The sequence below is a fragment of the Manacus candei genome, unplaced genomic scaffold (assembly GCF_025592945.1).
Source record: "Manacus candei isolate 608988 ecotype Guabito, Panama unplaced genomic scaffold, ASM2559294v1 h1tg000049l, whole genome shotgun sequence".
Taxonomy (NCBI): Eukaryota; Metazoa; Chordata; class Aves; order Passeriformes; family Pipridae; genus Manacus; species Manacus candei.
In genome coordinates this window covers 14,276,107-14,531,248 of record NW_026138097.1, presented here as the reverse complement: position 1 = coordinate 14,531,248, position 255,142 = coordinate 14,276,107, and the positions used below count along the sequence as shown (strand labels likewise).

The 255,142-nt window shown below is 38.5% G+C and overlaps 1 protein-coding gene across 4 annotated transcripts; it reads right to left on the bottom strand.

Moving 5' to 3' along the window:
* Positions 1-31,907: 31,907 nt before the first annotated feature.
* On the bottom strand, positions 31,908-214,250 carry LOC127476334 (uncharacterized). 4 transcript variants are annotated; one of them, XM_051799163.1, is made up of 22 exons: positions 214,213-214,250; positions 194,929-194,984; positions 188,580-188,646; positions 188,106-188,282; positions 175,724-175,810; positions 172,415-172,498; positions 167,322-167,491; positions 154,092-154,159; positions 150,901-151,024; positions 148,515-148,754; positions 136,406-136,669; positions 135,002-135,140; positions 130,762-130,923; positions 122,410-122,492; positions 118,472-118,611; positions 87,924-88,142; positions 85,816-86,068; positions 82,229-82,392; positions 76,948-77,107; positions 43,760-43,969; positions 33,917-34,061; positions 31,908-33,464 (listed from the first exon to the last, which is right to left on the bottom strand). In XM_051799163.1, the coding sequence occupies exons 2-22, from the start codon at positions 194,938-194,940 to the stop codon at positions 33,436-33,438; spliced, it is 2,997 nt and encodes a 998-aa protein (XP_051655123.1). In that variant the 5' UTR covers positions 194,941-194,984; positions 214,213-214,250; the 3' UTR covers positions 31,908-33,435. The 4 variants fall into 4 exon arrangements, with proteins under 4 accessions (XP_051655123.1, XP_051655124.1, XP_051655125.1 ...); XM_051799164.1 differs by having other exon boundaries at positions 33,925-34,061; positions 214,213-214,227; XM_051799165.1 differs by lacking the exon at positions 43,760-43,969 and having other exon boundaries at positions 214,213-214,227.
* Between the last annotated feature and the right edge of the window lie 40,892 nt (positions 214,251-255,142).

Below are 255,142 nucleotides of genomic sequence, written 5' to 3'. Positions count from 1 at the left end.
TTGGGCTTTTTTTGTTGGTGGTAGAGTGGGGTTTTTTTCTTTCTTCTAATGCACTGTCATACAATCTGCCTAGAAATTCAGCCTTAGCATAATGTTCACATCAAATGAAATTTACCCGTTAAGAAAGAACATACACAGGGTCCTCCCTGAAGTGGAAAAAATGCAGTCTTTGTGTAGAGCAGATCCACTGTGAGTCTTCTTACTCTGTGCACATGCCTAGAACAACACAGCAGACTCCAGTGGCATAGTAGAGCTGATGTTTTTAAGGCTGAGCTATAACTCTTATCAAGCCTTTGCCCCCTATCTGTGATGTTGAAGTTTTTCTAATAAAGACCAAGACCCCTACAGAAATATTGCATATGTAGATGGTTATAGAAGAAACAGGTTACCTGCTCTTATCACTTTTATATTACATTTCCAGCCTACCCTGAATCATCACACAGTCCCCACAGTGAGTAAGTGTGATTCCCATTCAAGAGACAAGGGCAGAAGGCAAGGACTGTGGCACTTGGCCAAAAGTCATGATCTCATATAGAGCCTTCACCCTGTGCTCCCAGATTTGGGCCTGACCTGGCACCAGAGCCTTACTACGCAGTTTTGCAAGAGCATAGGGCCCTCTGAGGTATTTAGGCACTGAAACCAATAAAAAGGGGTACCTATATACTTTCAGAAATTTGTCTTTAATTTCACCATCCCATAAATCTCTTTAATGGAGACATCTTTCATCTTTTCTGCTTCACAAGCCAGTTGTGAAGCTTAATTGCACAATGATTATGAAGTCCAGTAAACACAACATATATTAAGAGTAGTTAATGAGATTTCTGTCACTAGCAGACTCTATCTCTTGTGAAATATTACTTAGATGTTGCAAAAAAAATGGTTTTGAAAGAAAAACATGCATATTCAATATAAATCAAAGCCGGATTGATTACTTCCATAAATAATATGTTATACAACTTGATGATATCTATTAACACAAAATGGAAAATAGCATAGACTTTTCTGACCAACATGAAACACTCTCTACTCATACATGTGTCAGTGGGTACCTGACGTGCCTGAGTGGGACTGCCTGTATGTTTCCAGAGAGGGACACACAAGATATCTAATTCCCAAGGGATCTAGTGGCCTAAATACCTCCAAAGACCTGATGTGAGGTCACAGTCCACTGACTACCACATAAATTCACTGCAAAAAAATGGACTCGGTTTCAAATTATGTACACTCAGTAACAGTCTTACCTTACCACTGGGCCCCATGTGCACATGGCATCATCACAATTGCAACGTGCTCAGCCAGTTCAGATTCATCACACTGCTTTAACCATTTTTCCGCTGTCTTTATATGAGCAAAGTACCTTGTGTTGTCAGAAAAGAGTGAAGAAAGGAAGAAAAATAAAAAAGGAGGTCTAAATGGTTATGCAGTATTAACTATGTAATGGCCGAAGAAGGTCCACTGCAAAGACAAATATTTTCCCAATAGATACTCATATCCTGACCACTTAATTAATTTCGTGGCAGGGTGGGTCCTGGCTAGATGACTACATGCACACATGACTGTAGAGAAAGTGCTGCTTGCATATTCAGTACTTCCTCAACCAGTAGTAAAACATATAATCTAACACGGGTAGAAGGGCTCAAAGGGGGAAGGAGTGATTCCTTGGTAAAACAGAGCTCACTGGCACACATCCTTCCCTGACAGAACAAACATACATCCTACCTACTCTGTATCTGGGCAAATACATTTTCTGTTAAGAATTATGGTATGGAATTCATAGATTAATAACACTTTCACGGAGCTCAGGCAGGAGCGATTTTCAGCACACGAAGCCTGTTACAGCAAGTTCTATTAATATTCACCAAAAGAAAACCTGTTTGTTGACCTAAAGTGCAACTGCTTCCTATTCTCTTCTTGCAAAATTATTTAGGTCCTGTGGGACAACTGTACTGAGGTTTTGACGCAAATATTAAAATTCTATTTAGATGTACAATGCTTTAATGCAAATTTTTACCATAAAACCAAATGCTCCATTCAGTTAAATTAATAGAATTACAAAAAGATGTAATGATAGCAATTAAGTCTTGAAAATGCAAATTTTATAGTCAAGGACAATTACTTCATTTATAGTATACTGGAATGATGCCAGATGAAGGTAATTTAGATCCCCCTAGCTCACAGTTATATCATGAAGGATATCTTAATTTCATTAGTACAACAAAGATGGGTGAGAAGTAAGAGAATACAAAGAAAAAAAAAGATGAGAGAGAAAATTTGACCTTTCTCATTTCATTGCAGCTAGAATACATAGATCTTACTAAAGTAATAGTAATATTTCTTTCTGCTCCCATCTCTGAAAAAAATGTTCTTTTTTTATTAACAGCAATGGAACATTAGTATGGAAAAGGTCAGTTTCATTTAGATACTCAGAAACAATGTGTCCATACCACAACAGTTATAGACCTCCTATTATTTCAGTTTTAAGGATGCATACAGTATTAACTCATGGCTTAAAAGGTCTCAAGCCACGGCCTCAGGGACACATGGTTTTGACTGCAAGAGGGGTTAAAACATTCTTGAAAAATTCTGGTCACTCTTATAAAAGTACTCTTGCCTCCCTCAAAAAAGAAAGTCAAATATCATTAGTTTTTCATCACCATAGCAAAGAGTGATCAAGTAGATGCAGAATACAAAGTGATATACTACAGATTTCCTAGACTGCTTGTGTGTATGTATAAAAATAAATAAACAAGAAAAATACGGTTTCATACAGATGCTTCAGCACATTACCAAATTCAAATTGGAGTTTGAGAGACTCCAGGGGTTCTTTCTTTCTTCCAAACAAGTATCCAGGGAAAGACACATTAAATATGGTTCAGTATGAAGTTTAAATAAAAAGTCTTTGCATCCAGCACTTTTTTCTTCGTGGTCTGCTATAACCACTGCAGAGAAACTGAAGTCCAAGAGGGATGGACTCACTGAAGAGCTGTATCATCCTAAATTATTCTAGTTATGCCGAATTCCCTTCCCAAAACCTGGCCTCTGGAGAGAGTTGAAATCTCCACAGACAGAGCAGCAGATTTTTCCATCTCTTTCCTCACCCTGAGCATAGGTAACAAGGGAAACACGAAACACGCTTGCCAAGAGAAGATGTAGTTTACCCATGACAGCAGTGGCTTTGTTGTAGCTGCCACAGGCTGGAACCTCCTTCTGGCCAAGCCCCTCTGGCACCATGAAGCAACAGGAATGCCTCAGTGAAGGACTCCCACCCACATCCCCATCACACTGCAAAACAACATCTTCACTTGAGGGGTACAATGCTTTTATCCTTCTTTCCATTGTTGACACGATGGCCAGTGTAATATTTTTAGGTGGTAATATGCATAAACACAAGCCTTACTGGGAGACAAATGCAAACAAGTCAAACTGCTATGTTATTCTGACCTACAAGTTCACTAAATTTATTCTTCAGAAATGTTCATTTTAAAAGGACAGCTATGACCTGACTTTACCTCATTTATGATTTTAATATACAGGGCTGTGGCTAACCCTATTATGAAGAGAAAATGTACCTTGAGTAGGGTTTGTGCTTTTTCCTCCTTATTTCTAATTTAAAAAATAACTTAGGGAACATGGAGACAGACTGGCTTTGCTTCCTCCAACAATGTCCTGTAAAAATAGCAACAGACCTAGTCCTTTTTGCTTGTCAGCATGTATGCTCATGTCCATATTTTGCACTAATCTCATCAGTGGAAGTCTGACCATGCTGAAAAGAGCTGGAGACATGCCATTGACTTCAACGGCAGGATTTTACCACACATTTCTGCAAGTCAAGGATGCTATCAGTCATCCCTGTGCTTGAAACTAACAGATGACATCCTGGATCCCGAAAAGTCATTGGCTCCCTGTAGGGTTCAAATTTCCTTTAGTCAATTCTGTCTTCTGTCGTCCAAGAGAAAAATTAGACCTTGTACCAATATTAACTTTATCCCATGCGTCTGATTGCTAAACCCTTACTATACCTGACAAGTTAATCTGAGCTTGTTATTTTTGTATACTTATTTATGTATATGGACTGACGTAGCATTCTAAACTCTTGGAAAGTCTTTGTGGATGTTATTTGGAGATTTGGCTTAATGAGGAACTCTTGAATGAGTTAAGCTTGGGTATGTTTGCACCATATTGTACAATAGAGCCTAAATATCCATGCCATTTTATTGAAAAGCATAGATTTAACAATCTAATAGTTTGTGAATCTGCCAAATCTCAGCTGTTGCAGGGAGAAATGTTTTGTCCAAGCAATTCCCATTGTGTCTCAGTTGTAAGAAAAAAAAACCAGGCTGTGATCGTAATAGGATATTGATTAGTCTGGATGCCATACAGAGCAGAACTTGATTCTTTGGTGGACCACTAAAAGGTCATGTTGCTTGATTGCTCCACAGCTTCTAAAATACAAGAAATATTGAACCAAAACTGCTTTCAATTATACTCGTGTTATCCGAGGCCTGGGAATGTAACCAAGAGCAGTACTTGGCTCATTCTGCTAAAAAATGGAGTGATTCTCAGTATTTCATTTCATCATTAACATAGCTGAACATCAGCTCTGTCTACTGTAATTGATGTCCTGAGCTAAAATTTATTCCAAGGTAAGCAGGTGCAAATCTATTTAAACCATGGACTCACTTTTGGATGGACGTGACATACAGTGATACATGTTTAGTGTTATTTGAAAATTGAATTTTGGTTTACATATTCATATGTATCTCTGAAAAACAGTATTTACAATAGTTTATGTACCTCAGATCTCCAAAATCCTCATTTGACCTGACTGTCACAGTGATCTTACATCAGTAACAAGAAAATGACTTGCTGTTAAATGGAATATAATCAAAACATGAATGCTGTGATCAGTGAAATGAATTAACTTTTTTTTTGCTAACAAAGATCCAGGCCAAAAATTATATAATGATGTCAAAATATATTGTGGAAAATACTATATATCTAACTCTTCCTTTTATTACACTGACATCACTGAGATTGTAAACGCAGAAACAGGTTTCTAGGAAATGTTAGAATATAAGTGAAGGAAAAAAATGTCATTTTCTATCTTCTTCCAAAAATTTCAGTTTTATAGTCAGAACTCCAAGAGAGTAAATTCCATTTTTGGTCACCCATACAATTCAAGGCAACTGTAGAGAAAAATTCTAGCAACAAGTCAATTATTTCATTGATCCTATCAGAAATGTGTGTTAGATTCAGCTTGATGCTGAAATCTACTAAATTCTAAAATGCAGTAAAGAAATAGAAGATTCATACATTAATTTTAGTCAGTACTGTCCCTAGTTGTTTTGTCACTTGTAAGTTAGAAAACAACTTCAGTAGTGCATATTTATTCCAAATTAATAGATCAATTCTGAAAAAAAAAATATTTTTTATATATTTTTGGTATTATTTATTTACTCTTATTTCCAATCCATACTGGAATGCTTCATACAATGCAATCCCCTATTTACTCCCGACCTGTTTGAAAGCTGTATGAATGGGATAATTTATTTTCTGTTTTCTAAAGTTTTTCTTCTCACTTTACAAATGTTCAAAAGAAAGACAATTTTTTCTGATAGTTTTCTATTTTTCCAACTTTCTGAATACTAGGGTGAGTTTCTTTTGAGATGCGATTTGAAAAGGTTTTAAGGACCTGCATTTAAAAGTCCATATTCTCAAAAGTTGCCTATGATTTTTGGAGACTTGGTATTTTATGAGTTCAGTGTAGATTTCAAAATACTGCTTGATTTTTAAATATCCAGATTATTCACTAAGTGTTTTGAAGCATGAACAAGGTTTTTGATGTTCTTTAGGTCCTTTAGGCTTATTCTCTTCATTAACTCCAAACTTATGTATTTTGGAAAACTCTTATTTTTTTAAAGCTCTTGCTTTCCATGAATTCCGCAGAATTCCTGTGAAGAAAGTCAATGGGAATACGAGATTAAGCTCAGACTTCAAGTTTTTCTGGTTCATGCAGAACTTCTTGTCTATTGGAGAGTTCTCAGAAACGATGGCTATCTGTAAAATTCAACCAACGGTGGAAATCATTAGCAATATTGACATCCAGATAACAGAAAGCCATTTAAAATATTTGGTTTGTTTGCTTTTTCTTAAAGAAGAATAGTGCCTTGCTTAGATAATACATATATTTATTTGCCCTTTTTTTTACTCTGTGAAAAGGATGTGTTATAAAAAGAAAATTTACAAGACAGAAAAAGTAGGTATAAAATTCCAGAAAAGAAGGAAAAGAGTGTAGAGAAATATTTGCAGAAGCAGATTGCAGATACTGTCTTGGCCACAGAAACACATCAAGTAATTTCATAGAAGAAAGCTTTCAGCTTGTTAGTTTAAAATGTTCTAATACAACATTTAGCTTGCAACATTACTGTACCCTGTAAGGGCTTTTATATAATTTCCAGTATAGTTTCTGACTGGCAGTATTAGCTGATGCAGCAGGATAAATAAAGAAATGTCTAGATCGCTGTGGTTCCCAAAGGTCATATTTATGAAAAGATCAGGAAATATGTTTCATTGAAATTAAAAAGAAAACCATATCAAGTTTAATAATGTTGTTATTGTAATGACATAAAATTCAGTGAAATGGAGTACTGTTTAACATTTGACTGTCAACTTTATGCAGTGAGGCTGAGTGTGGAAGCACTTAAACTTTTTAAACTGAAATTGTTTTCAATTTTATTAGTGTTTCATTACCTGATTCTCCTTTTTCCCCCTTGTTATATTACAACTTGTTTTTTGGTTGAACCTGATGTTTTCTGTAAAGTACAATAATAATTCACAGGGGGTTGCACCTCTATTCCCAGGGAGACTTAGTATGAAAAGGCATCCCCAGATAAATAGCCAAAAGCTTTCTACTCCATATCCTCAATCAAGATAGAACTCCAGCAGTGGTTCAGGGCATGGCAGGGGGTCACTGCCAGGACACAACTGCTTTTTGGGATTTCTCAGTGATGTCATCATCTGAGATAGTTTAATACCAGAACCTGTATCAACCCTCAGCCATTCTAGGAAAGGTAGAGTGTCCGGATGGCATAATGTCATTGCCCCCAGGCCTGCAGTCACCCAAACCACTGTAAAGACAATCAAAGCCAACACCTGCAAAGTCAAAGCAGTCTCTGACTACACACAGTGTTTTGTTGGACATACTGCTGAGTGCTAGAATTAGAGAAATGAAAAGTTGATAGCTTGGCACAACTCTGCCAAATATGGATTTTCAGGTAACTAAACAAACAAACACCTGTCTCCAGCTCGGGACAGAATGAGTTAATGCATATAAATAACATGTAATATTTTGAGATCAAATGCTTTTTTTTCTTTTTTTTTTAAATGCAAGCTTGGTTTAGCACATTTCCGTAGGATGGATTTTAAAAGATTAGTTTACGAGTTGTTTGGATTCGAGTGTAGAAAACAGATAGCTGTAAATGTACCTGAAGCATTTATTAACGTCTCTGATAAAGCAAAATCTGTGTGTCCTAACTGCAAGTTACTCTAAATGTTTCAGGAACTGTAAAATCCTGCATAACTAAGTAATTGGTGCATTTATGACAGTATTTGGAGGCCTGTTCATAAATGGCTATATGAATTATACTTATATACTGACTTCTGTTCTCCCTTTTATATGAGTTTAATTTGTATAGTTTTTTCTCACTCTCACCCTTAACCATCTTTTGGTAGTAATTACAAGAGCAACTACATGTGTGAAGGGCAAAAAGGGAACACAGTAATTACCAATATCCATTTATATGACCTTGCTTTTTTACTTATCATGCAGTTGTCAGCAGAGGTTCTATGCTGCATCTACCAAAGGCCATCTGTCATGTGGGTTTCAACACAACACAGGTCTCGGAGGCATCTTTCCTTTCTCCTCACCCCTCTGCAATGCTTCCTCGGGACTCACTTCACATGGGCCAGGCAGCCTTCCATACCTTAAAGGAATACAGAGATGCTGTTTTTAATTACTATAGTGTTGAGCTTTCGGGAACAGGTAAAGGACTCAAGGAATCTCTGCAAAGGAGGTTTCAGAGATGAAAAAATGGAGGCAGAAAAGTTACCATCTCAGGATAACTTTGCAGAGCCTTGGTCACAGATAGCATAGAGCTACCTGTGTTAGAGGCAACTATCTATCACCCTGTCAAATTCTGCTCTTTCTTTTCCATAAATGTATCTTATCCTGTTAGTCAGGTAGGTGTCCATAACTGGTGTGAGGACAAAATTAACTGATGTGAGAAAAGACAGTTGTCTAGGGGCAAAGGGAAGGCATGATTGTTTGGTGTGGTCAGATGGAAGGGACTACAGCAAAGGAGTATGACTTGATGAAAGTTTGGGGAATGGTGTAGATTCAGACGTTCAAGTCCAAGCCTAACGCAGAGATTAGAGGGTCACAAAATTAAGTACTTGGTTTTCAGAGAGAAAAATGGAGCTACTAAGCAGTTATACAAATGAACTATTTGTTTGTCACAAACAAATTATGAGGTCTTATTACACAACAAAGAGGGGCTCCACAGCAATGTAATGGTTCCCTTGGTGTTGGTGTCTTTTTTGAATGTAATATTCTCCGTTATAATATGCTGAATGCTACTGTGTCATTGGACATGGGTGGCTCAGGGGCATAGAAATACACAGAGTGGGCAAAGGATTAATTAATAGGATGTCCTGATTAGCCCTTCTCGCTCTCTCCTGTAGATCATCAGACTGTGTTGTGCTAAGCCAGAAGGTGAAATAAAGACCAAAACTCACATTAGCAATGAGTTCTCTAGCTGTTAAACGTACAAGTCATCCTGGGTGAGGTCAGATTTTTGTGGTGACTCGAAAGGATGATGTTGCTTGTGTCAGCAGAAGCTTACCTATGGTCACAGCCACAGGTGTAGACACTGCTTCTCTTAGCAAACCACACGGAGACTAGACAGGTTGCTGCACGTAGGGAAAGAGTTCAAGGAATATGGGAAGGTGGATGGAGTTTGGAGCATCAGCACGAACACTGTGACTGTTTCCAGCCCAAGGTTACAAGTGAAGGGGAAGCTGCAGTCCTCATTTGGCAAGGCCAGGCATGTTGTGGAATAAACTGGGCAGCATCAGGTCTTTTTTTTCCTACTTCAAAGGCCTAACCAAGGCATTCTGGGCACCACCACTGTGAACAGGGAGAGCCCAACAAGTCGCTACCGGCACTTTGCTGCTCTGAGCTGTGGCTGCTTTTTGCTTACAGGTACTGTTGTTTCAAGTTTTTATGACACCAGAGTACTCAGTCCTTGAGGTGTGCTCCTGGGAACCCTTTTAAAGCAAATAAAAATGTTAGATCTTTCAATACTTCCATGAAAACTCTTGGGGAAATCATACAGAAGTTTTGGGATTCAGTGGGCTCTCGTGCAAGGTCTGAAAATTCAAAATGCTGAGAGAAAGTTAGGTTCTGAGTCCCTGAAAGCAAGTTACTTTGGATTGGTCCTAGTGATTAAATTACTGACAGCTATTATATCTCACAGCAATGGAAGTGCCAGGCACCATGCCAAAAGCTCATTTATGGAACTGCTCCACCATGAGCAGCTCAGTGTTGCTACTGTGGTCCTTAAAGATGAAAAACTTCCCTCCAAAAAAGAAGATGATTCAGAGTTATATCACAGAAAATGTGTTTGGGTCTATTCTAGAGAAGAAACAAATCTATAAGAAAAAGTAACGGATGACACTGCTGAATGGTGGTTCCCATGGATGAGACATGAGGTAATGCAGACCCCTGATACTGAATGAACTTCAGAGCTCTATAGTGACACTTGCTTGCTGTGATTGTTTTTCATAATGAAATGAAGCTGTTTATCCCAAGAGTACAGTGAGGTGGGAGCCTAGCTGCCCTTCTGTGTACATTGCTCGTCAAACACTACTGTCAAATCATTTGCCACATCTGAGTTGCCAGGTGAAATTGTTCAGTTTGCCTGCTTCTGAGTGCTACAGAGTAAAAAGATTGCAATAGCATCTTAAATGACTTGGCAATATGAATACTATTTATGCATGCAATGCTGGAATTTTAAAAAAAATCATAAATTGTGCTGGATTTATTGCATAGGCAGAATCTAAAGACAAGTAAAACTGTCAACATGCTGCACATTGGCTGGATACCTGATTGTCCTGTACCACTATTCATCCAAGACCTGAAGATAAGTTATCAGGGAAAACTGAGGACTTAGACAGGATGTTAGCAATACATGAACTCTTTTGTTACTTGCCACACCACATCTTCAAGTAGTGGTGTGTGTGGAACGGCTTTTGCTGCGTGCTAGAGGAGATTAGCTTCAGCATCCAGGACAGCAAGAGGAGTCCCACTCTTTGGTCACTTGAGTTATTTAATATTACAAGTGTTGACAAGTGTTGATGACATTTGTTAGTAAGATTTTCTTTTGCTTGTTAGAGAGACTGGTTTTATAGTACATAGGTGGGTGATGCCAGTGCAAATTCTAGAACTAAAATCAAAGTTGTCCTCACCTACCTGTCAGATGGGACTTCTGTTGCTTTTGCTGTAGGAGCAGAAAAATAATAGAATCTGTGTCTATCAGAGGGACATTACAAGTGTGTCAGAAGTGGTACTGCAAAACCAGAGTACTCCCCTTCTCATCTTACTTTAGTCCTTCTTTCTTTAATGAGGAGTGACTTACAGTCAATTAAAGGTGTCTGATAGGAACTACGGGAAATACATTCATAATCAAATATGAAAAATTACCATATACCTTGTGATCGGAGTATACACATTACATCATGAACAGAAAGTAGCTATGGTTGATTGGAGCAATTAAATGTTTTCTTTAAGAAAAGAAAAAAAACCTCCAGTGAGAATATTTGAGAAAATGACTTTTTAATCATCTGTAGAACTGCTAGAATTACTCTCTCCTAATAGTTTTAAAGTGCTCCTTAGTTAGAATTAACTGCCATCCCTTTGCAGAGCAGCCGAATACTTCCCCAGGAACCTGTTTACAGGAAATTTTATTTTTAATCACAAGATCATATCCATATGTTTTTACATAGTTCAAATGAGAGTACAGCAGCTTTGAACATGTTTCCCTGCTGTGTAAACATCCACAAACTTGGGAACCATCCTATGGGAAAGAACATGTTCTAAAACCAGTCAGGAGGACATGGCACATAGCAAGATTCACCACTTCAGCAAGGAAAAACATTATTACACATTGAAAAATCAGGTGTTTCCAGTGCTATCTGAAGCATACTAACTAGCATCCTGCCACATTAGTAAAACAGTTAATGCCTTCAGTCTTGTTTGTTTCTTCATCTACCATTATCCCTACAGATACCACTAGGTATCTACCATGAACCTTGCAGATACCTCTACGCATGGGTAAGGACAGATTTTGGAAGGGAAGGACTGTGCCCACCTTGCAGTTGAAGAGTAGTCTCTGCTCAGCAGCATGGTGAGAAGGACACGTGCCCTGTGGGCAAAAGATAGGGAACTGCTTGGAGCCAAAAAAAAAAGAGCTCCTGGACATGGCATATGCCAGTGTTCTTACCCTTGCTTAGGAATGCTGCCTGTTCACACAGTCTGGGCACTGGCATAGGCGTAGGCAGCCAGGAATTGGCCCCTGCTAGCAGTGCCAGCCCGCCCCTGATGCGGTATGAAAGAGCACACCAAATGAGAGCAAGGGGACGAGAATTAGACTGCTAGAAATGGCAGACCTAACAATGATCCCATCTGAACAGAAGGAACACAAACTTGGTAGATATGCTCTGCCAATTGTCCAATTTAACATTAAGAATGTTGCTGAGGCTGCTGTGAGAGTTCAAACCTTGTCTCGAGGAGATGCGGGAGGCTGAGAAAGTAAAGAAAAGGGTAAAAAATGCTGAACACAGCCTGGTTGGTCAAAGAAACCCAGAGCAGTTTTCATATAAATGGGGTCTTTTTTAATCTTGGTGGAAAATTCACATTATTATTCCTTTTTCTGCCAGTTTCAACCATACCTCCCCTTTGTGCCTGCAAAACAAAGATAATTATTTTTTACTCACCTGCATAAAATGCTTGAAGAACTCCAGATGATTGAAGATATAAAAATGGAAAGGAAATGTGTGTATATGAATGTTTATATATAATTGTTATTATTGTTACAGTCTGGCAAGGAAACAAAGATTATTTCTAGCAAAGCTTTGGGGTTTTTTATAGCTTTAGAAGCTGTTTAATAACAAGTGATCAGATGAAACCCAACTGCTTTTGAAATCAATGAGAACTCGATTATGTTTTGGAGAGGAGGAAGCTTTAGCAAAAAATGTTTATATTACACAGTATTTTTTATCTTAGATAATCACCATTTCTGCCTACATCTTCCAAGTAACTCATTCTGTTGCTTTGAAAAATATGTAATGATTTGAGGATAATTTAAAGACCAACTCTCCTGAAAACCTAAACCCACAAGCAAAATACTTATAAACAGTGTTGCAGATCAGTAAAACCAGACTGAAGAGGACAGGAGGAAAAGTCTTTTAATCATCTGACCTCAAAAATGGCAATAAATTTTTTGTGTTTTCTTCTCCCACTTTTAGTCTTCTCTACATTTAGTATTTCTAATTACTTCCTTTTTTTTCATATATATGATATAAATCAGTCAATGCTAATAGAATGTCTCCTAAATGTAACTTAATTCGCTGCCTGTCACTTTAGTCCACTACAAAAGAGAGCAGCGACTACAGCAATTCCCTCCATGGACTAAATCCTGACTACTGCACATTTCCAGGAAAGCTGAAACAGTGTGCGCATTTCATATAGATACCATAAACTGGACATATCATTAAAGTGAACATTGGTATATTTATATAGTTGTGCAGTTTGACTCCGACTCATTCATGATGGGCACCATATCCCTACAGTGAAATTATTTTGTGATGCAGTTCTTCTGTGATAGCTCTATTATGCCCATCAATGCTGCATTGGAGATGTTAAGACCTGAGCTGGTCCTTACCACTCCACAGTTTCATCAACTGCCTCTACTTCATTACAGGTGCATCTACAATGGGAGAACGGCAGAGGTTACCTTACACCACCATCTCTGTTTTTAACTAACCTATCTACCTTCTGAATCAAATGGAATCACTCAACATTTCTCAGCAGCATTTCTCAAGGAATAGCTCAAGTGTGAGACTTTCAATCCACATGGCACAAACACATTTGCACTGTGCGGGAACTAGGCTTGTGGTTCAGACCCTCAGCTGCTGTTCTTCATGCCTCTTAGGTCTTGGTGATGTGAATGAAATTTTGATATAAAGCACATTAGCTCACCAGTTTGAGGGCAAGGCCTTTCCAGATTGTATGGACATAGTCACTAACACTGTGGGAAAGATTTGATTTCAGAAGACTGCCATAATACCCTCAGAAGGAAAGCATTGGGCTAATACCAAGGAATAACAGTCTGGAAGAGTGCCTGGGTTCATAAGAAAAAATATAGTTTCCACTACAGGCTGTCAATGAATATTGAAAAAAAAATGAGTGATGATTAAGAGTTTAAAATAATCTCCTTTCCACCCTTTCACCTGCCTCCAGTCAAACCATAAAGCCAGCCATGCCCCTGGCTTACATTATAATGGAATTATTGTTCATGGAGGTTTGGCCAGTCAGCAGTCAATAGTGAAGAAATGACAAACGTGTGTACAAGGGAGAGCCTTTGGAAAGAAAAGAGAAAGGAAAGAAGAAAATTTATTATTGCCTGTCTACTGATGAATGCAGGCATTAGAATAGCAGATGCAGAGTGTATAAGGGGGCTGGAGAGTGAAAAGCTGAGTGTTGCCTTAGAGCACCAGGAAATGGAGCCAGGGTTGCGAAAGCCATCAAGCTGACTAGGCTCTGCATTTCTTAATGTACAATGAAATGCTTTGATAACTGAAACCCAAAACCCTAAAATGGCAAGTGTTTCCTACAAGAACCCTCGAAATAAGGTTTGCTGCTAATGTGGAGTAGCTGTCAGTGTAAGGAAGAAAGATGGGAGAACTGGAACTCTGTGTGCTGGAATGAGGACGTTTGCTTTGGCACCTGGGACTGTTGCTTGGGATACACTGAACAGCAAGAAAAGTACTAGGAAGGATGCAGTCTTAGCTCCAAGGTAATGGATAATCCAGAAATAGCTGTTTCTCTTCCTCAACCTTTTTTAAACTGCCACAGGAGACCTCTTTCCACTCAGAGCTCAGTTATTCTTCAGCATCGACTTCTCAACACACCACTTTGGCTTTCACAAGTAATCTGTTGGACAGGCTAGAAAACCTGTGCTGAATTCTCTTGCCTCCAATGTTTGGCTTCATTTAGGAGAAAATTTGCCCCAAGACTAAACATGTGTGATATTAAGCGTAACCTTTTCTTAGCTTTATTGTACTTGCTCTTAAATCTAAATTATGTATACCTCGTGTGTGTGTTTATGTGTGTTTGAGTGAGGGAGAAAAACTCAAACGAGCATGGAAAATGTGGACTCCATTCACTGTGCATACACTGTAATATGAACAGATTCACAGAGGTGTGTGGGCATATATAGACTTAACCACATCTACTGTGAAGATGAAAAAAATGCTAAGAAGAATTTTGTCATGTTTTCCATTTGAGATGTGTGAGCTGTGGAGATTCAAAGTGATCACAATAATGTTTCTTCTGTTTCTTCTTCTTCCAATGCTATTTATTTTTCCTATGGTATTTATTGTTATCATGTTTTGTTGAGAACTCGACGAGTTTGTGAGGTCGGTTTTTTCCCCCTTTCCCCATATCTTGAATATATGCACATATTTGAATTATGACTTTCCTACAGGAACTAACAGCTGTATGTGCAAATCATGCATATAAATCAATTACTGAGGCCTATGTACTATAAATGCACCCATTAATTAAGCAATGTCAGATGCTATGAACCATGAAGTTCATTACATCTTTAGCATTCAAACCAAGGATTATTTGAAGAAGCAATACTACATTTACCTAATAGTTAATGAAATTAAGCCAGGTTGTTGCCAACATTCTTATTTTATGCCCAATTCAGTGTTTAAATGTTTATGAATAAAACACTAACTGCTGAAAGCAGAAATGTTGAAATGTAATTACTGGTAAGTTATAACGCACTTGAGGACTCATTATACCAGACTTGGGACTTTTAAGATCGCGAGTGTAACACAGTCTCCAAAAACACAGATTTTTTACGGGCTAAAAGCTGGAAAGACATAAATGCTGTTGAATTTGTCCTGGCTGAGTGGAAATTTTGATGATCGTGGTAGTATGATTTATGGGTATAACATTTTCCAGTCATTACATGGTTGCATTTCAGCGTTGTGACATGATTTGCATATGTGAATATCCCTGCAAATTAACTTCTGATGAGAGCTACATCTGCCTGGATTAAGAAGCTCCTATCTGAAAACCAATCCAGCTGCTACCCTGAAGGACCTATTTGAAAAAAAGGCAATCTGCAATGTCATCATATATAGTTTTTCCTTATGTGTGTTCTGATTTAGATTTAAATGTAAATATTGCATGACAGTATGGGCTATTTTGTTAGGGTTTATTCTGCAAACTAAGAGGCACCTACTGATGTCAGTATTAGGGTTATCTCTGCTTTGTAGCACCCTTACTTTCCTCCATTTCAATAACCTATATACATATAGCTAAGAATCAAGAGTTAGAATAGTATTCATCACTGTTGTTCAAAGCCATTCTTAGCCACACAAATAAATGACATCAAATTTAAAAGAAAATAATGGAAAGGAAAGAAACAAACCCCTAAAACTCTCCAGAAATGACAGAAAAAAAGAACAGCAAATATCTTTAGCCAAACACCATCTTCTGCTGTTGGCTCAGAATTTCCCAGGCCCAGGTTTTTCTGCTGGAGGACATGTATTCACAGGAAAATGGTACAGACTCTGACACAGAAAACTTGTAGGCGAGTTCTGAATGACCAACACCTGGAAAATGAAGAGACTGTGAGCCTTAATGGTTTTCAGAGCAGATCTGAGACACTTCAAAGATGGAAGAGAGGGAGGGGAGTTGACATTTTAGGGTAGGAGGAAGCAAGTCTAAAGAGGCAAGGAAGAAATGGGACTCAGCAGCAGAGCAAAAGGAGGTGAATTTGTATGTATACTGCTGGTACTCAGAAATAAACACAGAGAGAATCAAGGACCATAATGGTAGCCTGCATAATGGTAGACAGATACTGAGAGACTGAAAAGAAAATTAAGAGAAGAACCAGAGAAAGGAAGCAACACTGACCTGAGAGAAAAAATATTTAACATGGGATTTGTGTGCTTTTTTTACAAGCAAAAGAAATGAGATCTTTTTATTTTATTGGAAGTGTTTTGACTTTTACCAATACTCAATTTTTAAGACCTATAGCAGCAACTGCACTGAATGTATGAACTTAGCCTTTCTTCTGTCCCAGAAATTCACATTGCTGCTGCTTGAACACATTGTTTTTGCTAAAAGCAATTCCAATGAAATTTTAAAATTTGGACAATATAGATAAATTCGTAATGAATTTCACTTTTCACATGTGTTGAAAGCTTGACATACAGAAGCCAACAGCCAAACTCCAAGGAGTAATTGGAAACTCTTTCAGCAGCTGATATGTATAGTCTTAACTGAGGCTCAGCTATGTAGAAACCAAAGCCACACAGTAATATCCACATCACAATTTTAAGTGCTTTTGATCTCAGTGACGTAAACTAAAATGTTGATAGAAATACAGTTCAAAAATGGTTAAAAACAGTGAAAGAGTTCTCCTGCCAATTCAATAAGAGGCAGTAAATATTACCATGCTAAGCAACACAGTCTAAAAGTTAGAATAAATTCACACATACAAGAAAAAAAAGTTAACAAAATATCTGTAGGCAAAGGCATAAATAAGCCATGCCCCTGGAGCTAAACATGTGCAAATATATGATCCCACCCATTCTTAGACTGAGCAGTGACTTACTTTAAGATAAGTCTTCATGTGACTGTAGCTCTGAACAAGGGGAGGATGGCAGAGTTAATGTCACAATTTATTTATATATGCCAAACAGGAAACCTCAGCATGGCAATAGCACTGTACTCTGCTGCTTCCAGAGTGGAGGGTTAGCATGGAGGCAGAACAAGGGCTCTGCCTGCAACCCCCTGCATAAATCTAAGTCTGTTGCTTGAAGCCTCGGAATCTGCAGCTGGTCACTGCCCAACATAACGAGTTAGTGACTTGATGGGTTACGTCCAAAGATGTTCAGCACTGCTCAATGGAAACACATGTGAAAAGGTTAACAAGTGAAAGACGTATATTTAATCTTATCAGCATTCGTTAACAGCAGCAAGATTCATTGCAGTGCTAGTAATTCTTAAATCAAGACCTCTGTTAGTAGATATGAATGCAGACTTAGGGAAGGCAGGAAGGATTCTCTCTCTAAAGCACAGCTAATTTCACAAGTTAAGGAGGGGTAGAGAGCAGCTTGGGGAAGACCTTGCAATCTTTATCCAGTGCAGGCTTTGCTTCTTCACAGAGCAGCTGCTTTCAGCTCCTGTGAGTTAGAAACGCAGAGTCAGCAGCATTAAGTGAACACAATGCCTAACTGTAAGTTCCTCCTTATCTTAAAGTGTTGGGTTTATTGTATTTTGAGATCATTAGACGTAAAATTCTGATGCTGTGTGTGCATGTGTGTGTGTGTTCCCAAGGAAGTTTCATTTACTGACTGTGTGCAATAAGAAATATAAGAAATTTGTTCCAGTAAAAGTAGAGTTCACAGTGGACATATTCACATATCCATCCCAATGTAATTCCCAAATGGCTTTGTGAAGGTCTGAAGAAGCAAAGGAGTAAATAAACTCATTCTCTGTCAGATTTGCAGTTGTTCCTTCAAGAAGGACTGCCTTGATTGCTGTCTGTCTCTGTCATTCCCAAATGGGTTTACAAACAAGTCGTTAAATGATGTCAAGAGTGGAGGGAGCTAGAGCAGTGACATATATTGTCTCTCAAATTATTGGGAGATATCTTGATTTTATTTTTTCTGGCACCAGTAGTCATTCTATTCAGCATGGAGAAACACAACACAATGTGCCCTCGCAAGGGAAAGGTGAAAAGAAATCGTATTATCCTAGGGCATCAGGTGCTTATTACAGCCAGCAATTAGCAAATCTCAGGTGTTAGGATGCTTATTCAAGCCTTCTGATACTGCACTATTACATGAGAAATACAGTGAAAATCAACTGTGAGACTGCCAAGATTTTTTTTCTCAACCGAATTAAAAAAACAAAAAAAGGCAACTCTTCCCCTATACTTTGTCACATCCAAGTTTGGAAAGAACAAAGTACTGATTCAAGTATACATATTTACTGTTATAGAAGTTAATTCAGTGGATCTAATGGCACATATTCTTAAGGTGTTTCTTGAAATTCTTATCTAACAAGTTGGCAAGAAATTTTTCACCATTTTAAGTACACTTTGAGCCTCAGAAGACACTTGCCATGTTTGCAAATATGGACTAATGTTCTGCATATAGTATATTCTAGATTGGCTTTGAAAACAATAAATCCCTTGAACACAGTTCAGTTACAGTTTTACCACTCAAATGTCTGTGGAACAGTTAATTTTAGGTAGTTACTTCAGAGAGGATACAAATATTGAAACGCAAATATATCTTTTGTGGTTTTCAGTTGATAAAATCTAACCCAAGAGCACAAAGGACCGAGCTGAAGCTAATGAAAATATTCCCTTTGTCTTCTGTGGACATTGTGTCAAGCTCTAGGTGCTTTTACTGTTGGATGACTACCTACTGGTCAATGTTTCTGGTCAAAAATTCTGTATTTTAGTCTCATTCCTCAGAATTAGGACACACAGTCCTTCACCAATTCAGTACCATGGTCCAGAGTGCTCTTGGAAAAAAGAATAAATTATGATCCCACCTTTAGGGATGCCTAGTTAGTAGGACAAGACAGAAAAGTCTGCATTGGCAACACTTCAGCTGTACTTGCATGGTGGATAAAGAGAGTCCTTTCATTTCTGGGTAGGTTCATGAGAGGCCAGAAAAAACAATGAAATCATTGGCATTATAATATAAATCCTTCAGCAAGTGTTCTAGATATGCCCTAGATAGATGTGTATGTGGGTTTACTATAAAACTAGGTACACCGATCTTTTCATGATTCTGTTTAAGGTCAGAATAAATTAATTTTTCATTGTTCTTAAGCAACTGAAGAACCATTTCATTTATTTCTTCACTGTGCTGACTTCCTCTGAGATCATGACTGAATAAATGAAAAAATTTAAGTCTTATTCGTCCTGTTCCTGCTCAGTAAGCTCAAGAAGTTTAGACAACACAGACAAAATCCCATTTTTCATCTAGGAATTCACACAGCCAGAGAACTGTTATCTCTGTCTCTTTCCCTTTTTTTTTCTTTTCCATGGGAGCTATTAGCACAAGCGGCTTTTCTCAGAATGTTACACTAGTAACCTTGTTTGTCTTAATGGCCTAAGAAGTTTAGCTCTGCCTCAGTTGCTTGAATAATTACTGATTATTTTCCTGAGTGAGGTGAAGGGGATCACATCCTACAATATGGTCATACCCCTTTTCTTTGGTCCCTGTGTAGCATTTGTGCCAGCTCCCTGGAGTAGGTGGGCAAAGTTCCAGCTGATTTCACAAGGAACAGGGTTTCATCCAAGGGACTACAGTGAAACTCGCATCCAGCTGTCAGGCATTGTGGGCATTCATTACTCTGTAGTTTGAAATAACTCTTTCTATCCTTTGCACTCCTTAAACTTCAACCTAGTCAAAGGCAACGTTGACCTTACGGCCCTATATTCTCTTACTCGTCTCTTTAGGTCTCACCTCTCTTGGCCTTATTCCTCTTCTACTTATATCCTTGGTGCTGTAGTCTGAATTGCATAGCATCTTTTCTGTCAGGACGAGTGTCTGGGCAGGAAGCTGATGCTGTACTGGTGAAGGAAGGATTTGATTCATCTTTCTGTAAAGCACTAGGCTATTAGGAGGCTTTTTAGGTGGAAAATGGAATTCTGCTCAATGGCATTCTGGGGTAGCAGATAAAACATAATTTTTTCCTGGCATACCTACAGTATGGAAGAAAAAAGGATAATATTTTGACAGAAATTGGTTTTGCATTGTGTCATAAACAGCCTCATCAGTTTTTCTTTGATAATGAGCTGGAACTGTTTAAAAATTATTGACTGTATTGAAAAAAAGAGACTTTTGAAAGAGAACCAACATGAATACTTATTGTTAGTGAACTAATTTGGAAAAGCCTTGATTAAGCAATATACACCTAAATTCACATTACAAAGCTGATTTTTTTCCCCGAAGCATACCTGTGAATTCCATTAATATGAAGAAAGTTCTGTCTGAATATCAATTAGATCTTTGAGAAAGTATACTCATATGCTGTGTTAGAGAAAGTCTGAGTCACATATGCAGAGGACCCAAAAAGCGTGGAGTTAATGGCTTCAGCTTGTCTTTGTTTGTCTAGGTGTGACCTATGTAAAGGCTCAGGAGTGTCTGTGATCCCCGCTTAGGTCTGGATGATCCTCTGGTCTTGGCAGGTCACTGCATGCTTGATTGCTGAAGCACAGAAGGAGCAGCTACTGAAAATTTCCTGCTGAAAGCAGCTGCACCAATAGCTTGATTTTTCTCAGGTCTTGCCCATTTTATGGTTACTTGTACCCCAGATGCTACAGAATTACTATACTCCCTTTGTGTGACCAGTACACGTTCCTTCAAAGCCTTGGGGAGTCAGTGAGCATGGCAGCGTGGGAGAATCAGGTTTGGTTGGCTCCAAAACCAGGAAGGCACATGCCTAACTGCATGCCGAGCTTCCCCTGGACAGGAGAGGCATTACAGCATTGGAGCTTCCATCACTGCCATTAACAGCTCAACCTCTGCCATCCCCCCCCATGACAGCAGATGGGCAGTCTGTGGTGCAACACCGTTCCCCAGGCTCCCTGGACGCATCCCATATGGCACGACCTTTGATGATTGTCCCCTGCTCTCCTAGCACCCTGGCATCAATTTGGCTGTGTCTCTGAATGCCCTTTGTGAGGCTTTCTCACAACCAACACGTGCACGAGAAGTGCAACTAAACGAGGATGCTCATGGGTTAATTGCTCAGCTGTCTGTGTTACACAGCGAGGGCTGGTGTTATTGTCTCTGGGTTTTTTACCTAGGTTAAATAACACACAAACATTGCTTCCAAAGCAATCCTTGGCTGCCTAATGAATGAGGATATTCAAAAGACATATATAGGTTCATTTTTATTATAAAAAATAACATAACATTGTGGAAAGGATCTGATACAAAAGTGTGTAGGACAGATTTGCAATTAATTCTCCTTTTTCTTCCCTGGACTTCAAACATACCTCTTAAAACAAATGGGCTGAGGCTTGGAACAGTGATAAGTCTTTGATTTTAATATAATTTTGAAAGAATCACACATCTCTAAAAGATTAGGGAAATATAACTTTTATTGTAATGCAAGTAGTATTTTACTGGACCCTGGCAGGATATTAGAGAAATTATCATTTCTCATTAGTCTAACTGCCAACTAGCTCCTCTTACTTTCCTTTTCTTCACAATGGAGGGTGTCTCAGACAAAACGCTACTTAATCAAATTAATTAAGAGGGAGTAGATTTCTGAAGAATGAGTTCCAGAAGGAATCAGGCCAGAAACTTAGCATGCTCAACACTTCAATTGCTTTCTCAAGTTCCAGCTTCAGTGGTATTTAATTATTTTCTTGAGTCAGGTCCTAATAGTGTGGCTTTGGGATTAAAGCAGGGAAAAATTTTGCTGGACAAAAAGGTGCCATCAAATGGACTTATGACAATATGGACATGTTGCTGAACTTTTTGTCAAAATAATTTCCTTCAAGAAATTCAGCTCTGTCAGTGTATTCATTTTGTTATTAAATGTTTTGACAATTCAGGTTGAAACAAGCATTTGTTTCAAAATTCCTTTTTGCTACACAGTTGTGAAGTCTGAAATCAAAACCACATCTGACTTGATCTTTTTCTGATCAGTTGTTCAAAATAACTGAGTTTTCTGCCAAAATGAAATAATTATTTTTCAGTGGTCAGAACTGCTAATGAATGTAAAAATGAAGGAACTAGAGTAAAAGTGGTTTGTGTACAGAACTCAAAATTTGTGAGCTACAAAAAGAAAATCCTTCAAGAATATTCTTATTTAGTTTATTCAGTTGCCATATGCAGTTATGCCAACTACTGTGAATGCAGAGTAGCTATACAGTTTATTTTAGCATGTATATCAAAAACAATACTTTTTTTTCCAACTAAGACATATTCATCTGCATCCTGTTCTAGAAAGAAATATCTAGTTGTTCGTCACCTGTGAGTAATCCTTCATTATTGTATATTGCTCACTGTAAAACCTCATACAGGACCACCTGTTGCATCAGGCTCTGTACCAATCAGGATTGTGAAATATCACAGCCTGGTCCAGACCTGCTGGCTACTGGATCTCAGTTTGTTGAGATGGGATCTCACTGTAGAACCCAGCATGACACAAAAGACTGGAGTAGAAAATAGGTCCAGGCCATTCAGGAACTCTCTTCAGAAACAGTTCCTTCTTTCCCTCCTTTTCATCAACAAAAACCCCTCTTAGCAGTAAACTCCTGGTAGTTATATACCCCAAAGCTTTCAGCCCAAAGTTGTAGAAAGCACAACAGCATTTAGGCCTCAGGACAGAGAGTAACTGAACACAAGTTAAACTGCAGTGTGGAGTAGATGCCCTCTTGCAGGGCACCTCAAATGTGAGACTCTCAGCATCAATCTCCAAAGGTTGGTAATAATCCTGGTTTGATGACAGCACACTATGGGAGAGCACATTAAGTGGAATTAGCTGAGATAAAGAGAAAAACAACTGGACAGAAGTGTTTCTGAAACTAGCTATACAGAAATGAAGAAAATCATGTAACCAAGAACAACATACTAGAGATTTTTGTTCTAATTGTTAAAAAATGTTCTCTCCCATTCTTGGAACTTCTAGTCCAAGTTTGAGCCTGAAGCAAATTTTTACAGTAAAGTTATAAACCCACGAAAACAGAGGTTTATAATGGAAACACTGGTATAATTCTAACTAATGTGTTGTGCCATGGGGTGTCTGTAATAAAAAAGTCTCTGAGCTTGTATACCAGCCAGAATAGTTAGCAACACCCAAAAAAAGAGGATAGAAGTAGATGAAACATCATTGGCACCAGCTCTCTGAGATAAAACAAGCACACAAAGTCCTACACTGTAAAGGATTACAAACAAACAACTTGTCACAGTTTTGAACAGGTACAGAATAGGAACCGTGCTTTGAGAAAATGATGGGTTATTAAGGTATGGAATTTAATACCATTGTCAATCTATAAAACTTTTACAACCTAGTCTTATTTGCACAGAGATTACATCCCCAAAGCTCAGTGCCAAAGACACATGTTAATAAGCTCACAACTTTTAATTAAGCAATATGTATAAGTAGATTCCCATTAAGCTGTGATTTGTGGGCTAGTTCATTACAGTGGGTTCCAGCCACCAGACACATATTCAATACAAATCAAGCAGCCTGCATATTATCCAGCTTAATGTGAGCCTACTTGGGATATTTTATCACCAGTTCAGATTGGTGGTTCAGAGAACTATATTTTTTTTCTAAGACTGGGGCAGCGACCAGAACCTTATAATGACCCCATGTTGTTTTCTTAATGAAAATATCCATCTGAATTGTTTAGTTGCAACTGATAATTATTCATATAGTTAATCATAGTTCTGTTATATACAACATATATATGACATTCAGCCAGAACACATTTGCTCTCATTTAAATTAAATGTGTAAAATAAGGCATAAAAGAAGGAAATATGGATATTAAAAAATGGAACAATAAAAATAATTCACACATTTTACTCCGAAGAGATTGATGACAACATTTTCCAGATCTTGGAATAACTCTCTTTTGAGTTCCTGAATTATTCTAAAATTTCTGCCCCCCATTTGTGACACAGTGTGTCAAGTGGAATTTTTTCAATCAGTTTTACTCGTGACAGTGTGGCATACCATTTCACATCTTTCTTGCTTAGACAGATTTCCCATTGATTACATTAGTATTGAGGATTGTACAGCAACATGATGCAACAGTCTTAAGATAGATATTCCACAATATTTAATACTCTTTTTTTTGCAGGAGTTAGAAGTTCATGTATCATTGGATCATAACCTGGGAGAAATTACTACAGTCAGATTTCTGAAAACAATATTTCATCATAGCATTTTCTTCTGGTAATCCTTCCATAACAATATGTTCATGAATTAACTTTGCTACACATTTACAGTTATCAAGAGTGACAATTGTTTTTAACAGCCCTTTCAGTAAGGATTCTATTGTATTTAACTATAGGGAAATATGCATTTTATTTACCGACTTTTTTTATTTATATTTTCTATTTTGCTACTGAAATATTCTCTAAACAATCAATCTTAGATAATGTAATGATACTATCAAGAGCCTCCCAGTATTTATTTGGAAAGTAGAATTTGCCACTGAGCCCCAGGTCCATCTTATTCAGTATCTAGCTAACAGCAGTGGCTTAGACATGAGGTTTTATGAAAACAAGGCAGGAACGAGATCCAGTAGAGGAAACTCTAGGCTGAAAATAAAGGAGTGAGCTCCTGAGAAGGAGATGTGAACTACAAATCAAGAAGACAAGGAGAGCAGAAAGATCATAATTAGCTATAGCTCTAAGTGTAAGAAGAATTTTTCAATCAATATGGTAAAATGCTTGTAGCCAATTAAAAGACTGTAAAGTAGGGACAATGCCATATGTAGATTAGGCTAGTCTCATAAAAAAAGCCTTAAAGCAGTGTTGCATAGTTCATGAATTGATTTTGCTTGAAGGCCAAAGAAAAAGGAGTTGCAATAAGCCAGTCCTACATTAACAAAAGTGGTACCTTGGAAAACTCCATTCAGTGGCAAATGATACAGTCAGAGGAGTTTTATACATCCATTTCTACCAAAGTTTCACCTCACCTAACCAACTTTCAGGATCGTACTGGTGCAAAATTGTAATGAAGATTCTTTTTTATGATTATGCTATTTCTGAATTAACTAGAGCAGTGCAGACCTGGGAAAACCTGTACCTCTGCTTTTAGCTTTAATTCACTGCTGAGTGCTAGTACTTTGCCTTTGACAGCTCCATGGGATAAGCAGCATTTGGAGGAGTGAGAAAACTACTACATATGCCAGAAGCTAAAGTGTTAAAAATAGTCTCCTACAGCCTGTAGAGGAAGTCAAGGAAAACACCCAGACGTATAGCTGTTGAGACAGGAGCAACATTACAGCCATTAAAATCAAATGTCAGAGAAGGAACAATGCCTATTAGCTTTTAGAAACCAAAAATGAACAGTTCAGCTTTATCATACAAATGGGTTGCACTATCCAATTACTAACTTCTGATGAGCACCACGTCAATTTTGAAATTGTACTGCTGAGTCCGTGAAGAAAAAATAAATCTGAGTTATCCACATAACAAGGATAAAAGGAAGCCAAACTACTACAATCCTGACCTAATTACCCAGACAAATCACTCCCCTTTCTGGAACCTTGTAGAGCCAGTAAAAACACTGTAGCCTTTACTGACAAAGCTCTGACCTTGTATGAGGCCCCTTTCCTCTCCTTTTCAGGTCCCATCTGATCAGAAGCCTGGAGAAGTCCTCTGATTGGGTCCTTCACTTGAAGGACTTTCTTTCTCAGCACCTTTTTGTTTCATCTTACCCAGGAATATAACAGCTGGGACTGTGTATGGCCCAGCTGAGTCGTCTTCAGAGGTCTGCAGCCTGCACAGTGCACGGGACTCCTCGTCCATGACACATAATTAGACATAGCACACAGAGCAGTTGACAAGTGTACTAGAGAAAGCCAAGGGCATAACCAATATCCTATTTACTTCTTCAGAGTAATGTCCGTTGTGTTTAGGGAAGATACAAAGTCTTCCATTACTTCTTCAGTGTTCCTAAGTCTGAATCTGGTTGACAACTCCCATTTTAGTGTTATTCTTTACCCCAAGGTACGAGTGGTAGATAAAGTATGGATTGAGTTTCTCCCTCAGAACAGACAAAGGGAATTATGAAAGCAGCAGCAGCAGAGTATATAATTAAAGTAATAATAATAATAAATCTCATAAATTACATTTTTTTCTTTTTGAAAACATGTTTATGTGGTTAAAAGTGAACCATATTTTTCATGTTAGTAGGAATATTTATGTATTTTAAAACACACAGCTATTTAATTACTTGGCTGACAACCTTACTCTGTGGGGAGTATAAGCCACCAGAGAGCTGAGTAGGTTCCCCTAGAGGACAGCCATCAAGTTTGATCCATTAGATGGGCATTTTATGTCTTTCCTGATCCCAAACATGGTGCCATGGGTAACTTCAGAGGTAAATATCTTAGATGAACTTTCAGGCCAAATCTTCCCAATGTCCCCGCTTAGTGTGCTTTCTGCTTCACACTATAATTTTAGGGCACATCCAGTAGTTTCCTTAGTTGAAACTAGACTGGAAGATTATTTCAATCTATTCCAGAAGGTTTATTCCAGGAATAAACCTATCTTAGTGCCTAATGGATCTTAAATCTGCAGGACCAGATTACAAGTGTAAAGTAAACCCCTACAACCTGTGGGGCATGGACGCCAAACCTTCAGCATCAGACAAAGGCCTACAGATCTGTTTGTACCGTCCTGTGCTATTGCTAATGTAGTCTAGTCTCTCTGTGTTGCTTCTTTGCACATTCTCACGGAACTGCACTTCTTGCATTTTTTTTAATCTTAATCTCAAAGACCTGTTTTATCAGTCACAACATTCATAGTCAAATTAAGAAACACACGACTTCCAAACAAACCATTAAACCGGACAGACACACACACACATAGAGTAGAAATCCACTTCAGCTGCAGTTGTGCTGGATGAAGGAATAACAACCTCGCTCCCACCTGTCCTCACCACCCTTCTCTCAGAGGTGACTGCACTCGGAGCTGCTAGTAGAGTTGCTCATGCGAATGCTCTTGCACCTGTTTTGGATAAAGATGGCTCTGTAAGGTTTGAACAGCTGGAACAGAAGTTATTTGCTACTCATCCTGAACTGGGTGAGGGAGAGCTCCCAAGGGAACTTCTCCTGCATGAAAAAGCAGCTGTAGAGGATCTCTTCAGGTGGCACAGCTGTGCTCAAAGGAGAGTGTGTGTCCGCAACAATAGCAAGGGTAGAAAAAGAAAGCTAAAAATTAGCAACCTGAATGAAACAGCTCATAGTCTGTACTCACTATTTTCTTTTTGGTCCAATTTGTGCCTGTATCGGCTCTTTTGACGTTCCTTCTATAATCCCTCAGGTTGTCAGAGGGGCAGAGAGAAGCCCTCAGCTCATACATACACCCTCAGACACAAGTTAAATGTTGAGTTCCTGATAAGCTAGATACATGTGCATAAGGCCACTGATTCATAAGGAAAAGACAGCATTTAAGAGTTGTTAGTAGACCAATGTAAAGTGGTAAACTTGCCGATGCTTAAAAATGAGGGGGAATGTGGCAGGGGGGAGCCAGGAATAGGAGGCTATAACCAATTCCTGTCCACCAATTGTTAAACAAAAAAATCATGTGATGAGACCATCAACAAATTTAGACTTTTCCATCTTTAATTTGAAAGATATTATGAAAAAGTAATGCATGTTCTCTGATAGTTCAGAGCCTCTCTAATACATTTATATCTAATACACATATCTGTGGAAAAAGACAAAAGCCTTCAAATAGTGATTTTGAATTCCAAGACAGGAAATAAGGACTTAAACAGCATCAACAGAAGATAAAACTCTGGAAAGGTTTGAAATACAGAGGCTTTCCACTGAAATCTGTCCTGCTATCATTCTATACACATGAACATGCACATACACATTCCTGCACTGGTTCAGGATGCAATGATAGTTGTCTGTTGCTCCAAATTCACTGCACATGGTGAAGTTCTAAAATTTATCCAAGACAATGTTGTTCAGAGTCATTTTTTTTATTATTTTTATTATTTTATTATGTGAGGACTCTACGCCTTTGGAATAGGAAGTTATTATAAATATATGCTGTAGTGCAGATGAAGAACTTTCCCAATTTCATTAGCAAGTAGCAAGATCTGTGCATATACCTCCCACACAGAATGTTTTAGAAATATGCCCTATTATGTCTAGTTAAGTCAACCTTGTGTCATTATTTCATATTAGTGTATATGACAGAATTGACATACACAGAAAAGATGCATCAGAACCATTACGTGTCATCCAGGAAACGAAAAAAGGAATTCTATGTTTTGAAAACTAGGTTAAGTATCACATCCTCAAGTATTTTGAGAAGAAAAGGTTATATTGGTACCAAAAATAATATCTGTTGTTTTAAGGTTTAAGAAAGTACTTTGAATAAAGATATAGTAAAGCAAGAAGAAAAAAAAAAGCCAACTTTGGAGTGCATATTTAAGTAGAAGAAGACAGGGAAATGAGAATGAAAATCTGCTACACAAAGAGAGGGAAGCATTGCTTAAATGTCTCGGTTCTGAATATATATTGTAAAAAAGGCAATTTTTTTTTCCCAAGGAAACTTTTTGAAATAAGTCAAGATTTTGCAAAATATTTCTTTCAGGTCCAACATCATTATCCTAGACTATTAGTAGAAAGACTTCTGCTGGGTTAGGACTACACTGATTTCACTAAAGTGTTAAGCACAAGTGGAAACAGTAGTTGTTTCGGACAATAATTTTCACAGAATCCCAGAAATGTAGGGCCAGAATAAAACTGAAAACACCTCCAGCCAACATTTGGACTAAAAATAGATCAACTATATCTAGCTTATCCCTTAGGTATGGTAGGTTACAAAAATGAGAAAAAAACTTTGCAAGATATTTAGGCTGATTGCCCCTTATTCTTCCTCCCCTCACAACAGAAAAATATTGATTGTCATTTTTACAAAGACATGGTATTTTATTCCGTGTATGAGTTCCTGCAATTATGTGCCTACAGGAGATTCTCGGTTTTCATCTTTTCAGTTTGTCCCTCACTTCTTACACGTTTCTCTTTATGTGGTGAGTTGACCTTGCTTGGACATCAGTTGCCCACCAATCCTGTCTATCACTCCCCTCCTCAGCAGGATGGCAGAGGAGAAAATAAGGTGGAAAGAAATCCCTCATGAGTGAAGATAAAGACAGTTTAGTGGAAGCAAAGGAAAACAAAAGATTTTATTCTCTACTTCCCATCAGCAGGTGATGTCTGGCCACTTATTGGGAAGCAGAGTTTCGGTAGATGTAGTGGTTGCTCCAGAAGACAAATGTCATAAATAATGAATGCCATCCTCTTCTCATCCTTTCTCTTAGCTTTTATTGCTGAGTAGACATCATACAGTCTGGAATATCCCTTTGATCTGTTTGGCTCAGCGGTTTTGGCTGTGTCCCCTCCCAACTTCTTGCCTGTCCCCGGCCTACTAGTGAACAGGAGAATGTTGGAGAGACTGTCTTGATAGTGTGTGAGCATGGCTTAGCAACATCCATAATAACCATGGTGGGTAATAGCAATAGCCATGGTGTGTTATCAACACCCTTCTAGCTACCAATACAAAGGACAGCACTGTGAGGGCCGCTATGGGAAAATTATCTCAGACAAACACAATAGACTTTACAAACAAAATAGCTTTCAAACCTCGTCATAAAAGAAAACTCAAAATAGGATTCCACACAGAATGGCACTGAGGTTAAATGAAGAACTCAACTTCATGCATAGGCTCCCCAGTCTTGTAAGTTTTATACCTGAACTTTAATTTTCTCTTCCTCTAATATTTGATCATGCTGGTGAAGATGCAGCTGTGGCTCAGACTTTGGACCGTCTTCCACATGTGTCATTCCCAGGACTTTTGTTGTGTAGCTCCTAATAGATGACTCTTGTTTAGGAGGAGTCGGTGGCTTAAGAATGGTCTGAAATTCAGGAAGGTTTACAACTACTCACATCTTCCATGTGTTCAGACAGCAGATGTGACTGTCTGCCAATGACCATTGCTGTGGAGGAAATAATGTTGCTATGGGATATAAAGGGATATAAAGCCCATATATATGGGATATATATGGGCTGCAATGTCGAACCCTCTTGTGCTGTAAATTCTCACATCTCCGTTGTCTTTAACTGAGCAGTCAAAAAGTACCTGTGCCAAGGATTAGGCTCCCTATCTTTAGATTACTGGATAATAATATCCTATCAAGGAGATATAGGAGGGAATCAGAAAAGCTCATCAAAATGTTCAGTGACATGTCAGCGGATTTATGAGAAAAAAAGATGTCATTATAAAGAAGAAAAAAAAAGAAAGGTCATATTCATTAGGAAGAAAGGAAGACCTAAAAAAAGTACAGGAAATTACAGATTTGCCAGCACCTTGGAGTTTTGTTGTTAAGAGAGAGGGAGGTTTTCTTAGCACATTTAATTAAAATGAGGTACTGTGTCTCTTTATTTTTACATTTTCAATCTTTATATTACCATAACAATATGTCTTCTACCGCTTCCTTAAGCATTAACAGCTGATTTATTTAATAAAACCGAGGACTGAGCATCACTGGAAATACTGTTTCCAATGGAATGCTCTCATGCTGTGATTGGTGAAGTGCTAAGTAATTTGCTTTTAATGCTAGCACATACCACTTAGCACTATATTTAACTGAATGATGAAAATCACTCATTTTTCATCCTCTTGCTTAACTGGTGCTTAGTGTAATCTATCTACTGTACTGTGAGCCTAGCACCAGATATATTCTATTAGACCTTGCTCTCCAATCTGCAACAAGCATTTTAATTTTTAATTCATAGTTATGTCTTTATCCTTTAATAGAACAAAACTACAGATGGGGAGTATGTTTTAGATAATAAGAGCACAGTAGGTACCCAGGGAAACTACACCACTAAAAGGATTCTTTATTTACACTTTTCAGTAATGACTACATATATATAGCTACACAGGAGAAAACTGTTGTAAAGGAACACTGCATAGACAGGCAATTACTATCCAACTATAACTGAGCATTATGGATGGTGTTGCTGATAAGAGCACTTCAGCAAACAATTTCAAAGCCAATGCCACCCACTGTATATTGACCAACAATCATGGGAACTCGTGGGATGCAAGTAATCAAAATTAATAGGAAGGATGTTACATTTTCTGGGAAAAAAAGTAAGGTAGATCTACTTAATATTTAAGCATACTTTAAATTCATCTTTCACAAATACATAATTACAGAATTTTACATCCCAGATCAGATGAAAGTCAGTGTAGGTATTCCAATATAACTGAGGGAATAAAAGCGGTCAATCAAGTCCCTCATGCGGATCTCAGGACCAGATCCACATTTGCTAAAAAGTCAGCACAATCCTATTAGAACTGAAGGTGTGGTGGTTCCACACACAAAGTCAGTCCTGCCATCAGACTAACTACAAACACTGTATTACCAACACTGAAGACAAAATCTCACAGAACCAGATTGGGATATCATAACTCAGTAGTGGGAAACCTGGGGTATTAATATTGCCCGAAGGGATTTTTACCATTATAGTCAGTCATGTTGAAAGACAAAACTGAGGTCAAGAAGATGTATATAGTATGATGCTGCCCACAGCACACTGTCTTCTTGGTACAGTCGCCCAGAAACTGGAATAGGTTACAGATCACCATCTTGACTCACAGCACAGGACAGTCATGAACACAGGCAATCCCAGCAGCCTCCACCATATTGTGTGTGTCATTAATTATTGTGGGGTAATTGGTATTACCCCAAAATCTGGCATGAAAAGAGCAACGCTGCTCAGGTAGAAAAAATCCACAGAAAAATTCTGAGACTGAATGATTTCTTTTCAGTTAGTTTCTTTTTCAAAGTTATGTACAACAGTTTAAAGGGTCAACAGGCAAAGCAAACATTAAAAAGGCAATTTTATTCCTGTTATGACAGAGAGAAGTCATCCAAGTAATATCTGATGCAATAGAAGTCACACAAATAGCATCAGTTCTTGTAAATATTCAGAAGATTTAAACACCATTTCTGTCTGGGTGTAACTCATAAAATCACCACACACATATGCACATGCACACAAATAAATAGGGAGAAAAAAAAATAAACCAGAAAAAAAAATGGAAACCAGACTGTTATCTTGCAAACCCAAAGAAAAACTGTTCTCAGGAGTGACATTTAAACATTCAGGTTACTACCTAACGTAATTCCCTGATTGTTCAGGTTACTACCTAATGTAATTTCCTGATTATTCAGGTGGATGAGAATCATAGATTTAAGTAACAAAATTAATCAACAATGCTCAATATACTGGGTAAGATCTTGCAAATGTAAGTGGATCTGAAAAATTTTTCCCATACCAGAGTGAAAAACGGGACACCAGAAAATCATACATGCTAGAAAAATGTCACTGATTACTAAGTTAATAGATTACAGCATTCTACAGAAATGATTCAAAATAGCAGTAAGGTGAGACTCTTCTCTTTTCCAACTGCATTTTCAGGACAAAAAGGATCCTACCACAGGGAAGACCAAGAGTCAGGGCACTGGCAGTCAGCCCTATATTTCTACACATGCCTCTGATTTAGGTGGCCTTGCACAAACAATTTCACCTTTCTTGCCTGTGTTCCCCTTCCCATCTTCTCCTTCTGCGGTCTCTCATAGTTCTTGCCTTTGTGGCATGGACTTAATTTCTGATGCATTTGTATGGAGCTAAATAGAATAGGCACTAACTGCTTCAAACCAATGAGCAAAACTTTAATACTACTAAGAAAGCATGAGGATAACCTCCAGGTTGCTTTAAGCTTCTGTAGCTCCCGGGGAAGCAGGTATGACCATCATGAAGACCTCAGAAAAATGGTCTCTGGGATCTTGTAAATTTTGCAGCCTGTTGGGACTTGGTTACAGAACTGGAAGATGAAACCATCATTGTTCCTCTTCTGGGCATTTTTGCAGTCTTGTAATTACAATCGTGTTGTGCTTTGAATAATTACTGAAAATGCTGTCAATGTTTTAGTCATGAAACTTGAAAGACAAATAAGCAACATTTTCCCCACCACAGGTAGCAGGAACAAGCAAACCTGAGAAATTTAGGAGTGCCCCACAGTTTGGAAGGAAAAAAAAATCATATGAAATAATAATGTTTGCATGATCTGTGATCTGATCCCATGAGCTCACCACACTGCAAAGCTTGTTGAAGCCACAGAAGAGCTACAAATGGAGCATTTGCAGAACAACACTTTACACACAGAGATGTGGTTGTCAGAAACATAAATCCTATCAGACAGTAACCATACCATGTATGTGGATCAGGATGGAAACAACTTCATGGAATATGCATGACTGCAGGAACTAGCTCTTGTCAGAGACAACTGGATTTCCTGAAGATTAGAAAAAAGGATGCAGAGATAGACATTATGTAAATATACCAATGACAGAGTATGACCTCCCTCCCCCAACAAGAGAGATATTGGAGCAAGAACCCATAAAATAAATTGATCAGTTTTCCCTAAAAAGAATTTGTCTTGTGTGCTCAAGTGAACTTTCCAAGGTTTCTCTGTTAGCAGACAACATTACTGTGGATTTAAAAGTAACACAAGGTGCTTTTAACTCAACTTCACTCCTTAGGGGGTATTGGAAAACTAACAGGACACAGTCAATGAAACTACCCAAGGATGAAGACACACTGGAAAACACAGCTGTGAAATTTCAGCTCTAACTGATTGCACCCTAGTCTTCCCAAGAGAAACCGTATTTTCAAATGATTTGTTTTCTTCTGTCTCTTAGGTATCAGTAGTGTTCTTCAGCTAGGTACAGAAACTGATCATAATACCTTCCCACCTTGCTGTACTCTTTTTCTTCTCCCTCAGCTTGATGCATGTAGATGTACACAGCACATTATCCATTTTACTTATGGGTTCCTGGGCTGTGTTCATTTCATTACGCAAAAGACTTTCTTCACCAATATCACCAAACGCCTGAAAAACAGAACAGACAAAACCAACATATTATTATGTCAGTATTCAGTGGAATATCAGAGGGAACACAGATGACTTTGATTACCCTTCCCCACCCCTGTCTTCTTGCTTTCAAAATATCACAGCTTAGAAGCTTCTGTGTGTGTGAAATTTTATTCTGTCATACTAATAACCCAGCTTAGCAGCAGCTCACAGTTTAGCTTTCATGGTTCAGTTCCACTCCTAGGCTTATAACAATTTTTCTAACAGTTCTGCCAAAATATTATAAAGTAAAAGTTACTGTAAATGTATTCACTAATACAGATAGAGCAGTGAGATTAACAATTTAAACACATGTGAAATATGAATTTGCCTAATTTTTCTCACTCTAAATGCTTAAGTAAAACAGTGGAATGGGGATTTTTACGCCCGTTGCTTTAATAGTTTCTTCCTATGATGTTCTTGACACATGGAGATTTGAGTGAATAAAGAATAGGCTCTCAAAGAAGAAAATCATGGCCATGAGGACATGATGTTATAGGACTGGAAACTGGTTATAAAGCCATGACTCCACTTCAGATTCAGCTCAGTTCATCAGTAGTTACCTCATCACATGTCAGATCCTCAGCTTGTGTAATGTGGGTGGCATTTTGCACAAGAGTGCCCTGGCTCTGATTGTTTTCATGTTTTAGAATGCCCATATAAGAAAAATTTTGCTCAGATGAATGCAAGGAGAAATCAAATTTCAGATACTGAAAAGTAACTGAGCCTCAGCTCTCTCTAGCTGCCGTTACCCAAATATTAGCACAAAAAAGCAGGTTACTCCAATAATGTTTTAAAGAATTTTGCTATTCTCAAACTGGTTTAGCACAGTTGTAATAAATTAAACAAACACAGGTATATGTACCAGAATAACCTCTAATTTCTATTGTATTTTTTTGTGTATTCCTAAAATCTAACTGTTGACATAGCTTACTTCTTATTGTACTTCTGGGTTTGATACACTGTGAAGCAAGGAAGTGGTGTTACCTCTGGAATAGAGGAATACAGACAATGCAGGGGATATTCCCCACCTCACATGAAAATGTGACTAAACGCTGGAGTGGTTTTGTACATCCTACATCCTAGGCAAGTTTCTTTGTACCATGCTATTCTTTGTTCTCAGCTAGATACCAGTTACACAGAACAGTTACTACTTTATTTTTTGTTTTAGTCTTTCAAACTAAGAGATAGTCCAGTTTTAGGTTGTCCAAAGTTGTTTCTCTCATGGCATAAAGATACAACAGAGTCATGGCAGAGCTTCATAGCAATGCTTTTGTATTACATGAAGTTCAAGAAGATAGAAGACAAAATGGGGGCCTGTAGCATCAGTGAGCTAACAGAAAGAGAAATATTTTTCCAGTTGCAATAATCTGAAAGAAAAATGTGGAAGAATCACCAGGGTATACTTAATTAGGAGATCTAATCCTAATTCCCCAGAAGTTGGAACACTAAATTCATTTAACTTCATAGAATTGTTTAGCTTGGAAAAGATCTTTAAGATCATTGAGTACAGCCATAAACCTAACTCCATCAAGTCCACTACTAAACCATGTCCCTGAATGCCACATCTACATGTCTTTTAAATACCTCCAGGAATGGTGACTCAACCACTCCCCTGGGCAGCCTGTTCCAGTGCCTGATAACCCTTTCAGGTTGTCAAGAAATTTGTCCTAATATCTAAACTAAACCACCCTTGGTGCAACTTGAGGCCATTTCCTCATCCTGTCGCTTGTTGCCTGGGAGAAGAGACTGACCCTCATCCATCTACAATCCCCTTTCAGGTAGCTGTAGAGAGTGATAAGGTCTCCCCTGAGTGTCCTTTTCTCCAGGCTAAACAATCCCAGCTCCTTCAGCTGCGCCTCATAAGACTTGTTTCTATGCAAAAAAGAGGACTGGGATATTTAGAGTTCACTGGAAAAGCTTTTCCTTTGGTGTTGGTTAAGACATACCAAGAGCTCTTTAAAATCTGATCATTCACATAACCAGCATGCCTGACTGAAGCAATAGGAATCCTTTGCTACAATTAAGGTGCTATCATTTGCTTGTGTACTTTAAACTGAAGCTTGTACAGATATGTCAGATTTTTAGACTTGATCAGAAGTTGTACAGAGTTATGTTCTTAAATTAAAGTCCAAGTTGTTGTTTCTGAGAGTGACTTAATAGCAGTAACCTTATGGTTAATCAACCATGTTCACTGTGCACTTACTGTACTGTAATTATAAAGTGAGCAAAAATATAATTGATGCATTTTGTCAATCTGTGTAGCTGCAAGGTACTTTTTAAAAGGTTATTTTTTTATTCGGATAAAATAAATTAATGCTGTTTTGGCAATTATCCTTTGACTTCAGAGATTTTACTGCTGATTCAGGTAAAACTATGTGATAGATGAATAAAGATTATAACAATTTAAAACTACAAAAAACCTTCCACAACAAACAGTGGCTCTGTCCTTGCAGCATAAAATCATTCTGAAAATCACTGAAAATGCAGTAAATCCTAGTGTTTAAAGCAGTTTGAAACTGAAAGGGATTTTTTTAATACAAAATAGCACTTTTAAAGTGCCTCTTAATTACTAGCACTGTTGTTTGTTATACAGCACACCTACAGTGCTATGACAGGATTTTTCCTGTGAGCATTGGCTCAGACAGTGGATGAGCTTGAACTTGCTTCCATCCCATCTGTGAACAACTGAAGGAGACAGCTCTAACTCTTCAGCCCCCATGGAAAAAGAAATTAAAATATCCATGAAAATAATATATTTGTTGGTTAGGTATGTCATCTTTGCTCCTTATCCCATGTTCTCTGCAAGTAATAAAGAATCAGTATGATTTAAAATTGTGTATTCATATACAGAACAAGGCTATAAGGCTGTAGTTCTGGTATTTCAGTAATTTTTTGGCTACCTGAGAGCCTGTGAATGCAGCCAAAAGCCAGTGGTGGACCTGTCTCATCCCTTTTATAGTCTTTCTATCACAGCACAGTCCCCACAGCAGATAAGTGGGACATGGCAACTTGAAGGAAATAAATCTTTTTGCACATGACCCTGTGAGTTTCCAGGGTGTAGAATATATAGAACCTGGGATTTGTAGAAAACGAGGGAGATGACAAATGACCACATGCTGCAAGGCTGCCTCCTACATTTCCACCCTGTTGCATGTAGTAACACAATCTTGACTGCAGTTGATAATAGATTCATAGACACTGTTCCCATTTAAAACTATACCACTATGTACTGGGAAAAAAGTAAGGACCTAATCTTATACTTGACAGGGAAAACAACCTGAAACAGAAGGTATGAAGACATAACTACTTCCTGGTTGAGACACATTGTGCACATCCACTTCATCTGCAGCAGATGGATTGGCTTAGCCCCTACAAGCGCACAGAGCAACAGACTGGGTCCATTTCAGGACAGGGTTCACATGTCACGTGTGAGATGAGCTGAATCAATTTAAGAAAAAAGCATACAAGCACAAGATTTCTCCATGAAAACTGCTTTTCTTGTTCTCATCTTTTCAGCAGGATGGAAAGCACTGCCTGGACAACTAATTTCTTTCTTAAACTTATTATCTTTAATTGAATTATAGCATTAAAGGAGAAATATATACTAGTAAAAATATCTTGAAACAGTCTGATTTACTTATTTGCAGTGGAACTAGCTATACTGCCATGATCCTCAACAAAAGGGCTGTAAGTTTTCAGCCTGTACTTCTTCAAATGGCTATGTCCATGGGAGTATCTCTCAGCTTTTACCATGTATAATTCCCAACTGAACCTCAGTGCATGTGGAGAGGGATCATTCTCCCACTGAATGAAGTTGCAACGTATTATTCATTTTCTATGGGACAAGATTAAATCTCAGAATTAGGCAGACAGCATGTGGTGAAGCCTACTCAGCCTGGGAGTATGTACACACCTGCATGCATTAATGTGGGTGGAATCACTTTTGTGAAGGATAAATCATTTGCTGTTAATCCCTACTTTTACAGGGATCTCCAGGAAACAAACTCATAAACTGGCTATGTTTGTGGATAGCCTGACATGACGCTGCTGAAGCCAGCTAAAGTGGGTCAGTTTACACCAAATAATTGCCTTTGCCCAGCCTCTCCTCAGCCAAGGAGTCCTCACCCACTCACCACGGCTGACCCAGCTTATGGAAAGGCCAGAGCTGTGCTGTTCCCTCTGTGGTGTCTGGTGAGATGATGAAGCTGTGTGATGGTGAGAAGTCATTAGGTAGCGTACCAACCTCAGTTACTGGGCTGAAGTGATCCTCCCTCTTTCTCTTCTCCATAAACCTTTAGTGACTACTAAGTCATGAAGAGTTATAAAGAGTGAGACTCTTTATGAAAACAGCATGTGGGGCTTTTGCAGTAAACTTGGCCAATTTATTCCCTTAATGAAATTAGAGCCAGAAAAAGCTGCACTCACATGCATAAACTGCATTGAAGTCAACTTCATGGCTTAGGCACATACAGGAAAAAAATAGGGACCAATATTCATATCAACACTGTGTACAAAAAAAAAAGAATTTGTGGAATTAAGAATAAAACATGAGGCAATTTGTTGACTTGCCCAGGGAATATATGGGAGTGACAAATGTGTAGATTATTCTAAGGTTGTTTTTTACTGTCATTATCAGATCCAAGAACTGTATATAAAAGCATGCAGTTCTTCACATGCTAAAAGTATAGTTTGCTCAAACAATTCTAAAATATTCAGTATTCTTAAGATTAAATATCTGAATATTGCTTCTGAAGGAACAGCTGTCAGCTTAAATCTAAAGTCTAGTTTGTTTACTGGCTGTATTTTATATCTGTTAGAAAATGACACCAAATGGCAATAAAATTGTTGTAAGTATTCTACTGGGGAATATAAATGCCCTTTGGTTACGGTGTACATATCTTTATACATAATTCCAGTATATTTTCCCTAGAATTATGTTAAATATGTAAAAAGCCTTTTCTCATAAAGGTAAAAATGCTAGATGTTTCCAAGCTGTAATTTAGCATTAGTGTCAAGATTGCTTCTGAAAATAAGCTACAGTTACTGTTTCATTCTTTTTAAGTGTCACTCAGCATATCATATCTGATCTTGTATTCAAAATAAACTTATATGATTTTATTCACTTTTCCAGAAGTGCAAGAGGGTTTAGACATAATTTATAGCATATGGATTGATGTAAATAGCTTAAACTAAGTAATTGGCTAGTCACCTACGCTGTCTTATCCTATTACTACGAGGTGCTTTTCAAGTAATTAGGGAAAACAGATCTCTTTTATACAGTAAGTTTAAATTGGATGAATCCTTGACATTTGTGAAGGCTTATTTGATAGATAAAATCATACTATACAAAAACTTTCTCTACAATGCTGAGGTTTACTAGGCCTATAATAAGAAACTGATTTTTTATTGAGTTAAAGAGACTTATCTTTGTCCTTTTAATAAGAAATCAACTCCAGTCAGCAAAAGTTGAGATAAAAATCACCAAGTTGGTGTTATCACCATGTAGACAGCAAATACATACCACTATCATTAACTTTTCTGTGCATGGATTTAAAATACATTTAAAATGCTAAAATTCAATAATTTCCTGTATATTAAAATAACATCAGATTAATGAATATAGAAAAGCATGAAAAAATGATTTATTTTGAGAAGGTCATTCGTTGGTTAGCCAAGACTTAAATTGAATTACTATAAAGGAGAAATATATCATAGGTAAAAAGGAAAATGGTTTTTACTGCATGTGAATTCTTTAAGTTTTACAATGCTTATGATAAAAGGACTGCACCTACAAGTTTAACCTCCATAATTTTTATGCTGCACATTTAAAAAAAAAAATCTTTTTATTTAACATTTTTAGGGCAATTTATACATGCCACCTGGTACTTAATGCTCCTTTTAAAACAGTTAGTTTTGCCTCATATTTATGAAACCTATAAAACTACTTTTCATACCAAGCATGAAATTTCTAGTTATACCAGGAAAGCTGGAGCTCTAATGACTATATCACACTTAAAGTTTTAAACATTTTAAAGAGGTTATTGCATATAGAGACATTTTTTCCAGCTAGTACTTCTACACAAAGCACTAAAAAACTGGCCTTACTTATTGGGAAAAAAAAAAAAAAGGAAATTATTAGTAAATTTAGTGGTTTGGCTCCTTGGATAAAATTAAGTTCACATTGAATTGCTTTGCTGAATTAGGGCTATAAGAAAATCTTGCTTTGACTGAAATATAGAATAGTAGGATCAGGTTGTAAATATAAAGTGAATTCCTTATGAGCATCCAAGGACTTTACAGCAAGATTATGCAAAATTTCTCTTATGCCTACCAAACAACATCTGCAGATACAGAAACATATCTGAGGTTGAAGTCACCAAGAGCTGAACACACAAATTTGAGAAAGAATTGGTGATTTCAATACTGTTCTCATGCTAGTGAGTTTGGCAAGCAATGTACTGCTTCAGTTCTCGCAAGCCTACACACGCACCTCAGTCAGCTGAATGCTAAGAAGCTACTGCTTATGCTGGTGGTGCCCTCTGAACAATGTCTACATTTGCAGAGGCTTTTTCAAAATTATCATAATATCTGTGCTGTTTTCTGCCAAATTGCTCATGTCTTCCTATTATACATATTTCTGAAGAACACCTACCAACATCAGCAACTGTCATGCTGTAATGGCACAAAGCATTACACACCTGATGAGGAGATCTTAGTCCCCAGATGCTTGAATTATGAGATTCCACTGCAATAATTAGGAATAAGTGTTATGGCTCTTTCAGGTATGATTCCTGAAAGTCACATAAACTAAAACTCAGTCTTTTCATTTTGTTATCTTCAGAGTTTGCCTTCAGAGTTTCTTAATAAAAGTGAACAAACAAATAAAAGGTTACACTGAAATAATTAAATTTTCACCCTTGGTATGTTACTGTAACAAAAAGCATGATTGTTTTGCAGGAAGAAGGTGCATGTAACCCCCAGTTCCTAGATGCTGTTGAATTACTCCTTGTGTTCTACAGGCACTAGTCCACCTAGAAGAGAGGAAGAATACTATTGCTGTAGACCTCTCCTGTTCTTACAGACCATGTTCCTACGGCCCCAAGACAGCACTTTGTACAAATATCTTGTTTCTGGTGAGGAGAAAGAGGCTTGCTGATCTTGAAGAAAGAGGAAAGGCAACTGTCTATGACAGAGACAGAGAATCCACAAATGTGGAAGAAGAGCCCTTCCTCCTTCACCACTGCTGGAATGGTGAGGAGAGGAACAAAAAAACCCTCGTTTCTTCTGGTGAGGTGTTGTAATCATTCTGGCAGAAAACAGACAAGATTATGAAATTATATTATGTAGGCAAACTTCTAGAAAAGAGAAGTCTTATTTACACCAAAGAGTGATCCAAATAATTACATGGAAGCTGACAATGATTAAATTTAGAATAAGAGGAAAGTTCTGACCAAATAGACTGTAAGTATCCAGAAAAATCTTTCCATTGAATCACTGGGAACAAAATACCTAAACTAGACTAGAGTTAGGTAAACTAAACTACTTGAGTCTTTAGAACTAGCTCTAAATATTCAAACTCAATATTTATACACAACAAGTTGTGAACAGAGGCAGGAGACTGAAAAGATTATCCCAAGAAGCCCAAGTAGCCTTTCATCTCCTACACCTTAAAAGCTATACATAAGGGTGCAATGCAACCCTTCAGCTCTAAAAAATTTTCTAACTCCACTCAAATACCACTGCTTGTCTGGCTTCAGCAGAGGCAAAAAAACTTGTTCCTGAGGGGTGACAACAGCAGGAAGTGGTAAAGCTCAGGTATATTTTACCCCATGGCAGCAAACTTCTCACTAGTCAGTGGATAGTTTTAAAGTTTTTTAAATAGTCTTAATTTGGAACTGAAGTAGAAAGCTCTGACCTATAAAATACACAAATGTATAATTACATCTGTTATTAGCTAAATGTAAGATCTGTATATAGGTTTTACTGCAATTATTAGTTAAGTACATTTCTTACATGTAATTGTATTCAGTTCTACAAGTAAAAATGCTGTAAAGCATGCATTGATCCTCTAAGTTAGACATGCAGCTTTCAGGACGATGACATAAGACTCAGTCATGTGGATTTTAGGGATAGATTATGTTGTGATCTGGTGCGGGAAACTGTAAAGAAGTGGCTTGAGCATCCTTATTGTGCAGTGCTCACTTTGTCGATGCTGGAAGCTTGTCGAAAACTCACCTGGGAAAACAAAACTACATTTTATGGGAGTGCATTTCTCCTCTCTCAGAAATATAGAAGGGATTAATGAACTGAACCAGTGCACTGGAATAAGATTGCCTTGGGTGTTCAAAGAGCCTCCTTCCACAGCCTTGTGAAGTTGAATGAAACCTCTCAGCTAAAAAGCTGAGAAGAACTTAATTGGGAAAAAACATTCTGCAAAGAGCTACATTTGTAACAGGCACAAAGTAGGAATTGGGCTGCATTGTTGACTTCAACCAGGGAAAAGTGTTTAAACAAAAGTCTAGGCAATTATTTATATGCGGAGCTTCTTCAACAGACTTAGGCATGGACTTGGATTTGCTGGTTTCTTTGTTCCAGTAATTAAGTTCTGCTTCAGGTAGGCCACGTGCCTTCTCTTGTTTTCTTTGGCCAGTTCGAAGACTCTGGTATCTTCACTCTGGTGAATCACAAGTTCCCTGGGCAGAAAATGATGTTTGGATTCCTTGAGGACAGTTTCCTTTAAATTAAATTGTCTTTAAAAAGCCAAGTAGGGCAAAGACATTAAGAATAAAATCTTTAATAAAGAAAAGAGCCTTGAAAAATTGAAACAAAGGAGCAGAAGCAATGTTTGTCTTATGCTGGAAAAAGGTACTTGAACCTCAATCTTAGAAGTGAACCTTTGAACACATTGTACTTTATAATTTCTGCCAGTGTTGGTAAAGAGATCTCCATTATGATGCTCCCAGTTCTTATCTGGGTAGGTAAAGTGTTATTCTTTGGCTTTACTTTCTCTTAAATGCCAATCTTTTTTTAATAGTCTCTCAACAGAAGACCAAAGGCAAAAAGGAAATGCAAATCTTCAAAGCACTTAGAATAAAAATGAAAAAACAAGGAACAAAATGCAACCTATGAAACAAGTAATGGGTGATACTTCTCTTTAGTACCATCCTATATTGTCTTTTAGTGCACAAGCTGCTAAAAATCTGACAATATCCAGGATTGAATCTAAAACATGCAAGATGCCAGTAAGTAATCTCTCTGTGCCTTAGCTCTGTGTATCTGAGGACGAACTAAGTGAATGACCATACTAGCTGTATAATAAATGTGCACAATACTTACTTTGTATATTTATATATATAATAATTCCTGTACAGAATGACTTTATGTGGTTCTAAGAGAAACATATTTATAAATAATCTCTATGTGTGTAGTTTCAATGTATATCTTACATAATTGCCTTTAAATGGCTCTGTAAACAATCCTAAATTGCTACTTTGCACCACAAAAGCATTAACTCATTGACTTTACTGTTTCAGAGCAAGGTCTTCCTATGGAAGATTTCAGTGTGTATTTTGGGCAGGGTCAGGCAGGCCTGTTTTCCTGTTTTGATGCTGACCTAATTCTGAAGTGCTCCTCTTTGCCTTCAAAATCTCAGTGAGGAGCCTGCTTGGACCTACCTCAATGATAGCCCCATCAGGTAGCCGGAGGAAGTGCCTGTAGAGCTCCCGGAGGCCGCTGAGGTGAACGGTATACACAGAGACGTGAACAGTGGTGCTACCTTTCAAGCTGGCTGCAGAGTCAGGGATTTCATCCTGGTGCTGGAGGTCACAGCTGGAGACACCAGGCTGGCTGGCGTGGTCCTTCCAGATGTAATCAGACACTGCCACCTAGTGAGACAGAGGGTCCCCCCCGCCCCCAGACACACACACACACACACACACAGAGACAGAGAGAGAGCCCCCCACCCCCCACCAAAGGAACATATTTAATTAACTTCTGGCAAGAGCTTAACCGATTTAAAATGATTTTACAATAAATCTGCAAAGCCTGTACCATATGCAGTGCTTGCACACAGTTCTCTACTACATATTTTTTTATGACATAGATCTAAATAGAGGAGATAGACAAATCCCTAGTGTATATTCTATAAAGTTAATTCTGCACAGATGAAGCTGTAATTGACTCCCGTATTAACCAAAAGTAGGGAGATCAAGCAGGGTAGGTTAAACAATAAAATGGCAATGCTGATTAAAAAAAAGAAAGCTTCCCAAGAATTTCATGAACGAGTATTTGTATTTCTCTCTCTTTGAGAAGCCTTTGTGCCTGTACCCACAAGCACTTTTTAGTCTCTGATCTCTGTATAGTATTAAAATAACCTTGTGCTGCTAACAGAATTGTAGATGAGGCAGAGTAAATAAGGTGTATTTTAATGCGTTGTGTAAAGCTAGTTTATTGACACAGTTACCTAGTTTCCTAGTTTGCTCTAAACATATTTGCTTTGGTAGGTTTTGTACCTCCCTGCATCAGTCAGAATTTCCATTTAGCCTTTTTTGTGTTAATTCTTTACACAAGCTGAACAGAATTCAATACTACAGACGGAACACAGCATACAGCTTAAGCACCCTTTATCCTTAAATGAAACTGAGGATGAGAAGCATTATTTTTATACTCCCCCTGAAGTGCAAGCTTTTTAACCCTCCACTTTCGCAAGACCTTTTTGTCACTCACTTTCTCCCATGAGATGCTGATCCTGTTAATAGAAGGAAGGGATTGGTGATATTAGTACTTACTTACAATCCACTGGCATGCCCTTCCCAAGCACTAGTTAATGTAGAGGAAATACCTCTTTTGCTGGCTTAGTATATGCCTTTTCTTTCAAGAAAAGGTATTACACTGCCTGAAATCATTGGAATTCCACTCTGAAGTTGGCTAAAGAAAAACTCTAATTTAAGATAGGTATATCAAAACCTTCTTTTGCATAGTTTTGCTTTTACTTTTGGCTGAAATGAAGAGCTCAGATTCTTATAAGGGATCTCAAAAATCACCAGACACAAATTTTTCCCCTCACATGGGAAAAGTTAGATTTAGCTCAGTTTGCTTGTGTTCCAGTTCATGTTTCCTTAGCTGTTCTTACGCATTACAAGGAATCCTGTAACTAGCAGAGTGTGTCAGTGCCACAATCCTGACGTGCATGCTGCTATTCTGAGCAACTGCCTTAGGAGAGGATTTGTTTTAGGTGAATTAAGAAACCAAGATCACGTACAGGAAATTATCTCCAATTCTTTTCCAGGAATGACAGAACAATAGGATACTTCATTTTAGCACCAGCTTCCATTTGCACCAGTCCTAATCAAATTTTTAGGTTTTAAAATGAGGCAAGGCCATCTGAAATTTAAGGTAAAATAAGCACAGTCTGAATTTCCCACACCAACATCTCTGAGGATAAAAGGCTTCCATTCAGGACAACTCGATAGGAACACACAGCAGCTGTATGGACAGGACAAGCCTTGCATTTTCTTCTGTCTAGCAGATAAGCATGTTTCACATGCCTGCCATACTCAGTGCTCCATAAGTACTAAGGCGGCCAATGCTCTCATGAAAGTAGGAAAGCAACTTCCATTGGGACAGCGTTGGCTACAGCACAGAGAAGCAGCTGCAGGAACTGTCACACCAGAGCTTGTGAAATGGGAACAAAGACCCTGCCGTGGTTACCCCCCTTTCTCATCCCCATGTCTCACAACCAAGAGCTCTGACCTGTCCAAGTCAAGACCACCAAGCCTTGTGTCTCTTCCCTGATCTTATGACTTCGGGAAGGAGAAGTGGCTGGGACACTCAGCTCAGAAACTCAGTCTTCCGCAGACACAGCAAACAGAATGATCTCTGTCGTGATCCTCCTTTTATGTCAGGTGCATTTTCACCTGTACTGCTAGCTTCCTTTCTGCAAAGTATTTTCTTACCTTCTGTCCCACACCTTCCCCTGCTTCTTCTCTGACCTTTATCTTATCCCACTTTCATTGAATCCGTTTGATCTTCTCTTGTGTTTGTCCCTACCAACCAGTAAGGGGCTTTTTTGCGATGTTTTTTGCAAGTTGGGGATCCTTCCCTGTGAACACTGCATCTTAGCATCTTTTTGCCCATTTGAGCTGTGAGCTCTGGGGGCAAAGATATGCATGCTATGTTTGTCCAGCACAGAGGAGAGCATGGACCTTAGACCACCTTCCCACAAATAAATTGCTACCTATATTTTCAATCAGTGTCAGAGTTGAGTGTAATTTACGGCATAAAATTACTGTGCAGGGAGCCAAAGCCATGTCTCTCAAATCTCTGTGCTTGAGTAAACCTTCACCTTACCAGGGCTCAGACCTCCTTTGGAAGTTCCTGGCTCCAGGTGCCATTCCTGGGGCACTATATCCATATGAGACCAGGTATGGCATGAGAAGTCTCTGACTTGCTACCTCCCTGAGAGCAGACAATTCTGCCGGGTAGTGGGAGTACACAGACCCCCCTGATCTGTTGTCACTTTTCAAGATCTAGTGAACTCCCTCTGAGGACTTTTATGTGACAAGCCAAGAGAATATGATGATATTGTTCAGCATGTCCTCCCCTCCCCAAAAGCACAGATTGATCATCAGACAACTGAGAGGGAAAAAACACGACCAAAACTGACCATGCGGTGCCGAGTTGCATAGCTTTGGTCCAGGGTAGGCACAACTAGAAAGGAAGGAAACAGGATGCTTAGCTGGAACATTACCCATTGACCCTTCCTCAAAATCACCTAGTAGTGTGAGTTTGCCTGAAGGCAGCCTCTGAAATATGTGGTTGGATATAACAGTTGAAAACCAATCTCAGGAAAGGAAAAAGCAGCACTGGGTGTGGCTGTGGATTTAGAGACCCCAGCTCAGAAGGACCCTTCAATTCTCTCCTTGCTAAAACCATCTGAAAGTATTTGGCAGACAGATGTCCACTGCCTTGAAACTTTCAAAACAAATTTCTGTGAAGTGATAGGTCACTAGAGAGCTGCTGTGGCCTACATAACCTGAAGTAAGCTCTAGAAGTAAACTCTACTGTCATCTGAAATTTCTATCATTAAGTTAATCAAAAATGTCCATTCATTTCTACAGGAATACAATATGAGTTAATAAATCCACAGAGACAGGCTAGTCAAGAGACTGTGCATATAGGACATGTCAGAGAAACTGAAGTTAGCAATGATCTAGATTCACAAGGGCTGACAAGAAACCACAAAACGCCACAGCAGTGTACAGTAATCCTTAAATGAAATTCATCTTTCAGCAGAAAAACACATTAAGGATGGTAATTCAATGATAAAAGAGGCAGGCCAGAACAGGTTCAAATGCTGAATATTTCACAACATAACTTAATTAAAGCGGGAGTGTGAGGCTGTTAATCACTTTATAATAGTTCAGCTTGAAATGAGGTCTGATGTGAATGCCCTTATAGTTTATTTGTTTATATTATTATAATCACGAAATGTTACATTGACCTAATGCAAATGTCCAGTTTTCACTGGCCTTTATTATGTTGTGTTTTTTTTCTCCTTTTGATCGTCCTATCTTTGTGCAAGTATGTGAAGGGAAGAACTGCAAGGAAGGGTCATAAATTTAGGTCAGATCAGATGATTCAGTAAGTCTCATGTGGTTTTAAGTCTTATTAATAATTTTAATACATTCTTCCTTGACAACAATTATTTCAATCACTGCTCCTTTAACGTATACTGTGATGTAAAAATACACAGGTTTTTAAAAGAATGGAACACGCTTCTCATACAAAGAAGGTAAATTATGTCAACCCTTTGAAAATTACAGTACATAACCTAGAACAAAAGACAAAAATACATATATAAGTAAAAATACAAATGTACTTTGTTGTATAACTATATCATGCCATACCAAGTGTATAGAAATATGGTATTGAAGTAGAACACGATAACATTTTAAACCCAAATATATTAATAAATGCATATTTATAAATATATTACACACTTGAGGCACAGCCAATTAATATTAATATTTCCAACATCAGGTTACAGAAAATGCCATGCTAGTGCATAAAACGTACTATGACGTTTTCTATTGTTTGACAGTTTTTGTGCAAGAAAAAAGGAAAAAATATTTCCTCAGACTTTCTGAGCTAGAGTGGGAATAAGAAGTCTGACTTTTAGTGTCTTATAAAGAGGCATCAACATAAAAAAGTTCTTTTTAAAAAGTTGAGAAATATACATGTCTGTCCAAACACTTGATTATGATTAGTACTGATTCTTTACTGCTTGCAGCGTTATTATTAGCAATGTCATGTGAATCAATTCTAGCTTCACGCATTTCAAAATGTATAAAAAAATTGTTTGAAAAGATCATTCAAAGAAAATTCATAAAATGAGCAGTATGGACCAAACTGACCAGTTGAGAATGGGTGGAACTGAAAGCTGGTCATGACAAATAATAAGCAAAAGTTACAAACTGTTACCTTTAGGCAAAAGGGCAGAAGTGTTGAAATTATAGGGGAAAAAAAAAAGACATCAAATATCGAGGGTGCTGTATTTACTTCAGATAACTTTTATAAACATGGTAAGTGCATTTTCTGTGGTAAGAGTTGTAAATATGGGAATTAATGTCCAGGAGGCAATCTTTGGTAAACCAGTGTAGCTCTACAATTAAAAAAAACCCAAAAGCTGGCTAGTGCTAACCTCTGGAGAAGCACAGCATCCCTTAAGCATTTCAAACCCCATCTCTGACATGCTGTTGCTAAAAACCTTGCCAGCAACTCTGGGAAAAGAAGAATTTACATGGAAATGTCTAAAAACACGCTTCCTGCCTGTGTCAAAGGCACCTTGGTGGCATCTAGGTCTGAGTGAGGCTTTCACTGAACTTCGTGCAGAATTAGCTGTGACAGTGGGGAAGGTTTCCAAGCCACTGTAGGAAAGATGGGGTACTTTATAAGATGTGAAAACAAACTCGGCTTGAATAAATCATGAAATCAGAGAAACGGCAAGCAAAGGCATGAAGAAGCAAAGCTATTAGGACTACCAAAAGCCACACCATCATGAGAAAGTCATGACTAGTTACACCAATGCTCCCCATATTTAATCCTTACGTATATGAAGTATTTACACATACTTATACAGTGTACTTTGGTGGAGTGATAGTATGTGCGTTCATGCCTGGGGCAGTAACAAAGCATGTAAATGTCTCAGTTTAGTGAAGGCCTTTGGTGAGCTGTTGGCAGAGGACCCATTACAGGCATGCATGATGTAACAGCCACACTCTGACCTCCAGAGCCAGATCGGCAGCAAATGCCTTTGAACCAGTGTGATATCCCCACCTATGACTGCCTTTAGTAATTCTGCAGATAGATAACTTGTTTCTAAATTGTCCTATTTATGAACATAATGGAACAGCATAATGGACCAGTAGTAGCTGGGAATTGTTTATTTCAGTCAAATTATGAATGCCTGAAGCATTGTTGTTACAGTCTTACCTGATTTAGTTAAATAAACTGACATGAACAGACTAAATGATGAAAATAACCATATACAGAGGATAACTTCTTTGTAAATGACTAAAGAGAAATCTCAGAATAGATTTATGGAAAGCTGCTTAGCATCAGAACACTAGGAAACAGCAGAGGATCTTCTTGTTTCTGATTTGTGATAGCATCATATTTATGAATATGTCCAATGAACAGCAATGCAGATCTTTTCTAGAAGAGGATTTTCATCTCCTGCTTTTAGATGTTACAAAGTGTAGCCACATATTTCTTAGCCACAGTGTACTAGTTTCTAGTGTATTCTGCTGCTTACCGTCCCATCTTTTTAGATCTAAATCTTCTGTGGTTATAAGTCTCCACATTTAAGTTGTTCTTAAAAAATATACAAATGTAGAAATAGACTCTTCCAAACAATAATAAATTTGGGGAAAAAATGTCATCTGAAGAATTAAGTCAAGGAAAACTGACTCAATGCAGCAAAAACCTTAGTGAGTGAAAATTAAAGACCGCAGCTTTCTCGCATTTCCTTGTGCATAGCAGTGCCTTTGTCCATTGATTTGCCCTAAGGAAAGGAGATAAAATACATTCCCTTCCTATTCCAAAGAATCCTGCTGTATTCCAAGCCCAGAATGGGTTTGGTTCAGATGGGCAGAAGAAATCTCTCTCCATGCCTCATTTCCCAAATGTTATAAGGGATGCTGGAATCAGTTACTTAAGAAAGCATCTTCAGTAACTTCAGATAGACAGGATTTTATATACAAAAGTGTTTAGGAAAAGGTTTTTTTCCTGTGGAAGTCAGGATTTTAATGCATACAAGGGCATATCTGTGTAAATAAGAGCGTCTGCTATTCATTATCTGCTCATCAACATTTGTTATTCATTACTCATCTGTTTACAAATGTAATGCAGTCAGAAAGCAGAAATAATACTATATGACTTTGGTGACCAAACATACACCAGAAACAACAAATAGTAAATAGAGCCATGGAGCAGTTCAACTTACGGGATAAAATTTGCCCACAGACCACATTCTGTAAAAGTTTGTGAAAATAACCCTGACAGATCTGTAAACAACAGTATCTTTCAAAAATAATATGTAAATGGAAAACAAAGGAGCTAAGTTTGTCAATTAGTTTATTTGCAATGAGCATTTTATTTTATTTTTACTGTTTGGACTGATTAAATGCAGAGAAAAGACGGTTAGAAGAGATAAATCTCTGTTCACAGATTTTCATTCGACATGTCCAAGATCCTGTGCATTCAAGATGTATGTCTGGGTATGAGATATGCATTTATTCACCTGTGACTTGCATCAGATAGACAGATCTGTTCCTGGCAGCTAAATAACATTTTTAAACCTGGATTACTATACAGACAGCAAATCAGCTGAGAACTTAAATACGTTGGACTAGTGGCTTCTACTTGCATTGTCTTCAGCTTCAGAAAATTTCCTCCTGTGAAGGCAGCAGAATAGTGCCAGTGGGGTAGAGCATAGTGTGAACAGGGTATCTTTTGTCGAGTCTATGATCAAGTCTGAATTTTAATTTCTTTTTTTTTTTCCTTCAAACAATTGCAAAATTACTCTAGGTTTTAATAAGAATCAAAGTTTTCCTATTTTGCCTGCTTAGACCCAGCTTTCTTTTCAAGCAGATGGAAGGGGGCTAGGAAAAAGAAGGTGAAAGTGAAAAGCAAACTTCAACACTTTGGTAAAATATAAGTGAACATCTGTGAAGCATTGTTGCCCCCTTTTAGAAATACTGTAATTTTTCTCTGATCTTTCAATAGTCCTAATGAGTATACTGACTACTCCAGGACAGATATTAATTATTAGTAAACACAGAAGCATGTAGAATCTCTCACTCACACTGCAGCCCCACTGTTCCAACATCTGTAGAGACAGGTAGAAATGGACTGCCTGGAGAACAAAGAGTTAGCAATCTATGTTGAGATCAGAGTAAGAGCTGTATTAGCACATACATGTGGCTGTTTGCTTTAGCTGTTTCTAAATTATCTTATCTAATTTTCCAAATAATCACCAGAAATCAGATGCTTTCTTGCAGACATCACAGCAGAGGTAGGCCACGGAGGAAGAACTGAAGGAAGTTTCACAGAGATCTTCCTGGAAGGGTACAGGGTGGTGGAAGGGCCTGACATATTTGTGTAAGCTTTCAAGTTCCATGGCATTAAAACAAATGCGGTTTCATTATAGAAAAGAAGGGAAGAAAATGAAGATGGCAGGGATTTGGGTCTTCTGTTGTGATCAAGACTGGCATTCTCCATTCTCATCTCATCCCCTCTGCCATCTTCACCCCAAGGATGTTTTTTCTGCCTCCCAGTTGCAAGCTCATCAGAACCTATTCCAAAAGTGCCTCAATTGCTAAGGCATTCCCTTGCTGTTAGCTTACTCCTTTTTCCTCTTGCACCAGACTTTTACTTTTGACTCTTGCAAATCTTTTAACTATGCCTAACACCGATGTTTCTCTAGAAATCTAGAAGTGGAAATCCACTGCTGCAAGCAGATAAAAAGTCAAAGGTTAAGGGCAGTTTGCATAAGCCTTCAACAGGGTATGCAAACCAGTTGGGTCTGCAAAACTTGTGAAAGTAACTTGCAAGATCAGGCTGTCTCCTGGGGCTCTCTGAGTGTACCAAGAGCCTCTCAGCAATGCCTTCTTCCCTGTTTCAGTTAAAAAACCAGATAGCAGGAATTCTTCTCACAATAATATTTTCCACTTGCAGCATACTATTGCAAAAACAGCCTCCATTGTGGTATTTCAGCAGTTCTGTCTTCAGTTCAAGCAGAAACCATTAAATGCACAAAAAAAAAATATTTACAAACAAAGTAAAAATGACTGCCAGGAAACCTAGTAAATTGTTTATGGTACAGCTTCAAGTTTTGGGCAAAGTTGTGGCGTGATTTTATGCATGCAAGAAAGATTCTGTTTGCATTTGATTTCACCTTAACTAGTTTGCTTTTCCTGAATGAAAAGTTACCGTCTGAGATATCCAGAAACAATTGTATTGTATTACTGAATTTGATGTGCTTGGTTTGTTAAAAAATGGTTTAGTGTACTGTGACCAATTGTCTATTATAATGAAACTTATTATTAATGGAGTATATTTTTATATCCTAATTTTTTCAGTCTCAGAAGATAGCAGAGTTCAGCATCCGATAAACATGTAATTGCATTTTTCTTTTCACACAGGACAGATTTCAACTTCTGAACCAGCAGTCAACAAAGATTCCCCCAGCTGCTGGAAAAAAAAAAAAAGTAAGTATTTGTGAAGAAAGGCATAATAAGATCAGAGGGAAGCCTGTCATAAAAATGCACATTGCATAATACATGATGGATCAGTTCTATTATTTAACTTTTGCATAGATATAACAATACAGAGATATGCTAACCACCATAGTCAGCATTAATTTACAGTGGGAAAAATAATTAGAATCTCACTTTTTCTGAAGAATGGAGTGAAAATGTAAACAATGCTTCCCTCCAGGCAAGTGCTTTATCAAGTTGACAGGTGCATTTGAATTTCCATGGGTGGGGGACATAATAGGTTATTTATGTGTCATTTTAATAGAAAGGCCCAACCATCAAGATGGACAGGAGACTTTATCAGTACTGCTGTTTGCAACTAATCCACCAATTTAATACCCCATGAAAATACCTGCAACAAAACCTGGACATTTTTCTTTTCCACTCCATTATAGGCAAATCAATATGGGTGCTATTCATCTCAAATCTTTGGCTCAGCAGGTACCCACTACACAGAGCTCTTCACAACACCGGTGCATTGGTACAGCCATATAAACATAGAGACTGTGACTTGTGTTTCAGTCAATGACTCCACAATAGGATCACAAAAGTATGCTTGGATCATTGGTTCACCTCCAAATAGAGGTTAGCAAGAAGAAAACCTTGTTGCTTTTTCCTTTTTCTTTATTTCGAGAGGAAGAAGATGACAACCCACAAAGCTGTGGCATGGGCCCTTGCAGGACAGTATCTCTACTAGTCTCTACCAGACTTCTCTGATGTCTTCTTTACTTTCCTCTTGGAGCAGGAGGCTCCCTATAGTAATGGTAGCTGTTGTATGGGCCAAAGAAGCAAACCACCTGCACTGCATACTGCAGGTAGTGTTTCCCTGTCATGTCTGTGGGCTGAGACCTGTACTGAATGAGCAGCTGTAAGAACTCACACACAGAACAGAAAGACAGCTCTCCCCCACAATTTGGGTACAAACAAAACCCAATCTTGTCAGACACTTCATTATCCCATGAATGTAGTGACAGATTTGTCTTGGAAACCTTGACTTTTGACCGAGGTTGCCAATTTCACTGGTCTCTTGAGAACTGACTTTTTTCTGTGTGGTGGTAGTATTCACATCTACAAAAACATGCATATAACTTATTGTTCATATAAAAAACCTCCTAAACCTTGCTTAATCACTACACTAATAATTAAATATCCTAGTACAGACAGCAGTATGTTTTATTTTTAACATTGAAATATCCAGCACAAATTTTAAGACTTTTTGATTCCTATAACTGCATTTAAAACAGCCACTCCCTAATTTTCACAGACAAGGGGTATATCCCTGGTTGGAGAATAGCCACAAGCCAGAAAAACATCATCTATCTCCTAGATGTAACATGTTTCTTTACACAGATTTGCCACAAAAAAAAAAAAGATGCTAAAATGTGTTCTCCAATCACATCTCCATGTACTTTAGCTCTGCTAAATGTTGCCCTTTTTTGTCCTGTATAGAGCTGTGACATTGATTGAAATATAGCCCTGATGTGACCCAGAGTAAATCTGGTAGCCACGCTCCAATTTCTTCTTCCCTCCTTGATACTGTCATCTGTACCAGCACACAGGTGGTACAGATGTCTACGAGCTATTGTTGCCACACTTGTAACACAGAGCATATGCTGACAGCCCCTCAGTCCTTCGCTGTGTGTGTGCACACTGTGTGTCTGCACAGTCAAAATCTGGCCCAATCCACACCAGAAAAAAAAAAAAAAAAAGTATTTTCCATTAGAGAATATTAAAAAAAAATAAAAAAAAAATTCAAGAGCTTAAGGTTTCCATTATTGCAAGTCCATCCTCATCTGTGTGTTAGAGTTTAGTTTCCAGATTCATGACCCACCAGGGTCTACACGGACTGGAAAGACAGTCCCTGATGAGTTTGAAAAGCCTTAGAATAGATCTAAGAAGGACAGAGGTAATGAGATCATCCACCATTCCCATGTCCACTAAGAAGCATGCTCTAATTCTGTAGAAATAATTCTTTTCTAACTAACTCAGGTATGGCTCCAGAGACATTACAAGTATGTAACTGGAAGTATCTTCATACCCCCTGGGTAATTCCTAAGACTAGCTACTCCTGAAACTTTTTCCAAAAGCAAGCAATTCATAACGACATAAATTTGATTAAAAACAGACCTGGGACATTTCGTATGCTCAGTCTTTCAGTCTGCAAAGCTCATGAATCCCTGTGGTTAATTAGGAAATATTACTCATAGTAAGATCCAGTTATAGTCAAATGTATGTTGCCTGAACACAGCATCTTAATAAGTTTCAGGAACAGTCACTGCCGCGTTTTCCTCCCTCTACTTCTAACTTGGTAACCATTTTTCTGGTAGGAGAATGTGGTACCACTTCTCCCACTTGCAGAAAAGGACTACATACTGTCTTTCCTCCCACGGTGTGCAGTTGGACGTCTGACCCAGCATGGAAGAGAAAGTCCAACTCCAGGCAAGAGAGGGTTTGCTGCCACATCTGCTCTGCCATCCTGAGAACAAGCAACACAAGATCTGCAATGTGATGTATGGCATAGACACTCCCTGTAGCACCAGCCTGTGGGAACAACTTTGAGCAGCCCAGAGCCGTCATTGAAAAGAGGGAAGTTGAGAGAATGTTGGTGCTGCCTAGAAAATTTATCAGTCACTGCCCTCTCTCCTCAGAGTCATTCAGGAGCTCACATGAGTGAGGCTGTAGGCCACATGAAATCCCCTGTGAGCTTGGCAGCACTTCCACACGGGACAACAGAACAGAGCCCTCAGGAAGGTAGAGACTAGGAGAGCACAACTCGAGCCCTCAGTCCACAACAGCAGGAGGTAGCATCTCTTCCTTATGTGAAAGCACCTTATATTTCACTCATGTATTACCATAAGAGTAAATGACAAGCTATGAATGGTAAAGTGTGGAAAAGAAACCCGAAGGAATTAATTTTACTTAGTCTCAATTGATATATTAAAAGGCAGCTCTGTCTTGGTAGAAAACTACAACAGTAAAAAGATAAAACTGCAGGATACTGGGTTGGCAAAACAAACAAAACTAGAAGTCTAAATTTTGACAAAGTGGATATTGAAAACAAAGATGACTGTTTACTCCCTAATGATTTTGCTTCAATTTGGATAGCTTAATATATGACAGGTTTCTTATTCATTCACAGAACTAATGAGAGATGTTCCTATTTCATACTAGATTTTTGTTGCATAGTGAAGATATAAAAAAAGATGAACATTGAAAATTACTTTGCTCTGAGTGAAGGCAAGTGATTCAGCTTATGCTACATGGGAGAATACAAAAATTAGCACCTGTAACTGAAACATTTACTTTCAAAAGGGTAAATTTTGAGAAAATTATTAGAAAAAATAACAGCAAAGCTTTAAAAATATAGATCTATTGTCTTTTCACCCTTTTTTCTAACTAAATTTTGTGCCTCTTACAGGTGGATCTTTATCACATTATATAAATCTTTAATTTCAGTAGAAAACATAAACTGTATCATAGTTTGATAATACACTGAAGTAATTTCGTATCTCAATAAAAACTTTTTTTTTCTGCTTTTCATGTGTGCTTGTTTCACTGCATCTTTGCCTCTTTTATTCTAGTGTATCTACTTTGATCAAGTGAAATTGGAGTAAGTGACAGCAGCACAGGAATGTATCATGTCCATACATTTTATGTTATTTAACTGTAACCAGAACATTTCCCCATTGTCATAGAAAAACATACCAATCAACAGAATGCTAAGCATAGGAAAACGTCAATCAAATTAGTGTATTATTCAAAAAGAAAAGGGGCAAGTGTACCCAAGAGTGGTGTAATGCCTTCTGAGTTCAACAGAGTTAATAAACACTTATCTGATTCTTCTCAAGGATCAAAATCACCAAGAAAAGAGCTAGTTTCTGTATATTGAATTGCCTAAGATTGATATAACTGACTGGTCCAGTTTTTTGGTACCTCTAGAAGTCTTAGTTTCCAGTCATTACTCTCTGTACTATTTCTCAGCTCTTTGCTGGTTCCTGTTCTCATTATGTGTCTTATGGGGATGGGTGAACCCCATTCAAAGAAAATCAGAAAACACTCAGCACACCTCCTACTTCAAGCACATTTTGATTGCTTGGTTTTAGGGAAATCCTGCCTAAAGACTGTAGGTTTCTCAAAGTCTTAGCATTCAGCAAATGGGGTTGCTCCATTTTTTTCTCAAGTTAAAATATATTTTGAGAAAAAATACTAAGAAAAATATTTTGGGATCTTTTCTGGGTGTTATTCTGGGGAGGATTACTTATGAATTACTTTTCTTTAATATTAAGGAATTATTTCTCATCATTGTAAGAGAATCAGCAATCTTGCTCGGCTGTCCTCTTATTTAAGCAGTTCCCAGCCAACTGTATCTTGCATTTCTAGTTAACATTACAAATTAAAGATCAGGCTACGTTAGAATGCAATCAATGATGAAAAGCACTACTCTGTCTGCCCAGACACTTTACTTTCTTGAAGCAGGACCAGCTCCAGGCATAACCAAAGCAGCCAGATGCCTTGGGATGTGAGTTTTGTCTCTTCACCTACTTTACCTGCAGCAGTGCCCCAACAAGCCAGGCTGGTGGCTGCTACTGCATACAGGGAAGGTCCCTGCACTGGGACTGCTCCTCTAGAGACAGCAAGAGCTGAGGTAGCTTGGGAGTATCCAACATAATTGCGATGCAGCAGCAGAAACCACCCTGTCCCTGTGGTAGCAGCATCCCATTTTACCTGTGCTGCAAAGAAATCTTGAATTTGACATGCTGTGGACATGGACTGATGACAACAAGGTTTGTTCTTCTGGATGTAGTTTAAAGCAGCCAAGTGCTGAAGTATTTTGTCTGGCAAAGAATGCTAATTTGACTCCCAGAATTAGATCATGGTTTTGGTCCCTTGGAACCTGAGCTATCTTAAACCCTAAAGTGCGATGTTTAATAATCAATTTCACAATCCCATTTCTATCTTCTAGGAAAACACTAGCATTTGTGAAAAAATGGCCTTTCCAACTTCTAGTGCAAATGGATTTATATATAAATAATTCATCGAAATAGAATGGCTGGAAGAACAATTTTATTCTTCTGTGCCTTGAGATGTTGCAGTTCTGTTTTCTAGACTTTTCCTCGCAGCTTGTTTGTGCCTCATATATATTCTGCATCTGATATACATTTCTTTATTGATCCATTTATCTGTCTATCTGTCTATCCTAAACTCTCAGAAATAATTGCATCTATTTGCATTCAAAGCTTTCATTTGCGCATCAGTATCTTCTGCTTCTAGTACTCAGGAGACAGAAGAAAAATCATAGATTCACAGAATGGTTTGGGTTGGAAGTGGCATTAAAGATTACCTAGTTCCAATCACCCTGCTGTGGACAGGACACCTTTCACTTGACCAGGTTGCTCAGAGCTCCATCCGAATCGGTCTTGAACACTTACAGAGATGGGGCATCCACAGCTTCTCTAGCCGACCTGTTCCAGTGCCTCACCACCCTCACAGTAAACAATTTCTTCCTAAAATGTTCTCAAAAGTTCCTGGACAGATAACATCCAAGGGAGAAGCAACCCAATTAGGTTCTGGTGCACCATAGTACCTCACATCCTCACATTCCTATTTGTTATTTGTGAATTCCAAGACTGACTGCTTATAGAGTTGGTCACTATGTGGGAATTAAAAAGGAACTGAAATAGGCACTGTTGCACTGCAGTGCAACACAGTCAGTCTCAAGCAGACTTGCAGTAGGTTGAAAGCTCAAAGATGTTGTACAAGGGACTACAATCAAACTAAGAGCTATATTCTACAGCAGGAAGGTATCAGCTGAACTACAAAACCACAACTGTACACCAGAAGAAAGATGCCTAAATTCAAAGATCATTATTATCTTAAATGTTTTAAGTTTATTATTGCCAATACCTGCTGGAAAAAAAGACCATGCTTCTTTTACAGCTAATTTCTAAGTTGTATTAAGTTCCATGTCTACAATGGTTATATATGAAAAAAAAAGAAAAGGTACATACCATAAACTTACTACAGATTTTATGGAGAATTTAGACAGCATTAGATGCTCAACTACCTAACAATTACTTGATCCTTGTATCTTGTTCAGATAAAGGATTTAGAAGTGGCAAAAAATAAGGAAAAAACAACTGAAGTGGTATGAACAAACTATGTTGATTTAGAAATCAAACCAAATATAAAACATTACAATAGCATTTCAAAAAGTTTGCAATTTATGTTTGCAATTTAAAATACCCATAGGGCAGACCTGACTTACATGACCAACACTTAATGTATAGTAAGTGATAAGATGACACATGCAGTTTTGAAACTTGGCAGTAATTCAGAAAAAGAAGACTTTACTGGCCATTAACAAATTCTGAGCAATGTATGCATTTATTATATAGGTCTGTAGTTGAGTTCCTGAGTGATTATAGTTATAACAGTGTCTTCTCATGTAATCTTAGGACACCAAAAGCTGCACTGCAAAATGAAACTAAGGATTAATAAATGAGCTCTCTCTTTGCTCGTACTAACAGTACACCAAATTCACATCTTGAGCTTGCTTTCAGCTAGCAAATGCAAATGAAGAGAAGCTGCCACAGATCTACAGGGGTGCAAATGATACAAGAACTGCCCTTGTACTTTTGTAAAGGCCCTTGAGGAATGGAGCTAGGGGTGGAAGTGGTGAGGAGAAGCAGCATGAGCATTATACTAAAATATTTTAGCTTGCTTTAACATACCTGAGTAGTCTGATACAGGGAACTCAAACTAAAATAGTAGGCCACAACGAGCAATCATGGTTTCAGTTTTATGCTGGAGAAGTTTAAAGATTCAGGGCTGTTGGGTTTTCCGTTTTTGTTTGGGGAGGGTTTTTTTAGAAATGCGTGCGTATTTTTCAGTGGAGCTGGTACTAACTTGCAGCTGTTTGATATTAGATGCAAGACCTACCAGACTTCAAACCTCACATTGGAAACAGACCTTTGGTCAAGTTGTGTCTTCATTTAGACCTTGGCAGTCCTGCTTACATCAGTGGGGGTAATTTGACCTCTCATTTGAATAATGCAGTGCAGTGATATGGTTCTGGTTTGTATTTTCTGTGATTGTTTCAGTCTAAATGCAACAACTCCCTGGATTGTGTGCAAAATGAAAATGCCTTCCAGAGGTAAGAGCAGTGCAGATACAGGAATCATGTCTGGTCTGACAAGCCATGTGGCAAAGACAGGTTACAGCACTGTGCCAGTCTGACAACAAACATATCTACTAGGGCCTCTTCTGATAATTTTGCTCTGAAGGGATCAGACAAGATGCTGTGGGTGATGGCAAGACAGCAAGAACTCTTGGAGCAGAGGGATCAGCTTCCTGGCACAAGCAAATTATGTGCATGTACATGAGCTTTAAAAAGAAGAAATGTCTCTTCTCTCTCCTCCCCAGACACAGTGTAGGGAGTTGACCCTGGCCAGATACCAGGTGCCCACTAAAGCCGCTTTCTCACTCTCCCTTTGCAACTGGACAGAGGAGAGAGAAAAAAAACAGCTAAGGATTCATGAGTAGAGGTAAGAGCTGGGAGAGGTCAGTTACTCATCACCTTCATGGGCAAAACAAGACTCAAAGTGGGAATAGTACTTATATTTACTACTAACAGGATAAGACCCAAAGAGTGAGAAATAAAACAGTCTTAAAAACACCTTTCCCCCACCCCTCCTTTTTTCCATGTTCTCCCTCCTCCCCCCCAGCGGTGCAGGGGGTCGGGGAATGAGGGTTGCAGTCAGTTGTTGTTTCTGCTGCTGCTCAGGGAGAGGAGTCCTTCCCCTGCTCCCGTGGGGTCCCTCCCACAGGAGACAGTCCTTGATGGACCTCTCCAATGTGAGTCCATCCCTCAGGCAGCAGTTCTTCCCAAACTGCTGTCCCGTGGGTCACTCCTCCATGGGGTGCAGTCCTTCATGAATGAGCTGTACCAATGTGGGTCCCCCACAGGGGCCACAAATCCTACCCAGGAAAAAACTGCTCCAGTGTGGGCTTCCCTCTCCATGGGCTGCAGGTCTCCAGCAGGACCCCTCTCCATCCTGGGCCTCCCACGAGGTCACAGCCTCCTTCATGCATCCACCTGCTCCAGTGTGGAATTCTCCATGGGTTGCAGGTGGGTGTCTGCACCCCGATGGTCCTCCATGGGCTGCAGGGGCACAGCTGCTCCACCATGGTCTGCACCACAGACCGCAAGGGCCTCAGCTCTGGCACCTGGAGCACCTCCTGCCCCTCCTTCTGCACTGACCTTGGTGTCTACATTGTTATTCCCATGTTCTCACTCCACTCTTCCCTGGCTGGAATTTCTTCTGCTCGACAATCTTCTTTTCTTAAATATTTTATCACAGAGGCATTACTATTACTCCTAATTGTCTTGGCCTTGGCTGGCAGCAGTAAGTCCATCCTGGAGCCAGCTGGCATTGGCCCCATGGGACAGGGGAAGCTTCTAGCAGCTTCTAACAGAAGCCGCCCCTGTAGCCCACCCTGCTACCAAAACACCGCCAGAGAAACCCACTACACATGGTGAAGTTTTAGAGGAAGTAAAATTAAGTCCAGACTAGAGAAGAAAATTTTAGTTGAAAGAATTGCATTAGAACAGAATTAACGTGATGGTAAACATGCTTTAGTAATCCATTGAAGACATACCCTCACTGACTGTATCATTATTTCTCTGATTTTAGGGAAGTTATGAAAGTGGTTGTTTGTGCTCTGTCTGATACAGCTTTTACTCCCTCAAGAAAAAAAAAAGGAAATGCAGTATTAGAGTCCTTCAGGAAATAAACAAAAGTCTATGACCTATGATATCTTTCAACCTCACATGCTTAATATAGATATGAAAAATAAAATGTCATGGGGTTGAAAACATGAAAAAATACTGTGAGCTCTCTGTTTATTTTTGTTGGTTTGTTTGTTCCATAAAGCGTCTCCTTGCTCGATTGTAGTGATAATGATTCTCAAAAAAGCCTGGGCTGAGAGTCTAAATCCTAAGCTTTTAAGTCAGAATCTTTGCCTGGGTACACATCAGCCATAAAAAGAAACAACAAACTCTAGTCATGATGGTGCCACATCACCAAGAAAACAGAATGAATGCATTTGAACTGCAGCATCTTTGCTGGAAACTCAAGAATTTCCATTAGCTTTTGTTTAAACTGTAGAACCTTTCTTGTGCAGGCAGAAAAGAAGCTTGTTCCATGAAACTAAAAAAAGCAAAGCAAAACAAACTTTTAAAGCCAAAACATTTAGCTTAATCCATCTCTAAATCCTATTACACATTTAACAAATACAATAATAACCCTTACTGGCCAGAGATGGCAGAACAAGAAGAGTTCCTCCATGGTTAGCTTAAAGTGCACTGCCAGGTTCACATAATCACAGAATATGTTGAATTGGAAGGGACCCATAAGGATCATCAAGTCTTAAGTGAACGGCCCAGAGAGGGGTCAAACTCACAACCCCGGCGTTATTAGCACCATGCTCTAACCAACAGAGGTAATCTCAGGGTAGTGAGCTAATCTCAGGGTTCAAAAATCATAAATCGCTTCCTCTTTGTGTACTACTCAGGCCTTTTCACACAGTTCTGGCAAATCATTATATCCATGCTACAGCTTTGTCAAGGTGCCAGAACAGCATAAATGAGAGTCAGACCCCAGACAATTAAAACAGCCACAATTACTTGCACCATCAACCAGTGCAAAAGCAAAGGGATTTTTTTTTTCCTGGTAAATTTGACTTACTTATTTCCATGGTGTTTTGCATTCAGCTTGGACAATAAGTAAAAATTTAATAGGTATTTATAGTAAATAATAATGACAGAAGCTTTACCTCACCCTTGATTGCTTACCCTCTCCAGTACCCCAGCGTTTGGAGTGCAAACACTGCAGGAGAATGTTATATTTACACAAAGATGCCAGTATTGTGATTTGGCTTTGAGGCTTTTTGTTTGTTATTTGCCATTGTTGTTTTTTCTCCTCCCTCTCTCTTCCCCCAAAAGCCCATTCCATTTGCCTTAAGCTTTAGTCACAAAATACTCATTTGGAAGCTACCCAAAGGGTTGGTTTCAAGTATTTAACATCACATACAAATAAATTAAGAGCAATGAGACACTGGAATCAATGTAGAAACTGCTCCTGTAATGTTTGAAGACTGTTAGAGCTTCTCAGGCTGGATGTACATGAGTGATAAGAATCCTGGTCCACACGCATGTTTTTCGGAGTGTAAATGTGGCAAGAGGAAATTGAGGGTAAAGAGTCCAAAACAATCATAGTCCACTGTCATATTGTTCTCTCTCAAGCACGTGTTTATACTTTTACTTGCAAAAACAAGAAAATATTGTGAATACGTTGCTATTACTGGGCCACCTTTTCTTTTAGTCACTCTCTACAACATCCAGCTGTGTGGCTCAAGCTTCTTTGCAAGAGTCTCCATGGTCCAGGGCTCCATGGCCATGAAGCATGCCATACAGGGAGCCATGGCACCTTGGTCCTTGACCCAGCACAGCTAAGGACCTCTGCAATGAAAAGTGGCCATTTCGACCTGCTAGGAAACTTTCCAATAGGGTTCTGCTGTCCCCATGCAAGCTAAAGCACCCTCTCAGCTACTGGCTGAGACCAGGTCATCTGGTCAGTTTAAAGACATCACGAAAACTCACAGTACCTTTCTGATGAGCAATATGCCTGTGCCTCAGAGGGTGCTCATCATCCTTCAGCTACTTGACTGTAGATCTATTTTCTTTGAACAATGCTTCTCAAATCTTAAAATCACCCTCCTCTGTACACCCATGTTGAGCTGGCACCACCACAGGGATAAGGACTCACTTGTTCAGGCACAGGACAAAAAGACTATTCTGGTTCCTAACTACTTGTAACATAGATGGGGAGCAAGAGACAGTAGAAGTGGTTGGGCAAGCACATGGAAGCCAAGGTACCAAGAAAGGAGACCCAAACCCAGAGGATGAACAGGTTCTGCAGAAATCTGCATCAAGTTTGGAGTGGAAGAAAACAAGAATGGAAGGGGATATAGCAGAAAGGGCAGAGCTTTTGAGAAGACACTTTTAAAGTCAGGTACCCTAGATCTTTTCCCATTCCAAAGATCTTTTTCTCTGTCACTGGAACAAGCAATTGGGTGTTGTGGACACCATCTCAGACTCAGGTATTCTGAAATGGGGGATGTTGACAATACCAAACAACAGAAGATCACCCCATAGAGGAAGACATTGAGGCTGAACCAGGTTGTATGTGAATACATTGTTCCAATCTTGGCACTGCTCTTTGAAGGGAAGAGTCATCCACAGAGGTCTCCCGCATGCTCTGGGCTGCAGCTGATGGAGGTTCTGGCTCTCTCATCCTGTGGAAAGACCTGATGAATTTTTCAGAGCTTATATCTATGTCACGCCTACCTACAGAGCCAAAGGCACCCAGTGCACATCTGTAGCCCTCAAGGTCTGAATATATGCAATGGACACTGACCAAACTTAAGCATGAGGTGAGATAACTTTTGCTGACAAAAGATTTCCCATCTGTCTCAAATCCTAACAATTATTTGAACCCCACAAAAACCACATGAAAAGACACTAGTTCTCAAACAGCAAATTAACATCTCCCAAGTTGTTATTAAAGCTGCAGTACACACTGCCTCAAACAATGCCATTTATTAAGTAATAATGAAAGGAACTAGCCTATATACCCTTCCCTACCAGCAGGAGGGCTTAGGCTCCCTGTTTCACTAGCCTTCGGTTTATTTGAAGACCATCAGACTTCAGTAAAGAGGAAATAATCACCGAAAAGAGTAGAGTAATACTAAAAATCTTAAGAAGACACTATCATGTACGTATTTTGCTCCACCTGTATTGACTTTGAAAGAGACAGAAACCAGCTTTCTAACTTTCCTATGTTATTTCCCATTTGTTAAATGACAACATAAAGACCAAGTGTGTTCAGTAAGGCTAAAATAAGCATCTTTTTTTGTGAACTAGTGAAGTAAGGATCCAGTTGGCAGGCTTGCTCTCTCAGGCAAGACCTGTTAATACAAAAGGGGGGTTATCTGAGAAAAGTCTAAATTACAAATTCTAAATGGGTAATCTCAGCTGCAAAAGAAAACAAGGATGGAGAGGTTTTTATGCCGTGACTGAGCTTAAGCTTCAAGCCTGCAGGCTAGCGCTACTCAGAGTGTTTCTGATGGGATAATTTTCTATGCAAAAAGACTGATTCATTGAAGAATTACTCATGTCATGGTCAACGTGCCAGTTTCAATGGCCATTCAGCTGACAGGCGCAACAACCCCTTCTGAAATGTTTTAAATGACCAGGTGCAGTTTTCCTATTTTTAAACAACCCTTCGTGGTTATTCTTGCCAGACAAATGCCCTGCAAAACCAGATGGGTTACTCCCACAGCTGCAGCCTAGGAAGGGCTTGGGAAGAGCCCAACTCCCTAAGGTGTTGCCTAGCTTTACCCTTTACCTTTTCCTTTCTCATTTTGAGTACATAGGAATTTGGTCCTAGTGCCTGATGGTAGCACTAAAATTTTACATCAACATGATGAAGCTAATGTCACTGGGTAAATTATACATCTTAGGGTCATAATCAGGAAGCCTGTGTAAATAAGTCCTTGCACTCAGTCAGAGGAGGAGATAAACACCTCAGAAGAATCACTGAGGTGGTCCCAAAGCTTTAGGTTAGGTACAGTGAGAGGCGCTCAAAGACTACAAGAGAGGTGTCCCTAGGGTTCGTGTGGAAATTAGATCAGTGCCCATTAGGATTGAGGTGTTGTGAGGCTCAAAGTTTGGCTTCGTCTTCATCAGAGCATGACAAAGGTAGAAGCTGCCAACCCTTTCTCTTGATCATTTCTCAACACCCTCTCGAAAACTGTAGGATTTTATTCCAAAAATATTGATTTTTAAAAGTGCATTCTGTTTTGGACAAAACTAAGTAAGTTTCAAAACAATAAATGCAAAAAACCTGCTGTACTTACACGTCACCTGAATGGCGTGATTATTCCTCTTTGGCCACCCGACCTGTCAGATTTTCCATTAATATTAATACACAAATCCTTGCAAATGCAACTCCTATTTAACTGTTTAGGCTAATATTTCTCAGGATGAAAAGAACGGCTTTCAAAATACAGGAAAAATCCAGAGCACGCGACCACATTTCACAGGTCAGTGGCTGGGATAGCAGGAGCTCCTGAAGGAGAGCTGAAGGAACATACTTGCTCAGGGGCATTTTAGCACTCTTGTGATATAATACCCATATTCATCAGCATGCAACAATCCCCTCTCCAGATGAAAAACACTACAGATCATGTTCCTAATAAAACAGTCAATTTGCCTCCTTCTCTTTTTTGTTGTTGGAAGGAATTCCTTACAACCTTGCATCCCTGGGGCATGTCTTCCTCTCCCCCTTTGTCGATCAGGAGAAAACAAGGCTCTGTGCAACAACAAAGTCTTGCTGACCAGCCTCAGAGACACTCGTGCCAGGTTTCAGACAGACCCAGGAAATTACTCTTGGTTTAGATGCCCAGACTATCACTTAGATAGGAGAAAATGATGTAGGTAAGAAGCATGGTTAGAGTACATTTCTGCCCTGACAAGCACATCGGGGTGAAAATCGTGACCCTTTCAGAAAACTCCACCATATAAGCTCTGGACAGTGCTGTCAGGCTTCAGCAGAGGAAGTTTAATTCAGCCCCTATTTCTAAACATCTTCAAAGGGTAGCTATTTCAAATTCTATGCCAGGGATGGGCTTTCTAGCCCGCTGAGACCACAGGTTTTAGCATATCTACACCAGAAAGGACAAGTATCCTCACTGAGTCCCATGACCTATATTCAGTCTGCTTGCACTTGTTTTTAGTTTAGTCAAAGCTTACCTGTAGGCTCAGGCACAGTTTGCTTTGCCTTCTGAGCGCAGGTTAAGATAGAAAAGAGGATGGACCTGTTTGGGCTTGAGAGCAAGTGTGTGTCTTTGCTAAACTCACTGCATAGGCAAACACAGATGGGCAAAACCTCAGCCTTCCACTGTCTCCTAGAGTTGTTCTTATTCACAGATAGACCACTTTTTATATCCCATCAGCCCCAGTGGTGGGCAAAGGGATTTTGCTCTGCTCTGTGCAGATATCTTCAATAGTCTATGCCGTCAGCACGTGGATTTTTGTATGCCAATATCGTTAGTTCCCACAATATTTAAAGGTCATTATTAGAAAGCAAGCTAGCTACTCAAGGCTTCAGTTTTGTAACATTGCTTAAGTGTTCTCTAGCATCTAAAGTAATTCACTCTTTGTCAGCGGTCTTCTGTGTGACAATCACACAATGGTAGTAATTTCCTTTAAAGGAAGAAATAAAGAACCTGATCTGCAAAGCCATGCTTGCAGTTACATACATAATTAACACATGAATTTCATGTATTTGCATATACAAGACCACAACTACATAGTAATTTAGATGTTAAGTATTGGTTAAGTATTTCACTTCCCCTTTACCTAATTAGATCAATGGGCATCAACAGTACCCCGGCCGAGCTCAGAGTATGTCTGCCAGAGCTGTAAGATGAAATAAACCTAGTAATTAGAGAATACTGAGATTTTTTAAATCATATCCTTAGAAAACAAGAAATTTGTTCAGCACCAAGGAGGATAAATCACAAGTTATTAAATAAATACTAGTTTTTAAACAGTTACACCCACCCGTAACGGACAACACCACAATAACTTTTCTATAATGTGAGTTTTTTCTTAAGCCCCATCTGTTAGCAATTACATTATGTCTTTAAATCATCGGGGTTGATATTTCATATAACATTTTTACTCACTATTGTAACTTTGAATGTTCTCCTTGTTCAGATATATTGCTAATTGTTTTCAGAATCTGGTTAAGTTAATGGTCTTAGAGATGTTGTATGTGCCAAATGAGTTACCTGTATTATACACTCCAAGAGAACAAGCGAGTGCAGGGAGTCAAAGGTGTTAATGTAACCTTGTTTACAGCACTACCCAACAACCATATGAGAGACCTATTGGCTAATTCTACTTTGTGCAAAAAATGAAGAGTCAGCTGATTTTTGTCACAAAGAGTAGGAATCACCGTTTTTAAATAAGTGACTGTCCTGGGGGTTTTCAGAACTGCTCACATCATACTTCAACCTACCAAGGGGAGGAGGGAGCCATTGTATGAATTACCTCTGCAATATTTCATGAGCTAGTAAATTTTCTATGGAAATTATCCAGCTTGATGAAAATGTCTGTATTTCAAACCTCACAAGAGTCTGATTTAGAAGAGAAATAGTGTTCGTTTACTGCAGCTTCATTGAAGACAAAGATGGAGAGAACCTGAAGTGTTGAAATGTTAACGTTCCAAGAAAACTAATTATCATATTTTCACTTGCAAACTTCAAGCCTGCTGCTAATTAATCTCTGTGGAAAGGCTGTGTATGAATCAAATTATAATGTAAGTCAGATTATACAGGATGAGATGTATAACATACCCTGCCACTGAGGAGAAACGAAATGGATTGCTTGCACAGAAATGACAAAAAACCCAAAGAGCTTGCTCTTCATTAGTGCACCGATCTGTACCAGCCAGTTGATGACAGATTCGCCCCAACGGAGTGTTGCAAACCACCTTGGATTTTCAAAAGTTTGCCTGTGGTCACAAATTATCTAGATGCAAGGAGAAAAAACTATTTGACTGAACAAACCTTGATGTGGCACTCGCAGAGTTCTGTTGTGAAAACATCTTGAGGGCAATCAAGTGCCATTAGCACATGTCAGTGGAGCTTCCCATGAATTACTACAAAAATTACAGTTAAGTGTGCTCCTCCTCCATCACTGTCCAACCTTTCTGACAAAACAGTTTCAATGTCTGTTGAAGTATTACAGAAATTATCACCTTTCTGACAGTATAGTAATCAGAAGTATGTCAGCAGACTATTAATTCTGTTCATCTGCAATAACACCTTTATATATTTCATTTATTGATTATAGGATTAAAATTATTTGTTACCACTCACTCTGGAAATACTATATTGTGCATATAATGGGGAGAGCAAAACAGACTTGAATAAATCAGTTCTCATTGACAAGAGAAACCAAATATATATTGAAAAGAGAAACAAGATACGTGTTTTCTAAACACAAGCTCATGTTTACAAACTCTCTAAGTAAATTCCATGGAGTTTGACTAAATCATTTTGTTTTCAATTCATAGTCTTATCATGAACTATCACATGCCAACCAAAAAAAAAAAGTGTTGTAAGTAGATCATAATACTTGGATCTGAATAGTTTGCCTTTCTTTTTATCTCTTTTTTTATTTGCTTAACTTATTATCATACAACTTTCAGATTTGTAGAAGCTTGCATAGCTGTGGGGTTTTTTAATCCTTTTTTTCTTCTTTTTTTTAATTGGGGTTATTTAGCTCTTTAAGATGGGATACAACATGGAATCAAGCAATTCCTGTGCAGTGTTATTCTACCAACTCAATTTCCAATGCTGTTTTCATTAGTCTACTTGTTGATTATATCCGTTCTACCATTGTTATAATTTATTACAAAGCCTCTTTTTGTGTGCACATCTGTTTTAGCAGTTGCACTCGTTAGATCTATTCACACAGGCAAAAGAAGTTTTCCTTTACCTAGGCTGTATTACCTTGTTTTCCACAGCTTGCACATACACACTTTATGATGAATTACTAATCAACTGTTGTGAAGTTTAACTGCATGCCTGGATATGGTCAGCATAGCTGGCTATTCCAGATGCTTCCAACCATCCACATTTCCCCCTTTCTTCCTTTCACCCACCAGTCTCCGTGGACTAAATACTCTGAAAGAACAGCAAGCAAAGTGTTTCAGGACCATCTGACCAATTTGATTCTACACAGTTCAAGGCCTTGTCGTTTCATACAGAAATCATTTTGTTTTAAATCTAAAAGGCAACAGAGTGCTATGCTCTTTTCTGACCTTACATTTTGCTCTTTTTTCTGTAACATCCCCTTATGGGGCTGAGCCTTCCCTCTGCTCATCTCATGACTTTCAATCTCTATTTAATCTTAAAAAAACCCAACAGAGTCTGCCTTCAATAATTTATTCCAGATGAGAATCTGACCTTATATACACAGATCACGTAGAAGTTCAGCAAGACACGGCCCTATTTCCTCCCTTCTCCTTTTCTTACACAGATAGATGGAAATTCTGGCCTTAATAAAGTCAGTGCAAGTTTTGCTGTTGACTGTGAGGGGTCAAGGTTTCCATCCTACAATTTCTGTAGCAGATAGGTGATTACTTGCCACCTCAATATGCTGAGCTGAATTGTCCTGGCCCAATGGGGTGATTTACTTGTACTGGTTAAAACACTTGTGCATTACCTCAGATGAACAAAGTGATTTATTCATACTGGTGCTTAAGTAATTAAATTCTATATTACTGTGAATTTTTCTGGATATGCTTACAGTCAGCTTTGATGCTGCTTTCTAGTCTCCTATGCAACTCTTACAGCAAACTTTGTTTTGATTCTTCATAGAGTGTAAACTACTGGAGACACTGTACAGAGAGCTCCAGTGAGCAAGTTCAAAAATTTTTACAATATGGGTTAAGGTTAGGAAAAAGAAATCTAATTGTGAACTTACAAAATGCTAGGTTTCCAAAAGATCACTGAAACTTGTTTAGGGAAAACAAACCACAGATCAAAGTTATAAGACCTTTTCTACAGCAACTTGAGTGGTCTCAGCAATTTCTTGTTTCTTAAAGATATAAAAGAGTGTACATGAGGTAGAGCTTACATTTATAAGGTATAACTCACAGTTCGAAAGAGTTTGCAAACAGAAGAGTGAATGAATAAAAAGGAAATTATTCTTTTGGTTTCTCGACATGTTTTCATGTCTACATTTGCAGATCAGTGATATCTAAATCAGCAATTTGAGAAGAAGAGAATTCTTTTATAGAACCATTATTGTATAGTTATCTTTTCCTATCAGGTTCTCTTATCTGGCATTTCTTTCATCTTCTTTCTATTTTCCTTGGCACGGTTGTGTCTTCTGCACAAATTCCTGAACACTTTCCCTTCTTTTCTCTTATTACCACCTTGTTCTCTGATGACTTTTCCTTCAGGACCACACAATCTGTGACATGCTATTATCCCTTCCAGTTCATTTCCTCATTTATTTTATGTCAATGTACTCCTGCAACTTTTCAGCTATCTTTTGGAAATCAGGCTTCCTGAAAGGCAACACCAAAATTTGTGTTTGTGTTCGTTGGAAAAATTCACCCTACTCTTCAAAGAGATCAAATTTAAGATGATCAGATCTATTAGATCCACAGAGACAAGCTAAAATTCTTGTTCAAAATTTGGCCTGGTCTCACCATCCATTTCTTTAAACAAAAAGAGGAAAGAAATCACAGAGTAGTGCTAAAGCTTCAAACAGAAAATACACCAATTATGCTGTCAGTATATTCTTTAGCCTTTTTGGATCTACGCTACAGTCTACTTATACAAGGGAATCCAAAGAGCTTGAATCTGGGATTTTGAATTAGGGTATGGTAGGGGATCCTCTTTTTCTATTTCCGGTATCCAACAGCAAGAAAGCAATGTACCTATTTCCATTTTTCACTATACACTATGTGCTGCACTGTCCTCAGCCCAGTGCCAGATCTCAAACAACTTCGATTTTTGCCCTTTGTTTTTCTCTATCCATCATCCACCTGTCTGTGAAAGCAGGTTCCAAACTCCAGGATGGCAGCAAGACTAGAATCTTAAGAATAGACAAATTACAGCAATCTCAGGTGTAGTACTGCCTGCCTTCATCAGCCCCCACGCATGGTCCAGCAGCTTTGCTGTAGAGACCAACTGGAGGATCATGAAGCTTCCTCTAAGACAAGATCAGAAATTAACCTCCTGGTGCTAAATGGCTTAAATGGCTTGCTCTCTGACAGCTCTTGCAACACTGGCATGTCCGACATTGGTTTCCTGTATTGCCAGTGCTGATTCCACTAGCAAGGGTAGGATTTTGCCCTCAACTATTCACAAGTAATTAATGCATTATTGAACAGGAATAAATAGATAGCAATTAAATAACAAGTATTAATGACTTATTTATTAACATATTAATAGTTGGCCTGAGAGTAATAAATGCAAATTAGTGTAAAGTGGTACCAAAAATTGTGTCGATAATAGGCCCTGAAGTAATCTTGTGTGTTCAAGATAATTACAAATATATTTTCCTTTCAAAAGTCTACTGCCAGGTAATTTTTTATGGTTTGCTATAATATCATTTTAAAATTAGAAAATTAGCCCTAGTCTCATTAAAATAATTTTGCAGTGCATCAGGCTTTATTTCAAGTGCAAGTTTCACATTATCTTCCTGCCTACAGACCTTGCATTTTTTTTCAGAAACCCTCCTTATGTGCCACCATTTTGGGCCTATGCTTGGTATACTAACTGTGTTGGTTTAGCTTACTACTTGCACAACTTTTACTCATCGTTAGCATTATTATGTAAAAAGTACCTCTGCAAGTAGGGTTGGTACCTGGAGGGCTAAATCCAGTAAAAATCTCTAAAGGTTAGATTTTTTCCTTTTTATTCCTGCTAATAGCAATTCACCATTCAAAGAGTTCAGAGGTTTTAAACATGAGCAAGGTGATGCACTGATCTCTGCACACTTAACCAATCCAACCAGAATAGATCCCCCTCAGAAGACCATTCCTGCTCAGTTGTTTTACTAGAAATATTTTTTTTAAAACACTCTTGTTTAAACAAAAAGAAAATCCCACTTCATGCCTTGTCTCTGAACTGTTACTTAACTTTGGAAAACCAATTACTTAGTGAGGACAGCAAGACATTGTCATTTTATCACTCCTACAAAAAAGAAAAAGGTTTGCTAAAATGCAGATTCCTAACCTCGTCACTGATCTTCTATCAATGGCAAGTTAATGTATTCCTGTCTGCCACTGGTCCTGATTTTATCAATTCTACAATTTGGCACACATTTAACATGTGACCATCTCTAATAAAAGATCAGTAAATATTCAGCTCTGCCTCCATAGGTTGAGGAATGGAGGTCCAGGCTCCCTCCTAGCAGAGGTGCACAGAGGTGCACTGTTTCTGCAAATGTTTGTTTCCATAAGCATTTCTGTCTGCCTTTGTAGGTGGTATTTTTACTTCTTTGCAGCTTTCCTCATTAAAGGCATTGTAAATGACTTCTTCGAAAAAAATCACGTCCATTTCTGTATGGTACAGGGCTTTGGTGGCCCTCTCCCCACAGTGCCTTCCAAACCACTACATAAATGTGATTGTGGTCATGTAATCTGTGTACCTGGAAATATAATTCGTTTTGTTGCTAATGAAGGTCCTACGGCACAAATTTATTAACAGTATACTTTTCCATGGGATAATAATTGGGTCGATAATATTAAACTCATAGGCTCATTATTTAATTGCAAGGGCAGATTATGAATACAGCTTCTAAAATGTATTTTAATGAAAAACACTACATCCTGACCTAATCATATCAACCTTATGCTATCTAATTAAGGATGCAAAAAATCATTAGAGTTGCAAAATATTAGTTCCAGCTCCATCAGGCTGTTAGCTGCCCCTTCATGAATATATATTTTTTTTTACTCTATGATAAATAGTTAATGAGGTAAAAATGACAAAATTTGCATGTAGGCAAATTAGTTTAATAGACGGATGTCTTCCTGGTCTACAGAAAGTGACCTTTTTCCTATCAAAAGAATGACTAAAAATACCTTGAAATGATGGCATGGATGTCATTCCACAAATGACAAATCACTTCTCTGAACAATATAAAAATTATAAAATGCAATAACCTTAAATTCTCATCATATTGTAAATGTGTCCTCTGCTGCTGCATTTATCAATTTAATAAAAGGAAATTAAGCATATTATAAAATACCCATTTATGGGGCAATTTTTAATCCAGGGAATAAAAATGGGAAGCATGTGGTTAATAGCAAGAAAATATTGCAAAAACGTAGACCTATTTTTTTCCAGAAGGTTTGACTGACTATTTACTTGAATGACTTCCATTTAAAATATATTCTTTATATGGAGTGATGTAAGATATGGCAGTCTCATGCTTCCCTTTATAAAAATTATTCACAGTTAATTTCGTATCTTATTTAAAAATTAGCACATTAATAATGCACGCAATAAGGGCTAGTGATGTGTCTTCCATACTGATTACCTTGTACAATTAGACATACAAAAAGAGAGGGACAAGACAAATACCTTATGCAAATCTATGGCTGAAAAAAAAGGGTCTTTCAGTATCTGCAATGCCTAGGAGCATAAAAGACCTGTACATATACTTCCCAGTCTTGCAGGGAGATGTTCCATATGGAGAACACATTTCTACAATGGAGAAAGTCTTTATTACAAAACTAGATTTACTAAAGAGCTACCAAACTTCGTTTGATGATTCCCTTTTCCATCAAAATAATATAAACAACAACAACCAAAAAAAAGAGCAGAAGGGGAAGATTTCAGGTTTCTGAAGAACACTGATTCTTTTTTCACAGTATTTGTGTGTCGTACAGATAACTCTGGAGTTTTGGACCACAGTCTCCTCTCGCAAATTTCCCCTATTTGTGAGGCAGATCCTGTGCCACTGAAGTAGATGGTAGAGATCCTACTGATATAAGTGATGCAAATTTCTGCACTCTTTCCACATTGTTCATACCTTCTTTTATTATATAGACTGCACCAATATGTCCCATAGAGAACAGGAATGTTTAACGTTGCCCCAGCCTGGCATTTGATTAGGATTGATATAAAAGAAAGGACAAGAAATCCATGCAGATGTAGACAGAATAGAAACTTAGGGATTCAGTAAAGACAAAATTGTGCTTGACTTTGCTTTGTTGAATGAAATGTGCACTGCTGCCTACACAGCACTGGGATTCTTCCCTCAGCTCTGACTGCACCCTCCGTGCTGCTGGATTCAGCTGAGACTTGGTCCATTTTAAAGGATCTCAGACTAAGGTCAGGTAGACGCATTTCAGTGTGGCATTTCATGCATGCCAGGTTGCACACTGGGAGCAAAACTAGGCCCTTACATGCTTCTATAGCTGTGGGTCATGTTTTTCAGTGTTCTGGCCCTTGAAGTATGTGTTACTGTAGCAGTGGACAGTCCGTATTTCCTTCATGCAGAGACACACTATTTGTATACAGAACAGAAATTTTTCTTTCCATTCTTTTATGTAAGTCTTTATCCTCAACCTCTCCTTTCCACCTGCCCTTCTTTTTTTCTTTTTCCTTTTTTTTCTCTTATTCAGCCCTTTCAGCACTGCTGCAAGAAATGATGCACTGGTAATAACATTAGAAATTTATTCAGTACTCAAGACAGAAATACAGTTGTTTGCAGTTGCCTTATCTGCCCCTTTTTCCATATAGCATCAGTAGTTCAAATGCTTCTTGAACTCTGTCAGGCTTGGTGCTGTTACCACTTCCGTGGGGAGCCTGTTCCAGTGCCCAACCACCCTCTGGGTGATGAACCTTTTTCTAATATCTTACCTAAACCTCCTCCTGACATGTAAAATGAGGTCCACTATATATATTCTTTGTTTAACTTTGTAACAAAGGTAGTCAAAACCAATCATCAGTGGTCATGCTTTGACTTACTGTAGAAAGATTTCAAGTGCAAAAAAAAAAAAAAAGTGTTATTTTACTTACTGGGATAAATAAAATAAGTTCTATCTATCTGCATAAAAAGTGGGAATGGCGGAGGCAGGTGGTTGTGGAAACACATTCACTGCTTCCAACTTTTTCCCTCCTCTCTGTTGAAACACCATGTTCTGCTCTGCACTTTTCCACAAAAATTAAGTTTACTGACTATCTGCTTTTTCATTCAGTTTTTCCTTTCAGGGTACAAACTGTCATCATGAAAAAAAAGTGGAAAATAATTACAGCTGTGGCAGATGTTTATAATAGTGACAACTGAGGCTATATATTTATAAAATGCTGATCTTTCAGAGCTAGCTATAGAGACTTGAAAAACCTGCAGACCCTTATCTGAAGTCATTGTCCCAGTGGGTTAGAAAAGAAAAACAAAACAACTCATACGTACTTAAGAGGACTAATTTCCTTCCTATATGGAATCTGTTCATTTTTACATTGAAGCAGGAGAGTTACCAAACAAAGCATTGTATTCAGAGGTATTCATAAATGTATAAATCAAAGTGATGAGCACTTTAACAATTGACCAAAAGCTGGTTTATAAAATAGTCCCATGGGAATTAATAACACTGATGCAAAGCTAGAAAGCAAGGAAGAAGTCCCTCACAGAAGGAAGACAGTGTTCCTCACAGACTGCTGACCACATTATTTCTTCTATTTTCAATCCTCTGAAAGCAATTATGCTCAGAAACCTCATCTGTGGATGGCACCACCACCACTGGACACTTTGTAAACACAAATTAATCTCCTATACATCACAGCCTTAGGTCTGTACTTGAGACTAGACACTAGTGGCTTAATGGAAAAGAAAGAGCTATTTTTGATAACCAAAGTAGCGCACCTTCCCCTGCACATTTCCAACTTACCCTACTCCTCTGGGCAATCCTGAAAGGAAAGGGCCAGAAAGCAGAGCATAGCTATCATTTCTGACTGACCAAACTCACACCCCTTTCTCAGGGCAGCCCCACCTATGCCCTTTTAAAGAGTGAATTCTACTTGTTCATGGAATTCCTCAGTTTGCTGAGCTGGCAGAGAAATTATCTGGGATGATACTGACATTTAAACAAGTAGTAGGTCTCTATGACCCAGTCGAGAACTAGTAGATGGCACAGATCATTTTTAACACCAGTGATGCCTCTAAGCCTTTGGTTACTAAGCAGATTGTAACCCCTTATGATGTTCAGGCAATGCACATGCAACATCACAAAATTCTCCTGAACATGCTTCTTAACTTCTCCCTTCAATGAAGCATCCTAAGAATAATTTTCTAATATCTATGTCCTCTTCAGTAACGCCCAGAAATACAAAGCATTAATTTGGATCACAGATTCCTTTTGCAGACTCTGTTCACCACTCACCATCCGTCTTTCACCGTTGATTCCTCTCCACTGCTCAGCCCTCTTCATAATGTAACTCAGCTCCTGACTGGAAATCTCTAAGTCCAGTGGAATAAAGAATGTACCTTCCTCACCATGAATACGTCGAAATACATCCAACAGCCAACCTTCGCTATGTAGCCTAAGGATAGAAATGACACAGTGGGTTCATTTTTCAAAGGACTCTTCACACACACAAAAAAGAAGAAGGTATCCTACAAAAGTTATCCTTTTGTAGACTTCTAAATCTTGATTTCACCTTCATGACTATGCTCTTGACTCACAAGTAAGAAGCTTCTTTCCAACAAGTTCTCTGACATACAGCCCTCCCCAGCCCTCTGTAGGATTTACAGTACCCAAATCAAATCACATCAATGTAGTAGCAATTTATTTTAACTATTTAAAAATATTGACTTCCCAAAAAGATCCTGATCTAACTTTCCTTCAGAATGTCTAATGTCTGTCCTTAGCGTTGGGCTGGGTAACTATTCCAGTACCATAGTTAGGCATAAATGGAAGTCCTGGTGTGCCAGGGTTCAGTAATGGGCAAACCACATCATATAGAAAGGAACAACTCACCATTATTTTCAAACCCAAGCCTGGACTCTACACAATCTAAACTTTGCTTGAAGTTAGAAAAGTTCATTTCATTTGCTGGCTTTGTTTTTCTATGACATTTCTGTGCTGTGGTAAGGAATTGACTAAGCACTACACAGTAAAACTTTCTACCACAATAAAGGCTTGCTGTGTGGTATTTCCTAATATAGGTGAAACCAAGAAATATTGTGAGGCTTTTGGAAAAGTCTGGTGTCACATTTTTAGCCTAAGATAAACTTTAAAACTTCAAAAAATTGCTGTTGGATTCAAATCAAACCTCTTCAATTCATCGTATTTCATTCTACTTTTATTCCAAAACAGGGGTTCAGAAAATAAAGATCAGGAAATATGGAATCTCAGTTTTGGATATTAGATGGAATCTTTCCTTTTGTACCCTCTTCCAAACTAATATTTCACTACAATTCAGCCGTTGCTTGGTGCTAATTTCAACCTTTTTGTCCTCAGAGACTGGCTGGGTAATCATGTGAAGTGCATGGATTGCTGTTTGGCTCTACAACCAGCAAAATGCCTGGACTTCAGTGGGGCTGTACAGGTCCTTCATTTCGTGGTAGGTTGGAGGCATAGCACAGGCATAACCCCTTTGACCTTCTGTACTCTCATCCTTCTCGTGTGTAGCAGCACTTGTGCCAGTTCTTGTGACTGGTCCTTATCCTTGGGTCTTGTATTGGCCTGTATGTGCTGAACAATGTGTCCAGATGGGAGAGGCAGAGGGTTGTTCAAATAAATCAGAATGAACTTCACATTTACACCAGTTCTACATCACGCTTTACAGTGCTCACAGTAAGTGTAGAGAAACACACTCAATAAGCTGCTTGGTACACTTTTACCCACAACTGAGATTTGGTGTGGAACAGAAATAGGGAGATGCACCAAGAGACATTTTTTCATCTTGATCTCATGAGGAGCTTTAGCACTCTCTTCAAAGGGGAATGTGTACCTTAGGGTCAAACTCTATATCCAAGAGTTTCTGTGAGAGAGTAGCTATTCTGATACCGAAATCTGGCAGCCTGGCTCAATGTCAGATTAGGAATTTATATCTCATGCTTTGATGGAAAGGTATTCTCTGTACTTTTTTCCCCGCCTTTCTTTTATTTGAAACATTCTTTTTTGTAGCCCTAAATTTGCTGTAGCTTCCAAGATGTCATTTTGGGATTCTCTTATAAAGGGGAGAGCAGCTGGAAGAAAACCTAATCAAGAGGTAGATAGTCCTGGGAATATAAACAAACTGGCTACAAGAAATAATAGAAAATGCTTTAAAGTGTGAAATGCAAATCAGTGCTAAGGTAAAGCAGGATACTAGAGTAACTTAAACCACGCTAAAGTAGAAATTATGTTTTATAAATAACTAATATCCTTCACAGAGTAATTTAGTATATTCCATGGTGTCTTCAAAGAAAAGTTTTTCTCTTAGTCTCTGGATCTACATCAGATGATCTTTTCATACAATAGATACGTTTTTGGAAGAATTGACTAGTGATTTAGAATTATCTGGTACTTAGTTAAAAAACTAGCAGTCAAGCTGGTGGGCTTTCTGACCTTCTGCTCATGTTAAAGCAATATAATTCCATGGTGTTCATATTTGAAATTCCAGGTCAGCAAGTTAAATGATTTGTCGCTTATCTTGCTAAACAAGAGAAAGACCTTGCCATTTATTTAAGCTCACTTAATGTAACATTCTTATTTCAAATTCAGTAAAATTTAAAGCAGTTAAATTACTGTCTATTTGCTGCCATAAACATTTTCTATATGAAGATTTTAAGCACATGGTTATAAACAATATAATTAACTTTGAATTAATTAAGAATCATGAAGGCTGTCTTCTAAATTATTTCCTTTTGTTCAAAGGACTCAGCCTGCTCCTGTTACCTGCTTTAATCTCTTTTCTTCAACATGAAAATAATAAAACACCTTTTGTACCTTAACATGGGTTGTTATAAATATAAAACAGTTATTTCTATTGTTAATACAATAAAAAACCAAAACTCAAATTACGTTTTATAGACATATGAGAATCGGTATAATACTCTACAAGTTCATTTATTTATCTCTCAGAAAGAACAGAAAACCTTGAAATGATTTGCTATCCAGAGTCAGTCAAAAAAACGGGCTTCTCAAAGAATTACACAAACCAAAAATTGAAGGGTAATTTTAGTGGTTTAAAATAATTTATTACATCTTCACTTGAGCCTTTCTCATCCTTTTTTGGAAAACCACTGTTAAAAAATACAAAAACAGTTTTGTTGTTAACACTGAAAAATGTAGATTTTTGAAGCTTTTCCCTGAATAATGTTTCAATACCAGGAAATTCAGACACTTTCAGCAGACACTTTTAGTTGAGAGGGGTCTGCGTTTTCTCACAGTGCAGAAAACATTTCACCAACAAATTCCTGTCTGTTTCTAATGTCTAGAGGAATTAAATTGAAGGAATTGCAACCAATGCCACTTCATTTTTCCAAAAAGTAATTAGAATATCTCTCCATGCTAGATGTACTACAGACTCCCAAGACACCCAAGGGGAGCCAGACTTTTTGAGGTATTTTGGTTTATAAAGATGCAAATAGATGTCTACTGCTGCTTATCCCCTGCCCATGATTTCATTTGCTTCCTGCTTGTTCATCAGTGCTGCCATGAAGCTTTTTAGCTGTGGCAGAAACAGACACATCCCCTGCTTTCTTTGGTGGTCTTGTGGGTTCACACTGTCAAACACTTCAGTTTAATGCCAAACTGCTGAGTAATTCTAAAAAATGGCACCAACTCCTCCATTCAACAGCCAAAGTTGGATCCAATCTCTGTGGATTGGGTTCTTAAGGCAGAAGATATCCCTCAATATTTATATTGGTTTACTTTACAAGCAAAAAGTAAGGTGGATGTCTGTTTAAAAACATGTTTTCTGAGCTGAGCAACGTTACATTTGAATATATTTTAGATATAACATCTGAGAAACACTCACACAAAGGGATGCTACTACCTTAGTTATAGCACTATTTTCTCTTGAAAACAAGTGCTATTATATCAATATTCAGGAAACAGTATTATGAATTACAGAGATATTATCCTTAAAAACATTTTTTCAAAGTTTTAATGCTATCATTGTTGGACTGACAGTGTGCTAGCTATGTCCAAGGTTCCCACTGTGTTGGGTTGTAGACACAAAAGGAAGAGAAAGTTGATCCAATTGCAGAAGATCATAGTATAATTTTACTCTGTAGAGACTCCAGTATTCAAAATGTCTCCTTTTGTTATCAAGCAAAGAACTTCAAAGACCTTATGCACTGTAACACATTTTGTTATTTTCCCTTTGCTTTTGTATTTTGCAATGAATCATTTTTGAAATGTGTTGTGCTAAGACAACTTTTTTTTCCCTTAGTAACATTATTCCCCCACCCCTTTATTGGAAAACATTATGGGAAAATTGATCCAGAAGGAAAGGTACTTTTGATGATCTTGCACCTGTTCCCCAGACAATGAAGATGTTGGTAATATTCTCATAAAAACCTGTCTTACAAATGTTTTAATTTAAATTAATTTTCCTGAGTAATAAGCGACAGCAGCTAAAACTTATGAAGCTATTCAAAACTATTAAGTCAATGATTAAGAAGGCATTAACATCCCAAAAACTAATTAACTAGACTACCAGTACATTGGAGTTGTGTACGGCTTCCAGGAATGCAGAAGCTTTGAAATACTTTGCAGAAATTTAGATGGCCATTTATCTTTTCCTGACTGCTGCAGAATCTGCAGAATCTGTGAGAGGGTGACTGAGGGATGATTCTGTCATATGGAGGGTGTATGCTGGGCTTTTCTATTCTTACATCCGCCTGCAGCTTGCCTTTGCATATGGCTTTTTATTGGTGCTTGCCAACATTCATCACTGGATGAATAGAGGGCCAGTACAAAATTCATACTACATTATAGATGAGCCACTCAGAAAAAAAAAAACAACATTTTTTCATTCAATATATTAGACATCCTATCTAATTAATTTTCAGCATCCCACACCTGTCCCTATTGACTGCACAGTTAATTTGTGTCTACTAGGAAGGTGGTAAGAAAGGTAGTTGGTCAAATTTCATGATGAACTGAATATTGAAAACGGGCTGAATTCATGGAAAAATTATTTGGATTAAGTCATGTCATGATGACTCAGTCACATCAAGTGAAACATACTGTATCATCAAAAGGCTGCAAGGCTCTGAGAGCCACTACAAACTCAGAGGTTTTTGCACTTCATATCATACATAGCTTTCTGAAATTTTTCCTATTTCTCACAAAACCCCTGCTTATAAGACACAACATCTTCTAAAATACCTATATAAAAGGTACACACACTTTGCAGCTTAAGCCCTTGACACAGACACCATTGCCTGAAGCCAGACAAGCAGAGGCTCCTGGACTCTATGAAAAACCATGATACCAGCTGTGCTCCTGGTGAGGAAGTAAATGGCTCCATCTCTGACTTGCAGTGCCCAGCAAATCCCAGTGCATTAAAAGTTAAGCAGAAGCTAACCCCTCCTTGATTATCTGCAATTCTGGGCTCTGGATGTGTGACACTGATAAGTCTTTTCCAATGTCACCTTATTTTATCTAACAGGAGAAGGGGCATGAACCTAAGCTCCTAAGGGAATAATAAGATAAAGAGGCATACCTTAAAAAATACAGGTACAATACTGTTGACGAGATCATGAACAGGACTGTATAAAGCATCACAGTGATTAAAGCACCAGGAACCCCTGACTCCTCAGCTCTTAGAAAGACCCAGGAGAGTTTTGCAGCATCAGCAATTGGTTTGTCTACACTGTTCCCAAATCGCTGTCATGGAGAAAAAAATCAATGTAAGAAAATATTGAAACTGATTAGACCATAGAGGCAAAAGAACCTGAATTTATTTACAAGAAGAATTTAAGTGTAATTTGCAAGGAACACAGTCTGAAACTTAGGATTCTGCTATACAGAATTTGAAATTAACCATAAGATGTGAAATAAATTATTTTCTGGTGGATTTTAGTACAATTAAAATCTACCCTATAGAGGTGACTTATTGAACAAAACCCGTGTAACAGTGAAAATACTCAAAGTGAACTCTACTAATGTATGTCAGGAAAAGTGGAAAGGGAAGAAGGCTGAAATTTGCCTTATTTCTATGACCAAGTAGGTATAATATAGAATGATTTGTATTCTTCTCCAGAAATCTATTATTTTCCTTTTTTTCTCCCCCCCTCATATCTAGTTCTTAAGAACTAGCTTCTGTATTGACATATTGTTGCCCTCTGCTGGATCAATTTAGAAGAATTTGAATACATATCATGGATCTTCTACTGCTCAGAGCTAAAATAAATTTCTCTCTTCACTTTTTCCTTTTTAAAGTGACACAGTGACAGCTATACCCATATTAGATCATATTGACACATTTTGCAAGGATGTGAAACTGAACCACCAAAACATCCAGTGTTCATCATTCAGAGAGAGAGTCTGTGACCTTTAGGCTTCAAGAAACCTGCACCTTTCTGAGCAACTTGGTCAAATTAATCCTTAGGAAATGTCAAAACTTTCTTCCCATTTTTGGCTACCTCCTATGCATGCAGTGACATGCACGGTAAAGGAACAACAACTACAAGTCCAATGACGATCTATAAAAGGACTGAGATTCTTGAGGACATTTCTGTTCTCTCTTCATCTTTTGCAACACTGCTAGGTTTCTATAATGGAAATTAAAGGTCCCAGGACACCAGTCATGACACATAAAGATTAGTCACTAATTCAGAACTGTCCATATTGGTAACAAAAATATTAAAATACTCTGGTTCTGTTCTATCTCTCAGTAATATCTTCTATTCTGGGAGAAAAAAAACCAAATAAACCCCAAACCCAAAACCCACAAGAAACTGTCTACCAAGAAAAATCCTCTACACAGCAGTCATGTCCTGACATTCCCTCAGAGAGGCAAAAGTCTGAATGGTAAATAAGAATAAATTTCTTTCTTATCTAAGCAGTTCTATCTGGCAAGGCAAAGATGGCATGGGAGAACTGCACTTTTCTATCCTTTTTTTCTAAAAGAGATATTCTGTCAATCTGTATACCTTCTGTGATCCTCAAAGACATGATCCAAGAAAGTTGTCTTTAATTCAAATTACTTAAATAACATTTGTCAACGTCTCTCTCAAGTACTTATCATATCACTGAGGGATGGTCACGTGAGCCTTTTGCAATGTCTACTGGTTTTTACAATTACACGTATCCATGTGGCCAAAGAGGTGTTACTGTATGCTTTTTAGAAGCTATAGACAAGTGAAGTGAGTGGGGTCCCAGGAAAGCTCTGGCAGAACTTGAACTTGAACTGCATAAGAGTTTCTTATCCCTGGAACATACTTCTACAAGCCTACAATAAATCAAACCTGAAATCACACATTTGACACAGTATTTTGGACTATTACTTGACACCCATCCCCCCCACCAATGCAACTGCCCTCTAGCCTTTCCTTGGCAATAAAAAACCATTACTTAGTAAACACAAAAACTTTTGTCTCCAGGGCTATCTGTCATCTTTCACAAGCATTAAGGTCATTTAGGATACTAAAATACATTCTAGCACTAAAATAACTCATATTACCATAACATAATATTTTAAAAAGGTTTGATCTAAAATAGATTGGCAAGTAAATCTGAAATAGCTGCTGAAAGAATGCCAGGAGAAAAAAAATTACAAATGCAATAATGAAAACACATGTAAGAGATATAGTTTCATTTGGAAAGGATACACACAGTATATTGTGTAATATTTGGACAAATGAGTTCCTACCAAAGATAATCTTGGTGGTAAGACTGCCAAGTTTTCAGTATGAAGTACAGAGAGGTGTGTATTTTTTTAACATTGTAATGAAAAAACAAGTTACTTTATTTGTATCTCGTGTTTCCTCCTGACCAAGTGCTATTTGAAATTGGTAATGATCCTGTTTGTGTAGAACTAAGCACAATTCCACTGAAGTCAATGGCAACAATTTTCTCATAGCAAGTGTGGGAAAGATAAAGGTAGACCTCAGCCTTTCTTCCAGTTTTTATGAATACATCAGCATTAGAACGGAGAAAAAAGCCTTTTAAGCATTTCGATACTTCTAGCCCGGTTATTACAGGAATACCTCTTTTTCTCTTAGGAAAAACGTATCTCAATCAGAGTAATTACAATTAAAATTCAATTCTGTGGATGTTTTATAGCACAAAATTTAAAAATAAATAAATAAATAAATAAATACAGGCTGTCCAAATGAAAACTAGAGTGTGTTGCCACATGTTCAAACTATTGCAATTACCTCTCAAGTGAGCTCCAATTAAATTTATTGAAGAGTTGAATTTTAATTTTCAAAACCATTGCAATGTAAAGAGTAAAAAGCACCTGCAGAGCACAGGTTAGCAGATGAGGAACCAAGAGATTTGAGAAAACCTGATCCCCAGCAAGGCCTGTGGATTACTGCTTGATCTAGATTGAGCAACAGAAACATAGATGACTTTGAAAGACCAACAAGGGCAGAAGGTGAGCAATACCACACCCCCAGAAAAGCTCTCAGAATCCTACACCCATCAAAAGGACCCTGTATCACATACACAGTGAGACCCAAATTTGAACTGCATCTTCTGGGAGACTAGGCATTTACCTTGGATGTGATAAAAGTTGGCAGTCACCAAAGTACTGTTGGGCTACACAGCACATACATAGAGTTGAGAGCTTTGCTCTACTGATTTTATATATGACGAAGCTCTCTTCTTAAAGATGTTTATCTTTCTATCTCACAAGTCTTTTTAGGAGTGCCAGCAAATTATGTTAACTATATTGCATGTCAGAGAAGTGCACGATAACCTCCATTTTTTTCATTTTGTCTGTTTCAGTGCTTAGAAAAATCTGAAGTGTTAATAATCAGGGTTGCTCATTAACCCATCTCCATTAACATCTAAAATTGCAGCAATCCTTTTCAAAGTAGATGCAATCACTTCAGCAGTGAATTTACTTTCTTATCTCCGTATATGGCTTATACAGTGCTCTTAGTTTTACGTAGAAACACAGTGACTCCATTGGATGGGAATTTTGTTAATAAAAAGGTAATGTATAACAATATTATTTAATTTCTTTTTAACTTTCATGTTCCATTGCCAGGGGTGGAATTTCATATCTTTCAGTGATTCATTGAATAAAACAAACTTCTACATCAAATTCTCATGTTCAAGTTATTTTAAGTGACTCACCCCCAGGAATGAATCCACTACTAACACTGCCAAGGGGTCTAGCACTGTCCATAGTCCCATTGCTATGATAAACTTTGACAAGAAGGAAGGGAATGAGTCAAACAGCTGCTGACAGCCCCATCTGATCAGGACCATAAGAAGCAGCCCTGCATTCAAGGTTAGGGGTCCCACCACAACCATGACCAACTCTTCACTGGTGTGCAGCAATGAGTTCTGGTAACACAGTTCAACAGTGTGAGGAAAGAGCTGGAATCTGTAAAAAAGCAAAAGGAGAGTGTTTGTCTGTGCTCCTAAGCAGACCATTAAAAAAAATGTAGAATCATGCATGTTGCATTGTAAAGTTGCATCCCTATCTGCGTCACAACCCTCTGACCAAAAACTGTATGAAGCTACTCAAAAAAAAAAAGAAACTTTCTCCTCCTGCCTCTGTATCCTTTGACTCCCTCTGACTCTCAGTTCACTAGGTGCACCTCCAGGCCCTTGGGACTGTGCAGGAAAGGCTATACAAAGATGTTACCTCCCAGAAGCACCATCATGAGCACAGGCCCCAGAAGCTTACCTGTATCTGCATACTGCAGCACCTTTGGGCATTGCATAAAGTAGAAAATCTGATAAGGAAGACATAGTTTTTAGCATGCCTAAAAGTGGTTGGAAATGTTCCTCTCGCCACCATGAGATCACGAGATTTGCAAAGCTCATACAATGAGAAATTTGCTGGCACTGTAAGAGACATGAACTGCATGGCCATGTGAGCTACATACAGAAGCTGTAATTTAAGGTAAAAATTTCAATCCAGTTGAAGTGGTTTAAATTCTGTTCCTAGCTAAACGTAAAGTGGTTTGATTCTCACTTTGGTTCTGACTTGTGAGTGTTACCACTATATTTGTTAGGAGCAGAGAGTGCTCAGCTCAGTCTTATGTTGTTCAGGCACACAGCTACAGACTGGGATGCTGATCCAGGGCATTTTGGCTTGAGAACGTTATCCATTATCTAGCTGACTGCCTGGGACAGCTGTGACTAGTGGCTTTGAACATGACCACCACTCTCTCATGCATTGATTCCTTCTGCTGAGTTTCCTTTGTTTTCACAGATTCTCGATGCTTGGCCTCCCAGAAGTTTTAACACCAGCTGGTTGAGCACACATGGGATGTGCAAGGACAGAAGTGAGAGATGGTTTGCTTTGCATTAAGATCTAGAAGACCACCTTAACAATACCCAGAACTGTCCAGAGTCCACTCAGTACAAATTTTATCCAATAATCAATCCCACTATCACAGGAGATATAGGTTGGAAAGTTGTATGCCACTGGCTCCTACTGACTGATTCAGGTTTGCGCGATGCCTTAAAGTGAACAAATAAAAAAAAGTTTCTATTGGAGAAATCGTCCCTTTCCTAAGCACGATTAAAGTTTCTTATTCTGTAAACCCATTCTCTACCCCACAGCAATATGTAGAGAATCGGGTATATATCACTAGTGGACTTGTTTTCCACCTTTTTTTCATGTAAGTAGTGACAAGCAATGATTTTCCTGCAACTCTCTAGGGAGCTCTAATTCCTGAGCTAAAGTCTATGTATCATAGAGTTAAAATACGTCAACCCATTGTAGTACTCACAGTAAAACTGATATATCAAAGTTAAATTCTTAGAAGTATTTTACTCATAGATCACTTCAGTAATATGAAATATGGTTTGAATGCTTCTTCAGTTTTGTGCACTTCTTAGGCATTTTGAAATACTTTATCCAAAATGATAAATGATTCTTCTGGAAGATACATCACCTGTTAGGTAATCTCAGAAAGAAGAAAGGTAGGCATTGACACAGGACACACAGATGGACACATTGTGTTCTGGGTTTAAAGTTTACATTACTAACACCTCTACCTGATATGTAAATGTGACCTCCTAGGGTCACATTTGCATATCAGATCATCTAGAATCTGGATGCAGTCCTTGATCTTAGTCTCTGCAGAGGCTCCTATCCGGGCTTTCATGTAGAGCCCTTAGCACAAGTCTTAGTCATTGATTCTCTTCACAGCTCAAAGGAACTGCTTTGAATCAAGTTATTTGGAGTAATATTCTGACTGAGAAAAGAGTTTAGCAGGACTTACTTTGTAACAGGTACGGAGATGGTCTGAAGGAAGAGCCATTGGCTCAAATAATGCAGGTAAAGTCTCACGAACCAAAGCAAAACTACTAGCAGTGCGAGTAGCCAGAAGTCCCTGGAGCGCCAGTGTGTGGCTCCCAGCTCTGAAAAGACTGTGTATGCCACAAAATGGAAATGCTCCACAACCTGCCGGTACAGTTTCACTTCAGCAGCAGAATGGCGGCTAGAAATACATGGAAACAACACAAAGAGTCATTCGTAAAGACATTAAAGGAATACCAGTTGCTAAAACACTGTAGAGTCCTGTTATACAGGTAATTTGGTACAGATTCTAATCATAACTTTTGACTGAACAGTGCATCTGACAGTAAAAAAAAATAAAAAAGAATGTTTTTCCATGGCAAGCCTAGGTGAGAGGTGGCTTCCTCACAGAAATCATGCTGTCACTTTCATAAAGAAGACGACAAATCACATTTAAAATTAAGTTTTTAAAAGACTCTTGCTTTCATTTTGATTTTAATTTTCTCACAAATTGCTCTCTGAGGAACACTTTTTCTCTTATTTCTCTTCAGAGAGAATGGTAAAAGAACTTGTCATATTTGTACTGAAAAGTATTAATGTTATTGAAAACCCGTGAACAGCTTTTTGGCATTTGGTTAAGAACATTTGGTCAAATATCTCAGTACACAATGTGGGCTAAAACTCCTCTTTAGTTTCAAACGAAAGAGAAAATAAAAAGGAACTTGCACTGTAAAAGGATTCTTCTACTGAGTGTGGTGTGATTTGCCCTTTAAACTAATTACCATAGTGCTTCAAAGGGGGTGGAGGGAGGAAAAGAGACACAGAGATGCAGCCTTGGCATTATATTTCCAAGAAACTGGAGTCTCTCAGCTGATTCAAAGCTGAAAAGACAGTAGCTCCTTTGACCTTTGAAAACTTCTAACTGCTATGCTTATTTCCACCAATTTAAACGACTAAGCAGCTGAGATGCACAACTCTAGGACTGAATATGATGTCATCATGCTCAGACTGTTATTTATGTTGATTAAGGCTTCTGAAAGTTCAGAAATATAAAGATCTTTTTGTGGAAGAAAACATACTGGCTTTTTAAAGTGTAGCATATGACTGGAGAAGAAGCAACAGACACACTTGCGCTGTATTTTATACACTTTTAAAGCACTTTCATGTCTACACATATTTCTTAAATAGCTTTATACATTTCTTTCTTCAGCAGTCACAAAGAGAACTGTGAATAACAACAGAGAAACTTAAAAGGTTTCTGCATTTGTTCTAGGTTTGAATGAGAAGGAGAAATAAAAACACCACACTTGCCAGCCATAGGTCTGGATTTTGAGACCAGCCTTGGCATCATATTACTCATGATCCTCAGTGTTGAGCAGGATGCATGCATTGGAGAGAGCATGCTGTCAGCCAGTTCTTTTTCTCATGAGAAGGCTCAGGCTTTAGTTACCTGCTTGGTTGAAGAAGGGGATGAGAAGTTGTCAGAAACACACCACAAAAAAACCCCCAGGTTTTGGGTGACTAAAAGGCTTCAAGTACAAATCACTAAAACTTCTTGCAGAAATGTCTATTGGGCTGAGACAGCTAATCCTTGCAGTGACTGTAGTTTGATCTGTCAGGGGTTTTGAAGGTTTTTTGAGACATTTCAGTCCATTTTTCTCATATCCCAATCAGTCATAAAGTCCTACTTTAGAGACTCAGGACTACATCATGAATCACCTTCCTCATACTGTAATTATTTTCCCACAGCAGCCTACAGGAACATCACAACACATTTCATTAACATTATGAATTCATAGTCTAGGTTTGTGTGAGAAAGAGACAAAGAAAAATGTAAAATAAGAAATATAATTGACTATGGTATTATACTACAATAACCATGGAATTCTGAATGTTCTGAACTCTGCAGCCAGATTGCCCTACGCTTCCTTTCATATAAAGATATTTTTGTCATCTTTAATAGCTTCCATCAAAATTTACTGTTGAGGCATTCACTCCTTGAGAATAGTTAAGAAGGCAGGATTAGCCACACTGGTATTTTAGTTAGACCAAATAGTTTGTTGTTTGTGCAAAAAAAAAAGAGAGAATAATACTATCTTAGCTCATAATACTCTACTCATCCTTCATCAAACAAGCAGAATTGCACAGATGTCCCACCCAGCCTCACCCATTTCTGAAATCCACATCCTACAGGGATCATTGCCAGTCTTCACCTCTGTGCCGAGAACACAACTAATCATGTATTTTTCACAAAAATCTGGATTTAGATCAACACCTCATTTCATGCTGGAATCATTTACTACTAGATGATCTAGGCTCAATTTACTAAATGAAGCTGCCTCCGCATAGGCATCACCAGAGTGAAATGTTCAGTGTGACACCTATAAAAGGTTTCAAGATGTAAATCCTTCCTTCCAACCCAGCACAGAGATGGAGAAGGAGCATACAGAGCTCAAAGCACTAACAATACCGAGTCCTCTTTCATTCACAGCAGTCCTGGAGCACCAGAAGTACTGAAAAACCTTAGTAACCAAAATATGGGGTTTGGAAGGTGAGTTTACTTCTTCCTCACTGAGGCAGGACCTGTTGATGCAATCAGCACTTTCACAAGAGCACACTTATTCCAGCTCTGTCTCTCATTGTGTGGAAGCTGCTTGTGCAAGCACTGTGAGCACACTATACAAAGTGTTGTCATTGAACTTCCCTAAGGTTTAGGCAGCAATGAAAATATTCAACCTGTGCTTTCATCACTTCATTGCTTCCCAGATTACTTCCACTTTCAGGAGGTTAAAAGAGAGCTAATGTTTCCCCCTGTGTACTATGTCGTCCCTGTCGTCTCAGCCACGAGAATGCACTTACTCAATAAACTTCTAAATGAAAGTAGAGAAATTCAAAATATGTTCACTTATCAAACACAAAAGCCTTCCATGCAATGACCCTGCTTAAACCAGCGGAGCAACATCCGTGATGCTTTAGCTGCATCTTTCCTCTGAAAAAACAATAGCAGCCCAGAAATTCAACAGAAAACCAAGCTTGATGGAATATTTCCATTGGTAGAATCAAACATTAGTTTTTATTTTTAGAACAGCAATTTTTTTAAGGCTTTATGGTTTTCATCAAACACCTTGGTCATAATTTCCTGCCTTTAAATGGAAATCAAAATCCTCTTTACTGTTTAATTTGTCAGAAGTCCAGATTCTGAGTGTCACTTCTGTGATTCTTTGACATGAGCACCACCAGCCAGTGGTAAAAATTGGTGGAAAATGTAGCATATGCTACATGGGAAGGACTCAGGGAAGGTCCCAACCTATAAGTGGAATATCTTCATTTACTTTAACACAAATTCTGTTGACTCCAACTCACTTGTAATCTTCAGCAAACTATTTCTGAGTACTCATTAATCATGTTATAGGGCTGTTTACTGGCTGCCACTTCAAAACACTGGGCTTAAATAATCTCTCTCACTGACTGTTTTGAAAAATGAAGAAAGAAAGAAGCAGAAACATGAAATGAAATGCACCAAACAAGTGGAAACAGCCCCTTCAAATACTTTTAGCTGGTGTTAGTAGTGAAAGCTTTAGGATGGAGTGATGGTGCTGGCAGATACAGTTTTCAGAAGAGATATAAAGGTGCTATAGGATAGAGAGCATCAGTATTACCTTTTAAAAACCAAACAACCCCTTCATCCACAAAAAAACCCAAACCAAACCAAACTAAACAAAAAAAACCAAAACAAAACAAAACAAAAAAAAAAAAAAAGAAAACAAAAAACCACTAAAACCAGAAAACCCCAACAAATCTCAACACTTGGGTGAAAACTGTGTAAAGTTCTAAATGAGAAGTCACTTGAGTATTGGATTTATCCATGATTCCTCGGATTACTGGTAAGTAATTTGGCTGAATGTTTTTGTTCTAGGGCATTAGTTTTGCATTTTTCTTTGAGAAATGCTGCAATAACAAATAGCAGAGACCAAATTACCATAAAAGCATGTCAATTATTTGAATGGAAATTGTTCAGAAGGAAAGAAACGCACAGATTCTCCTAAGCTGCAGTTGATGATGATGATGGCAGAAAAGTAATGGCTGATAGAAGGTAGTGTGTACTGTTGGGTGACACTTTGCTGCTGACAAACCATGGTGAACATTTGTATAATGCACTGCAAGACTGGCATTTAGAACTGGTGTGGGGGGGTAGATCATCAGTCTAAGCAACCCTGCTTCCTCTCAAAGTACATTGGTGTCTACCAGCTGAGGTATTCAGGATCTAGTCCTGAATGTATCTATTATTGACATTTCATAAAATATGGCAAAATAAATGTTCTTTGTCACCCATAGAGACAGAGAAGAATTAAAGAGCAAATGCAGACACAAATTACTACTTTATGCAAATTAATTTCAGGGAGTCACACGCAGTCTTTACAGCCCAAGAGTCTGTGCAACGTATTTACTCAGTTCACAAATAAAAAAAAACCTCCCCACCATCACCCTAAATGGTGGGTGTTCAAACTTAGTGTTAAGTTCTTTATGGCTTATCAACAGAAATAAAGATGCAGAAAATATTGCCCAGTGTTACTACAATGAAATGCTATCACTTTCAGTGGAAAATCACACCTCTATCTGAAGGCACATCTAAAATTAATATATGTAGCCCTTCAAATGGAAACCAGTTAGAAGCACCACTGGTGAAGCATAAGGCAGAAGAGAATATGGTTCATTCCATTGTGCACAACATAAACATATACATAAAACATAAAATTTTATTATCATTAGAGGGATTTTATTATTATTCCTTCTGCATAATATTTTTCCTTTTCAAAGCTTGTATTGTGTTACCAGGAAATTGCCATTATTCCAGGCTGTATGGTGATGATACAAATGACTTGCCCAATAAGCCAACGGCAGAGCTGTGAACCGAACTCTGCTGAGTTACAGTCCATTATTCTATCCACTGGATTCCTAATAAAATATTACATTTTTGTTTATTTGTATGCAAAGTGAATATAAGCAGGGAGAACATTTGCCAACAATATAGACACTGTTTTTTCTCATCTCTTTCCAGGACACACCTATGCTTCATATTCTTCAGTTTGCAAGCACCAAGAAAGCTGGCATCACAAAGAGTTACAAAGGTTATCTAGAGGATTTCTTCTGCAAGAGAGGTGACAAAAGACCTGAGGGGACATTAAGTGGTTCCTTAACATAGAAATGCTCATAGGAGGATTTGTTCTACAGCTTACTGAAAAATCCAAAATCGTGGTATAGAAGAAATGCTGAAAATCATGACAGGTTTATTTTTCAGGTGCACCTGTGGTGGAAAAAAGAAACCGCCAGAAGCATGCAAAATCCAAAAACACTGAATGAGGGATTTAGGAATTAAACATTCTTGCAAAACAGGAAAAATAGTAATCCAGTAACTGCAATAGTTGTTTTGGTTTGCTGCAAAGAACATGACACAGGTATGTGAATGCACCCAGAGCGATTGTGGCCGAGTTCCTTCCGAGTTCCAGGCTGTGCTAGCTCATGGGAGATGGTCAGCAGGTAGTAAAGTCTGAATTAGCAACAGCCTAGGTGTGTTTGCATCACATGCATAGCCAGGAGCCGGATACAAACGTATCAGCTGAATTTTTCCCACAGCCCTCTCACGGGGTTATATGTTGGCACAGCTGTTGCCTTGGAGGGTCCACCACATTCTTCCATACTGGGGGATGGACATTGTTGGTCAGTGGGCCAAGCCATGTTCATTAAAGAGGAAGGGAAGAAAGTACTGACAGCTTCATACTCCTCTGGATACAACTGTATTAGCCCGAAAATGGTGGACACAACTTTCACTATAAAAGAGTTTACGAGAACAGAAAATTGGTAAACAGCAGCAGATTCATGTCGTCAGTAATGCCTTTACCCAACAGTTTTAGGTTGGTGGAGAAGTCCATCTCCTGACTTTAGCTAACTAAGAATTTCCTGAGGGAATTAACTGAGACATTCACGAGAAGAGATTTCTTACCAAGCTGAGGAAGGAAGCACTGGAGGAAGAAAGAATCACAAAATTTAAGCAGAGTGGCAGTAGTGCTGGAGGACAGTGTGGTTCCTTGCAGAGAGCTGGCAAAGCTTTGCACATTTCAGCTTTGAGCAGCATCTGACAATGACATAGCAAAAATGACAAAACCCAAATTATTATTGTCAGCCCTGCAGTTTAGGTAGGCAACTAAAACTTTGCTTATTTCATGCTTTACTGCATTTTCAAGAGCTTATTGGCTTGGCAAAATAGTCTGGAAATCTTACAGGAACAGACTTTGTTCAAACATTCCAGTCTGGCTGCTTCCAGCTCTGGATGGGTACAAACATGAAGCAAGGAAACTCGAGTGCAGCTTTCAGAACTTTTAAGAAGCTCTGTTTTATATTTCATTCTAGAAAGAAACAAAAGGCAGCAGTCAGCCTCTGTTATTCATCCTCATGACATGACTAGGCCAGTCAAGGAGCAAAAGGAAGCATGTAACTCCTCCCCTACTTCTTGCCCTCTGACTGCTTTAAGTAAATAAGATGACAATAAATGAATGAGAAAAAGACACAGCCCACACAGGGAGGATGCAAGATGTCAGCAGAGGTATAGATCTCAAAAAACACAGCACTATCTGTGAAGCTGTTCACCCAGAAAGTAATGCCGAATGCTCAACCTTGTGCATGAGCAATAAAACAGTGTTTAGGACCTGGAGAAGAAGTTTATAGGGTCACCAGGGTAATAAATACACATTCAAGATCATTTCAGTTAAAAAAGAAATGGAAAACTATACGAGGAGAAATGTTAGACTTAAAACATCTATAGACATTCAGGAGAATCAAGATAAAAAGCCTTTCATTTATGCTAATAGGAGCAGTGTACCCTGCCCAGGAGAAAAAGAAATACACATATATATGTAGGTAGTACTCCTGCTTAAACTAAGTCCCCTGTACCTGATGCGTGGAATGGTTTCTACCTTGACACAGAAAACATCCCCAAGGACATTTGCTCTGTCTGGAGGAAAAATGCAATCTTCCTCCTGACCAAATACATATCTACTTCTGAGAGCCACTAAACACTCAAACACCATCTGTGAGCTGTGCATTCATCTGTAACACACCAATTTAGCTGGCAGGCCATAGGGAAACAAGACTCTGAAGTTGCCAAGTTAAAATGGCAATCCAGTACCAGTTGAAACTCCACCAAGCAAACAGGTGAGGCTACCAGTGAACATTGTAGCAGAGAGTGATGAAGCTTCAAAATAAGAAAAGGTATTGTGGAGTGGATTGAAAAAAAAAAAAAAAAAAAAAGGAAAAAATGGCACAGCTTTGATCTCTTCTGTCCTGTACTTAATGAGCAGCAGCATCACACTAGGAGCATGGGTCTGTACAGCTGGAGTCAAACAGCTGCCTTCCTTCAGTGAGAACCAACAGACTTGTAGCTGCTGTGGGCAGAGCAGACAGAACACACACAGCACATCATGGTCCTCCATTTCATAAAAACCTCATTCTGTCTGGCTGTACAATGATGAAACTTCATCTTACACAGACAGGCCACAAGTCAAAGTCCCTTGACTTCTATCTGGTTTTCACAGTAACAGGCTGAAACAGAAATTGAATTCCTGCCTGCTTGCATTGCTTTCCTTGGCACAATTAAATAGTATGTGTGTGAAAGTGCTGAAGTTGGGATGTCAATTGTTAAACCAAATGCACCATTCACTTCACGTGCAGATTTGTAATAATCATGCACCATAGGAATAGGGGTATATAAAGATGAAAGAAAAATAGTGAATCTACTGATGTAAGCTTGTACATTAAAATTCTTATAAAACACCATTAGTGTTATTCCAGTCAGATCTCTGGAAGCTTCTGTACTGACCTGACAAAAATTACCTTTCCTTGTTCGTAACAAATTTTACAAGGAAGAACTAATCTGGAAAAAATTGCTAGAGTCTGGAGGAACAATGGAACATGTATTTAGCAAAATTTTGACATTGGAAATTATCTTTTTTACTTTATTTCAACTACAATTTTTTATTTTTATTATTTTATGCAGCACCGTGTCGATGAACAGAAGTGTTTGACTCAGGAATAGCAATCCATGAAGAGAATGAAATATGATGTGACCCAGGTAACATCAATTAGAATACAGTTAAAAATAAATCCTTGTGGATTTAAACATGGGCACACAAGGTAATAAACTACACCAATAATGTAATACATTAAAAAAAGAAATCTCACAAACAGGAAATTGTCTGCAATGTTTAGGGTATTTACAAGGTATGCATTGTTCAAATATAGCTATAGCAAACTGTTTTGGAAAAACTCTTCATCAAAGTTTTGATAAAAGAAAACAATATCAAGTTTGGGTGCATGGCTGATGCTATAACACTACTTACTACAAAAACCAAAACATTTTTGCTTTAATACCACCTGTTTTCTTAAAGAAGCAAATCTATGTTAGGCCAGCTTAATTAAATCTTTAAGAGCCTTAGAAAAGAAGGGAGTTATGAGCAGATGCAGAATACTCTAGGATACTATTATATTTAAAACACCATTAAACAGTTATCAAGATGAGAAAACTGAGATACTGTACAGATATCTTAAATTCAATTACTTTATGAAAAACACAGCTATAGGAAATGTTAAATTGAAATCTTTTTAAAAGATCTTTATAAACACTACTGAAATTATGGTGGAAATTATCCATACAATTTAGTCAAACAAAATGCATCATGTAATAACAGTATTAACTTTTTCTTTTCAGTTTAATGCTGTGTTATTATATTTGCTGCCTATTTTAGAAAGTAATTTGTGTTGATGGCTCTGGAGAAAAACCAAGCATTAAAGAACTAATTTAATTCCTTCTGAGCTATGTTCAATTCAAAAATATTTCTTTCAGAATGTCCCAGTACTGCAGAATCTGACTAGAAATCCACCTTGAACTATGTGCACTTTGACTAACTCTCTGCCCAAGGCAAAATGATCCTGCATTCAGCAGGGTTTTATCCTGGTCTTCTAAAGGACTTACACAGAATGTACCTGATATAACTGGACCAGAATGTCAACCATGATAGAAATTATGATCAAGACATAGAGGATACATAATGAGAACCTTATCTATTTTACAGTGGGCTGCTATTGGTAGGGGAGTACCTTTAGGGGGTTGTTTACAGAAATCAGGTCTCCCTTCTTTAAAATAAAATATAGAAAGAAAAAGAAAGAAAGAAAGAGAAAACTGTATAATTCCTTGTGCAGTGCTCTTCTTCCTGCTTGTTATACTGTATGACATAATGGATACTAGCTGTGTTTAAGGTGTTAAAGTACTGCTATAATAGGTTGCCTGGCAGCCTTTGGAAAGAAATTTCACAAATTTTCTTTCAACATGAAGACATGGCTTTATTCCTCTGGTTCCACAATATAAAACAGAAATTTAAAAATTGCCACAGCTTGTTTCTCAAAAATCAATGCATGATTGCTAGCTGCACTGGGAGTTTGAGGGATATCCCCTTATCAGAGGCAATCTCTAGATAACATACTTTCCTCTATTGCCCATAGCTGCATGTAAGACATGGCAAGACAAATGTCAGCTTCCTTTTCTATTGGTGTCATCTATTGATCCAGTGAAATGCTCTTCATCTGAAACTTCCTTCCCAAAGGGGACATTTGCTACGAGAAGCAAACCTTTCTTCCCGATGCTAAGAAACCCTAAAACTTTCTGCTAATTACTGCACAGTACTATAGCAACATATAGTTCTAAAAGTGTAAAAAAAAACCAGAGAAAGCGCAAATGAGGCAGATGCCATCCTTTTCCTGGTAGAAATGTTGTTTTATAATACTGAAAATGTAATATAATAATAACAAACTCATTATGAGTTTTCTGTGCGCACTAGAAAAAAATGTACTCTGGGTCTGTGCTTTCCTTTGGGGACATTTCCTCTCAGATGCATTCAAAAGTGCTATCTGAGATGTGCCTAAGTGACTCCAGTATGAGACAAAGCACAAAACAGTGTTACCATGAGAAACAACAGTATCAGCGAATAACAAGAAGCAGAGGGGTAGGTAAAGGATGCTGGAGTACAAAAAGGACACTATGTATACAAAAAATAGTCCTGGTAAAAACACATTTATTTGTGCGTCTATAGAGATAGGAGAGAGAGATAGCATAGTGTGCTGGTCTAAGACAACAGCACCATCAGAAAAAGCTTTAGCTATCAAGAAAGCAGAAATTGAAGATGTAGAAAAGACACATCCTTTTAAGAATAAAAACTGACTTGTAAAAATGCATAGCTAATCAACACCCATATGAATCTTTACAGTTTCAGAGAGGTTTTGGTATGGCTCCTAGGTAATTGCAATTTCATCAGACTGAAAAAGAACAACCAAAAGAAGCATTTATAAAGAAAATAATCAAATATTTCACTAGCACTGGAGTATGTTGGACTTGATATTCCTAACCAAAAGATAGTTTTGCTCAAGAGTAGAGGCACACGCTTTAAATATGTCAATAAGCTTGTTCCTTCAGTTCAAATATAAAGTATCACACTACTCATCCCCTCCATGCACAATTTTTAAAATGCAACCATCTAAAGGAGACTCAGTTGTGATGCTTCACTTATACAATAAGGATTTTCAGGAACAGGGGAACTGACTTTCTGGAAGGTTGCAGCTGAGCATTTCTCTCTCTGTGGGGGCAATAGCAGAGACACTTCCCCTCTGGTCTACTCTTGGTCAACAGGTTCAGAAGTCACCAGAGGAAGAGTGACAGGTAGCCTTACTGCATATACCGTGCCTTCCTAAGATACCTTGCTAAGAAAAAAAACCCCCAGTGTTCAGGAGCCATTAGACCAAAGCTTCCGAAATAGAATAAAGCATTTGGGCAGAACAAAAGCCTTGTTATTTTGCTGTCTCTGACAAACAATAGTTGGCATGTATTGAACTTACCATGCAAATTAACTTCTCTGTTTGTTTGAGATTTTTTTCCCTGTGTATATTTGTCTGAAAGTGTATTTGTAAATAATACAGTTTATTGAAACTGTTGAAAGAATTTATTTTTCTTAAAATCATAGAAAATATGATTTTTAACTCTTTTTACAAAGACATGATTCTGCTTTTTCTTGGAACCTTTAGATTTTTCATCAAAGAACTCCAAATGCCTGAAAGACATACTTCAGTTTTTCAAAGAGCCAGGTTCATCCAGACAACAATGTAAGAAACACTTAAATAACCTTCAAGAGTCACCACAGAGGTGATTCTGAATTTCAGCTTTAGAGTTCTCCTATTCTGCTGAAAGGCTGGATTACTGAGGGAGAGAAGGGGGGCAATCAGTTTGCCAATCAGCTTTAACACTTATTAATTTTCTAACTTTCTACCTACAATAAAGACAATCACAGTCACAATCCTAGAGGACAAAATCCCATTATCTTAGACCCATAAGGTTTCCCACTGCGGGTCTGAATTCATTCAGACAAGATTTCACTGGCTTGCAGTAGACTGTGCTCCTTTGACTCAATGCAATTCATAACTTATTCAAACAGAAGCACCTACAAAATAGTCATATCTTCCTCAGCTGGACAAACCTACCCTTGTCAAAACTCAGTGTGACAGACTAACAGTCCTATGGGTCTGATGCTTCTTCCCTCTCCTACAGCAGGATCCTTATTGCTCCTTCCTTCCTGTCTAGAGATTTTTGTTTAATTGCAAAGCCTAGTAACTACATGCATTGACACAGTATTAATTTTGTTCAGCTGAGTAGCCTGCTCACCTTTCTATGAGTTCCCATAAGTTTTGTAGCAGTGTATGGATGCAAAAGCCTCAAGAAGTCAGGGAGGGCAGTTAGGGTGAGGTTTCCCAAGATACAAAAGCAATTCAGCTGCTGAAATGTAACTAGGAAGAACACTGTGGTTACAGGACCCAGACTACTCTGAAAACCTCCTCTTTGGTTCAGACAATAATGCTCTCTCAGGTTCTCAGTATTTTATAGCCTCTTTTTCTTGCTTAGTATGTAGCCTTAATAATCTTTATTTCCTTAAGGATCAATCTAAAACTTACTTGATCCACAATGCATCAGAACTTACACTTATGGTAAAACTTTAGTTTTCACATCTAGTATCTTGTGGGTGATATTTTCGTTGCAGAGCCTTAAAATTATTTTAACACAATACATTATTTTTTTATTTTTCTTCAGTTTAAACCTGAAGGCAAATTGATTCACAGGTCATATTTTATGCTATTCTTTCAGCTTAAAGACTTCAAATCATTACAGAAAAAAAAAGGAGATAGAAGATTTTGGTGGTTTAGTTGTGTGGGGTGGGGATTTTTTTTTGCTTATTAAAGTTTTTGCTTGCTGGGCTCAAGGTTTAAAGGTAAAATTTACAAAGACAATGCTTTTTGACAGTGAATCTTCTGCTACATTTTCAGAAGCACTCAGCAAATTCCAGCAGCGGGTTTCTAGACACAAAAGACAAATACAACCACTCCGTGATTTAGATTGGCTTTCTGTTTGTGGGTCATGAGACTCACTGCTGAGCATGTCAGAAGTTGGCTGTTGCATTTAATGCAGGTTGTCAGCAACTTCATAGTTCCAATAGCAAAAGGAAGAGTGTGCTCTGGCTTTGGTTTTGGGGTATTGGATGGGGTTTTTCCACCCTTCCTTCTTTTGGGGTTTTGATTGGAATCTCGGATTGCAGTTAGTGAATAAATTCAGTTACTGCAAAAGAATCAAATTAAAAGTATGGAACAAGCTGGTGCTTTGAAAAATGTTGAATTGCATAGATTTCCTTTTTTCAGAGACATCATTTAACATTCAAAATAAATATTAAATTTCCCTTCAGTTTGAAAGTTTAGAGTCACTTATGAAACTAGGAACAATAATCATACTATATTATGCCCTGTCTCATGTATGCCTCAAGAGGGCTGTGACTTGTCGTAGCATGAAGGAACCTGAAAAATGATTACTTGCTGCTTTAAACAGAAGATGCATAGCTCAGATGCTCATTAATGAAGCAAAGGAAAATTAATTGACATGTCTAATAGTTCTTCTAATATAGCCTCTAAGCCTTGATGTGTCAATTGTCAAATTACCCCTGGCGTTCTTTCTTTGTCTCAGTGATCTTGTGTTGCATTGCTAGGAGAGAAAATTAACATCACTTTCCTTGGCCTCTCTCAGTGTACTTTCTGGGCAAGGGTGCTAGACCTACAGAAAAATGAGATGCATGTCAACCCAACTGCCTTAACCTCTCTCCAGATCAGGCTTAACCTCTCAGACTGCAGAACTCCAGCTTTGTGACTGATCTGTGTCAATGATGCATCTTTCCTGGGGCATACAGTGGAAAAACAAACAAGCTTTAAAAAGCCTAAATGTATTAGCCTTTCTATACATCCTTGCCACTCTTGTGCATTCCTTTGACTTAAGTTAGAGTTTCTTTCAGCAAGCCAGGATCCTCTCTGCCTTTTCTCCCCCAGCAGTGGTCTATCCTCTGAAAGAGCCAGCCTCTTTCACCCAACAACAGGCTTCCTTGCTTGCTACAACATAGGCAGTGAAAGAGCATTCTTCTTAGAGCTTCCCTTCTTTTCACGTTATTATCACCCAATCCAGGTTGGAAGAAAAGCTGTTTCCAATCATTTGCCTGTTAGTCATCTCTCTGTCTGACAGCAAATTCTTTGGTCAAGACTGTTATAATGTGTATATTAGGGTCATCTAAGTTTATGCAATGGAACTTTTTAATCATCTTTGCTGTTTCATCAATTGGTATTTCTATCCTACATAAAGTTAGGAAGAAAAGGAAACACAGAAAAGGCATATAAGTGATATATTACATCTGCTGTCTGCAGTGTGGCACGAAAGTCCATTGGATTCTCAACATTAAACAGCATTTGAGAACCTCACATTGGCAGATTCTTTAAGTCCTAATTCCAGAAACTGAAGAAATCCTGATTTTAATGTGATTTGTTTGGGGCTGGTTTTTCGTACGTAGATTAAGTTATATGATTTGGAAATTAGCCCCCTAGCACATCACAGCAATAAACCACCTAAGAGCCATACTGGAAAATACAGTTCTTTGTTAAGAATGAAAATCACTGCATAACAACATGTCAGATCTCTATGATTTTGAAAAAAAAAATAAAATTAAAAATCATTAAGATATTTTTCATTCTGTATTAAATTATCTCAACCATTCTTCTTAGGGGATATCTTCATATCTTTAGCCTTTCTCATAAGAAACAGATTTGCATGTTCTGCGGAGCATGAACACGTTCAATCCAGTAGTCAGGAAAGTACTACATGAGTACTGCCCCATAGAGCTGCATGTGTGCAGTAAGTCTGAGGCATCTAGAGAGTACCAGATTTCTTTCACATTTGAAGGCTGTTGTCCACACACAATAAGTTTAACATGTCTCAAGCACAGAGGAGTCCCTTCTCATGTGCTGTAGAGCAAGACAGTACAGTTGAATGCATGCATCTGGAGTTGCCACATGGGCTGTCAGAGATCCAGATATCTTAAACAAATGTTGAAATTCTTCAGCTTGCACCCAGGCCCAAAAGGAAGAATTTGGGAAAAGCCATGTTCTATGAAGCTGGGTGAGAAATGAACATAAAATTCAGTAACATTTCTCTGAATGTCTTTCTATTATGTGATAATTTTTGAATAATCCAACTATCAGTACTAAAAAGCTAGGAAATACCATAGCTATCATTGTTCCAAACTCTATTGATTTTTGACAGAAATTGAAACAAGAAAACAGGGAAAATATAGGAGAATGGGCAGAAATGGTAGAGAGGGAATTTGCGAGCAAGAATAAAGGTGTATAAAAACTATCCACACAATCCTGAAAAAGTGTGAAGGTCTGTATCTGTAACATTTTTCAATAATACACATCACAGTAAGAATACAATAAGTATGCTGAGGCATAGACAGCAAGAATATTTTCTGAGATAAAACAAGCCAGGAGCAGGTTGGGGAACTGTCCCTATAGTTCTTCTTTCATGCTGAATCCAACTCTTTTTGCTGACGCAGGCAAAGAAAACCTTCCTTACTTCATGCTACCTGGGACCTCACTTTAACTAATACATGAGGGTCTCCTAGAAGGTTTTAATTGCAGAATAGAGATGTATGAAAAGTAGCTTTCTCTTCATGTTAAGATTTTTAAAAGACAACTCTGATCCCAAGCTGGGATGAAAAAGTTGAAAACAAAAAAGTTCATGTACTGATACTTTGGTTAATAAAATTATTTGTTTTGATAATTTAAAGTGCTTTGAAATGATTTTGACCTTTTCAATAGAAAATGAACCCATCTGTATACATTAAAATGTGTGAAAAAAGTAATTTCAAAACAAATTTTCTTTTCAAAATATCGAGATGGAATATTTCAAGAGTCTCCAGATTTTGTTCCAATTATCCTTTCCTGAACTAGAAGAGCTAACGCCAGCTCTTTCCCACAATTTCATTTTTTGAAAGTCATAGTTTTCCAGGGCAAAGTGCTCAAAAAAAACCCAACTTCAATCAGAGCAGAAATACCGCACATCCTGGATTCTGATGAGGTCATATGCTTCCTTCATTTCAATGGGTAGCTTGAGACAGACTGCAAAATACTGATGTGTCACCCATTTTGGCATTGTTCTGGCAAGTGTTGTGGCAGACCATACAGGGCACTGAGATTGCTCTCATAGTGAGGAGTGCAAATTGAAATAACATATTCTATTGTGTGATCCAAATGATCTGGGGATTGAACATACGTTGAGAGATTGTGCTCCAACTTGGCCAGAGGGCTGCCAGAGGCTGTGTGGGAGGACAGGGACATGCTTGGCAAGTCCCTGGGAAAGACAGAGAAGGGGTGAGCTCCACACTGAGTAGATCACACCCTGGTATGCCACCAAAAGACAAAACCAAGTTTTCACCACACAAATCAACCAGCTAAAAGGTGATTGTGAATCTGTTTAATGAGTTAACATTGAAATACTGAAAACCCTGGTTAGTTGCCTTCAATGGGCTTTGAAAATATTTTTCCCACACATCTTCTTGTCCTCCTTATTAGTAAATAAGCTGGGATTCAATTGTAGGCAAGGGCTTGGTACAGACTTGAACAATAAACTGGTTAGATTCATTAGGAGCGGAGTTGGATGACACAATGTTGGAAACATATGCAGCCAGCCTATGAGACTAGCTTGGCTATAAAAACATCCACCACTAGTTTATTTAACTTAGAATGCCAAAGGTAGGGAATGCTTGCTGTGAGCTACAGCTACTTGGGCTCTCTCACTGTAAATAAGAACAAATCAGCACACAATAAGACTTACATTGCTTTTCACACTTCCTTTCTGTAAACAGCACATACTTTCTCTTATAAATAGTGCAACTAAACTTCAGTTTTTCAGATGACATAACTGCCCTGCTGAAGCCAACAGACTTGAAAGCTAATTCACACCATCAAAGTATCTGTTTTCATTTTACTTATTTTCTTCACATGCACTTGATGTTTTTTATTCTACCACTATTTCTGAAGATTTTAAAATTAATAGTATGCTTTATTTCTAGTGCTGTATAAGTACTAAAGCAATATATTGCTTTTATCAGATTTATCAATTTTGATAAGTCAATCGTAGGGCAACCAACAAAAGAGATCTTCCAAGTACAAACATTTATTTTCCACTTTTCTTGTGTGCATTCTTATCTCTGAATAAAATTCAAGTCTACCAGTTGAAAACACACTCTCTGTAGAGACACACACGGTAAAGGCATGCTCTGAGTCCAAGACTCTTACACTATCCAGACCAGCAGACTCAGACACAGCAGGAAAGAAGGCAACACTCAGTAAACCTGGTTCATGCGGAGGCTGCAACTTTATTAAATGTAAACCACATTATGGGCTTATTTAAATTAATGGTCACAGTGGGTGCTCAACACCTCTGAAAGACTCTGCACTAGGACTAGCCATAAAATTTTCCATCGAGACTGCTGCGTGAAGGGGAGCTGAGACAAGTAGTGCTTGCCAGAAAACTGCCTTTCCATGGGAATTTTTTCTTGATAAAATGTTAAGATTTTGGTGCTGAAAAAGTAGAACTGTGGTTTTTTTCAGCAGTCCCTCTCATCAGAATCAGTAACCAGCTGTTCATTTGTACTAGCCCATGTGCTGCATGAGGCGGTCTTGCCAGACCACCTCATCCATATATACCAGAGGGAAATGTACCGACGTGCAGTGGAAAGGCTGAGATACCGCCCTGGGCATGGGACATGCACACAGCCTGCCTTTAGAGGTCTTGGCTTTAGAGGAGTGTGGGGAAAGGAGACCTGAGTGACATCCCCTACACCCTCGGTCCATGTATTCAGATTTCCACCAAAGAAACCCAGGAGAACAGGGAGGGTAGGAGATCACTTCATGTCCCACCTTGCTCAAGAGGACCAGAAGACAGGGACCACAGAGGATGCCACAGGGCCTGCCTAAGTCACAGTGGGCATGCAACCAAGTGACAGCTTTTTTGAACTGAGTCGTTTAATTCCTCTGGACTGGATGTTTCAGCTTTGTTAAAAAGCTATTGTTTTCTGGAGAGGGGAAAAAAAAATCTTTTCTCTAAATTTCATTAGCAAATTAGGACTGTTAACTTAAGAATGGCTAAGGGAAAGTAGCAAGTGGTTGAACAGCAACTCACCATGGTTATGAACAGTGAAAATCTCTTCAAAATACTCAACTGAAAATCGAGGGAGACTTTTGTGCTTACAAGACAAGAGCACTCTATTGTAATTGGTTCTTACAAGAAATAGAAATATCTTAACTGAGTCAATGACAATTTTTTGCATTATTGTAATACTTAAAGTGTCAGTGTTTGATGATTGCTTTCAGCTCATAATAATAAATTCCAGACTTTTAAACATCCAAACCAATAAAGCTACATGGAGAGAATGTTTGTAATTGAAATAAAAATTATCCCAAATATAGACTAGGAGGATAATTTATAAAAATAACAGAAATACTGCTGAATCATTTTAATAACAAATAAATAAATAAGTATGGGAAGATCACACAACTGAGGCAATTAGAAATCAAACATGTTAATTAGTAATTAAAGAAATTAAATTAAAGAATCACATAAATTGGCAGATTGTACCAAAAGCAAATATATTTATACAAAAATACTTGTAAATATATCAATCTACATTTATAGTTTCATATTTTGTATAGCCCTCAGTCTTCTGGGTGTAAAAGAAAACACATATTGAGGATGACCTGGAATCACCTAAAAACATAGTCTTGTGAGTTGAACTATTTTATATTTCTATTTCCAGTCATTTATAATGACAAGACAATGATTCATAGAATCACTGATAAAGAGCAACTGTGTCCTTTTTTTTTTTTTTTCTTCCTAGCACTCCTGGAAAGCTTTATAGTAAACAATTTAGAAGATAATGAAAGGTAAAACTTCCATCTGAAAAGGTTTGATTCAACAAAATTATTGGGACAATCACTTAGGTTAAGTGTTTAGCCCAGAGGGCGGTATAAAATTTCATCAAAATTCAAACCATGCATAAATGATCTCAAACTGCAGTGTCTATTTATACCACACAACATGTTAGTCATATTTTTCACTGAAGATTGAAAGTAATGATGAAGCAACAGATAAGGATGAAAGACTGAATATGTGCTATGCCACCCATATATAATTCAGTTAGTGGCAAACATGGATTAGAAAATATCCTGCAACAGCATGTGTTCTCCAACTGCCTGAGAAAAACTGTGACCCATTAATGAGGGAAATGGGACAGCAATGAAACCAGAAATATTGCACATACACAAATGAGCCAGGTAAAGGAGAGACAGTTATTAAATCAGTGCATCAGGGATTCAAAGACAATGAGAAATGGAAATATCTTTTAGGTTTGGTGATCCTTAAAAAAAATCACTGGATTTTTTCAATCCAGAGAACAAAGCAGTGTCAGTGAAAATGGTGTCATTTTTCTAAAGCCTAAATCTTCAAATTTTGGTGAATATTATATAAAGAAAACTTCAGTGCAGACTCTCCATTTAGAGTATGGAATACATACTCTACATACTTCTTTAAGAAGAAATAACCACAGTGGAAAAAAAGTTTACACTCCTTTTTCTAGTTTAAATTTTGAACAGAAGCTTTGAGGTATGAATTAAGAAAAAGATCTATGATTTTTCATTTTAATCCCAAAGGCAGAACCTTTAGTTGACAACAGCCGCTGGAACAGAATAATAACTACAGCACATAGTGTTATTTATCAGCTGTTTATGAATCATCCCATTGAGTGTATCAGTTATACTCATACACCTGCTACAGTTTTTACCTAAACCCTTAGGACTGGCTTTGTACAATGATGCTGAACTTCAGCCGAAGTTCTGTGGTTGCTGGATGGTGAATGCAAATTACTAGTTGGCATTCCTTGTTTTATTATTCTATAAGCATCTGAGGTGCTGGATGAACTAGTAACATTGCCAATTCATGTTTCAGATAGATTGTAATGTAGCACTGAAACTGCATAGTGGAGGATTAGACAGAAACGTAAGCTGGAAGCCATGCATGGGGCTATGTGTTTGTTCAACATCATGTTAGTCTCAGCAGACTCCAAGCAGAACTAGATGTTAATGATTTGTAGCTGCCTTTTTAGGGAGGAAGGGATTAGAGGAAAAACTTCACAGATATCCTGAGGAGTTATCTCTGAATAAAAGGCAGAGGTTAAAGCTACAAGTGGAAGTAGTGGTAAGGCAAGACATCACCAGAAGAGACGCTACTGAAAAGCAGAGGGGGACTAAGTGGCAGAGGAACTTAAAAACGACTGGGAAAGATTATAGTATGACAGATGCCTCCAATGATAGCTAATTTAAATGCCATTAGGTGCATTATATTTCACATGCAGACAGTCTACAGTGTGATGGAAAGCGTTACAGTAGGTTAGCATGAAAGTTTATGCTTCAGTCAGAGTAAATTGTTATCACTTCACTGGAAATGGCACTTTAATGCTTACCTCAGCTGAGGATCTGCCCCTCTGTGTTACTGCAGCATTTGCTGTCTTTAGCAAAATACTCAGAGCAGATGCCAAAACTGGTGGAACTTACTTAAGTTTCTGCTGACTCATTGCCCCAAAAGAGAAATTATAATAAAGTTAATGAAAGTTCAAGCATTAAATAGTATTTGTACTTTATTTTGCTATTCTACACTTCCTAATTTTTTCAAAAAGAGTAATATTAAATGGAACATTTTTCCCAATTAGCATTTTTATATCTCTTATACTTAGTGTATTGTTGTATTCTTCCAATGAAGTCTAGGAAAATGGAAAATGAAGCCCGGAGTTATGTATTTTAAGCTCATTTCCCTGTAATGTTAGTAAACAGTTTGATGCATGATGTCACTAGTAGCACTATTCTTTCTTGTCTTCCTCCACTTAATGAAAATCTGTGAAATAAATGCTACAAGGCAGTACTGCTGGCATGACAAATTCCAAGCCAATAAGTCTTGCAGATGCCAAGATGTAAGCTCTGAAACTTGGCATTTGGCATTCAGAACTAGATAACCTTACTATAGTAACTACATTCACTGTATCTACAAGAGGGATGAATAAATCAACAATAATTGAACTACTAAAAGTGTCTAATTTCCAGCGTAGTGCTTCAAGCAACAACTGAAATTAAAAAACTGTTAAAACACAGCTACATACCCATACAATCTTGTCATGAATGCACTGAAGCAAAGGTTAAAAAAAAAAGAATGAATATGCATTCTTTGCTAAAAGTAGCGTTGCTTGATCTACAGTAGTGATGAACTGTATAAATGTCAGGTCCCATCTAAGTCCCACAGAGCTTGGCGTTCCCAGTAGCAAGAATATTTTATCGTTCCTGTAGCATTACTCAAAGTAGAGAAAAGGCTACTCCTGCTGCATGTGGAATGTAGTCCCTATTCTTGAAGCCTGGCAGTGTTTCCAAAGTTAGCAATGATCATAAACCCTTGAAATATGGTTGGTACCTTCCGGGCCTGATCCAAAGCCCAGTGAAGGCAAATGGGAAGATTCCACATGGCTGCAGTTTTGTATGGGCCCGGCTTAAAATATTACTTCTGTTGCCACTCGATTTCATAGTTAAGAATTTCTTACATCGTCCAAGTCAGATTTCACTGAATTTCCCATCCACCCATCTTTTCTCCCGCTGTTAATTTTTATTAGAAAATACAGGTCTGGAAATCTTTAGGAAAATAACTAGCACAGTAGGTTCAATGGACTGAGTGCTTTAGAGAAACAGGATAGTCTAATAAACAGAGCTTTTAATGTACCACATTTCCACACTAATACACAGGAGAGAATCTACCGTTGGGACACCAGCCTGCCACGCGCCGCTTTGAAAACTGTCTCCTAGAATTAATTCAGGCTGATTAGAATAGCATGGATGCATTCACCTGGGGAACTAACTAAAAATAATAGCCAATTTACAAATGAGCTAGAGTAGGTTTTTTATCTCCCATGACTCCACAGATCGGTGGCAGTACACTACAATCACATCTCTGTGGCTGCAACACAGCTGGCATTAAGCTTTTGGGTATAAGCAATCAAAAGGAATTGCTGTAAGGCACTGAGATGCTGGGTGGAGTCATTCCTTGGGCCACTGTTTGAACAGTACTGCTATGATCTTAATATCTGCTTGTTTATTAGGGACTGATTAAAAATACCAAGGAAACATATTTCCATTTAAGGCCTCTAGAAGACCACTTGGTTTCCAGGACCAGTTATTGACCTTCTTTTGGGACCTCAAATTTAAAATTCAGTATTCAGTGTTGATCTTCAAAAAAAAAAAAAAAAAATAGGCATCATGGATTTTAAACCTTGAATTTATCATATCTTTCCCGAAAACTGAGGCATAAGAGAGACACTACCACAGTGGAGGTGCTGGTTCTTACAACTATCTCAAGGAAAACTGGAAAGTGGTTTTGTGTGCTTATGTATACAACACATGCAGAGACACAGAAATATTTCTCCAAATGCAGCATGCAGCATAGTGAAATGCGTGATGAACCAGACTAAATACGTATCTTTCACCCTCTGACATTTTGCAGGTCAAACTCTATATCTGACGTACGTATTTTAAGCCGGAGCGAGAAAGGCATATTCTCAGAGACAAAAGAATATTTTCTTTTCTCAAAACTCCTGCCACATCTAAGGCTAAATTGAATACTTGTGGCAGGAACATACATCCAAGTGTCTTTTAGAGGATGAGGATCATGATGCAATGTTTTGAAATGGAAATTATTTCAACTTTGAAATATTATAACTTACTAAGCAACCAAAGATGCTCAAAGGCCCCTGTACTGCATTTAACTGAAATGCAAGGCAAATACAAACAGTTACCCTGCATAAAATGATACACATGATGGTTAAGGGTGGCATTGTTTCCTCTACATAAAGCAAGCTTCAAAGGGAAAAGTAATTTTTGGATTAATGGGTAAACAATGCAGAACAAATTACATCAGTAGTTAGTTAAAAGCTCTGTAAAATACTTTGCCCTCTATTTGTGAGTAATGGGACTGATGAAGCAATGGGATTTTTTTTTTCCTTCCCTAGCTCTCTTCCCCTGCAATTGTTTAGACTGGAGAATTAACAGGCAGAGAGAGCATCCCTGCACTTTGTGAGAAAGACACAGCATTCAGTATTGCTGCAAGAAAGAATAGCTGAACCAGGAGTTGCACCACTGTTAATGCCATAAAACAAAACACCTAGCATATGTTCAGTCATTATCCCTCAGCAGAGACCTGAACCAAAATCTAAGATAGATCTAGGTATCAGCTTGAAAATCTTATGAAGACAAAGTACCCCAGAGAGCTACCCTGTCTGTTTTAAAAATAAGTTCAAGACAGTGATTCACACCTTCATAACAATCAAGCATGACAACTGTAAATTCCTCATCTGCCGGACTTGCTCTTAAATCAAAGGGCAGACAGACTACATTTTATTCAGAATTTTGTAATCAGACTCTCAAACTTGGCAGACTAGTTTGAGTTTTCAGATCCAAGGCCAGGCAAACAGCAGGTCCTCTCTGCTCTTTCCTATTCACCTTTCTTATCTCCACCCTACACGAATTCAGTTTTGCCCAAGAGAGATACTGTGTTCTATATAAAGAAGGACAAGATAGAAAGGATGAAATATTGGTTCCATTAAGTGATTGAGGAGAAGCATTCTGAGAGTCATCCACACTTTTATCGTCACCTCTGAGACAAGAAACAAGAATCATAGCTAACAAGGCCCACATTTGCCTAAACTATCCTGCTTTTTTCAGCTTAGCTATCACAACTTGTTCTCCCCTTTGCAAAGTATCTCAGTTTGTACTGGAAACCTGTAAGAGCAGAGACCCTGCTAACTTCTCTGGATGTTTTGTCACACATCACTGTATATTTATTAATAATTATGCCTCTGTAGAGGTATTTTATTCTGATAGAATCAGAACTATCCCATCAGGATCTTCAGCTACTTATTCATTTTGCTACAGGCTACAACAGAAAGAGTTAGAGAATTTACTGAAATAACAAAGTCATTTTACATACATATGGTCTATGCTTCTGTGCCACAGCAGTGACAGATAAAAAGCAGCAATCTATCATATTTTTCTCTCCACACTGTACTCAATAAGATCCAAAGTGTGGTACCCATTTTGCTACTAATGCACATGTATAACTCCCACTTATTTACTGTAGTGCCCTGAAGATGTGACAGTTAGCTATGTAATGCACTTATTATTTTTATTCATTCTATTCATTAGAGATGATCGCGTATGGCACACTTATAGCTTTGCTTTTCTCCACTAGTCATCAGTAATGTCATCTTTTCTAGCTCATGAAAATGAAACGTTTATTAAATGACAAACAACCGTGTTTCTATACTCAACACTTCTCAGTCAGCTTCGCAAGTCTTCTACTCTCCTATGAGTCTGAACAAACCAAAGAGCAATTCAGCTAGGTCAAAGTGCTTTTTTAGGGCACGGGAACCCAAAATGAACAGCATGAAATGCCTGTGAGACAGAAATGCTAGCAGTGCTGTCTTGAAGACATTTTGACTTCTCTTGTGGCAAAGGCTCCAACAACTTTGTGAGCCCACACTGCTCGGTAACTGGAGAGTCAACATTCCCAGTATTTAAGAGAAACTAGCGATTTCTGTCAAAGACCTTCATAGTCTGTCAACATACCGATCTTTCCCCTGACTATTGCCAAATTTGAACCATATTCTTTCACTTTTATCAAATAGGAATTCTCTAAGATGGAGGAGGAGAGCAGAAGAAGCATTTTGGAAAGGAATTATAAACATAAAATCCTGGAGAGGGCTAGCTCAAACTGTGAATTGCTCCTAGCATTGGGGAGCATTTTCCCTGCTCATTCAGCTCCTTTACTTATAATCAGATGGCAACCACACAATTCCCTTGACAAGATCTCTAGGAAAACTTCAGGTTTGTAGGGAAGCTGCTCAATGACTAAGTTCACTAATCCTTTCTGCTCAAGAACATTAAAGCCAGCAGAAAAGAAAAAAAAATCCCAACCAAACAGACAAACATCTCCCTAGTAACTGTGACTGACCATTCACTGATGGCTCTCAACTCACTCTCCCAGCTCAGTGAATTGTATCACCAATTTCTCTCTCCATTGCTTGGGGCCAGCTCTCAGTTGGTGGAGTTCTGCAGGTCTGAAACCTGCAGGAGGAAGGGCATTGGTTGCCAACTCTTTCCATCATGCTGAACATATAAATAAAATTATCATCAAGTGGAATTGCACTGAAGTCCACAGGCAATAGTACATATTCCCCATCACCACAATAATATCAAATCCCAGCAAAATTAAGAGTGTGTATACATACTGGAGGGCTTTGCAAAAGACTCCTGAAGAAAACAGTTCTCAGAAAAGTTTCATCTTGCATGTATTTTCAGTCCTTAAAAGTTTCCTATTTTTTTTTTCCTAGCAGTTTAGATAAATTTTGAAATAATCCTTTTTGCTGATTTCAAATTTGTTTCCAAACACTTTATTTTTAATTCAACTTTCAGTAGCAAAATTTTACTACAATGCACCAGAACAGGGAAATAATTCTTCCATTACACAAGACAGCAAAGAAATACAATCTCTAAATCTATGTAGTTCATTGAAATTTTTTTCATTTATTAATTATACTATAAAACAAAAGAAGAAACAGACAGTTTCAGAAAAATCAGAGGAAGTAGGAATGATGCCATAGCCATATTTAATGATTTGTCTATAGAATAATTTTCCAAAAAGTAAACTTTTACTACAATGGAAAAATCTTCAATGAAACTAAGACTAAAGCAAAAACTGCACAGAAATATGTGCTGATCTGCTGTAAAAATTCAGTCTTCAAAGATGTGAGGATATGTACAATATAAACACCATCTGACACCTGAATAAGTTTTAAAAAAAAATAATTACTTGTGTCCTGCTGAGACTTGCCTGCAAAAAACAAAAAGTACCCACAAAGATTCCAGAATCAGGATTAATCCTGGTAGTACTCTGTGCTCATACAGCCAAAGCTTAGGGTTGTATGTAGGGATGTATGTTTTAGGGATGCTGTGTTAATGATTTAAAAGTATTCAAAGAAAACAGTGGGACTCCTGATTTCTCCTAAGAGTTAAAGCTTGGCCTACCTCTAATTTTGCTTCAAAATGGAATTAGAAACAACGAAATGGTTTAGGTGGACTATCAGAAGTTACTGAGAAATTTTTAAATTATTAGTACTTTTTAAAGCAAGTAATAAAGGGTTATTCTCCTTTTCACAAAGAAATTGAATGTCTGCTCTTAATGGCAGTATTTTATATATAGTGAATGAAACAGTTCCTGCTAGGACAGCTGTAAAAAACTGGTAAAATTTGACCTTTGATTTTGGGTAAATGTTACGTATTTGAATAAAAGGTTGCATTTATAGGCAGCCACAGATTTTTTTTTTTATTATTTTAATGAAATCTTTAGAAGAGCTCAAGGGATAATCCAGGGAAATTTTTCAAATAGGCAACACTAATTTTGAACAAATTTTAAACACTCAGACAAGGTTTTTCCTCTAACGTAGGATCCATCACCCTCCTAACTCGGTGTAAATTCAATCTGTTCTATTTGTATGACATAAACAACAAGCCATTTCACAGGAATGAGGCAAACCATATGTGAAGGTGTTTTAGAAAGCACAACAGGGAATACACCAAGCAAAGAAGCATCTGCATTTATTTCAATGTCAAATCACATGTGTATTATAAAGGGAAAGTTTATTGTCTCTATATAGAAAACAATTTTACTATATTGTGCACTTTACGTTTAATGCTTCCTGCCCCTCAGTGTCCTCCTCAATTTGGAGAAAAAAAAAAATCAGCAGGTAAACATCATAGAGACTACAGGTGTAGAGGCAGGGCTGTAAAGAGGTCTTCAGCCTTGTCCACCCTACCCCGGCTGCCATATGCCGACAAGAGCCTATTTCGTCTTCACCCTCTGCTTGCTACCTCTGCAACTGAGCTACTATAGGCAACACACAGCAATGCTGTGTGGGGCACTGGGTATTCCCTCAAAAAAGGCAGTGCCCTACCATAAACTAGTTTTATAGAAGCTGGCCGGAGTCAGCTTAACACATTTGGAGTTCAGGAGAAAATATTTCAAAGCAGCATTTAGCCTAGGTATGAGCTACAGGCACGTTGTTAAAAAGCTAATTGCACAGAGACAAAGGATGATCGTGACTTTTATAATAGTGTGAAATATTAACCCTTAAGAGCTGTGTTTGATGATAAGTATTTGATGACTGAACCTGCTAGTTCATTATTTATATATAAACTCAATCCTGTGGATTCCTGAAGTCACAGAAAGTGTTTATGTCTTTATGGGTTTTTTGTATTAAGATAGAGAAAGGTTTTTGAAATCTGGGATTTTTTTCCCCTCTCCTCTAAAACTATGCATAAAAAGCACTGTTAACGTGCTGAAGTGTCGAAATTATTTCTCAGATCTGTATTTTTATGCATCTTCAGGAAATCTGGCTTTATAGTGACAAATAGCCTTGAAGAACATTTTTTCCTCAAAGTTTGCTTGTTTCAGGGAACAGAAGAACAGAACTAGAGAGCTTCTGACAGTAGGTTTTGAGCTGCAAGGGTCAAAATTCCTTCAAATATTCTCCTTCTCTCTCAAGGTTACAGATCTCACCTGTCTTATTTAGACAATAGCCACTAAAAACATTCATATTCTGCTGCAGATTACACAAGCTGTTAGTTCCAGGAACACAAAAATCAGAGAAGAGAGGTTCAGGGATGTCGGGTTGCAAGGCAAGGTCCGGAAGCCAGCTCTCCAGGAAGGTCTGCAAAGCACTCGGTGAGCATTTAGCATCTACCAGGCTGTGACTGCCCCTGACCACCTAAACAGCATGGATCTCCCTGAGTCTTTTGGACTCAACCCCCTCATCTCCAGCTGACCAGACCTAAGCAAAAGCCTGATGCTTTTAACAAGGCTGTATGGGGGCACAGTGGGAAAGTCACTCTTGTAGGCTGCAAGACGCAACCTGAAGGCTGTGGGCTTCTGCAGCCAAAAAGCTCTTTTTATTACATATGTGTATAATGCCCACTGTAAGGAGGTTTGACTGTGGCCTACGGATGTGAGACACCACTGTAAAATTAATATGAATGAAAAAGGACAAGCATGCTATAGCAACAGAAACAAAAAAGCACCACAATTATCAGAAAAATATTTGTGATCACAAAAGAATATCTTGCTCATACTCGCCAGTCTCCCCTTTGGCAAGCCCTACAAGAAAAGAGAATATGAGAGAAAGGAAAGAGAGAAAAAAATTACAGGGAGAGGCAGGGAGAGAATGGGGGGGAAAGAGAGAGACTGAGATAGAGTGGATACTTTTAACTTGTCACAGTACAACACTAGCTTTTAATTAATACAGAGTATGTACAACTTTAAAGACTGTTGGTTGTGCAGTATTTTATGATAAATACATTTTATGGGATTTTGTTTTTAAAGAGGATTTTGTAAAATAACCTAGCCCAATAAATGATTTACCAGCTGCAATAAAAGATCAAGGAAATTGCTCAGATTGCATCTTGGAGCATCTAAAACTCTGAAGTTTATGGAGATCTAAGCTGCCCCCAGATCTACAGTGCTATTAAAAATTTTTGTAGTAGCTAATTATCTTCCATTGCATTTTTTAAAAGGTAGCAATCATAGAAGAAAGGAAGGTCTGGAAACAGACAAAGAGGAGTTGATGCCCTTTGATGGAGAAGTAGGAGAGAAAGAAAGGAGGAGACAGACAGCAGTGAGTAACAATTGAAACATCATGTTGGTACGGTAACAAATGGAACTAACAACTCATAAGGTGTCAGATTCTCCTTAAATCACTCAGGGAAACTGAATTAACTCTAAGTTTGAAAAATATATTTTAGGGACACATACTATATGTAATATCTATATTATTTGACCAAGAGAGGAGTAATTTTTTTGCTATTTTTTTTTCTCTCTGATAAAGATGATGACCACAAGTGAAGCAGAAAGTGAAGAAATTCCCTCTAAGTTCTGCTTTGTTCTAAACTTATGGGACTTTAACATAATACATAAGTAAATAAAGCAAGAACCTGTCCTTATTTCAAACAGGATGATGGATACAGTAAATAGAATGGTACAGTGAAATAACAAAATACTAGCCTAAGGTAGGAGAGGCAGCCCAGTCACCCTGATGCATTGCTTGTAGCCTTTGTTTTGTAACAGGAATATACGGTTTGTGCCCTGTAACTTACTGTGCTCAGACATACCTACACCTCCCCAGGGAACCCGAGCAAAGTCAGTGTCCCTGTAGGCACAGGGGTCCAAGGAGAGATGGGCTTCCTAACAAAGGACAAAGAAAAGAAATAGAAAAGAAAATGGAAGAAAGGACAGCCATTTTTTCTTAGTCCCCACATCAGACAGTGAGGTGCACACCAACTTAGACAAATACCTGTTCCCTCTGCTCCTCTGGATACCTTGTGCAGTCACAAAGGACACGGACTTCAAAGCCTGGGGCCAGGCTGCTGCAGGAAAAGCTACTAGAAACCAGCACATGCTCCAGGAGTGCTCCAGTGCTGAAGGAAGTAGAGACTTGGGGCCCTTTCTCAACACTTTCAAGCTGAACAACTTTGAAAAGAATAAAGTATCAATGCTGCTAACTTCAAATGTACACAGAATCACAGTATGGTTGGGGTTAGGAGGGATTTTAAAAGCCATCTACTTCCAAACCCTTGGTCATGAGCAAGGACACCTTCCACCAGACCAGGTTGTCCATGGCCCCATCCAACCTGGCCTTGAGCACTTCCAGGAATAGGGTATATACAATTAAATGTTACAATTAAATATTAGAATGAGAGAAAGTGAAGTTCCCTGGTACTGAAAGCGAGCACCTTGAGAGAGATAATTGATGATAATTTGGTTAATTTTATTTGAAAATTAAGGTAGGTAAAATGAAGCACTGGGAGCTGGCAAGGATAGTTGGATGAGCAATGCTACCCTAAAATCTATTCTTCTATTATGGCAAGGATGGGGGAGTCCTCAGTTGTCAAAAATAACCATAATCAATTCAGTAGAATTATGACAGCCTAATTGTATGAGTGTATGTTATTTTTCGAGCTGACTGCTGTCACCTCCAATACTCAGGGCTAACCACCTCTAGGGTTGAGTTCAGATTTCTATAGTGAAAATGCACTTTGCGTCTGTAAGGTCTTTACCAAACTTTCTGTCAACTTTTAAGGCACCAAATGAGTGTGGCAAATGAGAGCAGGGAACAACAGGACAAGTGATATTGAAGGCTGCTTGGCTTGCCCATGAGATAAACCTGCCTCATGTTTTGATAGGGAAGTAATTTAAAACTAAATTTTCACAGATGTGCACTCTATTGTGATGTTAGTTTACTGACTGCTGTATTTGAAATCCTAGGGGCTGATTTGCAGAAGACCATAGGTGCCAGAGATGTTTTGAGGGCTGGGTTTTGAATATTCAAAGCACGATATGGAGCTATGTGAAAGCCTATGAGATCATTTCATTTAGTGAAATGATCTTCATTGTTTTCTACTAATTACAAATAACTGTCTAGCTTTTGCAATTATTTAGAATATGAAATTCCAGGAAATAAAAGTAACTGAAAAAACTTCGTTTTGATGAAGTCTTTTTCGTTTCATTTTATCTTTTCATTTTAAGACACTTCCCATATTTTATAAAAGAGAAAACTAATAGTCAAAGTAACATCCAAGAAAGATTGCAAATTACTCTTAAAATGTTGAAAAGATTATGCTAGAAATCCTTTTGTATTTATTCCCCTCACACGGCTTCTCAAAGCAGTGCAGCAATGTCAAAATTGCATTCTCAGACAAAAAGTGCTTCCAATTTTTTTTATCAAGGTCAATCATAAGTTAAGGAGTTAAAAAAAATCCATGTGTTTTGGGGTTTTTTGCAGTCTAATAACATTCATTTAAATGTAGGTACCTTTTGAATACAGGAATAGCAAGACATACTTTTGGGTTGTAAAACTATTTGATACTGAGATCACTTACCACACAGAAAAAGTATACTTCTCTAACTCTTCCAAGTAAAAATTGCTCTCTACAGATGTTTTCTCTTCTTCTTGGCTTCCATTGTTCTCAGGACCTGATCTTTCTTCATGATGTTGGTCAGGTGGGTTATTCCAGTTGATCTTTAAATGAAAAGAAAAAACAAGTTAGAATAGTAAGGCAATTAGCACATCCGTTCCTCCCAGGACAGGCCTTCCAGCCCTGTCACCAGCTTTGTTGACATCCTCAGGACACCTTCAAGGACCTTCACAACCTTCTTAACTGGTAGGACCCAGAGTTGCACACAGAGTATTGTTCCCTGAATGGATTTATGTTCCTATAAGGCTCTGGTTTGACTAACCCTCTCAAGGAGGTGTAAGCTCATGCTGACACCAGCAGTCATCCAGTCTCCCTCTACCTGCTTGCTTTTTCCTGTGTTGCATACCACACACTGTCAGCACAAAAATTTAGATATCCCCATAGTAAGCCACACAGAGGGAACTAATCTGGGAATGGAATTAATGCTGTTTGCCTTAATTCTTTTTCTTTTATTTAACTGGATTAGCTCTCAGTTGGACCCATTCTGATCCAGGTCACCCTGCACTGGTGCCTGCACAAAGCAGGAGAGGGACAGTACTATATCTTTCAGTGCTCATACCAGTTTATTCTCATTTAAACTACTCGTTGAGCTACAAAGGAGAGAATCCTGATCTCTGCTCATCTCTGGAACAACATTTCTGCATGCACAGGGTCTGATTGCTGGCATTGCCTCTCTGAAGTGACCATCAGATGCCCTGGACGCCTGGTGTTATCACTCCTGGACAGAGAGACAAACATCATTTCCACCAAGAGACACAAAGAGGTCCTAACTTATCAGATAGACATCTGCAGGAGATTTCAATGATACTATCTACTAATACCTTCCCAGGCACAATACCAAGCTCTGTAAAGGGTTTGCTAACATTTAGTGAACAAGCCCAGAGAAAACAAAGGGGTGGAAATTAAAATATGTTATGTTCAAACTAGTAACAGAACTCCCTTTTTGGTCTTCCTGTTAGACAGGGAGATGGAAAGTATACTATTTAGAGGTAACCTCAAAGACAAATTTTGATTCTACATCCCTTGATGCCGACTTTACAGAGCAAGTGGTTGAAATTCTCTAGTCAATACCAGAAGATAACCTAGATGATTTAAGTTCCTATTTGACTTTCATATTTATGAAGTTTACTCTGTAGTAACATGAAGTTTACTCTGTAGTAACATGAAGTTTACTCTGTAGATCCCAAAAAAACTCAGAGTTCCCAGGGAGCAAAGCACTGACATAAGATGTAGTCACACACTTTACACTTTGCTAATCATGAAAACAACAAAGTTTTTTTTCTTTTTAAACTCTGTAAACCATTTTGCTCTCAAAGGTAAATTTGTATTCTGAAGCTTGGATTACATTGACCTCATCCACATTTTGAATTTCACAGACATAAGAGACAGAAGTTCATATTCATACCTACAAAATGCATATACCTACATACTCTTATCAGTAAATATGATATAATCAACTTATTCTCAGTGGTCATTGGAAAAGCTGCCACAAGCAATGGAATATATTGTCAGAAAGAGGTTCTATGTAAACATGAATAGTTAAGGCAGAGTAGAAGTGCTTAAACTTGTTTTCAAATACTAAGACCAGGCAGACACAGATTTTACCCAGACACAAAATGGTCAACTTAATTTCCTAGAAGAAGTCAAGGTTTCAGAGTAGGTAGTGTGTGCAGGCTACCTTACTTGCTGACATTGCCTCCATGAAACTATCCCTGTGCAAAGTAGATATAAAGACATTATTTAAGACATAAATCCCAAAGGCATTAAAGAGTATTAAGAGCTAATTTCTCTGACTGTGTTTGGTCTTGACTAACATACAAAAACAGAAATTCAGTCATCTGCATGAGGATGGGATTATAATCAGAGAATATATTTTATTTCTCTCAGAAGTCACTGACTGTGAGCATTCTCTCCTTTATTGCTACCATTCAATATCTTGGATCCATTCAATAGTGTGTACACTCGTTACAACAAAAACTAAGTGCTAATGCCAGTGAGAGACTATTTGCAACTTCTTAGCATAGATGAATTTGGGGGTAAAAAGTTGAGGTCAGACTTAAAGATCTTTTAGTTTGTTTTTGTTATTAAAAAAATAAATTTTAAAAATATGTTTACAAGAAGAAAACGGACTGCTGAGGAGAATAAAACACTACAGAAATGTCTGTCTTCTTCCTTAAGTCTGCTCTTTACATTAGTTTGTCATTGTTTCCTAAATATGACTGTTACATAAAAATATTTTACAGGAGGGTATCCAGAGATACAAGTAGGTCCAAATGATAGAAATCAGGCCAAATGCCTAGATCTTGAACATGCTAAACAGGCTCTCTCCGAACATTAGGGTTCATTCATACCATTAAAAAGGAGGGGCTCTTACAACCTTTGAAAGGATATTTCCCATACTCACATTTCTTTTGTGCAGAAGCATTCTTGTAAAAGGCTCAGTTCAGAAATCTATACAAACATGCCAATAACTGTAAGCTAGTCAGTCATTTCACTGAGTCCAGAGGGACTAGACAGTGCTGAATTCCCTGTGGGTTTACACACCTCACTGAAACCAGGTCACTTTAATTTGCCTTCGAGAGCCACCCACAACTGAAGTTCCTATGAGAACGTGGCACTTTGTTCAAAGATATCATGTTTTTTATGCAATTGTAGGAAATGAATTTCACTCTGCCACTCCCATGGGTTGGGTTACTTTGCCCACTACATCGATTCCAAAAGTCCTCAAATCATCCTTCTTATAGATATAAGGCCACACACACACATGCATGCACACATCAGTCTGCAGTTATGTTTATATATAACTCTGTTTTTTCCAAGTTATCCTTAACTTCCTGAAAAAATAAATCACTTAATAATTTATCCATTTAAAATGGAGGGAACTTCCAGTTGGCCAATCTGTTTTTTCTCAGAGAAGTAGATCATCACATTACAAAAGTTGCAATAATAATTCCCAGCCACTGAGTGTTTGTGCCACAACACATGTACAGGTATAAACACATAGTACACAAGTTTGTGAGCACTCCGAGTACTGTGATGATTTTCTTCCATGCACAATTAAAAGCATTAAAAATGTTTCAGAGTATATCTAGAGCAGGGTAAGACAAATTACCAGAATGATTAATTTGAATATTCAGGTTTGCAGTTATAGTTCTCTGCAACCATGCTGATTTAAGGACAGAAGTGGAGCAACACTTACAGAGAAAAATTGCAACCTTCATTGGAAAGTACCTGATTTAATAATATAATGCAGGTAGAAGCAATACTCAGGAATACAGAGTTTTCTTTGTGTCTTAGTCATCAGGATTTACAGTAAATCTGAAAGTTTCAGTAGCATTTCACCCAGAAAGTGTTGTCATGATGCAGATATGATTTTATGGAAACTTGTACTGACAACACAATATTTGTTCACAAATTAATTATGTCCTTGACCAAGATACTACAAATATTATACTAAAAGTATCTAATGGTAGGGATCTTCTGCACAAGTACATGAGAGCTTGAAGGTTATAGATGCATCTCTTGTTTAAACATTACTGAAATAATACCATCCTGCAGCACAGACTTGATTAAGCTACTGGTATTTGATTACCATTAGGATGGTCTTTCCCTACTACTCCTTTGAAGTTTCTTTGCTGGAGAGATTAGCTCCCTATAGATACACGCAGGAGACAGCAATACACCTGGCCGTGTGAAGCCTTTTTGTGGCCATAAAAAAATTCACAGGGGTAGATTAAAGAAACACAACAACAACAACAACAAGCAAGCCCACAAATCATTCTCAAATGGCACAGGTAGAAGATCCAATGGCTTCTCTGCATGCATTAAGGGAGACGATGTACCTTGTGATGTCCTCCTTGGACTTCCTTTGGCCAAAACAAGTCACAGTGCTCATCTGCACTGCCATGGCAATCTTGGTAATCCTCTGCAAGAAAAGAAAAAAAACAAACCACAAAACATAAATTATTTTTTGTATTGGTGCATAAGATAAAGCTCTGGAAAGGAAGGAGCTGGGTTTTGGTCCTCCTCCCAACAAGATTCTGTCTGACTTCATGCAGATCATTTTTCTTTCTCCATCCTAGTTATAAATAGGTGGTTATTTCTCTACTACCTTCCTGAAATGTTAGTATGATAAATGCAGAGAAGACTTCGGATACTGTGTTCCTGGAAATAAAAATTGTATAGATACAAAACAGGGGAAAAAGTAGAAATAAAGAAATAATAGACACAAGAAGAATGACATGGAAGGGTGTTTTAAACACCCCAGAAAATGTTCTTCAGAAGAGAGAAAGAAGTTAATTTTCTTGTATGGACATGGTTGTGGATCAAGAACAAGACAGAGGCATAAAAAGCATTCGAATAAACGTTGCTTAGAAAACACAAGTCGTGTGTTCATTAAGCTCCTGAAAAGCAGTGACCTGCGGAACGAACAAAAATGTAATTCCACATTTCAGGAAGTAGTGGTGTGGCAGAAATAAAGGTCTGTATTAGACACTTTTTAATGTATTGAATATGGAGGCTAATCCAAAAATATACTTAGTTATTATTTCCTTTTTTTTTTTTTAAGTTATTTCCAATCCCACTCTGTAAAAGACAATCAAGTGTATCTAAAATCACAGTACAGGTAGGATCAGCTCTTAGGTGTTACAATTGTTGATATAGGCATATACAATATACACATATAAAATGTCACAGTTGGATATCTTTCTTAGTTTCTACATATATGTATACATACGTGTAGGTGTATGTTTTATATGTTGAACATTTGTAGTAAACGAGGCATTTGCAGGTATTTGCACCATCTGGGGTGAAAGAGGAGGTCTACTGAAATCACTGAAACAGCATAAAATACAACTGCTGGAAATGTCACATGTACGCACACATGCCGTATAATCAGTTCAAATTGTCTCTACATATTCCATATATGTGATACATGTATGAACCCATAAACACATATTAAAATATAAATATACCTTTGTAAAGATGGTTACTGTGGTTTTCTTTGTTCAACATTTTTTTTTTTCCTTTGGCACACAGAACTGGGTTTCCAAACAGCCCTGATGAAATAATGAATACTTTAACAATGTTTTTGGAGTCAAATGAATAAAGCAGTAATTATCTTGGCCAAAAAAATGGGACACTAAAAAGAATAAAGAAAACAATAATATTCTACATTTAAGAAATGGGTGGGAGAAGAAACGCAAGTCTGTTATTTAATCATGACATACTCTTTTTATATTTTATTTGTAAGGTTCTCAATGCTCTTTTCTTTCTATACCAGTGAGCTCATTATTTTAATTCCTCATAGATTTTTCTGAACAATTTTTGCTAAGTAAAAACACAATGTAATTCTTCAATGCCTGTAACAGTAAGAAGCTGCTCAAATTAAAGATCAATAAAAAGTACAGAAAAAATCTGTATGAAAATAAATAAATAAAAGAGAAGATGGGAAATGCTTGCAATTAGGATGAAAAATCTAAAAAGAAATTAAATTTAGTTGTAATACATTTCCCATTCTTTTCTTCATGAAAATTACTACTGAAGTGGGTTTTTTTCTGTAATTTAAATATTAAGCTGCCAGATGTGTGTCTCATGCTTGAAGAGTTGAAGCTTTGCATTATTTAGCATATTAAGATTCACAGAATTTAAAAAAGGGCTCCTTTATTGCCTGGAGGTTCTAATTAAGTAAACCTTAGCCTGGTACATTTAAAACTTGCAATACAAGAGATTTTGCTTCTTTTTTTTTTCTCTGTAGCCAAGTCTCATCAATATAATAAATATGGAAAATGCTTAAGATGATATAATTTTTCTTTGGCTTGAGGAATTAAACCTATCTATTATTTTAAGAAGTTTTTAATAGAGGCCAGCAATCAGAAGGACATTTAAAGACTCCAGTCTACTTTTTAATCATAAGATTACTCTTAGTTGGGAGGGGGAAATGTGTCATAAAACTGAGCCATGTAGAAATTGTTTCTTCCACATACACAAAAGAAAGCAGTTTTGAGAGAGAAACAAGAATCACACAGTTCTTTATTATTAAATTGCATTTTACTTTTTTATAACTTTTTATAATTGACCACAGAAAACTAATAAAGCATTAACTAGCTGGTTAATCAGCAATTTGTTCATTGAAAAAGTAGAGACTACTGCATCAGAAACTGTAATAGCATAGAAATTCCTGACATACAATACTCATAAATCATACCTTAAATACAGTTATTTTTGCCATTTTAGAAAATGTCAAAGGTGTCAACTTTGTCCAGATATAACACTTAGCAGTGACTATTTTAGTAAATTGACTCAAAATACATTTTGTTCCCTAACGGGGGAACATAATAACATTCATGATAAAAATGAACAATTTGAAGAGGAGAAAATAACACCAAGAAAGAATGATCAAAGACAGGTATCATAGCTATGATAAAGGTACAGTGGCAGGTGTAGACCTCTGTTAATAGGTTTCTTTGGAAGTCAAGAAACATACGCACAAAATATGATTGCACCAGGGCTTGGAAACAACAATAATATTCTTAATCCAAAGATCTATATCTGTATCAGGTAAGTCCAGCAGAATAGTTCAAATGTCTTTCATTTTTATAAGAGAAATAGGAAAAAATGGGTGGCATTTTTTGTCACCACTGTGGAATGGGTATGGATTTGTAAAAGCATGGTGAGATGAAATTTATTTCCAGACCTTGACAATAATGAGAGAAGTCATTTCTGGGTGATATTAAGTCCCAATCAAATAGTTTAGATGTCACACAGATCATACCTAATATGGGATACAAAGAAAGGGTTAACTGCATTAAGTCCCTGAGTTCAGCAGGGCCTGGTTTTTAAAACAGAATAAGATGATGTTGGAATAGAAAAATGTTGGTGCTACTCTGTTACCTTTCTCAACATCAGCCTTCTCTGGGCAATAGCTGAGCATAGTAGCATGACCTTTAAAATTATAGGGTGTCTTACTGCTTCTTAACCCTTGTAGAATAAAACAAAACCTTTTTTTATCCTCTGCATTCAGTCTGGAAGTTATCATCTTTGGTTATGTCTTCTGTAACAAGTACTGTGGCACAACAAGTACAGGCACAACTTGTAGAATGAAATCAACAGTTCGGAGGACACCCCTTAGCAGTGGGGACCCTGCTGTGTGTTGCAGACTTCACATCAGGCTAGTTTTAGTTTGGTCCTGGGAACTGATGGCTCTGATACACACACCAAAAGCACATATGGTTTATCAGCTTCACCCTAAAGGTGGCCAGTGCTTGTCCTCTGAGATCTCTCCGCAGTGAACAAGAGACTGACAATTGGGGCAGGGCATTCACTTCAAAAGTGCCCTAAATACCTAAACGTTAATGTAAACACATCCTTTCTGAATGAGCATTAAAGAGGGGTAGGAAACAGATTCCCTATGATGTAAAAACTAGGGCTGATACTGTGAAATTTTTATATATTGGGAAGTGGGGGGAGAGAAGGGGAGGAGAGAGTCTAAAAGATTTTTTTTTTTTTTAAATATGGACAAAAAGAAATAACACAGCTAGGAAATTACAGAAATTTGATGAAAACTACTTCTGACTTATATGGAGGCAAAGTAGAGAAGGGAAGTCACTCCTGATGCATGCAACCTCTCTTTAAATCAGTGGGAAAGGGTTTTAGAGTAGTGTGATCCAGGAGCGGGGCAGCAGACAAAGAAATCATCAGCTTGGTTAAGTTACTGCAGGGACAGAAAATAATATGAAGAACCTATCTGGACTTCCTCCCTAGTAATAGCCCAGCCTGTGAGAAATAAAATAGCATGGTAAGAGTTGGAAAATAGAAGAGTTTGGATTGTGTGGATGACACAACTGTAAGTGGGAACTGGATTCGATCCCACTTGAAAGAATCAATCCAATCCTTTATGCAGTCCTGCTCAGAGACAGAAAAGACAAGCAGAGAAAGAGAAGGTTCAACCGTCTGAGGCTCTGCCTCTGAGGCTCTATTTGTAATAAAAATGAGGGGTAAGCAATCTTCATTTTTAAAACATCACTTTGTTCCCTTTAAAGTGGCACCCATGAAGTATTACCAGTGAGAACAACTTCAAGTTTTTTGGTTTAGGTAACTATTTTTGCATCTGCATATGACTGTTAGGTAGAAGCATGCAGCATCTCAGAAGGAAAGAACCTCATTGCAGTATAATGAGAAGTATTACAATGAAGATTCATTGGTTTGCATGAAATTGTTTCAAAAGTGGCTATAAGCATAAATATAACACTCTCAACAAAACTATTGGTCACTTATAAGTACATTTTAACGCTTTACATTAATGTAAAGCCTTCTCTCCAAATGTAATGATAAAATTAGAATGGAGCTGTGTCTGTGTTTGGTATTTTGATCTGGAGGTGACACCTTAATAAGCTTTGAATAAAGTTCTGAGTACTACCTGCTAGAGTACTAAGCCTCTTGGTTAGCCTGATGCCATCTTTGCTTAGATGTTATTCTGAAGCTTTGTCCAGACAGAAATGCCTTTTGATGTCACAAAAGGACATAATTAACTTCCCAACGTTTTTCCACAGATGCAGAAAGGGTGTTGAATTAGAGATCTTGAATATGAACAATATTTAACATCTGTTTTCAATAGAAAGTTTATTGTAGAAGACAGGCATTGAGCAAAAGAATCCTTCTGAGCTAGAAGATCTGAAAATCAGGAGCTAAAACTTTGTCCTGGTTATGCCCTAGAAAGGTGATAAATCAGAGGGTTGAAGGAATCACAGAGGGTTGAAGGAATCACAGAAGTGTTGTCAAGCCCCCAAAATGAGAAGAATACTAGCTGACTAACAATATTTATGAGAAATATTTCATGTGTTTCCAGAGGGTTTACTTGTGGTACATGCACAAATGGAGGCTTTGAAAAAAGAAATTAGACTTCATATGAGAGAAGGGCCAGGGAGCAGCTGCTGGGATGAGCATTGGTGGGGACAAAAATGCAGGCACTGTTGAAGCACCAAATTAAATATCAGGTACAGTATAAATCCTAGTTTACATGTCATTCGGCAGAAATTATCTGGGGTTTTCAAATGAAAGGTTTTTTTCCTTCCTAGTTCTGAGTGAAGGTAATAAGTTTAGTGGTTACATTACTGACAGTGTTCCATCACAGAAAATCTGTGCTTTAGTGATGTGCCTTTTGAAACAAGTTTTTCATTAAATTAACAGGCAACAGATTTATCAAGTACCAGAATTTGTTTTTTTTTTAAAAATCCTCCATCAATTATAGTATTATCTCTTAGGATATACTGAGTCAGATCCTCTGATGATACAAAATAATGCCTTTTGAATCCAACCTTCCGTTGACAAAAGTTGTGACGATTCAGTACCTTTCTGTGATGGTTTCACTCTAGGCCTTCCTGGAGACCAGCTTGTAACCAGGAAGGAACTAGGAAGGTGATCACGGAAGTATTCCATGCTATTCCTTTACGTAACTTGAGGTATAAATAAAACCAGCAGGAGGGACCTCACGCTCTTCCTTCCAGCGAGGTTCGAGAACGGTGGGTCCCTGTCTCGGTCTGGCTTATCTGGAGCTGAGGCCAGCAGTGACTGCTGTTATCTGCCATGTGTGAGGGGAGAGTGCTGGACCGTGTCCAGCCATCCTGCTTGTTCAAAGGGAAGTGGTGAGATTTTACTAATTTACCTTCAGTTGGTTGGTTGACTTGTTTGGTCTTTGTCCCTTTTTGTCCTTTTCCCTTCTCCTTACCCCTCTTCCCTTTTTGGGGAGCTGTTTGGGATTTCTGGAGTTGTGGTGCATAGTATTCTCATTGTATATATCTGTCTCATATGTGAAATATATATATATTTTTGCTATAGCTTTGGCTGCTTAAGTCATTTTTTTTTCCTCTTCCCTCTCTGGGAAGCAGGTCCTTGTTGTCGAGTTTTGGGGACTTGGCAGGAAGCCAGCTCGAAACTTGCACACTTTCAAAATCAGTCCACTTCTGCAACTGCCTTGTTTCAGGATATTTGTAAGAGACCTTCTTAAATTCAAAATATGGGTTCTAAAATGCTTTGTTTGGCATTGGATCTCTGCCAAACTCCACAGAAGTAATTTGAATAAAAATTCAATATGGTAGTTTTAGATCTAGATAAGCATTGGTGATGGGGGTAGGGGGAAGAGGGGACAAGGAATAGCTGTGCGCCTGCACAGCTAATAATTGGGTACTGAGACACACTCTAAAGGTGGAAACATCCAAATGTTGCAAGGAAAAGAAGTTTGAAAAAAAATTAAAAGTACCCAAAGGCAAATGTCAAACACCATTAAACATTATTTTAAAACTCTTGTTCTTGCAGGTTACTTATGTTTTAAATATTGTGAGTATTCTAAGCTGCTTTGCACAACTAAAGTTGGGCAAATGAACTAAATAAATTTCAAAGCAGATTCTACTAACGTAGAATTTGAAAAAAAAATTCTAAGTTAGGGCTGTGATTATATTCTTAGAAGGACCAACATCTAGAAATACGTGTTAAGTGTTGGTCTTACTAGGACATGAATGAGAACCCTTGAAACACTGGAAGTTTTTATTACTTTTTTCTGTAATGTGCTTAACCTTTTGTCACCAACATTATTTAACAAAAACTGACACCAGCTCTGTATTCTACTTCTTACACATCTGTGATAGTCAACATCAATATTCAGCATTTATGAATCCTAACTTAGCAATGCCATACTAGCTCCTACCTCTATTTGTGCCCGCTTAACATGAGATATTCAGCAAACGCACCTATAATAGCAGATGCATAGTCCTAGCCTTCTTGGGCAGTCAACAGAGAAGGAGAACTCCAAAGAAATAATTTTTTAGTGATGTTTCATGGGCTACTCTAAAAGGAAAGTGGCACATCAATTGGCTTCAAAATGACATGCATCCAAAATTCTACAACATCATCTCTGGGATCCCACAGACTTGAAGACAACTACAAGTTGCTGTTTACACAGATAAGAGGTAGCTATCTCTTACCCAATATTTCTCAGCTCAGTGTCTAACCATTATAGCTTCCTGTTATAGAAGGAGAGTCGCTCTCTCTCTTCAAAAGACAGGAATAATTTATTTTCACTTGCGCTTTCATCTCTACACACTGGTCAAGGGAGTGAGAATCGCCCTTTCCTAAAATGAAAGCTGACCCTTGCATTGTTCATGATGGTTGAGAGAATGATGAGCAGTGATGAGTGCGGATCTCAGGTCATCTCCTGATGTCCTCACCACTCTCTTAGCTACTCAATCTGCCTATTCATCCTAAACATCTGTGCTGTGACCAGGAGGGCTGGCTGGCACCTGGGTGACACACATGGGTGTGAGAACAAAAGGGAGCATGGACATCGGCACTTTCTGTGCCTGCACTGCCATTTTTCTATTGTAGGACTGAGAGCACAATACACTACCCAGGTCATAAAATGGGAGTGGTTGTCTATATTCTTGGTACCTTGGTACCAACATCCCTGCCCTGTATTAAGTCTGCTTCTGGCCATCACAGTGGTATCTGAGTTTAGGACAGGACCTGGGGTTATATTACTCAGTTCTCAGACAAATACTTTTTACCTGGGACTTCAAAACAAACAAACAAACAAACCAAATAAATCCACCAAAAAAAAATCCCAATGAAAACAAATAAACAAATGAACAAAACCAAGAAAAAACTCCACAGTAGTAACTTGCAAGGCTTTGCCTTCAAAAGAAACCCTACATTCGAGTAGCAAATGTTACCCGATACAAATACAGACAGGCACTTTTACGCAATTTAGCTTTGCACAATTAACAAAGGATATTGCTATTAAAGTGTTGCAGGAAGAAAAAGTACTTCCCAAGCATCTAACAGCAACATGTTGTGATCCATGGATATAAATGACCAAATAAAATGGAAGGATGTAAAAATGTCACGGAAACACCAGTCGTAATCTAATGTTGTCAGTGCACTGCACACACACCTTGTAATTACTAACACATTTGGCCTACCAACACTTTTTAGACAGGGGAGCCCACCATTTCTGTACCTTTTTGCCTAAGCTGCTTTTGATCCCTCACAATTGATTTAAACTCTTCCATCTCTTCCTTTGCCCAGTGAATTAATGATGACATGATATCACAGGGCTAGGGGGAAGGCAAATGGGGGTATTTACACACATGTCAAGCAGATCTATTTGCAAACTTTCAGTAAATTAATGCAATAAAAGTCCTAACCTGCTGGAAGCATTTTTAGCTCTTCTCTTTTCCTCCCAGCTTCTTCTGACACACACACTTCTCCTCCTTTTGCTGCATTAAACTGTTTTTTCACTTCCTTTACAACAGTGGGAATACTTCCCTTATGGGTGTCAGGATCTTTCAGGGAGGTCAGAGGTTGCCCTGCAGAGGAAATGACAAGCTGTGAAATGTAAAAGAACAATTCCTTCCACATGTTTCCTTGCTCCAGGAGCAGTAAGGGGTTGTCAGCTAGCATCAGGACGGGATGGACCAGGCCTTTGTCTTAGCAGTCCTGTCAAAACTAATTTACAATTAAAGACCTGTGTAACTGTTTAAAGCTTTACAACTCTGGCGAGTTTCAAGGACTGCTGAAGCCAAGTGGTACAAACCAACTTTATTATTAACAAGCATGCAGACAAACAGAATGAAGACAGACAGAAAAAATGCTGTAAATTGTAAGTAAGCACAAAAAATGTACACCTGAAAATTATCTTTCTATATGATATTTATTTCTGTTATAAGCTCATAGTTAGGGAACTAAAAATATTTCCATGGTCCTAACTTTTCCTCTGGTTGTTGCTGCAGAAGCCACATGCACTGCTGTTAGAGAGCAAACCTTTTAAGGGGAGGGAAAAATAAAGTGCGGGGGGAAAATGGGCTAATTGTCCATTGGAAAAAAAAAAAAAAAGAGAGAAAAAATAATCTTTAAAACCATTCTCAAACAGCTGAGTTTCTGACTTCCCAAAGTATAGTAGAACGGGGCGGGGGGGGAGGGGGGAGGTATGGACACAAGTAGACTTTCCGGAAAGAAAATTTTAGACATAGAAAATCCGCATGTGGGTGTTTAGTCCAAAGACAGCCGAGGTAGTGAGAGTCTTTCTACGTGACAAATCTTCTGCCTTGTAAACACTCTTTTTCGGTCTTGATTGCACATCAGTATATGCTGGTACAGTGCTGACCATAACTTCAGGACTTCAAATTGGCCAATAATCAAGTGGTGTGAGTAAGTCAACTGGAATGAAAAATGTTTTTCTTTGGCTCTGAACACTACAGAGGATAAACCTGTTTCCCACCTGCATGTTTTATGTGATCACAATTTCAGATGGGCACAAGTAGGTGTTTGCATGTCAAGTCAGAACAGCACAGACAGAAGAGCAAGCATTTGGAAGAATGTTCCCAACAAGTGCAGAGTAACACTTCCCAAATCAGCCCAAGTCTGACCCAAAAGTGTTTGAGCTGGAGAACTAATACATAAGTGCTGTCTAGCTACTTTTCTGAAGATGAAAGAGCTGCCACTTCCAAAAAAGTCTGAGTTTAGCTGACGTTTGGCACATGTGAATCCCCTTTTCTATAGACACTAAACTCAAAAGGGATCTTGCTGTAGATTTCACTGTGAGAAAGAGTGTTTCCTTGATGAATTTGTATATTTAGTGTTTTATATGGAGATTCACACTTTTGAAGTTTTCATGCATTTAGAAGCCCATGTTACTTAGACCTAGGTCTCTGAAGGCAACATTTCTGTTAGTTGCATCAAATTTTCCTACCTAAGCTGCTTCTATTAGAGTTGTTACCACCTTCCCCACAACAACTAATGCATTCCACACAGAAATCCTCATTTATTCATTGACAGAGACTGTTGATCCCTTAATGGGCAACAGATGAACAACAGAAGATTTTCTTAAGAAAAGCAAAGGATGGTGGTAGTGTAAGCAGAAGCTGTCTTCTACCATGAGCCTCTTATGGAATACCACTTCAAAAGAATGGAAAGAAGATATGGTTTGGACTTAGAGACACACTAGATCTGATAATGTACATCTGTGATCTACGGAGGAGGTAGAATGGGAGTTATTAGGTTGCATTCCCATGCATTGCACTCTGGAGGAGAGAGCCTGTGCAGCAAGGAAGAGCCATACAAAGCCCAACAGAGAGCAGTGGTTTAGAAGAATAACATAGCCTGGAGTTAGTTAATGGAAATAATATGAAGGTTCTCTCTTAAACTTCTAAAACCAAGACAAACTTGAAGTGAAGGTTAAAACACCATCTCCTAACCTGCTCTATTTTGCAGCACCACATATGGTATTGATATATAAGATCGCTCACTATTTAGACTACTGCAGTAGAGTGAGTTACAGAGCACTCGTCTTCATTTAGACTGTTCTTGCTTTCTCTGGTTTGTGTCTCAACCTTAATGTCACTTTAACAGAGCTTTCCCCCCCTCTGCTTTTGGTGGTTTAACAGATATAATACTGTATTTATAGGGTATATCAATGTGAGACAGCTTGCCACAGATCATAAACACATTTTTCTGTGGGAAATGTTGAAGTTGTGATTTTCAACACGTGATCTCCAGTTCTCTAAGGTTTGTTCCTTTAATTGTAAATAGCCAGAAAGTCATCAAGCTAGCGTTTAATAAACTTTTAATTTGAAATGGATTACCACATGTTGTGTTTGTTTACCCATTATTAAATCTCTTAGCAACATATCACCAGCAGAAACAGCATACTGTAGCACTGCATAGATACATTAAAAAACAAACCCATGGGGGATATTGGCAGCTAATAATATCTTTAAAGAAGGCTCCATGAAAAATAAATACATATAAACAATATCAAAAATTACTCCTAGAAATTTTTTTAGTGCAAATCTGTTTGGCACGGAAATTGCAGATCTTCCATGATCACCGTATCAACAAATTTCAAAGGTCTGCATGCAAAATAAGACATACACTAATGTTCTTTCTCAATTCTTCAAAATATATATTTCTTGACTTTTCAAATTGTGTATCATGAGTTTTTCCATGTATTTCCAGGAAGCGTGACCTATTTATTTGCTTCCTCTATGTGCATTTCCAAATGTGTATGAAGACAGATGGTAGGACCAAACAAGTTTGATTCATTTAGAGTTTGAGCATAATTCTTCACTGTTGGGAAGAGTTGCCTGCAACTCCACCTTTTGGATGTGCTATTCATGGTTTGCTGCACCTTAAAGCACCTTGGCAGATATGTAGAAGATAAATGACAACAAAAAGGACCTTACAGCACAGTGTATGTTTACACCTCCATGCTTCTGGTATCAAGGTGGTTATATAAAAGTCTTTTGATCACAGTGCAATTGCTGCTTAGCCTAAAAGCATCTCAGGGCAAACCTCATTTTCTTTCTCTCCTAAATCATTACTCAATGCCTGAAAAATCCTTCTACTGTCTTCTTTTCATGTTATACTTCCAACCTGAGCCGCTCATCTACCATGCTGAATGATTATTGTTTATCTGTTCTCTTTCTTTCCTTCCAATACACTCTTTTTCTTTTTCCTCCCATGCCATCTACAGTGTATCACTGCTACTGTTCTCAAATGCCTGACGAACCTCTGTCCTGGAGAACTAAGTCTCTGCTTCAGATCTTTACCTCATATTCACAGATACACTATAGTCTGTAGGTGGGCTGCATCTTTGTTCATTAAACAAGAGAAAATATAGAAATAACTATTTAGCAAAAATGAATTCTTTTTGCCCATGGCAGTCACATCCCACAGGCTGAAAAAGAAAAGAGCAACAGCAGTCTCCTGCCATTCTTCTCATTACTTGATTTCCAACAGTAGAGGAGCAATTTGTGAGTCCATTGCAATATAGTCAATTATGTCTTCAGCGTAGCTACATCAGAAGGTTCACAGAGGCCAGGAAGGATGCTCAGTCTAAAACTTACATTCAGCTTTTTAAGAAAGCTTCTGGGGAGGTCTGCTGTGCACAAGCAAATGATAATTGTCTTTCCTATGGATTTCCACTTGATTGAATCTAATGGAATTTTATAGGAGTAGCATAAGGCATGTCTCTGATGCCAGAACTATCTCCCTGCCAAATTTGAAGTCCTTGTTGTAGCCCAGGGAGGTGCTAGAGTTCTTCAAGCGATAGACAAAAAAAAAATGTACCTTTTTTTTTTCTCTTTCTATAAGCTTGGTGCCATAAGCAGCTGAAATGTTACTGCTGTGACATTCCAAGCATTATTCAGCCTTAAGCATAGACCAGCACGGAAAGTTTAATCCTTAGCAATGAGGTTTATTTAAATTGCTTATACCTGAAACAAAGTTAAACCACCTTAATAAAAAGAATCACAGTATTTCTACTACAAGGCATGAAGAAAAAAATCTAGCTTAACAAGACCAATAAGGATTAGCCAACATTAAAATTAAACTATGGGTTGCTCCAGTGAAAACCCGAATAAAAACATCAAAGTTTGAATCCATCACCTTGTGGTCCAGACTGTACAACCTTCTCTGAGACATCATTCTTTTCAGCAACACTTGAATACATGTGAAGTTCAGGGGGGAGATGAAGATGCGTATCACACTTACTTTGCTTATCTGAATCCTGTGGCAGTTTAGTTATCTATTAAGTGGGGGGGAAAAAATAAATAAAAAGAAAGCAGTTCAGAATTCCACTAAACCAGAACATACTTGTTTGTACACAGTTTGTGAACCCTAGAAGCCCAAGATGTTGCTATGAGAATTTTAGGAAATTCTTGTTTCTCTCTGCTCCATTTATTACCATTTTCTCCTGTATAAGTTTGCCATGTATGTCTTCCCCATGCTTACTGACCAAAGCAGACATCCCAGTAAATGGGGGGTGATGAGGGGGGTGTGAGTCACAATCCAATTTCAGAATCATATGGGAAAATACAGATACTCTGGATTATTAAATCATCCCACCTTATACATTGATTTGAAAGACTAATTTTGCAGCTTTGGAATCTTCACCTCCTCCTTACCCAATAGCTCTATTATTTCTGACATTCTCTTTCCTAGCATGTATTAGGTATATTTGTTGTATAAATTCTTATTGCTTTATGTGTTTCTGAAGCTACTTTTACTTTCTTTTACTCTTGGTAGACCCAAAAATAAGATTGTCTGAAAATCATCACTACAAGAAAATTAAAAACTGAAATTTCTATTAAGTAAGTCCACATTATAATTGAGATGTTTTCAAAATTCATCTCTTTTGGTATTTTTTCTGAGTAAAATTTGGCTATAAAAGAGGTATAAGTTTAAGATCTTGTTAAGATTCTGAATGAAGAAACATATTTCAGCTACAAAAACCCCTTAATTTGCCCATCCAGAAAAAAAGTTTCCACCGGAGAGAAGTTCTTAATTTAGGTCCATTTTCACTAAAGTCATACAAATAACATCATGTCTGAATTATGCCCAAAAACTGTTCAAAAGTAAGGTTCCTAACACAACAGAACCATGCTCACTAGCTGGAGGTCCCACACATACAAGTAAAACAATATCATAAAAAATATTATTTTATCTTGTAGTCATGTGAAAGCATCTCTGTGATTCAGTAAAACTGTGGAGGAAATTAACATGTACTAGTGGCAGGGCCAAACTTGGAATTTGAACTTTTGATCCAATTACCCGGCACCCCAAGAAATATTTTTATATTTTAAATAATTCTAAAATCCAGCCGCAAAGCTGCAAAATATCTACTAAATTCATGTAAAAGTTGGAGATGCAATGAAATTTAGATAATCATTGGGTAGGCTGAGAAGTTGCTTTTTGGAAAGACAAATCTTTTAAGGCTGACAGAAGGAAATAGAATCTGTTGTGAGTAACAATGACTAAAAAAGTAGGCCTATTTTTTTTTTTAATACAAACCTGAAAGTAGAGATTGCATAACCAATGATCCAAATCTTGAGAAATAAAATTTTCAATTTTTTTGAATCTGTCAACTTTAGGGTCGTAATGGCCTCTCAGGAAGGGACATTTAAATTTTCCCTCCAAAGCATTAAAATTGTTATCACATAAGGGAAAAGCTCCCCATCCTACTTCTTGATCAATCCAAGCATAGGTGCCACGAAGAAGAAAAAGTTCAAAGAGGAGTACCATTCCTGGTTTCATAGCTTTTCTATGTGGCAGAACCTAGCAAAGAAGGAGAAAAAGATTTATTAGTTACAAAAACATCACAAGGGAACTGACCTTCTTTTATCATATAAAGCTCTACAAACTTCATACCTTTGAACCAATTTTGCATGCAAAAACAATTAACAACTCTTCTCTTTGCAGCAAATCATGTATTTGAACAATTTTTCACTCTGAGAAAAAATGCTGTGCTTTTTTTGAATGTTAATTTTGTGATTTCTTTGTTTTCCCCTTGGCTTTCTGAAAGCATTCATTTACTGTCTTTATTTACCAGTGGTGTAAAAACATTGCCACTAGAAAACTTTAAGACAGAGTGACAAACCATCTTGGAAATCTGAGGTGTCCCTGTGAGGGCTTGCTGAGACACTACTGGATTTGTCTTGCAGCAACTTTGGAGACCTCATCCAAATACCCAACGAGAATACTTGCAGTCTTGCACCTCACTGAGTCACAAAATCTTCTCCACCCAGTTCTGGGAATAATGCTGGTACACAATAGCCTTCCTCCTCTAAATTAAAGCCCTTTTTGCAAAGTATGTGAACCTCAGTGTAGGGTCAAAAAGCATTTTGAGGTAAAAAACTCTCAGCATACCAAAGGCTGGCAAACACTGTTTGCACTTTTCATCGGATAGGTAGAGATATTCTTCTGAGTGGTTTGGAGCTGTGGAAGAGCATGGGGCTCCAGGGCAATTGTGTTCCCATGGCAAAGACTTGAAAACTAGTGGTGAAGAAACACTCTGAAGTAATATGAAGTTATGTAAATCTGTCTGTAAAGTTTTGGCAGGTAGAGAAGGGAGGAGGGTAAGCACAAAGAAAAAGTAATCTGATTCTATGCCACAGTTTTAACTGTTTTCTTTAATCAAGGTGAGGGTTGACCCAGGTCCTGTTGAACAATTCTGAAACATTCAAAAAGACAAATAAAAGAAAAAAAAAACATGCAAAAGCTAGATCACGGAAGATGACTACCATCATACCCAGGCTAACAGCTATGAAGGGTAGTCACCTGGAGACAAGGGGAGCAAATACATCAGATATACCTCTCAGACAGTGAAACATCTGCTTTGCCACTATTCCTACACATTCTCCTGGGAGAACTGGGACTGCCTAATCTCTTAAATCCAATCTCTTAAATCTCTTAAATCCAATTTAAATTTAAGATTTAAATCTTAAATCTTCTTTAATAAAGACAGTGTTCTGTTATTTGAATGTTTTTCACATTTTATTGTTCCCATTTCAGTCCTCACAGTTCATAGCAGCAAATATCTTGGTACACTCGTCTGCTCAACATTATCTTACCTTCCAGCCAAGGTAGAGAAAGAGGAGCCTTTTCTCCTGCTCTCCTCCCTGTGAACTGCAGAAGCCCACAATATTCAAGGGCATCTTTTGACTTTGAGTGTCCAGTAGGATATACCCTCTGTACTTTTTGAAACTCAAGAATAAGACCTCTGAGTAGAAGACATCAACTCAAACCAATCACCAACTATGAAAAGCTTAAAATGCCTAAGTCTTCCTAAATTAGCAGGAATTTCCTCAATCAAGATGACATTCTGCAATCAACAACCGGCCACAAACCTGTACTGCTTCAAATATTTCTGTATGTAAGTACACACCCCAACACAGCTCTTTCTCAATGTGTATATTTAAATACGAGCATGCCTTCTTTTATACACATTATTGAACATCAAGGTAATTAGCATAATCCAGGTGCAGCCAAATTTTTCTCTCTTTTTCTGAAAAAGCTAAGGGATTTCCCCATACCAACAACTGCCATATTAGGAGATGATAAGTGTTCATGGTTGTGCTGCATTCTGTAACTTTTTTGAAGAAGTGAATATAAATTATTATTTCTAATAATATGCCTTCCTGTTTCAAGTTACATATTGTGATTAGATAATAGCAAGACAGAGGAAGTCATTTAAGGAAATCTTTTAAAACTATAAATATTTTCATTATTATGTAGGTGTACTTTATATTAATTATGTAAATATATTCTAGGACTTAGTGTAGGCTTAAAACGAAACAGAAGCATCTGTTGAAAAATGCCATAACCCTGTGGCAGCTGCTATTAAACCATTAACAGTATCAGGTTTCATTTAAACCAGATTTACCATTTTCTGTAACAGCCCGTGGGAAAGCTAAAAACATTAGGCACAAATTACTGACAAAAGAGATCCTTAATCAAGCCATACATTTCATTTGGCTAGCTGGGTGCTAGATAGCAACCTCTGTGCTACAAATTAAAGGTGATGGTTACAACGATGTGATCAAAGACAGTTACCTGCATTATCAAACAATCCCAAAGCATTAGCAGATGAAATTACTACTGCATCACAACACACATTTTGGTTTCCCCCTTGATTCCCAGACTTACTCTTCTCTTAAGAATAACTCAACAGTACATGCTCTTCTGCTAGCCTGCCTGTAAACAGACAGTGGTCAAGCAGTTGTGTAAGGGTAATAATTGTGACTATTAAAAATTTATTCCTTTGTTTCTGGCTCACAGTTATTCTCCATTTGCTGTAAGCTCTTATCCCAGACCTACATTGCAACTCACTCTTTGGGACTGGAGGCACCCATTTGCTTACAGTTATAGGAGCTGGATGTTTAAACCATGCCATGACAGAAACATACTGACAAAACATAAACAAGCATTTTATACCACACCTGTCTGCTACAAGGTGTGAGGTTGTAAGGACTATCGTTCTGGGAGTCCTCATGCATGAACAGTGGGTGCCTGACCCAAGTAGGACAGTGTCACACAGCTTACGTGGTCAAATAAAACATACCTATCAAGTAAGAAATTTCTTTCTGTTGGATCCATACAAAAATCCTGGCCAAGCCTCTGTCTGTTACTCTATGCTGGCATGCCAAGCATTCATGGAGTTGCCTGTGGGCTTTCATTTCCATCCTGTAAAGCACTGGGAGGGTGATTTATATGGGAGGAACTTCTGGCTAGGAAGGGATAGCCAGGCTGAAATAGGAGAGTTTTAAAAAGGAGGCAGGTCCTCTCAACATCCATGCTAAATCTTTTCCCTTTGCCACAATGAGCACTCATCTCTGTCACAGCTCACTGTCCCACAGCTGCAGGGTCAGATAGCCCTGGGAGGGAGCTCAGTCTTGTGCCACCTGCCTTTCATTAGCCTCCTCCTAGGCAGTGAGCCTGGGAGCTGGGATTTGGGGCATGGCCAGCATGGCCTGTAGGCATAGATGCACAGAGGCATTTAGGCACATAGTTCCAATTGAAACTCACAGTCCTTGAATGCCTGTGTGCCTCTGTGGGTTTGGGCTATTATGCTCTGGTACAGGGAAGGGAACACCTTAGGTGGATAGAGGAGGAGGATGGCGATCAGTAATTGCTCTTCCTCGAGAGACTCAGAGCAGTGCCTGGGATAGGCAAGGCACAGGCAGCTCAAACTGACCAGTTTGTTTTGATGGATTGTTTTGTTTCTGAAGAAAAAAATAAAATTGGCAGTTATATTTTTCCTGCTGGTGGTAACCTCATTTGAGGCACTATCTGATAAGTTAGTCCACAAGCCTGCACCAAAACTGCTGACATTCAAAGAGAGCATACTAAATAAGGACAGATTCCTGAGTTTTAAAGGGTCTACTCTCCAACACCTTAGCTCAACGTTTCTCCTTCCTCACGTAAAATTTCCATTGAGGTCTGTGAGGTATATAGACTTTTACAGTGCTATGAAAGAATCAAGCACCTACTTTTTACTGGTGTAATTTCTTCTGCAAAGAGAGATGCAGCAGAGAATAAATAATACTTGTGTGTGCCTGCACAGGCACAAGTAATTCTTCTTAGTCTGCAGTTAGCAGTGTTTCATTTAATTGAATTAAATCATAGTGAACCAAAATTATCTCTTGCCACTATTTCTGAATTCAACTGTTTTATATCAGTTTTATTGTAATATATCTTACTTCCCATATGCTGCCATAGTTTCAACAAAGAAATCATAGAGAGAATTAATTCTGTTTGAATGTTTCAATAAAGAGATCCAGTGTGAGGCTTTGGGGTTTTTGACTTGCTCTTGGGCTTTAACCTTGTCAGAGAATAAATAAACTTTTGCTTCTCTTCTCTGCGTCTTCAAATATTTTCAATTTAGAAAAAAATGAACAAATGTTACATTACTTAATTCACATTACACGAAAATTTGACCACTGCAACTCAAACAGATTAAATTTAATTAAAATATGCAAAGAGAATTCAATAGCATCTTGTTATATAGAATAAATATTGGAAAATATAATATAAATTAATGGTTCGTTATTTCTGATTATGAGAACCACAGTACATGAATTTCAGTAGTGTAAAACACAGGTAGAAAATCTTTTAAATAGGAAGAAGAACCCATCATTAACAAACAAAAAATTAATTCACTATGTAAAATGAATAGTGTTGGCGATGAGGCTGTTATTGTCAAAATAAGGTGAAGGTTTCACAACCAGATTTCAGGCTCTCCCTGTTTATGTTCAAGGCCAGTAAAAAGGCAGAGGGAAGGGCATTCTTGGGAAGTGTTGTGTAACTTTGAAATTTATAAAAGGCCAGAGGGGAGGAAATAGAAACATAGACTGAAGTAAAAGTAAAATATCATGTTATTAGGGTTTTCCAAAAGTCCCTATCTATCATCAGAATGTCCTGGAATAGCTGAAAACTTATTTCCTCAGCTTTCCATCACTGCCTGTCTTTGAACAGGTAACTGAATACAAAATAACACACAAATCAGAGAAGGACCATACAGTGCAATATCATTTATTTCTCCACTTTTTTTTCCCTTTCCCTATCTTTGGAAAGAGACAACAGACCTTTCAAGTCTGACATAAGTCAAATGAGTCCTCTCCCTGACTCCTCTCCCTGCAGCTTGCAGATCTCCTTAAGCCTTTATGCAGGACCACCATCTTTCCAGCCTCCCTGACAGTGGCAGAGTATGGACCAGAAGCTGTTGGGCCGCAGCACACAAGTTTAGGCTCACAGATGATCCACCTGGAGCACAGGACAGCAGTATTTGTAAGCAGGCAATTTATTCACTACTTTCAGTCCCACAGCAGTGTCAGAGAGCAGGATTCCTCCTGACATACTGTGCCAAATCACTCCAGTGTCTTCCCAGATTTGCAACAAGTGCCCCAATGGAAACACCTGCCCTCTCCTATGTTACCAGAGCAGTGATGATTCACCACTGCCTCCCTTTCCTCCAGGAGAGATAATTCAGGCCATAGTTGACTCCAGCAGCATCGCATGCAGCACAACTACCTTACACCAGAGGACCAGAATCCGGCTTTTTATCTCTTCAAATACAGGGGAATAATGTTTGCATTCTGTGAGCTTTAGCCTCTGCATCTGTTGCTAATTGTCCTAGCACATCTGCTGCTAATTCTTTTCTGTTCTTGGACCAGCAGGGAGTAGTAATGTATGGTACAGCCAGCTCCAGCCTCCCCGAGTGCTTCTGGTGATATACCACTGGCCTAAGTGGATTCTGACCTCATCCTGCAAGGGAGAAACCATCTTTGTAAGAGGAAAGCAGGAAAAAAGTTCCCTCTCCTGCCACTTCCATCTCACTTATTTATTCCTGAGACTGATTTCAGCACGATCAGAGCACGAATTTCCTGGGATAACGTGGGCCACAGACACAAAACAGCAGAGTTTATTTATTTTGTGTCAAGAGGACATGTGCTTTGCCCAGAAACCACTCAGAGCCAAGGAGTCTCACGAAAATGTGGCTTGTTCAGCATGCAGGGCTGAATCATGCAGCAGTGTCACTTTGCCTGGCCCAGGCTCCAGAGCCAGAACAGGCAGCTTCCCTCTCCTTTTTGCTCCACCAGCTGCTCCGTCTCATGTCGCTTTCTTGATGCTGTTCTGGATTCCCCATCACAACCTCTTCATCCATTAAGTTTTGGTCCAGCCAGGAATGCAGCAACATTCACTTCACCAGGGAAGGAGTGCCAATGTAGAGTTCATACTCCTTCAGCATTTCCTAGATGATCCAAACCTGGTCAGGCTCTACTCTCTTTCCAGGGGCTCAGTTACCACTCACCAGCAAAGAAACAGGAAGACCAACTCCTGAGAACAGATCCCTTTTTCCTTGTGTGGTCTGCTCAAAAATTGCATATTTAAACAGGATCACTTTTTGTTCTTTGGTGGCATAATGTACTCTTCTCATTTCTGCAGTACAGTCCTGCAGCTACCCTGATGATCCTAAGTTCACAGATAATAATTTAAAATGTGAAATGCTTTAAAACCAGATATATTAAGGCAAAAAAATTACAGCATCTTCTGAGGGTATTTTGCTGACTCCTATGACTTGCAGATATGGACTAAAGCAGAGTGTAGGTCCCTTTCCACAGCTCGAGACTGTCATCTCTGGTGAGTCATGGAGCTGTTCCTTTTTTTCAAACTCTGAATTTTTTATTTGAGCAAGCATTTATTTTGTACTTAGTGTTCTCTGTTGTCTGGAGTTCACTTGGAGTTAAGAATACAGGCAGAGTCTGCATTCTGCCTTCCTGCCAATTTGCCCCAGATAATATATGACTTTTGTACAGCTATTGTGTCCTACAGCTCACGTCAAGCTCTCTTACAGACATAATTTTCAATTAGTTAGGGAATAAGCCATGGAGTGGTCCAAAATAAAAGTCTGGCCCCAGACACTCCTGATTTTTAACATATGTCTGCTAGATTTTCCAAAGCAGACAACATACCTTACTCTAGTCAGATATGATGCATTATAATGTGGGTCACATTTCTGAGGTCTTTGGGCAATATGTATTGGTATACGCTCACAGAGCATTCACAGTACATTCCAGCAGGAGATTCCAAGAAGTCCTTCACTGGAGGACAATGATTAGACAACACATGAAAAGTAACTCCAATTTGCCAAAAACAAAACCTAGGATAAGTAGTGACCTTTTGAATATGTAAATCAATTGCACAATGCTAAATAAGGTAGATACAATAGATTCTAATATGTAATAGCTTTGTAATGTAAGCACACCAGACTTAATGAATCTCTCAAAGTCTTCACACGTTGGTGGAAATGGAGCCATCCACATTTGGGAAGTCCATCTATGGGCAGCAAAGGTCTCCAGAGATACTACATTGCTGCAGCTCTAGGATGGAACAGGATGTGAGCACAGCATGGCACTGGGCCAAAGCAGGTCCCTGTGATGCTTTCTGCTGGGTGCACAGCAAGACGACAGACTCATGGCCACCTGGGGAGCAGAGCACTGTGGAAGGACTAGCAGCCAGTCCGAGTAGCATGGGGCCCATGGCCCCACAGTATAAGCAGTGATCAGTCCCAGGGCTGCTGGTGTCCTACCACAGAGATCTATCCCTCAGGATGGCACAGTGCCACAGGGTTGTGACGCAGATGGAACAGAATTGCTCTGAGAACATGTATTTTGAGGAGCTGTTGCAAAGAGACATTTAGCAAATGGTGATTGAAGACCAGACCTCAAACAAACTCAGATAAACAAAATAGAAGTAGTTATAAGTACATGTTCCTGTGAAATAAAAACATCAAGCCTACAGTCTTCAAATAAATACAAGCACCTGTATAGGCTTAGTTCTTGAATTTACCAAAAGGTTCATGTAATGCCTTATCATCCCAACTACAAATACTTGCATTCAGGGAAAACATAAGTGGCTCTCATTTTGAAAGTCATCTGGCACTGCCAAGCATTATCAAACTCTTATACTATGTCCTAAAAATGTGTCCGAGAGCTAGATGTTCTTCATTTATGCCAGCATTTCACTAAAGAATAAAATAAACGGTGGAGGGGGGGCACACAAGGAGGGGAAAGTTTGTGGTCTACTTTTGCTAATGATACCTAGTTTTGTAATTATTAAAAGCATCACAGACCTTAGACAGCTGCTGACATACAGAAAATAATGTCCTTGAAACTGTTTGTTTCATCATATTTTAAGAATTAATACCTTAGGTCATGTTAATCAGTTTCTGATATATGTAGTTTTCAAAATGCACTTCAGGGAAGAAAAAGCTGGAAATGACTAATAAAGACATGAACTTTATTCATTGTATGTCTAACTCCAAAAGTGAACATTACCAAAGTACTTTGCCATCTGAAGTATTTAGGAAGCCTTAAATAAAAAATAAATCCACTTCATTCAGTGAAATAGAACATCCTCTTTTTCCAAGCAAAAGAGTTCAAATTTATTAATTTTGTAGCCATATTTTAAAATGAGTGTCAGCCCCTGCTAGATGACTACATGATAAGTGTCCTGAAACTTCAGGAAAAGGCACTAAATTTTTCACAGCATTTGTGTTTCATTTTCAGTGTAATAAAAATATGGTGCCCTTTTAATAATGAATAATAGATTTCCTGGTATGATTTACATGAGTGGATTAAATGTCATGTTTGAAAAGTTGCTGTTTTATTCATATTGAATTTCCCTCAAGTAAAACAAAATGGTACCCAGCTACTGTTATAATATTGCTAGTACCTCGCCACACTGATACATAAATATTAACCAGCTGATATACTCTTTAAAAATCTTCAGTTCTGTGAACTGTTCTGTCAGCAATGATGTCTTTTCATGCATATGAACAGATTTAGTACTATCCCAAGTTCCAGGTACGCTGGGGAAAATGTGTAGCACCAGTGCTCACACACTTCTGGAGCTCAGCAGTGCTGGACTGACTTCCGAGGTGTCTGGACAGCATAATGAATACTTTTTAAATGTCACTTGCAGGTAACCTCATTGACTTGTGGTGCTCTTCGCAACAGTTGAAAATTTCCTATCTGAACTCCCCATTCTGAACACTTTCTAACAGGCAATATTTGTCTTGAAAAGTGCTTCAGAAATGTTTATAATTTGTTGCAAAGAAAGAGGAAATAAGAACATCTTCCTTAAAGGTTCCTCCTCTGTAGGTAAAGTTGGCAATGTACCACAAAATATTTTGGTCCCGATAATTGAAATTATAGCTGAAAACATTTTTTTTTAAAGAAGAGAAGCTTTTTTGCCACATTCCAACTTTTGTTCCACTGAAACCAATGAATATTTTGACTCTGAAAAGTGAGGTTTTGTTCTTATTGTTGTAACTGTTCCATAGAACAATTTTAATGTCTACTGAACTAACCTAAAAAAAGATGGCAAAATAAAACACCTTTTTCTGTGTAAACTTATACTTTTGCATACTGGAATTCATTTGTGCTCTTCAAGTCATCATTAAGCTGAAAAATGTAATCTGGACTTGCTAACACTTGAACATAATCCTATGGAGTAAAACAGTGCTTTAAATACACTGTGAAAAAAAAATGTTTACTGACTACTTAGGTCTTATCTATAATAGGATCTTACCCACCATGAAACAGCAATAAGGAAGTTATACTAGTAAAATCCTTTTTCTAGGTAAAGATGATGCAGTCACACAGACTTTACCTATCAAAGCCTAAAGTCCACTTGCATAAACTAAATATATGAAAATATCCTATAAATGATGTCTAAAACAAGTCCCATTCAGATTATGCCATTTGTTGCTATTTCTAAAATGGTAAACAGTCATTTGAAACAGCAATTGGGTTTTATCACAATCCAAAGCATTCATACAGGTTTCATTCAGCATAATTTAAATTAAAAAAATTACTTGTTTGACTGTCTGACCTTACTGAAAGACAAATAAAATTCAACTGCAGCTATTAGGAGCCACTGTCTAGTAAGTAGTCAGAGGTTATTGGGGAAGTAGGTTGACAAACTAAAAGGGAGGACAATGAAGGAGCGGAAAGAAGGGAAACTGGCAAGCTGGAGCAAAGAACATTGATTAATGAACAGAAAACATTTTTGAAAGGTCGGGTGTGCAAGTCAGACTAGCCCTGAGGCAGATCTAACTTACATGACCAGCACTTTCTGTACGCAGCAGGTAACCCACGCTGACACCAACTTTGCCGACATGACAGGGTTATTATTTTTGGAAGGATGTAGTGTTCTGGAACAATTTCTCTAATATATTACTTAAAATTAAGCTTTCCTTCAATATCAAGCATGCATGTCTTCATTTTCACCATGTTTACACTGAACTCCTATCATTATTCTGGCCAATGAAAACGGAAGTGTATTCTGCATTTGTGAACACTTTTATTTCCCACCCCATAATATATCCCAGGGCAGTAGTGTTGTATATTATTAGATTGTGTTCAAACCCAGATGCTCATGTGAAGCTCACCATTAAGACGTCACTACTTACCCCAAGTTTTCTGGTAGATGCTAACCATCTGAAGCCTAAAATTTGCCTCATCTCAGCACAGACCCCAAGGGTTTCTTCTGAAACATATCTTAAGGTTGTGCACCAATACCAAGGTGGAAGAACAGAAAGGTAGAGTCATCCAGTGTACAATACATCCTATGTCTTCAAAATGAGTTGGTGGAGAAGGTTCTCTAAAGTTATGACATTAAGCTTTTGCTGTCCATTATAGAGTACTGAAGACAGGGAATTATCAGAAGGTCATTTAATCCAACTTCTCCTGGTGCTGTATTTTAAGTGAACTTGCCCGAGACCTGCACGCTGGTTCACTAGACTAAAAATGAAGTTTGGTGAAGATGCTAATCAAATGTCCCCTGTGAGACCCAAGAGAACTTTAAAGCAAACTTGTAAATGCAAAAAGTAGCAAAGACCTAGGAGAAAGATGATGCTGAAAGTAAGCAGATCATGGTGGAGTCATTCAGTCATACTGTCCAGTCTTCTCCTTTCAAGACAATACTTAATCTCCAAGGAAAGTAACCAGGATGCACACATCCTGCCTAGGAAGAAATCACAGCTCAGTGATTTCTCTGACAGATGCATGCATTTGTTTTAACATCATGTGAAAGTCACATCCACAGTTTCCCCCCCCATATATGTGATTCCTTTCATACCAATAGCTGTATTACAGACACTGTTCATTATCTATTACAGGTGATAAACAATTAAAAAGCAGAAAATGTGACTTAGTAACACTTTATAAGTCACAAACCCAACATCTGAAATTACCTATCCACAAGTAACTGAAAGCATCAGTGGCATACATAAAGGTTTGCTATCCTAAAGCTCTTTGGGATAAGGACTGCCTGTCTGTTCTGTATCCATGCAACACTTCGGACAACAGAAGGTGTGGAGGTGGAAAACTACCATTCAGGTCATACCACAAAATAAATGATTGAAAGTAGAAAAAACTAGTCATTCTACCAATGCCTCATAACACACACAAAAAAAACCCCACTGCACTGAGAGAGATGAAGATTGTTTTTCAAACCGTAAAGAAGCTTTCACGTGCCAGAGGGTTTATCTGAGACCAATGTTTCAACCAGCACTAGGCATTAGCTACAACAGTGAGCAACTGACACACAACAATCCTGCCATGCACAGCATGCTTAGGCAGGAAAATATGTGTGCCTCAGTCACAAAAGACAGAATAGAGCCTCAAGTGTTTGGGCTCCTTCCAAAATAATCCAAATGCTGCTTTTTTGGCAAATGGGGGTCAATGGAGCTAAAAACTCACAAAAGGATTTGGGCATTCATGTGTTTATATACACCCACTCGTTCATTTATTATTCTAAAGCTACTTTACAGAAATCAAATTACATAGCTGACAAGCTGCATAGATAAGAGAGAATAAAAGTAAAACTTAAAATTAGCTGACAACACTATATGATGTAGCGTATATTTGGCACTTTTAGAGTGAGTGATGAGGGTTAACCTAGGGGAAAAAAATTGCACCTTTCTAAATTGCACCTTAAAATATTAAATAAATTATTAACATGATGGAATGCATTAAATATATAAGCCTAAAGGAGAAAGAGCGGATGTGTTTTAACTTTCAAAGCAAAGACAGCATATTTATGAAGTGTTGCTTACTGTCTGGATACTTTGTCCAAAGTAGATTTCAGTGTTGTAGAAGTTTCCACCATGAGTAACAGGCTGCGTTGTCCTGGCCTGAGGCTGCTCCTTCAGTTCAGGTCTCTCCAGCAAGCCACCACCTAAGCGGCTCAGAACACGAACTTTGAGAGTGTAGTGGCCTTTGGGGACCTTATCTTTGACTCCCCTCAGGCATTTGAAGTGAATTTCTATTGACTGAGGCTTCTTGGAGTAGTCAACCTAGGGAGAAGGCTCCGAGTTACCAACATGGGCTGAGCTGACTTTAATCATACAATTAGCAAGAACAAATTTCTTCCAGAAAACAAACACTGAAAAACAGACAACACATTTCTTGTTCAACCTGCAATTGCTTATTGCTAGCCAAGTATCTGCAATTAGGGAGGTCAAAAGTCATAGAGATCACAGATAAAAAAAGCAGTACAAATACTACTCATAAAATGTTGAGCATCCTTGGAGGGAAGGTAGAGCTAGTGAAGTATGACACCAGAAGATATTAGACGGTAATAATAAGGCAGAATTAACTGGAAGACAATACCTTCAAAAATATAGCATGCTTTGTGAGACAGGCACAATATTTGATGCGACGAGCAGGCCACAGGCTCAGAGTGAAAGATAGGGCAGGCCATGTTTTTACACTAATTATTAGCCTTGCCAAAGCTATTAGTGCTGTGTAAGATGCAGACTATCCTTTTACCTTCTGATTATCATATAATCAGATTCTCTTAAAAATAGTAATCAAAGTGCAACACATGTAGAGTTTAATAACAACTCCCTAAAGGCACCTTTACTCCAAGTCCAGACAGAAGGAAACGTCTGCTGGTTGCTGTTGACAAGATGTTGTCTGAGTTACAGAATGTTTAGCATGAAATAAATGCTGTGTACCAGAAATGCTTTTCTAGTGCTTTCCTTGTGTACTCAGCTTCTCAGTGTGGGGGTTGGCTGTGGGGAACAGACACGACTGTACAATCTTTACACAACCTTGCCTGAGTAATGATGTAAGGTTTGTCCCACTACACCAGAAGATACTTCAGTGCTGCCCAAATGCAGGGGTCAGGCACACAACAGGGAGTCCCAGTCAGGCTCCAGTGTTGACTAGATTGGATAAAATTGTTTCTACAGTAACTAATTGTTTAGTGCTTAAAATCAGCAATGCTATTCCTCTTTTCCCCAAAAAATCAATTTCTTCTATTATTTGGAGAAAAGACTAGTGATAGATGTCCTTTTTTTTCGATTGGTTATAAGAACCCACACTTCAGAATCACATGGCTACCTTGACTACTAGGTTTAGTGGTCTCACAGTTTAAGCCTACAGTAGCTAATAATCTCTTCTTTAATCCTGTCTTGGATTTATTTTGGAAGAGATATCATATTTCCATATAGATAGAAAGCTTCTGGAATTAAATTAAGCAGTTAAATAAACAGCTGAATTTGTTAAACTTCTTTTGTTTCTCAACACAAACCATACTTAACAATTAATCTGAATGACAATAATTTTCAGCTTAATTAGAAAATCTTAATTAACAATGAAGATTTAACCTTAATATTTTTGGTTTCTGAATCATATATAAAAAAAATTAACACTATGTGAATAAATAAGACAATCTTTTTAAACCTCAAGGCAGGATTACTGATGCAGGCAGCCTTCGTTATTAAACACATTCTAAATTAAACGCCTCTATGAATTTTATACTGAAATATATTGTGATAGTTTTGCATGCCAAATGTGACATTTTGTATTTTAGATTCATCTTCTGTAGTAATTTTGGAAATGTCATACAAACAAAGATTTTGTCATTTACCAATGGAATTACTATGCATGGCCGGTTAGCCATCTCTTTTCTGGCTCTTCTGGTTGTTTCAAGTCAGCAAGCCATAAAAAATCTTTATCTCTCTGAAACACAGCAATTTGGAAGATAATCGAATAGTGACTGGGGGGCAGAAACGCCAGTCTGAGGAATTATACCACAATCTCTCTTGCATTTACAACCTTCCTCAAAGCGAGTGTCAGTCGAATAGGAAAAGGAGATAGAAGATTCATCATATTTCAAGCCTGTCTCATTTGCATGGTGGCATAGCTGTCTCATCTCCTGCTGAAAGACTTTGCTTGGCCAGCACTGACAAACTGTTTTGAAGAACTCTTGCCATGCCCAAATGATTCATCATTAATAGCTTTAGACCTTCTCTTTAAGCATATGGTTGCTTTTGCTGGAAAGCATATTTTGAAACCTGCTAAATTCTATCCTCTTAAACTATGAAAAGAGAAATAAAAAAAAAAAAAAAAAAAAGGAAAGAAAAAGAGCAGTACAATTGATCCAGTCATTTAGCAGTTCACATTAGGGAAAAGAGCACTCATGGAGAACCTCACCTTCTCGCAAGGCCCTGCTGCTGCTCCATTTAATCCAGTATTCACACTTGCAAGGTTACCAAAGCTGGCTATCATTTCTTCTTCCCTTCCATTCTCTTCTGTTTTCAGTGGCTGACTTCCCAATCTGCAGAAGTTGGAATGAGAAGAAGAACAGAAAAGAAATTAACTACAATGCATACACAGAAAGCACTTGCTGTTGGAAATACATAAGTTTGATATTTTCCTTGAACATATCCTAAGACTTGCAGTGCACTCAGAAGAAACAACAGTTTGCTAAAGCAGAGAAATGGCTAGGCTTCAAAAAGCAGCATAAAAAATTAACAAGACAAATATTTGTCAGTCTGTGCCACAGGTTGACATAAGGAACCTGAAGTTTCAATGCCTGTCTATAATCAGCTCTGTCTGGCATTGGGGCTCAGGATCTAGGTTGAGAATATTAAAGTAGGAAGCCATTGCCTCTACTGACACTTTGAGGACTGATTGACAGCTTCAATAAACTTGGACAGGTTTTTGGAAACCATTGAGTCCTTGGGGACTTGATTGCTTTAAACCACAGAAAAAAAATAATTATATATATAAAATCTTACTTTTTTTGTTTGTTTTTCCCATCCAAAAAAATCTTATAAATTTATATCTAAATCTTGTGTCATTTAGAAATCTTCAAAAATATCTTATTTCATAGATAGAAAAATTAAATACATAAATTATATGTCATGTATATACACTTACATGCACATACACAAATTTTCAGTTGTATGCTAACCACTAAACCTTCCTTGTCATTCATATGTTAACTTCTTGTGTATTTAAAGTGATTTGGAGGGTAATTATATCAACTCAAAGTTGTTGGGTTTTTTTGTTTTTTTTTTTTAAGAGAGGTCAGTGTAGCAACACAGAACGCCAGCAAATACAGCAAGAATAGCCCTACACTTCTAATGCTGCCCTGCTTAGTGCACAGGATACACAAAAGGCACAGTACCCTATGGAGAAAATCTTGTTCCCAGAACACAGCAGGAGCAAATGTAAAACTAAGACATTTACAAAAAGCACTATAAAACTGTATGGTTTGGCAATCCCATCCATCAACAGACACAGAACCATGAGTAATTCCTCTGTCCCTACATGGCATCAGTATCTTAATATTATTGACCCTAAGTAAAAACATCTGTAGATGTTCTGCTGGCTTCAAAACACATCAGCTCTTGCTTCTACAATATGCTTTAAGAGGCCAGGGAGGGTCAGCTGGTCACGCCAGTGCTGGCGATGCTCCAGCCACACTTGCAGGTGGAGAAGGGGCAGGCACAGAGAAGGACATGGTGGCTCTCAGAACCTGGAGGCTGAGCAGGCTGTTCATGGCTGAGGGTCAGCCACGTGTCATGCTGGAGGTCAAGGGAGCTGCCTGCAGCATACTGAGAGGGGTCATATGGAGCCAGGGAGAAATCACTACATCAGGTAAGGTTGCAATGCAGGATCAGCTTGGGTATATACAAAAATAGGCTCTCTTAGGTTGCCAAGCAATGTACTGAGTTAAGTTTTTAGCCACAAAAGAAAATGCTATAACTTGGTGTTCATTAAAAAAAAAAAAAAAAAAAAAGAAGAATGGAAGAATCAAGACTCAAAAACAACATTTCCCTGGACTGCACTTCTGAAGCATTCCTGCAGCATTCCTTCAGTATTTTCTGACTTGGTTTTGAAAAATTCGACACCAGTGTCTTCATTCCCATTTTCTTTCTTTGTATGCTAGGTGATGATCTGAGAAGCCTCCACATTTGTAAAAATTAACATTGTTCTGCATCAAGAAAATTATAGAGACTGTGCAATCATGATAAACATCCCAGAGTCATGCACATGTGCTAGTTAGGTAACACATTCTCCTCTTCTGAAACAGATGCTCCTATCTCCAAGATCCTGGCACATTGCTACAAATCAGTTTCTATTCTACTCAGACCTTGCCTATTTCTTTTGCCTTTTTTTTGGTTTTTTGAAAATGTACACATTTACATCAGTAAAATTACCACTGGTTCACAGCAAAACTGCTTTCCAGATTTCTCTACCAGTAGAATTTTATCACATAGATGCCCAAGTAGCAACTGAATCGGTCAGAAGGCCAGTGTAGATGCCAGTGACAATGAAGTATATGGAAATTTTGCCCGAGCCAGGACTGATGAGAAATAAGGACAAGATTCCAGTGCTAAGGACTGAATACAAGAAGCACAGGGTCAACCACCTTTGAACTTTTGTTCTTGAGCTTCCATAACTCAATTTGGCTCTAGCTGTCCTAAAGAGAAGTAACAGAAGGTGAATGAATGGCACTAGCTAATTCATAGACCTGAAACATCTGAGATGTTAAAGCATTCTTCTCGAGGAGAGAAGTTGTTTGGAACTTTGTACTTACTTAGTTTCGCATGATGGAAATAATTTCACTTAATTTGGTTAGAGTTGCATTGACACAGGGGTTCATTAGGACACCCATTTGCTTGCAATTCAATTTAAAATTAAATACACTTTGTTGTTGATTTTATTACTTTTAAACTACTGTATCTATTGCCTTTATTAGCTGCTAATATACAATTATGAAGGTAAACAGTTTTCATTACTGAACATCAAACATTTAAATAACCGCATTTGATCTCTTTTAAAGTTGCACCATTTTTCTCCTTTCTTTCCTTTTGCTGGGTATTAGATTGAAGAAAATAATTTATTCAGCGAAGTTAGACCCCTTTTGTGCTCACTAGCCTGCTCATCAGCTGTCACAGCAGAACATAGCTTCCTTTGCTCTATTCATGAGGGTTATTTATTTCCTCCATTCATTTCTTTACAGGTAATTTGATGCATGTATTTATCTGAAGGTCATATATAGCTTGATCACAAAAACTTTGCTCCAGTTCCTATTTCCTTCACTCTCTGAAGGGTAATTCAGTGGCAAAGATTAAAAATGCTGGGAGAAGACATTTGGTCACCTTTTGAAGTGCACTGTATGTAGCACTTAAAAATTACAGCCCAAGCTGAGTATCCAAAAATGGAGGTAACCCAAAACAGAGACCTCTTTCAAATGCACAGGCTTAATTTTTCTAGGCCTGAGGTCTTTCATTTGGGAGAAGTTCTAGTCATTAATATCTGTGAAGCACTGAAAGATCTTTAGAAGGAAAGTACATTAGATGGAAGTACAAAGTGGCTCTTATCTGACGTACCTTTGAAGCAGTTCCTGAATCCTGGCTCTCCACTTTTGTTTCTTGCGGTGAGAAACTTCCTTGTGGTGCTTTGAGTCCCACATGTCAAGAAGAAAAATTAAAAAAAAAAAAAAAAAAAAAACAGGAAAAACAAAAAACAAAAACAAAAAAACAAAACAAAAAAAAAACCAGAGTTTGTTTCCAAATGTATAGAAAAAACATGGAAATAAAAGCCATAAATGTGAAATTTTCCAAAGCTTTGCCTCAGGTCTTCTGGTTGAAGGTTTTCGGAAGCAATGAGGAATTCTAGCCACTGTAACTTTATTTCATTATTTTTTTCATAACTTTTTTCCATATTTACTGCATTATTTCCAAGAGATACTGAGCTCTCACCTTATTTTAAAAACTTTTCTCATACAATGTATATTTGTACATGGTAGTGTTCTACAGTCCTTATTTTTACAACACCTAACCACACAGTCATACATAAGCATACATAATGTTTATGCATGTGCGAGTGTGTCTGTACAGACGCACCAAAATACAACACACAAAGCAGGTTTAGGCACAGACCATAGAGGCCTCAACTTGCCTTGTTTTAAATTCACTCAAAATCTTGATGCCTTGTCTCACCAGGTTTGTTTTGAAATGCTCGGTAAGAGGGACTGACATTTTTGGAGGTTGCAATCTGTAGGAGGCTAACTCATGTATGCAGTCCACTGCCTCAACAGTTCTGAGCTCTCTAGCATGAAGCTGAAGGGCCTGAAGTTATTTTACCCTTGCACATCAAGCTCAAAAAGTCATTCTATCAAGAAGCTAGCATCCACACCTATTAAACTATGTTCTCTGTGAAAAAACTCAAAACGATAACCATACTGTGGGCTGCCCACTCATGAAAACAAAATTCTTCTCCTTGATCTGAACAGTACAGAGATCTTGCTGAATATTCAAGAACATTTCTCATGTCTGGATCTTCTGTTAGTGTCCCTGAGATTGACATAAAACATAGATACAAACTACCAATACATAAGAAGGCTTCCCATTGTATACCCTATACAGTCATTTAAACAGTGTAAAATTATGCTCCACTTCTACTCTCACTGTGCCTCAAAGGTAAAAAATCATTTTGGTAGGGAGACAGTGTAATAGTCAATGGAGAAGAATTCCCTATCAGAGACTCCATTTTTGACAGTTAAAGTCTCTCCTTTCTTCCAAATCCCTAAATTTTTTGACAAATTTGTGTCAGTTTTAAGGAAACTTGAGAATCTCTGCTGAAGACTAAGGCAAAGCATCCCACTTATTTCCAAAATTAAAATTGTCAGTGTAAAGACAGACAAAAACAACAAAAGCTTGTGCATGTAACTTTTAATGTAACCCTTTTAATTTAATCCTGTATAATTAAAGCAGAAACATCATGGTTGCCTTAGACAACAGTGGGATTTGTTGGTAGTCCCAGCAGAGATCCTCTGAGATGGATGCAATAAATCCTCCAGGTCAGGCATCACACATACATGATTAAAAATGTGATGCAACCAAACTAGCTCAAAGCAAGACCTTCCACCTCTCCGCATGGCAGTTGTGTCATGGACAATGTTTCCTTCACCACTGCTCCTCTGCTAGTGGGAACCAAGCCCTCCTGCTCCTGGACAACAGTTGGCTGAAATTCACTAGAAGTCTCTGGAGCAGGGAGCAGGACTCAATCTTCTCCCATCCCTGCAAATGCTGACCCTGATTTTCTTTCCCCAACCTGGTAAATGACCTCCTATGCTACTTTCTCAGGAAGGACTGGGAATTGGCTCTGCTCTGGAGCTCCGCTCCAGCAGAGTTGGTAGCTGCATGGTTAGAGCCATAAGACCCACCTTGTGACACTTCCCACAGTCCAGTGGAGGCTGCAGTCACCAGGAAACAGGTCAAGAGCAAGGACAGATTATTCCTATGCTCTCTCAGGTGTAGGGAACTCATCCTGGTGGCAGCAAAGACCAAGCAGCAAAGGCCACCATTTTCATCACCCCTGTGAGATGTAGGCACCAGGCTGTCATGGCTGGGACATTTGGTCTGACACCCAGCAACAGAGCTCAAAATCTCTGAGAAGGTTTAATGACAAAAACTATTGATGGAAAGATTCCATGTGTTTCCAGAGTTTGCTGGTAGATGGAAAGGGGTTTCAAGTTTTGGGCTGAGGCAGTTAAAGCTAAATTTCAGAAAGTGGGAGGAGGCCTTGGTTCACATTTTTTCTCCCGGATGCAACTCTTGGTGATGACTGTGAAAGCAATTTTTGAAGTGGCCACTTAATTAAGAAATAAGATTAAATAGAAAATTCACTTCATGTAAAATATCAAGTAGCCATAATATTGCAACAACATTCAGACATTACCAGTCCAGGCTTACACTGAGAGAGTAGTAGAGAAGTTTTTTTTAAAGAAAACTGGATTTTATTACCAGACTCCCACAGCTGTCCAATCCCCTTGTTTATCTTCCTAATCTTAATTAAATAATGAATATTCAAAAGAAAATATGAATCTGTATTAACTGAACTGTTTTCTGTCTCTGCCTCTGAAGTGGCAATGAGGGTATGATTTAAAACTATTTCTTCTGGATCTTAGTAAAATATTTGTCACAGTGTGTCATGATAATTTTTAAAAAGCTCTATCATCTACCTAATAAATTTTTTAAGTTTATTCAAATCTTATTGAACAGGAAAAGTGCAATGAGTCATGGTTAATATTTCTTTACCTATACCAAGAAAAAAAATTTATCAAAAATTCAGTGCTTAGGGTCCTATTCAGAAAACCTCTATGAGTCTGTAATACATCTTCTACATGATTAAAAAAACAGGAAACTTGCTTTTAAATGAATTATTCACCACCTTGAATAAATTTCCATCTTTCCTATTTGCAAAACCCCAAAGTCAGTTATGTAAATTTTAACCTACACTAATTACCTCAGGGGTGTGCAAGCTAAAGGAAAGTAGATGCAGTAGAAAAAAAAAAAATCCCAGACATTTCCATCACCAGGAAGCAATTTAATAGAGGAAAAAATGTGTAAGCTTTCTAAAACAGAGCAGCCCATATAATTTTACTTTTTTTAAAATGCATAATAGTCATTGCTGCAATATCCCTTGAATCAGAGATTTACTGGAATAAACCAAGTGCTTTTTCTCAATGGTATATACCATCGCACACATGGCAGAGTGCTTGTTTCTCATCATGACACTGGCATTGTCTAGACTGTAACAACAACCCATTGTTGACAATGGGCGTTCCCAACAAGAAGGCATGAAATGTGGTTTAGCTTCAAGTCTGTATAGACATTGAGGGCCCCTCCAGAAAATAATTGGCTAAAATCTTCGAACCACTGGATATCCTTCAGAGCTCATCTGGGACGTACTGGAAAAAGCAAGGCGTTGTTTGAAGGCAGAAGGGCTTAATCACAGCACCAATTCCTATTCTCCATCCTGATACCAGCCCCTGCTTTAGCTGTGAGCCAGCTCCTTCACACATCTTTCTCAGTTTCTTCATCTGCTCTCTTGAGGTCTAATTACACAAATGGCCTATCTACTGATTTCAAAGAGCATGATCAAGACCACTACTTGAAAAAGGTCTTTCAGTCTGGGCTCAGTCTAGGCACACAGTGGTGTGTATTGTTTCTACAGAGACAAGAACCTGACTCAATCCCATTAATCAGTGCTGACTTGCTGTTTTCAGTGTGAAACTACTTCACAAATGGCAGAACTAGGTTGTAGAGTACTTTTCAATTTGGAAAAAAAAATTAAACAAAACCCCACCCAAACACATCCTTTCCTCTTAAAAGAAAGACCACAAAATTCACCAAAGCTTTGAAGCAAAATCTAATTGGTTTTCTATTGTTTAGCAAAAATGGAGCATTTAGGGAAAATATTTGCACACACACATGCACACACGCACCCCTTTCTTGTCAGTCCTAGCACTGTTATTACAACCTTCTGGTGAGGTACTTGCCCCACTGCAATTTGAAACAGCCAGTGGAGCACTGGCCCTGATGAAATCCCACTCCCTGCAAGGAGTGCTGTGGGGATCCACCTTCCCGCAAGTCCTGCTCACCAGGTCAGGGCATAGCAGAGGCAGCACAGAAACACCACCAGTGGGATCTCCAGTAACCTTCCACTGTCCAGAGGGATCTCACATGCGGAGGATCCTGGTGCTTCCCCTTCATTCCACTCCTTGAGATACCACACTGGTACATCACAGTGCAGGTAGTGTTGTCTTTTTAGCCGTAAAAAGATGCCCAGATAAAAGCTGTTACCTAGAATTTTCATCTCTGCATCCTAGAATATTTTTCAGTGATGGAAATGCTGTCCACTCCATTTTTACAGATGGGATAAGCAAGAGCTTACTAAGCAAAGTGTCAGCAGAACTAGAAACAAACCCATGTCTCTAGTCCCACTGGTGCCACCTACTTCTCCTTCACAGTCTGGTTGCTGCATGGAGATTCACTCCTAGCGACTTCAATATCTAATGCACTGTATACCACAAAATAAATAAAAATGAAGAACCATTTCAGATGAGAAAAAAAAAATATTGCAAGAAAAGCTAACGTTCTTTTCAGGTAAAGTGAAATTTTGAGAGACTTATCCTCTTCTTGTTAACTATAGGGAGATCACCGGGAAAGGGGGCAATGAGTGGTAAATGGAATGAGTACCCTTCATTGAAAATAATGAGTCAATAGCTGCATAGGCCTGCTCTGAAAATTGCACTACCCATTTCCTGTTGGAATTTGTGTGACCTTGTCATGGAGATGGCCACAAACCCAAAAGTAAACTTGTGCTAAAGCCTGGACATATGGTAGTATTATTGATGTGCACTCTGCCAAAAAATGTGCCATAAACTTTCAAACATGTTCTTTAAAAAGAAAGAAAAATCAACACAGTAAACCCCCCATGACTTTTGTTCCAAATAGAAAATTAATTTACTCTTCATAAGAACAAAATTAAAAACTTAGACAATCGAGCATTTTACAACAGAACTCAAACCCACTTTTAAATTTGATACTGCAGAACACAAAATGAGATTTACTTTAGTCATGCTACAGCCTTATTATACTGAGTAATACAGATAGATTTAGTGACAACATTATAGGCTGATCATTTTGATAAATTCGTAAAGCACTGTTCTATCTCTAACAATGCAGTGAAGACTGAGATAGCAATCAGTACAGGACGGCAATATTCTGCTACCAAGGTGGATGCTTTTGTAAGACATATATATCAAAGACACTAATTTTGAACAGATATGGAAGCTAGATCCAGCTAAAGTAGGCGTGATAAACAAGGACCTGAATTTCCCCAAAACTCAGAGGTGCTTTCATTCCGAATTTTGATCCAAGACGATAGTACTAACAAATTAAAAGAATTTTAATCACTTTGCTTAAGATGCATTGAGAAAACTCTGAAGGGATGTCTGCTGCAGAGCTACCCAACTTCTGAAAAACAAAGAGTTTGCATCCCCAGACTCAAAACAGAGAACTCATTCTTCTCATTTCTCTCATGCTGTTCACAGAGGCATCACCTGTAGTTTCTTCAGAACCACTAGGTTCTGATGCTTCTTATTCCACAGTTGAGAAGGTGTAGCTTCAAGGTCATAAAGCTTTGATGTCCTCATCTAAATCTAAAGAGTGGTTTTAGTGTATGCAAAGCCATTTATCAGGATGTCTGACAACCATAGCCAAGAACTGAAAATATGCAACCCTGAAATTGCATTTGCCATTGAGAAAGAGACTTTAAGCAGAAGTGTATTAGCCTGTCAAAGTTCCACAAGTTCAGATGTCTCCAGATTAGCCTAGAAATCACCAGTTACTAAGAAGCTCCATGTAATCTTAGCCTAAATAGTAAGACATAATGGAATAGGCTAACAAGATATAACAAAAGATACCAACCACATTTTATTAGGGAACCCATTCTGTCCAGTATAAACTCATGTAGCACAAGTAATGTCAGTGAAAACCAAAGTGAACTATGCCAATCTATAGATCTAAAATGAATAGTTTACATTAACAATGAAAAAGTGTTCATAAGCCATGTAATGAATTTCAGCATTTTACAATCTTTTTCTACTTTCTGCATACTGACAACAAATCAGGACACAAACAACTGAAGGGAAACTGAAAGGAAATACTGATTAGAAATACTGAGACTTTTTTGTGGTTTTCTCCCATTCTTCCTTAATTTAAAAATGTTTGTCAATTTCAGCACAGAATGTTTTTATTATTTTCAAAGTCCCCCACGAAACTTTACTCCTTTAATCCTCTTACCCTTCCCCAAAGTAGGTGTCCAATTTTAGGTCTGTTTTGAAGACAGGGAAAACTTGAGTCATAACAACTAATTTTCTTGTTACAGCCCCCCCAAAAAACTCATGTCCAGGTCTGAGGTTACAGTCTATTTCATCTTCCTGAGTCCGTATTATTTTTCCTTACTGTCAATAAACCAGTGCCTCACAAATTTGTCTCTATTATAATTGTAATCAAAAAGCACAGACCATAACTTTATCCAATAACTTCCATTTGTACTGGCTCTCAAATCTTCTGTTTCAAGCATGCAGATGCATTTGAACACTTTATAATTAAAAGAGACATTCACTTACAATTAGTATATGAAAATTAATTACAGAGAGGAAAAAACCACTTTAAGTACAGTTTACTGTATGATTGTCTTAAATACAACAGTGGCAATGATAAGTTGCCATGTCTAATGATTTTTCTTTGTAGAGAACAGATTTCCTCCTGCTAACCCACATTCTATTCCATCTCTCTCCTGAAAGGCATAGGTGGAAATTGTTTCACATATTCAGTTGAAATCCTTTTCTGATTTGAATGCTGGTATGAGCAATTGTATAATAACATCATACTATGGGAACAAATTAGCTTTAGTATATGTTCTCATCATAACCACTTAGTCCTCAAAGCTGCATCTTGTCTAAGGATCTGGCACAGTAATGAGTAAAAACAACAGTGCTAACAGGTTGCTGGCAGGCTGAATAACAGTGACGATTTTCCACCTTTGTACTAAATAAATAAGCATGCTTGTAAAGCAACTGGCCTCTCTTTCCCAGTATTTCTACATCTCTCAACTTACAGATAACCTGGTTATGTTTCCCACTAACAAACTAATTGGACAACTCCAAAGCCCTTAAAAAGTCGTATTACACATGGAAAGCCCAATGTACCTCAAGAGCAGGAAGTTAGACTAGACAGCCTCCAGAGGTCTGGTTCTTCCCCACCTGAATGAATCTGTTCTATGAAGTAAAGGTAAAAAGTGCCATAGAGCTTAGGTTCCATTCAACAAATTCAGCTCTACTATAAGACTACAGAAGCAAAATGTTCGAGCATTTAGAGTAATTCCTTTATCTGCAGCTCAAAATCTGTGTAGTCTTTCAATGCTGCTAAAGAGTCTCCTTTCATAAAAGCTAACAAACATTAGTCTTAGCTACAGCTGTGACTACAGTTTGGCTCCAAATGTATTAAAAATACAAATAAATCAACCCTGGGGACATAAAATAATTCTAGAGAACATATGAGCAACTAAAAATTTGTTTTCCTTGTATTTATTCTTTGCATGTTTGTGCCTCTATTCATCAGTAATAGTCACTCTTTCCTTACAATCCTCATCTGAGTTCTGCTTCTTTTAACAGGTGGTCAGTACTTGATGAAGTCACTTAAACTTCATCAGGACTTGGCAATCACTGATTCTCTTTGAAGAATCTTTGCAATTGCTTCTGTTTATTGAACCATAGAAATGGACTTCCTTACTAGAGTTTATATTAGGATAATGAGCCAGAGAGCTGACCAGTCAGATTACTTTAAGCAGCAGCAAATGCAGTATCATCATTTACAGTAGCTGTAGGATTCATTGTTCCAGCTCAATAGAATATCCAGAATTACTTCAGTTGCTTAATTGCCCCTCTGATCTTAAAGTGTGAAAGAACACAATAAAAACTAAGTTAACTCATTTTCGGCGAAAAACATAAGAAATATAGAAGATTTTCATTACTTCCCTTTAAATATTTACTTAACGAAAAATCCACATGACCCCTCAACAAAGCAATCAGAAAAAATTACGATTTAAAGGAGCAGCTATATCAATATTATGGGTATTGTGGCAGCAAAGTGACAGACTATTTACAGACATATAAAACAACTTTTCCAGAGTTCTGCTTATGGTGACAATAATTTCCATGCTCCCCATGGAAAAAAAATTCTTTAAAAAAAAAGTAAAATGTATATCTGAGTGTCCAGAAACAATGAGGCAGGAACCTTAGAAATTTTGAGGGTTCCCAGGATCCTACTGAGGAAGCAGGAGCAAGCCCAATAGAATAAAGATATTTAGAAATCTCCAGTTGCCAGCCTACAGAGTTGAGAAGTCTGCTAGCTACATATATTGGCATCTTCATCGGGCTTTGGGTCTGCTGGATGGTTGCTGACACACATCTGAGGGCCATGGGCACTCACTGAGCAGAACATCAGAAGTCCAGGGGACAGAAGCCCAATATCCCAACCTTCAGGAAGTTCACCTTGTGCTTTTTCCCCTAAAACATAGGTTTCAATAAAATGGATTTTTTCACCAGTCCAAGAGCAGTCTGCCTGGTAGAACTATAACGAATTTGATGAGCTTAGGCTAATTACAGATTTCAAAAGAAAATTAGGTGCTAAAGAAGATACACATAATTCCTACCATATCACACAAATTAAATGGAAACCATTACACTAACTGATTGTAGAGATGCTTTGACACTCAAATAATGAGTGTAGCATATAGTAGTTTATTTAAAATGAAGTCACCCACTTTTAAGACATGAAACATTGCCAGCTTCTGTTCTAGACCTATAATTCTCAGGGAAAAAAACAAGCAAGCAAACAAACAAAAAACCAACAAGAACAAAAAAACTCTAACTCATTAACATATGACATTCATTTAAAATATTGGCAAATATGACATTCATTTAAAATATTGGCAAATATCAAAAAGTAGACAGGTTTTGGCTGAGGAAAAGTCACCTTCAACAGTCACCTTCAACTCTGCATTACTATTAGGTGCATATATTCTTACAATGATTATCCTCATGAAGAACAATCAGAATGGATTGTACAGTGCTTATCAGACTAAAGCTTTGATGAGGGGAGGTCTGCAGATGCCATCAGGATATAAACAATCTTTAAGATCCCTTCCAACCCAAACCATTCTCTGATATGATTGTATGACAGTATTATCCAATGGGGTATAACATGAAAGTAAATGTGCATTGGTGTTTTTTATCACTGAGGTCTGATCCCACTGATTAAATTTGTGATTGGAGAGCAAATTTATCATCTAATATAGTACCAAATTTTACCCATGTGCTATCCACCATTAACCAAGGGAAAACTGATCACTCCATCATCATATAAATTGATCTCTGTGACTTGGCAAGGAGTCAGAGCACTGATGATAATGACCCTGTAAGAGTATTAGGTCTAACACCCTGAGGCATTAACCTTTGTTTAACCAAAAGGTAAATCTTTTGATGAAAGACAACATTTTATTACTATCCACCTGCAACAAATAGCTCATTTCTTACTACTATAACTCAACTGCTGGTACTGAAGAGTAAAATCTGCACTTTACTTTCAGAGGCTCTTGAGTAATTCTCATTGGGGTCATGGATCAAAACTGATTTTATAGTTGTGATGATCAAGTTCTGTAAGGTGCTATGCCTTGCACAGAGGGCTAAATGCAGCATCTGAAACCTGTAGAGAGCAATGCGGTCTGTGAATAAATTACCCTTAGTAAAGAATACTGACCAAGTTGCAGGAAGATGGTGGCCAAACAGGAAAGATGTTCTTGGTTCTTGGGCAGTACTGATTCTTTCAGTCACCCAACTATTAATTTTTTTCAGAAAAAACCTACATAAAACTGAGTAGTCACTTTTATTGTCTCAGTTCAGAAACAGCTGAAAATCCTAGAGTTGGTATTTTTCCATTGCATTTAAATTAATGTATAGCAAAATTATGTTGCCAAAAGCCCATCAAGTGCAGTCTCACCCCAATCAAAAGTGTTTGCTTCATCCTCATCAGTCTCATGTTTTGAGAGCACCTCATCTTTAAACAAACATGTTAAGTCAGCATTATGTCTTTGCATATTTCTCTGCTCTGTGTGATCAAGTTCTGCCCATAAGCGTGTGTCCCCTCATTGTCTCATAACAGATGGCTTTCTGTGGCACTCTGCATACCCAGGCTTGGTTGTACCTGCTCAGTTTCTACCACAACACAGTCCCAAAGTTCTGATTTTCCTGCAACAGAGTTTATTTTTCATTATTGAAAGCAAATGTCATTACGACCTTTGAAATTCTTAGATCTACATGGCAGGCCACAAAAAGCAGCACTACTTTCCAAATTTAATACTTCTTAATGTGTTTGTTAACAGAACATGGACATCTGCTTAATGTTTTCTTTACAAGAATCTATCAGGTCTCCCCTTAAGTATTTCTTGCCAACCCCAACTATCAGCTTTTACATTTACAAAACAGGACATAAAGTTAAAACAATACAGCTTGAAGTTCCAGAGCCAAAATCTAGAGTAACTCCTTTTTTCAAAAAAAAATACTATTTTGAAAAATGCATCTGCTCTTTCAAAAACTTTGAATAGTGGTAATCTCATGCACCAAGCTGCTGTTGAAACAAAAGCTACCCATTTTTGTAATGCTACAAAACAGAGAAGAAAAACAATGAACTAAGGGATACATAGTTGATGCATAGCTACCCTCTTCATGCCAATGCTGCCAGCAAAGCTCTGGTGTAAATCAGATGCCTCATTGGAGAGAATTTTTGGCAGCCTAAAAACAAACAGCAGCAGTCCAATGTATTTCTGAACCTCACTTACAAAACCAGTCTCACGTACTATAAACTCTCGCTTGTTATTTTTAACCTTTGGGCTCCCATGTTTTGTTTTCATTTTGTCAAAGCAAAGGAATATGAGAGAGATGTCTATTAGACTCCTCTCAGCCCAAGGGTTAATTACTCAGTTTTGTAGACATTTGAAAATATTATGCTACCTCTAATGGCAAAATTGATAGAAGCTTGTTTCAGGCTCACTTTATGTCATTATGGCAGATTAAATTAACTAATCATAAATTATGCTGGCTAAAGTACATCTGCTACTCACTAAACCTGCAGAGAGAAGTGAAGGGGTTTTTTTCTACTGAATAAGAAGTAAATGCCATGCAGAAAATTAAAGACTTTTACAAACCAATAAACATATGTTCAAGCAACAAAAGCTGGAAGCAACCCAAAGATGTCAGGAACAGATTCTGAAGACCAATGGCAGCAGCCTAACACTGAACCTGTGTCTGCTGTGGAAAGGCACCGACACTGCAATGCTGCAGGGGTATATCCACAGATCAAAGAGTAGAGATGTCCATTAAAGAATAAAGATCAACTAAACAAGAATTAGCATGCTCACATTACTGCTAGATGTCTTTGAATACCAATGACATGATGTGCATTTTTGCAGCCTCTACTTCCCATGTCACCTCTTCCATTTTCTGTTCAGAGGGGCTGAATGTATCATTTCTGTAAGCTTGCAAGGAAAGGACAGATGTAAAGATCACGGATCTACAAGAGAATACAGATTTTTCAGTGGTCCTCTTCTTACTCTCTGAAGTGCAGGATGCAGATGTGACAACTGATACAATATCAGTGTGACTAAATTCCTTAGCAGGGTATGAACAACTGAAGTTAGAGATGTGTGAGAAGCATGGAGAGAAAGAACAGGTATTCAAGACCTCTTCCTTGCAGTATAGAGTCCCTCTCTGAATGCTCATGGTAGACCAGCTCAATTAATCACATTAAATTAGGATTTTCTTTGTTTTGTAATAATATAAGGAAGAAAAGTAGTATTATATTGTATTACATGTGAATTCATATATGCAGTTGTCAGCTAAAAAGCAGGATGTTGTTTTGTGATGATCAGATATATTGTTTCTGTCTAGTAAACAAACTTCACTGAACACCTCCAAAAAGAGTCCAGGTAAGATGATCAGCCTCACAGTGACCATGTCTAGAGGGAGTGTAAACAAAATACTGTGTTCCTTTAGATGTCACAAAGGCTCATGAAGCTATGGGGGCATCTGAATAGCCCAAGCATAGTTATATGCATAGTTATCTCGACATACTATAACCTTCTGGAAAGGTGCAGCACTCTCTGTTCCCCTATTCCTGGATTTATACTCCATCAGTCCTTTGAGGCAGATGAGGCTCTTAGTACCATCTGAGTCCTTTTCCCTCATGTTTCCCTCCCATTTCATATTCTCTGAACAATATTACCCATACCACCTTCCATTCATGATACATACAGCTATAAAAACTCTGAAGGAATGAAATATAGCTTCAGGATTTAGAGGAAAGCAGTAAGGAAGAGAATTCTGTCTCTCACCAACATGCAAAGGAAATGATAAGGTTTAGTCCTGCAGTGAAAAAAAAAATCTAAAAATTTTTCTGAAAATAAAAAAAGCTTAGATCACCATCAGTCACTGGATAACCTATTTTAAGCCCATCAGAGCCAGTATGCTGTTCTCATGTTGCTAATTAAAAATGATAGATTCATCAATTAATCTCTCTTCCTGTCTTCTAGTCTTAGTATGAGATTTTTCAAAGGGACAAATGGTAGTTAGGTGCCCACAAGTATCATTTCAGCCCTGAAAACTTGTGCCTTTGTCAACATGTTCCCAACCCTGCCTCTTTACACTATGAAATTACAAAAAGAAAACCTTAGAAAGCTTTGCCACCCTGAAAAACATTACAAATTTATAATTAGGGAATAGTCTTATCAACTGTACAATGAACATTGCTACATGAATCCTCCATGTGCTCCAATTTGAACTTGCTCACTGATAGATGAATAACCCTCTGTTAAATTTGGCAGAGAGAGATGTCCTAAGCTTAGTCTCTTGATTGAAACTCAATTGCGATATTGCTCCAGAGCAGTCAGAGATATTCCACTATTTAGGAAAGAAGCAACTAAGGCAATCTGTTTTAATTCACATTAAAATGGAGACAAAGATAAAGGTCCTGTTGCTAGCTTAGCAAAGTGCCAGTCACATAAAGCATGCCAATGAAAGTGGTTATCTTTTCCTCTTTCAATATATGTATCACCAGGCAGAGAAATAGAATTGGGGTGTACAAGGTTAACAAGCCAGCATCATGTTATGAAGCAAGCGATAAAATTGTCTTACAGTTCTTAACTCTGACCTGTTCCAGTGAAAAGCTGCCAAGCAGAATTATGTCATCTTGAACATCTCTCTCAAACTGTTCAATATACGAAGGAATCTCTTCATCTTCAAGCTCCCTGTGAAGGTCACATGCCTTACTGGAGCTGACAGGCATCACGGATTCTGGAAAATCTTCACTGACGACATGGGCTGCTTGAAACAAAAGTGGAAGATTATTTCTTAGCAAATGGGAGTTTATTCACTGGTTAGTACCTTCTCAGTTAATATGTTTGGCCCACCAACATTTTAAGACAACAGTTCATGCCATAAAATGAACAGTAATAAATAACATCAGTAAAACAATTGGTGAGTGCCAAGTGCCAGTACCAGAAAAACTGTCCTCGAGTGCAACATCTGCATTCAGGTACAAATTTAGCATGTGCAGCTTGTTTCTTAAACACTTTTTAAAAGGCATGCTCTACATTTCTATGGGCACTTTGCTTCCCTGTAAATCTTAAAGGGACTGGGATCTGGAACAACCTTGGCTTTCAGGAGTAATAACTGCAATTGAGGTTTTTGGGAGTCTTAGGTGAAGCCATACCAAGCATTTCATCATCCTCTTAACTCCCCACAAATGATTGGATTACTTCCCTAGGTGTGCACATGCAACGCCTGCCTAATTAATTGGGTCCAGTTCTGCTCTCACCCACATCATTACCCTGATTTCACTGTGATGACAAATGCAGAACCAAAGGGTACATGCCACACATAAATAAAAATAAAACCCATTCATAAATTCACCTTTAAAGAGAAACTTTGTCCTTTTTTCAGTTTAATTGATCATGCTACATTAAAAAAAATAGATCTTCTCATTGATATCTGCTACAGTAGTAATACTAGTTTGGGTCATAAATAATAACAACAACTATTTTTGCTCATTTCTCCATGTTAGAATCACTAAAAAAATGACAGATACCAGATTGTCCATGTCTGACTTTCTTGCATCATATTTCTATGTGTAAGCTTTTATAGTTCTCTGTGTCTATCTCTTTGAGAAACTGCCATATCTAGTTATTTACTTCTCTTTGTCCATCCTATGACATGAAAGCAGTTAAAAGAGGATTTTTTTCCTCGCTCCCCTTTGAAGTCTTTCATTCTCTAATGAAGACCAGAAAAGGAAAGATAAAACTAAGGCTATTAACATTTTCAGATTTACTCACTACTCGTTGTTTAATGATTTTAATTGTTGAACCTCCCGAGTACTTAAATCACCTCGGTGCCACCAACACACAGGAAGTAGGGTGGGTTTTTTATTTAATTACAACAGGATACAATTCAAAATCATGTTGGGGGAAGTGTACAGTAGATATAAACAACCTAAACCATTACCTTAGGGTACACATCTCTTCATGTAGAATTTTACAAGCCTAATGAAAAGTGATTTGACCTACACTATTAACTGCAAAAACAAAACAATATTTACTTTTAAATTTACTGTAACATTAAGGGTTTGGCCAGAGAGAGAAAACCCAGGAAGCACTGGAAAAAGAAGATGAAGCATGTCTTGTTCCCCTCAATGCTGTGTTGTGCACAACAGGCCATACGCTCAGCTGGTATAAATCAGCTGCTTTACTGCTTTCACAGGAGCGGTGCAAGTTTACGTCCTGGGAAGTCAGTAGAATCCTATCTCAGGATTCTCTGGGTGTAGAGAGATAGTCCTTATATATCAAAACAAAATAAAACCACTTGGTTCAGAAAGACAACCATGAAACAATTCATCAAAATATCTTTTTTTTTTCGTTTTTTTTGTGTTTCTTATTTTGTGAGGAGTCATATTAAACGAACTCAGTTTTGGTAGGAGACACTGGGCTCATTAGCACAAGTTTTGTGGAAAAAGAGCAAAAGAAGAGAAAAAACATTTTAAAAGGCCTTTTCAAGGGAAGCAACTGCTAAAAATACAGAGATAAATTACAATTTAGATTTGAAAAATATTTGATACATATGCTTATTTAAGCATAGTTGGAAAAATTGTTCATTTGCCTGAGTCAGAAACAGTGAGAGAACAGGGTTAGTTCAGCCAGTCTACTCCTTTCACAGTGGCTTTGCAAAGAAACCTCTTGAACTTGGTCATCATTAGGTTGGTCCTTGTTTGAACTGATCCACAGTTTGGAGGCTCAAGTGATGCCCCAGAGCAATTCTTGACTAAAAAACAATCAAGCCCTCCTTGTACAAAAGTAGCCCCATCTACTACTTCATGTACACAGAAAAAAAAAGGTTGGAAATTTATGAGGAAATTCATTAATAGAATGATAAACTAATTAAAAACTTATTGCTTCAAGTTGTTAGCATGGGCATCAAAACTTTTCATTACCTTGGTTGTACTTAGCACCACAAGTCATACTTTCCTTGTAGTTTAAATCACTTCTCCTCCTCAGCACAGGCTGTATCTGCAAATGTTGTGCTGTAACTAAAACAATCTCTCCGGTATTAACTTGGCTGCTTTGTGACTTCATTTGTCCATCAGATAGCAGCACTTTATATACTGAGATGATAATTTAAAGGGTAGGTCAGCAGCAGACTACACTTCAGCATAGGTTTGAATGCATAAAACTGCTATGCACTCCACACGGAAAAAGAATTTTGGCTACCTGGTTCTAAAAAATTGTGTATAAATTGTATCTAAAGAAGTCCATTGTCAAAGGTTCATGCATTGGTTTCAGACAACTAAAATGCTGCAAAACCTGGCACTTCAATTTTGCGGTTCTTGCCAAAGAACAATATAATAGTAATTATTTTTTTATGGTATTTACCTAGCATCATTTAATATGTGCATGGATCACAATCTTACATTGTTTGAGAGATTTTATCACTAGGTAAAAAATATACAGTGTACATTTTTAAAATCAAACCACCTACATTGTCTTTTGAATTGCCTTATAGTATGAACTAACACATACCACAAGAATGACCAACAGGTTATTCATCAACAAAATGCTTTAAATATAAAATTATATAAATTTTGAGCCATGTTCTTTCCTTTCCTTTGGGGATCATCTATTAATTAGGACTGTATGATTATGTGATTTTTCAGCTCAGTGGTCAAACGAAGAAACGAAGCAGTTCTGTAAGAGTGGAACCAAATGAATCCTAGTTTTATACTGATTTTCTGATGTCTAATAAGGCTCAACTCCCATATTAGCTTTTCCCTCAGTGGAGACATTAATAATGCTTGTCTTCTCTGCTCAACTGCCTGCTTCCACAAAACTGGTAGGGAAGTCATACCTGTGAGTCTTACTCTCTGTTAAAATAAAGGTTTGGAAATGAACAAGTTCAAAAATCGGGGAGGAAAACCAGACAGAAATAAATACAGCCTGATACATGCACACAGAGATGGAAACTGCAGAAATCTCACTTCCTCGGGAAAATCTTTCTCTTTTCTGGATTTTATTCACCCAAGCAAAGCAAATTAAAAAATCAGCTAGAACAGTGTGCAACTTCACACCCAGGACTAGCTCTGATAGCCTTTATGGCACTCATAAAAGCACTGAGGCACTGCTTGAGACACATAACACAGTGGTCTGCAGTGTCTCCCCAACTTGCTCCAACTCCCAGGGGACTCTGATGTGCATATGCAGTGTGAGACATGCATGCTAATGCATTTGCTTGCCCCTTCAATTTAGCCACCCAAAAAGCAATGGTCAAGTCTAAGTTAGTTTTCCAAGATCATTCTAGAGCCAAAGGAAAGAGAAGAACAGCTTCCAAGGTGTAATTCTTCTAACCAATGAAGAGCCATCTGTGTGAGGCGAGCTGACTCACTGCCCAGAGGTATTTCTCCCTTCCTCTTTCACCACTTTGGGGGAGCCCCTGTGGGGCTAAACTTTCAGAAAGCTAATGTAGAGGGTACTAGACCCCACCCTGAGGCAGCCTATAAAATGACATCAGGACATTGTCCTTCATCATATGGCATTATTTTGATGATAAACCTACTGATGAATATGAAATGCTATAAACACTTGTAAACAGGGACTAGATAAGTACCACAGATAGACACCCCATGTCAATCTTTCATAGAGAAATAATGTTGGTTTCACCACCAAACATGGTTTTATTTTCATCTGTGTTGCAACCTGCAGCATTGCTATTATCTTTTTCAGTAATGTGGATGTCTACATTAACATATAACAATAGAGAACTTGCTGATAATTTGTTAAAGGTTTTGCTTAAAGTATCTGTGTGAATTTAGTTGTGATGGTCGCACTTTTTTTCCTTGCATTTATGCTGAGGTAAAATGGGTTTCAAAGATGTTACTGATATGACCAGTGCCAGTTCAAGAGATTTTTCAACCCTAGGTGAATGAAAACATTTGCATCTTCTAGAGCAAAGATGCCTATAAACTAAATAGTCATAAAACATTGCAGCTCCTGGAGCTCCAGTGCTGTGGGCAACCACTTACTTGGTCTCTGTTTGACAGAGTAGGCCCTGTGTATTGTTGAAATACAACAGGAAACTTCATACAGATACAAAGAACAGAAAATACTTTTGCACAATAGACCTCTGCTGAAAAAGGAGAGAGGGGATATATAAAAATACAAGGGCAGGTCAGAGTTGGGTCTTGTACAACCAGCCAAAGTAAGGTTGTTGGTTTGAGGTGAAGAAATCTCCTATACTTTATTGCTTTTACTGTAGATGGAACATCAATATGTATTTTCTAACAAAGTCACAGGAAATATTTTCTTACTCATATGATACTGTAAATCCTTATATAGATAACCTTAAACAGTGTGATGTCACCTGTGTATCTGGCAAATGGTCCACCCATTTACCAGCTTAAGAAAGGATTTGGATTTCTAGATTTGACTGCGTAAGCAATAGTATTTCCAGTTTTCTTTCCTAAGTGTGTAATTCAACATGCAGTGAAGTAATCTAGAGAAAGCACGCCACTTAAGTTACACTTTAAACCACATAAACATGACTCAAAACAAAAACATTTGGAGAAAGAGACCTTACAGGCTTGCATTAAAATCAGCATCCCTTTGACTTCTGAGTTCAAGGGGATGGATTACCCACTCTCCTCCCCACATGTAGACTCAGAAGAGTTTTATTTTCCTTTATGCAATTGATTTTGTTATTTACCTTGGAAGTCCAGCATCTTGTTTTCTTCATCTAGAAGCTTCATCAGTTTAGAGTACAGGATTTCTTCATCAGATTTTACAGGATCTTAAAAAAACAACAGTGAAACAGCTATTGTTTCTTCCTGTTGTATTTCAGGAAACATTATTTTAAACTAAAAGTAGGATATAAACATAGGAAGCCATTTGACACTTAAAGATAGTTTAGACAGTGCTCCTTTCGGAGCTCAGAATAAAATTACAGTAACCTCTTCCGTGAAAGACAATTTAAAATAAAAATATAATATATATTTTTAAATGGTGAGCCTAATTATACGTTGATCTGGACTGAAATTGTTTTATTAATTCTGCTAATAGACTAGCTGAAATGATTGTTTATATTCAAATTGTCAGAGAAATTCTGTTTGACTCTCTATGAAAATCAAAATACCCAATTTCTATTCTAATGTGATTTTGGATCTTCATCAGAAATTTTACCTTGCTCTCCATAATACTAACATGTATAATATTAGTATGAGTAATTATAGCACACTATGAATTTTGATTCTGTGGCTGGTCAGTCATTCAAATTGTCAGTAATATGTGCAGATTTTAAAAAGCAGCAAAGGACATGCACACTTACCTTTTTCCATGAGACCTAAAAAAAAAATATCACCTTAAAGGTCTATATTCAAGGGTGAAATGAGCAAGTGGGACTGTCTTCTCTCCAGATCTCCCAGACTGTGACTTCTCTAAGCTGCTGGTGAAGACAGGCAGATAGAAGGCCAAAGAAATGCATACAAGACAGGTGGGTTGAAGTACAGCTACAAGCAACCTTGAGTGGCTTTTTTAAGTGCTTGAAAGAATCTCAAAGAATAAATTTTCTTTACCACAAAATTTCAGAGCCAAGTTTTCTGTTACACTGAGCATTCAAAGAAGGTGGTCGCTTCTGCAAACCTCTTTTGAAAGTACAGAATCTTTTACATTTAACATTGAAATGTCCCCCTGGTGAAGGGGTCAAGCAAATCCGTGGTGAGAAGTTGTTTGTTCTCAGAGCATTATCAACTCAGAAAAATGTCCAGAACAAATATAATTTATCAAAGGTAGAAAAAATAATTGTCAACATCTTTATTTTCACAAAATAACCCATTAAAGAAGAATTAGTGGTTGAAGATTTGCTTTTCACCAGCTATTCTCTTAGGGCATTGGGCCTGACTTTCTTAAGCCCTAAGAAGAGTGTAACTTTAAAATGTGCCCTGATTTCTTCATCTTTTTCTGGTTTTGGCTTTTGCTTGTGGCAAGCTGCTAGCTGGAAAGAGGAGATAAATCTATAAGGTTTCCAGTTAGGGGATGATTATGCAGGACCATGCAGTTCTGACCATCCTTTTATCTCCATCCACTACGCACAAATGTAGTTCAACTTATTTAACACTTCTGCAAGGAAAAGACAGCCAGTGAGCCTGGTTTTTGAGTATCACCAAATCAGACTCATTAAGGTGGGAAGGCACTTCTGGAGTCCATCTAGCCCAGTTGCCCCTGCTCAAACAGAGCCACCTATAGTCAAATTGTCCAGGACCCTGTCCAGGCAGTTTTTGAATATCTCCAAAGTAGAAGACTTGCTCTTGGTAGAAGTGTTGGAAAATATGCCATTATAACTGCTCTACAGAGGTCAACACAACCAAGTACTTGAAGCCAATACTGTTGCTAATAGACTTTTAATAAGCAAGTGTTATATCAACATATGAGTGACATTTTTGCCAGGACAAAAAAGGAGGAACACCAAAGGACAGCTGGTTTACACATGGACCTCAGGTTTAGCATGATATGCAATTGCCTAAAACTGCCTCCCCACTTCAAAACCAAGAACCCAATGGACTTTCTAAGAGCCTTCTTCTGTTCCCAATTTTAAAATAAGTAAATAGATAGAACCCTTATCAGAAAATACAAAATCAGCATTTAAGGTTAAGTGTTTCACTCAGCCTCTTCAACACAGTCAAGGGAACATTTTCTCCCAGTGAGAACTGTCCTTCCCATATATCCCTTATGTTACCACTAGGCACACATGTACAGATACAGAAATTTAATCTACTTCTCTTTTTCTGGTTATGAAGCAGATCTTGACTCACAAAGCCTACTTGCAGGATAAACCAATGCAGGACCAACAGGAAAAAAATCTTTCATTTAAAAACTCTGAGTTAGAAGTTGACTTCCAAGGTATTACACTGCTGTCCTACACAATGAATGTGGAAATTATTGGGATGAGATGTAAACCAATCTTGATAACCTCTGATTTTTTTTCACCAGAACACAGAAATTCAAGTTACTGATACGCATTATAGGCTGGTTTTTTTAAGTTACACAAGTTTTTGTCTCAAAACTTTAAAACCTTCATATGCCCTCAAAGTTTCTCATGAATTTCAGAACTGAACTACTTTGAGACCCTTTGTAGTAAATAACTTTTTATAATCTGACTACATCTGCACAACTAGAGAGTCTCTGCAGTACAAATAAGTGCACACTTTAAAAAAACAAAGGGATAGAAGCGTAACACAGGAGAACTAGATCTTGCATGCTATCAGGTTGTTAGGGCTTAACAACAGGAGCTGGGCCAAAGCACTCAGTGCATAGCTAAGCACTTCATTACCATGATGATGTTCTTACTTAAGTCCATACAAATTCAGGCAGGCCCGTTCCCACCCTTTTTTATCTAAAAGCCATGACAGCAGAGGAGAATTTCCTCTACTAGACAATACCTCCTGGTTAATCTCTCTCACACCTATGCATAACTTCTGTTCTTCCATCTCTGCAGAGTCACACCCTCCCACCTGTCCCTGCCGTCCCCAGACAGCAAAGCTAAACATCTCAGATAAACCAGGGGAAAAAAAAAATAACAAAAAAGCCTCCTCATGCACTTTGGTGCAGTCTGGGGTTTCCTTCTATTAGGCAAACACACATTCAACTCAGAAATAAAATTGCTCTCCAAGGAGGACTTTGGGAGCAGGGTTGCGAAAAAGCTGCAGCTTAGCACTCAGTTCTGGACTAACTTCATTAATTAAAGAGAACATGATGTAGACAATACTCTTGGAACACGCTTCTTTTTGCTACAGTGGCAGAGCGAATACAGCGCAGCCTCATTTTTACCCGCCCATTAACTCACTGTCCTTGATCAAAGACCATGTATACTGCCTATCCTGTTCAGAGCAGTTAAGGCTTAGAATTTAAATTGTAAACCTCAATATTTAAATAGAACTGCATATGTGATCTCTGTCACCTCATTTTCATGAATGGAAAAGAATATTCTGACACCAAAATTACATACTTAATTCTGCCTCACCTTCTTCACTGACCTCCATCCCACACCGCCTTGGGTTTATTTCCTCATCCATCAGCGGGTCAAAGTAATTTCTGCTGTATTCATTTCCTGTGGAAAGCACATGAAGTAAGGGTCAGCGATTATTAGAAGCACATGAACTAAAATGTTAATTTTGAAATCGATACCAGCAAGCAAAGGGGTATTTTTTGCTACTTTACAAGCTTAATTTTTTTAACAAGTCCTCTAAGCCTACTGGTACTGCAATTATCTTCTTGTGAAAGGTCAGAAAAGGTAATTCTGGAAACAAGTGCACTTTATGTTACTTTTGCTCAGGAACTAATGAGAAAAAATTCTCAAATTTAGATGATGGAAAGATAAGAAAAATTTTTTAAAAAATCCAGCACCCCCAACATAAGCCAAATTATTCTTGAAACACATTGTACAAGTGAATTATCCATACTGCAGAGGAATTTGTGTTTCACAGCTGACCCCTCCAGTTTCAACAGTTTTAAATTTCACCACTGAGGTTTCAACGTCTGGTGCATCTTTAATACTGTATTCAACAAGAGAAGTGTTTAATTACAGAGGAGATACTAGGATACTGCCTCATTAATCTGAACTGCAATTATGCTCAGTTGGACTAGGTAACTAATCCAAGATTTTGATGGGGCAAATCAAATCATGTTAGCACTTTCTGTTTTAACAGCTAATTTTATCTGCTCTTTAGAAAATAAACAAGTTTACAAAAAAAGTCATTTGTTAGAATTATCAAGAAATGATGCAGCATCTAGCTGCCTAGAGGAACTCATGATAAAAGCCAGAATTTTCCTTATACAAGGAGGGAGGATGGACTTTTTCCTCAAAGTATGTTCTTTCTTCAGCAAAAAGGCTACACTATTAAAACCATCCACATGTTTACTGCGTTTGCAAACACAGTAAATGATAATTAAACAGAAAAAAAAGATGTAAAATAATTATGTCCATAACAAATTTTTAAATCACTTGAATCAACATTGATCTATACCCTGACAAATACATAAAAGCTAAATGTATGAGGGGGTTAATTCATCCTAGATACCCTATGGTTGTCTACAGTGTATTTGTTTTAGGATCAAAAATAATCCAAGCAGCAGCTCCTTTTCAGAGACTAAATGAAACTTTGATATGAAACTAGGTTTAATTTATATTTCTGCACTGGCACATTTTGACTGTCAGTCTCTGTTCCTTCAATGTAGTAAGTACAAGAACTGAAAATTTGCTTTACCTTGAGGTCTCAATAAAGAAAAAATAAATGAGTTTCATTTTTGTTACTTTATCTGTCAACAACTACTAGGCTGGTATGAATCTTGGCAGTATGTAATCAAAGTCTTATGTACTGCAATAACAGAGCTATTCTACCTTATTCACTGTAATTGTTTTTCTCTAGCACAAAGCATCGTGATCTTATATGAACACCCCTTCATATGCTGGTAAAATATTTCACCTATGTGCTAAAAAAGATAATGATGATGCATTTCTTTATTCAATTACTTCATAGATGTAAATGTAAATTGCTGGAAAGTGTGTTTTACCCATAGAAACAATACTCAGCTCTTGTGCAGTTTTTTTGCACAATCTTACCATTACAACGGCTTTTATTGAATTTTAATATCCCATGTGAGTCTGGTGTGAAATTCTGAGGACTAGACTTTTGGACAACTCCTCTGGACAGAATAATTGGTATTTAGGAGGAAGTGTCATGTTATATTTGAGGCTGCAAGGCATGGAAAACATTATTCAAAACAGAGATATGTTGACAAATACCATTAAATAGCTTGCTCTTTGGTCTTCTTTAAAGAAAAAACAACCTCAACAGTTTGAGGAGTATGAGATATTTTGTCCAGGGCTTTGGCTCTGTCAGAACCACATGCAGTTGAATACAGACAGTTACGCAGAAGTAAAAAGAACCAGTGGGCTTGATTTCTTCAGTGCAACGTACACACCTTAAAACCTACACAAGCAGAATGAGTGGAAAACACAAAAATCACCTCTTCGTAGTGATTTTGTAGATAGCAAGGTATTGTAAATGCAGGACTCCACAGAAGACTTTTAATGAGGCTTTCAGAAGAGATGAAATCACTGCAAACCTTAGGTCACATCTCTGGGGGGGGTGGGGTGCCATTTGTGGTGGTTTTGGTCTTTTTCCCCCTCGGCTCAACTCACACCTTGAAAACCGGTGTGACCAGGAGGTCTGGGCTCTGGGCAGGTCCTAAAATTTGTCAGGGGCAGTGGGAGTTACTTTAGTTTTAAAATACAAAATTATCAATTTTAGTCAACATAACATACTGCCCAAGGCATTTTGCTAATAACATTTTGTGAGCATGTGAACAGATTACTAATCATTTCACATTTGCTTTCGGAAATATTTGAAAGTGTATAACATGTAAATTAACAGTCCACTAAGGAATTCATATTGCTCTACTTTGTGGTATAGACAAGGTAAATGTTAGTACAGAGCTTGCTTGTAGGTATTTTGAACAGCAGCATAAAGCTTGGTGTTTTCAGAGAGCAAGTTACTTTGAATACCTGCTCCTAAAAAGACTTGGCCAACTTTAGAAACTTAGGTCTTTGTTTTGACCCAGAGGTTTCCTCAAACCCATTAATTCAATTTGAAGTCTCATTCATCCCTCAAAGTTGTGTTATTTCATGTGGAAGATGTGATGGATCATTCAGAAAATCAAAATTGACGTACAAAACTACAGATTATCTATAAATTGAAATAAAAATGGAAAGAAGGGTGTTGGTACAACAGTGACCAGGTGGGAATTTATACAGTTTAATTAAAGCAAGAGGAGTTGCTAATAAAATTAGCATAATCCTTGGATGCAGCCCATGGGACTGTATACATATTACTAGGACTGGATGAAACTTAAAAGATGCCTGTTAAACTAAGATGTCTGTAGTCAATTATGCAGTCTATATCCTGAGAATACCACACCAAAAAGGCATGACTAAGCTGCATTTCTACATCATCTTCTACTCCACAAAGAGATCAGGCTGTCTGTATCAATTACACATCAAAGATATAGCATGGCATTTGAATAAAAGGCAACTATTCTATTCATATTGTACTATTGATCTAGTTTTTTAGTTTAATGAAAGAATAGACAAAACTCTATTTCATCTGTTAAGTGTCTCCTGACCTCCTATTAAGGAATTATTAATAGCCAGGTGACTGATTACTAAAAGCTTGAATAAGCAATAATACCAGTGCTTGTTTTCAGAGTGATGCTGGATCTTCAAGATAAAAGAAAAAAATTTTGGCACAAGCCATCTTTCTTTAGAAGACAGTATGCAGATTATGGTCTGTGCAAACTTGCCTTGCTATGTAACAAGTCCCTTTTCAGACAGCAGCGTGGTCAACACATCTACCAGTGACTTGATAGAACCTTACTGGGCATCACTAAGCTGTGATGAGTTGGCCTTGGCTCAATGCCAGGTACCCACCCAGCCACTCTATCACTCCCCTTCCCAGCCGGACAGGGGAGGGAGTAAGATGGAAAACAACTCGTGAGTTGGGATAAGGTAGTTTATTAAAGCAGAAGCTAGATGAAAGCTTGCACGCACAAAAGCAAATCAAAAGATAACATGGTTTGTTCTCTACTTCCCATCAGCAGTGATGATTGGCCACTTCCAAGAAGCAGGACTTCAGCATGCATAATGGTTCCTCAGCTGGCAGCCATTGGAGACAATGAATGCCTGCCTTCCTGCTCCTTGCCATAGCTTTTATACCTGAGCTGATGTCATACAGTATGGAATATCCCCTTGGTCAGTTTGGGTCAGGTGGCCTACTTGTGTCCCCTCCCAGCATTTTGCCCTTAACTGGGGGAGGAATGTTACAGTGTTGGTGCTGTGCTCAGCAGTAGCCAAAACACTGGTGTGTTGTCAACACCCTTCTAGCTGCCAATGCAAAGCACAGTGCTGTGAGGTCTACTATGAGGAAATGAACTCAAGCTCAGCCAGAGCCAATACATAAGGCAACTCATAAAAGCTTTTTGCATAAGATAGAATAAGACAGAGGCATTTTGGAAAGATGAAATCCTGGTCTGAGAGAGCATTCTGACCCAAAGTGCTCTTGGAAGAGCAGCTGGAAATGGAAAAGTGTAGTTCTCCTTTCCCAAACCTCTCTTAAAGCATTGATTTCAACAGGAATCCCTGTTAGGGAACTCACTCATTCAACAGAAATGAACTTAGTTCCCTAGGAATACTTCTCATTTTACTTAACAGATATGGCTCTTTGGGCAGATCAAACTTAAGGTTCTGTGTTACCATATTTCTGGGTTTCTTTATGACAGCCAAAGCAGCATCCTGGGGTCAGACTTGGATCCCATCTAAGAGAGGTGCACACTTCAATTTGGCCAGCAAGAACTAAGACTTGGGACCAAAAGAAAGGGAATACAAGGGTCCTACCTCCTGCATTTCCAACTACTTCACTTACCTTCCCTCATGGTGGGTCATGTGACTAGCACTCCCACTCACCTATTTTCATGATTCGGTACCTACATTGATAAAGTTTGATATCTGCAAGTTTCTTCTTTATAGATACAGGTCTTTGCTTCTATGCTGTACTTTGAAAAACATCTCTGAAGAACCTTAACAAATTCATTCAAAAGAATTCTAGAATAAGAGAGGGAAAAGAAGCCTTTCACCTTAAAAAATCTCACAGAATGCACAAGTAAAGAGAAACAAAAATCATCAACCAAAACTGCATGAATAGTGAGAGTTCATGGACAGTGAAAAACTGATTTGGTTTCCAGTGAGTTTATAGGTTCTTACTTCATTTGAACAATGATTTAAAAGTGTAAAATAATGTAGGAAAGTTTGAAACTTTCACAAAAAAAATTATGACTTTTTATTCCAAAATTTTTTGTTGCTAGATTTACTTAGACCTAAAGGTTATGAAGATGTTAAAAATAAAACTATAGTCTTGTAGTGAATTGATACATAATCTATAAAACAATGTTAGCTCTCCATTCTCATTTTGGCAAGGATAAAAAAAGGATTATTGTGAGCTAACCAGGAGTTATACTTTTAGTTTGGTTTTTTAATTGTCCTTACTGAACCATGATATTTGTCACCATGATATTTACCTCAGCTCATGTCCGTTACAAATACTTTTAATTAAATCTATATATAACCTAGATCAGTCTAAATAACTTCTGAATGCCTTAATTAAGACTCTTTTGTTAGTTTAGATTTATATTTAACATTATTGTTTATATTATAAGTATAGATAAAGATTTTCTATTGTAGATCTAAAATAACATTCTTGAGAAGTGCACCTTTATTCCAGATTACCAAATATATGGGAAAGTGGTAGTGAGTTTTACATAAAACTTTCATGAATACCTATCAGTATTCAATGAAAAATTATGGCTAATGGCATCCTCAAACTGAAGAGCAAGCAAGTGACTGGACAGTAGAATTTATCTTGAAAACACAGCTCGTTACACACTACCAACACTAGGCTACTTCTCAATTTTTAAAAAGTTTTAAAGGTATCATATGTCATTTTCCTTATCCTCAGCAGAGACTGTAGGCAATGAATAAATCAGATAGCTGTGTCTTATGTTTATATTGCAAGCCTTGAATAAACTCACTTGTCAGCTTTGACAGGACGCTGGTAAAGGGGCCGTTCCTGAGCTAAGCAGCGCAGACCGTGACGCGCCTGCCCCGACTCTTGAAAAACACCAAATTGAGCTCATGGCACCCACTATTTTTTCCCGCCACTCCACTCCTGGAAGACTTGCCACTTTTGCTGCTGTTTAAGCAGCAAAGGTACAGCATGGGAATTCGTGGGGTTTTTTTCCTTTTTTTTTTCCTTTTTTCTTTATCCTGCAGGCAACAGAGGGCACTCTGCCAAGGGATGCCAGTGTGAAACCTGCTACTTTTCCTGGGGACACACTGTTGGTCGAAGGCGTGAGAAAAAGGTTTACTGATGATGGAGTTTATTTAGGAACACTATTAGATAATGTGACACACGTCAATGGGGAAAATGGGTACTGAGCGCTCCCAGGCTGACAGGCTTGGCTGGTCCTACTCTATGCCAGTGAGGGAACTTGCAAAATTTTGAGGATCTGTCAGCACTATTATGAAGCAAACGATTTCCAAGTGTAATAAATTAGCCTTAAAAATATATATTCAGTCTGTTTCTGAAAAAGTATTTCCCAATTACAAAATGCATCCATTCTTCACAATTCTTCTCCCCCTACCTTTCACAAATTCAATTTTAGCACATTACTTAGATGAGTGGCACGGTATCCCTGTTGTTAAAATTGCATGCAATGGATCACGTTTTGCACACTACATTACACCTTGTGCCATTCTGCTGATTTCAATTGGATTACACATTGTGTAATTCAACGCAAAATTACTTCCAATGACAACCCTTTTATTCCTATGCATACATGGTGATCCATCATGCCTTGCATATGGGGTTTGGCATTTCCATTTCAAAGTCCCTGTTGGAATCAGAAAGCATGGAACCACATACATAGAACTTGAATTATTAGATATAAACTTTACCATTCTTTAAGAAAAAAAGGGTACAGTTTTGATTCATATTTCTGGTCCCATCCTTTATGCAAATCATTTTGTCCAACACAAATCGTCAGTGTCACAAGCTCCCATTTCCTTCACATGCAGCACAAACACAAATTTCCAGCAGATGCCTATTTTCTCACTTGTTTTGCTGTCTTGCCAGTGGGCACCTACCACTTCTTTGGAATGAAATTAGACCCTGTTAAAAAAGCTTCAGCCTCCAGTTCTCTGTAAGGACTGAATTCAATACACCTGCTGATATTTCTTTCAATTTTATATCCCACGTGGTTCCTTCACGAAGTTATTTTTTTGTCTGCATATTTCCACATCAAGGTCCTTGCCCAGTTATATTTTTGAGCAAGAGAGGGCTTATATTGTCCTGCCATAGTTGAACAATCTTTGACAATAAGCATTTCTTAGCAAAGGCTTCTCTCTACTTTAGCTTTTGAGAGGGAGCAGAGATGCTCTATTTTACAGTGGGATTTTCCCTGTAAGACATATGCAGTACCGTTAGGTACATCCAACCTAGCTCTGTAGCTTGGAGGTGATGCAGCAGAGCGCCACATAGACACTAATTTGTTCCCAGAAGCAGTACAGCCATGTTAATGCCATTCTGTACCTGGGTTAATTAGAAGAATTGTTCCTGGTCTTCAATTGGAAAAAAGCTTCTTTCCCTCCTTTTTTTCTTTTTTTTTTTTTTTCCCTCCTCAGATGTTGTTAATCTCTGTGGGCAAATTTATTGGAGCGTGATATGAGATGTTAACAGTGCCTGTTGCAGATAAAACAGTAGAATTAATTAGGGATTTTGATTTTAGGAGATAATCTAGTTTTGAAAAAAGATTTGTGTATAGGGTATGATAGTGGGAAAAATGAATGCTTCTCGTCATCTGGAGTCAATTTTAACTTGAATCATTAATATTTGGGGTCAGACTGCCTCTAGTCTTTTACAAGTGCACAGGAAATAGGAGAACACAACTAGCCTTTCTTCCATCTTCCACACAAAAGCCACAAATCATCACAGTCTCCAAAGGTGTCTATGCAACCACCAGCTTACAAGGCAGACTATGCAGTGGGACTATGCTCAAAAAGCCCCATCCCTGGACTCTGCAGCTTGCATGTGTGGTTGACACCCCAGAAAGATCACATTCTAATTTGATCTGACATATATATTCTCCGTAGGGTTGACTTGGAAATTTTATCTATCTTGTGGCAATGTGACAAGTGCCATTCCACAAGGCTTTATGCAGTATTAGCTGGACCAAATCTGTGTACCTCTGTGTCTGTGGTGAAGACTAAATAGTACAAACCAATGTAAGCCACTTGCACACTTTCTAATCACAGTAGCTGAGGACAAAATGTATCAAATGCTAAAATAGATTAACATTTGCTTTACAGGCCTACAATAAAATGCTAAATACAGTAGTCTTGTGTTCAGAGATTGCTTGTGACATATATCCTCCTCCTGAAGTTGAGCAATTGCCCTTGTCTTCTCTGTCAAAAAGAGAGCATAGTTCCTAGAGGTTTGGTACTTCTCTCATGACAGTTTGCTGGAAGCCCTTTGCTGGGCAGAGACCTTATCAAGCCAGCCTGAACATTAGGACACTCTACAAAGTATTTTGGGCTTAAACCCCTCTGGAGAAGAGAGAAAACCTGATATTTGCTCACCTTCAGATCAGGTGTCTGAAAACTGAGAAGCTGGTGGACATAGGTTCTTGTCACTGCAGATTCGGATGATGTAATCCCAAATGTTTTTCCCAGGGAAATTTGTCTATTAGACCTCCCACTGAGATGGCCAACATGAAAATCTCTGCAAATTCAGTATTTTATGAGAAGAAGAAAGGCAGAAGAGTTGGTCAGATCTAACCACGAGGAAACTCGCAGTATTTTAAGAAATAAAAAGAATTGCATAATTGTGGTAAAGATAAGGTTGTTGCCAAATGAACCTAATTTCACAAGCAATATGTGAAATAGATGAAGGTGATGGGAGCAATTAGCAAAGAGTCAGCATAGAATCCAGAAGAGAAAACAAGGTAGGAAACCACTGCAGCCAATTAGCTGGCTGAAAAATCAGGAGATTAATCTGAGTAAATAGTCAGCCAGTTCCCCTGGGCCACTACAACATTTAACAACAGTACCAGGTCTTCACCGATTATGGAAAGCATTCAGCAGAGAGTTACTCAATTGCCTAGTCCTGAACAATGGTCTACTGTTGATGAAATGATGATGAAAATGGAATTTTGTCCATTATGGAAAATAGGACAGTGAAAGACACAGAATGGCCTAATAAAGAGAGGAATGGACCAGCTATCAAAGCTTTTATTTTTATTTCCTCTTCTGTCTGCAGGGTGACAGTAGAGGACTCATACTCTGCCTCAGTTTCCCCACAAGATGCACTCTTAATCACAAGAATAATCCCCACTAATCTGGTTTGAAAAGTGAAAAAGTCTCTGAATAAACATACCAAAAAGATATAATAAGGTTCTTGCAAACAAAATCAGTTCACAAACTCTTTTTTGTAGAAGATATTCTAAAAGTTATGGGACCAAAGAGAATGGAAAAGGACTATCATATATGTGAATTAAGCTCTTTGAGGGCAGATACAGGCAAATCACAGTAGCATTGACCTCTCCACTTGCTATTTAATCTCCGAGTAATGCACGTTCTGCAGAGCAACCCCCTGTGCAGACTTAGGCAAATTCCAGGAACAGGTTTTAAGACTGTCTTGAACATGCAGATGACTATTTACACTACTTCCCAACATTCTTAGCATGGAGGTGTGCAAGACTTCTCAAAAGTAGGTGGAGGTTTTTCTAGAGAACACTTCCCTCTAGCAATTGCTGACAGAGGAACAGTCTGTGACACTGTTGCAAGGTAGAGGAAACGACAGCAACCGTAGCTATTATTTGCTGCTATTAACAACGCAGGTGATGTGTGGAAAGATAATGGAAAGGCAACGCCGTCTCAGTGCCTTGCCTCCAAGTGCTTAGCCTGAAAATCCAGCCTGATGTTCATATAGTGTTCTCAATCTGTAATCTGCTAACACCTGTGATTAAATAGTTATGCTGAAGATTATAACTGGTTTTAAGTTGTACAGTTTAACACTAAGCATTAGAACTGACAAATGCCATTCCCTTTTGAGCAAGGAACTGAACCTAAGCCTCAGGGCTGAGAGCTGGAAGAGCACCCAACAGCTGTGAAGGGGAGGTAAGCCCAAAAGGTAGAGTATTTTTTTAATATCTGGGGAAGAAAAAAGGGAGAAAAGGAAAAGGGAGTACTATAGGGCTAAAACACTTATTTTACACAGGCTATGCTGTTGTGCTTGGTGTGTGGGCAGATCCTCCTAACAAATAGCTTCCAGCATGGCATGAGTCTTGCCTCCTAGGGGGAAAACAGGGAGAATTCTGTGCTAAAATATTTCTTGTGAACGGCATAGTGGCTACTAGGAGCTGAAGGGCAGGAGAGGATGCTGTGGAAGTTTCCCCTATGATAGAGGATGGCAGTAGTTTTCAATACCACATGTGGTTTTGCTATGAGCTGAAGTGGCACCAGCTATGTAAAGCTTCTATGAACATGGAGCTAGCAAAGAAAGGAAGGCTCAGGAACTGACCCCTTGGACTCTGGAGGACCCAGACCTCAACAGACTGATGTATGAAGAAATACATTACCTGTAGACCTAGTCTTGACTGAGGACTGTGAAATGTGACCATTTATACATTACTACATTAATGTGATACTATATTTACCTATGCAGTTGGCTTTTCTCTTTCCCTCTTTAATGAAGAGTTGCTACACTTGGGAATGGGGAAAATTAGCTCATGAGGTATTGAAAAGTTTTTCCCAGGTTTCAGGCTTGAAGATGTTGTTTTATCAACAGCCCTTGATAAATTTGAACTAATCCTTGTGACTGCCAAACAAGTCCTGACACAAGTTAGACTAAGAATAATTTTATGCAAGATTGGACCAGATGATCTCTAGAGATCTTATCCAATCTAGACTTTTTTATGATGGTATAAATGGATGATTATTTTTTTTAATAGCTGCTTAACTTAGAGGCAGAGCCATGTGAATAACTGATCTTTTGGTTAGCTGGATGAACAGAAGGTCGAGGAGGGAGACACAGTGTTGGGAAACAAAATTTTCCAACTCTCAGCAAGATTTCCTTTCTCATTACAGAAACACTTAGCAACATATCAAGGCATTGCATTCCAGGAGAAATGTCACAATTTCTAGTCCTTTCACAAAGATTATATTCAGTTAGGCTTTTTTGAACAAAATGCTACTTAGGATGAAAAATCAAAATGTTTAAAAACGCATTTCAGGCTTTTAAAAAAATGTGTTGTTTTCTTGAGGGAACTATTCATGAATTTCTGAAGAGGCAACTGAAAGCATGGATAGTCTCCAGCGAGCCTGACTTCATTTTTTGCCAGATAGACTATTTCATTAAAAAACAATCAATCCCTTTGTCTGCTTAATCACTGTTCTGACAGGCTGCAAAGGAAAGACGAAGAATTCTTGCTCCGTGTAGCGTTGCACAGAGTCACATGAAGGCTAAATGGAAAGCCAAACCTAATTTTGCAAGAAGCCATTAGGAGCCGTGGGCTCTCCAGTCCCACAAGGATAAAATCTTAACACAACAAGGTCCAACATTTTAGAAGTGAATGCCTGAAGGTCTGCTCACCAGGCTGCACTTCCCCATTTAAATACCTGAGCTGGCACACAAGAGTACTTAGCAAGCAGCATTGCAACTCGCAAGTTTGACAGAAAACACTGGGTGATCAGGGCTGTTCAAAGCCAGACTAGTTATTTTAGTACCTTGGAGGTCTCAGCCCTTGGATGCATATTTGCATATTCATGCATGCACACAGTCCACTAGAAGTTAATGAGACCATGCATTCCAATAAGGTAAATTTTTAAATGGGTATTTAGGGAAGATTTTGAGTGTGACTTTAGGAATTTTTGGTTTTAAGCTAAAACTTTGCCCAAGATTTTCCTCACAGTTCTCAAGATACCTTTAAATTCTTTTTCTCACCTTCTTCCTCACTGGATTACTAATTAAAAATAACCATTTTTCATAACATCCAGAAATAATAATAATTCAAAATGGAGTAATTAAATAATAAGTTAAAAGATATCAAACCTCTGCAAAAGGAAAACTAACATCAAGTGAATATTCCTACAGTTTGGATAAACCAAAATAATAAACAGAAATTGCTTCCTGAAGCAGCAACTCTTTTGGATGTTGCATCAAAACTGAGCTGAAAAGCCAGGTTTGCTCCCCTGATAAGCCGAATGAACAGGACCCTGTTCCAAGTGTCTGAGCAAAACTGGCTGAAAAAAAAAATGAAAGATGAAGCAGAGGCAAGATGCCGATTGACTGAGGGCGTATGGGAGACCTAAGGACAACAATTAATCATGGATCTGTAAGCTGTTTAAAACTACTCAATGCTCGGGAGCCAGTGAGGGAGCAGCATCTGTGTGCTCAGACTGGCTGCAGTTCCTCAAAAACGCAACTCAATCCAAATTAGGGGGAAGCACTGCCATGAGCACTGGTTCTCTGCGCTCCCTCCCACTGGCAGAGAGCCCTGTACAACCTTCACCCCACCACAGGGAGTCATTTGAGTGTGGAGACAAAGCCTGGGTCTCTAAATATTTAGACAATCCACGTTTTTGGCAGCATGTTGGATTTCCTACCCAGGTTTTGCACCGATGCCTGCTTGGACATGTCGGGATGGGAACGCCCAGCACAGGCCACAGAGTGTGCAGGTTGGATGGGGAACACAACCACTGTCTCTGCGTTTGAGGCTAATCAGGTTTGATGTCTCACCTCTTGGTTCAGCATGGGCTTGCAGCCCGAGTTTTTGTTGGTGAGCTGCAAGGGTGCTATCTGGCTTGTCATGTCTAATAACTTTCTCTTCTGAAGGCTGATATGCTGAAAGATCTGTGCTGCTGATGTTAAAAGCTGGATTTTCAATGCCTTCTGTTGCTGCTCTCTCTTCTTTTACTACAGAAAACAAGGAGGTCAGAAGAGCACGTTATAGCAAAGTGTATTTCAATGACAAGCAGAAAATTCCTTCTAGTAATTCCTTAGCTGAAAGACTCAAGTGTATCGTCCTCAAATGTCGCCAAAACAGAATTAGGTTAAAATTAACTCAAAAAAAAAAAAAGAATAAATGATTAAAATAATTACAAATTGCACCCTGACAAGCAAGAGCAAAATTTCGCCCACAGCCATTTGTCTGTAATTAGTTAATTAATCCTTACACAAATTATGAGCAATAACTCATCAAGCAAGGCTCACCCATCAGAAATTCAGCCGACTTGGATTTCTTCTGCTTAGTTTGCTTCAGAGCCTTCTGCTGGAACTTCTGGAGGGAAATTGTTAAATGAATAAATTAGCTAAAGAACGAAGATCATCCTTTATGATCCACAACTAACACAGTATTTTAAATATGGGATGGCATTGAAATGTCATTTAATTTAAATCTCTGCTAAAGGGGTCAAACACTAATTGAACAACAGAAGTGGAAGAATTAAATAAAATAGAAGAAAAGTTAAAACAAATGCCAAATGAAGGTCACATTAAAATACTTTGTTTTCTCCAATTTTAATTAATGCAAAGAAACCTCAACAAATGAAGAACATTATAAGACTTGTCTTTCAGTATACATTCAAAAGCAACTGCTTTATTTTACTTGCAGAATGGTAGCATTTCATTTAGAAAAGTTTGGTTATGTAGCATATTTATAGACAGACTTCCCTGACATCCCCTGTTCTCCTCTTTTCTAAGTCCACTTACATAACCAGTTTATTTTTTCATCACAGAGCAGCTAAAAATGAATGAGCTCTACCCTTTAGTACAAAGCAATAGAATAAAAATAACAGCAAAACTATTTTAAATGAGGTGTCACAAAAAACTGATCATGGTCCAGGGGAGAGAGGAAGTAAGACTCATTACAACAATGAAAAGTTCATTTGATATTAGAAAGATGCAATGACAGTGAAATTAAATATCAGGAGATCTTGGGGGACCTGAACTGTGAAAAGTTTTACAGTAATTCCCATGGGGAAACAAGGCTCAAAAAATATATAGTCACATTACCCTAAGGAAGGCCCAGGTACTAAGCACTGGCTTTGTAGAATACCTTGAGCAGCACTGGGCAAGCATCACACGTGGTCTCATACATGGCTACAGACCCCTATCGCAGATGCTGACAATCAAAACAGGCAAAGATTATCAAACCAAAGCACATCTGGGAGTATTCATCAAAGACAAAACCAAAGTAAGAAAACACTTCAGACCCATCTATTTTACAACATCACATGGCAGTTTCCAAAACCAACATTATTTTTTCAAGCCAGTTGCTTAATTGTTCAGTGATAAAGACCACTCCTGGCAAAATAGCTCCTGGAAACTGTCAATACAAAAGGATTAATTACAAGAATCATTGAAAAATTGCATTTTTACAGCATCCATCTTTCCCATTTGATTGTGGGTGTCAATTTCCAGTAGAAAAACAGTGCTTGCAGCAGACACAATCAATAAATCTGTCAAAAATAACTGGACCATACCACTGACAGATTAATATAGATATTTATATTTTCATTGTTATACATGTATATGTGCAGATGCACATATATGTTATTTTGGAAATATATTCTTCTAAATTCTAAATTAAGACTTCCTCTAAATTAAGACTAAAATCCTACTAAAAAGCAAATGTGTGAAAATGACCAGACACACTCTGAAAGCTACAATAAATAAATACAATAAGAGAAATAATTCCTACAAACCACATGCAGAACAACTGAAGTTAATGATAATTTTGACATGAGTTCAATAGATTCAGAAATTTACCCTACTGCTTCTGATTTTTTCACAACTGAAAAATCATTCAAAAATACATATTCATTCAGTTAGTATCTTTAAAATGATACCTGTTTTGCAATATTAAAGCATTGGTGCATTCCTGCATGCCATAAAATTTTAATTGAGTCACTTTTAAAGATTCCATAGTATTTGTAACACTGCAGTGTGATAATTATCCTTATTATGCTGTGAATAACCATCACAAAAAAAACCTTAAAATTTAAGTTAACAGCTAAAGAAAACAATATCAAGACAAAAATTCTGGGACAAATTTTCAATTATATAAAACAGTACACATCTGTAACTTTGATGGAATTAAGATGATCTGTATTACATTCCATGTATTCTTTTTCCATGTCAGATTTCCCTAGCAAAACTAATTGCACACTATATTGACTATAGTCAATTTTCAACTGTTTAAGTCTGTAAAATGCACAAGCTCCTTTCACAGTAAAAAGAAGAAAAAAAATATATTCTTCCTCCCCACATACAATACAGATGTGTAGTGGAGTTTGATGTTTTGGAATGGGTTTGTGTACATGTGTGTCTTGGGCATTTTATTGTTCAGGGTTTTGTTTTGGCATTTTTGTTTGTTTGTTTGGGAGGGGGAAGGTTGTTTGGGTATTGGATTTGGGGGGATTTTTTTTTTACTATTCAATACAGTTAACACCAAATTTTGTTTTTTCAGTGACACAACTGACTACATTCACTTCAGTCAAATGCAAACTAATATTTTTAAGTAGTTGGTGTAACAGGCTTATGATCCCTACTTACTACAAAGAGATTATACCCTTGTCCCTTAATGCAATCAGGTTTTTAAAATGTATTTTTCATGAGTTTATGTTTTAGAATGAAAGCAATACCTGGTTTTCAACTACAGAGAGGAATTCTTCCAGGATTGCTTCTCAACATAACTGAATAACAGAGTATTTGACTGGTGGCCTTTGTGTAATCAACACGTGTTCTTGTCACTTTGTGCTTCAGAGGAAATTAGAAGACATTTTCCTTTCATACCTATTTCCAGCCAATTTCCTCATCCTTCTCTCTTTTACACATGAGCAATTTTAAGCAGTGTAAATAACATTCTTTCCCCCCTTTTTGTTTTAGGTTTCCTTCCCCAGCCCCCTACCATTATGATACTTTGTCTTCTCATCAGAGAATAAGCAGGAAATTATCCAGTGGTACTTTATTTTATCATTAGTCACTACTTGTTAGCTTATGTATTTATGCAAATTTATGTCAAAAGCAAATGTTTTTTAAGCAGTTCACACATATCTGCAAAACTTAGATTTCCAATAGTGAATTAAATAAACTCTTTCAGTGACCACTTGCTCTTTGCAGGCAAAGTCCAGTTATGTGAGCATACCTAGACAAATGCACATGAACACACATCCATATAGAAAGTCTCCATTCTAATTATAGAATATTATCTGAAAATAAACATAAAAAAAAGTATTCCTAGAAAAAAAAAAAAAAAGGAGAAGTTTCACAACTTGAGGCCAGAGCCTCAAGAGATACGAAGGCTATGCTGGTTTACACCGAAGGTGGAGGGGGTACAACTTGCATCCACAAACCAAACACATCAGACCTGCCCATTTACAACTAGCACATAGAAAGGGGACGTCCTTTGCTTGCAAAGTCAAGTTTAAAAGGTGATGTTGCTGCTGATAGCAATTCATCATATCTCGAATCTCTATCACAGTTGCTGAAAAATAAAAAGTCTTGCCTTTTAACTATTTTTTACTGTCTTTTTATCTTGAGTGTGCTGCATTACAGCAAAGACAAGGGGAGTTAGGAGTGTCTGAGCACAGTGCAGACTAGTAACCATGTCATTCAAAAAGTGACCTAAATCGTTAAATGCTTTTTTTTGCACACCATCATCATTAAAACGCGCCGCCTGCTTTCTGATACTGACTGAAACAAAGGAAAATCGGGAGTACCAGAACCTGCAGCACTCACATCTGCAGGAGAGCAGCGAGCACCGCAACAACAGCAGCAGCAGCAATGGTGAGGGAAAAAACCCTCATTTATAACCAGTGACAACTAAAACCTATGAAGTTTTTAAAAGAATGTGATTGTTGTCAAAAGGAATTGGGTACAACAATGCTGCGTTCAGCTCTGGTTCCACTCAAAGCCGTGGCTGAGGGGCTCTGGGAAAGCTGCTGGAAGGCTGGTGGGCACAGACCAGCAAGAAAGTGAATTTTGCATACTGTACGGATCATCGCTCAGTTCAGGGCAGTCATATTGAATCTGTGATCAACCAATTGTGCTTCATGAAACCGTCAGCCCTCATTTATGTCTAGCTGTTTTCTTCTGTCCTGCTGTAAACAAGCTCTGCTCTGAGCTGTCTCCCTACCCTTATCTGCTTACGAAGATCACACAGACAGACCTCATCAGCAGCCTTAGAGTTAAAGTTAAAGTTACTGCTTCCAGACAGCAGTCCCCATGCAAGCTGGAAGTCAAAAAGAAGAGCAACTTTGGAATGACAGAGTTTTAGTTCCTTTTAGGAAATGCATACCTTAGATTCATACACATACTGGCATGTTATGTCTCTTTCATGAAATTAAATTAGGTGTTCCTAATATGAACAACTGTTTCTAACATCAGCAAACTAGCTCAGCAGATTCATCTATGCTTTTGTTTGTAGGTTGGTTGTCTTGCTGTTGGTTGTTGGGGTTTTTTTGGTTTTTTGTTTGGTTGGTTGGTTTGGTTTGGTGGGGTTTTTTTGTTTTGCTTTTTTTTCCTTTGAGGCCTTGTTTGAACACAACCAAAAGACAAGTATCTGGAAATATTGTCAATCTGGTAGGGCTCCAAGAACCTAATAATTCCTGAAATTCTCTAAGGAGTGTAATGACGGTAAACAGGAACAGGTATGTTGGCTTCTGTTCTCATTCACTTCAGTGAGAGCATTAGCCTTTCAACATAAAGCAGAACACAGTTTTCAAAGAATGATCCTCTTGAATAAAAAGGGATGGAGCCTTACTAAACACATATTCCTCTGTGAACACACTCACACACACACAAATGCGTTAGTTTGTATTTACAGCATTTAATTCTTGCAACCAGCTGCTAAGTCCCTGTTAAGTCTTTCCTTTATGCAGCTGGAGCTGAAAGCTCTTCCCTTCTCCTAGACTATTACTTTGTCTATTTAAGGGATGGCAGCCAAAGAGAAACAGCTTGTAATTTGCACCTGTCAGCTTTAAGCACTCCATGTTAGATTTTGCAGAGAGCAAACTCTTCATTGCTAAAGAGAATTACACTTCTTAGGGTCAAAAATGGTTTTTGAGCTGACTCTGCAGCAATTAATAAATAAACAAATAAACCCCCACTTTGTTTAAGCCTATTCTAGCTAGACAATAAGGCAAAAGGAAAAACCCTGTTGTAAAAGAGCACTTCAGTGTGTAGGTAGAAGATGTAACCCCATGTGTCTAGTCTAATATAGGCACAGCTAAACATGATTGAACCTGTACGCCGGCCACACAGGAGCACATGGGAGAGCTTTGGCTTCTTCCCCTGTAAAATTCAGAATTGTTTCAGAAAACAATCAGGTGCAAAGAGTCCTTCTGAATTTCTACAAACTGGGGTGCCTTTTGAGGACTCACAATAAGCTTTGCCACCTAGAGGATCAGGCCTGTGAGAAAATTAGTTTCATACAACTAAAAAGAAATATAAGCTCCACTCCTGATCCAGAGATGTGAAAGCATTGCCATGCAGAGTCCCACTAGCTGGAGTGTAAAGCAGTGAAGGTGTACATCAAGGAAGTAACCCACGTTTGATCTTTCAGTCATACACAAACTATCTTAGCATGTTTGCTTCTTGCTAGAAAACAAGTGCTTTCAGTCAACTGCAGTATCATTTACAATTGCATTTAAAGAAACAACAATCTCACTGGTGTATTCATTTAGTTACTGAGAAGTAGGCTTTTCACTGCTTGCTCTTAAAATAGAAAAGCCCTCAAAAAACTCAAGCTGCAGAGCTGATGACAAGAACAAAAATGCCAGGGGTGAAAAAAAACCTAGAAGGGAAATAAAGTAAAACACACAATTTATTAAAGAAAACATTGGTGCTGCATTTTGATTTCATAAATTGTCCCCATTTGTACTTCCTGTTTAAACAATAACTAACATGATGATGGGTTAAATGAAGTTGAGATTGTCACAAACATGGCCTCACTAGTAATTAATGTAGTTTAATATGGTTGTTGGCACACATCTCACATGACAGATAATGTTCCAACATGTCACTGATAGGACCTTTCAGCACAGCTTTAGGAGATCTACCAGGCATTGCCGAGGTTGGTTGGGTCAAAGGGTTGAACCATGTGTAATTCAGAACAGAAGAGGTCCCACGGTCACTCCACAAAAACAATTACACTACTTATTTCACTCCATCCCTTGCCCGAAATTCACAAGCCTCACAGTTTCAGCGCAGTCAATCTCACTCTGCCCTGGGGCTACGAGCCACATGAAAATATGTGCTGCTGTGTTTATAAATCTAATCAAAAATAGAAACAGTAGACAAGCACAATGAGGTCCTACTATGGATCATGGGAATTCTCTAAATTCTGAAGGCACTTTTGTTTAACTTCTCTGGGCCTTCTCCTACCATTACATTGTCTGGTACTCTCGTTAATCATCCCCTTGACTTGCCAATGATATAAAGGAGCCTATACGTCTGCTGACTTCCCTCCCATCACACTACAAATAATATTATGAAATAGCAACGGTAGGAATAGTCCCTTTAACTTTTCCTTTTCAAAGCGTGGTTTTTCTTCACTTACCTCTTTCTCCATGCCAGTCTGCCCTTTCTCAGACCTGCAGCAAAAAATGCTTCCTCCTGCAACAAAGGAAAGGCAGCATATCTGAATTTTCAGTCTGCATAGTTATTAATACCACTAGGCTTAACAGACAGACTAGCAGAGCACTAGCCTAGAAACCTGCCAGGATAGGAGGCGGAGGGGGGTCCTTCCTGGTTCTGTCCCTACTCTGACCTTGCCAAAGAGCAAAGGGAGGATATAGAGCTGTTTCGTCACTTTATCTTTTTGAAAACAAATTTGCATCAGATCATGAAAAAAAAAAAGCTAACAAATATAAACAAAAAACCCACATAATTTAAGCTCATATGAAGAACTCCAACAAAAACAAGGTTTTGAGTGGAAGTAGCCCAGAAGTAGATAATTCCTACCCCCAGACAGTAAGTACTAAAATGACTCAGAGTTTGCTGTGGCATACACCTTATCTGAAGACTACAGTACCAAAGCTGTCAGACTCAGGAAGGCTTCTGTGATCTGGTATTTCTCTGGGTCCCATTTGTGCCTCACTCCTTGTGCTGTGATTTCCATTAAAAGGAAGAAAATTGTCCTCTACTTTGAGGTTATAATTAAGCAAACACACAACAACTTTACAAGTTATATATCATATCAGCAAAAATGCCTCAATTTTATACCAGCTACTTTTTTCTCTATATGAGAATAAAATTTATTCATTCAAAATGGCTGGACAAGTTGCCCCTGCATTCACTCAAATCAATGGCAACTCAGTCTGACTCTGCACTTGCAGTACCTGAATCACAATGAATAACAAGCTTCTTCCTTTGCCAACTTTTCCTTTATGCATTTACACAAACATACATTCAGATTATTTTGCTGAGCCTGAAAACAAAACAAGATATGAAACAATTAAAAATATCCCTTCAGAGTCACTCAGAAGCTCTAGTTGACCTTCTGGGCCAGAAGATGCCCTGTACAGAGTACATGTTTGGCCCCAGTTGAGGAAACCCTCTCTCTTGAGGGTACCCAGCAAAGAAGTGCCTAATTCTGAGTACACGTTGAAATTTCATTGAAATCAATACAATGGACAGTGGAAAGGGTCACAAATACTCCATGGAAAAAGGCTGCATTGTCGCTCTAGCTGCTCAGTAATGAATGAAGATCTGAGCTTTTGCTGATGCTGAGAGCCTGCTGACCTTTGCCATCACTCCTCGATTTTGGTGCCCTTCTTGGGGTGCCAAGGCCATTGAAGCAACGCTGGGGGTTGCAATTCCAGCAGCTCCCATTCTTCCTACAGCCAGCCCTGCCCAAACAGCCCCTGCACCATAGCCCATGTCTGTCACAAAAAACATGCTCTCTGTTCCATGGCATTATGTGATATTGAAAATAAAGCCCCAGCAAGACCATGCAGGTAGGTTCAGGTCATGTAACTAGTCATTTTGTCTCTGAAAACAACCCCAGAGTCCCAATTCCAAAATCTGGGATGAGTTTCCAGGACAAGGTAGTATCTGCTTTACTTTTCCAGCTACTGGAACTGTACATCCACTGAATGCAACAGGTAACTAATTTCAAGCCCAATGGCATGGCATATTCCTTGTAATGACTCAAACCAGCAGCAAAAAGGAACCATCTGTATGAATCAAAGGCAATAAAAGTTTGAAGGGGCTCCTTCCCTTTTCAAAGGACAAGTGCAAGAAGCTGTCAGCAGAAGAGAAGTGATCAAGAGGTAAGCTGTAAATTCAATGTTTTCATCCATGGTCAACCTCTGCTCATTGGAGAGGAGACAAAGATGCAACAACAAGAACTTCCAAAGCCGTAATAGTCAAAGGAATCTAAACATTAATGGAAAGACTTGGAGTTTCATCTTAAAGAATGTGGTTGACCAAACAAGGACAGCACAGACAAAGATCACAGAATCACAGAACCAATTAGATTAGAAAAGACCTCTGAGATCATCAAGTAAGATAGATAAACAATGAGTTCAGAGGAGATATTGATAACATTAGTGCCTAAACAGTGATTTTCTTAGAGTTCAGGAACTTCCTATTATTTGGGTTTTCTGAGAATTTTTTTTTGTTAGTTTGCTTGGGTGGGGGACACTTTGGTGTGTTTTTTAAATGAGGGTGCTAGACATCGTTTTTTCTTTATTCTTTATAATACCAAACAGGCAACACATTCAACACTGCATTAACTGATGTTGACTGTGGCCTTACTTAACCTCACCAGCCTATTTTCTTTAGCTGGATAACAGCTGAATCATTAGCACTAAACTAGCTTGCAGTCCTGAAAGAGTACAGCAGAAAGAGAGTACGTGATTTTTCCATCAATCAAAACACAACATAAAAGATATTTGAGATCCAACCAGATATTTTATTTTATACCCAGTTGATGTGTTTTGCATGATTAAGGGTTGGACTTCAGTTACTTTTAGGTACATTTGTAGTAAAATGGCAAAGTAAAAAAAACTATTACTTAGACATTCTTAAAGCGGATACCTTCACCTTTTTTTCAATTTTTTTTTTGCCCAATTATGCTTTATTTTCTACTAGAGGAAAAACTAAGGATGCTAGATTAAGTTGACAAGATATATTAATGACTTTCTGTAGTGAAAGTAATCTATTTTTAATGCAAAAATGGAGGAATTGGAGAACTGAACAAAAATAACTCTTAGCGCCACAGCTCCATTAACAAGCTCCGACCACCAGTCCCGCATCCAGAAGAGATCAAAATAACACACCTTTCCACTGGAGCATGCTCAAGTGCATCTTTCTCACAGTAGTGGATATTTTATGCTGTATCAACTACTAGAAATGACTTGGACTGCATGAAAAGCCAGTATACAACAAGGGTCTTGCGAATGTAGCTGTAAAATATACTGTTTTCACCATGCTGGTATGCAGAGCGGAAAAACTGTCCTGTTTGTAACCATGTACCCAGCGTCTCCTTAAAGTACACCCAAATGCACAGGCACATTATCGCTGGCCAAGGAAAGCAATGCCAGGCTCAGTTAAGGTGTTGGTGATTGCTGGCAGAGAAATACCAGGTTCATAGCAGGAGCAGCAAAGCAACAGTCTGTCATCATGGTGGCTGTCTTCGCTCCTTTCTCACCTTCACCTGGTACACAATTTATCACATGATAAGAAGCAGTGTTGTGGGATCTCTGTGCTACAATATCAGCAGAAACCACTGAGTAAATGATAACCCTAACAACCTATTTGTAATTCCCTTTGGACTCTCTCATAAATACCAGGTAGCCAGCAATGGTCTTTAAGAAGTATTTCTTCAGGGGAAAATTGCACCTCCAGTGCAGAGAATCCATCAGTCACTTAAATTCAGCAGGACTGACCTTTGAAGCCACAAGCACTGTGCTTATCCTTCTTTCATCATCAATTTTGGGAGCAGGTCCTTCAAAGTAACCTCAGATCCATTCTATACTTTCCCTTTTTTTATTTTTTAAATTTAAAAAGTAAGAAGCTTACTGCAAATATGTCTTTATAAAGATCATTAACACACTCAAAATTAAGATCACATTCAATTACTTGATAGGTTGTGATGTTCCTAGCTTTTTTCTGTGTGCCTGAAAAAATAGATAGATACATGATTTTTCTATTGATAAACTTCAGTAGGCAGCTAAGCATCACTCGCCTGCTCACTCACTCTCTCTTCCAATGGAATAGGGGAGAGAATCAGGAGGGTAAAAGTGCAAAAACTCAGATACAGACAGTTTGGAATCATAAAATGTTTTGGGTTGGAAGGATCTTTAAAGATCCTCTAGTTTCAATCCCCCTGCCATGGACAGGGACGCTTTTCCTAGACTAGGTTGCTCAGAGCCCCATCCAACCTGGCCTTGAACACTTGCAGGGATGGGGGATCCACAGCTTCTTTGTGCAACCTGTTTCAGCATCTCACCACCCTCACAGTAAAGAATTTCTTTTTAATATCTAATCTAAACCCACTCCAGTTTGAAGCCATTCCCATTTGTCCTGTCACTACATGCTCTTGTAAATAGTCTCTCTCCATCTTTCTTCTACAGTCCCTTCAGGTACTGGAAAGTTGCAGATGGAACACCTTGAAGCCTTCTCTTTTCCAGGCTGAACAAACTCAATTCTCTCAGCCTTTCCTCATAAGAGAGGTGCTCCATTGCTCTAATCATCTTGGTGACCCACCTCTGGACTTGATCCAACAGGCCAATGTCCTTCCTGTGCTTAGGTTTCCAGAGCTGGATGCAGCACTCCAGGTGGGGTCTTATGAGAGCAGAATAGAGGGGTAGAATCACTTCCAATGACCTGCTGGTCATGCCTCTTTTGATGCAGCTCAAGATACAGTTGACATCCTGGGCTGCCACAATTTATTTTTTTAAAGAAGGAACAAAAAAATAAAAGCGGGGGCGGGGGGGAGGTGGGGAAGGAGAGGGAGAGGAATGAAACCACAAGAAAAAAGTGATGCAAAAGAAAACAATTGCTCACCACCAACTGATTGATGTCCAGCCAGTCCCCAAGTGGCTTTCACCCACACCCCTCACTTCAGTTTTATTGCTGGACATGACACCATATGTTACAGAATATTCCTTTGGTCAGCTGGGGTCAGCTGTTCCAACTCTTTCCCCTCCTAACCTCTTGCATAGCCCCAGCCCACTCACTGATGGGGTGGTGTGAGAAGCAGAGAAGGTCTTGACACTCTGTAAGCATGGCTCAGCAATAGATAAAACATCCCAGTTATCAACACTCCTATCACAAACCCAAAATATAGCCCCATAAAAGTTACTATAACGAAATTTAATCTCAGTCAAAACCAGTACATCACGTCATGCTGGCAATTCCTGTGGAAGTTGCAAATACCAAATTTTAGTTTCTGTGCCACCATTCCAATATTCCCATTTCCCAACAAATGGAAAGCACCACACACTTCAGAGTCTAGCTTCAGAGCTGCTTATGGATAATCGTCTCCTGATGAAGTCACAGGGCTCATGTTTGAGAGTATTGAAATTTTTAGTGATCATCATCTGACAGTACTGGGAGAGGAGTGAAACCAGCCCCAGCCTGGACAAAAGGCTTTCCAGAAAGGATGACAAACTCCCACTCTTTCTTGCCAGGCTTTTTTTTTATTTTCTTTTTTTTTTTTTTTTTTTGCACAGATGCTCACTGCAAAGCTTGGAAACAGCTCAGATCAAGATGGTAGCAGGCAGCAGGATTGGGAAACTGAGCACAGCAAGAAAATCATGCTCCTCATGGTCATCGTCAAGCCTAAATCTCTTTTTCCTCCAGTTTTCCTCTTGCAAAACAGGCACAAGAATGTTCCTCATTACCCCCGTGACTCTAGTAGCCATGGTGAATTTCTACAGACCCCTCTGGATGCAACATCATGATACCAGGAACCTCAGCACTGTCACTGTCCTTGCTTCTCCCTTCCCAACCACATTCCAGTTCTTAACCAGTAAATAAAAAAGGTTTTTTTCGTTACAGAAAGTTTTGTGACTTGTAATTCTTAAATAACATGGCCTTCACATTACAGCAGAATGTTGCATGGAGGTACTGAGCTGTACATGAAATCCTAATATATATATATATATGCGCTTTAGAGACAAAACCAGTGAATGGTTTTGCTTGTGCAAAAAACAACATTGTAGTATCTATGGAGACATCATTTGCAAAGGTAAATAAAAAAATCTAAGTAGAAAATACCATCAGTAAATATTTGTGACAACAGCCCCAACTTCTTCTTAAAAGTGTTTTAAAGTTTCCTCCCTAATTTATTTTCAGGGAGCAAATAGTTAATTTTGTGACTTCACTTTTTACTAGCTATAGATTTTAACACTTCCTCATGAACTTCTACCATTCGTTTTCTGGTTTCTACTACTACTACAAAGAAAAGTAAAACAATCAGAAATTAGGGAATCCCTTTGTGGAATCTGCCTACAATTACTGGAGCATAGTTTTCTGAGAAAGTTTCCCTGCAAATAGCTCAGGTGATCTGCACTAGGAAAAATTCAGTTTTGTTGTTTATTAGTCACACATCGAAATTTCAAATATATTTATAAAAGTGTAATGTTAAAGGATCTCCTCTCTGAATTAAGCAAGAATATAAGCAAGGATATACTGGAAAATACAAGAAAATGCATCTTGTAAAAGATATACTTGTTACATACATACCACTTCAGATATCAATAGTGCTACTGACCAGTAGAGTTTTCTTTCAGTCAAAGAGACAGAAATCATACCATATGAGCAGTCCCAGAAGGAATACCTCTAGTGGTTTCGCTTGCCTCTGGCATGAGTTTCTGGATTAGTGTCATATACGTGTCAGCACGAAACAACATAGGCTACTTGTTCATACATTACGCCTCCTTATATCACTCAGTGTGCCAGCTAACATTGACTATAGATGTACATCAATATATCCAACCCAGTGAGTGCATTCCTCTGTCAGGTACAAGACATAACCACCAAGTACAAATAAAGGGAAACTGAGGTAATAGTATTTATAACTGAGAAAGTGACACAAAATAGATATGGACTTAACAGCGCTGTTTGCATACCACATACTGCTAATTAGAAATGGCAGTTCTATAAGGACATATTTTTACTAATAAGCAGAGTTGCAGCTTGGTTTTTAAGATCTAGTTAGCTGATAAGACTCAGACACACCCAGTCTGAAGTCTGTAGTGGTTTCCATTAGTTTTCAGTCAATAATAGCATGCTTGGCATGTTTTAGCAATTGGAATTCTGACTCCAAGATTTCAATTCTTGGACCAAATCTCCCTTTGAAATAAATGCTAGCAATGTTTCATTTACAACATCTAAAAAACAGCTACCTCAGGACCTTGAGCAAGTAAAGAATAGTCAAACATGACTTCTTCCAAATTCCTGCATTTTGGGATAAACAGTATGTCCAAGAGGCCCACAGCTGGTTTCTAACCAATGCTTGGTTAGAAGTAGCTGTAAAACTGAGACACTCTCTTCATGACTTTCTCTGATACAGAAGAAGAGTCAGCAGCAATCCCTTGACAGGTTCTCCTTGGTGACACAGCAGCTTAATAAGTTTCTGCCCTTTGCCCCCTTCTTCTCTCCAACCATTCGTTCCTGTCCCTGGGATGCAGCTTCACTGCCATCTCATTGGGCTGATATTACTGTAGATCTAAGCCAGGTTAAAAATACCTGTCCCAAAACACTTTCCTTTTTTATTATTTACCTTGAACCACTTCATTGGTCCTGCACGTAGCTGTGCCACCACAACCAGGGCACAACAAACTTCATCAAGGAAAAAGATTATCCTTAAGTGAGCTTTCCCATTATAGAAAGTATGTGCTGAAACTAGACCCCCATAATGACATTAAATTTCACTGTCAGTCCCATAAACTAAGAAAAATATTTATGTTCCTCCATCAGCAGAACAAAGCGAAAAACTGCACTGAATAACAGTGTGAGACCTAGAACAGAGTGTACCAGCAATTCCCTATTGCAATAGGTATAGCTAATTAAAAAGAAAAAACAAACAAATGAACCAACAACAAAAAACTTCACTGAGGCATCATGCAGCAAAGACTTGAGGATTTAGAACCAGAAAGGAGACATACTACCAGTGCAGCAGTCCAGCCTGTCTCCAGAGAGGACGTCCACACATAATGTGTCTTCTCACCTGTTTGCTGCCTTGGAGAACAGGGAAGCCTGTTTTTTTCTCACCCACTGGGGTACAACTTGCTGTCCTACAGTAAGTTTGTTCAGTTTTGGGCTGGGACAGTCTGAAAGTTAAAAAGCGATGAATTTTCCTTTCCACACAGGGTAATCAAAAGTTTTTTAAGGTTTTAGTGATGTACTTACATTTCGATAGCTCATCTTGGAAGAGCTAGTTTCACTTGAGAAGTAGGTACACTGAACCAGCAGAAACTGTATTCAGACCATCACTTGCTTTGTTAGGAGAATGAGTGACATTTGGATTTCTTGGTTTTTGCTAGTTTGGGTCACACCCTATCGAAAAATAGCTATTAATATTGCATTTTTCACTACTTCAGAAAAGGATTCAAAGCATGTAATTTACTCATTTAAGACACTACAGTCTACAGGTTCATTGATTGCCTAGTTAGGGTTTGGGTTGGACAATTATGAGAATTTAAAAACATATTACATATTAAGTGGAAGACATTAAATGAGAAGGAGATCTGTAATTTATGTCTCAATCCTGAAAAATACATTTTATTTTCACATTAATTACTTTACTGAATGCAACAGAAGAATACATAAACTCACTTCCAACTGAGAACATTTGTAGTGAGAGAATGTGTGAAAATTTCTACAGAACTAAAAGACATGATTGCACTTCATTTTTTCTGATCCCTCATCCTTCCTTCCTCCCTCCCTCACTCCCTTCCTCAAATATCAAATTAAGGACGTAAGGAGTTCAGTATAATATCTCTTCAGTGATTTCAGGTTGGTATAATTTCCCTGACTTGAGAGAACTGTTTCTCATTTGCTGAAGATGAAAGCAGCTTCAGATATTTATTTGCTGTAGGTGAAAGCAGTTTCAGATGCTTACTTGTTGATCAGTCACACTCTAAAAACTAAAAGCACTGAAATGTACATAAGATAGCTCAAATACTAAGCTCTTTTCCACCAGAAATTTCAGCATGATTTTTTTCTACCCTAAATAGCAGAGGTCTCGCTCATGCAAATGTTAACAGCAGACTTAAGACAAAGTTAAATAGGGTGCTGCTATAACATGAGATCATATACGCTTTCTTGTCACCCTAATTCATTCCTGTTCATTTACTGACTGGGGATTAGCTATTTAACAGAATCAAAAAAATTATAATTGACAGATGAAAAATTCTTACCAGTGGCCATTTGCTACTGCTTTTGCTTCAAGTGAAACCCGTGCTGGCCTGGTTTAATACATACCACAATGGGGGTCACAGATTGCTTAGTGGAACAGTATTAACATCCAGCTGTTAATAAGTAGCAACTTTTTAGATCAGACTGATTTTGTCAATGCAGATGGTTCCAGCACAGACTATATGATGCTGTGCAGAAGTCAAATGATGTATGGAGTCCACTGGAATCAATGAGAAGACTAATGTTAGGTCTGAAAAACTTTAGAGTATGCCGTCAATACTACACAAGTCCCATTCAAAAAGTAGGGACAACTAGAAACCTCAGGAAATCCATGGAAGCTGGTAGAAATTGCAGAAGTGACCTTTGTGAAGTACCAATACTAACACAGAGGATAGGTTGGACAATGATTAACAAGCATTACTTATATAGCATGTTTATTTTAGGTGACACTTTCTTGTGGGTTTTTCTCATGATAGTTGAAAATATTAAAATAAACATCTCTGGTTTACTTCCGTCCCTTTAAAGTCAATTCACCTCCTAAACTGTTAACACCAGAACTAAATGACAATTTGTATAAGGTTATACTGTTGTAGGTTCAAACTTCAGAAGATTGTTGAAAGGGTTAACACAGTTGTGATCTGCATGCAAGTAGATGATTATGCACAATGCCACCACACCTCATCAAATCAGAACTTGGAAGAAACCTTGAGTAGATCTTCCATTTCATTCCATTTGACCAAAACCCATGGTTTTCCTCTGTAATTGAGACCTCACAGAAAGGTGGTAGTACTAAAATGCAAAATATAGTGCTTAAAATGCCTCTTTCAGGCCCTGGCTCACTGATGTGCTCTTCCTAGTCAAGACTTAGCATGTCGCAATTGGAAATTGTATTACAAGAGGCTCTTTGTCTCAGAATGGGCGGATTAATTCTTTTTTATTTTTGACTCATGAATCACAAAGGAATGACATTTGATTTTGAAGTTATTGATATGCTCATAGGTTAAGTTTGAGCCTTTGGATAGTTACTTTTAACACTTTACACTTCGGTGAAGGTAATCTTTAAGTTGAAAAAGCAAGGCATCTCCACTGTTCTTTCTTGAGATTAATAAAGGATGCCTAAAAAATTTCCTTATTTTTTTTCCTTTTTTCCCTTTTTTTTCCCCTTCCCTTCCCTCCTTACCCCTTTTTCTAATGTCTGAATTAAGAACGTAAAATCTTGTCTTTCAAAAGGTTTTGTAGATGCTTCCAGAGCAATGGGGAGCTGGATTAGGAAATATCTTCATCTGTTGAATGAGTGAAGCTGATGGATCTTTCACATCCATTCTTCCAACTGGTTATTGGGTGTTTCAGTTAATCGAGACCACAGAAAACAAAACAAAGATGATTAGAGGAGTTTATGCTGCAGTAAGCTGTGTGTGGGCAAGCCACTCCAAAATCCAGCAGGACTCTGTGAGATCCCAAAAGTCTTCTGCAATAGCATGACTGCAGAACTATGGGCTGAATTTAACATGGAGCCCATCCTCTAACTGCCTGGCCATACACAATTCCTTCAGCCACATAACTGTATCAGATGAACAGCTTATGATTGTCAGTTTTTGTGAATAATAAGGTGTCATGTTTAACCCCAGTCAGCAGCCAAGCCCCACACAGCTGCTCACTCACTTCCCCACCAGTAGGATCAGGGAGAGAATTGGAAGGGTAAAAGCCAGAAAACCAATGGGTTGAGATAAAGACAGTTTAATAGGCAAAGCAAAAGCTGCACACACAAGCAAAGCAAAAAGGAGTTCGCTGCTTCCCATGGGCAAAAAGCTGTTCAGCCAACTCCAGGAGAGCAAGGCCCATCACACATGATGGTTACTTGGGAAGACAAATACCATCACTCCAAACATCCCCTCCAGCCTCCTTCTTCCCCCCAACTTCACATACTGAGCATGATATCCTACGGTATGGAATATCCCTTTGGTCTGCTGGGGTCAGCTGTCCTGGCTGTGTCTCCTCCCAACTTCCCATGCATCCTCAGTCTCCGCGCCAACATGGCAGTACAAAAAGCAGAAAAAGCCTTGGCTCTATGCAAACACCTCTCAGCAATAACAAAATCATCTCTATATTATCATCACTGTGTTCAGCACAAATCCAAACCATAGCCCTATACTAGCCACTGTGAAGAAAATTGACTCTACCCCAGCCAAAACCAGCACATAAGGAAAATCTAGGCATTAAAGCTTGCCTTTAACTTTGAGAGCTTATTTATTTCCCTTGTACTGAATCAAGACAACTTCTCTGAGACAGTAATAAATATCATACTAGTACTGGCCCTCAGTAGCACACTATAAACTTCCTAGAACTTAATCCTGCCCTAAATGCCAACAAACCAGACCTATCTATGGTATTTGGCTAGACATTCTGAAGTCCATATTTTTGCATGGAAGGAAAGTATGTCAAGTCTTTAAGGTCATGGTTTTATGATGCTAACAATGACACTTCAGTGTATTGACTCCTTTTTTTCCATCAGACATTTACAATAACAGCGGTACAGAAAAACAACAGGACAGCTCAGAAACAAGTCTTCTTGGTCATCCCATCAGCAAAACAGCAGGTATTTGTTTTGTCATCTTACGAGAGTTATAACCACTTTGTAGTCTTTAATAAAGAGTTCAAAGATGGGTTCACCTTAACAAAAAGATGGACCCAGATTCACCACCCCATGTATCCCACAACAAAGCATATGCCAACATTCAGTGTGCTAAAAGCACTAATGTTTTTTTTTCCTCCTCTCCCTTCCCCAGGGAGAAAAATCACAGGAAAGTGGTACATTTCAGGAACTGAGATATTCTACTTGGACCAAATTCACTTCTTGCCTTTGATTCAGGTTCACTGTGTAATCTTGGACATGTCCCCAAGCTTAACTGATAAGATTGGTGGACAGCAGGAGTATACAAACTGGGAAAGTCTGGGTCAAGCTATCCAGACTGGGGGACTTGTTTCAAACCCTTAGAGTCTGTCATGCCTGAATCAGAGACTAGATTTTGAAATAGCCACTGGGAATGCATCCTTGCACTAAAGCCATTCCCTGGAGGACAATCTGCTCTGACAGTGCAGGGAAAAGGTGCAGGAAAGAAAAGGAAAGCTCTGCCCCAGCATAATGGGCTCGGCACAGGATCTGAGTTGTCCCTCACAGCACCATCCTTGCACCTGAGCCCAACTGCTGGAGTCATTGGTTTCCTGTGCTGAGGGAAAGGCATTTTTAGAAATTAAATTTGAGGTGAGAAGGGAAGTAACCTAAAGAGTTTCAGCAATATAAAACCTTTTCTGTAGTTACAATGAAGAGAGAGCCTATCTGGTATCCTTCAAAAAAATCTCAACATATAAGCTCCCATCTGGGTGCAAGCTGACCAGGAACACGCAGTCCCCGTTCTCCTGAAACATGCAAGGTAATTACATGAGTCTCAGTGTGAAGTCTATACTTCATACCCTATTCATCCACTAAGAAACAGCTTCCTTTGGCACACAGGCAACAGGGACAAGCTGGTTTCATACCAGGGTGTCAAAGAATTTGCTTCAGGTTGGACCATGAATGTTCAGTCTTGACGCTGACAAGATGCCTCGAGAGCAGCTTCCTTCACACCATCTGCAAATCATACTACTGCATATACTGAATACACTGAATACTTTCCAGCACTGAGCCCAGGGGCACAGTTTGTATCTCAGCATGCCCAAGTGAGGAAAATCTACTGCAGTGTCCTAGACCAACATCTATACAGGTGCAGAAAGTTACTAAACACAAGCAGCTGCTTTATATAACACAAGGATATTTGAAAGGGGCAGTGAAGGAAATTGAGAAATCATGTGTGGGTGTGAAACATGTTGCACGATCATGGATATAAAAAGGGAGGCCATATGAAACCCAATCAGATAGGGCTTTGTATCAGCAGTAAATTTTCATGTTCTTACATGAAGAAGTTGTAGGTGACAGGAGGAAAACAAGTGGAGGTTGAGAGGGATCTTGTGCCAGGTCTTCAGCCTCCATAGGCTGTTACCCACATTTTTCAGTAGAGCTACATCATTCCATACTCATAGACGATAAGTCTCTGATTTGTGGGGAAAACTTTTTGACTTTTTTTTTTTTAATGCATTTCCTCCCAGCAATTGTACAATTCAAGAGTGTACTTCAAACCCCAAACATCACAGGCTGCTAGTAATGATTATCCCATAACACCATGTTGAGTTAAACCTCTGTTTGCATTTCAAAAAATTATAGAATGTTTTGGGTTGGAAGGGACCTTAAAGATTATCTAGTTCCATCCCCACTGCCATGGGCAGGGACACCTTCCGTTAGATCAGGTTGCTCAAAGCCCTGTCCAACCTGGCCTTGAACACTCTCAGTGATGGAGCATCCACAACCGCTCTGGGAAACCTGTTCCAGTGCCTCACCTCAATGTCAGCAAAGAATTTATTTCTGATATCTAATCTAAATCCACCTTCTTTCAGTTTAAAGCCATTTCCTCTTCTCCTATCGCCACAACCCTTTGTAAAAAGTGCCTTCCAGCTCTCCTGTGGGCCTCTTCGGGAACTAGAAGGCTGCTCTAAGGTCTCCCCAGAGCCCTCTCTTCTCCAGGATGAACAACTCCAATGCTCTCAGCCTGTCTTCATAGGAGAGGTGCTCCAGCCCTCTGATCATCTTCATGGCCCTCATCTGGACTCACTCCAAAAGGTCCCTTCTTATACTGGGGGGCCCAGAATTGGACACAGTAGCCAGGTTGGCGTCATGAGAGCTGAGTAGAGGGGCAGAATCCCCTCCCTTGACCAGCTGGTCACGCTTCTTCTGATGTAGCCCAGGATGCTGTTGGTCTTCCGGGCTGTGAAGACACATTGTTCAGTCATGTTTGAGCTTCTTGCCAACAACACCTCTAAGTCCTTCTCCTTAGGGCTGCTCTCGATGCATTTTCCACCCAGCCCATATTTGTGCTTGGGAGTGTCCTGATGCAGTTGCAGGACCTGGTACTCAGCCTTGTCAAACTTCATGAGGTTTGCACAGGGCCATCTCTCAAGATTTTCAAGTCAAGGTCGCTCTGGATGGCATCCCTTCCTTCCAGCATGTCAACCACACTACAGAGTTTGGTGCCATTGGCAAACTTGCTGAGAGTGCCCTCAATCCCATTATCCATGGGACCAATAAAAATATTTAACAGTGCTGGTCCCAACACCAACCCTTGAGCAATGCCACTTGTCACTTGCAGAATAAATGCTTTGCTCCTACTTGTTCCTGGTCCTATGCCATTGTATTTCAACTAAGAGACTAACAACACAGAGTGTATTTACAGAGTTATATTTAAATATTTTTATATATAAAAGTTAAGTAAAGCCAAAGTGAAAATGAAGGATAAAGATCTTTCTCTTTCCTTTGTATTACTGCCATTAATACTGTAAGTTGTTTCTCAAATACTAGCCAAAAAATTGACTCATTTGGGAACTAGTCAAACCTGTGCTCCTGGTTTTCCAGTAAAAATTGTCACACGTTAGAAGACTCAAATCTTCTCAGATCCTCCTTCTACCTCTTGTCCATCATTATCCCAGATTAATGCCTGTGCCTTCTTTGTTCTGCAATGGCTGTTGCTGGTAGTTTTGAAAAAAAAAGTATATTGCTGTACCACATGTTGAGAAATGCATGCCAGCAACCATCCTTCTCATTTAAATTACCACAGAGCAGTCACATCATGCTGTTTTCTCTTGATCATTTGTGCAATGTCAGGTAAGGCAGGATGTGAATCAGCCATGACTCGGTTCAGAAGTAGGACTCCGAAATCTTCTGGTTTCAATTTACTTTGGGAATTCGTGGGACTGACAGATAAAGGAACGTGAACCAAGAGAAATTTAATACCTGCTCTAAATCTTGGTCCTATACAATGCCCCTATGTATCCCTTCCTCAGAAGACATTGATCCCCTAGTCCTCTGAGGGGTAAAGGAGAATAGGGAAACTGATTTTCCCTCCATTTCTATTCCCCTATTTTCATGGTTCCACAGAAGAAGTCTCCCTTTCCTCCATCTCCAGGTTGTTTAGCATTAGAAAGCAATTGGTCTGTGAGCAACAGCTAGAACAACTCTTCCCAGATAGGAGGTCACATCTCCTCTTTCTCTTCTAGCAAGGGTAGCTTAGAAACCACCTTGTCATGAACCATGCCTCAGGTTCCACTTTGCTTTGAGACAAAAGCTCATTATATTTTGCCTAAGGAAACTCTGGATGTCCTGTGCTCTGAAAGATGGCTTGGGGGCCTTATACTTAAAAAAAAAAAAAAAAAAGAGAGAACCCTGCTTAGAGTTCCTAATCTCAGAGATACACACAAGCATATGCTAAAGTCTTGAGAGGCCATGGACAGTTACATCTCTTATATATTTGTAAGTTTAATATAAAACCATAAGATATACCTGTCCACATATCTTTAGTTTAGAAAGTAATTTTTTCATATTAGTTGGATGATATCACAGCCTCTCTTACACAGTGTGGTGAACATGAATGAATTTCATAGCACTAAGTTTCATAAAATTGTACTTATTCTAGCATGACTTGCATATGGATGACAGATACATCCACATTTTAATCCTCTGCTATTCCTGGAAACAAAGAGCATATTCCTTTATCAATTACACTAATCCAAACTAATCTTTTCATGGAATACTTGGCATTAAGAGAAAATATTTATATCTAAAATAAGCAAGATGATCCATTTCTATTCCCTATATTGTTTTAGCTTATTGGGTCCCTTGCACTAGTTTTCCTTAGACTGACATGACTCACAAATGGCTTTTCAAATACAATTTTCCCATATGCATCTACGTGCACGAGTGGACCCCCCAGATGATGAAACAACTTCAAAGAGGGGACAGAATGATTGGAGAGGAGAGAAATATTTGAAGAGCTGGGAGCAGATAATCTTTTAGGACTGTTCCCACAATTTTGGCAGGTAAATGTGTCTGATATGAGCACTTCAGTCATGCACAGATAGATGACACATTTGTGTGTGGGTAGAGGATGAAATTGGGTGTGGACTGCGTGCCTCTGCAATGGATACAGTGATAGGTCTAACTCAGCACCAGAGACACTGAGTCATCTGTTCAGAGCTTAGAGTTCTTCATCATTTTCCCTTTATCACATGGAAAAATCCTGGCTAGATTGCCTGCAAATTTATTCTGGCTGGCTGGGGCCCAATCTGAGAGAAAGACCAACAGACAGGGGGGTTTAGACACACTTGGAAAATGCCCCAAAGTCCACTGATTCATGTAAAAAGAGATTGCATACCCTCACGATAACACCAAGCACTCAGAACAGTTATTTTGTCTCTTTCATCCTCCTATAGAATGAGCATAGCTGAAAATAAACAGTCTTGTAAGTATCTTAAGTATCTTTGAAGAATTGAACTCAGAGGCAATTGGAAAAACCCAAGCGTATAACCTGTCATATGGAAGTGTGTAGAAAGGAAGTGATATCTAATTTGGGGCAATAATCACTATGATCACCTTAGATGCTGACAGTGAGTAAACATTTCTATATTCTGAAATCATGCCCAGCATCACTATCGCATTATCTTTGGCTTACCTTTTCAACACAAATTGGTAAATTAACTATATGCCAACAAACCCAATGGCATGATGGCAGACAAGAACTCCCTTATCCTCAAAGCAAAAACACAACTGTAGCCAGTCATAACAGCCTGAGCCAAAGAAAACCTCAGGAAATCTTATGAAGAAGTGAAAATATTGCAGAATAATACCACAAACAGGATAGCTGCGGTTGCTTTACTTCTTGTACTATCTGGTAAGACTACGATATAAACCTGGTGCATATAAATATTTCTGCTGTAGGAAGCAAGAAAAAATATGTTGTTACTATATAATTTCCAGATGAAGGTCTTGACCACACATGCTGTCAAGTGAGAAGCATTATAGGAGGGGTATTATATATAGCAGAGGAATTATATTACCCACACCACTTACAAGAGCAGGGGAAAAAAGGTAGTGCTTACTAGAATAGGTATTGTTTTCAATTCTCCTGCCAGCAGATAAAGGATATACGTGCTATGGCAAGAGCAGATTGTAGGGGATGAGCAAGCAGAGGAGTGTCTAATTAGCCCCTCTAGTCAAGGAGCAACTGATCGAATATGCCAAACTCAGGGCTCTAGGCTGGATGTCATGCCTATCTTTATGTCCAGTCCTTCTCCTTCTGCTGTCACTCAGAAGTGGCTTCAACATCAGTAAAACCTTTTGGATAAGATCCCCTAGATAATACTGGTATCCAACTCCTCTCTTAACATCTGGCTTTGTAATAATCTTAATTGGTAATCAGGTTCTTGGAAAATGGTTTCTCTGTTGAAGAAAGCAAAGTTTCTATTAGAGCTTAGAGAGAATAACAGATTATCTACTTCCTGCCTAACACAGAATTTCTTTTTCTTTTCTTCGAAACAGCTGGAGACCACCACCATGGGAGACAGGGAACTGAACTGGATGAATTCTGAATCTAACATAATCACAATTTTTATTCTCCTAAAAGGCATGATCGAACGATTAATGATGAGAGTGCACCATAACTGAGATATAAGCCGATCCCAGAAAGTGAGTCAAACCTGAAGGTTCACCAGCACAGATTTTCATATTGATACCAAAGATCAATTTGGTCAGAAGGCTCCTAAAACAGAAGTCAAGGTGAATTACTAAAATCTGAGTAGACAGGATTCTGCAGCAGTCATCAGAAAAAATCGGTTAAAAATGTAGTTTGTTACCAGCCAGCCATCTACAGTTACCAGCCAGCCAGTCACAACAGTGGTACCCCCAAAAATGCAAGCCCCAGCTGCATGTAAATAGACAGTTCAGTTCTTCACATACACCCTAGCTGCCTCTTATTAACATGAAGCCTACGTGTATTATCATGGTTTGTAGAGGTCTGACAAGAGAAACCCAAGCAATGTTATCTCAAGGATTCCTTGTGCCCCCCAGGCGCTCTCTGTGCCCTCCACTGCCTTTGCACAGCAGCTGGACCATAAGCTGACTGCAAAGGGAGCTGCCTTTTGTTCTGTTTGCATAAAACGTGTGAGTGACGACAACAATAGGAATAATAAATACAGATGGTATTACGCACACATGCAAACATCCCTGCAGAAAATTCAGCCATAGGGTGAATACAAAAATTTTACTTGTCACTTAGCTATTTATAAAATCAAAGAGACTTAAAAATAGCAAAAATTACTTATCCTTGCCAAAACCATCTCCCAGAGTGGACAGCCCCAGGGGCTGAGATCTGAGCTCTGATCCAAACAGCAGTGGTACCTCCCCATTGGGGAATTCCCAAAACAGGAAAGATACCCCAGAGCTGACACAAAGCCAATAGATTTGGCTCCCACGCCAGACTTCCTTCAGCTGTCAAGTCAAGTGTATCATGGTTAAAAAATCTGCTGTGCTGTGGCTATTTCCTGCTGGAGCTGTGGTGGGCTGGGCAGAGACAAGAGGAGCTCAAGGGCTCTTTTGATCATCCCTGGCCCAAGATCAGAAACATGCACCCAGCCCCATCCTCTCCAGTGGCATCCAGCACTGCACGGCAGTGCAGACAAGGTCTTTTATCAGTCCCTATAAGCTTTCTACCACCCTTTCTGCAGTAATGCTTATATGGCATTACTCAGCAGTTCATCTGTTGCTCTGCTGGATGAACCACTCTCCTTGTCACCACTCCCCTCAGAGCCATATCTGTGAAGTTATCTTTTGCTTCTAAGGTACGAGAAACATCCTTTTAGGGTCAGCACCCTGCTGGGGATTACAAGCATGCAAACTGAAGCTTAAAACTAGTCCATGCATTACTGAGTATATTACCCCATCTGCAAGTAATGGGGTAAGCCCTCAGGAGGCGTGATTTTATCTGATATAAGAGTGGGCAGAGAGTGGTCTGCAAGCTGTCCTGGACCAATATAGACCCAGGCTTTAAAAGTCCCATGTGATTAAACAATGACTCATGGCTGATTTCTGCCATGCCTTTCAACACTCACCACTGCTTTACATCCTTGGCATTGCTAGAGCACAACAGAAGATCACAAAAAGGTAACAGAAGTGAACATTAGTTTATAACACATCATAGCTCGCTCAGCCTCTGTACAATACAGAAAATCTTGAGGTAGCAAGTATTTTATGGCTTCTTAAAATAAAATATAAACAGAGCTCAAGTATTTTTTTATGCCACCTGTAAAAGAAAAATTAATTGGAGGAGCATAAGCAGAACATTAGCAGGCTATTTTAAAAACCTTCATTGGATTCTTTTGCACCCAAGTCTATTCAAAAGAGTTCATGTAAACATACGCATATGTAGCAATACTTAGATGCACATATCTCCATATGTGTATAAATATGCAGTAGAGCATTCCTCTACTGTGGCATCCTTTTAATATGGCATCATTTTAAAATCCTTCATGAGTTGAGAGACAGACCCAGCCTTACCTTCTTAATTCCCAGCTTCTCTTCACCTTTTGAAACTGAATCCTCCTTGCTGTCTCTATGGTGACAGTGACGTCCACATCCCCCTGATGAGATGGCTGCTGGCACGCACATCAGGTGCCAGAGCAAATCAGTCAGCACTGGAAACCTCTCCAGCTCCTCCATGGGACATAATGCTCTTCTCCAGAACTCAGTCTGACAAACAATCTGGTAAAGAAAACAGTGTTAAGCCACCATCTCATGCCGAAAAGAGTGGGAAAATGGGTCTAAATATGGGCTCTAAAACCTTTTTTTATTTTTCTCTTCAATCATAATTACTGCTACTTGGGAAATAAATGTGATAGCACTGCTATTAAAGAGTGTATCTAGATAACCTACACAGAATGAACTAATTAAAGGTAATTTCTCCCAGAGGGTTTGAGAGTGAGAAGATATTTGTGTCATGAAGTAGAAGTAGCTGATAAGCAGTATGATGAAAATCTCCTGCAATGTCCATCCACCTGGCACATGGAACCAGCAGTGACAGAAGAATGCTTCTTGGCTCATGGTTAGTGGAGAGAGGAGCAAGAGAAGAGATTTTTATCAAGTGCTAAGTGAAGAGCAGCAGGTGGGACCTGCAAAGGTGTGCCTTTCAGGCAGCCACAGAAGGTGGCTCCAATGACTTTCTCTTCTTAGGAAAGAAACAGTGAGTCATTGGGGTTACAAAACACCAACTATTATACACAGTCCTTGTTATATTTTATGATTTATACACCTAGCTGTTGAAACACACCCCCATTGTAACATGCTTTCTTGTAGCAACTTATAGGCACAGTGAAGGATGTTCAATTCCCACTAGCTCTTTCCCTCTGGGTACCCAAACTGGGGAAGATGTGTGCCAGGGAAGCAGCTTTGATTTTCTGCCACAGTCCACTGCCAGCACCAGCTAATACTGCACACACTGTAGATGCTCTAGATTGCCTTTATATTCCATTGACCTTTGTAAATTTGTAGCTGAAGGTGTCTGTCACAGCTCTGTGTCACTGCAAACCTCACTCCCCAATCCAAGGGAGGAGTTAAAGGTGTTCGTGGCAGCAGGTCTTGCCTGAAGGATTTAACTGTGCAAGATATTCTGTTGCAATTAGCTCGTTTACAATTCTTCTCTGCTGCAATCCACTCACAATTAACTTTGATAAAGTCATCCACTCAAACTTTAAGGGTCCTATTCAATCCAGATAAATATTTGGAAAATGAAATAAAGACAACGATTAGTCCTGTATTTCCCTAAGTTTTCATGTCCTTCTTCACTGGTCAGAAAAAAAAAGATACAGTCCATCATCTTAAAGATGAAGATTTTAATGGCCCAGCACACATTAGGTAAAATCCAGAAAAACAACAATAGGGAAAAAAGCAATAATAGTAATAATATATTACTAAAACTTGCATTGCTGTAATGCACATTAAAAATCTAGTCCCAGATCGAGTTACTGATGTACCATACCTACTCTGTTGAGATTTTTTTTCTCTGTGTTTTCTTGGTCTTTTTTTTTATCTATCACCTCTTTTCTAATACTTGGACTGTAAATGCTTAGGATTAGGAAATGCTTGTTGCTCTGTGTACTGCCCTTCTCCTTCTGGGTTGCTGGACCCTGCCTGAGACTTTAGATGTTACAATAATATAAAAGCAAAGCAGTTTGAGACGAAATGCAAGAAAGTCCAAAATGAGACAGTATTACAGGACTTAGTCACATATATAACCCCTGAGAAGTGAGAATTGCATTCCAATGCCTCAATCTGAATAGTTGGTAAGCACTGAGATCATCTTTTCATCCAAAGTTATAGAGTTTCCTATGTATTTTCCTCCTCGAGGGAGCACCAGTTATAGTGCGCTGCAGAAGCCAATAGATTTACCTTTAAAAGATCACAACAGAAGCAAAGAGCTGTCTCTCCTAGTTCACACAGGATTAATTTTAATTTCACACAGACAACAAGATATGAAAAGCATCTCAGTCAAACCACAGGATGCCTAAGTCATTGGACTAAGAAGGGTTGTATATCCTGATGTCAACAGAGTTGCAAAAGTGCTTGTAAGTCCCTTTCCATCAGGGACCTACAGTGAGCCCCAGCAATGCAAGAGAGTGAAGCAGAGGTGATTTTGGCAAGACCATCAGCCAAGGAGTACTGGGAAGACCCAGAAAATCAAGGTATAATTTAAAACATTCCTTCTCCAGTCTCCAGAGATGTCTAACAGCAGAAGGTTACCACAGGATGCAGCAGCATCAACGTGACAGCACACAGAGCAACTCCTCAGTAAGAGTGAATTGCACTGAAGATCAGAGTATCACAGAACACTACAGATGAGAGATCACTCTCCAAGGTCTAATCTGTAGTTCACACTAAACTTTTGCAGGAAAAGTAGCACCAGAAGCAGACCAGGCCTTAAAGTAGCAAACATGAAAGGTAAACAGAAGTTTTAAACAGAGCACAACAATTGATACCTGTGCATGTAAACCATAAATAGAAAAGGAAATTTCAAGGGGTTTTATATTTAGGCTTATTGAAGCAACAAAGTGATCTTTCAAAGGGGCTTTTTTTTTCCCACTCCATACTGTGTAGAATTCCATCAACTCCCTAAAGACAGCATATACTCCCTATGAACAGCATATACTCCCTTCTCAATCTGCATCTATTTCTTATATTTCACAGGTATTTAACATTATGCTATCTAGACTTCATATATCCAAGGAATATAGATCTCATAACACCAATAATGCACATGGTTAGGCATGACATATTTCATACTGCAACCATTTACATCTTCAAAAGTAATATTTTTATTCTGTGGTCACATCTGTGACTGTGTGACTTCCAGGATTTTTCTTGTCTAGGAAAAATAAAGCCACCAACCTCCCTTTCCCTCCACCCTCTCTTCCAAAAAAAAGAAAAACTAAAAAGAGGGGGGTAGATGAAGGAGGTAGGAATCCCTGTTGCTCTTGGTGCTACTTGGAGCCAAATCAGGATGAGTTTTTTACAGCACAAATTCTCCAGACTTTTGTTGTTTTCATACTTTTAAGCTTCTAATGGCAACTGCTTAATGCATTTCTAATTGGAAATGCACAATAATAATTAAAATAGTTTTTTTAATAAAAAAAGGCTATAATTATGTCTTTTGCTTTGTTTGACAAAACTATGATTTCTACCAAAGCACATGACCAGCCCTCGGGTGGTCTATTCACAGCAAACAATGTATTGTCCTGGGCACACAAGACAGAAAGATGTTGTTTAATTGAGCTTCAGACTTCATTTACTTAACTTTTATGGAAATTACCCATAATAACTTCTAGAGGGTACACCATTATTTCTTCTTTCCTCAACTCAATGTGATTGAAAGTTGACATTATCAGCTTCTTCTTTCTTATGCACTCAGTTACATTCATCACTGAAACACTACAGTCCTCTTTTTAAAAGGGTTAAAAAACCAGAGGGAAGAAGTTGATTCCTCATTATATCAGACATACAGAAATACAAAAAATCCATTGCCAAGTTCCCCAAGAGATTTCTTTCCTGAAGTCCACTTTTAATTCTTAAGTCAGTAAAAGTTTGCTTGCTCTGTTCCTTGAACCCTGAACCCAGATGTATAATCAAAAGATGGCCAATTCCTTTCCTATAACAGGTAAAAAATTCCATCTCTATAATCAGAGAGCAGTACTTCATCATTTCTTGATAGCTTTGATATCAGGCATAATATTATGAAGCTAATGAATTATTTTCACCATTCTCAGGGTCAGAAATCTTTTTAAGTGCCCATCAAAAGCTGCTTAGACCACTCTGGCACAAAGTCACTTCAAAGCAGTTAACTCTGAAAACATCATTTCCATAAGAGGAGTGTCTGAATACTTGTGTTGTTGAGCTTATCTGTTTGAAAAAGTCCTGGCGGTTTTCATGTTGGGTCGCACGACTGCACAGAAAACTGGTCAAGATACACAAACAGGAGTCTCTAAGCTTTTTAGTGAATAGTCCATTTTCATGGAACTTAAGAGCCAAGTGAGATGGGGGAGTGGTGATGAGATGATCTGGCATATCAAGGGGAACAGCTCACCAAGAAGGCCAGCAAAATCTGTTTGCTCCATTTCTCTGGACACTCTACCAGTTCCTGGAATCACTCTAAAACTGTTCTCACATCCTCCACCTGCCCACCATCTTTATGCTTGCAAACTTATTCTGCAACCGTTGTGTCCTGTACCTGGGCAGGACAATTGCACATCATGTCTCTCTTGAGCAGAAGATGAGTTGGGTGCATCCATCTCATCCAACAGCCATGCCCCCCTCAGTTTGAGTCTTTACTCAGTAAAGTACATTTGCTCACTTTAGCCAGGAGCTGGCATGAAAACCGGCATGTAACCAAGATGGATATTCAGAGACTTAGCAGCTCAAGCCTATGTTCCAGTTCTGAGTCAATACGATGACATGGATCGTCCACAGCTTCCAGTGTCATGATCACTGTCGTTGTTCACCAGTGGTTTGATATCTGTCAAGTGTGTCTGTATTTCACAGAACAAACTCAGAACAAACACATGTAACCACATAATTATGCCTGTCCATAAGGATTCAGATGTAACACATTTTCCCATTCCACTATTATTGAAGAAACATTTCATTTTCAGTTGTGTTTTCAGAAGGCTAACAAGGGACTCATGAATACATCAAAGCAAAGTCATATTATTCATTTACAACAAATGTTTCTGATTACATTTCCTCTGACCATTCAGAAAACACTTTAGTAAAAAGCTAGGAAAAAAAAACCAAACTGAGTGTTTTTCATTACTACCTCTCATAACCCTAGGTCCTGATCTATTTGCACAACACAATTTGCAGAACATCCACAGGAAGTGAAATGAAGCCCAGGTACCAGCTCTGCAAACCTGAGGTCTACCAGAAAACCATCTTCCAGCTGAGATGGAGCCATCTCCAGAAAATGCAATCAGCTATGAAAACAGTGGGAAGTACACTCTTGCACATGTATTGAAAATATGTTCCCTTAAGGGTCTCACACAAACTACACCTTTGGTTGATTTCTGAATGGAGTCTCCAGGTGGTTAAAGCACTGATATTGCATTATTTATGGTGATTGAAATGCATCTAAGTAGTGCTTAGCAATAGAATTTGCACAAAGACACTTGATGGAAAAAATACAGGGTGGGGGGAGAAGGTTGTTTACAAAACAAGTTACAGTAATAAAGCTGCTAGGCTGAGTCAAGAGACCTCTTAGTAAATCATTTATTCCTCAGTTTGACAATATTTACAAAGGTTTTTACATGAATTATTTACTCAAGCTTTTATAACTTGTAACGTACTGTACACAAAACAGCAAAAACACATTAGAGCTACAAACCTGGGAACACACAGTTATGCAATGACAGATGGTGGAAAGGGCTCTGACAAAGAGAAGTTTACAACTAACACAAGCAACAGCCTTTTCTATCTGTCATCAATAAAGGGTTGAGTACTAGCAGGAAAATGTGATTCAAGGAAACAACATTTTTTTCAAAAGCTACATTCTTTGTGATTGCTGGATTTGGTTATTTTAAAATGAGCCTTTTGTTTTGAGTGACTAATTCTAAGAATTACCATTTCAGTGAGTTACCACCAACCAGTGAAAAGCTGTATAGCACAAAAGTCAGAGTTTACTTGAAGGAAATCCTGAATTTCTGCTGCTTACCCTGTTAGCTTTAGGTCAATTCAAGTGATACTGCGTGTGTACCTAACAAGTCTGCCCAGAGACACCATATGTATTAGAGCCTATGCCAAGAACTTTTGTGCACAACACTCTGGAAGAGACATTCATTTACCAAAACATTTATAAGTAAGCTAAAAGAAGGAGGGTAGAAGAGTGTGTAAGGTTTCCAGACCCCATATGGCAGCTGGAGAACAGAGACACAATACCTGAGGTGCAGCAAAGACCCCTCAGCACAGGCTCTTGGAGCTCTATATATAGAACTGTCTCCTCCATCCCCATCTGTTACTGCCTAACATCAGTGAACAAAAAAATGGCTGCCAACCTCAGTCACTTTTCATTCTATGAAAAGGTATATTTAGATTAGATACTAGGAAGAGACTTTTTACTGTGAAGGTGGTGAGGCACTGGAACAGGTTTCCCAGAGCAGCTGTGGATGCCCCATCCCTGGAAGTGCTCAAGTCTCCGTTGGATGGGGCTTTGAGCAACCTGGTCTAGTGGAAGGTGTGCCTGCCCACGGCAGGGGTGTTGAAACTAGGTGATCTTTGAGGTCCCTTTGAAAACCAAGCATTCTGTGATTCTATGATTATTCAGCCTGGTCTCCTGACAAAAAATTAACAGTAAGGGACTCCTCCTCACACTAAGCGAGGCACAGCATTCACTGACACCATCACAGTACATTCAGTCTTTCTTCCTCAAATTTCAACCTCATGCAACACACCACCACCTCCATACTACTCCCTGATGGAAGGCAAAGGCTTCCCAACTACCATCCCAACATCCTCTTCCCAACTGCCATTCAGGTGGAATCTGACATACAAGGAAGCTTTTCCTTCTTGTTGACTTGAGAACTAACAGATGTTTAAGATGAGATGCAGGCCATGAAGAAGAGCTCTGTACAGCTGGGATTAGCAAGACCACAGAATGAAGTGTAAAAGCCGGGACTCTAACACACCCAAAGGAAGTCTTTACCCATGAAGACAATACAGACGAAGCTACAGCTATTAAGACTTAGGAACCAGGGAGTTGACTGTGCCTAGAATTCTGGAAATGCCTTAAAGTGGCACTCAAAAGGAGGAAGTAGAAGTGTCACTCAGTACCCTGATATCCTGATGTCCCCCACAGCAAGAAAGAAAAGGACAAAAAAATCATCTTTTATCTCACTTTGAGTCTTTTCCCAAAGAAAAAGTGGCTTAGGACTTTTTTTTCTTCTTTTATCCAAATTACCACTGCCAAACTTATGGGCTGATCTAATGAGCTAAGATTTCAAAGTATATAACAGAATACACCAGGACATTCCAATATCAAGCAAAACAAAACCAACAGGTGGAAGAGTAAGATGATAGAAAACACCAAACTACAGTTACAACTGTAGTAGAAATGCAAATGACTCTTTGTCTAGATGAATTACAAAACCAGCCTGCATATAGCACAGCCTGTGCCATAGACTGTATAGCAGAGGTTGTGATTAGGCATTCTGATAACCTATTGCCAATTACTACAGAGACAACAGCCACTGCCTCGTTCTGCCCTGTCAAATCAACCTTTGATGCACAGCTAGAATAGCAAGCATGAGCACAGATTTAGGTACAATAAAACTAGAAAAATTATGTAAGAAGGAAGAAAGAAGATCAAAGATATTGAGTAGTTTCTGTCTAAGAAACAATTACATAGTCTAAAATTCTTTGCCTGCAATGCAGATCTGAGGGGGCACCTGACAGATTTATAAAACAGGAAGAGGTTTGGAGAAAACAGCATTGTTCACTGCTTCTTGTAATGAAAGAAGTACTGGTCACGCAATTAAATTAACAGGTAGTTGGTCTGAAATAAAGAGGAGTACTTCCTGCACGTTGTGTAGTTAAGTATTCCGGTCATAAGATATTGTGGATGATACAAGTTTACATAGGCTTAAAAACAGGCAGAATCCTTCCTGGAAGAGAAGCCCAGCAAAGCCTTTGAACACACACATATCACCACTTGCTCAGGGAGTCCCTTAATTTGGAAAAACACATCAAGGAAAAAGTTTGGAGATGCTAGTCACTATTAGTAATTTTGCACAATAAGAAACCAAGGAGCAGTGCTGATTGTGGGACTAATTCTATTTTCTTGAATGTTCACTTCAGTCTTTAGTACTTTTCAAAGTGAAGATGAAATGAGTAGGAGAAGCTGCGTGATCCTTACAAGTCCAGATCAAAGAAGGTGAGAGAGCACACTTCTCCAAGTTGGCCACCTAAATCAGGAAAATTAACATGACTTCTAAAACCATGGCTGGGTTTGGAGAAAGACTATAAAGATATTCAAATGCATTGTAACTAGAGTAGGTAAGAAAAAGACAAGTTGCACAAGATAACAGCCGCTAGATCCCCATTTTTGTAATAAGACAGGCTTGACTGAGAGACTGTCAGGTAAATGACAGAACTCTCTAGTCACTAGTTAAAGTTCTCAACCTTCACTTTCCTTCAGGTCTTAGCATGCTGTAGGTCTAATAGAAGTGGATTATTTATTTTTAATTTTTTTCCCTCTCTTTTTTGACATTCCAATTAGGTTTTCCTCCTGTTAGTTTCTGAGGATGATTCCCTGGAGGCAAACGTTCATCCTTGCCCTTATTAACTTCTTTTGAAATATTGCCACTATTGTCAGAAGCAATGCTATTGACTGAACTGCTCCAGAGTCCATTTATGATATCTGGTGGACACGGGCCCCTCAGAGAAGTTACTATTCCTGAGTACTGCTCATCTACATGATGGAGAGAGATATTACTATGATTTGTGTCTAGTCAAAGCATGCAAAGCACTCCCATCACAAGACACCAAAAGGACCTGAAACTTTATATTGCTTCCAGTGGAAGCTGCAGATGGTCACCACTGGCTTCTCCTAAGTGAGGTAAGTCAGTCAGGTAGATTCACACATCACATGCCGATGAGTTACACAAAAACAGAGTTCTCTAAATGCTCCTTCAGGCTGAAGGTGTCAAGATAAACTTCAGATCACCGCTTTTTAGTATACGAGTGCTTCAGAAAATTGAGGATATCTGTGAAAGTAGGGTATTTTCAGAGTAAGTTTTAGAACAGTGGGTGCATGAGAAACATGATACAAGTTTAACTAATATCACATCAACGGGTGTCAAAATTCTCCTAATCTGCATTTGCACAAAATGAAATTCTTACCCAGTGAGTGCCACAGGCTGTAAACACAGTCAGAGACCCAATAAGATATTCTTGTTTTTCACTATAACTAAACATCTCTTCACGTATTTATTTCAGATAAAGCCCTTAATAGTACCATCTAACACTCCCACAAGGTTGGTTACAAGGACATCCCTCATGACTTACTATTATAAATGCAGGGTCCAAAGTCCCTATTTGGCAGGAGTACCCAAGTACTTCTATGTTCAAATAGAAGTACTTATTACAAGGACTGTTCCTAGGACAACATAGGATCAAATCAAATGATAACAGTTTGCAGTAGCAGGCTATTCTTAATTGATCTAGAGTGAGAGTTGGTAAACTGCATTTCTGATTGTTGACATTTTAGAGATTATGCATTTAAGGAAACCAGAATTAAGTGTTGTACCCCACAAAAAGCCCTTCTTTATCCCAAGATGGACTGCAAGCATGTGTTAATCTCAGTGCAGTCAGAAGAAAAGGAATTTGCCAAGAGATTTTAATCCTGTAAATAATGGTTTCATTAAGAACCATACATGACTCCACAGGGAACTCTAAATATTAAGATTGGTAATAAAATCATTAGTTGTTCCAAGCTATTCAGCATATCATGGAGCCCTAAAAAGTTAATTGCAGTTAGTTAAGAGACAGCTACAGATGGACCAAACATTAGCTGGTTTGTTTAAAACTGGGTTGAAAACAGCACTTCATACTGTGGGAGAACCATCCTCAACAACAGTGCAGTACAGAAATGAGCCTTTTTGATCCCTAACTTCTAGTCACAGACATCAAACTTTTCATGGGATCTAAAAGGTAAGTCATTGCATAACAATTACTCGTAAAACCCTTACAAGAGCACTGTAATTATTAAGAGTAAAGCAAATGGTTCGGCCTCCAGATTTCAAACCCTCCAAATTTCCTAGAAAACAGTCCAGATAACTTGAAAGTTTAAAGCAATCACTCTTTTCTCCTAGTGAGTCTGAGACAAGATTTAATTCATATATGCATGTGTTGTATATATTTATATGTGTGTGCATGTTTGCACACATATAAATGCGTCAATCAAAATTGTCTAGATCCCAGAACTTCCAGACACCTTGACTACTATCCAAAGCATTATCATAGCACATCTTCAGATGCACACACAGGTTTCTAAATCACTCACTAAATTTAGCCCTTAACAGCAAAACCATCCTGGTTGTGGCATCTGGCTCCAGAGGTACACATAGGTCTGCACACACCGCAGTGTTGCCATCAAGGCACAAGTAGCTGTTCGGTACCTCTTTCCAGGCTGACTCTACCCACTGCTCCAGGAGGACTAGGCGCTGCACCAACAGGCTGGGGTCACAGCAGCAGTTCCCTGACAAGCTTCACATGTCGTGGGGTGGGTGGGCAGCAAGCCAGCACAGCTGCTCCCCTGTATCTTGCTGCCCCTGGGCACCTCAGGTCCTCTTGACACCTGCCACCCACTGTTACCAGTTCCCCCACTGCCAGCAGGGACAGGCACCCACCAGCACAAGAGCTGGCCAGTCGCCCTAGGTTGTCACAGCCCCATGGGGCTTGGTGGATGAGAGCAAGGAGTGCTAGTGAGATCCTGCAAACACCAGAGTAACTAGAACTAACTGGGATACAGGTGTTTTCTTGTAGCAGTGCAGGTTCACACCAAATAAGCCAGAGATCTTGTGGTTGGTAGATGAGGGAGGGTAAGAAGGTCACCTGGTAGGCTTTCCTCACCTGGTTGGAGGAATTCTGCAATTAAAGAAGAAAAAGAATAAAAACAAACAAGCACACAAACAAACAAACAAAAAACACCACACTGCTCCTATTGAGCAGCTCATTGGCATTCCTGTCCACAAAACCAAGAGAAGGGATTTTTCCTGTTTTTATGTAGAACAAAACCATGTTCAGACCCTGATAGCTGTAGTGGCTGTTCTGCCCCTCTAACAAACACTTCGTTCAAGTGTAACACATCCAGCACAAGCTGCTACTGCAGTAGTCCTGCTACAATATTCTTTCAAATACAGTAAGAAACCAGAGAGGCAGCATTAGTCCCAGAGCAAAAACACACTATCAATATTTTATGCTCCTGAACTTTTCTGTAGTTTTTAATACTTTTGACAGTTTAATAAGACAAGTAAATAGCACATTTTATCTGTAGATGTTTTTCACACTTTTATGAAGAGCTTCTTTTATAGGAGCACATTGAGCATCTCAAGGCACAGGGGGCAAAACAGGGCTCCTTTACTTTCACATCTGTTTTCTTCAAGGCTTCTGAATTTTCCTCAGAAAAACTCATAATTTTTTAATTCGGTCTTCACAAAGCAAAATATTGATACAACTTCTACTTAAATCAGTGAAAGAACAAATTACAGTGACAAAAAAATTGGTATTTTGGACACTAATACTTCATCTATTTAACAAAAAATGCTCATTAAAACTCCAGTCCCAAAATTATACAGAAGGTAAACCACATTATCTAAGAACCCTGATCCAAAAAAACAGAAAACATTTTCATTTCTACTTTTGCATACATCCATGTATTAATGTATCCATTCTAACAATTAGGCTATAAAAAAATCTTCCCTGCTATTCTGCTAACAAGCTTCAGAAGTGTAGTGACAGTGCTGCTAAATTAAGTATACTTTGGGCTAATTTTATGTTTTTATCACAATACTGGAGAAGTATTAGGAAGCTATTATTTTGTCAGCTTTCTCATTTAGCAAAGCAGCTTCAATTTATTAACAGTGTGGAGTGTGAATGAATCAATATGTTTCATTGGGCAATGTGTCATTTGTTAATCGGATATTGATGAGATTATTGACGCGCAGCTAATTAATCTCAAACCCTGTGCTAGCCTTCATATGTTTCCTTAATTATGTTCTTCATCTTAGTCTTCCAACTTTGGCATGCAGACGCCAGCTTGTAGACAGTGAGTGAAGTAAGCTGTCAGAGTGTTTTTTCACACATTTACAATCCCTTGGCAGCAAAATTATTTTCCTACTTGTAAATAGGTATCAAACAAATATTTAATAATATCTGCCAGAAGACTGATATTGATTTGGCAGGGAGTCACTCCAAATAAGCTTAGCAAGAGATCTTGCATCAGAAGAACGGTACTTAAATAGATATATCTAACAAGCATTAAATAATTATGAAACTATAAACCTGTAATCATTGGGAAGTACTAAAATTGCTTCTCTGCAGTCATTATCATAGGACTCCTGGCTAAAGAGACATTCTGTAACACAGTTTATTTTTTTTCCTTCCTGCTGCAAGATGGCAAATATTTTTTGCGCTATTATTTTCTTTTGCCAAATGGTCAAGTTTAGCAAAAGGAAAACTGCCTTTTTCATGAGGTATAAAAGACAGGAATAATTTCACAGGGTGTGACAGGGGTCACACCCCCTAATTTCATGGGGTGCCAACAGAGGTCTGGCTAAGGAGGGGGCAGGGTGGGTTAGTTAATTTTTGAGCATCCTCTTCTGGCTGCAGGCACAGCCCTGCAGTGGGACATGAAGACTTGCCAAGAGCTGTTTTGCCCGTTTCAGCTGGAGTCAGCTGAGGACACCAGCATCCCAGGCGCCACGGACAAAGAGAGCTGCAACAACACAGCTCAGTGGGGCAGCACCCAGCTGGAAACCCTTTGTGCTACCTACTCTGGCACAATAGCTTTAATGGAGACAAAATTTGCATCAAGCTTATTATTTTCATATTTTTAACCCCACAAAAACACAAACAGTGGGTCTAGGAAGTAAAGTAAATCCCAGTAAGGCCTCTGCTAAGTAAAATACAATGAATCTATTTGACCCAGGAAAGGGTCCTCTCCAAAGGGCAGAAAGGAAGATGCTGAATACATTTTGATTTATGAAAAATACCATTTAATGGGTCTACTTCACCTCTACAATAGTTCCAGAACAATATTTTTTTTTTTTAAACTAAGGAATCTGGAGCACTCTAGAGTAAAACTATCAGTTGTCAGCTGCAAACAAATGAGAGGGCAAAGGCAGGTTTATTCCCCTCCTCTATTTCATGCCTAGCTTGATTTTTGAGAAGAAAGAAGAAAAGAGATTTCACAGGTGGAGACAAGGTGGACTGGTGCTCCTAGTGTTATTAAAAATCTTCAGGGTGACTGCCTAGTATGTTCTTCTCACACAGGACTAACCTTATCACCAAGTAATATCACCCTTAAGTCCATTTGACAATGACTGGGGAGGGTGGTAATTTTTGTCCCTGCCTGTAACCACCAGGATAACCTACCTTTGAATATCCACTGCTACTGCAGGGACCTAGGACACTGATGAGAACACCTATATTAAAGGGCATCTTCCTGGTCTTTATAGCTTTCAAGATAGGTATGGCACAGCATCTCAGTACTCCAGAACTAAAGGCACTTGGAAACAGCATTTTTGTCTGCATTAGCTCTGTGCTGTCTGTGATTACTGAGGTCTCATTTGATAACTTGGAATGCTGTTTCCAGTCCCCCTCCAGGTAATCCTAAGCTTTAGGCCTCCTACTGGCTATTTCCATGAGAGCCACGAGGAGATTGAGAGAGCAGGGCATCTGGTACCCTGGGCCATGATTTTGGGCAGAAAGGGAAGGTCAAGCTAAGTAACAGACAACAAAGAAAAGGTGAGTTGTTTTCAAAGTCAGTTCAGAATTGGGCTTTCCAAGTAGAAAAGATAATTTGAAATAAACTGTGAGGTGAAAAGGGGCTTTAAAGAACCACGGAGATATTTCAGTAAGTCTTCAAAAGTTCAGACAACTGAATTATAAGAGGTCCTTAGCTTTGAAAACAAAATCATTCCAGTAAAATGTGATGCCACTGGGGGAATCCATGTTACCTGTGCATGCCTCATGTGTGAGAACATGACTCCTGTGTTTCAGCTAGCAATGTTTCATCTTATTTTAGAAAAGCAGCCTTTAGCAATGCTGTCACAGAGCTCCCAGTTTCTATATATTGAAAGAAAGTCAAGAATATACACACAGTGACTGTACAGCTCACTATGTCTTGCAAGCTTAATCAAATACACTTGAATATATCTCTTATCTTACAGTACAAGGGTTCCTCCCCCCCAAAAAAGGAAATCCATGTCAATTTTATTCCATATTTATAGAGATCCTTCTAAAGGATCTCTATAATGGGCTTCTAAATCTTAGATAACCAGCACTGAGTTTGTCAGTAACCTTCAGCATTACACCAGTATTCACAGTTGTTCAGTTCATTTTTTTCAAAATGATGACCAACAGGTTTGTGTTGTGATTCATTTCAGAAAAAGCAAGAATGATAAAAACTTCATTTGATTTGACTCTACAGCAGTAATCATCCTAATTGGCCTTTGCTTCTGTTTGTCATCTATAATTGTTCTCTGCATAAATTATCTCGTTTGACTACAGCATTTATGATCAGTGAGTTCCTTAATATGCCATTATCAAAACCTTTAAAGTAATACATTTACTGAGTAAGTTGAAAATGCAACCTGAATGTAAGACATAAGTATATTTTCTTAAAAGCTTCTAGAACTAATGAAAGGAATAAAAATAACTATGCTTTTCCTGAGCATCATATAATGGCCAATTAAGATCTGTACAACACTCTACTCACAAGGGAATTCACAGTATCCCAAAAAACCACAATTACCTATTAAATGTCAAATTAGCCAGCCCATGCCAAACCTAATCAGACCCTGCCCCTTTACCTTTAGAAGAAAAAAAATTCAAAATCACAGTGTGAAAGTAAAACAAAAATTTCACGTTTTTTTTAAAAATACAGGTTCTCCTATCGATATTCACTTCTCAGCCAAACCAAAACAATGGCATTACTTGCATCACTGTATGGAAAAACACTTTTCTCTAAATAGAGGTGAGTGTATTGATGATGGTGTTGGTGTTTCCTGTGGACACAGCAGCCCTGGGAGAGACATCCCACCCAATGGCCCTTCCCAGCTAACTGAGCTGTGTCAAAAACATGACTCTTCCAGTGCATTGTCTACTCTGCTCCATCACAAGTCAGACACGGGGCTTTATTCCTTTTATAAGCCTAGGGTATTTCTGACATCTTTTAATGTTGTTACATTTCAAAAAAATTATTGCAATTTTACACAAATATCTCACACTGTTTCTACTTCCGGGGTCTAGTATCAGTTTTATCCCAAATGCTAGTTCTTGCTTGAATCTGACTTTCTATTTGTAGAATGCTTTAAGGCAGTTGAAAGCAATTACTTACTTTATTCCTAAAACTCTATATACACATGACCATTCTGAATCGTGTCTAAGCACTTATTCCCTTTCTAATTCCCCATTAATGCAAATTTATTTCAGATTTACATCAGGGACAAAACAGAGGGTCTGTAGTTGGATGGTGTGATTTAACACTGAAATAGGAAGCTTTCTTATAGTAGGAATACACATTGTCTTCTAAACAAATATCATTTTACATCTGATCAGAGGATTTAAAAATCAGAGTCACAACTAAAGGCCAGGCTGTGTTTTCATTTTTACACCTTGGTCAGTGTGTTGCTTATTTTGCAACAGAGCTGCTCCAAAAGCAGGGTGACAGTCATGATACACCGACATGGTTTTTCTACAAACAAAGCTCTCTAATACCCATTCTCTGAATTTCCCTACATGCTGCACATTCTACCCAGTAAACCCTACATTTTCAAAGTCTATTCTACATTTTCTTAATTCTAATTAAACAAATCTTAATCTTGACTTTAATGGCTGCAATTATGATACTTCATTATGTTAAATGTTAGTTGCAACATAAGAATAAATTGTATAAACAGTTTAGCTGCAATTGCATGGAGTCTAACTGTACATTACTCATTAACAAGATGTGGGTAGCAGCAATTATAACATTTCCTCCTAATGTCCCTATTTATTGAGTCTCAGCAGCAAGCCCCCTTTTCACAACACACACTGATTGACGATAGCAGCTTTTGTACTTGTGAAGAACAGGCACAGTAACCTGCTGTGTGCCAGTAACTCAGATCGATGGAAGTACACATCAGCTCTTAGCCTCACAGATCGGAGTTCCTGAAGGTCAAAATAGCCATCAGCATCACTGTAGGGTACAGAAATCATTTCACAAATTGTGAACAAAAACAACACAACTTGCTTTGCAGTTTGATTATTGTTTATAGATACAGCAAGCCAAAAATTAAAGCATAGCCTTGAGGCAGCGTAATTATTTACAGCTGAAGACTCATATCATTATTAGCATGCTCCTAATTGCTTGAAGTTATATCAATGTTAGCTGATTTAACACATTTTTGATAAGAGGCATGAAAATTGTTTTCTCTGCATATGGAATGTTGGATCGCTTCTTTATTTTTTAAAGTCTTCCCTCCTCTCCTTTTTTTTCAAACTGTCCCTTGTTTGCCATTGAAAAAAAGCCCAATACCCATAAATTCTCCTTTATTCTATATGTCTGTAACTATCACTGCAGTGCTTTGTCATATTTCTATGGAACCATATATTTGAATTTAGCTGGACTAAAATCATGCCAGGTTTTGGCTTTCGCTAACAATGGACTTGATAATTTCACGTCAATATCAACTAACCACAGAATAAATCACACTTTGCTTTGGGTGGCACATCCTAATCTTTTACTTTTCCCTACAGTACTTGAGCTGAAAGCCAGATGAAGAAAAGCAGTACTACCTTCCTCATGAGAGGCAGCGGGGAAAATCTCATGGTCTGAAGCGACCTCTGCATCACATACCACCTCACATACACTTATTTTGAAGAGTGAAAAGAGTTATCTACTGCAACATCACTGTATTCGGTTCCCCTGAATTAAGTTTGCCACTAATAAACCAGAGCAACAAATAATTTGAGAACTTTTCGTTTTAATCAACCTGTAATTTGTCACCTCAACCTGTTCCTCTCATTCAAACCAGGAGAGCAGTTAAGCACTGTCAGGGGCAAAGCCTCGAGCCACTGCTGGCCAGACACCTGGAAAGGTGAGTCAGCACTGGTGAGGGGAGGAAGCCAGGACACTCTGGGTGGTGGGTTGGGGATGCCACCAACAAAAATGATAGCTTACGGGGAAAGCTCCCCTTTCCGGCACTGAGCAAAGGGTGTACAGGTAACTCTTAAATTTAACATTCCTGCACTTGGCTTTGTGACCTAAAACACATTGCTTCAACAGTGTACATAATGCAGCACAGACTTCTCAAGGCAAAACAAATACAAATGTGATCTTGCTTCCCTTCTGTGACATCCTTCACGCACTTATGTAAAGCACTTCAGTTTTAATCTCCACACCAGGTTTTTCTACTCCTTGAGTTAAACTGACTGGCAGCAGAAAGAGCCTGTTATTTTGTGATGGAAGCCTGGGAAAAGCAGTGGGACCATGGACCTACAATGGTCTTAATCTCGCTCTGAACAGCAGTGTGGAGACCCTACCTGAAAAAGCACCTTCTCCAGCAGGGTAAGCTCAGTCCAAAATGGAGAAGCAGTGGCAGACAGCAAGGAGGCTGATAAGTTGTGCTTTCCTCAGCAAAGCGAAGGCTGTCAGGGACAGGGCTGGCACCAGGGGTGGGTATAAACATAGGAAATAGGGTCACTTTATTTCTATCTGTGTTTTATACAGGCCTCAGCTCCTGTGATGCAAGCAGCAGGGATGCTGAGGATCCCAAGTATTTCTCCACTTCTCACCTAAGCACAGGCTTAATTTTATGTGCAGAATTCAAAGTAGTTAATCACATCCTTCCATAAATTTTGACTCTGTTACGTAAGGATTCATTTAATTGGGCTAATTGTTTTATGGCAGTGTAACAAAGAACAGGTCAAATAATTACAGACAGGGCTATTTTAAAATAATGGTCCAACTGCTAAAATTTGCAGCATCTGGCTACTGAGAGGGGTGATGTTAGCTAAATTAAATATTCAGCTTCCAGTGAGGAAAATCTTCCATTTTTGTCTGTGAATAGGGAAATAAAAGACTGCAATAGCATGTGAAATTTTCATAACAGCTTTTTGAAGTTATCACACAATAAATTACCAGCAATCAATATCCTGAGAAAAACTTAAAAGAAATAGATTTTCTAGGAAGGAATAAAGAAGTGCACCCAGTTTTAACTGGGAGCTTTAGTTTGCCCAGCACTAAAGAAGTAGTAACAGCTGCATGGATTTAAGCTGAAACATGAAAAAAGCCCAAACCTACCGACTTCACAGGGGACTTTGGCTGGAAATAAAAGGATGCAGCTTTCAGGAATTAACTTTCTTACACATGGCATTCAGAGAAACAAAAGGCAAGAGAAGCTTATGTAGGGCAAGTAAGAGCATGTCTTGAGGCTGCAGAAGACCACCTCTTTGCTATTCCTCTGCCATATGATTAAAAATTGAATTGCTGCCTGTTGTTCCTCACTGTGTGCTTGGTACTCTTGGCATCTTATAAATGGATCTTCTACAACTCAGCCCAATTGCCTGAGCTGACAAGTTATGGATCCTGCGATGACACATGGGTTTTCTGCTGTGTGACTCATGTGCCTAGTACTTCTTAACCGTTTTTGTTTTCTGAGTCTAGCTGGAGTCACATGGCACTAATAGTCAAAGAAAGCTAATACAGTAAGTGGAAACTGCTGTCAGTATGAACCAGATTAGTCAATCCCTATAGCACAAGTGAATTTCAGATAGCAGCTCAAGCATGACCACTATGATCACAGCCTAGTGTTTATGTATACACAGAAACAATGAAGTGGCCTGGCAATTACTGGAAATACATTCCTCAAGCTTTCAGGCTATACCAAGCTTAAAATTGTGGTCAGCTCATGTGGGAGAAACTAGATCAACTCGAATTGCATTGCAGCAGTTGTAATTGAATTGTATATTTTGCCTCTCTATAAAACTTTCAGTGCTAAGTGCACAGCAGCTTAAATGATCGTGACATGTAGCACTTTCTGTGCCTTCAAATCTCGCAGGTACACAGCCGTGCCACCTCTTCTCATCTCCTGCACGCTATGCCGGTGCAGTCAAACACCACGTGTCACCCTTCCTCTCCAAAAGCAGAAGAGAGCCAGAACCAAGTCCAAAGCAGCCAGTGGTGGAGTCCCTGGGATTTGCTGTGACTAGTGCTGGAAAAAACACAGGTTTGGAGCAGAGTCTGACCCTGCCCCAGTCAACAGGAGCTCTGCTGTTCCCTTCAGCTGGGCTAGGGTCACAGCCTGCAAGTTTGCACAAACAACTCAGAGTTTGGTGATTATATCATCTACCTACCACAGTGAAGTTTGCAAAATAAGACACGAAATGCCAGCTTTTTTCCTTTTATTTTCCCGCTCTCCTAACTACTCTTTCACCATTTTCTTCTACTGTAAGTTCTTGATCTTTTCCAACCTAAATGATTCTGTGATTCTGGCCTTTACCGCTCCCTTTCTCTTTATTTTAGTGTTTCAAATAATTCAGCTAAATTTAAAATTTATGTATTTTTAGATATGACATATACATATATTATGTCATATCCTTTCCTCATGTACTACACTGACCCATGGTTGCTCTGGCTGCTGCCAAAGCTTGGCCACCCTCATCTTATCCTCATCACCTGGCTGGTGTCCCAAAACACTGAACCCTGCTCCCTGAGCCGCTCACTTACCCCATTCTTCCTCAGGATGCTCCACTGGACTCTGTCAGGCAATGAACTCATGTCCACCTTCATAATATTTTAAACTTTTTGATTCCTGCTGAAAATACTGAGTTTTCCTAATTTTACCCCTTATTTTGACATGTCAACATATTTCTGCAGAAATAATTTGGTTAAGGTTCAGTTCAAAAGCAATTTTTCTATATAAAGCACTTTTGAAGAGAATTTTTAACTCAACACAAGTTTAGTTTGTTAAAACTTTTCTCTCTGCAGCTTCCTCACCTGCTATACCAGAGCAAGAAAAAAACAGAAGCAAACACTTCCTCACCTCTCCCTGACAAACCCAAAACAAAACTTATTCACCTATGTTCAGAATTAGCAGATTATATGATTTTTTTAAGCAGAATTATGTAACTGGTCTTATGAAGGAGCTCCTACCTCTTCCATTCCTGTTTTATAGTATCTGCTATGTTTGCTCAGTATAAAGAGGTCTCATTTCTCTTATTTAAAATTCAGTTATGCTTCCCAGTATTTAGGCAGCACCATCTGAAAGCAACAATTGGGCTAGAAAAAACAAAGGATAAGCTATAATTTAAACAAAACCCTGCATTAATATAAATCTTCTGCTGTACAAAACTAGTATTCCACTTAATACTTGGCTAGGCTTCTTAAATACTGAAAATCATGTTTTAGAGAACATGGGGAACGATATAAAAACTTTACTTGCTCAAGGGAACAGGGCAATATTTATCCAGACATTTTAGGACATTCCAACATGCTTTAACTGGAGTAAAGCTTTCAGTTAAATAGTTCACTTCTCAGAAAATACAACAATATTTCTAATTACAAACCTATGCAGGGAAGAACATTTATCTTACATACCAAAGCTGAGGTGGCTTCTGCTGGGGAAAGGGAAATGATATTTCAGAAGTTGACTTTTCTTGTACTCTATCATTTGGCCCCCAGATCAAAACAAATAAAACATTTTCACTGAAGCTGCTTCCTCTGGCCACTTTTTCTCGTAGAAATTTGTTCTAAGGCGTTTCCTGTCAGTGCTTCCCATCGTTCTCCAAAGTTTGCATTTTTTTAATATATATAAATTTTACTGTCCATGGCAATAAATATCATTTCTGTCATCTGCAGCTATCAATATGTCACAGAGACTGCTTTTCCATTTCATGTGGTTGTGACGAGCTTTCAAATTTAGCTCCCAGCATTCATCCCTTCTTGGTTCAAGAGCTAAGTAAATCTGCAGTAGCCATTAACTATTACTTTAACCAAATCTGAGGCTTCAAGTACCCTATTGCAATGTCTTAGCTCACTGTTGCACAAAGAGCTACAAATGCCAAAACAATGATAACATCAAATAAAAATCATATTTCCTGAAAGGTCCAGGTGTAATTGTCAAAATCCTTCCCATAACACTGGACATGAATCTCACAGGTATGAGAATGATGTTGAAGTTATAGAAAGAAACCCAGAGATGGAGCCATATATAGTACTATGATGCATCTCTGATGGGACCGGGATAAATTTCCCAGCCCACTGTCGTAGGGAGATGCCCAGTTGGAACCAGGACCCACGGCAGAATGGGACTCTGGGCAGGCAGAAGACAGGCATACACCCAAGGTGGAAACTCACAGGGATAGAGCAGAAACATAGGCAGAGCATAGCATGCATCTTGAGCTGGACATCAAAGTGGAGGGGTACATACCTTCTACGAAACACCTCTCAATAGTAACAAAAACATTGCTATGCAGACATTATTATAGTTACTCATTTAAGAGAAATCTTGGATTTATATGATTAAGCAAGTGAAAGTCAGAGGAAAAATACCCTACAGTTTAAACTCTCTCTTCTTGTATATACTAATAAGGCTTATATATATATATATATGTATCTTTTATATATATATATATAAGAGATATAAATATAATTTTATATATATATATATATATAATATAGACTTCTCACATTATTCAGCCAGTGGTCTGTAACTAAAGATCAAAAAGCATTCCCACAGCACAAGATACATGCAGGCACAGTATTCTGTGTGTTGCAATGCCCAAAAAGATCACGTCTTCTGTCATATTGCAGCAAAAAACCAGTGCACATTTGCTAGAAACATACAATATTTCTAGCTAGAACACTAGGTCTTCTTTACCCTGTCTAAAGTAAAATTAGCTTTATACCTGTGACACTTCTTAACTCCAGCTTCACTCTGAGTTCTGGTAGAGAAGTGAGATAGTCAATGTATGTGCCCCTCTGGTGACACCTATGGCTTAAGACAGACTGTTTGAAACAGAATCAAAAATCTCCTTTCTTCTTCCGAACCAAATTTTTAAGTTCCCTCACATTTTTATGCTGGCTTCACTTTGAAACAGTATACGGCAATGTTATTTTTATCACGGGACACAGCTTTCTAATTTCCAAAAAAATATTTGTAGGAGGACACCCAGGCAGAGTGAAGCCTTCCCACTTGTGTTGCCCAGCCTGCCGCAGCAGCTGCTCTGCTCAACAGCTGAAAACTGCATTTTCAATTGCCAGTCCTTGCAACTTTTCAGAGCTCTTGCGTCAGCTACTACAGCCTCTGGAAACTGGTGCCGGGGAAATTTGTGCAATGTCTGAGAAATGGAAAACTCTAAGCAGTCATGTAGAACACACATCTGGGGCTACAGCTTGTCATTATGAACATGGATGTGTCTCAGTCTCTGTCTCCATCAGCTCAAGGACCATAGGTAGCCTCTCTCCCCCAGAGCTTATTCCAACCAGATGCTTGAATAGAAAGTAGGTACAGACAAATGTCAGCGTCACTTAAGCAATGTTTAAACATGTGTTTATTCACACTGCAGACATCTCACCACTGCAATGCTGTGTCTGTCCCCAACACTTCAAAGAGGCTCTCGGAAGCCAGCGCTTTGTGTGGTGTGGTGGAGGCAGCATTGTTCTCATTACCACTCACAGAACTCGTATCCAAGCATTAAATTATATAGCTTTCATCTGTTTCTTAAGAGAACAAGGCTAATGCAATCATGCTGAGTGCATGCATGTGTGTGTCCATCCATATATCTCCCAGCAATTTTTGAGCATCTGCCTGACTTTGATCACAACTGGCAGAAGGTCAGAGACCTTGACAACACAGGTTCATGAAAGTTCTCAGGAAAATGAGCACCTGGTCTGAAGTGAGGAAGACCTACTTATGGTGCCCAAGAAGAAAAGGCTTCCCAGTTCACCGCTGGACTCTAAAGGATCCAACACAAGTCCCAACACCAAGAGAAACCAGGTTCTGCCAGTGCTGCAGCTTGTTGAAGCATCATGGCACAGCAGCAAGAGACACCATGGGCTGTGGTGTCCCATGAAGTACCCTGCTCCCCCAGGTCCCACTATCCCACTACTCTGCCTTCAGCCAAGGGCTTAAACAGCCCTTAGTCAATGCAGTTACCTCACACAGGTTTTATTATTCCAGAGAGAGAGAGAGAGAGAGAGAGTAACATCACAACATTTCCCAACCATATCCCTTCTGCAAGGACTTCTCTGCTTACCTCGACATGCCAGCTGAACCATTGAGGATTCATACCATAACTCTCATGAACCACAAGGAAACTCTGATCCTGAAGAAGTCAACAGCACTTCAGTTTCAGAAGAAAACAGAACTGTTAAAGGCATATGTATTGGAGAGGAAATGTTACCAAAAAAAATTGCTGGTAAAGAAAGTGTATACTTTCTTGCAGACCAAAAGAAAGAACAAGGAATACCTTTCCTTGAAATCAACTATAAAGATAAATAAATAAATAAATAACACTGCAGCTCCTCTGGATTCAAACTTCTAAATTCACACAGTAAATAGATTTAGGGGGTTTTTTTTCTCCTATTCCCTGACTGGATGCACAGCAACCCGGGAGATCATCATACACACACACCATGATCCCACAAATACCGCAGCCTCTTCAAGTCCTCTCCCTGGTCTTAGAGTTGCCTGCTGCTTCTATATGACTGAAGAGCATTACTACCAGAAGAAGACCAACAGTCTTCAAACTTGCGTTCCTTCAAATATTTTCTTATTATTCAGCTTCAGAGGAGCTATGCATAAGAATTAACCTGATTGAATAAAATATCACTCTGAAATGCTATGCTTATAAACATAAATGTATGTACGTGTATGCACACACATGTATGCATACACACCTGTCTGTGTGTCCCAGCAAAATACAAATGGACAGTTGTTACACCTTTGTATGTCATGCATTCTCAGAGTGGCCAGAAGAGCATCCTTTTGGTATACAAACTACAGAGGTAACTTCAGATATTCTTAATAAAATACAGCAAATACTACTTCTGGCAAGTGAACTATAAAAGCTAATATTTAAACAACAGTAGCAATAAAAAGTATTAGTTCTACGCAGTGGAAAATATTTATGCTAAGTTAAAGATAAAGAAAGTTCTTTTTCCTTTTTTTTTCCCAGGAAGGGTTGTGGTTCCAGGTAACCAATCACATCAGTGTGGGCTACATTCTGTTTGGTGGTCTGCATGGCTGCTGCTTGGGCACATGCATCTAAGTCCTAGCACAAATCTGAAGATTTTTAATCCCCCAAGATCCCCTAGCTCTTGCCCATTTTTTATTTTTTTAATCATCTTGTTAATATTTCCATAAAAACAAGTCAAGTATCCCTGCACCGCATCCCTCCACCACTTCAGCTGCAAACTCTGTTCTCTTCAGACATTGAACTGAATACTTCCTTGACTGGTTTAAAAGCCAATTTGAAAAGAATTTTACCTACACTCTTTTTTTTTTAACTTCATATGTAAAATGTTGTTTAATTTGTTCAACAAAATATTGAAAGGCAAAAAAATACTTATGCTTGCTATCTATATAAGTTGCCACAAAACTGTTTCAAAGAAAATTTCATAGAAGGTTGTTCAAGTCCCACCAAAATCCATCCATATCTTTGGTTCTTGATAAGCCAGGCCACTCTAATGATTAGTTAGTTCCTAGCTAGTCTCCCAATACAGATGCAGCCAGAATACCTGCTAGTGTGCTGTTGGGGTGCTGCTATTTCCATGTGCAACTGGGGCATCTTTCCATGTAATTTTAGCATTTCAAAGCTTAAACCAAGGTATTTCAAGCCAAAGATGGCTATTTCATCAGTCCTAAAATGATCCATTCAAATTTTTAGTGCAAGTTAAGTCATCTCTCATATATCACACATACATCAAAGAACAGGTCTTTTGATACCACCTCTGTAGTATATCCCAGATATATCAGCAAGCTTAAATCCATTAGTATAAACTTATTGTTGAAAAACATTTTGAAATTCTTTGCAAAAGGCCAGACTTGAATTTTAATTTAAATTATTCAATATTATTGAAACATTTTAAATTCCTTGTGCTATACCCGGAAACCACATACATAGGACACAGATCTTGTAGTCCACCTGGTGCAATGCTTTCTTCAACAACGCATCATGTGTAGAAATGGAGGGGCAAGTACCAATCTCTTCACTCTCTTGATCAGTGACAGAACTTGAGAAAATGGCGTGAAGGTGAGTCAGGGTTAAGGTTGGATATCAGGAAAACTTTTTTCACCCATAGCATGGTTGAACACTGGAACAGCCTCCCCAGGGAAGTGGTCACAGCATCAAGCCTGCATGAGTTCAAGATGCATTTGGACAACTCTTTCAGGCATATGGTGTAAATCTTGGGGTGTCCTGTGCTGGGGCAGGAACTGGATTCAATGATCCTGATCCTAAGGGGTCCCTTTCAACTCAGTATATTCTAAAATTCTATGATTCTATGCAACAATTGGAAAGAGAAGCTTGGAAAAGAGAAGACTCCAGAAAGACCTTATAGCCACCTTCCGGTTTCTAACAGGGGTCTACAAAAAAGATGAGTAGGGATTTTTTACAAAGCCATGTTGAGATACAACAGTGAGGGATGGCTTTAAATTGACAGAGGAAAGGTTTAGACTAGATATTAGGAAGAAACTCCTTACTGTGAGGGTGATGAGACACTGAAACAGACTGCCCAGAGAAGCTGTGGATGCCCCAGCTCTGGAAATGTTCAAGGCCAGGTTGGAGGGGCTTTGAGCAATCTGGTCTAGTGGAAGGTGCTCCTGCCCATGGCAGTGGGAGTGGAACTAGATGATCTTTAAGGTCCCTTCCAGCCCAAACCATTCTATGATTATGGTCTTGGTTAGCTTAAATGAAAAAAAAAATCAAGAGATTAGTCATAAAAAAGGTTTACTTCTTTAGAGCTGGTCACGTGAGAGAATAAGTGGAGGGAAAAGATCCATCTGGCTTAAAATGAAGAAAAACAAAGGTGTGAAGCACCAGGTAGGTTTCAATGAGCATTTTAAGTCAGAAATCTATTCAATATATTATATGACCAAAAGCAACACCTTTTTGGATTTTTTTCTCTGCTTTTATTTGCAAGTTGTTAAACAAGTAGAAAACACCTATATGCGTGCATGTGGTTTCATTCATGAATGTGATGCACCATAAACTGAGGAAAACAAAATTTTCACTTACCTTCTGCTCTAGTGAAAGTGCAGTGTACAAGTTGTAGCCAATGTGCCCGACCTCCTAGGTAAAATTACATTGACTGAAATTCCTTTGTCACATTATTATCTCTTTCTAAATTCATTTGAAGCCCTGTAATTAAAAACAGTTTTTAAGTTCCAATGAAAAGCAAAAGGTTTCGGATTATCTGGTAGAAGTGAAATATCAAACAACCCAAAAAAAAAGCAATCCTTGGAAGATGCAAGGATTATAGTTGTTGTTTTTTTGATTTCTTTTTTAGGGTGGCAAGTTTTGCCAGAATAAATGAGACTGCCTCCTGCTAATATCACAGAGCTTCCGGTGATACCAGCTACAGAGCAAGCAAGGCAGATGAAAACAAATACAGCTTGTTTGGATAGATACTAGAATACTTTCACTTTGTGGAAAAGTCTCTTTTAAGAGATTTAAAGTTGCTAACTTTTAACTTAGCTGACTTTTCTGGGGAAGGATGTAGAAGTCTGGCCAGGCTGCTGTATGCAGGTGAGTGGTGGGCATGTCTATCCTACCTACACCAGAACTGGACCTACGTGACTCAGGAAAGCAAAGTGCACTCACTTCACTCATAGCTGAGAATATAAGCCCTTCACATCACGCACACACACACCCCTAAAGCCTAATTTTCACCCAGAAGGGGTGAACAGCAAGGGTGAATTTGTCTTCTGGACTTTATTTTCTTGTCCTATTCCTGTGTCCAAGCACAGCCAAGCAGCTATGCCAACACATGACTTCTATTACGTTCAGGGGGTTGCTGCCACAGCTATGTTAACCCTGGGGCAAGATAAAACAGCATATTGCCCTTCTGGTGAGTATTTCCAGCTTAACATTAATGAAAACTCTGGACAAAAATAAGAGATACATCTTTGCAACTACTGGGACTACTGGATTTTCTCCTCCATGTTCGCTTGGTGGTTTTGAATTAAATCAAATCAGAGGGCTGGGAACGAGCACTCTCCCAAAATAGCGCAGTTCAGTCTCGTTGCAGGGAAATCGTGGGTCTCCAATTTCTGTTGCGGACACGGCCTCTGACTCGGGGGTGCCAGGCTGAAGTCTCCCGGCACAATTTCGTCAAAACCTCTTCAAGTCAAGACAAAAGTAAAACCATGAGTGCTCCTTATTGCATGCGTCTCTGCTGAATAGCTTGGTATTGCCCTATTCCCTATGACAATAGAGTTAAGGGAATGAAACATGTTGTTTGGAAACAGTAAAAAGCTGTCAGCAGTAACCACTGTCAATACTCATGCTGGGCTAAGCTTGGTACTCCTGCTTGTCATTTATTTATTTACTTATTAAAAAACATGTTTGATATAAAGCAGTTCTGTACATAAGCAACAATGCCAAACTAATAAACCAGTGATTAATTTTGTTCTTGTCCTAGGTTTGTTTTCTTCTTAATAATCTACATAAATACATTAGAGAAAACATTAATTTGCCTAGACTTTATGTGGTATGAAGCAAACCCAGAAGCATTTTGCAAAGGCAGCTAGTTGTTACAGAAGAACTGGGCGGGCAAGCAAAAAAGACTTGAAAACATATTTAGAGAGCTGCATGCAAGCTGTAGAAAGGAACAAGAGACATTACAATTAAAAAAAAAAAAAAAAGAAAGAAGGAAGTTGCTCAGCATTTTTAAAGATGCTGCCAATTTAAGAAGTGGTCTTACAAATTTCAGATGGTAAGAAATAGCCAGATGGGGAAAAGCAAAAAGAAAAGTCAGAAGGTCTTCACTGGGCACTTTGTGTAGATAGTGGTGGTTAAGATTTTAAATACATTAAATATATGTTTTCACTTTAACAGCCAGCTAAAGGCTTAACTTGTATAGACAAATCTGATACTTGTCACAGAGACATTGTTTTTATTTCTGTGCCTGGGCTGTAACAGAACAGGGCTAATAGCAAGTTTTCTTGGGGTTTTTTTTGGTGCCACCAACTACCTTGTTCCAAAGCAGTAAAGGGTATACTCCTCACCAAGAGCATGGAAGAAAGCCATGGAGTGCAAGAGGGCTGTTGATGCTGTACTAGTCAGAACACTCTAGATCTCAGAATGTTCTGCACATTTCTCGTGGTAACTGTTTTACAAAGAAGAAGAGAACTCACTTCGCCAGATTGAATCCCCCTTCATAAAAATTCTTCAAACTGCAGCAAAGCTTGAGAAACAGAGAACAACATCACGTTCTATCTCCCTTTGGGGTGGTGGCAGCAGAGGACCCATGCCCCTCAGTTATTGCCAACTCCAGTGGCAGTTTGAGTCATGCAAAGAATACAGGAACAGAAAGATAAAATGATCGTGTTCCCTGTGCTTGGATGGTGGGAGATAAGCAGTCCCTGAGAAAAAGTTGAGAGCAATAGCATCGCTTGCAAGAGGTGCAACCTCAATGCACCAGGAAGTCATTTAAAAAAAAAAGCCTAGAAAACATTTATACCCTATTATACTTGTATGTATTCTATTGTACAATGGAAAAAATACTGTGCATTTCATTTTTTGCCACATAGTATTGGAAAGCTATTTTAAAAATGCTTTGAAGAACACTCCAAAACATTGCCGGTATTGTTTTCATAATTCCAACTTAGCAGGCTACAGAGAAGAAAATGTTAATGAATAAATTAAAGAAACTTCTAATAAAAATGCCTTAACAAGTAATCTTTCTGAAAATTACATAAACAATGTCAGCCAGTCAAGCCAGATTTTTGTATGGCCACCTAGGCCACACTGCGGAAAAGCCTCCCCATTTAAGAAAATAGATCCATAACATCAAGGTGTGTTAAAGCTTCCAAGCTTATTAGAAAAATACCATGGGCAGTGACAAGCAAACTTACTCTATTTTACACTGTGCACATGGATTAATGTACAAGATGCTGGCAAACAAGAGTCAAATTCAAAGGCAAGACCTTGGCATTTCATTCTAGATAAGGCATAGGGCTATCTTATCCCTTGAAAAAGATAATTTAACAGCCCAGCACCATCTCCCACCCTAGGAGCCTCCCTGTACTGCTTGCACAGCTTCTGGTTCCAGCGAAGCATAACCAGTGTTGGTAGGAAGTTATTGCCAAGGTTATCTCTAGTAACTAAATCCAGCCTTTATGTGGTTTTAACAGACAATTTGAGATGAAGACAGACAATTTCTTCAAGGGAGAGTCAAATAACTGACTTCCAGGGTGATGTAATCCTGGAAGGTCATTGCAAAGTAAATGTTAACTGTCACAATCTTTATTGTTGGGGTTTCCTCCCCCACCCCCTCCTGCCTCCAGAACATGGGATACAGGAGTGAAAGTCTTCAAACACACAGAGACCAAAGTGCAGCCTGATAGCTCCAGGTATACTGATACTCAAAACAAACAAGAGAAGAGAGCTTCCCTTCCAAATAACATACTATTTCCAGCTCTCACTGACCACTGATACAGGAATGACTCCTCCCATCACAGTCCTGATTCGCTGTCCTGTAGACCATGAATTCTGTGCAAGGGAATTCCAGATACAGATGAAATGGCACGCAATGTAAACACAACCAGAGGCAGCCCTGGGGAACCACCAGCAGCCACATTTGCCCTCCCCTCACTTGCCAGTGTGGGGCAGCAGTCAAAAAGAGAGTGATGGGAAGCCACCCTACAAGGGCACTAGTCCAAGTGCTTTGAGATGCCCTAACTCATCCACAGTTGAGCATGAAGAGCTGCAGTGTAGAAATGCAGATGAAGTTTGATTTTCAAGTCATAGTGGCAAACCAGGTATCAATGCCCACTCTTTATATGGGTTTGTGTTGAGAACATTTCTGACATAACATTGGTAGACAAACAAATCCAGTATACACATTAGCAACTAAAGGAGTCCTATGAATTACCGTTACTTGAATTTTCCCCGGTTCCCCTGAAATTTTTAAGCATATATTAAAAAATTTTAAATATTTCTTGGCTTGCTTTTTTCCCCATTTTAACTTACAATTTTACAGTCTGTACTAAATAATCAATATTAGTTAAAATCTTCAATTCCCTCTAGAGGACAATGCCTTCCAGGTTTTACAATAAAATACCATGATGCTCAACCAGTCTTGTATATCATAGATATATGTTGTAAAATAAACATCTGAGAGCAACCATGATTGAATTTCAACTCTGTAGAGCCAAGAATTTTTGAAAACAGTTGATATTTATTCTTTCCTAAAGTTTGTGTCTTGTGAACAATACTTCTTTCACATATTCTTCCCAGGATTACTATTCATTTCTTGATAGCCCTCCATGGTGCCTTATCTGAGTTTGCATGACATGCAATCATTCAAAATTGCAAACTGAATTTAATTGCCATAGACAAGTGTTAATAGATTTTAATAATGCTTTATTAGACTTTATGCAAATTGGACTGCACTGAAAAATCTGAATAAAATCCCAGCTTTAGCATCCATTTCCCACCCTATGTTGTCTTGAATCACAGAACAGGAAGAGGAAGCTTTAATTAGTAGTTTCTGATGAAATCTGATGATGAAAACCTTCTTGTGAATAGATATAGGTGACAAATATTATCTTTAAACTTATGAGTTTCATGATTCATTAATTAGTACTGAGGGTTTTCCCCAGGGGGTGATTTAATACTAATACCAGCCAACAGAGTTTTTTTTTTACATTAGGATTTTTATCTTGATAAATGTGTAGATGATGTCTCAGAACAGTATCATGCTGATTACACTTCAGAGTATTCAGCTGACACACATTTTGGTACATGAGCAGCTAGAATCAAACTGGTAGAGAGAAGGAGAAAAGCAATGCATTGAGATTTTTGAAGAACTAATTCAAAAATAGTTCAAAATCATCTATTCTAGTAAGTAAATCAAAGTTAAAATTATAATATAAAATGTATTCAAGACTAATAAGTGTTACTTTATTCTTAGTTTCCTTTTGTTGTTACTTTTTCTTCAGGACAAAATCTTAAGACATCTGGAAGGTTTCTGTCTGCAGGATAACTTCTTGATGTCCATGGGAGAGGCACACAAATCAAAAACCTCAAATACCCTACATATATTTTAATTTTTTTAAACTCATGGAAGAATATTTATTATATGATAGAATGGAGCACATTGATTAAACTATTTTTAGTTCTGCCGTTATTAATACCAGTGAGCAAATAATTCAAAACAGTTATTCCTTTTCTGCTTACCCATATTCGTAGACATTGTAATTTGCACACCAGGAAGTGTATAAATACACACCATAGTTAGGGAATCTTTACACTATAGAGTTTCTTTGGAAACATTGCTTCTTCATGTGACCGACAAAGCTGTCCTATTTATTTCCTCCTGAATCTTTAAAGAAACACAAGAAAAGCCTAATGTCATAATGAGCCAAAGTGATATAATATTACTTCAGGTCTTAGAAACAGCCAACCCAAATATTTTCTGTTGACAAGCTCCACTGAACAGCACAGGAGCCAGGCAATGCATTACATATGCCAGATAACACTTCCAATCCTGGATTACAAAAATCTGCCAGAAGAGTATTAATAGTTGCTCCATTTAGAGATAAGGAGATCAAATTACCAAAATCTTACAGTGGTTTACTCAGAAGGAGTGAGAGCCTGGCTACGTTTAAGTTGGTGGCAAAACTTCAACAGAAGTAGGATTCCACTCACATATTTACTAAGCCAGCTCAAATCCTTCCTCTTCCAGTCCCTATTATTCACCATAAACCTATTACTAGGCATAAAACCAGCCTTTTCCTACAAATACAATACAAATCAATACAACTTTAAAATTCACATACAAGGTAAACAAAGATCATTTGTATGAGATATACAGTGCTGTGACACACAGCACCTGTAATTCAGAACGTAAGAGAGCATTTAAAATAAAAACAAACAGAAACCAATCCTACCACAAAACAAAGCTGCAAAGCAAACCTGGAGTTTGATTTTTAAATTAAAACAGATTGAGCCCATTTGTGGGAGAACACTAATTTTAATCATTTTAAAGGAGTTACAAAAGAGCACAAAGGAGTATGACTCTTACCACTGAAACTATGCAGATACCTAGCATTTTTGTCTGCTTTTGAAAGTCTCCACCCACATACCTCACCTGCTATTTACAGGCTCTTTCTGAGCCAGCTGAGGTAGTCCTGCCACTGCAGCCAGGCCAGATGTAGGGTGTGAGCAAGGCCTTCACACAGCTCAGATTATTATTATAGCTTTTATTATTAGTGCAAACCGATGGCCTGTCACTGAAGTTAAGCCCCACAGAGCCAGGAACACCGTGGGTCTGAGACAGGGAGAGGCTGCTGTCTTGGAGCTTTTAAAGGTGTACTGATGACATGTGTGATTCAGTTGCTTTGAGGGTTCTTTAACTGCATAGAAGCCGACAACACATAAAGCTAAAAATAAAAAATATAGGTTTTTCAAATGGAAATGATGAGTAGCCCTTAATGATAATTAATTCCAGGCATTCTCAAAGACTCTTTTTCACCTACAAATGAAACTAATTACTAGAACTTCTAGCTTATAGTTTGCTGTGTTACAGACCAGCAGCAGCTGGGCTGTCTTTTTTATTTACTCTTGAAGAGTTTTTCAATAAATCTGTTTCAAATTTTGTTAACCCTACTCAACCTCCACACCCTCCCCTTTCCACTCCCCTCCACCCCCAATACTCATTCATGGGTTACAGCTGAGTAAAGTGATTTATAATAGTGCAATGAAGTGCAAAACATGCTCTGGCAAAGGAGCAAATTCCTCCACCTTTCCTCAGATACCATCAGGTGTAACTGCAAATTCTGCCATACCCTTAGTAGTAAAAGAGAAGATAAGCAAGACAGTGACTTTTCCTCCACAAACTTGTCTGCTGGAGTAGGATGTAATGGAATTACACCCTCCGCCCCAGCACTAGCCCAATCACGCCCAGCCGTAGTGCATAGAGGGAGGAGGGTCAGCTAATCCATGGGCTTCTTTGAAATCTCTTGGATACAGTGAAAGCAAGAGGAAGAAAGTCTGTTACCTTAAGTGGAGGTTACATTTTGCAACTAAGAAATGCTGGTTAAAAAGTGATCCTACGGGTCCTCAAATCTGAGTCTGCTTGGTTTCCTCAAACTACCCAAAGTAATGCAACTGTTTTACTGTCTAAAGCTTTTTTTTCCCCCCCTCTCTGCAACATTATCATGTAGTAAGTATCTGGACTGAAATAAAGTCATCCCACAGGAGTACAAAAACAGCTCTACAGGGTGTATGATTTTATTGCACTCCTGATACTTTATTTTATTTTATATCTTGACTCCTGAAGCTAGGTCAAATTCCCAGCTTTCCTCAAATGGAAATAAGCTTTGAATTCAACTAGTTTTGAAGAACATTTTGTAAATGGGAACTACGAATACAAAAAGAAAAAAATAGGACAACTAATTACTGTTAAACTCTGTCACAGCAGTACTGAAATATACAGCTGTTCCCACAGTGGACAGCACAGCTTGACTATTTTAGCCACAGAAAGTCTTGAAGAAACTATTAGATTGTACAGGAAATCGGTCAGCCATTCTAGGTGGGAATAAATAAGGTGGAGACTATGTTGGTATAGTTAGTGTTATGTTATACAAGAGTGGACTGTGTTAAGATGTATGGGTTTACTATTGGAAATATATTTTCTTTTTGTTTGCCTTTTCATAAATGGCCACAAGTCTCTTTTTCTGTTAGATATCTGTGGATGGTGAAGGGCAGCTTTGAAGGTAAGTTTTGAGAAGCAGTTTGAAGGCAAGCATCAGCAGTGATTTGGAAATTCTCCTGAAGAAGGATTCAGACCATAGACAGCTTGTGCCACACCTAAAGATGGTAACCCTTGCTTTTATCAACATCTAAAAAAAAAAAAGAAATGCAGAGTTTGCCTACCATTGACAGTAAGGGAAGAGGCAGAAACTGCTTCTATCAGCACATCTGAACAAAAATTGTCATGTTCACTCCAAATGAAGCTGAACACATTTAACTGGGTGGTCAGTCATTTGTGTATTTTATTTTATTTATCATTAACTCGTTAAATAAAAGGGAATCAAGAAAACCTTGCTTGGGTTCTTGATGAGACATTTCATCAACTCATATAAAAATAGAGGAAAGTTTTCCAGAAATGTTCATTCAAAACTTAGGGTACTCAGGTGACTCGAAAATGGGGGAAATCTTCTAAGTGACAATTACACAAAAAATAGGACTGCTTTGATCTTGCAGGTTTTTTTAAAACCCTTTTTGTTGATCTCCCCAGGTGGTACTTGCTGTTCAAGAAAGCACTTGGGGCTCCACACACGCAGAAGGGCCTGTGTCCACATGCAGCAGTCTCCAAGTCAGACATCCTCATCTGTTGAGAGTGTTACAAAGAGTTCACCTCTGCATCGCCCAAACACACAGCAACACTGTTCAGCAGCACCTCAGTAAAACCAAGGTAGCACATTTATGCTACAGTTAAAAGGGTGGTTTCTGCTTTGGGAAGTAATTCCATTGGGGAAAAAAAAATACTGCAGCATAGTTCTGCTCTGTGGCTCAAGCATCACAACTTTTCCTTCATCTCCACGGAGCCAACATAAATAAGCAGTGCCAAGCTGGAGTGAGACCTACTTGTGCACCGCCAACACAAGTTCTTCTTGACTTGCAACCCCTTGCCCCCTTGCACTTATAGGATGGGGCAACAGCAACACCTGGAAAAAAGAAGGCCTTATGAAAAGCCAGGCTATGAAAGATGGTCTGAAACTTGCCCGACACCTGAAAGTATGGCTGCATTTTCATAGTAGGAAACAGGAGCTCAGCTTTTCTGCTCACTCATGAGAGGTGCAAAGCAGTTGTTCTATCAATGGAAATTATGTTCTTCATGATTTTCAATGGTTTAGGTGACACTCGGATCAAAGGTCTCTTCATTAAAAAACTGAGCACGAGCTTCAAATTAAGCACACTTGGAGTAACAAGAAGTGTTTATCATTCTTACTTTAAGGTGTATGAAAGTCTAGGTGAAAAAATACCTAGAAGATATCAGTCACTCAGCATGAATGGCCAGTCAGAAATAAGCTTTTCTCATTTCTCACTTTCACATCTGAGCAAAACGCTGGTGTAAAAACACAAGACAAATATGCATACCCTATTAGACAAACTCTAAAATGCTCTGTGCTCCACAAGTACTGAAGCTCTTGCCCCTTTTCCGTCTGTGTAACATACACCCGTACAAACTAAAACACAGGATCCCTAGACATGAAGCAAAGATCCTCAGCTGCGTAAATGAGCAAGAAAAAGAAGTTTGCTGACACATTAGAAGTTGCATCCACCGTTTCCCTACTTGTTTATGAAGTGATGTTTTACTCTACTTGAGGTAAGATGCAGAATTCCTTATGAAAAATAATCTAAGTACCAGACCCTGAAATGCATTTTGAGTGTTTTATCCTGTTTTTATCTGTAAGCAAAGTAGAAACAGCAAGGAAACACTTATTTCCCTTCCAACCACCACATCTACCTTGTTGTCAAACAGCAGCCCCCAACTGACAACCTCAGGACCAAATATGTTTCCTGTACCAACACTTTGATCTCCAATTGCAACTAACCTAGAAGGGTAATAGTTACATTCGAGGTCACTAGGAGGTCTCGACCTCAGTTATTTCACCCTTCTCCAAAGAAACTTCTACTTTAATCATCAACTTCCGGGTAATCTATCAGTTACTGGCATAAATCATACATCAAAATGGGCTTAAGCATTGTCACAAGAGCTAGAAAATTATCTATTAAGCTCTTCCTCTTCTCTCCAAACAAACACTGGATTTTGACTTTTTAAAAATAAAAAAAAAATAATCAAGGATGTGTCTTATACTCTCAGCTCCCAAGAGTATTTACTCTTCTTGAAAATAAGCAGGAGACAGGGGGGTGGGAAAGAGTAACCAAAGACAGCACTGTCCTGCAATGCTATTCAGTGTGATAAGTCAACATGTCAAAAAGCACATTTGCGCCCCCTCTCACCCATGTTTTCTCCTCACTGCCATCCCAAAGATACACAAAACTGAAGACTGAAATAGTTCAGGGAAAAAAAAATGGTGAGACTTGGCACATGTAAATTTTGCTGCCTGACTTCACCATCACTGATTACAGCTGACGGAGAGTTAATAAAAGAGCAAAGCTGGCTGTCAGAGCAGATTAGTGTGTGCAAAGGACAAGACAAAAGAATAATGCCATCATTATTATTTATGGTCATTAACTGGGTTGAGTTCACTACTACAGTACCCTACCTGAGCAGTAAAAATTATCATCTAAACATGAAATACTACATTTAGAGTTAAAACACTGTAATTTTGCCTGCGTGTTGGCTTGATCTCTTTTATAAGATGTATTTGATCCTGGAATTAGCCAGAGTGGGTAACACAGATTTAGCTAATGGGAGTAAGAAACCCATCAGACTTTTGACCTTACAAAGAACGGTGCTTTTCTAGTGAGGGAGCAGATAAAAGCTCACCGCCTCCTTGTCAAGAACAATTGAAAGACAGGCACTGTGGGAGAGACAGGGGAAACTGTGGAGGAGCACAACAGAGAGCACAATGGAGGTAGAACAATCTAACACAAGAGAGGAAAGGGCAACCAAGAGGCAGTAAAAATGGGAGCATGTAAGGAGCCAGATTCTTGGTGAAAGAATCCAGTGCAGGGACCCGAGAAAAAATGAGATGATGGAGATAAGACAGGAGACTGCTTTGAGCAACAGATGAACTCAAAGTAAAGACTGATACAGTGGAGCTGGTATTCTGGATGGAAGAGAGGACAAAGATGACTGAGGGACAGGAGGAAGATCAGAGGAGCAGAAGCCTAAAGTCTGGGGAAAAGCATGGTGCAACATCTGACAGAAAGCATTGTTGAGAGGTATCATAAGAAAAACCTATCCTTCAGGAGCCTGTGTCCAGAGGAAAGGGAGACACTGTCAAATGCTACCAGTGTAGCAGGTGCTCTGTGTATCTACGGTCAGAGTCTCTGTGGGAACTCAGCTTACTTACAATACTCAGGAAAGTCTGACTTCCCAGACCTGGTACTCTGGTAGCACTCAAAATCCCTGAGATAGTTGAAAACTGCATCAGCACTTGCTGTCTGTCCTTATCTGTTACCTCTGCTTATCCCATTTGTTAGTTTTTATTTCTTTCAAATAAGGTTCCAGGGATTGTCTTCTACAAGACCTGAGCTGAAAATACTGACAAACTCTTTTTTTGTCCTTGTCTTGCAGGGTGATTCATTCAGCCATGACTTATTGTCAGCAAGAATGTCCATCAGACACATGCAGACTATGGGCCATGCGATAGGACAACCTCTTGTGCACACCTCGAAACCCCTTCTCATCACAGTTCATATTGGTATTCACCATGTGACTGAACCACTGTTTCCTCATTTTATTCACATAGTTCATGGGAAAGGGATGGATCAGGGTACAACTCATCCACTGATGACCCTTAATTTTTAACCTATATGTAAGTATAGTTATTAAAACAAAAAAGCCCAGAATAATGATTTTGAGAAAGAAAAGTTTTTTAAGGGGTTTTGATGTGCAGTCTATCCTTATTATTATACATACCACTATACCATAATTCAGAGGATGCCTACTTTCTGTTATCCCTGAAGAAAAATGTGGGTTTTTTCAGTTTTTAAACTAGAGAAAATGTGATTTTTCAACACTCATTGCAGTGTTGCAATTTGTTATACCTGAACTACAGGTTTAAGCAGAGAAACTGTAGTGGCTGATAAATGGAGCAGCACTTCAACAGCAGTTCTCAATACCAGAACCCTGTGTTGATCTGGTAATTTATTCATTTCCAAGAGAATAAACTGTTTGTTTAGACCTAGAAATATTATATGGCTCTGTGTGTGTGAAACTGTCTTTACCCTGAGCAACTACTATTGCTGAGGGAGAGCATTTAGATTCACATTACACTCTTCCCAATGCCAGAGAGGAAGATGACATCTCACCTTCATCAACAGGCTCTAGATTTTCAGATTGCACCCTTCTAAGTAGATTCTGAGTAGAAGAATGAAGAGATAACTTCATTATTCATGTAAGCAGAATTACTCACTGTACTTTTCTTATACCTTTGTCCTTTAGGATAAAGAAATTCTTTGCTTGGCAGAATTAGTTTGGATGATAGTTCTGTACTGGTGTCTAATCAGCTTATAATCATAACATATTTTACTTTCTTATCTATTTTCTTTCTACATGCTTTTAAATAACAATGACACCATGAATTAACATCCCTTATATTACAGTCTCAAACATGATGCAGTTACAGAAGCTTAGCCAGTGACAGAGAAAGCTCAGCAGTGGCATTCCTTACCACACCAGGAGCAGCAAAGGGAGACATCAAGACACTATAAAATACCAATATCTACAAATACTCTTTCCCAAAAGTGCCTCCTCACTGAATAGCTAAAAGGACAATACAGCTGTAGAACATCTTCACAAATTATGGAGTAATTTCAGTCTTTGTGACAAAGGCACCTCAGAAGAATAGAATACATGGTTATGAGGAGTGCAGAGATATTCTTGTGAAAGATGCTCAAACTGAAACCTGGATTCTTATTAACTTCCCTAATTATTTTCATCCTTACCCCCTTGGTTTTAATTCAGAAAAACATCTAAAACTTGAAGAGCAATCCATTGAACTTAAAATTTAGGGTTTTAAATCTAAAAGTGCTACAAGAGCAAACCTTAGTATACTGCTGATACCAGGCACCAAACCTAACTTCAGTCCAGTCCTGTCTTCCCATACAGCATTGGTCATATTCCCTACACTGAGTCACAGAGGTCACCATAAGGTTTCCTTAGGTCACCTAAGGATGAAGCCAGTAAAGGAAATACTGAGTTATGTCTTCAGATACACTGGGCAATCTGCCTAAACAACTTGCCCCTTGTGCTGGAAAGTGGGGAAATATGTTTTACAGTTTCACGTATCTAAACAGCTTTGCAAATCTGACAACAGATGAAGGTGGCACCCAAACCCGTGAACAGGAATTTCACTTTTTTTTTTGATGTCTTAGAACTGTAATTTAGCAAGCCAAAAACTGAATGTATTAAGAATTAATTTTTCATAATTTTACTACAACTTTTGCTGGGCTTTTTAGTGAAATGTGCCAATTTCCAATACATATCTACTGCCATAGAAATAAAACAGAATGGCCAAGAGACAATTCTTTTTATAGATAAAATGTGTCTTTATAAAGTGTGACTGTACCTTTTAAAAAATGCTCAGCAAGACATTATTCAAAGGTAGTTAAAGGCCATTGAACACGATTTTGGCAGACCAGTGATGGCATTCTAAGATCTTTCTGAAAGGAACAGTATGCCTAGAGGACTTAAACACACATATGGCTAAGCACATATTATAAGACACCTTTGCAGAAACGGAATGCTATAAAGTGTGAATTCAGTGTTAGTATTATGTAGGCACAGTTCAATACACACAGGCACTAAACCTCTTTAGATCCTCTGGTAAAAGCAAATCCAGCATTCTTTCATCCTATGGCAATAACACATTGCTGTCTTTTCAAAGGAAAACTTTCATAACCCAACAACTAGCAGACTGAATGGACATCAGCTGAGTCACCATGGCATTCATCTCTTGCTTGCTTATATTCTTCAGCTATATTTTACAGAGCAGTTCAAACTTTAAAAAAAAAAAAAAAACCAGAGGGAAATGTAATCAACCCATAGTTTTACAAACACATCTCAAGGCTTTTCAGGAAAATTTGGCTTCTGTGCAAGTTCCCAGTACAATGACTAGATGGAGTTCTTCTTTTGAAGTTTTGTTTAAGAAAATTCTCCCAGGCTAAGACCCGGTAAGTTACAGTTTAGCCTGGAGCAAATTTTTACAACCAAGTTATAAACCCCTGAAATAGGAGTTCATAATGGAAACAGCTGCTCAACCCTAACTATAGCGGGTACAAGTATAATAAAATCTGCAGGAGTTCACATTAACAATGGCGTCCCCTTACACTCTTTCCTGTTACCCATCCATTAAACGAGCAACACTACTTAATAGAAGGAAGGGCAACAGGCTTTCTCTTTTCCCCTAGAACCCTGTTTCTTCCCCTCAATAACAAGCTAAGCAATTTATAGGTGACAAAGAGTGCACTCCCCAACATCCAGATCGCTTTCAGCAGGGTATGCTTAGGGTAGGCTCTCCAACACCAGCATTACACACAAGTGACACAACACTGAGGTTCATTCTGGGTAAGTATTTCTTGTTACAGGATGCACAAGTATTGCCTGTGACACATATCTGACAGCCTGATACTTTTGCTAGGCAGTTTCTACTAAATTTCACCACCAGCTTAGCTCTTCATAGAGTCATAGTTTGGGTTGGAAGACACCATAAAGATCATTTGGTTCCAATCTCCCTGCTATGGGCAATGACACCTTCCACTAGATCAGATTGATCTAAGCCCCTTCCAACCTGGCCTTGAACACTTCCAGGGATGGGGTATCCACAGTTTCTCTGGGCAACCTGTTCCAGTGCCTCACTGCCCTCATAATGAAGAATTTCTTCCTAATATCTAATCTAAACCTACTCTCTGTCAATTTAAAGCCATTGCCTCTTGTCCTCTTTTTCCATTTTGCATGTTTCCTCAGTGAACTATAAAAGCCAAAAAAATGCTTTGCAGACTACATGTGTAGGTATGTAATGCAACCTCTGCACTATCATCAGATTGCTTCCTTTCCCTAAGATGGCCCTTTATTTTCAATATGTTGCTTTCTCTACCCTGTCTGATTTTCAGCAGGTTACAAAAAGAATTGTACCTGAGTTCCTATACTCCTTAGGGACACTGGTTACCCAAGATGCAGGTTCTGAGTGTGAAGCTGAGGGACAACTCCTGACCTGCCCCCATCTGGGATAACGTGAGGCTATAAGGTTACACTACCAGACATCAAAAATGGACCAGGAGTTCACAATGACAGCAGCATCCCTTTAGAATCCCTTTTTTT

Excerpts from the sequence above, each read along its gene's own strand:
- LOC127476334 (XM_051799163.1), bottom strand. Across the intron at positions 172,499-175,723 it reads GATGGAGGTCAGTGAAGAAG|ATCCTGTAAAATCTGATGAA; the intron begins GTGAGGCAGAAT and ends TGTTTTTTTAAG. Across the intron at positions 34,062-43,759 it reads CTGATGGGGCTATCATTGAG|GCGTTTGGTGATATTGGTGA; the intron begins GTAGGTCCAAGC and ends TCTGTTTTTCAG.